The sequence below is a fragment of the Cryptomeria japonica genome, chromosome 4, assembly GCF_030272615.1.
Source record: "Cryptomeria japonica chromosome 4, Sugi_1.0, whole genome shotgun sequence".
Lineage (NCBI taxonomy): Eukaryota > Viridiplantae > Streptophyta > Pinopsida > Cupressales > Cupressaceae > Cryptomeria > Cryptomeria japonica.
In genome coordinates, this window is record NC_081408.1 from 692542782 (window position 1) to 692831139 (window position 288358).

The window sequence follows — 288358 nt, forward strand, 5'->3', positions numbered from 1 at the left end:
TCCGTTCACGCATGACTTGGATCGTCCTTCTTGATCTTGGGTTGATCATATCCTGAGATAAGTGCATACCTTAATAAGAGACAAAAACCTTTATCCAAATTGGATGAGGGGGAACCAAAAAAGGAGCATTGTACTTGTAAACAACAACATATACATAAAGAATAAAGAATATGGATCCTTGGTAATGATTCATGCTCATATGGTCGAGGTATATGCTATAGTCAGCCAGCCGTAGTGATCTATGACTGCATTTTTCATAAGATCATGTAGCTTAGTGAACTACCCACGTAGACACCATTAGTACATGCCCCAGAACTTCATCAGAATAATGCGCCGAAGATACACAAACAATGCTGTAGGAACCTGATACATATAAACGAATGAATTACTCACAAATCAACCAAGTATTTGATAGCTTAACACATAATTTTGTTGTCAAAGAAAACGTCATTTTGTCTTTGTTTTGGTAAGGAAGGATGCATCCTTTTTTAAGACAGTTTTGAGTGTTGATGTTGATTGTTTGGTCAATTTGGAGAAGTGATCATCGTGCGAGTATTTTTCAATGCTTGTTTGGTATCTACTTGGATGAGTATGTTCAATGTGTGGCCATGTTTTTCTGTTTGATTTTCGATGTTTTCCAATGTTTTTGGATTTTGTGAGACATTCTTGAATATTTTTGGATTTTGTGAGATGATTTTTTGAATGTTTTTGGTATTTTGTAAGACAGTTTTGAATGAAGAACCCCAATGAATCATAAGTAATGCTCAATCCACTTCCATCAATAGGTTAAGGGCATTGCCCCCAGTTTAGACATGACTATGACAAAGCGGGATGCAAGACGCATGAAGTACTTTCTTGATTGTAGATTAATAACAAGCCATGGTTTGGATGGATGTGTGTATGGAGTGGATGTGATCGTAACAAGTCTGAAAGACAATGGAGCCATAGCCTTTACGAGTGGCGCCTGTTTGCCAGGTTTTCACCATCGCACTTACCCAAGGTGCCACCAGAGTGGTTGTTCACCGTTTGGATGTATGATTTTTCTTTACCATTTTGATGCGTTTGTATTTTCTTCAGGACATTTTTCTGAATGTTTTTGATGTTTTTGCCAGTATATATGGGAGCCTAATGCTCTGTGCAGCTTATGTGTAAAACCGTTTGAGGTGCATGTTGTTGATCGGATCTGCTAGCGGTTCTCCTTCTGAAGTAGCCAACTGATATTCCCTGGACCCAAATACAACAGTGATAACATATGGACCCATCCAATTTGATTCAAACTTTACCCGATGTTCTCGATTGGGTTGGTTACGAGGATTTTCTCAAAAAACAAGATCACCTACCTCGAATGTACGAGGTTTAACTCGATGATTATAGCTTCTGCTCATGCACTGCTGATAGGCCTTGAGGTGATTGTATGCAGCTTGTCGCTTCTCATCCAGTAGCTCTAAGTCCTGAAGATAGGATACTCTGTATGCTTCATCATCTATGAGATTGTGTAAGGAAACCCGCAGTGATGGTATCTCGACCTCAATACGTAAAATAGCTTCTGCACCATAGACCAATGAGTAGAGAGTTGTGCCTGTAGGGGTTTGAATGCTAGTTCGATACACCCATAGTACTGGATTCAATTGAACATGCCAATCACGACCGACATCATTGACTGTCTTCTTTAGGATCCTTAATATGTTTTTATTCAATGTTTTGACCTGACTATTGTCTTGTGGGTAATAGGGAGTGGAATAGCGGTGTTGGATGTGAAATTTCTCACAGAGTTCATGGACATCCTGATTTTTGAAAGAAAGACCGCTATCTGTGATGATGGACATGGGTACACCATACCGGCAGATGATGTAATTGAGGATGAATGAGGCAATCTATTTGCCGATGACTTGGGTAAGTGGAACAACTTTGATCCACATTGTGAAATATTCGGTGGCGGTAATAATGAATTTATGCCCATTGGATGAAGATGGATGGATTTTACCCACAAGGTCAAGGCCCCATTGACAAAAAGGCCATGGTGTTGTGATTGGTTGCAATTCTTGTGCTAGTGCATGTATCAGGTCTCCATGAACTCGACATTTCTTGTACTTTCTGACAAAGTAGTAGGAGTCTTTTTCCATGGATGGCCAATAGTATCCAGTGCGCAGGAGTTTCTTGGCTAGTGACGGACCGCTTGCATGAGTTCCACAAATTCCTTCATGTACTTGTTCCAAGGCCTTTGTTATCTCATCCTATTCCAGACATCGAAGGAGAGTACCATCAAGACTGCATCGGTATAGGGTTTCAGCAATAATGGTATATCAAGCAGTTTGGCGAATGAAGGTATTACGTTGGTTATTCGATTGGTTAGGAGGAAGGGTGTGATCACGGAGGTAGGTGTATAATTCACCGTACCATGGGGATTCAAAACCAATAAGGTGACATATCAGCTCAGATTCAGGGATATCATAAGTGGGGATCCAAAGTTGTTCTACCAAGAACTCGTAGCGTGTTGAATTCTATGGAAGATCTAGGAGAGAGGCGATGGTAGCCATAGCATTAGCAGCTCGATTCTGATCTCTTGGTATCTGCTCAAAGGTGATAGTAGTAAATGATGCCTTTAATTTGTCCACCATTTGCTTGTATGGCATGAGTTTGTCATCCTTGGTCTGATATTCATCTGTTGCTTTTCGAATGACCAGTTGGGAGTTGTCATAGACTTGTAGTTCTTGTAACTTCCATTGTATGGCTAGCCTAAGTCTTGTGATCAAGGCCTCATACTTTGCTATGTTTTTGGTGCATGGAAATGTGAGCTTGTAAGACTTTGGGATACTATCACCTTGAGGTGTGATAAACAGAATGCCTGCCCCTGAGCCATGCCTAGTGTACAAACCATCAAATTATAGTTTCCATGGTTGTGTTGTTGTGATCATGAATATCTCTTCATCTAGAAAATTAGAAATGAGAGGATGATCGCCTATGAGTGGTGCATCGGCCAACTGATCTGCAATAACTTGTCCTTTGATAGCTTTACGGTCCACATACTCGATGTCAAATTCACTAAGAATCATCACCCATTTGGCCAAATGACCTGTCAATGGTGCTTTACTGAGTAAGTATTTGAGTGGATCAATATTTGCAATGAGCTGTACCTTGTGTGTTAACAGATAGTACCCAAGTTTAGTGGCTGCCAAGATTACTGCTAGGCAAGCTCGCTCAATAGGGGTGTAATTGAGTTCATAGCCAACCAGTGTGTGAGAGATGTAGAAACAACACACTCTTTCCCTTCTGCATTATGTTGTGCCAATAGTACACCCAATGTTGTACTTGTTGCTGAGATATAGAGTAGTAACGGTCTGCTTGGATCTAGTGGGATCAACAACGGTGTATTCATGAGATAGTCTTTAAGCATCTGGAATGCTTGCTAGCATCTGGCATCCCATTGAAAGTGGATGTTTTTGTGTAGCACATGTGTAAAGGGGTGACACTTATCTGCCAGTTGTGCAATGAATCTTCAGATGGATTGTAGTCATCCTTGTAATGTCTTAAGATGACTGATGTTCTTTGGTGGTGGCATGTCCACGATTGCTTTGACCTTTGCTGGATCAACCTCAATACCTTTGTTGGAGACAATGTATCCAGGAAGTTTCCCTGAGGTTACTCCAAAGACACATTTCTTTGGGTTGAGTCGAACATGATATTGTTCCAGTCTTTTAAAGATTTTATCTAATATGTCGAGATGACCTTCTCTGGTGAGTGATTTTGCTAGTAAGTCATCAACATAATCTTCCATTATGGTATGCATCATGTCATGGAAGATGGTGGTCATTGCTCGTTGATAGGTCGCTCCTGCATTCTTGAGATCGAAAGGCATTACATTCTAGCAGGGTGAACTCACAAAGCTGGTTCCCACTTTTTGGTATGTCCTGATTTTTGCTGAAATCATACATTTTTAAAAAAATATAATGATTTAAGCTTTAAGAGGTCCCATTTCAAGTAATTAATTGAAGAGAGTTAAATCAAAGGCTCTTAGATCAAAATTTATTGGATAGAACCTCTCTACTTCTAAATCATACTTGCAATGGAATCTCCTTTGCATCTATCAAATGCTGATACAAAACCAAGTTTACATTAGTTTTTGGGGAGTCAAATTAATTCATTTAAAAGTGTTTTTTTTTTTTAAGTATTTAGTCCTTATTATAAGATTTCCAAATAGTATAACAATTAATATATTTAATTTCATTAATATATTTTTATTTTATTTCTTATGAATGTAGGTTTTTCACCGAACATGAACTTCTTTGTTCAATGCATTGGGAAAAATAGTAAACTAATTAAAAAAAAATCTGAAAAATATCTATGCACTAGGTATTGATGTTTTCTTTCCAACAAAAAAAAGAAAATTTAATTTTGATATATATAGAACAAGTTATGTGTTCAAACGTACACCTATATCTAAATTATAATTAGTCGAACTTCAAAACTTAATAAAATGAAAAATATTCAACATATCACTATCAAACCAATTGCATGCCCTGTGGATTGATGTTACAAACCAAAATTCAGAAGAATTAAGATTTTAACATTTGTAGAAAAAAAATTATACGTTTCGGGATACACATCACTCTTAAAAAATGTTGTTTGCTATAAAAAACTACTTTTTGAGGGAGATGGAAAAATCAATAAAATTTTATTCAAACAAATTTGAAAAAAATATATTTAGAATCTACAAACAAGATGTTAAAAATCACTAGTTTATATCATCTTCAAATTCTTAACAGTTTAAAAGTTATAGGTGTCGGAAAGTGGAGTTTTTTTTCAAAATATTCATATAAGTGTCAAAGTTGGTCAAAAAGTGGGAACCAATATTGTGAGTTCACCCAGCAGTATGTGCCCCATGGACATGTCAAGGCTGTCTTATGTTGATCCTCTGGTGCGATCTTTATCTGATTGTATCCTGAAAAGCCATCCATGAGTGAAAGCATGGCATGTCTTACTGTTAGGTCTACTATGATGTCAATATTTGGTAGGGGGAAGTCATCTTTAGGACATGCCTTATTCGGATCTCTGAAGTTAGTCCAAATACGGATGCCCCCATTTGGCTTGCCGATAGGCACAATATTGGATATCCAATCTGCATAATCAATTGGTCTAATGAAACCAACATCTAGGAGTTTCTTGAGTTCTGCTTTGACTAATACTACAATCTGAGGATGCATCTTACAAAGCTTCTGCTTGACAGGCTTGACTCCTTCTGCTACGGTAAGGTGATGCATGACTAGATCAGGATCAAGCTCAGGCATGTCTGCATATGACCATGCAAAGTTGATTTGATGCTTTTGAAAGAACTCTACAAATTTAGGTTGTTCCTTTGGAGTTAGAAGAGATGCCAGATGTATGTGGCGAGGAGTTTCAGGAGTCCCCACGTTGTATTCTTTTGTTTCCTCAATGAGAATCATTGATCATTCCTATTGTGTACTAGCAGGGAGAATGTCAAACCTTTCATCTGTCGGTGCCTCAGAGAGGTTTTCACCATTTGATACGCTCTTTCTTTTTACTTTTGTTGAATCAAACAGTGCCACGGTGTGGTTTTCACCGGAAGATACATGTTTTATTGTTATATTTTTGCAGCCGAAAGGTTTGGCATCCGCCCCAAAGTATGTTGCGCTATTAAGTTCAATGGTGAATCTAGCTTTGTGATCCCCACTTGGTATGTTATCCCGTAGTTCCAAAAAGTCAATGACTGCCTCATCATTTTGGAAAAGGTCAAGACGCGAGGGATTTGGTTGGTTCCATTCGATGAGTTCAAGATGGATAATGGGCATTACTTCATCGATTAGGTTAAGTTCATTAGATGTGTCAGTGAGGGTTAAGACGGTGTGGTGAAGGTTGTTGATGGTACTCTCCCTGTCAAAATCAGGCGTAGGATGTGACGTAGGGTCTGTGGAAGAAGTTTCCAGCTTAGGAACCTAAGAGGTCTTTATCTGTGCTTCTCCGTAAATAGGGATGTCTTTGAGAGGTGGAGGTAGTGATGTGTCTTCCTCATCTGAAGTATTAAGCTGGATGGAATCAAATTCCCATTCATGTGAGTTGGTCTCTGAATCACTTTCCAGTATCCGATTACTATACCATATTGTGGTGTCCTTTGTGTTAAACATTGCAGGTGTGATCGGTTGATGTACCTTTGTAGATGAAATGATCGGAGCTGCAGGAAGGATGATAGGGATCAATGAATCCGATACGGGGAGTATTGGTAGTGTTGACTCTGCTGCTTCTGCTAGAACTGCTGGTGTTGTAGATACTGCTATGGGTTCTGATATAGTTGCTATTGCTAGTGGTGCTAGTGGTGTTATTGCTGTTGCTGATAGGATCACTGGTTGGATTGGTGGGATGATTGGCGTTGTAGATGGTTGTGTTGGGATTTTGAGCCTCGGTGGGGGAGTTGTGATGGTGTTTGATTCTTCTTTTATAATAAAATGTGTCCTCTTTGCAATAGGCTGGTATAGTGGTTTGCTGGGTTTTCCTTTGAATCTGAGCTTAGGAAAGATCTCCTTTTGAAAGCCTAGGCCTGTATTATCCTTGGGCTTTAATTCTGACAACAATGGTTCATGTCTTCCTTGTTTGCAAGGTCCCAAAGCACTCTGACCATCATAACCCATTCTTTGCATAATGAGGAGGCCTTTGCCATACTGATCTGTGGGAAGTGTAGCCTGCGACATATCGGCGGTGATGGGATCTTTATAGATCCATTCCACTAAGTCCTCATCTCTGGTTCCTTCTTCTTGACTCTTCGCAAGGATGAAAGGCGTCAAAGTACATGTTGGCATGATCAGTGGTTGTTGAAGTAACCGCTGAGGTTTTCCACGTGTTCTAGGAGAAGTAGGCATTTGTCCAACACAAAATAGTTGGCTCAAATTATACTCCCCAGGACCTTCCTCTGCTATTTTCATCTTGAGCTTCTCTTGCTTGGGTATAGTGGTGCTTGAACTAGAAAGAGAGGCTGGACTTACGTATGAGGTGGAGGAGATGGCTTCTCTATTGTTAGGAATGGTAATCTTTGGTTGATGACTGATATTATGACAATACGCAAAGGGGTTTGCATCACCTAGGATTGTGATCTCTACACCGTTATGTGGGAACTTGATACCCTGATGGTAGGTGGATGGAATGGCTTGCATGACATGTATCCAAGGTCTTCCTAACAATAAATTGTATGGCAGAGGAAGGTCCAGAACTTGACATATGATGTGCTTTACCACAGGGCCCACTCGGATTGGTAGTACAATAGTTCCTTTGGATGAACGCTCTACATCATCATAAGCTTTGATTGTGATCTTCTTGCGAGGATCCACTGATTCTATTGCAGATCCCAAAGCGGTGACCAACTGCAGGGTACAAATATTTAGGTCGGCTCCATTATCGATCAAGACTCGCTTGATCCTATGCTGGTTGATAAATCCTTTAATGTGTAGCAAAGCGTTATGAGGTTGCTAGAAGGAAGAGTTGTCACTTTCAAAAAAAGTGAGACAAGGTGATGACTTTAGACTTCCAACCATGGTTTGGAATTGATCTGTATTTAGGTTTGCAGGGACTGACGCCTCTTGGAGAGCTTGATCCAAGATTGTTTTATGAGACAAAGATAGGTGCAATAGCTCTAAGATAGATATCAGTGAGGGCGTTTTGTCTAATTGTTCCACAAGGTTATACTGCTTTGGGATAGATGGGGTGCCTTGTGGAGATGCTTTTATGGTAATCTTGTTGCGACGTGTAACAACATTGCAAGTGGAGCTGGGATTTTTGATGGTTATAGTTGCAATTTGTTCACTGGCATTGTACAGGTGATTTACAGTGTAATAATACGCAGCTTGCGTATAATCAGTGGTATCAGTGCCTCTCCTGGAAGTGGAAGGACCCCTTTGATCTTGTGATGGAAGTGGATTTTTGAACATCAAATGATCATTGTTTGTTGTTTTTGGGTCATGTCCTTCAATTTCAATTTCACCTCGGTCAATAAGATCCTGAATAAGATTTTTTAATCTGTGACAATTGCTTGTCTTGTGTCCTCTCCCTTGATGGAAATCACAATGTTCAGTATCCCTCCACCATGTAGGTTTGACTTGAGGTTCATAGTTTGATGTTTTGGGTAGAGTTACCAGATTTTGAGAAACCAGTTGTCGTAATACTGTTTCGATGGGTTCCCCTAAGGGAGTGTATGTTCGCTTTTGTTTTTATTGACGTGGCCTTGGTTCATCGTGAGATGTGATGCGACCTTGATTTGGAGGAGCAACTGTGTTAGTCTGAGGTGGGGGATTCTGTCCTGCAAATCGAACTACAGGTTGTGCACTTTTGATAGTTCTTGCATCCACAACCCCGTTGTTGACAACATTTTTGTTTTTGTTCCAGAAGCTTGGTTTGTCACTATTGAAGCATGGGCAAGGACCATCCTTTGGTTTATTATAGATTTTGATAAGTCCTTTCTTGATGAGAGCCCGCTCACATTTTAAACCTTTGGTGATCATGTCATTGAAAGAGTCTGTGTCTTTGACATCCAGGTGAAATTCCATTTCTTCATTTAAGTTGGAAATAAATATTTCCACTAGTTCTTATTCAGGTAACTAAAGAGAACGTCTGCTAGACATTTGACGCCATCGTTGCAGGAATACTGAGAATAGTTCACCTGGTTTTTGTTTAGTGTTACATAGATCAGCCATGGTGATATCACGTTCAATGTTATGAGAGTAATGTGCCAAGAACTTCTGAACTAGCTCTTCAAAGGTCTAATGCCACCTGGTAGTCTAGAAAACCATGATGTGGTTGTTCCTCCCAAGCTTTGGGGAAAAAGTCGCATTAGGTATGTGTCCTCGTATGCCACTTCGAGGCAAGCTGAATGGAATTCTCTGACATGATCGCGAGGATCTCCTTTTCCTCTATACTTTTCAAACTTGGGTATTTCGAACCCTCGTGGAAAATGTGGCATATAAAGATTCCTATCAAAGGGATAGGGACAAATGTCATTGAGTGAAAATTGATTAGTCTTTACGCCACTGCGAAGTTGTTGGGTGAGATTTTCAACTTGTTGCCGCAACATCTCTATGTCATTTGGAGGAGGAGGTGGTGGTGGGTTACCTTGAGGAATTTTATATTTGATGGGATCTCTACCTCTTTCTTCTTCATGGCGAATTTGTCGTTCTGATGCTTGTCTTAGTTGTGCAAGATCAAAGTCAGAGGGGAGTTTGGCTCCTTCTTGAGCAAGCTTTAAAAAGTGAGCATCCGCATTGCTCCTGAGTATTTCGTCAAAAAGTCTGTTAAAGAGAGGGTTGTGTTGAGCCCTTTCTATTGTTGCAGGAGTAGGAGTACTTGGGTTTTCGTCATTCGCATTTCCTCCAAGTGCTTCTTGAAATTCGTTGATATTTTCCTCCTCTTCTTCTTCAATTTCTATTTCTCGTTTCCTTGATTGTGATCGGGTATGAGCCATTTTGTTTACAAGTTTTTTTTGAAGTTGGGTGAAAATGATGATGAGTTGTTGATGAAATCAAAGATTGATGGTTGGTGAATTGTGTTGCACGTGGATCTCTAGCACTTAAAGGTAGATGTGACCGAAATTCTTTCTTTGAATTGCTTGTTGTTTTTGATAAGGTTTAGAGAAATCTGAGATGTGTTACAGACTTAACTACCTAGTAATGAGAGGATTCACTCATAAACTAGTTTTAACCTGTTCAGAGATGTCTCTTAGGATGAGCTTATCCTAGATGTAGAAACAATCTAAAAGTGATGTTTTGTGTTTGATTCAAGCAATATCCAAAAGAGAACTTAGGACAAGAACCTCTTTAATGTTTTGAGAGTTGAAAATGAATGAGATGACGTGTGAATGAGATAATGGATGAGGTGTTTTTAACTTCAATAAAAGCTTAGTGTCATAAATGGAACAAATTCTACCTCTTCCCTTTCGAGCGTTGGTGGCATTTCTCGAGCTATGTTGTATGTGATACAAATGTCTAGGAAGAAGTTGGGATTGATCTTGCCTCCTTAGTTTTTGTGATAACTCAAAACTCTATATTGCATAAAAGCTCTACGGTTCAATGACTCTGGATCAAATTCGTTTGATTTGCTTTGAAGGTAGAGATGCATGTGACGTAGAAAAACTCTATGAGAGACAAAGATTTGTCTATTTAGATAGAAGAATTTCCTCCTTTTGATCAAAGCCTTTGAGCTCAATGGTCTTCTTTTCAAGTTGATGTTTTGATGAAGATTCATTTTTATCAAGATGTGAAGAATGGTCATAAAGTTTTGATACTTTGTTGTTGCACTTTGTTTTTGATATTTTTGGTTGGATTTGAAAAAAATGTTTGGTTGGATGAATACTTGTTTTGATTTTTGGATTTTATGATGTTTCTTTGACAAGAAAACAAAGCAAGCACACAAACACAAGAATGTTGCCTCAAAGGCACAATTGAGTATGGGTCTAGATCAACCCAATCCTTGGACTTTTTATGACCCTTTCCTTTAAGTGTATTTTAGGTGTTTTTCTTTCCAAAGTCTGAAGTCGGCTCAATTTGTACTTGGTCTTGACTAAAAAACGAAAACACTTCAAACACTTTTTATCCCTAAGGTCAAATGGCTAGTTGTGATAAATTCAGCTCACATCTTGATATTTCTTTGCCTTTGGTACTACCTACCTTACGAATCCCGCCGTGGCAGGTAAGGATGTGATATACCAAGTCTTGCACGAGCATAACAAATAGATGATCCCTATGATGGGGGAGTCACCACTTTCATCAATTCACAAGTGACTTTTCAAAAAGTTATGTTTCTACTCAAGGAAATATGTATGGTGAGTATCTTGGGAGCAAAACCATCTATGCTCTTGCACAGAATTGCATCTCAAATATTCTCAATCAATAGAACAAGTGGGCTTCTACTTAAAGGTGTTTAGTAATTTTTGATGTTTTTGGACATAAGCTCATTCTACAGTGACTCACTTAAGAGCCTTGTAACTTGTGGTGGGGCCCATTTGTCCTTTCGGCAAGTTACATTGTAGGAATAGCTATACCCAAGGCTACAACTTTCGCTCTCACCTGATTTCTATAGCGGCTCAAAAGATTTATCGCGCGAGGTCGTTCCCAAGAGTGATGTGTCTCTTGGCAGACCTCTCTTAAAAAGATAATTTTTTTTGAGTGTTACTAACACTTTTCTCTTGCACCTAGGACCACGAAAGCCAAGGGAGAGGATAGTGTGTGTTAGAAGTAGGACCACTCGACCAACTTTTTGCACAAGTGTGCCAATCATGAAAAGCATTGGTTCTTTTTAACTTGTCATTACAATGATTTTCTATCTAATTTGGAGATGTTGCTCCAACAACCATCATGTTCTTTTCAACTTCAAAGGCAATATGTTTAAGTAACTAGGAAAATGAAATCCTGGTCAACTTAATAAAAAACACGTTTGCTTGAAGTAAATCGCTTTTGCAAAATTGAGACAAGTTGATTGTGAATTTTATTTGCACCAAAATTTGAAGTGTGGATTGTAAATTTTTGCTTAAGTTTGATGCTAGAAATAAATGTCTTGTTGATTTTAAGCACCAAATGAAAAATTAAGCCTAAACTTGCAATAAACAAAGTTTGTTTTGTTCAGTTATAAGGCACCAAAAACAAATGATCCTAATTGGAAAGAAAAGAAAAGTTGTTTTTGTTCAATTTTTAAAACACCAAAAACAAAATTTTGATTTTAAGGAAGTGAGTTTTTAGACTTGCACAAAAAGCAAACAGTTAGTAAAATCCACACCTAAGGGGGGCTTCCACAAGCCTAAAATAAATCAATTTTTCAGTTACAAGGCCTTCCTTACAATGTTCTATTACAATAGTTCTAGTCTGTGTGAAAACAAAAGCGCTAGTTTAACCAAAAACATGTTTTTACAGAAACAAAAGCGCTAAAAGAAGAATTTGATAGTAAAGACAAAAACGCTAGAACAAACGCAAAAGCACTAAAATAAGCACAAAAGCGCTAAAATAAGCACAAAAGCGCTAAAACAAGCACAATAGCGCCAAACTTGAGAGAATAGCGCTATTGTAAAAACAATAGCGCTAAAATAACAAGTTTCAATAGCGCTACAACGCGATCAAAAGCGCTAAAACGCGACCTGTGTGTCAATTTCAACATTCAAACATGTTAGTTGGTTTTTTTTTTTTTAAGTTTTGGGTGCTTGGATTCACGTCGGGTTCACCAAATGATGCTCTACAAAAAAGATAAGGTTAGGATAAACAAACACCGAACAAGAAACAAAAGAAGTCGATTGTTAGATGTTAGAAAATCATAAATTAAAAACTATCCTAAGTAAGCATATCAAAAAAGACACTACTAAGCAAAAAGAAAGCTTAAGGAATCTACAAAAAACAACTAAGCTCCTCCAAATGCTCTCTACCATGCTATTAGCTTCTCCTTCCTTGTTCCTCTCCTCTCCAAGTTCCAAACTAGTGTAGCTCTCAACAACTTTTTGCACTATGAATGCTTATGGAGGTTTGAGATTAAAGTATTTGCTCTAAATGTGAATGAAAAGCTAATACTAGATGCTATAGATACTAAGATGATTTGCTTTAAACCAAAATGACAATTATATGAGTTTATTATGCTACATGCTCTCTAAAATTCACTATAGATTAAATGCATACAAGTTTTCAGGATCATGATTATGAATGCTAAATGTTTGAGGATTTGAAAATGAGGAATGTGAGCTCTATTTATAGGTAAAATGGAGCAATGGATGGTTGAGATTGAGTAATCTCAACAAGGGTCAGGATTGAATGAAATTCAATCCATGTGAGGGCTTTCAACCCAATCTCAGGATGACAAGTGTCAATGTGAGATAGGTTGAGAGGAGAGGGAATAAGTATTAAATGTTTGACATGACCTGAGAGTTAACTTGGGGGTTAGGGTCAAGGTTGGGTTGAGTGAATAAATTCTTTATTCAAAGAATAAAGCTTTTATCCAATGGATAAACTCTTGTGCAAAGACAAAAGGGATAACCATGGTCAAAACAATAAATGCTTGAGGAGACACATGAGTGCAAGCTGAAATAACCATAAATGGTTACGTAAAAGCCATAAATGGTCATGTAAGACTTTGGAGGTTAAATTGTTGAACACACAAAGCATTAAATGTTTTTCAAAGACTTTGAAGTTTTTGAGAAGTGACTCCAAGTTGCTTTGGAATGTGACAATAATTAGGGGATGGATTAGGCTAATTAGGAAGGGTTTAGAAGAATCTAGAAGGAGTTTAGGCTTGCAAGTGGATTTGGTGGGTGAGGGAAAATGTGATTTTTATTAAAAATAAATTAATTTATTTTAATAAATGTGTGCAAGTTGCATTTGTAGGAAAATGCAAGTGGGGGGGATAAATGATTTAAATAAATGTTTGATTTAATTTATTTAAAAGAGGAATAGGGGATTAAATGAAATAAATATGATTTATTCATTTAATTGATTTGTGAATTTGGTATAATGAATTAATTAAAATAAATTGAATAATTTATTTAATTAATAGGAGAATGTTTGAAGATGAATTAATTAAATATTAATTTAATTAACTATTGGCTAGTAGATTTTTAATCAAATAAATAAGAAATATTCATTTAATTAAATTGGACAGATTTATGTGACTACAGTACGCACTTGTCCAATCTCTTAGGCAATGGAGGCATTAGGTGCTGCCTAAGAAATTTGTGGTTTACACTGATAATCAAGCTCTTAGCTTTCTTTATTTTTAAGAAAAGTTAAACCATAGGCATATTAAATGGGTAGAGTATTTGCAGTCATATACCTTTACCATTAAACACAAGAAAGGACAATGTAATAAGGTAGTTGATGCACTGAGTAGGAGGTTACTAACAGTGCAAGAAGTGCAGATCAAAAGCATTGAAGTGGATAGTTTTAAGAATTTGTATGAAGAAGATGAAGACTTTGCTGCTGCCTACAAGGTTTGCCAAGAGTTTGGAAACAATTTTCATAGTGAATATGCAGATTACACCTTGCAAGATGGCCTTTTGTTCAAAGGAGGACAACTATGTGTGCCTAAAGGGTCTATGAGAGAAAACTTGATGCAAGAGAAGCATAATGGATGCTTGAGTGGGCATTTTGGTTTGAACAAGACTTTGGAACTTGTCCAAAGATTCTACTATTGGCCTAAAATGCAAAGAGATATCAGGATATATGTGGAGCAATTTGTGGTTTTCTAAAGAGATAAGGGTACAGCTTCCAATGTTGGTCTTTATCAGCCTTTACCTATTCCCAATCGGCCATGGGAGTGTGTAAGTATGGACTTTGTTGTTGGTTTGCCTAAAACCAAATCAGGTTTTGATAGCATCTATGTTGTGGTAGATTGGTTTAGTAAGATGACTCATTTTATTCCATGTAAGGTCACTCATGATGCTAGTCACATTTATCACTTGTTTTTCAAGGAGGTTATTAGAATCCATGGTTTACCTATCAACATTGTGTTAGATAGGGATGCAAAGTTTATTTGTCATTTTTGGAAGATTGTGTGGCAAAGATTAGGTACTAATTTGTCTTTCAGTTTAGCCTATCATCCCCAAACATATGGCCAAACTGAGGTGGTCAATAGAACACTTGGAAATCTTCTTAGATGCTTGGCAAAAGAGTATGGCCAAGCTTTGGATCAGATCATCCATCAAGCTGAGTTTGCCTACAATGATAGTGTGAATAGGTCCATCGGTAAAAGCCCTTTTGAGATTGTGTATGGCATTCATCCTAGAGGATTTTTGGAGCTCAGAGATGTGGGAAAGATGGGACAACATAGTGGACATGCTTTAGACATGGCTCAATCAATGCAAGAGGTTCATGAGCGGGTTATGACAACCCTATTGGTCACTACTCAAAAGATCAAGGAAAGAGTAGATGAGAAAAGAAAGGATATCCAATTTGTTGTTGGTGACATGGTTATGGTTCATTTGAACAAGGAAAGGATTCAGAAAGGAGTTCCTATTAAGCTTCAGATGAGGAGGATAGGTCCTTGCAAAGTTTTGGCCAAATATGGCAATAATGCATACAAGATAGACTTACCCGGTGATGTGGCTTTATCCCCCATTTTCAATGTGGCAGATTTGGTGCACTATAAGGGAACACTTCTAGAAGAGGACATAAGAGTCTCAGAGGTCTCTCAAGCACTTTCAAACTTTCCCTTACCAGCTGCACCCATTCCCCAAGCCGAGAAGGTGTTAGATTCTAGAGTTTCGAAGAAAACACGACATACCGCTTACATGGAGCACTTGATCAAATGGAAGCACTTTCCAACATCTGAGGCTACTTGGATACCTAAGGTAGACTTCTCTAATCATGGAGTTCCCCTTTCTTTGCTGCCTCAAGGAGTCACTTGACTTCTTTTTCATTGGGGGACTATGGTGCAGGAGCACCTAGTTTTGAGTGCAATTTATTCATTTCGGTGTGTTTGTTCATATTTTGGTTTGGTATGGTGAATAAGAGTCTTCTCATAGGTCCTCTTATGTTTTTGAAATGCTTTGGTAGGTTGGATGTCCGTAGGACAATGCATTTGCTCAATTTTGGCTTGTAAGCCCTTGTAAGCCTAAAATGGCATAATCTTGCATTTTGATGTAAAATGTCTTGAATAGCCTTGTTTGGCATTGGGACATGTTAAATTAGTGGTTTTTATTCATCCTAGATGGTTTGGAGAAGGAAACAAAGCATGTAATGCAAAAATGCACTTTTTGGCAAAAGTTGTCAAAGTTGCTTGACAACTTTTTGCAACATTGAGCAACTTTTTGCAACGTTGAGCAACTTTTTGCATTTTTGAGCAAAGGGTTGGTTAGGAAACTGATGGAGAGTTATTTAGGAAACAAATGGCATATAAATTCCCTGAGAATGAATGTAATAAGGTTGGTGAATTCCTGGAGCATATTTGAATACAATTTGGAGACCATTTTTGAGTTTTTACCTTGTGTTTTCTAAGAATTAGAGCAACAGTCTGTACTTAATGGATTGATTGCATTGTTGCTCTTTGATAATTGTTTTGTACATGTTCTTTTAGTTCTCAAGAAGCATTTTGATTAGTTTTTTTGCAGGTTTGAATTGAGTTCTTAATTTTGTAAGCTCTCGGCCTGAGTAAGGGTTTGAGAGGCCCAAAACATGGTTCCAACTTGAAGTCCTTTGATTTCTTCTCAATAACCCTGGGGACTCGAGCCATGGAACCTTTGTACAATGTACATAGTATTTATTTTCATTTGGATTTCATTGAAAGGCCAATGAGCATCGTTTCCTAGGCGAGCTTAGTCATAGCCTAGTTAGGAAATGAATAAAATTATGCAATTGCTTGCAGAGATGAGCATGGTTGGAGTTATAGAGTGTTTGGCATGAAAAAGTGGGGTGTGTTAGAGCATGTGTGAGAGTTTGGAGGTGTGGCAGATCAAGGAAGACGCCAAACCCTTGGAAGAAGAGCAAAAAGAGCCTAAAACCCCTTAAAACAAGCCATTCTCGGGTTGTGTACCTGTACGGTCAGACTGAGATTTTTCATCTCATAAATTTTATAGTACTTCCAAAAGGGTACTCAGATCACCAAAGAGTTTGTGTGGGTCTTTGGGGAAATCATGAACAAATCCATAAAAACCGGTTAGGTAGGGCTAATTGGGGCTCTAGGGCTACTAGGCCTAGAAAATAGGGAAAGGAAGGAGCGATGGGGAAATGGATCAAACCCAAACTCAAAACCAGTTGATTAGCCTTGGAAACCCTCATGAACACCTACCACAACCTCTGCAAGCATTTGTTAGGAGTTTGAGAGTGTAAGGTTGGATTTACCCTTGTGAATCTCAACCATGCCTAAGCAACCAATGAGCACATCCTGATTGGGAGCACTCCTAGAGAGTTGATATGTCTAATTTGATTGATAGACTAGAGAAAAATGAAGGGATCCCACCAGGATAACACTTGACTTCCCTTTGACAAAGGATTGACTCTCTTTGAGTATACCTCTCCATCAAAAACTCTTCAAAAGAACACATAAAATACAAGTAGAAAGCTAATGAGAGGAAGATATATGTGAAGTATAAGGTAGGGGACTTGGTGATGTCACACTTGAAGAAGGAGAGACTTCCAAAGGGGCAACCAACAAATTTTCTCATGAAGAAGATTGGTCCTTGCTGGATTGTGCATAAATTTGGTCCTAATGCCTATGAGATTGAACTCCCTCAAGGCTTAGCGATATCTCTGATATTTAATGTTTCAGATTTGTTTCCTTATAAAGGTGATAATGTTTTAGGTTTGAAATCAGAAGGAGATGAAGGTTGGGTTAAGGATCTACCACCTAGCCAACCCTTGAAGTTGGAGAGCATATTGGACACCAATGTGGTCAAGTAGACTAAAAAGAATACCTACAAGGAGTACCTCGTCAAATGGAGTGTCCTACTTGCTGAAGATGCCACATGGATGAGTAAAGAAGATATTTTGAAGCATGGTACTTTTGTTGTTGATCTGGTTCCTCGAGAGACTTGAGTTTGTTTCCCCCCCGAGAGCATGGTGCAGGAGAACCTAGAGGCTCAAGAGGATCATAGTCCTTTCTTTTGTGTTGTTTCATGTTTTTGTGAAGTAATAAGGTCCTTTGGACCATTTCATGATGTTTTGACAATGATGTAAGGCATTCATGCCATTTCTGTGCTTTGTAACCTATCAGGACCTATTTGGTCAACTAGTGGTCAATGGTCACCCAAATGTGCAGAAATGGGTGAGATCAATGTATTTGTCATATTTGATCCATGTGTGGCCTATTTCATGATTTACATGTGTCTAAGTGAGTTTGATCAGTTAGAGTACAATGTTGTCAATGTCGCAAAAAGTGCATGACAACTTTTGCCTTTTTTGTTGATTCTCTTTTGTACGGATTGATGCTGACCTAAGTTGTACTTGGAATGTTATAAAATTGAGTTGGATTCCATCTCCAATTGGTTTTCAAGGTGTTTTAATGCAGTAGGGAGAGAGATCTTCACAATTTTCTCATATCGGGTCAAAAAACCCTTCAAACCTAGGGTTTTGAACAAATGGAGCCATAACAACATATCCTTAGACAAATTTTACATTTGAATGTGTGCAATCATTAATCCTATTTATTTTTCGATTTTAACACATATTTAGTTCAATCTCAATCAATTTACGAAAATTGTTTTATGAAAACCCATCTCTTTATATCAATCTAAATCTTAAAATATGTATATTCAATCCTTATTTCTAAAATTACCTCTAATTAATAATATCCTCATCTTGCATTGGCTATATCTTCTTCCAAGGTTGTTGGTCAACCTCCACACAAACTATACACTAAATTTTTCACCCACCTTTTTGAATAATATATTTTTAAAAAATAAAAAAAAAACTATGTTAAGTATTTAATTATAAATCACAATATTTAATTAAAAAATATTTCCTCAATATATAAATAATGTTAAGTGCCATTTTTAATTATGCTCTTAAAACTAATAATTTAAAATTATTCATAAGTGATAATCTATATTGAATGGAGCTTTAGACTTTTTATGTTCTTCTTACCTATTATGTTTTCTCCACAAGCGAAAGAAATTCACTTTGGGTAAGCAACTACCACGTACGCATTTGGAAGAGCAGATGAACAACTTTGGCTTAAGGACTCCTCCATTCAAACAAAATATGCTTAAACATACATCATCATCTTTAAAATATACCTTCCAATTAGTTGTAAGACGATCTTAAGGAGATAATGTGTTTTTTATTTGTTAAATATTTGAGAGGATAGTAAGGATTTGTTAGGTAGACAATCAAATAGTTAAAAAGGGCAAAATCTCTTAATATAATTATAATGTTTTTTTTTTTTTAATTGTTAAAATTAATAATTTGAGTGGTAGAATTAGTTGTAAGATGATTTTGAAAAAGAAAGTAATGTTGAATCTATTCTTGGTCAATGGTTAGTTTTGATGGACAAGATGTCCTAAAACTAATATACCTACTAGCATACCTATTTTTAGAGGAAAATAGGTAAAGTATGTTGAGAAAAAAGCAAATTTTATGTAGGGACACTTTCAATTCTTAATAATTGATAACATTATTTCTTATCTCAATGGTGGAGATTTGATGAGAAGAATTGATTGAGATAATTACGAAGTTAACAAATTGGATGACAGAGATAGACAAAATTATTTGATCTGTTAAACTCAGAGTGAGTGGGAGTTGAGAGGTGGAAGTGAAGATAAAATAATATAAAATTTAAGTAATAATAAATTGTCATTTTTGAATTTTTCATGCATTTAAGTGTCAAAAACACGTCAAATCAAATCAAATGTTTTTGCGGATCATGTGCACTGCTAATCCCATAAAAATAAAATAAAAAATCTGCTTTACAAACAATTAGCAAAATAATAAAAATAGAAAAAAAATTAACCATTTTTAAAAGAAATGATTTTGTATTGTACTTTTTGCTTGAAATCCTTACAAATGTTTGAAAAAGCAAAAACAGAGTGTTTGTGAATAACAAAACTTGTTACCATATTACCATTGTAGAGTATAAATATAATTATAATAATTTCTTTAAAATTCACTTAAACTAAAAAAAAAAATCTATAATAATTTTAATATTTAAAACCATGTGTTTACTTTATTCTCAACTTTATAATTTAATTCCATAATACCTAATTTTTTTAAAAATAGCTATATACTTTTAACTTTTTAAGTCTGATTTTGTTAATCTTTTGGTCATCGAATACCAAAGAGCTGAAAAAAAAAGGAAATAACGATTTTCGTGCAATAATACTTTATTCTCCTATGTGAGAGACAATCCCAAGCACGAAACAAATGAATGCAAAGGTACACCTTACATTTGCTTGTCATATGCATTTTTTTAATTTAATTATGTTAAAGGATAAAGGGGTCCCAAATACAATGGCCCAACTTAATAATTGTTAGCATTTGGAGAAGGTCTCCAAACAAAGGATCCAATATTCTATAGGTGGTTTAAAATTAATTAAGGTTTATTTTATATTTGTTTAACACTAGTAAAGGACAATCTATATTATGATATGAGGATTATAGGGGAGGTATTATTTTACATAATTTCAAAGTGATAATTTTATTATTATTACTATTATTATTATTTTATAACCTAGGGGTGTCTTCATCTAGCATCCAGTAGTGCATATTTTGGGTACTTGAGGCGAGTGAGGCGAAACTAGTCCCCTTAGAGATGCATCCATACGCCCGCAACACGAGTGCACCAGATGAACCCGACACGGAGTCGAACCCAAGACCATGGGGAGCATACCCACGACTTAGGCCTTCTCCGCTTAACCGAACGGGCTGGGGTCTTACCCTGATAATTTTATTATTAAAATATTAATACTAAAAATATATTATATTCTTAATTAATAAATAATTTTTGCAATTAATATATATAAATAAAAATAACTAGTTTATAATTGAAATTTCGATCATAGAAGACTTTTCAAGGTAGCAAGACGTAGTATAATGGTGGAACTAGTATACTATTTATAATGTAATTCTTGTTTTTACTAATTTTCATACATTTGTATTCTATTTGTTTTGATTTCACCCCATTTGCTCTTATTTTGCATACATTTGCCCTTAACTTTGAGATTATCATTTGATCCCTACGGTTCACTTAAATGTTATTCAATATTAATGTGGTTCACTTGTCACAAGTTTTATATTATAAAATATATAATATAATTATTGGCTCCATTTTGTTTTTTAATCATTTTTCATGTCATTTTTATTCTTTCTTTTACCTTTAGGGTTTTTTTATTATTACTTGCATGTTTTTTTTGGTTTTTTTTGGGTCTTATATTCCTTTGTGAAGGAAAGCACATTAGCTCAACCCATTAAAAATAATGTCTAAATGATATTCTCAAAGTTGTCATTATTACTCTTATTGTTAGGCATGAAATTAAATATTATAATTAGAAGGGACATATGGATTAACAAGAGTTTTTATAAGAACTTGCTAATATAGATAATGTTGAAACTCCTACATAATTGGTGGATATGATTCATAACTTATTCATTAACGAACCATTTGGGTTAGATATATTACAAGTTATTAATGTTAAGGTTTCTTTCACTAGTTCTTGACTATTGCATCTACCATCCTTCCTCCATCCACGAGCATTCCTTCTTCTATCAATGTTTCATCTCGTGATGTACATTTCTTCTACTTTCCACTCAATTTTATTTTCTTTGATATGGCTTACCACCTAAGTTTTAACTTTTCACCATACTCACATCTCATACAATTTTTCACATGGACATCTCTCCTCAAACTATTTATGCTTTTAAAGTTCCTATCATTGTCATTACTCCTAAAACGTACATTTTTCCTACCACCATCGCTACTCCCATCATGGCTACTTCCCATTTTGTTTCTTTGTTTTATTAATTTTTCCCTCCACATTTTCCTTATATATCATACATATAACCTCCTTGCTATTGTATAGTTTCCACATACACTCATACTCTTAGTTTACAAACCTTTCTTGGTATCATTCCTTTCTTTGCCTTAGATGCATTAACACAAAAACTAGATAAAGTTAAAATAAAAGTTGATAGTGTAGGTTAGGAATTCGGAAATCATCACATGCAAATCAATATTAATCTAGCTCAATCACAAAAGCTAGAATGCAATGATCTATCCTAAAACACACTCAATAGAGACATGAAAATAAAACATTCAAAACTAAAGACTATGCAAACCAAATGTAGATCTGAATGCTTCCTTCATGCGGCTCCATTGTCCTTCTTTCTTCTCCAAATAGCCTTTGTTTGTGGATCTCACCTTCAAGTGCATAAACCTAATGTGAAAGCAAGATTGACATTGGCACAAGAGTACTCGAAGCGTGATTGATTCGAAAAAGTGATTATTCTCATTAGTTGGGATTGAAGAAAAATCATCCAATTTATAGAGAAATCGGAGAAAAAGATCAAATTAGCATGATTCAATTCAAATGGAAATTGCAAATCAAAAATGTCAATTATGACAAATTATGACAATTATGCACTTTCTATGCAAAATTTGATTGATTGATAATTCATGACAATTTATGACAAATTTCTATGTCAAAATTGATTGATTGTCAATTATGACAAATTATGACAAATTGAATTGTCATTCCCATGAAATTAGGAGAAAAATAGGAGAGAATTGAAATTAGATGAAAAATAGAAACTAGGAAATTAGAAAAAGAGGAAAAATAGGAAATTAGGAATTAGGTAAATTAATTAATAATTTGTCATTTATTAATTAATTCACAAAAAGAGGAATAATTAGCCAATTAAATGAACATTTAATTGCGATGAGAAGACTTAGGATAAATAAATAATTTATTAATCCTAGAGGGAGAAATCACAAACAAGGTTAAATGATTAAAACATGAAACCCTAGAAGATAAATTAGGAGTGCAAGGATGACAATTAGGTCCTGATTGAAGATAATTAATGTTGATTCGATTTGATCATGATTCTGACTTGATAAAAGACTAAATGTGACGAATGATTTGATTGATAAATGTGCCAATTGACGAGGAATAATGACTAATTGATCCATATTGACATGATTGAGAAGGACGACGATCGATGACAAATCGATCGCAAAATGACAAAAACTTGACAAGAGGGCGAGGATCGATGACCAAATCGATTGCAAAACAACAAGATTGAAAATGACAACGATCGATGACAAATCGATCGCAAAATGATAATATTGAAATGACAACAATTGATGACAAATTGGTCGCAAAATGATAAGATTGATAAGAGGACGATGATCGATGACAAATCGATCGCAAAACCCTAATTAGGATTGACAATGTCCAAAATGATGACAAATGAATACGCACATTGATGCGACAGGATAAAATTGACCAAAATCATGACCGAAGATTGTTGTCGACAAGACCAATTTCGGAAGCGAGACAAATGAAGAATGTAGAAGAATGACTCGATGCTTGCAAATGATAAAGACCAAGTGCGTAACATAGGAGAAACGTTAATGCGACGCAAAAACCTAAAATGAGGCAATGCGCCAATGTTAAAGTATGACTTTGCAAGCGTTGACCATTTTTAGGTGTCTACAGATAGTATACCCATGGGCAAGATGCTAGCAAGTTTATGGAAGCTAAGAATTCACAATTTCCATTTGAGATTGTTATGTATTATCTACCTATTGGTTTCGTGACACCTTCCATTGAGATGTATAGTGGAAAATGTGAGGCCAGATGCATATTTGTGATGTCAAAATTTTTTGTATGAGATAAGCTATTAACCAAGTCATTTCCATGGAGTTACAGAAATATTTTACAATTGATTGCTTTTTTTTACTACCTCAGAGGTATTTAGATACATCTTCTAACTTGACTATGACATTCAAGAAAAAACGCAAAGTCAATGTTGACACCTTCAAATTTACAAAATTTGAAGTGCCTATCATTTGCAACTTGGTTATAGCATTCTAGGACACTCATGCCAAATATACTTAAATGGCTTACTTTAGAGATTAATATTTTGCAGCTTGTTGATTGTTATGTAAAACTCCTTGGCAGTCGTACTTTCATCGCGTGGGAGTGCACTTGCTCAATTTCATGGTCGCAAGAACATATTTGGTACATTTACAATGCCCTTGTTTATTGAGGGTAGGATGAAATTTAATGCCCTAGGTTGTTGAGGGTAGGATGATATTTAAGGCCTATACTTTGCTAAATTTGCATGCACATCTTTGACCATTAAAATTTTGTAACTCAGATAGAATCGTGCAAATAATTTATTTGGTAATCAGATTTTCATGACATGTTATAGGGTTCCTGTTTAATTTTACAGTTGCACAATGAGTTTTAATATATTTTTAAATCAATTTTTTACCACGACCTAGCCCAAAATGACCTCAAAAATGTTTAAAAATGGCAGATTTTGAGAGCAACCCACCTCATATTTTGGACTCAAATGTATATAGTTTCAATTACAGAGCATTCTAAGTTGAAATTGTTCGAAACAAATTATCTTTTAGCCAAGCCCACAAGGAGACTCGACATTCATCATGACATTAAAAGGTCAATTTACATTTTTTATTTATTTTTATTTAAATCTTTTCATGATTTAAACAACAGTGTGCTTAGTAATATGTGGGTGAAGGTATGAGGGTTCCTTTTTTATTTTTAAAAAAATGGGAAAATTTATGTTTGCAAATGATGCAAAGGGTGATAATTCTTTTAAATCATTTTAAATGTCTTATTATTGCAGTGGTCAATACTTGCATTAGAAAGGGCATTCAAGTAGTGTGGGGCCCTCTTTTCATTTTAACATGACATGAAGACAATATCTACAAATCGTTAGAGCTTTCCAAGTGCTCCAACAACCCATGAAGTTCTAGCGATGAACATTTCAAGTTTGTTTTGTGTTTCCATTTTGTGAGTTCGCTAATCAAAAGAGCAAGTTGGTTTGGTTAGCAAAATCCAATAACGTTTATGGCTCAATGAAAATAAGAAGGAGTCCTCACAATGTGTTAGTGTTTCACTAATAAAAAAGGGGGCTTCCATCGATGGATTGATATAAGTTTAGAAGTGCTCCATCAATGAACCTTCTTCCAACGAAATTGAAGGAAACGATGAGTGTTGAGTTTTCTTTATAAGGGAAATGTGATAGGGTTCGCTTCTCTTTTGTATTTTCTTATTTATTTCCTATAAAATGTTGTGAGTGGTGCTCCTTCAGTGCCTTAGAACAATGAGGTAAATGCTTTATATCTAGTTGATTTGGACTGCGTTGAAGATACATCTCTAGATTAGACATAATCTTTTGAAGGGCGAAATTGATCAATACCATTTACAATTTTCAACACTACACAACAAAATTGAAGGATTGAATCTTTCTTCCTTAGAGTTAAAATGCATTTAATTTTACCATTTGTTTTCTCTTCATCATCATATAAACTTTCCATTCTATTAATTCTTCTCCTTTTATTATTTATTTTAATACCCATTTATCTAAAATATTTTTTTATAGTTCATCCAATGAAGAAATACCATTTTGGAACAACAAAAGCCAATGTTTAGCTTTGCCTCACAAGTATATAAAAATATTCTTTACATAAGATCTTTTATATTCATGCCATCATTATAATGCACTCCCACTTCCATCAAAATTAAGAAGCCCCATTGAAACTAGGGTTTTAAGAAAAAATATATCATGTTTTTATCCATATTCTTGACCCAACTTTGATTGAATCGTTTCATAATTTTTTCATCCTTCAAATGATAAATATATAATATATTTTAAATAATTTTTGGTGAGCTTTCTAGAAATATAAATGAATTAGAAAAACTCAGTAATTTGCAACTCGTAGAGAGAAATTATGAAAAATCTAAATTTGTAATGACTCATTCAATATTAATGATGAAAATAATTATGGACTTTAGTTTCCTTATTTGATCCACCAACTGTCATTTAAAGAATAAAAAATAAAAAATTGTATTCATTTGGAAGATATAATTAAATATTCAAAAATTAGGGTTTCATCCTCACCTTTGTCCAAATCATTGCCTTGGAACCACACAATAAGATCCACGTATCTAATAATGGACACAAGACAATGTAGAAGATATATGACACACAAGATACTCACAGGCCACAATACCCTGATATCTAATATGTGTAAGAATAGAAGAAGCCCTTAAGGCAGGGTAGTACTATACAATACTCCTTATAGAATTCGGTGCTACATTTCTAAGAGATCCCAAACACAATACCATGTTGATCATATATCCTTACAATGATATGCACCTTATTTATAAGCATTCCAATAACTTAATGAAAGGGTAAACCGATAAACCCATGTAGTCCTTCAAATTGTCCAATGCAACTAACTTAAGGGATGTTTACCGGGTATTGACATCTCCAATCATTTATATACATTATAATATCACATTCCTAAGTACACAACATGTGATATCTCATGAGATCTCAAACAAATATTATACTCTTCACATAATCCTTAAAATGTTATTCATCTTCTTTACATGGAACTCCTTCAATAAACATAATGGAGGAGAAAACTAGTATACCCAATGTATGCATACTCATCACCTAATATAACTAATTACATATTAAGAAGTTATCCATGTGACCTCATATAATTCTAGGATTGTGTGTTACATGTCAATATCTCACTCCACCTATTTAAGTTTCATATCCCTAAGCACATAATAAATTGACATAAAAAATAAGCCATAAAGAAACTTTAATGAGCTTAGAACATGCTAGGCCTCAACCATTTGATTAAGAAAAATAGATCCATGAGATCTTAGAAATCAAAACTAGACATTCTTTTAATTTTCATATAAATCAATATCTCATGGTATGAGCTACAAGGTGCATCTAGATCCGTCCTATCTCAATTGTTGTCCTCGAATGATATTATAATCTTCCTTACATAGGTGAATATAAAAATGATACGTGCCTCGTGAAAATGTATCACACTAACTTGGGAGAAAATGAAAAGATTCAATAGTCCCAATATTAGATTTGTTGATCATCATCTGGCTCTAGAATTGGACACATCACCTTATGTAGTGTCAAAGGTTTAAAGCTAACAATTTAATATGCCATGAAAAATGTAGCTTGGACTTGAGACCTTCACATGTAGTATTATGTCATATATTACTCCTCTTGGAACCCAAATTTAAAATAGGGAACCTTAGGCATTGATGGAGGATTCAAATACTTGATGCAAGTTCAAAACAAGGCTCTTTTCTACACTAGTTGGTCTAGTTTTGTTCCTCAAGATAGAAAACATCTAGATGTGGTGATCAAATCTTCGTGAAAATTGGATCCAAGACATGTCTAATGCTCATTGACGCTTTTGTGACAAATTGCAACTAACAATATTAAGAACTTATAGTCACAAAACTATTAGACCTTGGATGTGTCTATAATAAAAATAGGAAGTTTGTTTGAAAGAAAAAGAAAATTGGATAGAATGTGGTACTATAAACATACCACATTTTATTGGAAATCAACTAGGAAACATGGAAATTACTTGTAAATGAGTAAACATTTTTTTTTTGGATGCATAGGATAGATTTAGATATAGGTTGATTCTATAATTTTGTGCTTATGGATCTAAACCTTGATTGTGAATCCAAGACTTACATGCGAATCTAAACTGCACCAAAAATAATATTAGAGATGTATTGACCTTGATGCTTGGAACTTGCATCTAAGAAAGAGTAGTATTGGTAGATAATATTTAGGTGTTTATAAGGATAGGAAGTTTCTTCTTAGGTCAAACCCATATTGCCAATTTAATATTACAATGAAAATTATCGATGACAAGAAGCAAACATTGTCATTGAATACATCACCCTAAGACACTTTTTTCGTTTCATGCTAAAGTCTATTAGAAATGATAGAGTAGAAAAATATTGGAAATGTTAAAATGATATATTGATATTCGAATATTCGAATATTTTCACATTACAACTAAATGGATTATAAAGCCTTTGTTTCCATTCAACAAGCTAACCAACTAACTTGTGGGAACACAGTTTCCCAACCAATTATTTATTAAATAATTTTTTTAAATCTAATCTAAAGTCACTAAAGTTATTTTATTATTAATGTAAACCATACATTTTCCTGCAAAGTCAACCCATAATAGCTAGTTGGGAGGATTGACTCAATCCGAAAATTTAAATTTACAAGTTTTGGGGTAAATTTTGCATATTTAGAATCCATTTAGATTATTTGTATACCTACATATTGACCTAGAATAATTTATGTATAAGTTGTGAATCAGGATTAGCCCAGGGACATGTGTAGATAGAACTAGGTTAGGTTGAGGCTATTTGCCAACTTTTACACTAAAACACGTCACATGTACACTAGTCTTTGCATTATAGACATGTTGGTTATAGTCAATTGAAACAAAGAGAGAAATTGCAAGGTATACAATTTTCACAATTATAATTATTAATACTTACAACAAGAAAATTGTACATGTTATATTGAAGTTGTACTAAAAAAATATATGTTTTAAAATATATTATTGTAGGTGATAAAATTTAAGTATAAATCTCATAATTGATATTAAAATTTAAAAGACAAGTGAAAGTAGAGACGACAAAAATATAAAACAATAAAAATCTAAATCTGTAAGGCAATAAAGATAGCAACTTATTTCAACCATTATTATAATAAACATTGCAACTTATTTTTTAAAATATTAGTATAATAAATCTTATAACTTGTTTACCCATCATTAAGATGAAATGACATATTTAACTTCAACAAACATTATTAATTTTAAAAATAAAACTTATCTCCCTAACCATTAGTTTATTATTAAAACTTTTAACTTCAAAATATATTACTATTATTATTAATTTCTATTATAAAAATGTGGTGGCTATATGATTCCACATGCACTCAAATCCATCAATGTAAGGTGATTAATGACTCCTCTTCCTTAATTGAAAAGTTTTCATCATACAATATATATTCCATCTTCATTTATAACAATATTTTAATAAGGAAAATCTCATAATTCTATTAAATGTAATAACTACTACAAATATTTAACGCTACGCTCTTTGATGAAACAACTTTCACACCTCATCTTTGGGGCCTAAGAATATTTTATTCTATTTTTAATATAAATAGTTATTATATAATAAGTATCCAATTAAATTAAGTTATAAAAAGTAATATAATAGCCAAAAATAATAATTATTGGTCGTACAAGGGATTTAGCGTGTTGAGGAAGTTTGTTGTCTTTTTGCACCATATGGAAACAACAAAAACATGAAGAAACAAATAAAGGGTTGGGTACTTTTGTAGTTGAATAGGTTGCCTATCCAATCACTATGATTGTGGCTAGACATTTTTTATGATTTTCCCTTCATAATTGGTTATGATTTTTATTAATATCTATCTATATATGTGGAAGGTATAGTGTGGATTAAAGATATTTTTTCGGCTTTTTTTTTTAATTAGTTTTTTTTTTTGAGATGGAATAGTGTCTATTTGTAGACATATGATTTCTATAGTTCATGATGTTATTGTGTGTCGGGTGTAGTTTCTATAATCATGTGTGAGTTTATTCCCATAACGTTTTAGATCAAACTCCACGATCCATCATCAAGGAGAAACGAACAAGACAAGACAAAAGAATGATTAAGTTAAATTAGTTAAATAGAATTAAAAATCTGTTAAATTTGTTAAATAGAATTGAAAATTTTGAACAACACTCTTATCCAATAACTTGAAAAGTATCTTTTAGCGATTTTTTTATTGGTTTATGTCAAAGAATAATCATCCACAAATGAAATTATTGTTGTTTTTTAATTTTTATTTCAACCAATACAAAAATTTATTGCATTGTTGATTTTTAAATTATATGTGCTAAAATTGTAAGTCTAAAAATGCTATTTGTCTACTTGAATCGACCTTCTAAACTTTTTAAAATGTCACTCAAATCTGTAAATTTAGATATGACAAATGTATACTTTAGTATCCTTTTTAATATGAAAGGACACATTATCGTTTAGAGAAAATCTTGTCTACTAATTTTAAGCACTGAAATAATAAAGTGTTAGCTTGACCACAAACTTGAATAATTAAGAGAAGCTTTGGAATTCAGCAGTGTTGAATGGTTGTGGTGAATGGTATATTGGTTTTTGTTGGGCAAAGGATAAGTTTGAATCAAAATGGGTGGATGTCGAATTTTCTATACTCCAACATATATATTAATTTACTTCCATCTTGTTGTAATTAGTAGTAATTGTAAAGGTTTGTAGCAAAATATTGATTCTCAAGAAACTTTGCAAAGGAGAACAAAGTTTTCCTCATAAGATCTATTATAGCCAATAGTAAGTTTTGAGACTGCCACATAGATCTTCTTTTATTTTGTTTTGTTTTTTCATGGAGTTTGCTCATGGACATTCAAACTTTTAAATTGTGAATCTCACGAATAGTATTAAATTGTCATATACATATTACATCAATAATTTTCAAATTATACATCTATTTTTAATTTTTCATTTCTAAGTGTGTGGTTAAAATGTGGAGGATGCCTACACTTGCAAGAAAACATAAATCACACACACACATGAGACATTACGTTAGTGAAATCAAGAGATTGAAAATACAAACTAATCTAATTGTTAGCCCAAAAAATCTCAAGATTGCTAAGCCTGTCCCATGCTCCTCTATCTCTAAAGATCTCTAAGATTCAAGGTGGCCCTCACCTGGAAGAGCACTTGATCCTCAAGATGACAACCTAGAGAATGAGTTATGAATAATGATTCTAGGATCAAAATGACTACAACTATGATCCTAGCTAAGATGAGATGATAGATAAAGATGCAAGATGAATATATGAAATGAGTTCCAAATCAAAAGATTAGGTAAACTAATTAAGCTAATATGAGGATGACATATGAGAATGCCATGGAAATGATATGGATTAAGCTAGCAAGATATTCTAAACATGTAAAAACTAAGCTATAATGCAATTAAAATGGCCTAAATGCTTGGTGGTGGGGATTGAGCTCCTTGATAACCTGCACAACACAATTAGACTATAGATTGGATGTAATAGAAAACTTGATCCTTAGATTGAAGAAATGGGCTCTATTTATAGAGAAAATGGAGAAATGGATGGTTGAGATTGAGCAATATCAACAAGGGCTAGGATTGAAAGTTATCAATCCATGTGAGGGATTCAATCCAATCTCAAGTTGACAAATGTCATCTTGAGAGGGCTTGAGAGATGCTAAGCAAGCATTAGATGCTAATTGAGTATTAGTGAAGGCTTCAAGGTGTCACATCATTAGATAATGCCTTTATCCAAAGGAAACAGGCTATTGTCCAAGAGGTAAACTCTTGTGCAAGGATAAAAGATGGTCAAGTGGACAACTATCATGGGTTAGGGGTGTGGGCTTGTAAGAGGCATTAAATGTCTTTTGAAGACTTTGGAGGCTAACTTGCTTCAAGAGTAAAACCACTAGTGGTCTAGGGGACAACTTTGTAAGAGCCTTAAAAATGTGGGGGTATTCAACAAGTTACCTTGTTGAAAGGAGAAGGTCTTAAATGCATTTTGAAGACTTTCTCCAAATTTGGGGAAGTGACTCCCCCAAATTTAGGGATTGGACATGATGAGAAGAATTAGGTTAATTAATGGAGGATTTGAGGGATTTCTAGAAGAAATTAAAGGGCAAGTGGGAAATGTAGGATTTGGCAAGTGGGTGAGGGAAAATAGGAATTTTAGTAAATTTAAAAGATTTAATTTAGCCAAAAGAGGATGCAACTTTCATTTGATGGATTTTGCAAGTGGGGGAGATTTACAAATAAATTTTAATTTATTTTAGATGTAAAGGAGATTTTAATTATTTAATGTAGATTTAATTAAAATGGGAAAGGGAATAAATTGATATTTTTAATTAAATGTGAATTTAATTAAAATGGCTAGAGGAGGGGGGGAGGTGGTATTTAATTAAATGGCTTAGATAGAAGAAGGGTATATTAATTAAATCTTAATTTAATTAATAGGTGATTAGAAGAGTAGGGATATTGATTAAATCTTAATTTAATTAATAGGTGATTTAATGATGATTAAATGAATAAAATCCATTTAATTAGTTGTGCCAGTTTTAGGTGTCTACACTAAGATATGTATAGCTTTCATATATTACACAAAGGCATCACAAAATATTTTCTAGATTAAATGCCCATAAAAAATATCTAAAATAGAATTTCTCTATAGATAAGCAAGCGTAGATGTACTCAGACAATAAAACAAAAAAAACATTGATTTAATTAGGAGATATTTTTTGCAATGAGTCAAATTATGATATTGCTAAGATTCAACTGTGTAGTTTTCGAGTCAAACTCATTGACCCATGTTTTATGAGTAGTGGTTCACAAGAACCCATTTCCCATAAGAATGAATAGTCAACTTAGCACCCATTGCATCTAGGTGATGCTCACCAAGGTGAAGCATTGGATCTTTCCGAGTGGTCACCCATCCCAGTACTAATTCAACTCAAGCATGGTTAACTAGAGGGTTTCCTCCAAGGTTAAACCCACTTAGCTTGGAATCCGATTTGCATAACCTTCAACAAGTGTTGTGTAAAACCTTCCATTAAAAAGATACAAGCTCAAATCCCGAAGACACATGCTAAGTATTAGTTGAGTAAAGTAAGTGTAAAATTGAGTAACATAAGATGTGCATCAATGGAAAAAGCTAGGTAATACAATATCTAAGGAAAAATGTATCATGAAGTAAAGCACAAGCCCTCTATTATTTATATAGTACAAAAACCCTTTAGTCACCACATCGAACCCAGAACTTAGTATACCATGGTTGAAATGTATATTTTTTTAAATGAATAAAAGAACTATGGATTAATTTGGCTTCGTGACTTCCTCCTTTGTAATGTTGGCATTAGCATGCCATCCTTTGCCATTATTGTCTGCCATCATTTAGAGAAGAATTAAGAGTTGTTTATAGTTAAGTTTTGAGCTTTTATGCATAATGCAAATTTAAAGTAGCAATGGAGCTTCCTCCACATTTGGAGTTATGGCCTCAATCTCCTCACAAGGGAGGTAGAAATAAATGACCAATTTTTTAATAACAAAGTTGAATAGAAAAATAGTCCTATATATTCATTATAAGAAGTTTGATTAAGTCGCATATAACATATAAAGTGGGTTTTAGAATTGAGTTGATAAAAAAACTTTATATTATTTAGTGTCATTTGTTCAACGTTTTGAAATGTTGATATTTTTTATGTTAGATTATCATAGTAGACCTAATTGTTGATAGAAAATCATAACTTAGATATTTGCTAGCACAGGTAAATGTAATCTACATATAATTCAATTGGCCTCATTTTTTATCTTGCTAGTTTTAAAACATTTTGTAATTGTTGAATTGGCATGCATCAATTTCCTTTGTTGTTTTAGCTTGTTCAATTAAAAATGTTAAATTTTTGCATTGTTAGTTTTTTTCACAAATTTTCTCAATCATCTTCAAATGTTAAATAATTTATCAAATTGTAGTTGGTAATTTGTGTTCACACTAGAACAAATTAATAGTAAGATCATGTTCTCCTTAAGTGACATGTTTTTTTGCACCAACTCATCATGGTTAGTCCAACTTGTAATTTGTGCAAGAATAATACGATCAATTTTTATTATAGGCAACAAAGTCTTAAAATAATGAACTTATAAACTATTATTTGTAAGAAGCCACCCATGGAATGATAAACCATTATTTATAAGAAACCTCCCACCAAAATACGATGTCTCAAGCTTGAAAACAATTTTTGACTAGTCGATAAACCGTTTTCAAGTCTCTAGTCCCTCATTGAAAAAATCATTGATAAGAGAGATGATATTTCCACAGTGCATCAAATTTATTGCTTTCTTTCTGCATTCTATTGTATGAAATTTTGTTTCCATCAACGTTTTGGATCACACTCCGTGATCTTTCATCAAAACATGAAGAGAACCGAAAGATACTTAAAAACTCTCTATTTTTTAACATTTCCGCCCTTTTTTTAAAGATTATAGAATATGATCCTAAACTTTGATGCAAACAGAATCTTAAAAAACAATAAAATCATTGATCATAAAATATGTGAAAACTGGTCCACATCAACCAAATGGAGCTTTAACCACATGGATGGTCAGCAATTTCTGGCCCCATATGGCAGCCAGGTCGTATGTTACGTCAGTGAGAATTATGAACTGTCATTTCAATACCTATCGTTAAAGATAGTTAAATTCTCAAAACTTTAAACCATATCAATAAATGAAAGATTGGTTTTGACTACACCCAAGAATTGCCTAAAAAGGCTTAAACGTGTAGCAGAGAATTCACACAACTTTTCCCTGCATTCAACAAGTGCTGTTGGGCTTAGTCTTCTCAGTTTTAATCTACAACATAATTCCACCACGGACTGTTCTTTTGATTTTAGCTGTTGCAAGTTTTATTGGGATGCTGTAATCTTCCAAAATTAGCGAAACTAACTGTTTGTTTGAGTTATTTCAGTGGAGTTAATCATTAAAAGGCATCAGATTACTGCGAAATCTGTAGTGTTACTGGTCTTTATGGAGAGCATAAATACCATCCTTTATGTGTGTTTTTTCATAGACTGCCTGCATCTATTGATTTTATTCATTCCTGTCTCATTTTATTCATAAATTCCAGTCATTCCACCAGTCATCTGCATTCTATATGGAAGAAAACACCCCCATTGCTTGCATCTGTGTAAATGCCACACATGTTTCATTCGCCTTGTTCTTAAACACTCTGACTAACATATTCATCAACCATGAACCTGCATCCAAATTCTCATTAGCATCACTCTTTACACTGCATAATAGCTAATGTATGAATTTGTAGATACATAAAATTAAATTTGTTGCTGCTTTTGGATTAGATTGTTTATAGATTGTATTTTGGACTTACACAACTTGATATCGATTCCACAGATTGAAATGGGAATGAAAATTTTGTGCTGGATCGAACCACAAATAGAACCTCTGTTCTCTGTTGCCAACTCCCTTGTAGTAAATATTGGGTTGCATAGTGTATGGCTCTCCATCACATGTACACATGACGGTCAGCCTTAAGTCACACACACTAAGCAACATAGTAAGTCTAGAGAATGTTAGTCAACTCTAAGTGTTTAATTTTTTTAATCTTATAAGTGTATTCTTAGTGTGACCACGCACCTTAAGCAACATATTAAGTTTAGAAAATGTTAGTCAACTCTGAGTGTTTAACACTTTTAAGCCTAGAAGTGTAAGCTTAGTGTGTGTCATTTAAGTCGTTCCACACATGACAAGCTTGGAGTAAGAAGCATATTTGATTAAGGGAAACTTATTTTCAAAAACACAACCAAGACTCAAGTTAAAGTGAGCATGTACAATTTTTTGTGTGTAGTCAATGGTCTTTTATGTTGACCCCTCTCAATAGCAATTTTAGCCAGTCTCACTATTCTTTCAGTTTTGTTCGTTAAGATAATAAAAAAATTGCACTCAATAAGACTTAATCCTTGGTTAATTCTTTATGAGTCATTCAACTTCGCCAATAAATCAAGGATCATTTAACACGTATCAACAATTTCATCAGTGCAAGATATTATTTGTTTATAATTATCAATCTTGTTGTTTATAATCTTATTTGTACAATTTGTTTTTGTGTAGTCAATGGTCTTTTATGCTAACCCCTCTCAATGGCAATTGATCCTGATGCTATGTGTAGACATATAAAAATGACTGTATTCCTAAATGAATATTTAATGTTCCTTTTATTCCCATTCCTCCATTTAGTTTAACTAAATCACCCACATTCTTCTATTTTATTAAATAAATTATTCAATTTATTTAGTTAAATTCACTATAGCCCTTTACATCATTTGATTAAATAAATCATTTTATTTAATTAAATCCCTTACTCTGACTTTTAATTAAATTTGTATTTAATTAATAGTTTATCCCAAATTGAATAAATCTAATTTATTCAATTTCCCAAATTACAACCAAATTGAAATAAAGCAATTTATTTTAATTAATTCTATTTTCCCTCACCCACTGCATTTTCCTACATCTCCCACTTGCATCCTAAACCCTATTCCTAATTTCTTCTAGAATCCATCTAATCTTAATCAATTAACCCAAACCCATCCATTATTCCTTTTCCCTAAATTTGAGGAGGCCACTTCTCAAATTTGGAGTAAAGTCTTCAAAAGACATTAAAGCCTTTATTCATTCAACAAGCTAACTTGTTGAATACCCCCAAATTTGGAAGGACTCTTACAAATTTGTCCCCAAAGTCTTCAAACCATTAATAGTTAACTAACCCTTAGTGGCATGGTTAGAGACTTTTTGACTATCTTAACCTCCATTTAACCCAGGGGTCTCATCAAGCATTCATTGCTTTGACCATGGTTATCCCTTTAACCTTTGCACAAGAGTTTACCCCTTGGATAAAAGCTTTATCCATTGGATAACCCTAACCTAACCTTAACCCTTACCTCCTAAGGTAACCATAAGGTCTTCTCAAGCATTTAATGCTTCTTTCATCTCCTCTCAACCAGTCTTATGTTGACAATTGTCACCATTTCATTGGTGAAAATTGTAAACATGGATTGATAACTTTTAATCCTGACCCTTGATTAACTCCTTCAATCTTGACCATCCATTGCCCTATTTTCACTATAAATAGAGCTCTCATTCCTCCATTTGAGGGATCTATGCAAGCTTTTAGTGTCTCATTTATGCTCAAATTTATCAATATATCTAGCTTCTCTTTGTAATAGGAATTAATCTAATAAGCATCTTAGACTATTTCCTTTATCATTAGCTTAAATCATTAACTAGTATATCATGTTAAGATAGTATTGCTACTAATCTTGTCATCTTATAACCTAGTTTATTGCATTTGTAGAATCATGCATAGATAGGATGCATTTCATAATCAAATCAATCATAAACATCCCTCGTTCTTGCATTCGTCATCCCTAAGCCACTCTGCTCAATGATTTGAGAGCAAAGACATTGGCTTGAGGGACCTTGTGAGATAGAGAACCATGGAACCAACCTTGGGAAGTTGAGTCATTCCTAATGACTCCATAACTTGCACCAAGAAGTCCCGTGGGTGTGTGAACAAGCCTCTTTGAGACTGCATTTTCACATTTTAAGTTTCAAAGACCGACTTTTCCCGCGCACATTTCTGACGCCCACCATGGGGCTCTACCCCATTAATCAAAACGGTTTTTTAAAATAAACACTTTTGCAGGTACGCGGGAAACAAGAATCAGCGTGTAGGGAACATCCCTTAGTGCATTTGGTTGATCTTTCAGCGCATCTGGCTCACTGTTTGGCACGTGGGACTCATTCCCCAGCGCGTGCAGACCATACTTTAGGGCATCATCCTCACTAACATTTTTATGTAGGTCTCGGTGCTGGAAAATAACAGAGTAGTGCATTTAGAAAACAGTCCAGCGCATCGGGTCCGTCCGATAGCGCGTCCTGACTATCTCGTAGTGCGTACAACCTATTCTGTAGCGCATCACAGACAGAGGCAAAATTAAAAACTGTAACCAAATGTGAAGTTAGACTTGTTGAAGTCCACCAAACCCACAGATTTTCTAACAATTTTACTTGGTATCTTGCAAGGTTTTTAACAAGTTTCTTGCAGATGGGAGCTTAATTTTAGGATCATAAATAGTTTAAGTTTTTACTAACTTAGTTAAGTTAGTTAAAATATAAAGATTTTTTGATTCTTGTTGGATAAAATTGGACTCACTTTGTTTGGGCTTTAAAAAGAACCACAAAACAAAACAATTTTTCCTTGCTTTTCTAGGAGAGAATTTTTCAAATTGGATCTTAAAAAGAACAAATCAATTTTTCAAGTTTTGCAAACAAATGGCTTAAAAAGAACTTCACCATCCTTTGGTGCATAAAAGGATCCATTTTAAATTCTTGCAAGGTAAAGAATCACACAAAGTCCAAAGGTCATTTGCAACTAAAGAGGGAAGATCTTCCCCTTTCAAATCGATTTCTTTTGTTGACGAAACATCAAGTTTATTTTGTTGACCAAGTTCCTTTTACTAGATCAGAAAATCACTGCTATGAAAGGTTAAAAGGAACACCATGTTTTCATGGAGCAACATCTCCATATAGAGTTAGCAAATCATTGTTTTGAAAGGCTAAAAAGAACTTGTGTGCTTGCCTCGAAAGTGGAAGGTATATGCTCTCCCCTTAATTGGGTGATCAAAAAGTCAAACCACTCTTAAAATCTTTCTTTAATTCAAGCAATAAATCCTTTAGCAGGCCGGCCTTCCCGAGGGGTTGAAAACCTCTTAAAGCCATTTTTGGCTGATGTGAAGGGAACGACCTAAGTGGGAAACGACTTTGAAGCCAAGTGTTCCAACCCACTATAATCAAAAGTGGAAAGTGACGAAAGTCCTTTTCAATGGTTGCGTGCAGTGATTAGCCTTCCCCCAGTATCCTTGAGATACGTAAAGCCTTTGTTCTAAAGGTTGGGAAGCCTCCTGAGGGAGTTTATCACTAATGGCCGAACGGGAAGCTTGATTATGAACCTTAGCATAGAAACTTTGAGCCGAGTCAGTATCCAGACATTTGCAATATCATAGTGCAAGGGTGGGGAAGAATCCGCCCCCAAGATCACTCACCATATATCTCCCAAGATAACTACTCAACTGTGAAGCAATTCACTTTGAGTTAATTTCTGGCAAAAGGCAAAAAAAAGGGCGCCCCCTAGGGGGTGACATGACTGTTTGAGTTGATGGAGTATTGAGACTAGTGGGCTATGATATTGCTTATGACCCTTGAATAAAGAGTCTGACTAAAGTGCATGTTGTATCTAAACTTGTCAAAATATTGGGGATTTGAACACATCCTCGCAGAACATACACTTATTGTTTAGATTAAGCAAAATGGTTGTATCTTTGGTGTCGTGCTTTCATTTGTTACTTCAGAAAATCATCTATCAACACTAAAAACTCAAAGCAAAATTCCAAAAATTACAGAAAACAACCAAGTCAAAATATCAGGGCAGTTTAGCGTGTAAGAGCAGCTTCTTAGCATGTGGAAACCATCTTTTAGTGCATTAAACCTTCAACTTAGCGCACCAAGTGTAAACATTAGCGCTTCATCAGAAACCAAAACTAGCAATTTCAAGTAGCGTGTTTTGAAAACAGTTTAGCGTGTTGAAGCATCAGCTTAGCATGTGGAAACCAAACCTTAGCGCGTAGGGTTTAACAGTTAGCGCATAGGCGGCCCATATTGGCGCATAACCTTTTGAACCAAGGCAAAATCAAAACAATCCAGTTAGCGTGTAGCAAGGGGCAGCGTAGCACGTGGAGTTTTTTCGCTAGCGCGTTGAGAAATTTCTATAGCGCATTGCGTCTTTGTTTTAGCGCACAACCAAAACCGAAAAAACAGGGGGCAAAACAGAGGTCAATTTTGAAAATTTTGAAAACAATTTTGAAAGCGTTCCTTCATCAACCTGAACTTCATCAAGTGGAAAACCAAAAACAAAGTATCAAAAGCTATTTCCAAAGCAAAATTTCCATCAAACAAAGTTGTTTAAAATCTGAAGCTAGTCGCAAAATAAACATATCTCTCCTATCAAAATCAGGAAACATCATCACAAGTGTCAAACAGGTCCTTCAATCGATCGGATTTCTATCCCAAAACACACTTGTTTTAAAACTCCAAGTTGTCAAATTGAGTTTCCATCTCAAGAAAGCTCGTATTCCATATCATTTGACACACTTTGTCGTGAGGGGGCATCTAAACCTTCATTTTGATAAAGTAAAACTTGACTTTCCAAAACAAGCTAAAATAAATCCAAAACAAATCAAAGGAAACCATTGATCGCTTGTGCATGACTAATCCTCATATTCTGAGACGAAAGAATATTTATCATAACACTAAGTTGAAGAAACAACAACCGAGTCCTTCGAAACTTGCCAAATGAAATAAATTTTTATACATCAATCGCCAACTCTTCAAATCTCATCGCACATTCCTTCATCATATACGCTAGTATCTTCAAAACAAAACAAACGAATTTGACAAGGAACCCTTGAGGAGTAGGGCATGCATTCTGTCAAAAATTAGCATTCAGTCAACGCATAAATCAAGGAGGGAAGATCAATCCGGCCTTCTTTCCTGAAGAGTGCATCACTTATAACATACCCCGATTTGAACCACCAACCCCTGAGCAAAGCATTGAAGAAGAGTTCGTTCCTTTTGTCACATAAATCTTCTACTAGATGCCCGCTGTTACTCGCTCTCAACGAAACAAACAAAGTGAAATGCAACCAAAATCTAGCATGAATCGGAGATTATCAAATCCTTTCGAGGGTCCACTTCTAGAGGACACTGAAATTACTGAGGAACTCCTTCAAGAGTGTCAAGAAAGCGCTTCATTTCAAAGGCTTGTGGAAAGGCTCATGGAAAATGACAAAGAAAAATATCTGCTCATGCTTACAAGCAAAGGAGTGAAACTTCCTGAAGATTTGGACATGGACATTTTTAGAACAAGATCTTGACATTATGAATATCAAGAACGACAAAGAGAGGAAGAAGCACGTGACCCTGAGCAAAATATCGCTGAGCAAAACATCCCGGAGTAAAACATACCATTCCACACACCATTTCAACCTAGAACTAATGCAAGGGAAGAACTCTTCCCTCGGCAAAATAACGCACCTTTGATTGCTCTCACTCAACAAATGCAAATGTTACAAAGACAAATGCAAGACATGCAACAAGGGACAACAGTACGGTACTCCTTAACTAAAATTTGTCCTTATACTTTTGACAGACGGTTAAACATGGTAGCTTTTCCTCCAAACTCAGACGTTCCCAAATTTGACAAATATGATGGGAAAAGTGATCCCCGTGATCATGTTCAAGAATTTTGTACAATGAGTCTTGAATTCACCCATGATGACACCTATTTGATGAGGTTATTCCCAAGAAGCTTGGAAGGGCAAACAATGGAATGGTTATCCAAAATCACACCTCCCGTCAGATCATTCGATGAACTAGTCAACAAATTCATAATTCAATATTCCTATAACATTCAACATGCTATCACTATGCTAGATGTTTGTAATACCAAGCAGAAAAACAATGAAACATTCATGATATTCCTTCAACATTGGCGATGTATGGTTTCGAGATATCCTCGTGATGTGCCTGAAAAGGAAAAGATGGAGATTTTCATCGACAACTTGAATAGTGAGATGAGTTATAGACTTAAACTCCAATGCATACCATCTTTTGCCAAGTTGATTGAGAATGGCATCCAAGTAGAAGAGGCATGTGTCAAGAAAGGAACGTTAAAATTCTACAAAGAAGGAACAAGTTCATCCAACTACAACAACCAAAACAACAACAACTTAGACAAATCCAGATTCTGGACCAGAAATAAAAATAATGGAAATGAAGGAGGAAATGAATCAAATGATCCAACGTCAAAGCAGCCCGTGCTCGCATTATCAGGTAATCCTCAAGCTACAAAGAATCCCAAAGGTGCTAACCAAGGCACTAACACTTATGCACCGAATACCAATCAAGATCAACTCAACACAAACAATACCCAAAACAACAACACCAATCGAGGACCTAATCCAAACTCATGAGGTAATGCAAACAACTTTCCAAAACGCATTTACACACCATTGGGGCAATCATTAGAGTCAGCATTCAGAGAAGTCTTGGCAAACAAAATTATCTCCTTACCAGCAATCAACAACTTTGAACCACAAATCATACCACCCTGGTGGAATGACTCACACTTTTGTGATTTTCATCGTAACAAAGGTCATCAAACAAATGATTGCATGATACTGAAAAACATTGTTCAAGATATGATTGATAAAGGTGATTTAATAGTCGATGGTCTCAAGACAAATGGTGACCATGGAGCCTTTAAAAATCCTCTTCCAAATTGCAACAAGGATGGAGCTTCAACCTCAAACGATACACGTGGAGCTCGTATCAATCACATATACAATAACACCATCAATCATATATCAGCTGAAGACAATCAAGTAAATGTCATCACAATCAGAGATAAGCGTGAACATGAATCTGTCAACGTAACAACCAGAGCTCAAAAATATGTCTTAAAAGGGCATATGTCAACAGCAAACACCGTACCCAAAATTCAATATGATCTAGTCAGTCAACTGCGCAAAACTCTTGCTCAAGTATCTATACTAGAGTTGCTGAAACTTTTGCCAAAACACAAAGACGCATTGGAGCAAGCGTTACTAGAAACAAATGTACCTCAAGATCTGGATGCTGGCAAATTCTAAGCCATGGTGGCTCATATGACAGGGCCTCATAACCTCACTTTTTCTAAGCATGATAATATCTCATTAAGCCATCCACGCTATACTCCACTCCACATTGAAGTCTTGGTCTACAAGCATTGAGTCAAAAGAGTATTAATAGATGGAGGAGTTGGACTCAATATCTGTACCTTAAAACTTATTCGAGCATTAGGCTTCTCTGAGCAATCTATTGATCCACGCAAAAAGATCACTATCAAAGCATATGATGATGAAGAAAGATCATCTAAAGGAACAATAATGTTTCCAATACAAGTGGGACCAATACAAAAGGACACTATGTTCCAAGTCTTGGACATAGACCTCACATACAATATCTTATTGGGTTGACCTTGGATACATGAAATGTAGGCAGTACCTTCTACTTATCATCAGTGTGTTAAGTTCCCCTACAATGGACAGGAAATTACCATATCAGCAAATCATAATCCTTTTCAACATTGTAATGCTATGGGGGCAACCCAAGATAGCTTGGTTCCACATAATAGAGAAAAACAAAGTTACTCAACACCAGATTCTCAACAAGAAAAGTCTACATCGCTGTCTATGGATTTCAAGAAGAAAATGAAAATCAAAGAGCAAGGCATGGGAGAGTACTCTTTGGAACCCATGTGTTTGACCAACTTACCAACATCACCTAAATCTCATGGATCACCTACAATATCAACACATCAAGCAACCCAGCCTATCACCAAGTTTGATGGCACATTTATCCAACTAGGCACTCTAGCAAATGAATCAGAGGAAAAGGACATACTTAGTTGGTTGTACAAAGATGAAGAAGAAGACAAAGCTGCTACTGTAGAGGTAGCTATACCGACACACCTGTATGGAAAAGGCTGCTTAATCATGCAACAAATAGGATACAATGGCAAAGGACCTATTGGTAAGCATCGGGAAGGTGTCACAGACCCATTGGATCCTCCTTCACAATTCAGTAAAGACAAAAAGGGATTGGGCTTTGAAATCACTCTACTACCAAAGAGGGCACCACACAAATATCAAAAACCTCAATGGATAGCAAAGAAGAAATACAAAGAAGACTCCTGGCAGGAAGCACTATTTGAGTCAGCAGAGACAATATGCAAAGAACGTGAATATCAAGAATGAAAGCAACATCAAGAGAAGCCCATCATTCAAAAAAAGGCAACATCTACAAAAGTACATCATATTCAAGAACCAATATCCAACAAAGAAGAATCACCTCCTGATTACATCATTCCTCCCCGAGGAGAAACAATATATGAACAAATGCAAAGAGTGGAAGCAGGATCTGACACAGAATCAGAGAAAACTATCAAACTTGTCTCAATTATTAAAGACTTGTTCTCACCCTACAACATACCAGTTCACAGCACTGCTAGAATCTAGGAAAATACCTCTGAGGCTGATTCCAATGAAGATGAATGGGGCAGCTGTTCTAATGTTACTGAAGATATTTGTGCAAATGATAGTAATACACCCATCTCTCAAGAACAATGCGGCACATAATCTAGACCACTTGAATTTGGTCCACAAAATATCTATGACGCCAAGGAAAACGAGCAACGACATTATGAGCAAGTCTATATAGAAGATGATACCATTGAAGACCTTGATGAAATCCTTAACTTCTTTAACACCCAGGCCAATCACGATGATACCTCTGTCCTGACACTTACAGCAACAGAACTTGATCCACCAAACGACTCCTTACCACTTGTCTTTCCTGACCTCATAGATTGGGACGAACCTGAAACTCATGATATACCAGTTTTCCCAAGTGACGAATCTATTATCCATTACTTATGTATTGTTAACCCGGAGACAAAATCTACCAGTGAACAAAGTAATGACATCTGTAATCAGGGGAGTACCAAGTCTCTCAGTCGCAAAAATGAACGAAATAAAGGATCTACTACTAAAAACCAGTCAATGGCAGCAATAGATCACAAAAAAGTAAAAATAAAGGATGTATCTGAGGGTGAAAACCTTTTTAAGGCACCTAAGGATGGGAGACTTGACACTCTTCCTCTGCATTATCACGAGCGATCACCAATATTGATTGAGTCCACTCAATCAATCAACATTGGTACTACAGAAGCAGCAAAAAATATACACCTTGCAGAATCTTTGACAAAGGAAGAAAGATTAGAGTTTATCAATTTTTTTTAAAGAAAAACAAATCAACTTTGCTTGGTCATATGCAGATATGCCTGGGATTGATCCATAATTGATCATGCATCACCTATCGATTACTCCAAGAGATAATCCAGTCAAGCAAAAACTGTGAAAGATGAATCCACATGTGGCACTCATGGTTAAAGCTGAATTAAAGAAACTATTAGATGTCGGGTTCATTTGACCTATCGACTATGCTGAATGGATTTCCAACCTTGTACCAGTATCAAAACTAGATGGTAGTATTAGAATATGCACTGATTTTAGAGATGTCAACAAAGCATGTCCCAAGGATGACTTTCCTTTACCCAGTATTGACATAATTGTAGACCTCACAGCAGGCCATGCAATGCTATCACTAATGGACGGTTTTTCAGGCTATAATCAAATCAAGATAGCCCCAGAGGATCAAGATAGAACAACATTTACCTATCCTTGGGGAACATACTGTTGGAATGCCATGCCTTTTGGCTTAAAGAATGCAGGAGCAACTTATCAATGAGCTATGACAATAATCTTTCATGACATGATGCATACCTTCATTGAAGACTATGTAGATGATTTACTAGCTAAATCATTCACCAAAGCAGATCATTTAAACATCTTAGAAAATATTTTTGACAGATTGGAGAAATTTAAAGTCAGGCTCAACCCTCAGAAGTGCGTCTTCGGGGTTACGTCAGGCAAGTTACTAGGTTATATAGTTTCAGCTAAGGGTATTGAAGTGGATCTAGTAAAGGTACAAGCCATTATGGAGATGCCACCACCAAAGAACATCAGTTAGATCAGATCTCTACAAGGACGGCTCCAGTCAATCAGGCGATTCATTGCTCAATTAGCAGATAAAAGTCTCCCGTTCAATCATTTGCTACATAAAAATGTACCATTTAGATGGGAAGCCAAATGTGCCGAATCATTTTATCAAATCAAACAGTATCTAATGAACCCACCAGTTCTAGTACCACCAATAGCAGGGAAGCCACTCATTCTCTACATTTCAACAACAAACATATCACTAGGGGCATTGTTCGCAGAAGAGGATCAACAAGGCAAAGAATGAGCTATATACTATATCAACAGGACATTGAACGGATATGAACTCAACTATACAATCATTGAGAAGGCTTGTGTAACAGTGGTATTTGCCTCTCAAAAATTCTGGCACTACATGCTAGCTCACACAATTAAGCTAGTTGCAAAAATTGACCCTCTTAAATATTTACTCAGCAAAGCAGCTCTTACAGGCAGATTGGCTAAATGGGTCATGATTCTCAGTGAATTTGATATCCACTACATAGAACGACGAGCTATCAAAGGACAAGCAATTGCAGATCAATTGGCTGAAGCACCACTACCTAGAAAACAAACTATGGAGATCGAATTTCCAGATAGAGACGTTCTTGCTATCTCTACCAAACAATGGACCCTATACTTTGATGGATCATTTACTCAACATGGCTCAGGTGCTGGCATTTTGTTCATCACTCCTGAAGGGCACACCATACCAAGATCATATCGGCTTATGTTTCCATGCACAAATAATGTTGCTAAATATGAGGCACTGGTTATAGGCATCAACATGGCCGTAGAATGGAAAATCACAGAATTGAAAGTCTACAGAGATTCACAACTAGTCATCAATCAAATCAACAATGACTATCAGACAAAGGATGACAAGCTACTACCATACAAGTGAATGGTGGATGATTTTAAACAGTATTTTGTACACATCACCTTCAAGCAAATAACAAGGTTGGATAACAAAGAAGTTGATGCAATGGCTACTATCGCTTCACTACTGCAAATTCCAGAGCAACAAAATCATTACGAGTTTCTGGTAGAGCAATTGTTCTCCCCAGCCTATGACCATTCTAATTCCCATGTTATCTATGCCTTGATCGGTTCAGACTCTCCATTATATGGACCTATATACGACTATCTTAAGAGAAATATCCTACCCATTGACCTATCCCAAAACCAAAAATGCAACTTTATCTGGCAAGCCACTCGTTATACTCTTACTGCTGATACTTTGTACTGTCGAGGTCTAGATGGTACTCTTCTTCATTGCCTTGATCATAATGAATTTGACTCTGCTTTACAAGAGCTTCACGAAGGTATCTGTGGCACACATTCAAGTTGTCCTACTCTTGCTAAAAAGCTTCTAAGAATGGGATATTACTGACCGACAATGGAAAAAGACTCTTATGACTTTGCAAAAAAGTGTCCTAAATGCCAAATCTATGGCAAACTTATACATGCACCAGCACAGGAACTGCAACCATTCACAACATCCTGACCCTTTTGCCAGTGGGGACTGGACTTGGTTGGAAAAATTCATCCTTCATCTTCAAATGGACACAAGTTCATTATAACTGCAATAGAATACTTTACCAAGTGGATTGAAGCAGTCCCCATGACCACTATAAATGGGAAACAAATAGCCTCTTTCATCCTTAATTATCTGATCCGCAGATATGGCATTCCAAGCTTCATCATCACAGATAATGGATGACCTTTCAAGAACCAAGATGTGCGAGAACTATGTGAAAAATTCCAAATCCAACATTGTTTTTCTACACCTTACTACCCACAGGGGAATGGTCAAGTAGAAGCATCCAACAAGACAATATTGAAAATCCTAAAGAGAATAGTGAATGATGCAGGCAAAGATTGGCATGTACAACTCAATCCAGCACTTTGGGCATACAAAACTAGCATCCACACACCAACGGGAGCTACACCCACTAGTACATTTGGAGCTGATTTCCGATGGCCGTTTGTCGGATTTTCGATGAATTTTCGTCGGAGTGTCGACAAAATCCACCGTCGAAAACTCAGCATCAAATTGGTCAACGATGCCATGCCCGTCAGAAATTCGATAATCCAATGGACTCTACTAACGGTCAAAGAAGTCATCGGTCGAAAGCTTGGTATTCGTAGTAATTCCGATGATGATCATTTTTATTAAAAAAATAATAATTATCATCGATATAAAAGAGCCATCGAAGGAAGGAAACACCAAAAGGACTCACCAAAGATAATAACTTCATCGACAAAAGATATGGAAGAAAGCAGAGAGGGTCTTCATCGACAGGAAAGGTTCTCGAGGAAATAATACTATCGGTGCAACATAAAAAGGACCCATCGAAAGGAGCGTTTTCATTGAAAGAATAATATCGATCAGATAAAAAGAAGCTACATCAATAAAAGATATCGATAAGGATATAGGTTTCGAGGAGGTTAAACTTCATCGACAAAAGATATCAAAGAAAGAAGAGAGGGTCTTCATCGACGGGAAAAGTTCTCGAGGAAATAATACTATCGATGCAACATAAAAAGGACCCACCGAAAGGAGCGTTTTCATCAAAAGAATAATATCGATCAGACAAAAGGAAGCTACATCTATAAAAGATATCGATGAGGATATAGGTTTCGAGGAGGTTAAAAGGCATGTTCTCGATATGCGTGGTTTTGCCGATGTAACTTTATCAGTGAAGAATGATAAGGGAAAATAAAGAAAAGCTTCGGTGAGATAATAGACTCATTCATCGACGGGGCATAGTGATATCGATGAAAGAAGTATTTCGATGGAAAAATAAAGGAGGAAACCGAAGCCCAAGGTTTTTTCGACATAAGACCCGATGGATATCAGATATGTTTCGATGAGGAGACAACCATACTGACCGAATATAGTATTTCGATGAAGGGAAAAAATACTTGATCGAAGTAATATTCGAAACAAAAGTATTGTCGATAGAAACAAAGAGATCGATGGACTAAAGAAACAAATGATCGAAAGACATATCCTCATTGAAATGATTATTGATTGCCATGAAAATCATAAACAAATCCCGGGGAAGGTCACATCGCCATTAAATTCAAACGTGTGCCTGAGTAACCGTTGTCCAAAGTGCCATTACTAACTGATTAAATACGCCATAAGTAGTGGATCAACCATCAAAGGGCACAACATTAAGGAATTCACAGGCGACGAACTGAAAGCAGGAATTGCGCGAATTCACAGATAAAGCTCAGTAATTCCAAATAAGTTGTTTGCACACAGACCTCTTTTACAAAATTCAAATGGAATCATCATCTAAAACTAATAAGACCAGAAAGGGAAAAGAACCTATTGCTGCACAAGAAAAACCTAAAAGACAGAAAAGGGAAGGGCGTTCTTTGTCCCAGGACCTGATTGACTAGTGTCCATCATCCAGTTTGAGGTCCAAGAAGATTAGAGCTGATGAGGAAGGTCTGGAGGACCGATTTGAGGATCTTGGAGACATATGGACAGAGTTGAAAGGGTATGAATTATTCATATATGGGTACAACAGAAGAGTTGCCCCTCAACCTATCAACAATTTATGGTGATTGAACTTAGGAAGGTTAGCTGTGGCTAATGTATTGTGAATGTGGAGCTCATGAAGGCATTGGCAAACAATTATGACCCTAAAACCATGACCATATATAACTACATGTGCGAGCCAATTCTTGCAATCACAAAGGAGGTTATTGACACCGTGTTCGAGTTGGATTGGGGATTTGAAGAATTGATTGACCTCAAGAAGTTAACAAGTGAATATTTTAACCTAGAGCACATTTACAAAATGTGGAGACTCCCTATACATAGACCTAGGAATGCAAGGTCCTTAGTGCCACTAGGTCAAGATGACAAAGCTCCCTATGATGTCAACTCTTTCCATCCATATTTCAAGTATACCTATTACTGTGTTGCCCAAGTGCTAGGGATAAAAGCCCATCCTTTGATGGATATTGCAGCCATGGTCATTTGTGCCGATTTGCAGTCTAAGGACCCTCGCTTCTTTGATTTTTCTGCTTATTTGGTTGAGGTTTTGAATCATGGGTTAGAAAAGTTAAAGGGGGATGTCATCAATGTTCATTTCAAGCATTATTCCTTACTTATGCATATGCTATTGTATGTGGGACAAGATGAAGGGTTATGGCCAAAAGAGTATTGTGTCAGGACATATGACAATGCTGGAATGAGAAAACTAATGCAACTATGGGTTTCTTCATGGGACCAGAGGTATGTGAATAATCAATATTGGCATTTTGAGGAGTTCTTTGTCAAGCCATTATATAGACTGTTGGGATTCCCGTGCGATCATGCCCTTGCACCAGAGGTTCAAAGATTCCTAAGACCAAAAGATTTCGCCGAAGATCCCTCAATTGAACACAATTGGGGAGATTGGTATTGTTTTTCAGACTCCACACAAGTCAGGGTATACGGGTTCAAAGGGAGACCATACTTACTACCACTTACAGTCCCTAACAGAGTGGCTTGTCTGGAAATTGTGAGGCAACTGTCAATAGTGAGTACAGAACATCTGACAAGCCATAGAAAATAATCAATTGTACCTGGGTTGTTAGTATTTTCAGATTTTATTGTGAAAAGTTCAAAGAGTTATGGCCTGCTACAAAAAAAATTGGATTATTATGGCATGGCTATGGGGGATCCAAGGCCCAATTTTGATCCTGAAGGATACATAAGGATAGCCCGGTCATCACAAAAGCTGAAGGCTGGAGAGCATAAATCTTACCTACCGGATGACCTCATTAAGAACATTGGCAAAGAAGAGGCCAGAGTGAAGCGAATAAAGTTTGAGAAAGCAATGCAGGCTTATAAATGGAAGCTTTATAAAAGGAAAATGGATGATAACGTGCTACAAAAGATTGAAGACCCCTTGGAGTTGGCCAACAAACTTGTGGAGCATGAATTGGAAATACTTGAGGCAGTCCTGCCTCATGTTTTTAGGGATTACATTGATACTATTAGGAATACAGAGCCTTTAGCTCATATGTCTCCTTCTTCCACATCTGGCATCATTCCATTCACTCTTCAAGAGGATTACCCCCCTGGTTATGCAGAGGATACACCGATAGACTTGGCAACAAGACAACTGAATGTCCGAGAAGTGGCTGACATTAGATTCCTGGAGCATGAGGATTTCATTGCTGATAGTGACTTCATTGCTTCCAAGGAGTTCACCGCATTCCTCTATCAACATAAAGGATCTCAAATTAGGAATAACATGAGAAATAGTGAAGAAGAGTAACAGCTTCAAAAGTTACAAGAGGAGATGGATCTTGTGATGAGAGAAATGACACCTAAGAAGGGAAGACAATTGCTTAAGGAAGCTGGTGTGCTATTATACTTTGGATGGGACATGAACTCTGCCTTGTTGTTTGATGGATTCCTCAAGAAATGGGACCCAAGTAGGCAAATGATGCCAAAAGAGATTGATAAACTCTTTAGAGGATCAAGATATGATCTAGATCAGAAGGCTCTTCTATAGTGGGCTATCTATCCCAAAGATAAAAGACCTATATTGGTTGATACAGAAGAAGCTTTTGGACATTTGATGGTGCAGCAGGTTGGAAAGACTGACCCTAGAACAACTGCCAAACTAAATTTGGATGTCGCTAAACTGAACCAAGATCAGACAGAGTTTCTGGTCTGAGAAAATTGTACATACAAAAGCCTATATGAGAAAACCGATGAAGAAAAACAGAGGCTGCAAGCAAGATTGCTTCAGATTGATATAGGTACCAGTCAAACAGGGATGACATACGGTGTTGACAGAGATGCCATGGATGCCTTGACAAACACTATGTATTGGAGGAACAGGGCCAAAAAGACATCTCGGCAACTAAAAAAGGAACAATAAAAGATGGATAAGTTAGTTCTCGAGGTCGTTGACTATAGATTCAAAAGTATGATGCAGGTTGCAAAAATCTATTGGAAGACATACACTGGAACAGTCAAAGCTGTGAAAGAGCATGAAAGGCTAAGGTCTCAGTTGGAAGGCTTGATGAATGACAACAATCTGATGAATCCAGGTGAGAAAATTGAAGCCGAGGCTCACTTGAAGTCCCATGATGAATTGGAAAATCAATTAAGGAAAGAGCATCAGAGGCTGGACAATGGGAATACCCCTAGGGTGCCCTCTTTTTATAGTAATGGTGAGTTAGTATCGTTGGAACAGTGGAAACAAGAGTTCAGTGATGAGAAGAATCGAGCAGCAGCAGAGTTGGATCGGGACAAAGATTTGTCACTTTGTGTTAACAATATTCTATCCAATCATTTCTAGACATAAAGTGACATGAGGACACTAAACAATGACGTTCTAATGTATAAAGATGATAAGTACATTGAACACATAGGAATGCTAAACTTGTTTATCTTCCAGTTTGTTAACAAAAGTGCTAATTAATAGTTATGTGCTGAAAAGCCACGATGCTTGACAATGTATACCCTCATATAAATGAGGGAATTTTTGTAACAATAAGGATCATTAGAGAAGAAGTAGAATATAGCCTTAGGCTTACTATTGTACCATTTTGCGAACATACATAATATAATCAGTCGTCTTTCCTTTGTGTATATGCTGTGGATTACTGCATCTTTTTGTAGGTAGTTTCTTGTGATATTATCTAAAGGAGATAAGGTTACTTGTGTTCTTCCAGTAAAACTCTGTGTTTCATATTGTGGATTTGAATAAAAGATTTACTTGCGAATATAGTTTTGTATATAGTGCGCATGCATATTATCTCAACCATGGTGCGCCTGCATATGTATATAGTTTTGTTTATAGGTGGAAAGCTTGAGGTTCAATGTCGAACTTGGTTGCTCTGATACCATATGTAATATTCCATTAATTCTATATTTAAAGAAAATAAATTGTGATCTATATTAAGATAAAAAAATTGAGCATTTCAAAATAAAACATAACTACTTCAGTTGAAGGAGAAAACTAACTAAATGATCTTCAACATAATAAGAATCTAACTAATTTATCTAAAAGGAAGGTAATCTTTTAACGATAAAAAACATTGAACAAATATTATTAAGCTAATCAATATGAGAAAGGAATTCAAATGGCAAGTTTCATTTTTTAGGGAAGAGATAAAGGTTTAGAGGTTACTGTTATCACTGTTTAAAAAATGGGTATTCTTTTCAATAATTGGCTAAGTCTATGAAATTCTTGGGTCTTGTATGGCCTTGTGACTTCTATTGCTTTGGGTCCTAAAGAGGGTTTAGGGTTTAGGTTTAATCACTTTCAAAATGTCTGAGAAGAAACCCTTATAATTCTATTTCCGTGTTACTTTATTCACTTAAGTGATGGGTCCTTTAGTCATGCAAAGTGTTCCTCCCGTTGTTTTTTACCTGGGCGGTCCTTTTAAATGTTTTAATTTTTATTCGCCTTTAAATTGCCTTTTCTAATGACCGTCGGGCCTTGTAATTATCGCGCAACTCTAAGTCAATCGGTGGCCCGCATGGATTCGTGAACTCAACATGCCTGAAAGTTACCTATCGTGTAGTAGCGAAAAGGTTTGGTGGGACCCAGCGATAAGGACTTCTTTCTTGGCTAAAAGCATTCTATCGAAGTATCTAAGATTCAAATAGTATTGATGAGACCCAGTGATGTCTCATCGATATAAAAGGGGCATCGAAGAAAGCAAACGCCGATAAACTTCAGAAAGGACTCATCGAAGACAGTAACTCCATCGATAAAAGATATCGAGGAAAGTGGAGATGGTTCTCATCAACAAGAAAAGGTCTTCGAGGATATAACACTATCGGTGAAAAAAGACTCACCGAAAGGGATGGTCCCACCAACAAAAGGTATCAAAGAAAGCAGAGGTGGCCCCCGCCGATGAGAAAAAGCTTTTGAAGAAACAATATCATCGATGCAAGATAAAGAAGATTCACTGAAAGAAGCATTCTCATAAAAAAAGTGATATCGATAAAACAGAAGAAAACGACATCGATGAATGATATCGATAAGGATATGAGTTTCGATGGGAGGACAAAAGAAGTCACCGAAGCCCAAAGTCTCTTCGACATGAAACCTGACGAACAACAAAAAGATTTCAATGAGAATGAGTTTCGAGGAGACTAAAAGGCATGTCTCTGATACACATGGTTTCATTGATAGAAGCCATGTCTCTTTGTTTCATCAGATCAGATGGACAACGTGATTTCGTGAGATCAAGCTGAATGTGTTTTAACCTTTGCGAAGTGGAGAAAGGGTTTGGTGGGTCGCAGAGATAAGCGGTCTTCTTTGGTTAAAGAATGATCGGCTTGGAAAAAGATCAATGGCTTCTCGTTGTTTCGTGGCCGGGAGATGCACGAGCTATACCTTCAGCGAAATAGCAAAAAGGTGGAGGGTCCTACTAAGAGTGGTAGTAAATGTGGTAACCCCAGTTGGTGATGACATGGCGGTGACAAATCACTTAGTTGGTGGTATGCAGTGGGTGCGGGCAAGGTTGTCATAAAAAGAGTAAACAACGAGCAAGTTCTTGAGATCTAACGGCTCGCGTGAATTCACGAAGATAAGATGCTAGCAAGTTAGTCATTGCGAAGTAGCGAAAAGGCCGATGGGCCCAAGGGACAGACATGGCATGAAGTTAAAAATAGATCAGGTCTATTTTGATCTAACGGTTCTCGTGGTTTCGTGGCTGCAAGCCAAATGAAGAATAATGTTCACAAAGTTGCGAAAGATAGGTGGAAATCACATGGAGGAGTGACGTGGCATAATAGCTGCCACTTTTTGTAGAGCTTGATAGTAATGTGTTGAATGACATGTGGTTTAAAAAAGTGGTTGAGGGCCCGCCTAGGTGTAACTGGCAGTTATGTGGGAATAGTAAAAGGGAACACATGGCAGATTAAGGGTGGAACCAAAAGGAGTTTCCAGGGCTAATGGCTGACTCCCATGTGGCATTTATTAACCGAAGAACAAGTGGGGTAAGTAATTCTTGGATAAAGGGCCCACTTAAAAGTCATTCATCTCAAGATTGATCCAACGCTTCTTGTTGTTTCGTGACCCGAAGATGCTCGCAGCTTAACCTTAGCGAAATGGCGAAAATCGTTAGCTGTCAAGATGAGGTGCGATTAGTTAAAAGGATTGACGGTCCCGGTTGGAGTTAAAGGCCGAGTGATTTGAGTTTGATCTAATGCTTGGCACGACCTCGCGAAGGAAAAGTTCACGACTGTTAAACTCCGTGAAGTGGCGAAAAGGAGGTAGGGCCCGACACTAAAGCAAAGAGATTAAATGAAGATAAAGGCGATGTAAGTTCTCGAGATCCAACGGCCAGCATTGTTTTGCAAAAGAAAAGAGCACGGGTTTTATGTTCTGCGAAGTAGCAAAAGAGCGAAATAGAGGAAAGACTTAGAGAAATTATGACCCATTGGAGCTGGTTTTGAATTCGATTTGGTGAATTTAATTCTGAAAAGAAAGCCGAAGCATGCAGAGTTAATTTCTAAAAACTTAAATGCTAACTTGCCCTTTTCAATCCACATCAACTTGATTGCTAAGTATTGTTTCATCGAAGTTTGTTGCAAAATGAATTGTTGCAAAGCGAATTGTTGCAGAGCGATTTTCTTTAGGTGAATAATCAGGTTTCTTGTGCTTTTCTTGATAACTCTTGGTTTGTTCTCAAATACTGCTATGTGAATTACTTCATTAGAGGTCTGTGCTAGCTTCTAGTGGTATAATTGTTTGACCAGAATGGCACCCAGAAGAGAATTTATAGGGAAAGTGAATTACTAGGACCGAAATATCTGTGATGATTTTTTAGAGCAATTAACCATGTCCACCAATGTCGGGGCTAAGGCCAAAGAGCTAGTACCTAAGAACCCTCGTCTAAAAATTGGAGATGGCCTTTATGATAAGGGTAATTGGTTAAGAGACCCTGAAATAGGATTGTCAGGCTTAGGACTCTTCAAAGTCAGTTTTGGGCAGAGGAATTCCCCAGTTCCTTTGAATGGCATATGGGAGCAGGATGTAGGAAAGTTGGTGGTCCCAAGTGTTTTTATGGATGTAGATCTGTGAGCCCTGATTGCACAGAATTATGACTTTGTGGCAAGATGCATCAAGAACATAAAGGGATCAGTCTTGATTGAGATAAATGAAGATGAATTTAGGAAAGTGTTTAAACTCAATGAGTCCTCCAATTTGTTAGAACCTATTGACTTTGAGTCGTTAGCCCAGGTTTACAACACATAAAGGGATCATCTTAGAAGTGGCCCATTGAAAGAATTCTTTGTAAAGATAGGGGGGTTAACAGTTGTAGGCCCCAGCACAATGGAACCATTCTCTCTCAACCTATGCACTCTGAGAGCTAAGGGTATGTATTGGGCATTATGCCAGATTTTTGGAGAGGATGCTAAAAAGAATATGCCAACCCATTATATGTTAATGATTGCACAAATTCTAAACCCCTGCCTAGCAATAACATTTGATTATGCCTCATACCTTGCTGATGCAATTCATAAAGGGCTAGTAGGAATAAAAAATGGTAAGGTGGATAGGCCATTTGGATGGTACTCCATGTTAATGCATATGTTTCTGTTCAAAGGGGTTGATTATTTTGGAAAGGAGATGGACCTGATTAAGGTCAAGGATAAAGAGGAGATGCCAGTGCAATTGTGGAGTACTGTTCTATCTTGGGATAGAGAAGATGCAAGTTATTTAAAGTTTTATAGATGCTTTGCATCTAAAATTAGGATTCTTCTATGCAGAGAAAACCCTAGAATTCCTAAGGCTCTTTTGGAGTTTCTCAGACCAAAGGAGTTTGCAGAGGATATCAAGATTGTTCACAATTGGGGAGACATATATTTGTACTTTGTGTCTACTGTTTTTAGAGTGTTTGGATTTAGAGGCACCCCATTTTTACTACCCTATCAGATCCCATTGAAGATAGGGATTGCAGAAGTCCTGAGACAAATTTGGGGAGTACAAGAAGCAGAGCTAACCAATAGAGGTAAAGGGACTATTTTCCCAACTATTACCATGGCTCACCATTTTGTGATCACTAAGGGTGGATGGATATTTTTTAAAGAATTATTTAAGCCATATAGGCTGTCTACTACAGTGTCAAGATGTGAAGACCCCGAGGATTTTTTCAATGGCATGTTCAGAAAAAGAGCAGTGTGCAGAGGTAGGCCACATCAATTTCAGTTCCTAGAAGATCTGAATAGAAATGAATTCAGCTTAGATGAGCAAGAACTGAGGAAGGAGAAGTGGGTGGCATATAAGAAAGCCCTTGATTTTATCCATCAATTTGACATTGGCTATGACCCCCTTTCTAGCTTCAATCCATTTGAGGAGAAAATAAAATTCCTGATTCTTTATTTTGAAGATCTCATGCAAACCTTAAAAGAAAAGAGGGAGGCCATAATGCAAAATGAGCCTGATAAGGCTAAGATGGTATTGGCTAAGCCTGCCTTTGCTAGAGATATCCCATGTGGTGACTATGTAATGCACAAAAGGTCAAAGTACATTGTGATAATGCCAGTGACAGGTGAGCCTTCCACTTCAAAAGGGAAGAGGAAAATTGAAGATGTCATTGACATCCAGGATTCCCCTAAGAAGCAGAGAGTGGGAAAGGAAATTGAAACTGATGAGCCTCAATATTCTCCATCTCAGTTTCCTATCCACATTGGAGATGAACAAGCTGTGGCTGAACAATTATTGCAGTTAGGGAGTCCCGGTGAGATTGCCTATACCTATGAGGAGACCCAAGAGGGGATGCCCAAAGAGCCACCTAATGCTGAAATGGATTTGATTGATGGTGAGTTAAAGGGCCAAGAAATGGACCTTACTATTAAGCAAGCTAGTGAAGAATTCCTAGCCGACAGTAATTTTGTCACATCATGAGCTTTTATATAGTTTCTATGGAAGCAAAATATTGATCAATTCAAGACTAGATGTGAACAGAGGAAAAGTGAACAGCCTCTTAAAAATACAACTCAGGTAGAAGAAGAGGTTAAGCAAGAAATGATGGAGGAGTTCAAAGCAATCACCCCTGAGAAAGGAAGAGAAATGGTAGCAAAGGCTAGTGTGTTGATTCTCCCTGAATGGGATATAGCTGATGCCTTAGTGCTTGATGCAGTGAGGAAAGAAACAAAGCCTATGGAAGGAGTGACATTCAGCAAAGATAATGTTGCTCTTGTCATGTGGTCTTTAAAGAAGGATGAAAACAAAAGAAGGAAGGATGCATCAGATTCTAGCCTCTTAGGAGGCATGATAGTTAAAAGAGTCCAAGACACAGGGGTAGTGGAAGTTGCAAGCACAATCCTAGAGACTGCAAAATTCGGTGTTGCTGTGGCAGAGAAAGAGGCACAAAAAAAGGATAATCTCCAATTGAAGTTGGAGACTATTTTAAAAGCTTACAATGATGCTAAAGAAGGAATAGCCAATAGAGACAACATAATTGCTAGACTCCAGAGTCAACTGGTAGGTCAATATCATCTCGGTGAATCTTCTACACTCATGATAGCCTCCTCTCTAGCAAGACCCCCTCCTACTAGTCCCATCATTGAATATCCCCCTTCTCCTATGCCTTCTAGTTCCCAATTACCTGAAAATGTCCAACATGAGTTGGAAAAATTGAAACAAGCTCAGACATTGTATGCAAACAAATATGAGGAGAAGGTGAAAGCCACCATCTTGAAGTTTGCTGACTCAGTCAAAACCTCCAATGTATACATAAATATGAAGAGGATTCTTGAGATTTTGATCAAATTGAGAGAAGAAGAAGCCACTTTGGAACCAATCCTGAATAAGTGGGTGCCTAGAGGTAAAGAGTTAGAGCTCATGTGTTCTTCCCATGCAGATGCAGAAGAGAATGACAATCTAAGGTCCACATGTGATTTTATAAAAGAGATGAATATTCTTTCAGTGGAAGGAGCAGGTATAAAAAGAAAAGCCCAACTTTATAGGAAAGAATATTCAAATCATAAATTTGAAATGTTTCCAGGAGGTTTCATTGGTCTTGTCCAGCTAAAGGAAGAGAAGACTTGGTTAAAGGAGGTGGACCACAATTTGTCCCTAAGGATCAATTAGATTATTAGTACTGATGACACATCCTTATTTGTCCAAACAATTGAGGAAATTAAAAAAGTGAAATCTCATTATGGTTTCATAGAAACAGAGATTGGGCATGTACGAGTCACTTGGAAGCGACTTGAAGATATGAAACAGAAGATTGTTAGTTTCACTTGGCCTAGTGATGATGTGTGTCAGGAGTGGAAAGATAAGTACATGGGATAGAAAGAAGATGCTTAGGAGCAATTACAGGAGGTTGCAACAGAACAACAAGTAGAGGAAGCTGCAAATGCTGAAAAGGACTTATAACCACTTCTTGAAAACGACCGGTTGTTTGTAACAAACTTTCTTTTGAAGGGTCCAAAGCTTGTATGCATCCATACTATTATAAATGGATACCAGGACTCCTAAAAAAATGATCGCAAGTAATTGTAAGAAAACGCTGCAGAAATTTATCTGAGCTTTTTTCTAGTCTTATGGAGAATATTGTGAGTTTTGTAATATTTTCTCAAAATTAATATCAATATACATACTAGAAATAGTGTATATACATAAATGTGCATAGCAGTCATAGGGAAACTCATGTCAAATGTGCAACTCAATACAATAAATAATCTTAGTTTGTAGTCCTATAGCATCATAATGCAGTCCTTGACCAAGTATGCATACAAGAAACATCTAGTTCTATTAAGGCACAAGCATCAAAGTCAGAGGTTATGACAACTAGTGAAAAACATCAAGAACAAAAAGTTTAGTCTCAAAAATTAGGAGTTGTAATAAAAAAACTTACAAGGATGAGGCATATTCATAACTTTTGCAGTCCCACCTTGGATATCAACACTAGAAGCAACTCGTATTGTTCGTGTACATACAAGACAATATGGGAGTTCATTATACCCAGCAACTTGTGGTATTGTTGTTCGTGTTGGCTCTGTTGGACCTTGCAATTAAGATTCAATATACATTATTCAATAAGATTAACTGTGCAACATAATGAAATATTGAAACGTGTGTTACCTTGTTGAGCTTTGCTTGGTTTCGAGAATAGTTTAATATTCTTTACTTAACAGGGCCAACCACGTGAAGGTGGAAGCTCATTTGGCCCCTCCCCCCCCCTAACATCACTCTAAATTCCCCGTTAACGTCTTATAACATTCATTCATTAATTCTCTCTACCATTAATAAAATATAGCATTCATTCATTAATATCACATAACGTTCATTAACACATAACATTGATTAACATTAATTAACACACAACATTCATCAATATTAATTAACACATATCATCCATAACCATTAATTAGCACATAATTACATTCACTAACACATAAAAATCAGTCATTATCAAATAAGTTAGATTACAATCATTTCTTTCTTTGTTTTTTCTTTGAAGCTATGAAAAGACTAAGTGGAACATCGGTGTCTTCATCATTTTCCCCCTCTACAAATGTTCCGCCAGCTGCTCGTGATCTCAATGTATGCCTTGTCCTATACTGAGGACAAGGACACTGAAGCAAAGGGGGGTCCTTTGCAATAACAAAAAAATGGGTTAAATTCAAAAAAAAAAATTATTGTTACAAGTATTTCATTAATTTAGATAACATAATTGTTGTGCTCTTTACCTGATGGGGCCACATCATTTTGTGTAGCCTCAACCTCAACATGCTGAACACCACGGTCCTCTTTACCTAAGTGGGGAACATCATGTTCTTGAGATTGTGTACCCAGATCATGCTCCACTTGCTCACCACCGACTACATGCTCTAAAATATTAACAATAAAGGTTACATTAATTACTACTCTAATTACAAATTAAGATGTTTAATTGTATTAATAGCTAGATAAATAAATTTGAAAAGCAAATGAATACCTCCACTACTAGGATGCACATCCGGACCTTCATGTGCAGGTGGTGTTTCACAATTAGCAGGTTGCATTCCAATGATATGCACATTGTTATCATTGCTTGCTTATTTAAAACAAATATAGTCACTTTATGTTGGAACTCAACATCAATTAGATTATTGGTAAAGTATTCAATTTGAAACAACTTCCATTTAGCATATTTACCTGTGTGACAGATGCACTCGAATGTTGTGTATGCCCACTCAATTCTCGTAGCCGATCAACCACGGTTGAATAGGCTTGTTGGTAGGCAATTCTCTTGTCATATTTTGTGGGCGCACTATTGAATTTAGAGCCCTGCATTTTTGCTTGGTACCGTGAATTTTGCTTGCATTGTTTGATAAAAAAAAATGTTTGCAATTTATTAATATTTTGAGACAATATGGGAGTTTACATGAGATACTTACAATTCGTGCAGCAAGTTTCATGTAACCACCAAAGCCGAGTTTGTGTTGCCCGTGCTTTTCTTGCCTTGCCTTGGTTGCCTTTGACGTGTCACTCAGTCTAAAAAAAGTTTGAAATATGTTAGATTATATAAATATAAAGAGTAATTAATTAGTACATAATTACATTCTTAATAGTATCCTGTACCTTCTTTTGGCGTCTACTGGTGTATTTCCTTTTTTCCTTTCAATTCTCTCCTTGGCATCCAAAATCAGGTCCTTCCACTCCCTCTCTAGAATCATGGGGGGACGCTCGTACTTTAGGTTCCTATCCAAATGGGTCCTGTATTGGTCCCTCACATACTTTAGATATGTGCCAGCTTTTTCAAGGAGCTTGGTTTTGTCAAAGGTGTCATTTCCAAACCACTCAACCATTTGGTTTGTCAATTCATCTTTTAACTTTTTTTCTTGGTCATTCCACCTTTTAAAGCAAAAACAAACCTATTAGATTCATAAATGAACCGAAGCTACATTTAGTACACTTCAAGAAATGGATCAAAGGAAAAGTATTCTAGCAATGATATGAAATCAAAAGTGGTTAAGGGTTAGTTCACATATGATGTACCACCTTTTACGTATGGTGGGCCCAAATATCTGCAATGCAATGTCACTAAGATGTTTATAGAAAATATCATTGCCTGCAAAAAATTCATGGGATCAATATTAGTCCAAAATGAGTGATCATAAAGTAAATTACAATTAAGATCTAGGAAATGATGCTATGTTATCATCAGTAGTCGCCTGTGGCACATCCTCATGTGCATCTCCTTATGCAAAAAATGAATCCACTATGAAATGACATTAAAATTCAAGAAAGAACGCTTGAAGGGAAATAAACACATGACAGAAGATAGAGCAAAAGAGGGATCTACCAACAGTGGGCGGACCAATATGACGTGCACTAGAGGATGTCTGCATGCTACGTGTTGCTGACATTACAGTCAGCAATATAGGTGAGGGTGACCTCTAATGAGGCGGCATCGGCATTTGCACAGTAACATTGACAACACCTAAAGAATAATACATTAAATATATGAAAAGTGCAAGAATTGTAAACAAGGATGAACCTTTATTTTGAAAATTGACAGTATCAAGTATGATGTGTTTTGGGTACTCAGAGTGATAAACCAAGCAAGTGATAATACAAGAAAATCATCATCACCTGATCCTGCAACACCCTGATCGTAGGAACGACTTTCATGAGGGCAGATAAATTGCTGTAAAAACAATACATACATATTTTAGTTAATGACATAAAAAGAGAATAAAATATAAACCATTATTGAACTTTTGTTATAATTAAAGCTTTCATTACTGCTTAGTTGCAAGTTTTCTGTTGTCTTATACAATAATTCCATCCTCTGTCGTATCTCATCAGTTGTAGGATGCACGACTGCCAAAGCAACAATCTCTTTTCTAATTTTTATAAGAGGCATTTAAAAGAATTTCACAAGGTCTGTGGGATCTTCAGGGTCATCATTGCTTAACCCTAATGATTCCACATCCATAGAAAGGTGATCAGGTACTGCAACTCCCTTTCCCTTTTCCCGAACATTCGTCTGTGTCAAGAATATCATTAACAATTACAAAATTAGTATAAATCACTAAAAAAAAGAACAAAATAATGTAACAATTTGCTTCTACCTAATTTGTATAATTACAATGAGGTTTACCTGCTCGGTAGAAGTGTCACAAGGTACATCTCTATCTGCGATATGTGATGGATCCATGTCGGCCTATGACAAAGAAAAAATATAAAAAACGTTAGCGCAATTACATCATACACAACATGAACAACATGAACTTTGTAGACAAAAAGATGTTGTCATCAAAATCATTATACTTTATGTAGACTATGCAGGATCCTCAACTAAATGGTCACATAAATAGTCACATAGCTGATAAACAATCCAATTTCCATAGATAAACACATTTTAAAAATTGTCACATAAATAGTCACACCCCCTATCTCCATCTCCATATTAAAAGGTGCATCATGAATTAATTATGTAATGGCATTAGAATTCAAAATAGAATGAATTAATTATGTAAAAAAAATTCTATCAAGAAGTCAATATTCAATAGATAATATACTAATCGCATTCCTCATACATTTCATTCCTCATCATCATGAACATCAAGGTCATCATCATCATCATCATCATCATCATCATCATCATCTTCATCATCGTCATCGTCGTTGTCATCATCATCAATGTCTTTGCCATCATCATCACCATCATCATCATCATCATCATCATCATCATCATCATCTTCTTCTTCTTCTTCTTCTTCTTCTTCTTCTTGTTCTTCTTGTTCTTCTTCGTCGTCATTGTGAAACTGTCAATCATGATCATCATCCACTTCATCTTCTACTTCTTCGATATCTACTTCTTCGGTATCTTCTTCTTCCATCACATTATACTTTATTGGCCTTCCTCTTGGATCATGTCTAACAACAAATGACCAACCCGGTTTATGTGGAACCTCTAAGTAAAATACTTGCTCGCATTGGCTTGGAAGAACATAGGGCTCATCCCCAACTGGTTCAAATGACCTTGTATTAAGCATTATAAAACCATTATCATGTTCAATAACAGTTCTATCAGGATCATTTTTATTCAATCATAGCCTGTACCATTTGATGACGAACAAAACTAATTTGAAGGAATTAAAGTCACACTCAAGTATATCATCCAAAATGCCATAGTATCGATTTTGAGACTGTTGAGGATGAATGTCATTTCTCGATGAAATATTTGTCACCTCAAAGACTGCAGTGATGCCAGAATCACAAGTTTTCTTCGTGTCATCCAACTTTTTTATGCAAAATTTATGACCATTGCAACACATAGCGTTGTGGTGTTTGACTTGCGATATGTCAAACATGTAAAATTTATTGCATTGTGAGTTGATAAATATATGGGTGATTAATAAATTTATACATACCTGTTTATCTCTTAAACCATATGCTAAATCAATTTCCCTTTGCATAACATTGGAATCTCCATTGCGATGTGCTTCTTTAACCAATGAAGCCACACCTTCCCATGTTAACGTGTGTCTAGAATGTTGACAACTTTCAATCCATACCGTCATCCAATCAATATTGTTTGCAATATACAAATGTAGTGCATCCCACTCTCGACCAACTGTACAAAAAATAAATAGATGTCTTACAATTGATTTATTTTGAAGATTAAGAATTAATTAACTACAATAACATCTTATAATTACCTCTCACTTTCCTCAATCTACCTTTCCCCATCAAGTACTCCCCGTCGAATTTGTTAATGGTGTTGGGATCCTAAATGCGATCCACATGGATCTTTGCTGCAAACTTAGGAAGATATTCAGAAATGTACACCATAGTCCGGTATACCATATATCCCTCCACCATAGAACCTTCAGGATGTGCTCTTTGTCGAACCAAAGCCTTCAAAAATTTCAAGTGCCTCTCAACCATCCACATTGACCTAGTGTGTACAGGTCCACACAATTCAATCTCCTCAACTTGGTGTATGTGGTAGTGTTCTTATGCATTGAAAAAAGCTGGAGGTAAGCACTTCTGCATTTCACACATTAAATGAGGAATTTTTCTCTTTCAATATTTTATATCATCTTTATGGATTTCTTTACATGACAACCACCTACAAGGTATTCAAGGCGCAAAAAAATATATTACATAAGAAGTAAAACAAATCGCAAATATAATATCTATACAACGAACTAAACAAATATCACTACTTACCTCATGTATTTTCCAAGATCATATATGACTTGCTTGACATTATTGTCGAAGTCGTCTAGGAGAGATAGAGGTAGAACGTACTGCAACAATTATAAAATTATATTTTCATTTTTTTGTAACATAATGAAAAGTATAGGTATGCTCAGTACTTAAATACATACTAAAAACACAAGAACATGAATTACCTTAATGAAGGTATGGCAATCATGCGTTTTCATCCCTGGTCCAAATTCACTTTTCTTTGATATGAGATTGTTTATGTTCGCAGCAAATCCTGTGGGAAATCGAATTTTTCGTATGACTTCTTTTATAGCATTGCTTTGCTAGTCCGTTAATAACCAAGGAAGCTCACTTATATTAATCTGGTCTCCATGGCTATTTGATTGAATGACATTTATCATTGCATGATTGGAATCCTGAATGTCACTACATATTTTGACAATTTTTTATTTGTCACGCCTTCCATCCAATATTTTCCATAATGTCTCTGTTATATTCTTTCCAATATGCATACTATCAAACAAATGAACAATTTGTAATTGCTCGTAGTAGGGCAACCTACTAAATTGTCGGGGATAACTTTTTATTCCCTTAGGAAGGTGGTCATTTATGCCTTCACAACCTTCATGATCATCAATCACATCATCAGTAAACAAAACAAAATAGAAAAGATGTTTTATGACAAACCAATAGATGGAATAACATTACCTTGACGATTAATTCTATTATATTCCAACTTCCACAAGTGAGGTGTCATTCTTCGTGGCTTTGATGTATTCTCTTCTTTCCCATTGAAAAGATGTTTTCAGTATTTTGATACTTATGATTTTTGTGGAGAAAGTGCCAATACTCATCAAACACCTGCTTTCCTAAACTTTTTGAATGACGAGATTTCATCTTTGGACCACAAACAGGACATGCAAATTTTCCCTTTGTTTGAAGACCTACAAGATAATGTATAATTGGATTAAATATGATAATTTTTTGAATTATAATGTTTATGCACAACTTAAACACTATAACATACCACAAAAATGTGTTAGCCTCGGGGCATTGTGTATTGTCCATAGAAGCATCGCATGGAATTAAAATTGTCTTTGTCCTATTGGTCTAGAGAAGTCATACATAGTGACACCATTCCATAACTCCAGCAACTCATCAATAAGAGGCTCGATATATACATTCATATCTTTAACTTGGTACTTACCTAATCGAATGAACAAAAACATTACATAATTATTATGACCATTTTACTGCAATATTTATAATTAAATTTAGACGACTATATTTAAATGATAAAATACCTAGAACAATCATTGCCAACATTATGTGCTCCCTCTTTATTGACATCCATGGAGGAATGTTATTGTTGATAACAAAAACAGGCCACACTGAGTAAACAGATCTCATCTCTCTAAATGGATTGACACTGTTCGCTACCAATGAAAGCCTGAGATTATGAGGTTCTTCTTTAAAGTGTGGCCACTTTTCCTCTATGTCCATAAATGCTAAACCATCCACAGGCATTCAAATAATGTCATCTCAAATTCTATTGTGTGCATGGTAATCCATAAATTGTGCCAAGCTAGTGCACTTGAATAATCGTTGCATACGTGGAATAATGGGAATATAGCGAAGAACCTTGCGAGGAACCCTTTTTGTTATTTGATCTGTTCGATATCTACTGATATGACATTCAGGGCATTCAGTTCAAAATTCATGTTGTTTGTGATATATAATATGATCATTGGGACAAGCATCTATTGCTTGATACTCCATTCCAATATCTTTCATAACGACAGATAATTCTCGGTATGAGCGAGGTAGAATATTTGATGTTGGTAACAAAAACTCACCTATCAATCTACAACAACAAAATATAATTTGTTATAATAAAGAATATTAATGGTACAACATGATTCACAGTTTATTATGACATATATGACATGCCTTAACATACGTGACATTGTTATGTTGGATAAACCTTTCATAACCTTCAAGTTCACCAACAATAATAGAACGAAGAGAATAGTTGCCTACGAGCCTTCATAAAGGGCCTCAGATGCCTTCTCAAGTAGAGGGACATCATGAACAACATCAAGGTCATCTTCATCATCATGATCAGCTGCTCAAGTACTAAATGAGTCATGGATCAATGTATTTGTACCATCATCTTCAATTGTGTTTTCTGGCTCATGATTGTCATCTTCCATGGGATCATTATCTTCAGCTTCGATATTCACACCTCCATGTTCGTCCACTTCGAAAACCATATTCTCAAGGTTGTGTTGATCCATACCATCTGCTCTGAGGTGCTCGACCTATATAAAATTGATATACATAAATAAACCGTGATCATGATCTCATCATCACGTGATTTATTATGTATATAAATTGTCAAAACGATAAATAAAAAACTTAGCAATGGATGATTATCATGTCCACCTTCAATGTGACCATGCAGCCTACAATGTTTCTTCGTTGTTTTGATTAGAAGTCTTCTAGTCTTTAACCCCTTACAAATTTTGCATGGACAATAACATTTTCCACCACCTTTTCTTTTCAAGTTAGACCACAATCTAGCAATTGTCTCCTTATTTTGTTGTTCGTTGATATTGTTTGACATGGTCTTTCTTCACAGACAAGAAAATAGAAATTATTGTCTGACATGGTCTTTCCCTCAGGAGCTGGCAGATCCTGCTTCCATACTTTAATTATGTTTTCTCAAAGGACAATCCTAAAATCCATGCATTGCAAACAACCTTTTACACCTTTGTTGGTTGTGGTAGCGTCACAGAGAGTTTCCATCAATAAATGAAGAACATGCCAATGCTTTTAATGCAGCAGTAGAAGTCTATCTCTTATTCAATATCTCTAGTGAAACCCCCATGATCTTTTGTTGGAGTAGAATTTGTTATATTCTAGAAAGGGTCTTGTCCTTTGTTGATGGGATATTCATCTACCTCAAGAAATAACTGTTCTTTTATCCAACAAGAAGTGGAACTAAATGAAGATCTAGCACCATGAAATTAATCCTCAAAAGGATTACTATAGTTAGTTTTGGTAGATAATGATCTGGGTAAAATACTGTAGACGTATAAAAATGACCATATTCCTAAATGAATATTTTATGTTCATTTCTCTATTTAATTAAATCCAGTTTAATTAAATTACCCTTATTCCTCTATTTAATTAAGTAAATTACTCAATTAAATTCACTATACCATTTAATGAATAAATCATCTTATTCAATTAAATCCCTCTATCCACTTTTAATTAAATTCAAATTTAATTAAATAGTTATCCTAAATTGAATAAATCTAATTTATTTAATTTCCCCAAATTACAACCAAATTGAATTAAATTAACTTTATTTCAATTAAATCCTATTATCCTTCCATCCACTTGCATTTTCCTACATCTCCCACTTGCATTTTAAAACCTATTTCTAATCCCTTCTAGACTCTTCTAATCGCTTCTAATTAGCCTAACCCAACTTCTAAACTTTGTCACATCCCTAAGCAAGGGGAAGTCACTTCTCAAAACCTTAAAGTCTTTGATAACCATTAAAGGCTTCAATTCTTCAACCACTTAATATCCCCAAAGTCTCCCAAACCATTAATGGTTAATTCAACCCTCTTACATGGTTAGAGACTTTTTGCCTAACTTAACCTTCATCCAACCCAAGGGTCTCATCAAGCCTTTAATGCTTTGACCATGATTATCTCTTAATCATTTGCACAAGAGTTTATCCTTGGATTAACTCTTAATCCAATGGGTAAGCCTAGTTTAAGCTTAACCCTTATCTCTAGATAGCCATAAGGTCTTCTCAGGCATTTAATGCCTCCAACCCCTTCTCTCAACCCAACCCTATGTTGACACTTGTCACCATTTCATTGGTGCAAATTTCAAACATGGATCCTCAACTTTCAAACTCAACCCTTGATCAACCCTTTCAATCTTGACCATCCATTGCCCTATTTTTGCTATAAATAGAGCTCTCATTCCTCCATTTTTGAGAGATCCATCCAAGTTTGTAGTATCATACTTATGCTCAAATACATTCAAGCTTTCATATCATTTTATGTTCATCATTTTAGCCTCTCTTTTAACTAAGAATTAGTCTAAATATGCATGTTTAGAATACTTTCTTTATCATTTAGCTCAAATCATAGACTAATATATCATGTTAGGATAGTATTGTTTACTAATCTTGTTATCTTATAGCTAGTTTATGGCATTTCTAGAATCATGCATAGCTTAGGATGCATCTCATATTAAAACCAACAAAAGCATCCCTCGTTCTTGCATTTGCCATCCCTAAACCATTTTGCTCAGTGATCTGAGAGAAAAAACATTGGTTTGAGGGACATTTTAAGATAGAGAACCATGGGACCCACCTTGGGAAGCTGAGTAATACTTCATTACTCCATAGCTTGCACCAAGAAGTCATGTGTGTGTGTGTGGACAAGTCTTTAGGAATATTTTCATATATTGAGTTCTATCTACCTGCTTTTCTCGCATACATTTCTGGCGCCCACCATGGGGCATTACCCCATATATCAAATCAGTTTTTAAATTTAACCACTTTTGCAGGTCCGCGGAAAAAATAAATTAGCGCGTTAAGTTAACTGTTTAGCGCATCCGGTTAACAGCCTAGCGCATTCGGTTCACTGTTCAGTGCGTGGAGTCCATCATCTAGCGCGTGAAGTCCATATATTAGCGCATGACCCCACTAATCTTTTCCTGTAGGTCTCGACGCGAAAAAAAATAGAGCAGCGCTTTCGGCGCACAGAGTAGCGCATCCCGAAAACAGTGTAGCACGTTGACACTTTCTTTTAGCGCATCACTGCTATATTATAGCGCGTACAATTTGTTCTGTAGCGCATTGTAGACTGAAACAAAAAAAGAAAAAAATTGTTACCGAAAGTTGAAAATTAGACTTGTGGAAGTCCACCAAATCATCTAACGTTTTTTTTTCTCTGGTTTTCTTGCAGGATTCTAACAAATTTGTTGCAGAAAGGAGCTTAATCTTAGAATATTTAGATAGTTAGGATTTTCACTAACTTAGTTAAGTTAGTTTAAATTTTTGAACATCTTTTATTCATAAAATCGAACTCACTTATTTCTTTTGGGCTATAAAAAGAACCACTATCGGAAATTTTCTTGCTTTTATAGGAGAAAAACTTTATTTTAGGCTCTAAAACGAACAATACAAACTTTCTTTTTTGCAAAAATAGATATAAAAAGAACCTCACCATCCTTTGGTGTATAAAAGGATTCATTTTCAAATTTTGCAAAGGAAAGAACCTCACTTACGAAGTTTCGTTACAATCAAAAGAGGGAAGTTATTCCCCTTTTTCGATTTTCTTTTGTTGACTATATCGAAAATTTTGCTTTGTTGACCAGGTTCCTTCACTAGATTAAATAATCATTGCTTCGAGGAACTAAAAAGAACAGCATGCTTTTTTTTTGGGAGCAACATCTCCAAGTAGAGATTAGCAAATCACTGAATTGCAGGCTTAAAAAGAACTTTGATTGCCTTGTCTCGAAAGTGGAAGGTATATGCTCTCCCCTTAACTGGGTGATCAAAAAGCCAAACCACTCTTAAGCTTTCTGTATTTCAAGCATAAAACCTTTAGCAGGCCTGCCTTCCCGAGGATTTGGAATCAACTCTTAAAGCCATTTATGGTCGGTGTGAAGGGAACGACTTAAGTGGGGAGCGACTTTGACGTCAAGAATTCCAACCCACTATAATCAAACGTGAAAAGTGACAAAAGTCCTTTTCAACGGTTGCGCGCAGCGATTAGCCTTCCCCCAGTATCCTCGAGATACGTAAAGCCTTTGTTCTAAAGGTTGGGAAGCCTCCTAAGGGAGTTTATCACTGACGGCCGAATAGGAAGCCTGATTACGAACCATAGAAATAGAAGCTTTGAACCGAGTCAGTGACCAGACATTTATAACATCATAGTGCAAGGGTGGGGAAGAATCCGCCCCCAAGATTACTCACCATATATCTCCCAAGATAACTACTCAACTGTGAAGCGATTCACTTTGAGTTAATTTCTGGCAAAAGGCAAAAAAACGGGCGCCCTCTAGGGGGTGACACGGCTGTTTGAGCTGACGGAGTATCGAGACTAGTGGGCTATGATATTATTTATGACCTTTGAATAAAGAGTCTTTCTGAAGTGTATTATTCGTATCCAAACCTGTTAAAACATTGGGGATTTGAACACATCCTTGCAGAACATACACTTTTTTGTTAGATTAGGCAAAATGGTTGTATTTTTTGTGCCGTGCTTGCAGTTAATACTTCATAAAATCATCCATCAAACCTGAAAAATTCACAACAAAAATCCAAAATTTACAAAAAAACCAACCAAAGAAAAAATCAGGGCAGTTTAGCGCATAAAATCAACTTCTTAGCGCATGAGGTACTTTTGTTAGCGCATCGGTTCCAAACAATAGCGTTTTATCCCAAAATCAAATGAGTGTTGAAGAATTTAGCGCATTAGTGAAACAGTCTAGTGCGTGGAAGCATCAGCTTAGCGCTTGTAAACCAAACATTAGCGCATCAAGTTCAAGAGTTAGCGCGTTACAGACCCAAGCTAGCGCATGACTTTTTAAACAGATAGAAGGCAATTTATGAACAGTCAAAATTTTAGCACATGTCTGGGGGCAGCCTAGCGCATGTGGTCCTTATTTTAGCGCGTGAAGTAAATTGGGTAGCGCATCCTGTCTCTGTTTTAGTGCGTGACCAAAATCAAAAAGGTAGGGGGCAACACAGTGAGGAATTTTAAAAAAATTTGAAAACATTTTCAGAAGCCTTTTTCCATCAACAACATTTTTCACCAAAACGGAGTAGCGAAAACAGACCGTTAAAACTATTTCTTGAGCTAAATTTGTGTCAAAACAAACGTTATAAGAATCCTAAACTGATTGCATGATTAAACATGTCTATCTTATCATAATTCGGAAACCTCATCATCAGTATCAACAGAATCCTTTACCATCTTACGGATTTCATCTCAAAAACACTTGTTTAAAATTTTCAAGTTGTCAAATCAAGTCTCCATATCGGGAGACTTTTATCCATATCATTTGACACGCTTTGTCATGAAGGGGCATCTAAACCTTCACTTTGATAGAGTAAGATTTGAAAATTTTCAAACAAGATCAACTGAATCCAAACAAATCAAAGGAAACCATTGATCACTCATGTATGACTAATCCCCATATTCTGAGAAGAAAGAACCTCTATCGTAACATCACGTTGAAGAAACAACAACCTAGTTTTTCCAAGTTCATCAAGAGAAATAAGTTTTTATACATCAATCGTCAACTCTTCAAATCTCATCGGGTATTCCTTCATCACGTCAAACGTTATATCCAAAACAAATCCAACGAATTTGACAAAGAACCCTTAAAAACAAGAGCCTACTGTCAAAAGTCTGCTTTTAATCAAATCATAAACCGCGGAGGAAAGATCAATCCAGCATTCTTGCCCGATGAGTGTATCACTTATAACACATCTCGACCAGAACCACCCACCCCCAAGCAACATATCAACGAGGCTTTTGTCCCCTTCATCACTGAAAGTTTCCACTAAAATGCCTGTTACTCGCTCTCAAAGAAACCGACAAAGGGAGACACACGCAGAGTCTAGTATGAATCGAAGGTTGTCAAATCCTTTTGAAGTTCCACACTTGGAAGAGACTGAAATTTCTGAAGCACTTCTTCAGGAATGTCAGGAAAACCCTTCATTCCAAAAGCTTGTAGAAAGGCTTATAGAAACTGACAAAGAAAAGTATCTGCTCATGCTCACAAGTAAAGGCGTTAAGCTTCCCGAAGATTTAGACACAAACATCTTTAGAACCGGATCTCGACAATATGCATATCAAGAACAACAAAGAGAAGAAGAAACTCGTAACCTTGAACAACACATACCTGAGCAACATAGTCCAGAACAACGCATACCAGAAATGCGTATACCCGAGCTAGAAACTCCACAGCAAAATATATCATTTAACACACCTTTTCAGCTGAGAACTAATGCAAGGGAAGAACTCTTCCCTCGACAAGACAATATACCTTTGGCTGCTCTTACTTAACAAATGCAAATGTTACAACGACAAATACATGACATGCAACAAGGGATAACAGTGCGGTACTCTTTAAACGAAATCTGTCCTTATCCATTTGACAGAAGATTTAACATGGTGTCTTTTCCTCCAAATTTAGACTTTCCCAAATTTGATAAATATGATGGAAAAAGTGATCCCCGAGATCATGTTCGAGAATTTTGCACAATGAGTCTTGAATTTGCTCATGATGACACCTATCTGATGAGGTTATTCCCCAGAAGCCTGGGAGGACAAACAATGGAATGGTTATCCAAAATTACACCACTTGTCAGATCATTTGATGAATTGGTTAACAAATTCATAACCCAATATTCCTATACCATTCAACATGCCATAACCATGCTAGATGTCTGCAACACCAAACAAAAGAACAACGAAACATTTATGATATTCCTTCAATGTTGGCGACGTATGGTATCACGATATCCTTGAGATATTCCCGAAAAGGAAAAAATGGAAATCTTCATCGACAACTTGAATGGTGAAATGAGTTACAGGCTAAAACTTCAATGCATACCGTCTTTCGCTAAATTGATTGAAAATGGCATTCAAGTAGAGGAAGTGTGTGTCAAAAAGGGAACACTCAAATTCTACAAGGAAGGAACAAACTCATCAAACTACAATAACTAGAACAACACCAACCTAGACAAATCTCAATTTTGGACTTGAAACAAAAAGGAAGGCAACAATGAATCATATGATCCCAAATCTAAGCAACCAGTGCTTGCATTATCCGGAAATCCTCAAAATATGAAAAATCCTAAAAATGCTAATCCAAATGCTAACACATATGCACCAAACACCGATCAAGGACAACTCAACACAAACAACACCAAAGATACTCAAAACAAAAACATGAATCCAGGACCTAACAACAATTCATGCAACAACACGAACAATTTCCAAAAGCGTATCTTCACACCACTGGGGCAATCACTAGAATCAACATTCAGAGAACTTTTGGCAAACAAGGTTCTTTATTTGCCTCCAATTAGCAACTATGAACCCCAAATCAAACCACCTTGGTGGAATGATTCACACTATTGCGATTACCATCGTAACAAGGGTCATCGGACTAATGATTGCATGAGATTGAAACACATGGTGCAAGATATGATTGATTGAGGTGATTTAACGATAGATGGTTTCAGAACAAATGGTGATCATGAAGCCTTTAAAAATCCTCTTCCAAATTATAACAAAGAAAAAGCTTCGACCTCAAACGATACACGTAGAGCTCATATCAACCATATCTACAACAACACCATAAATCACATATCAGCTGAAGATCATTAGGTAAACGTCATCACCATCTGAGATCAGCATGATCATGAATCTGTCAATGTGACCACCCGAACTCAGAAATATGTCTTGAAAGGACATACGTCACCTACAACTACCACACCAAAAATCCAATATGACTTAGTTAGCCAACTACGCAAAACTCCAGCTCAGATATCTATACTAGAATTGCTGAAACTATCACCGAAGCACAAAGACATATTGGAACAAGCACTATTGGAAACCAATATACCTCAAAATCTGGATATAGACAGATTTCAAGCCATGGTCACCCATATGACTGGACCTCATAACCTCACCTTCTCAGAGCATGACAATGCTTCCTTAAGCCATCCGCATAACACTCCTCTCTATATCGAAGTCATTGTTTGCAAACACCGAATAAAAAGAGTCTTAATAGATGGAGGAGCCAGACTTAATATATGTACTTTAAAGCTTATCCGTGCACTAGGCTTCTTAGAAGAGTCTATTGATCCCTGCAAGAAGATTACTATAAAGACATATGATGATGAGGAAAGGTCCTCTAAAGGAACTGTGATATTACCCATTCAAGTGGGACCAGTACAAAAAGATACTATGTGTCAGGTCTTAGACATAGATCTTACCTATAATATTTTGTTAGGGCGACCCTGGATACATGAAATGCAAGCAGTACCTTCTATGTATCACCAGTGTGTCAAATTTCCTTATGATGGACAAGAAATCTCCATATTTGTTGATCACAATCCATTTCAACATTGCAACGCAATGGGGGCAGCCCAAGATAGTTTGGTTCCTCATAATAGAGAAAAGCAGTGATCTCTAACATCAGATCTACAAACAACAAAGACCAACTCCCTATTTGCAGATTTCAAGCAGCAAATGCAAATCAAAGACCAAGGTATGGGAGAATACTCTTTGGAGCCTTTATGTTTGGCCAAATTACCAACATCACCTAGATCTCATGGATTGCCTACTACATCAACACATCTGGTCACTCAGCCCATCACCAAATTTGACAGTACCTTCATCCAATTGGGCACTCTAGCACATGAATCAGAAGACAAGGATGTTCTTAGCTGGTTATACAAAGATGAGGAAGAAGATAACAGAGCAACTGCTCTAGACATTGTTCTACCAACACACCTATATGGAAAAGGTTACTTGATCATGCAGCAAATGGGATATGATGGTAAAGGACCTATTGGGAAACGCAGAGAAGGAGTCACTGAACCCATAGATCTTCCTTCACAGCCTAGTAGAAACAAAGCAGGATTAGGATGTAAGCTCACTTTCCTATTAAAAAGGCCACCCAGCATAACTACAAAACCTCAATGGAAAGAAAAGAAGAAGTACAAAGAAGAATCCTGGCAGAAAGCACTCTTTGAATCAACAGAAACAATTCGTAGGGCACGGGAACGTCAAGATCAAAAGTTATATCAGGAAAAACTTCTAAGCCACAAGAAGGCCATATCGGCAGCAATAGCTCATGTTCAGAATCTACTCTTTCAAGAACCAATAAAATCATCTCCGGATACATTTATTTCTCCCCAAAGAGGCACAGTCTATGAACAAATATAGAATGTAGAAGCCGAATCTGACACAGAATCAACAAAAACTATCAGAATGGTATCCATCATCAAAGATTTGTTTTCACCATACAACATACCAGTTTACAACACTGATAGAATATGGGATGAGGCCTCTGAGATAGATTCCAATGAATATGAATGGGGTACCTGCTCCAATGCTACTATAGATATTCCTGATGATACGGATTCCATATCCCTTTCTCAAGAAGAACCTAACGCAAAAGATGGACCTCTTGAATTTGGACCACAAAATATCTATGACGCCAAGGAAAGTGAATAGAAACATTATGAACAAGTCTATACAGAAAATAATACCATCGAAGACCTCGACGAAATCCTGAACTCCTTTAGAACCAAGAACAATCACGATGAAAACTTTGTCTTAACGCTTACAGTAGCAAAACTTGATCCACCTAACGATTCCTTACTGCTTGTCTTTCCTGACCTCATCAACTAGGATGACCCTAAAATCCATGATATACCAATTTTCCCAGATGATGAATCTATTATCCATTACCTATGTATCGTAAATTCGGAAACAGGCTCTACCAGTGAACAAAATAACGATGTCTGCCAATCAGGGAGTGCCAAGTCTCTCAGTCGCAAAAATAAATCACAAGAAAGATCTAATGTTGAAAACCAGTCAATGGCAGCTCCAGATCACAAAAAAGTAAAAATAAAGGATGCATCTGAGGGTGAAAACCTTTTTAAGGCACCTAACAATGGGAGACTTGACACTCTTCCTGAGTGCTTTCATGAGCGATCACCCATATTGATTGAGCCCACTCAATCAATCAACATTGGTACCACAGAAGCAGTCAGAAACATACACCTTGCAGAATCTCTGACCGAGGAGGAAAGATCAGCATTCATCATTTTCTTTAAAGAACAACATATTAACTTTGCTTGGTCATATGTCGATATGCTCGGAGTGGATCCACACTTAATCATGCATCACTTGTCCATCTCTTCAGGAGTTAAACCAATCAAGCAAAAGCTACGAAAGATGAATCCACAGGTGGCACTCATGGTCAAAACTGAACTAAAGAAACTATTAGACGTCGGATTCATCCGACCCATTGACTATGCAGAATGGATTTCCAACATCGTGCCAGTATCAAAACTATATGGTAGTATCATAATATGCACTGACTTCAGAGACGTCAACAAAGCTTGTCCAAAAGATGACTTTCCTCTGCCTAGTATCGACATAATTGTAGATCTCACAGCAGGCCATGCAATGCTCTCACTAATGGACAGTTTCTCAGGCTATAATCAAATCAAAATAGCCCCAGAAGATCAAGATAAAACCATGTTCACCTGTCCTTGGGGAACGTACTGTTGGAATGTTATGCCTTTTGGCTTAAAGAATGCAGGGGCCACTTATCAAAGAGCAATGACAACAATCTTTCATTACATGATGCACACCTTCATGGAAGACTATGTGGATGATTTACTAGCTAAATCCTTCACCCGAGCAGAACATCTAAGCATCCTAACAAAGATCTTTGATCGATTGGAGAAATTTCAAGTCAGGCTCAACCCTAAGAAGTGTGTCTTCAGGGTTACATCAGGCAAGTTACTAGGCTACATAGTCTCAGCTAAAGGTATCGAAGTAGATCCAGCAAAGGTACAAGCCATTATGGACATGCCACCACCAAAGAATATCAGTCAACTTAGATCTCTACAAGGACGACTTCAATCAATCAGGCAGTTCATCGCTCAGCTAGCAGATAAAAGTCTACCATTTAACCATTTACTACACAAAAATGTACCATTCAGATGGGAAACCAAGTGTGCAGAATCTTTTTACCAAATCAAACAGTACCTGATGAATCCACCAATTCTAGTACCACCAGTCGCAGGAAAGCCTCTTATCCTATATATCTCCACAACATATATATTGTTGGGGGCACTGTTGGCACAAGAAGATCAACAAGGAAAGGAACGCGCCATATATTATATCAGTAGGACATTGAATGGCTATGAACTCAACTATACATTCATTGAAAAGGCTTGCCTAACAGTGGTTTTCGCATCTCAGAAGTTCTGACATTATATGCTAGCACACACCATTAAGCTAGTCGCAAAAATTGATCCTCTCAAATATCTACTCAGCAAGGCAGCTCTTACAGGCCGATTGGCTAAATGGGTCATGATTCTCAGTGAATTCGACATTCAATACACAGAAAGATGAGCCATCAAAGGACAAGCAATTGCAGATCAGCTGGCTGAAGCACCACTACCAGGAAAACAAACCATAGAGATTGAATTTCCAGACAGAGACGTTCTTTCTCTTTCTACCAAACAATGGACCCTATACTTTGACGGATCCTACACACAACATGGTTTAGGTGCTGGCATTCTATTCATCACTCCTGAAGGACACACTATACCGAGATCATATAGGCTTATGTTTCCATGCACAAATAATGTGGTTGAATATGAGGCATTGGTTATAGGCATCAAAATGGTCGTAGAATGGAAAATCATAGAGTTAAAGGTCTATGGAGACTCACAACTGGTTGTCCATCAAATCAACAATGACTATCAGACAAAGGATGACAAGCTACTACCCTACAAACGAATGGTGGATGACTTCAAACAGTATTTTGTGCACATCACCTTCGAGCAAATACCAAGGTTGAACAACAAAGCAGCCGATGCCATGGCTACAATCACTTCATTACTACAAATTCCAGAGCAGCAGAGTCGTTACGAGTTCCTGGTAGAGCAAATGTTCTCCCCAGCCTATGACCACTCTGAATCCCATGTTATCTATGCCTTGACTGGTTCAGATTCTTCGTTATATGGACCAATATACGACTACGTCAAGAACAATATCTTACCAATTGACCAATCCCGTAATAAAAAATGTAACTTTATCCAACAAGCTACCCGTTACACCCTTACCGTTGATACCTTGTATCGTCGAGGTCTGGATGGTACTCTTCTTCGTTGTCTTGATCGTAATGATTCTGATTCCGCTTTACATGAGCTTCACGAAGGTATTTGTGGAACACATTCAAGTGCTACTACTCTTGCTAAAAAACTTCTAAGAATGGGATACTACTGGCCTACAATGGAGAAAGACTCATATCATGTGGCCAAGAAATGTCCTAAATGCCAGATCCATGGTAATTTGATACATGCACCAGCACAAGAACTGTAGCCATTTACAACATCTTGGCCCTTTTGTCAGTGGGGACTAGACTTAGTTGGCAAAATTCATCCTTCATCTTCAAATGGACACAAGTTCATTATAACTACCACATAATACTTTACCAAATGGATAGAAGCAGTCCCCATGACCACAGTGACTGGGAAGCAAATTGCCTCTTTTATCCTAAATTATCTAATTTGCAGATATGGTATTCCAAGTTCAATCATCACAGATAATGGACGACCTTTCAAAAACCAAGATGTACAAGAACTATGTGACAAATTCAAAATCCAACATCGGTTCTCTACACCATACTACCCACAAGGAAATGGTCAAGCAGAAGCATCTAACAAGACAATACTAAAAATCCTAAAGAAAACAGTGAATGATGCAGGTAAGGATTGGCATGTACAACTTAATCCAACACTTTGGGCATACAGAACCACCATCCGCACACCTACAGGAGCAACACCATACTCATTGGTATATGGGTCAGAAGCCATTTTACCACTGGAAGTAGAAATCCCATCTCTCAGAGTCTCTTTGAAAGGTTTAATCCCCGATGAAGAGTATCGAGTTAACCGACTGCAAGAACTTGAACTATTAGATGAAAGACGTCAACATGCTTACACTCATCTCAAAGCATATTAACAACGCATGTGCAGGAGCTACAATCACAAGGTCATCCTTCGCAACTTCAAAGTTGGTGACCTAGTCCTCAAAGAAAATCCAAGAAATCAGCAAGATCGAGAAAAGAAAGGGAAATTTGAACCTAACTGGTTGGGTTCCTATGTCATCATATCAGTCTATGGATCAGGTGCCTATCAGCTAACAACTTCAGAAGGAGATGTGCTTGACGAACCAACTAACATCATCCATCTGAAGAAGTACTACACTTAAGTATCCTAGTGCACGGAAAAAGCCGAAAAGAGCAAAAAAATCAAAAAAATCCAAAAAAAGCAAAAACACAAAGTACAATAAAAACAAATAGTGAAAACTTGGTGAACAGGCGCTCTTGTGAGAGAACGGCTCCTCTATCTCTCTCCATACCATTTTATCCGTACAAACACTATCGGCCATCACCCGACACTTAGCACATATCCATTCAGGACATACTTAGCGTAGTCACTATCCTGGGTTATCCATATATATCCTCTTACCACATTCCACCATGGCTTGGAAATCACTGTACATATTCACATCAAGAGGCACCCTCAACTAGGGGCATTAAAATCCTCAAAATTTGCGAGCATTCAAGATGATTTGCAAAATTCAGAAGCATGGCATCCAACAAACCCAAACTACACTTCATCGCAAAGCAAAACAAAGAAACACCAAAATACCAAGGAAGGATGATTTTCTGAAATACTAAATGTTGCATTATCGCATAAAAATCTTGACTATTTTTGCATCTTGAACTTTTTAAATTATTGGATTTTTTCCCCTTTCTCACTAAAATGTTGCTTCACAGCTAGAGATCATGGGGAAACTCCAATATTTTCTTAGTCTTCTGTCTGGGAAGTGATCACTTGTACTGTGTGAATACTTGCCTCGAGACGTGATACATCGAATATCACTAAAGGCCTGATTCCACTTCACGCATACAAATGATTCAATCTTGTTTGTTTACGCAATACGCACTTAGGTCGTCCTAGTTCAATTATACCTTGACGCTTGTGCTATCTTGCAAAATCAAAACATCATGTAAATTTTTCTCAAGTCATCATGGTTTAATTATACCATTATGCTTGTATAAATTTTCAACATATCCTAAACAAATCAATGCTCAATGATGATACCTACAAAGAAAGCAAACAACATATGGTTGTATCAGGATGACAAATGCAGAATGAGGATGCTCCAAAAACATAGTTGCATATCATTTTACAATTAGTTACATTGTTGTATATCATTTTACAAATTAATTGCATCTTATTTTAAAAATAGTTGCATATCATTTTACATTTAGTTACATATCATTATCATACATCTCATTTTCAACATACATCCCACAGCATATCAAATCATACATCTCATTTTCAAGATACATCGCATAGCATATCACATCATACATCTCATTTTCAAGATACATCTCACAGCATATAAAAGCATACATCCTGCATCATACATTATATCATATATTTAAGCATTGTATCATCATAAAGTAAAGAAATAACCCACATAACATGCATCCATATAAACACACCACATGATCAAAGAAAATGGTGTCGTATATATATATCTCAACAATGATCAAAATGTACAAAATATATCATCACTGTGTCCAGTACAAAGAATACAATGATCAAAAATACAACAGAGACCACGTCTCTCAAGTATGGCTATCCCTTGACGGAGATGGTCTGGCTCCAGATGTCCCCACCCCTGGATCTCCAGGAGGGTCCTGTCTCGGTGGCCCTGTCACACCTCGGCTCTCGGACCGCGACCCAGTATCTCGAGATCGATTGGATCTCGACTATGTGAAGCTCTGTACTCGACGATCCCTGGGTACCGTAGCCTCATAATGCTGCCGGTAGTACTCCGCCTCTTGAGCTCTCAATGATAGCTTTATCAGGGTGTCTCTCATCGGACCACCCGTCGCTGCTCTCTGTATACTAGCTGCAAGCTCCTCCGCTCGCCCCCTCCGCTCTATCTCTGTGTCCCGCTCAGTCGTCAACTGCGCAATCTATCGCTGATATGTCAAAACCTGTGCCTGCAGCTATTGTACAGTCACCTGCAGGGTCCGAATCTGAGCATTCTCAACCTAAGTAGGAACCCGAACCTATAGCGGTACCTGTGCAGGGCCAACCCCTCTCACTCTGCCTGTCCTCGGTGCTAGAGGTGGGAGCACATCTGTCCTCCTCCTTTGCGTTGGTCGCATCGTCTCATCAGTACCCCCCACTATCTCCTCCCTCTATCTCCTCACCTCCGTCTAACTCCTCTCCCTCGTTGTCCTCCTCCATCATCTCCATCATCTCCATCATCCTCATCATCTCCCTCTCCCTCCTCATCATCATCATCGAATTCTGGCCGCATCTCCTTGGGATCAGATATCCTGGCCACCGCCTGCGCAGCAAACAATCTCGCGAACTCATCAGTCATGCCCGCATCCAAAATCTCTGGGGCATAATCCCATATCTGACTCGCCAAACTGATAAACTCCTCCACTGCCACCGCGCTATCAATGGTCGAGCCCCAATCGACTACATCCTGCCTCCGTCGTGCATATAAGCAAGCTCCCTGAGGTATACCCTACTGTCGACCAAACTGTCTCAAAACTCTGGTCACCACAAATCTCTCAATGACAAATGGGGTCCTCCCAATCAGGTATCTCATCATGAACACATAGGGCATCTCCAGCCCATCCTCCGCCCACATCTCACACCTTATATACGGTCGCCATGTGACCGTATCAATGTCATCCAAAACTCTCCTCCAATGCTCTAGTTTGCCCAACTTTCGCTGGACAACTAGACCCCTGTATCCATATGCATATGCACATCCCACGAGCCTATCTCTGTCTGCTAATGGCCTCGCAACTGGAATGTGCTCCCAGCACCATATCTGTAAGAGCGTCACGCCAGCTGATAAACTGTCATAACCAAGGTATACCACCTCATGCAGGTCCCTGTACAGATGGGCTAGCATAGCCGATCCCCATGCAAATCTACGACCCTGTGTGACCATCTCTTCTAAAACCAGCCCCCATCCCACCGAGAATCCCTTTGACCTACGATCAAGACAAATGAATCCACCAATAAACCATGCTAGTACGGATGGAAGTGGTGCATAATCCAGGTCTAAGAACTCCTGCCACAGGATCTCATATCCACAGACTATCTCATCATGAAAAATGCGGCGAAGTGCCTCTGTACCACCCTCCTCTGACTGCTCATATGGTAGTAGTGCACCTACTACTGGTATGTGCAGGATCCTGTAACAGTCCTCTAGTGTGACTGTCATCTCACCTGTGGCAAAATGAAAGGTTTTCGTGTCGCTCTGCCACCTCTCTATCAGTGTTGTAAGTAGCCCTCGGTTCATAGTGAACCGAGGCATATCCAAGAGGGACGTCAAATCGCATCTATCAATGATATCCAGATCGGCCTGTGTCAACCGCGGAATCAATGTCCAAGGCCTCAGAAATCGCTCCCACGACTGAACCACACCCAATCGCTCCTGTCAAACAAGCAAAACAAATCCAATATCAATTTCCACATCAAAACAATGATATCAAAATCAAACTCACATCAACAACATGAAACAATTTGCTCATCTACATCAAGTTCAAAATCCTATCATTTCATATCAACTTGTAACACAACTCAAGTTATCAAAAACCATATCAAAACTTGTAACACAACTCAAGTCTCCAAATCACACAAACTTGTAAAACAACTCAAGTTTCCCACCCATATCAGCTTGTAAAACAACTCAAGTTTCCAACCCATATCAGCTTGTAACACAAATCAGGCTTCACACATTGAACTTGAAATAGAGTGCAAAAACAAATCATATTTTGATCCATTCAACACATTGATATCTATGCATAACTTGACATATCGCACATCAAAACAAGTTATATCGACACTCATATTGGACAAATCCATAAAAATCATGACAGTACGACACAACAATTTCACAAATCACCTCATCTCGCAAAATTTTTCCAGATGCACTAAAACAGATTCTCGTTGCGCTAAAAACCACCCACGCGCTAGGTTGTTTTTCCTACATGCTACTCTATCCACCCTATGCGCTAGACTGACTCTACGTGCTAAATCTTTCTCCCCATGCGCCACCTAACCTACACTATGCGCTAAAACCTACCCACGTGCTAATCTCTACCTCGCTTGCGCTACCTATTTGACCCGATGCACCAGGTCTACCCTACGTGCTAAAACCCCTTACCTATGCGAACCACTGTGACCCCTATGTGCTAGGTCAACCCTACGCGCTACCCTATTGACCTGACGCGCTACCCTACGCTCTACATGCGCTATTTTTACTACCTGCGCTACCCTAGACTCGCTATATGCTACGCTATTTTGTTTCGGATGCAGCCCTAACATTTAGCTTCATGCGCTACCTAAATTTTCGCATGCGCTACTTCGCGACTTTGACGCGCTAAAATGCTAAAACCGAATTTCAAAAATCAAAAAATGACCAAAAATGACCAAATCAAAAATTAAAAAAAGGTCAAAAATGTTGACTTACTGGTGGTCCGTATGCGGTAGGTCTCCGGTACCTTCGAACGCGCTCAAAACGATGTCTGGAATACGGAATAGGCATTTTGACTTCAGACCAAATTCTCTTTCTCCAAAGTTAACAATGCACAAATGAATCAAATCAAAGCCCTTTTCCCCTTTTATAGGAGAAAAATGAACTTAGGGTTGGCAAATCGGACATGTAATGTGGTCGCGGTCTCCCTTATACCCTACACAATGTACATTATCGGGAGATGAATCAATTTACACACATTTCACATAGACGAAATCATACACACCACACACAACTCATCAAATCGAATCAAAATTTTCAAAATATTAATTCATCTCCCAAGGGGGCATCACCATCAAATATCGAATCTGGGGCATCATGCATCAAATCAAATCTGGGACACGACTTGCAAACCATGAGAGCAATACAAATATTTCATTTGATCATAAATCACGATAACGCATCATTTTCTTTGAAATAACATGTGCACACACGTCACTTCAAAGAGGGGCAAAATGTAGACGTATAAAAATGACCATATTCCTAAATGAATATTTTATGTTCATTTCTCTATTTAATTAAATCCAATTTAATTAAATTACCCTTATTCCTCTATTTAATTAAGTAAATTACTCAATTAAATTCACTATACCATTTAATGAATAAATCATCTTATTCAATTAAATCCCCCTATCCACTTTTAATTAAATTCAAATTTAATTAAATAGTTATCCTAAATTGAATAAATCTAATTTTTTTAATTTCCCCAAATTACAACCAAATTGAATTAAATTAACTTTATTTCAATTAAATCTTATTATCCTTCCATCCACTTGCATTTTCCTACATCTCCCACTTGCATTTTAAAACCTATTTCTAATCCCTTCTAGACTCTTCTAATCGCTTCTAATTAGCCTAACCCATCTTCTAAACTTTGTCACATCCCTAAGCAAGGGGAAGTCACTTCTCAAAACCTTAAAGTCTTTGATAACCATTAAAGGCTTCAAATCTTCAACCACTTAATATCCCCAAAGTCTCCCAAACCATTAATGGTTAATTCAACCCTCTTACATGGTTAGAGACTTTTTGCCTAACTTAACCTTCATCCAACCCAAGGGTCTCATCAAGCCTTTAATGCTTTGACCATGATTATCTCTTAATCATTTGCACAAGAGTTTATCCTTGGATTAACTCTTAATCCAATGGGTAAGCCTAGTTTAAGCTTAACCCTTATCTCTAGATAGCCATAAGGTCTTCTCAGGCATTTAATGCCTCCAACCCCTTCTCTCAACCCAACCCTATGTTGACACTTGTCACCATTTCATTGGTGCAAATTGCAAACATGGATCCTCAACTTTCAAACTCAACCCTTGATCAACCCTTTCAATCTTGACCATCCATTGCCCTGTTTTTGCTATAAATAGAGCTCTCATTCCTCCATTTTTGAGAGATCCATCCAAGTTTGTAGTATCATACTTATGCTCAAATACATTCAAGCTTTCATATCATTTTATGCTCATCATTTTAGCCTCTCTTTTAACTAAGAATTAGTCTAAATATGCATGTTTAGAATACTTTCTTTATCATTTAGCTCAAATCATAGACTAATATATCATGTTAGGATAGTATTGTTTACTAATCTTGTCATCTTATAGCTAGTTTATGGCATTTCTAGAATCATGCATAGCTTAGGATGCATCTCATATTAAACCAACAAAAGCATCCCTCGTTCTTGCATTTGCCATCCCTAAACCATTTTGCTCAGTGATCTGAGAGCAAAAACATTGGTTTGAGGGACATTGTAAGATAGAGAACCATGGGACCCACCTTGGGAAGCTGAGTAATACTTCATTACTCCATAGCTTGCACCAAGAAGTCCTGTGTGTGTGTGTGGACAAGTCTTTTGGAATATTTTCATATATTGAATTCTATCGACCCGCTTTTCCCGCATACAAATACTAATGTGACTTTACAAAACATTATGTACTAGCTTAGCATACTCTAACAACTTTGGTGCGACATGCTACATCCAATTAAGTCTCCATCGGTATCTCTATTGTGTTTATGGATTGGGATTCAATGTACTCTTTTTATACACAGATTTTACTTTCAACTGAGGAGGTTTGTATTTACTTACTTGTCTTTCGATTGTATCCCTATTTCAAGAATTTCTTCTATCAATAAATCATTTGTTGTAAGTTGTACAAGTGGAAGCTTGAACATGCCTTCCATGCTAGCCTTGTTGATACGTTCAACACCATCTTATGCAACAAATCTTTACAACTCCATTTTTCCCAATTGAAGAGTGAGTAGTAGGGACAATATAAGACACTTAAAGAGGTTTTGCAAGAGAGATAAATAGACCTAAATATTATGGCTTAATAATGATCAATAGGTAAATAGATAAGAAACTCTCAATATCAAAATTACTTTCTCAATTGTCTTTACTAGAAATGGATAGATCTGCTAATAATGGCTTTATGACTATATGTCAACTTTAGACTCAATCCAAGAAGAGCTATAACTAATATGTGATATCTAGATTTATGATCTCGATAATATAACAATCCCATAATTATGTTTCCATGCATCTATACCACAACACAAACATCATGCTAGTGTTCAGCCATAGCAATTGATATCCTAATTATAGAATGTGAAATATGCACATAACTATGAATAAAGATTAAGAAAAACAAAGAGAGATGCTTATTGCAAACATAAATGACTAATGGACAAGAATTAAATTCATTGTAGATAGTTTTGAATATCAAATTCACTTATTTATGTGCATTTAGTAACTCATGTACTTGTGGCCAACCATTTATCTCTTTCATAAATTAAACACTTATTAATAACATTAAATGGTTGAGTAATTATGTTTTAGTTGAAATTGAAAATAAAATATTTTATTTCAAGACAGCTCACACTATTCCCTATCATATTTTAGACTCTTGGTTTTGTTAGTAGTGGTTTGATGTCTTTGGAGCTGATCATTGCATTTCTTTAGTTACGTTTGCCATCCTACTCCCAGCCTGTGTCAAAATGGGAGCTTTAGAACAGGGTATGGACATCCATCAAAGCATAAAAGATAGAGGAATTTTGTCAGATGTAGTTGCAACTGCACAAAATGGATTTGTTGAGAAGGCTTTAGAAACTTTCAAGCAAATGCAATCGATAGGTGTAAAGCCAAATTCTACGACCATTGCTACTATCCTCCCTGCCTATGCCAAAATGGGAGATTTGGAACAAGGTATGGACATTCATCAAAGCATAAAGGATAGAGAAATTTTGTCAGATGTTGTAGTTGTAACTGCCTTGGTAGACATGTATGCAAAATGTGGAAGCATAGACAAGGCACGTGAACTATTTGATAGAATGCCTGAAAGAAATGTTGTCTCGTGGATTGCAACGATTGCTGGATATGCACAAAATAGATTTGTCAAAAAGGCTTTAGACACTTTCAAGCAAATGAAATTGGAAGGCATAAAGCCAAATTCCACAACCTTTGCCAGCATCCTCCTTGCCTGTGCAAAAATGGGAGCTTTGGAACAGGGTATGGACATCCATCAAAGCATAACGGATAGAGGAATTTTGTTAGGTGTTGTACTTGCAAATGCCCTGCTTGACATGAATGCAAAATGTGGAAACATGGACAAGGCTCGTGAATTGTTTGATACGATGCCGCAAAGAGATGTGATCTCATGTGAACAATCAACACGCACGTATACGGGAGGAAGGGATTGTTGATACAAAATTGAACGCTCACTCCTCAATCATAGTTCTATGGTTTTACGAGATTAAACTAGGACAATTAACCACCACATGTATATTTTTTTGCAACATGAAATTAAAAACTAGGGCAATTTGAATCTACCTCCTGCATGGGATTGCCTTCGACGTGGGTTTGATGTTCTTGGGGGTTGAAGTCGCCACGGATGCCTACGCGGGATTGCAATTCACAAATGAATTCCCCGCCTCTTTTTTATTTTGTAATGGCCGTTGTTGTCGGAATTACGATGAACTCGAGCACTTTTTTGAAAAAAAGAAAATTCTCATTGCTAATGCCTTCTTCTTCGAAACCAAATAGGTAATTTCTGTCGGAATTACGATGAATGCGGGCACTTTTTTAAAAAAATCAAATTTGGCCACAATATACCTTCTCCGTCGGAAACCTCAGTCGAAAATTTAGTCCAAATGTATTAGAGACCATATTCATTGGTATATGGATCCGAAGCAATTTTACCCCTAGAGGTAGAAATTCCATCCCTCAGTCTCTTTAAAAGGCCTAATTCCAGATGAAGAGTATCGAGTTAACCGACTGCAAGAGCTCGAACTTCTAGATGAAAGACGTCAACGTGCCTACACTCATCTCAAAGCATATCAACAATACATGTGCAGGAGCTACAACCACAAGGACATTCCCAGAAATTTTAAAATTGGTGACCTAGTACTCAAGGAAAATCCTAGGAATCAACAAGATCGGAAAAAGAAAGGGAAATTTGAACCTAATTGGTTAGGTCCCTATGTCATCATATCAGCCTATGGATCAGGCACCTATCAGCTAACAACTTCAGAGGGAGATGTGCATGATGAACGAACTAATAGCATCCATCTAAAGAAATACTACACTTGAGTAGTCTACTGCACAGAAAAAGCAAAAAAAAGCAAAAAAGGGAACAATAAAAGCAACTGGTGAAAACTTGGCAAACAGGCGCTAATGTGATAGGAAAGCTCCTCTATCTATATCCATACCATTATATCCACAGTAAAACACTATCGGCCGTCGCATGACATTTTTATCACAATATCCATCCAGGACATACTTAGCGTAGTCACGATCCTGGTTTATCATCATATCCTTTCACCACATCTCACCATGGCTTGGTAATCCCTATACATATCTACATTAAGAGGAACACTCAACTAGGGACGGTATTAATTAGAACTTGCAGCACACTCAAGATGTCAAAAACTTGTTGCAAACTTAGAGCATCATATCCAGCAAACAAAACTCAACAATCTCAAAAACCACATGGATCACTTAATGGGATTCACAAAATATGATGGATGATTTTCTGAAGTATCAAATGTTGCATCTTGCATAAAGTTTTGACTATTTTTTCCCTTGAACTTTTTGAATTATTGGATCCTCTGCATTTTCTCAAATGCTTCATGCTAGAGAAAATCGTGGGGACTCCAATACTTTTTAGTTTTCTGTTTGTGAGGCGATCATTTGTATTGTGTAAATACTTGTCTCGAGACGTGATTCACAGCATACCACTGAAAACATGATTCCACTTTACGCATACAAATGGTTTAATCATGTCTGTTTATACACAATCCGCACTCAGGTCATTCTGGTTCAATTATACCTTGACGCTTGTGCTATCTTGCAAAATCAAAAATCATGTAAATTTTTCTCATGTCATTATGGTTCAATTATACCATTATGCTTGTATAAATTTTCAGCATATCTCAAAAACAAATCAATGCTCAATGATGATACCTATCAAGAAAGAAAACAACATGTGGCTATACAAGGATGACGAATGTAGAATGAGGATGCTCAAATCAATTAGTTTCATATCATTTTACAATTAGTTGCATATCATTTTACAATTAGTCACATATCATTTTAAAAACTGGCATTAACAGCATATCATTATCATACATCTCATTTTCAAGATACATCTCACAACATATCATTATCATACATCTCATTTTCAAGATACATCTCACAACCTATCATTATCATACATCTCATTTTCAAGATACATCTCACAACATATCATTATCATACATCTCACAACATCATGCATTATCACATCATATTCATCACATATCACATCACATGCATCCATCTAAGCATTGCAACATCATAAAATAATCACAAGCATATAGAAAGCATCATCCATAACACATCACATGAGGATCAAAGAAAATTATGTCATATATATATATATATATATATATATATATATATATATATATATATATATATATATATATATATATATATATATATATATATATATATATATATATATATCTCAAAGAATGATCAATGTACAAAATATGTCATGTCGGTGCCAATATAACAAAATGATCAAAAATACAATAGAGACAACGTCTCTCAGGTATGACTATCTCCTGAAGGAGACGGTCTCACTGCAGATGTCCCAGCACCTGGATCTCCAAGTGGATCATGTCTAGGAGGCCCTGTCATGCCTCTGCTCTCTGTCCTTGATCCAGTCTCTCGAGATCAACTAGATCTCGATGCTATGAAACTCTGCACTCGATGCTCCCTGGGCACCGCATCCTCATAATGACGTTGGTAGTACTCTGCCTCCTTGGCTCTCAAAGTGAGCTCTCTCAAGGTGTCTCTCATTGGACCACCTGTTGTTGCTCTCTGCAAACTAGCTGCGAGCTCCTTTGCTCGACCCCGTCGCTCTATCTCAGTATCACGCTCTGTGGTCAGCTGAATGATCTGACGCTGATGCGCCAACAACTGTGTCTGCAACTGTTGCACTGGCAACTGTAGAGATCTAATCTACGCATCCTCCAGATGCGTCAGAATCTGCATCTGCAGGGGTACCTGTGAAGGGGTACCCCATGTCCCTCTGTCGGCCCTCGGTGCTGGTGGAGGTAAAACATCTGACCTCCTCCTCTGGGTCATTCATCTGACATCATCATACCCTCCCATTGCTGCTATCACCTCCCCAACCCTCTCCTCACCCCCAACTCTGATAGCCAAACCTCCTCTCCCTCTATCCATCGCAGCCCGCCACACTGCTCTCTCCACCCGTATCCCTCTATCACCACCATCTCCACCCCTATCTCCTCTCCTCCCCCGATCCAATCTCCCCCTATACCCTCACCGACCTCAGCCACCTCTTCCACCATCTCTGCCATCGTCTCCTCCTCCATCACCACCTCCCTCATCTACATCCTCACCCGCCTCTCCCCGTCTCCCTAGTCTCTCAAGCTGATCATCCTCATCATCATCGAAAGCAGGAATCATCTCTGCTAGATCCCATATCCTGGCCACTGCATGCACTCCAAAGAGTCCTGCAAACTCGTCAGTCATCCCTGCATCCACTATCTTAGGGGCATAATCCCAAATCTAGCTGGCTAAATGAAATAACTCCTCCACGGTCGCCACGCTATCAATCGTAGGTCCCCAATCTGGAATGTCCTGTCTCTGTCGAGCATATAGACATGCTCCCTGTGGAATCCCCTGTTGTCGACCATACTGCCGCAACACCCGGCTATGCAGAAACCTCTCAATAACAAAGGGCATCCGCCCTATCAGATACCTGGACATGTAAACATACAGCATCTCCATCCCATCCTCTGCCCATACCTCGCAACCTGTATATGGTCACCACATGACCGTATCAATATCATCCAGAACTCTCCTCCAGTGCTCTAGCTTGCCCAGCTTACGCTGGACAACTATCCCTCTGTATCCGTATGCGTATGCACACCCAACAGGCTTATCTCTGTCCACTAGTGGCCTAGCTGCAGGAATATGCTCCCATGCCCATACCTGTAGTAGTGTCACTCCAACTGATAAACTGCTATAACCCAGGTATACTACCTGATGCAAATCCCTGTATAAATGGGCCAGCATAGTCGACCCCCATGCAAAGCGGTGACCCTGTGTCACCTTGTCCTCCAGAACTAACTCACATCCCATTGCCAGTCCCTTCGACCTACGGTCAGGACATAAGAAATCTCCTATAAAACCTGCTAGCACTTATGGTAGGGGAGCTTAATCCAAATCTAGGAACTCCTGCTAGGGGATCTCGTACCCGAAAACTGTGTCATCCTGCAGAATCCAGCGAAGTGCCTCTGTACCACCCTCCTCAGTCTGCTCATAGGGTAATAACGCCCCTACCATAGGAATTCGTAGAATCCGGTAGCAATCCTTAGGCATGACTGTGATCTCGCCTGTCACCAAATGAAAGGTGTTCGTATCACTATGCCACCTCTCAGCTAATGTTGTCAATAAACCCCGGTTCACAAAACTAAGGCATCTCTAACAACGAGGACAGGTCACACCTCTCAATAATATCTCTATCAGCCTGTGTCAATCGTGGTATCAATGACCATGGTCTCAGAAATCGCTCTCGCGACTGAACCACTCCAAGGCACTCCTGTCACGAAGCAAAACAAGGCCAATATCAGTTTCCTCATCAAAAACATAGATATCAAAATCATAAATTCATATCAACTTGAAACTTTGAAAATCTAATCAAGTTCCACATCATATCAATCCATTTTCATAGCAAATCATATCAACTTGTAACACAACTCAAGTTTCACATCCATATCAACTTGTCACACAAATCAAGTTTCACATTCATTGCAGCTTGTAAAACAACTCAAGTTTCACATCCATATCAGCTTGTAAAACAACTCAAGTTCAACATATATATCAACTTGAAACAATTCATATCAAATCAAGTTCATATCCACCATCCCTATCAAAAACCATGTCATATTAAATCAATATCAACTTGAAACATTGCAAATCAAATCAAGTTATATCGGAACTCCTATTGGACAAACTTATCGAAACAATGACAGCAAGCACGCAGATTGACAATTTACACCTATCTCAGCAGAACTGGCATCAACCTACAAATTTTCTTCATCCAAAAATCACCCTTTACCAAAAATTTTCCCCATGCGCTAAACAAACTTGTCTACGCGCTAAACTGCTTACTATGCGCTACCCTGTCCTTGCAAAGCACTACCCAATCTATCCTATGCACTAGCTAGCACCTATGCGCTATCCTATCCTGTTTCTGCGCTACCTAAGCCTACCAATGCAACCTCCTAGAAACCCTATGCGCTAGTTATCTCCTACGCACTACCCATTTTTCCCTCTGTGCTACCCTGTGATCCCAGTGCGCTAACCTAATCCTAAGTGCTACCTTAATTTACCACTGTGCTACCCTAAACTTTTCAGACACTACCTATTTTATCAAAACCTACGCGCTACGGAACCTATCGTATGCACTACGCTTTGACCCTAACGCGCTAAACCGGCAAATCCACGTGAAAAAATTGAAAACATGATTAAAAATGACAAAATAAAAAATCCAAAAGGGGTCAAAAAGGTTGACTTACTGGTGGTCCATACGCGACAGGCCTCTGATACCTCCGAACACACTCGAATCGATGAGAAGCATAAGGAACCGACATGTTGACTTTTCTCCAAAAATCACTTTCTCCAAGGTCAACAAGCACAAATGAGACAAAAAAGATCGCTTTTTCCCTTTTATAGGGTAAATCAAAATTAGGGTTACATGGAGGGACGTGTAAATTGCTCGCCGTGTCTCCTACAACCCTACCAAATGTCCATATCGGGAGATGAATCAAATTACCGCATTCAACATAGACAAAATTTTACAATGCAATGAAATTTACCAAATTTATCTAAATCAAATCAAATTTTCAAAAATTTTGATTCATCTCCCGAGGGGGCATTATCAACATCGTTTATCAAATCTAGGGCATCGTTTATCAAATCTGGGGCACAAAATGAAAATCTCAAAAAAAATAAAAATATAAAAATTGATCATAACTAAATCATGACGACGCATCATTTTCTTTGAATCAACATGTGCACACACATCACTTCAAAGAGGGGCAAAATGTAGACGTATAAAAATGACCGTATTCATAAATGAATATTTAATGTTCGTTTTATTCCCATTACTCTATTTAGTTAAATTTAATTTAACTAAATCACCCACATTCTTCTATTTTATTAAATAAATTATTCAATTTATTTAGTTAAATTCACTATAGCCCTTTACATCATTTACTTAAATAAATCATTTTATTTAATTAAATCCCTTATTTTGACTTTTAATTAAATTTATATTTAATTAATAGTTTATCCCAAATTGAATAAATCTAATTTATTCAATTTCCCAAATTACAACCAAATTGAAATAAAGCAATTTATTTTAATTAATTCTATTTTCCCTCACCCACTTGCATTTTCCTACATCTCCCACTTGCATCCTAAACCCTATTCCTAATTTCTTCTAGAATCCATCTAATCCTAATCAATTAACCCAAACCCATCCATTATCCCCTTTCCCTAAATTTGAGGAGGTCACTTCTTAAATTTGGAGTAAAGTCTTCAAAAGACATTAAAGCCTTTATCCATTCAACAAGCTAACTTGTTGAATACCCCCAAATTTGGAAGGACTCTTACAAATTTGTCCCCAAATTCTTCAAACCATTAATGGTTAACTAACCCTTAGTGGCATGGTTAGAGACTTTTTGACTAACTTAACCTCCATCTAACCCAGGGGTCTCATCAAGCATTCATTGCTTTGACCATGGTTATCCCTTGAACCTTTGCACAAGAGTTTACCCCTTGGATAAAAGCTTTATCCATTGGATAACCCTAACCTAACCTTAACCCTTACCTCCTAAGGTAACCATAAGGTCTTCTCAAGCATTTAATGCTTCTTTCATCTCCTCTCAACCAGTCTTATGTTGACAATTGTCACCATTTCATTGTTGAAAATTGTAAACATGGATTGATAACTTTTAATCCTGACCCTTGATTAACTCCTTCAATCTTGACCATCCATTGCCCTATTTTCACTATAAATAGAGCTCTCATTCCTCCATTTGAGGGATCCATGCAAGCTTCTAGTGTCTCATTTATGCTCAAACTTATCAGTATATCTAGCTTCTCTTTGTAATAGGAATTAATCTAATAAGCATCTTAGACTATTTCCTTTATCATTAGCTTAAATCATTAACTAGCATATCATGTTAGGATAGTATTGCTACTAATCTTGTCATCTTATAACCTAGTTTATTGCATTTGTAGAATCATGCATAGATAGGATGTATTTCATAATCAAATCAATCATAAGCATCCCTCGTTCTTGCATTCGTCATTCCTAAGCCACTTTGCTAAGTGATCTGAGAGCAAAGGCATTGGCTTGAGGGACCTTGTGAGATAGAGAACCATGAAACCAACCTTGGGAAGTTGATTCATTCCTCATGACTCCATAACTTGCACCAAGAAGTCCTGTGGGTGTGTGAACAAGCCTCTTTGAAACCGCATTTTCATATTTTAAGTTTCAAAGACCCGCTTTTCCCGCACACACTATGAAAACGAGATTAGTGGACAATCACAAAGAAATCATGTTAATAAACTTTCAACCATAAGCATAACATAAAAATGAGTCCATTTCAAAAGCATATCAAGAAAGATTAGTAACAAAGCAAATAGGAAAATAAAGAACTAGACAACTCTAATACTCCCCCCTATGCTTGATGATGTTGGCTCTTCCTTGTTCCTCTCCTTTCCAAGTCCCAAATGAGTGTAGCTCTCAACTTTTAGCACTATCCATGGATGTCATATGAAGATTCAAGATGGTTGTAAATGAAAAACAAATGCTTATGCAAGTGTAAAAGGTTTTCTATGAGAAAGCTCCTAATGTCTATGTGAATTTTACTATAATAACAATACTCTAAAATGCTCTCTAATTGCCTTATTTTGCTTGGGGAATAAGGTCCTTTTATAGGGAAAAATGTTGATTGAATAACTAAGAATGAGTAGGCTTGTGAAGGGTCAAGACTGATGGATTTAGGATCCATGTGATGGCTTTCAACCCAATCCCATGATGACAAGTGTCAACATGAGATGGCTTGAGAGGAAAGAGAAGGAGCATTTAATACATGAGGAGACATGAGGGTAACGTCATGTGGGTTGGGTTATTGGATAAATCTATTATCCAAGGGATAAACTCTTGTGCAAGAGTAAAGGAGATAACCATGGTCAAAGCAATGAATGTTTGAAGAGACCCATGAGTTAAAAGATGGCTGAGTTGGAGAGAAAGTCTCTAACCAAAGGTTAAGTTTGAGTTAACCATTTCTGGTCATGTAAGAGCCTTTAATGGTTATTGAAGACTTTTGATGTTAGCTTGTTGGAGACACAAAGCCTTTAATGGTTATTGAAGATTTTTGGGTTTTTTGAGAAGTGACCTTTCTTAAAGGATGTGCAAATGATTAGAGAGGGAGATTAGGCTAATTAGAAGGGGTTAGAAGAGTCTAAAAGGGGTTTAGAAGAATCTAGAAGGGGGTTAGTGAGCAAATGGGTGAGGATAAAAGGGGATTTTAATTAAAATAAAATTCATTTATTTCAACTAAAATCATGCAACTTGCATTTGTAGGAGAATACAATTGGGAGGGTTTTAGGGATTTTAAATAAAATGTTAATTTATTTAAATGTGGAGAGGGGCTATTTAAACAAATATACTTTATTTATTTAAATAATTGTTAGAATATAGTTTAATGAATTAAATTAAATAAATTGAATAATTTATTTAATTAATAGGAGAAGAGGTTTAAGATGAATTAATTAAATATTAATTTAATTTATTGTTGATTGATGGTTAAATAATCAAATAAATACTAAGTATTCATTTAATTAAGTAGACAGATTTGGATGTCTACATTTGCCCCTCTTTAAGACGATGTGGTTTATCACATCGTTTCAAAGAAAAAAGTAATCATAGTACATGCCCCAATATGTACGAAGTTGGTGGTTAGGTATGCCCCCTCAAGAGATGAGACAAAATTTCAGAAAATTGGGCGATCTCTCGAAAAATAGAAAGAAATTAGGGGATGATAGAGTAGATGAGTTTAGAGGAAATGGCGAGAGAATGGAGGAAAACGGGGGTAAAATAGAGAAAGGGCAATCCAGTGAGTACCCTTAGGTCATGCAAGAGATATAGTGCAAATGTAGTATTTGTGCTTTTGATTGATGTTGTACAATTGATCAAAATTGGTTGGACGGTCTGGTGCAATCGATTGAATTGCCCCGGTTGAGTCAAAGCGTGACAATTGATGTCAGTTTTTTGCTTGGATGGGATAAAGTCTGAGTAAGTGAGTCAAATTGACCTGATGAGACTTAGACAATTGATGTAATTGCCTGATGAAGTCAAGGTATCTGAAGCAAAATACTCATTGAGACTTAGACAAGACAATTGATGTAATTGTTCATTTTGATTGTGTTTGATTGGTTGATCAATTGATAGTGTTTGTGTTGTAGGTTGTTTGTGGCATTTGCTGGACTTAGTGTACCAATTGAGACTAGGCAATTGATGTAAATGCCTATTGTAGTCTAGGTGTGCATGAGTCGATGTACCTGTGTAGACAGAGTAACTTGTTTTACTTATAGGATGACCTAGGTAACATAGGTTACACAACCCCTCCTTTTAGAGATGGATGGTGATGAACGTGGCTTGATTGGTTTGATGGGACACGATGTAGGGTATGTGATGCTGATGATCAAGATGGGGAGGGTGAGGTGTGGAAGTCAATTTTAGATAGAAGGTATGGAAGACCTAGGACTCATTCTGGTGGAAGAGGATCAAAATAGAGTTATTTGTTGACATGAATGGGGTGTGTATCATTGTACTCAGTCATGATTTTAGGGATCTTGACCCATAACTTTCTCATAGCAACCCTATTCCTTGCGTATGCATAAATACAAAATATTTACAATGTATGAATGAACAAATGTATGAGTGATATGCAACGGAGTGCAATATAAACATATGAGATGAAATGGCGATCCATGGCTTATTCATAATGCTTTATTTCCTCATCAAGCATAGTAGTATCGATCTTGGCCGAGGTATCAGAAACCAAGGTTGAGCGTTTCACCTGTAAGCAAGCATCACAGAAAAGGAAATTTCCCCTCCATTCGGGTTCATATACAAAGGGTCGAGGTATACGTTGTAGTCAGTAAGCCATAGTGATCCATGACTGTATTTTTGCATAAGATCTCGTAGCTTAGTGAACTTCCCACGTAGACACCATTAGTATATGCCTTGGAACTTCATTGGAAGAATCCGCAACCAACAAACAAAGAAAAAGATATCAGGAACCATTCCGGCTACTCTAATCACTTGTGGATATCCTAGAGTAGCGTAGGAACCTGACATAAATACAAAAAATTTGATCAAGTGCTTATCAACCAAACAAAATTTTCTTGTCAAAGAAAAAAAAATGGAACCATGTCTTGTTTGTAAGAAAGGATGCATCCTTGTGAAGATAGTTGTGCGCAGATGTGTGATTTGTTGGTTGATTTGATAGGTGGTCATTGTTTAAGGAGTTTCAAAATGTTGTTTTTGCATCTGTTACGATGTGTATGTACAAGGAACAATATACTTTGCAATGTTTTTGATTTATTTTGATGTTTTTGTCATGTTTTGGGATTTTTGAATGTTGTTATAGGAGTTGAGGAAAAATCAACTCTATAGCTCCCAAAGATCACCTGCATGCAAACCTGTCATAGAAGGAGAGAAGCAAAAAAGCTATGGAGGCCAGAATTTAGAGATCAAAAAAAGAGGAGTCATATTGATTGTGCAACAAGGATGCAATTCAATAATTATAGTTATTATGAAAATACAAAGAGAGAATCCTTATAAGAGGATACTCAAAACCCTAAAGAATTATAAGATTCCTAAGTTTATCTTAATTATAGAGTATAATAGACTAATAATTAAATAAATAATTATTAGCTAATACAAGATAACTCTAACACCCCCCCTTAAGATGAACTTAGGGAGTAGCTAAAAAACTAAATGCATGAAGCAAAAAATGCAACTACATGATGAAGGCAAATTTGGGACCTCGCAACAAGGCCTGATGAGGTACCCAATCACAACCAAATCTCTATAAACTGGAGAAACAAAGAAAACCATGTGGGAAAAAAACTCTACTCCAAAAAGAGATGGAATACAAGAGAATCACTAAAGCATGAAGAACCTACAAACACTGTTGAAGAATAATTGTCGATCTAAAGAACCTCCACTGAAATAGAAGATGATCAAGTAGAGAAGACTATAATCTGCATGAGTGCGCTCAAATAACACTACTTGAATCAGATAGCAAACAAAGGCAAACAACTGAACTCAAAGATACATATGACATAAAACACCAAAGCTTGAAAAGATGATCCAACGAACCAAGGAAGCATTAGAACAACAGGCCCATAATACTGAAAAGGGAGACGAACAAGTATACTAAAAAAAAATGGCCAACAAGAACTGCATGATGAAGAACCAGGAACATTGAAGGTGTAGAGAAAGTACACAGTGTCGTGGAAGGAACACTCACTTGATACACATCATGAGGCTAATGTCATGGAAGGAACACTCACGTGACAAAGGTAGATGACAAACAAAGGCAAATATCAACCCCCCATGGCACTTTATAAGTAGTGCATGTACAATAAGGCACGAGATGTGCAAGATCCCAAATATACAATGCATGGTGGCACTTTATCTCAGTGCATTTGCATAAATAAAATGCTACAATGATTAGAAGAGACAGAAGAATGAAAATATAGAAAGAAAAACCAAAGATGAGACATCCTAATTAAAGAAAGAGATCTCAGAACCTTAAACATCCAAGATATTCACCAAAGTGCTGAAAAACAAAAAATTGAATAAAATGTACCTAGAACAAAATCTGGAAAGAAAACTCATATGACTAGAAAGTGCACAAAACAAGATTTCCAACAATATAAAGTTTTCAAAAGACGGAGTTTGGATGCTCAAGTTATGTCTCCCAAAGTGCAAAAAGGAACTTTTGGCTTTGACAACAAAAAACACCACCAAAAAATAAAAATCAAAAGATCAAACCTCCAGATCTGAAGAGAGCTCGAAAAGAGCTTTCCGATGATATAAAGTTTTTGAAAAAGCGCCTCTGTATGACCAAGTTACGACCAAAAGGAAAAAACCCCTCTTTTAGGGCATAAAGAGGGTTTTTTTTTTGACAAAATTTTTTTGACACATTTGCAGGTGCAGTTGTACGGATTTGTGTGCCTCGTAAAGCATGCCAATAAAAAATCATGGCCCAAATGCCCTTGTCATCGAAATAGGTCGAATTATATATCAAAATTCGTGGAATCGGCCTCTTGAATCCAACTGTGAGGTCCTTTTGGCACAAAAAATGTACCAAAAAATTAGTTACCCCCAGAAATGAAAAAAAACAACCGCACAAACCCCCAAATACTCAGATCTAAAGAACAAGGCCCAAAACTCTCATGAAGAGGACATGGGCATGCAGATTTGGAGCTCTGATACCATTTAGGAGTTGAGGAAAAATCAACTTTACAGCTCCCAAAGATCACCTGCATGCAAACCTGTCACAGAATGAGAGAAGCAAAAAATCTATGGAGGCCAGAATTCAGAGATCCAAAAAATAGGAGTTATATTGATTGTGCAACAAGAATGCAATTCAATAATTATAGTTGTTATGAAAATACAAAGAGAGGATCCTTATAATAAGATACTCGAAACCCTAAAGGTTGAAACCCTAAAGAATTATAAGATTCCTAAGTTTAGCTTAAGTATAGAGTATAATAGACTAATAATTAAATAAATAATTATTAGCTAATAAAAGATAATTCTAACAGTTGTGAATGTTTTTTTTTTAATGTTTTTTTCTTTAGGACATTTTCAAATGTTTTTGGTATTTTTTTTGAGATTTTATGAATGTTTTTGGTATTATTTCAAGACGTTTTTGAACGAGCAACTCAAATAATCATAAGCATGGAGAATCCACTACCATCAGTAGGTTAACAATATTGCCCCCAATTAAGTGTCGGTATGAAAGCGGGACGCGAGACACATGAAGTAATAACCCTGATTGCATATCAATAACAAGTCATGGTATAAATGATGTACAAGTGGATGTGATCGCAACAAGTCTGAAAGACAATGGAGCTATAGCCTTTACAAATGGCACCTATTTGCTAGGTTTTCACCACCGTACTTATCTAAGGTGCTATCGAAGTGGTTTTCACCATTTGCATGAATGGTTTTTCTTTACTATTTTTTTGTATTTGGTGATACTGGATGAGCCTAATGCTCTGCATGACTTATGTATGAAAATTTTTGAGATGCATGTTGTTGACCGGATCTGCTAGTGGTTCTCCTTCTGAAGTTGCTAACTGATATGCCCCAAACCCAAAGCCGGCAGTGATGACATATGGACCCAGCCAATTGGATTCAAATTTGCCCCGGTGTTCTCTGTTCGATTGATTGCGAGGATTCTCCCTAAGAAAAAGATCTCCTACTTCAAATGTGCGAGGTTTGACCCTATGATTGTAGCTTCTTCTCATGCGTTGCTAATAGGCTTTTAGGTGATTGTAGGCAGCTTGTCGCTTTTCATCAAACAGTTTCAAGTCCCGAAGATGTGAGACTCGGTATTCTTCATCATTTATTAGATTGTACAAGGAGACCCGTATAGATGGTAATTCAACCTCAATAGGCAAGATGGCTTCTGCTCCATAAACCAGTGAGTAGGGGGTTGCTCCTGTAGGGGTTCAAATGCTAGTTCGATATGCCCATAGTGTCAGATTCAAACAAATGTGCCAATCACGACCAACATCATTGACTATATTTTTGAGGATCCTCAATATATTCTTATTTGATGCTTCTGCTTGACCATTGCCTTGTGGGTAATATGGGGTGGAAAAATGGTGTTGGATATGAAAATTTTCACAGAGTTCACAGACATCCTGATTTTTGAAAGGGAACTCATTATCTGTGATGATGGACATAGGTACAACATACTGACACATGATGTAATTGAGGATGAATGAGGTGATCTGCTTGCCAGTGACATGGGTGAGTGGAATGACTTTGATCCACTTGGTGAAGTACTCTATGGCGGTAATGAAATTTGTGACCATTGGATGAAGATGGATGGATTTTACCCACAAGGTCAAGTCCCCACTGACAAAAGGGCCATGGTTTTCTGATAGGTTATAATTTTGCGTTGGGACATGTATCAGATCTCTGTGAGCTTGGCACTTCTTGCACTTTTTGACAAAGTAGTAGGAGTCTTTTTCCATAGAGGGCCAATAGTATCTTGCCCACGTGATCTTTTTAGCCAATGAAGGGCCACTTGAATGAGCTTCGCAGATACCTTCATGTACTTCTTCTAACGTTGTTATCACCTCATCTTGCTCTAGACATTGGAGGAGAGTACCATCAAGACCTTGTCGATATAGGGTTTCAACAATAATGGTATATTGAGAGGATTGGCATATGAAGGTTTTTCGTTGATTGTTGGATTGGTTAGGAGGAAGGATTTGATCACGTAAATAGGCATAAAATTCACCATACCATGGGGAATCGAGACCGATGAGTTGACATACCATCTTGGATTCTGAGATATCATAAGCGAGGATCCAAAGTTGTTAAACAAGAACTCATAGCATGTGGAGTTCAGTGGAAGATCAAGGAGAGAGGCTATTGTAGTCATTGCATCTACAGCTCTGTTCTGGTCTCGAGGAATCTTCTCAAAAGTGATAGCTATGAATAATTATTTGAAGTTATCAACCATTTTCTTGTAAGGCTTGAGCTTATCATCCTTAGTTTGGTATTCATCATTGACCTGTCGGATTACCAGTTGCGAATCGCCATAGACCTGTAGCTCTTTTAAGTTCCACTGCACGACCATGCGTATTCTTGTGATCAAGGCTTAATATTCTACTATGTTGTTGGTGCACGAGAATGTAAGCTGATATGGTTTTGGAATACTATGACCTTGAGGTGTTACGAAGAGAATTCCAGCTCCGAAACCATGTCTTGTGTATGAGCCATCAAAATATAACATCCATTGTCATGCTGGCATATCTGTGAAAATCTCCTTATCTGGAAAATTGGAAATGAGAGGATTGTCGCCTATGAGCGGGGCTTCCGCTAGCTGATCTGCAATGACTTGTCCTTTGATGGCTTTGCATTCCACATTTTCTATGTCAAATTCACTTAGAAGCATAACCCACTTTGCCAAACGCCCAGTGAGTGTTGCTTTATTGAGTAGATACTTGAGTGGATCTATCTTGGCAATGAGTTGTATCTTGTGTGTTAACATGTAGTGCCTCAATTTGGTGGCTACCAAAATTACTGCAAGACAAGCTCGTTCAATAGGGGTATAATTGAGTTCATACCCTACCAATGTTCTGGAAATGTAGTATATTGCACATTCTTTGCCTTCTGCATTATGTTGTGAGAGTAAGACGCCTAAGGTCGTAGCTACAGCTGATATGTATATCAATAAGGGCTTGTCTAGAGATAGTGGAGTCAGTAATGGTGGCATCATTAGGTAGTCCTTTAACTGTTGGAATGTGTGTTGACAATTCTCTTCCCATTTGAAATGAACATTCTTGTGAAGCAAATGCGTGAAGAGATGACATTTGTCGACCAATTGTGCAATGAACTGCTGAATTGATTGTAGCCTTCCTTGTAACGTTCTTAGTTGACTGATGTTCCTAGGAGGTAGCATTTCCATAATTGCTTTGACCTTTGCAAGATCAACCTCAATTCCTTTGTTTGAAACAATATATCCCAGGAGCTTCCCAGAGGTTACCCCAAAGACACGCTTCTTTGGATTTAAGCGTACATTATATTGCTCTAGTCTGTTGAAGATTTTGTCAAGTACAATGAGGTGACCCCCTCTGGTTAATGATTTAGCTAGTAAATCACCCACATAGTCTTGCATTAGTGTATGCATCATATCATGGAAGATAGTACTCATTGCCCTTTAGTATGAGATGCCAACATTCTTGAGACTGAATGACATTACATTCCAACAGTATGTACCCCGTGGGCATGTAAAAGTTGTTTTGTGTTGATCCTTTGGAGCTATCTTTATCTGGTTGTATCTTGAAACTCCATCCATGAGTGAGAGCATTGCATGTTCTATTGTGAGGTCCACAATCATATCAATATTTGGAAGAGGGAAGTCGTCCTTAGGACAAGCTTTTCTTAGATCTCTAAAACCTGTACAGATATGAATGCCCTCAGTTGGTTTTGCCACTAGTACCAGGTTGGAGATCTATTATGTATAGTCAATGGGTCTTATGAAACCCACATCTAATAGGTTTTTGAGTTTAGCTTTTACTAATAGTGTAATCTGAGGATGCATATTTCTAATCTTTTATTTTACTGGTCTAGCTCCTTCTGCTATTGTTAAGTGATGCATCACTAGTTCTGGATCGAGTCTTGGCATGTCTGCATAAGACCACGCAAAATTGATTTGTTTCTTGTGAAAGAACTCTGTGAAATCACGATCTTTTGTTAGATTAAGTGATTCTACTAGATGTAGTATGTGTGAATTTTTAGGTGTCCCCGGATTGACTTCCTTTGTTTCTTCTATGAGAATAGACGATCTCTCATGACTAGTTCTAAAGGGGATAGTTTCACACCTTCCATCCTTAGGCGCCTCGGAGAGGTTTTCACCATTGGATACGTCCTTTGTTTTTACTCTTTTTGTTTCCACAAGTGCCATAGTGTGGTTTTCACTCGAGGATCCTGTTTTGATTGTAATTTTTTTGCGACTGAAAGGTGTGGCATTCTCTCCAAGTAAGTCACGCTGTTAATATCAATAGCATACCCAGCTTTGTGATCCCCGCTTGGTATGCCATCCCGTAATTCCAGAAAGTCTATGATTGCATCATCATTTTGGAAGGTGTCAAGGTGTGAAGGGTCTTGTGGGTTCCACTCAATGAGTTCAGGGTAAATAATTGACATTGCTTTATCGATCAGGTTAAGTTCATAGGATGTGTCGGTTGTGGTAAGTACGGAGGAATCAAGGTCATTGTCAATACTATCCTCTTCGTAACCAGGCTCGAGAGGTGACCTATTTGAAGTGTCTTCATTAACTGGGTCCCAAAAGGCCTTAAAAAATGCATCTCCTTCAGCTTTCTTAACCTCAAAAGTGTCCCCATTAGATGATTGTGAAAATGAAGAATCTCACTCTTATTCATGTGAATCCATCTCAGAATCACTCTGTAGAACTTTGTCACTATATGTTATAGGGATGTCTGCTGATGTGAAAGGTTTGTCAATAGTTGTTGCAGGGGTTTTATCAGACAAGGTTGTTGATGTTGCTTAGGTGTCTGAAATAGACAAGAGTCTTATCCCAGGAATGAGAGTTTGGCGAGCAACATAACTCCTTTGCTTACTTGCAGTAAATTGAGGAGTATTTTTTGTAACTTGAAAATTTAGACCTGGGAGGTTGATTGGCAATAGATATTGTCTTTCTTCTAGAAGGGGTGATCTTTGAAGTGGTCCTCTTATGTTTGCTTGGAATCCTGATCTTAGAGGAGCTAACTGAACCAGGGTTGAATCCGAGTCCATTTGTATCTCGTGGTTGTAACAATGGTTGCAATGGCTCTTGTACACCTTGCTTGTGGAATCCCAATGCACTATGGCCATCATAGCCCATCTTTTGCATTATGGTAAAATCTTTACCAGACCTTTCTGTTGGGATCCTGGCTTGTTATCTATCTGTGTCGAAAGAGTCTTTGTAGATCCACTTCACCAAATCTTCATCAAGAGTTTCTTGTTCCTATGATCTGCCTAGGATGAAGCCATCAAGTGTAGTAGTATGGGATGCAACAAGTAGTTTGAGTGACTGTTGTGGTTTTCCATAAGTCCTAGGTGAGAGGGGTAGTTGGCCAACATAGAAAAGCTGACTAATATTATACTCTCCTGGGCCTTCATCTTGTACTTTCATTTTAATCTTTTCTTGTTTGGGTGTAGGGATCGGTGTATTGGTGAGGTTTGTTGGGTGAATGTAAGATGATGAGGCGATGGCTTCTCTATTGCTAGGAATTGTGATATCAGGTTGATGCCTTATATGGTTGCAAAAATTGAATGGGTTGGCATCACCAAGGATATTCATCTCTACTCCATTATATGGGAACTTGATGTATTGATGGTAACTAGAGGGTACTGCTTGCATGGCATGAATCCATGGTCTACCTAATAGGAGATTGTATGGAAGAGGGAGATCTAGGGCTTGACAAACCACATTCTTCACCATGGGTCCTACCCTAACTGGTAGAGTGACACACCCTTTAGAGGAGTGTTCTGCATCATCATAGGCCTTGATGGTGATCCTCTTTCTGGCATCTACTACATCTTTTGCATATCCCAATGTGGTGATTAACTGTAATGCGCAAATGTTAAGGCCAGCTCCATTGTCAATCAAGACTCACTTGATTCTATGTTTATGTATGAATCCCTCAATGTGGAGAGGGGCGTTATGCGGTTGTTGAAAGGATGCATCATCATTCTTTGCAAAAGTGAGACATGGTGATGATTTGAGACTCCCAACCATGGCTTGAAATTGATTTGTATTGAGGTCGGGTGGAACTGACGCTTCTTGGAGAGCTTGATCTAAGATAGTTTTATATGAGGCCGATATACACAAAAGCTCTAGTATGGAGATAAGTGCTAGCGTCTTATCTAATTGGTCCATAAGGTTATAACGTTTGGGCACATATGCCACTTTTGATGGTACACCTGGTAAGACAAGCTTTCTACGGTGGGTAACAACATTGCATGCAAAATCCTTGCCTTGGATGGTAAGGGTAGCAACTTGTTCATTGGCATCATAAAGATTATTGATAGTATAGGTATAGGCTATGTGTGTATAATCTGTCATTTTATCTTGATTCTTACCTTGATGGGAGGGACCTCCTTTCTCATATGATGGGAGTGGATTTTTGAACATAGTATGATCAGTATTGGAAGTTTTTGCATTGTGACCATCCACTTCTATGTCGCATCGATCAATGAGGTCTTGAACGGTATCTTTTAATCGATGATAGTTGTTTGTTTTGTGCCCTCTTCCTTTATAAAAATTCACAATAATCATTATCTCTCCACCATGAAAGTTTGACTTGTGGTCATAGTGTGATGTTATAGGTAATGTGATAAGATCAGAAGATATGAGTTGGCGTAAAATCTTTTCCAGAGATTCCCCCAAGGGTGTGTAGGTGTGATCGAATTTGTAAGTTGAGTATCTATTTTTAGGTTCCTCTTGTTGTGTGTTTTAAGGTTGATTTCCTGGATTGGTTTGAGGATTACTTTGATTGGTAGTGGGGTTGTTGCGATTATCTGCAACCCTGTAATTTTGACTATGGGTTGGGCGATTTTGACAGTTCGTGTGTCCACAACACCATCGTTAACAATTTTTTTGCTCGTAGCCCAAAACTTTGGTTTGTCACTGTTGTAGGCTGGTCTTGGACCCTCCTTATTGTCATTGTATATTTTGACAAGTCCCTTTTTTATAAGGGATTTCTCTATTTTAAGTCTTTGAGCTATGACGTCTTAGAAATTGTCAAAATATTTTTATGTCTAAGTAAAATTCCATTTCCTCATTTAAGTTTGAAATAAAAATTTCAACTAATTGCTCTTCAGGAATTGGAAAGGAATGTCTACTAGAAAGGTGTCTCCATCTTTGTAAGAATGTTGAGAATAACTCATCTTTCTTTTGTTTTGTATTGCATAGATTAGCCATAGAGACATACTATTCTATGTTATGTGCATGAGGAGTGATAAATTTTTGTACGAGGTCCTCAAAGGTCCCGATCCCATCGTGTAGGCGTGAGAACCATTGCATGGTTGAGCCTCCCAAACTTTGGGGAAAGAGATGCATTAAATATGTGTCATCATATGCAACCTCTAAGCAGGTGGAGAAAAATTCTTGCACATGATCTCTAGGGTCTCCCTTTCCTTTGTATTTATCAAACTTTGGAGTTTCGAAGGTGCATGGGAAAGGAGGCATGTATATGTTTCTATCAAACGGATATGGGCAGATATCTTCGAGAGCATATTGCTTATGTGTCCTTCCTGAGTGCACATGTTGGGCGAGATCTTGTATCTATTGTCTTAACATATCCATTTTTGTAAGAGAGGGGGGATGTTGTCGCGTTGATAGTTATCATCATAGTTACGTGTATTGCTTGCCTCCCTTTCACCATAATTTGGTTCTTGTCGATGGATATGTTGAGCTTGTTCTGGTATATCTTTAAGTTGTTATACATCAAAGTTAGCGGGAAGTTTGGCTCCTTCTTGAGCAAGTTTCAGAAAATGGGCACCATCACTTCCTTTGAGAATTTCTTCAAAAAGTTTGTTAAATCTGAGATTACTAAGTGCGTCTTCTATTTGTGCTTGTGTAGGGGTCTCTAGGTCTCCTCTTCTGGCAAAGGGGTTAACGGTCGCTTCTTCTTCTTCTTCCCATATTTCATTTTTATTTTGTTGATGACTCTGAGACCGAGTCCTAGACATGTTTGAAGTACATTTTTGTGGGTGAATAAGTGTGTGGTTGAGAATGACATGAATGGAAAAGTGTATGTGTGATCCCTTCTTATAGTTCCAAGATTTTTTTATGATGATGATGATGAGTTGAAGTGTTTGTGGATTTTTGATCTCCTACACTAAAGGTTGGGTATCAACAAAGTTCTCTTTAGAATTGCTTGTTTTGATGTCTTTGACAATCATGAGATGAGGTGTAGCAAGGTTTGTGTTGTTACAAACATAAGCTACCTAGTAATGAGAGGATGCACTCATGGACTAGTTTTAACCTATCTAGATGTTTAGTAATGCCCTTTTAGGATGTTTGATCCTAGATGTAGAGACACAATAGAAAGTAATTTTGTTGGTATGATAAGCAATATCTAAAAGGACTAAGGCCAAGACCTCTTTGTGTTTGAGAGTTGAGTGAATTTGTGATGTGTTTTGGAATGGGTGTGAAATTTATAATTTTCTACTAAGGGGCTATGAATTTTTTTGTAAATGATTTTGAAGTGAGAGAGATGAAAGAAAATTTAGGAGGATTATGTGAACTTAGGAATCTCTAGTAAGTGATTGCGGGTTGTGGAATGTATGATGGAGGAATGTGTTGACCGTGATTGTGATGATATGATAGAGCCCTTCTTTGAAAGAAACCTTGTGATGCAAGTGGTTCTAATTCAAAGTCGTCAGTAAAACCGTGACTAAAATCGTGATATCGATGGATGAAAGTGCAATGTTTCAACAACAACTTATGGTTTTTGTATAAGAAACTTGTCCTTTTTTGGGTTTTCTTTTCACTTTGCTTCTTTTTGGTTTTTCTATAAATTGACTTTTTGATGTATTTGAGAGATTTCCAAACACGAAGCATGGGTAGATTTTTGCAAGAATGTGTGAAGTTTTTTTGTTGAGTTGTTGTTGGGGTGTAACTTGTTTCAATTGTTTGAATCTTTTGACAAGAAAATATGTCAAGCACACAAGCACATATTCTTGCCCTTTTCAATAATGGCACAAAAGGTGTGGGTCTAAATCAACCCAATCATGAACTTTTTGACCCTCATAAATGTATGTATGTTCATAGGCCTAAAGTCAGCCCAAATTTTCATTGGTATGAAACAAGATGAAGACAATTCAAACACTTTTTATCCCTAAGGTAATGGCCAGTTGCAATTTTTTCAACCCACAACTTGATATTTCTTCGACTTGGTACTACATACCTTATGTATCCCACCGTAGCAGGGAAGTATGTGATATACTAAGTCTTGGGTAAGCATAATAGATAGGTGGTCCCTATGATGGGGGAGTCACCACTTTCATCAAGCTATAAGCAGCCTTCCAAAAAGCCATGTTTCTACTTAAGGAAATATGTATGGTGAGTATCTTGGGAGCAAAACCATCTATGCTCTTGCATTGAACTTTTCACAAATATCCTCAATCAATAGAACGGGTGGGCTTCTAAAATAAGAGGTGTTTAGTAATGTTTGATGTCTTTGGACATAAGTTCATTCTGCAATGACTCACTTAAGAGCCTTGTAACTCACAATGGGGCCCATATGTCCTTTCGACAAGTTACACTGTAGGAATAGCTACACCCAAGGCTACAACTTTTGCTCTCACCTGATTTCTATAGTGGCTCAAAGGATTTATCATGCAAGGTCATCCCAAGAGTGATGTGTCTCTTAGCAGGCCTCTCTTAAAAGTAGAAAATTTAGAGCGTTACTAACACTTTTCTCTTACACCTAGGACCACAAGAGCCAAGGGAGAGGATAGTGTGTGTTAGAACTGGGACCACTCTACAAATTTGCACAAGCGTTCCAAACACAAACGACACTTGTTCTTTTTAACCTTTCATTGCAATGTGATCTATTTGCTACTTGGAGATGTTGCTCCAACAGATATGGTGCTCTTTTTAACCAAGATACAAATTGTTTTGACACTTGACAAACTTTTGGAAAGCAAAAACCTGGTCAACAAAAATAAAGTCGTGTAGCCTTTGTAGCCAAAAGGTAGATGTGAGGTTCAAACTGAAAATGAAGTTGATTTTAAGTGCACCAAAAGAGAATGAAGTTCATTTTAATCCATTTGTTTGAAAAACAAGAAATATTAAGTTTGTTTTAAGAACCAAAGTGAAAGTGAAATTTATTTTCGTTGCACCAAAAGACCATGAAATTCATTTTAATCCCTTTGTTTGAAAAAAAAATGAAAGATTAAGTTTGTTTTAAGCACCAAAGTGAAAGTGATTTATTTTAGTTGCACCAAAAGACCATGAAATTCATTTTAATCCCTTTGTTTAAAAAACAAGAAAGATTATGTTTGTTTTAAGCACCAAAGTGAAAGTGAAATTTATTTTAGTTGCACCAAAAGACCATGAAATTCATTTTAATCCCTTTGTTTGAAAAAAAAATGAAAGATTAATTTTAAACTCAAAGACTAAAAGTCTTTCTAATTTAACTCCTCCAAACCTACAACAAATTGTTAGACCTGTAAAAAACCACTCAAAAGGTTAGGCAAGATGGTGGGCTTGACAAGCCTAAAATTTGATTTTTCTTACAATTATCAGCTCTCTGCTTGATACAAAAGCGTTATTCTGCTAGAAGATAGAAGCGCTAACAAAACTCAAAAGCGCTATAAATAACAACATAAGCGCCAGACTAAGCTAAAAGCACTATAACAAAGAACATAAGTGCTAATATACTCAAAAGTGCTATAATAAACACTGAAAGTGCTAACATAAGACAAAAGTGCTACACTAAGAGAAAAAAGAGGCACCAGTTCGGGACGAAAGCGCTACTGCACGCGACAAAAGTGCTAAAATGTTATCCTGTGCGTGAAAATCTTGTAATTTCAAAGTGATTAGAAACAAAGATTAGAAGGTTGCATGTTCAATTCACATCGGGTTCACCAAATGATGATATGAAAATGAGATTAGTGGACAATCACAAAGAAATCATGTTAGTAAACTTTCAACCATAAGCATAACATGAAAATGAATCCATTTCAAAAGCATATCAGGAAAAGATTAGTAACAAAGCAAATAGGAAAATAAAGAACTAGACAACTCTAATACTACCCCCTATGCTTGATGATGTTGGCTCTGCCTTGTTCCTCTCCTTTCCAAGTCCCAAATGAGTGTAGCTCTTAGCTTTTAGCACTATCCATGGATGCCATATGAAGATTCAAGATGGTTGTAAATGAAAAACAAATGCTTATGCAAGTGTAAAAGGTTTGCTATGAGAAAGCTCCTAATGTCTATGTGAAGTTTTCTATAATAACAATACTCTAAAATGCTCTCTAATTTCCTTCTTTTGCTTGGGGAATGAGGTCCTTTTATAGGGAAAAGTGTTGATTGAATGACTAAGATTGAGTAGGCTTATGAAGGGTCAAGATTGATGGGTTTAGGATTCATGTGATGGCTTTCAACCCAAACCCGTGATGACAAGTGTCAACATGAGATGGCTTGAGAGGAGAGAGAAGGAGCATTTAATGCCTGAGGAGACATGAGGGTAACCTCATGCAGGTTGGGTTATTGGATAAATCTATTATCTAAGGGATAAACTCTCGTGCAAGAGTAAAAGGGATAACCATGGTCAAAGCAATGAATGCTTGAAGAGACCCATGAGTTAAAAGATGGTTGAGTTGGAGATAAAGTCTCTAACCAAAGGTTAAGTTTGAGTTAACCATTTATGGTCATGTAAGAGCCTTTAATGGTTATTGAAGACTTTTGATGTTAGCTTGTTGGAGACACGAAGCCTTTAATAGTTATTGAAGACTTTTGGGTTGTTTTGAGAAGTGACCTTTCTTAAGGGATGTGCAAATGATTAGACATGGGGATTAGGCTAATTAGAAGGGGTTAGAAGAGTCTAGAAGGTGTTTTGAAGAATCTAGAAGGGGGGTAGTGAGCAAATGGATGAGGATAAAAGGGGATTTTAATTAAAATAAAATTCATTTATTTCAACTAAAATCATGCAACTTGCATTCTAGTGGGAGGGATTTAGGGATTTTAAATAAAATGTTAATTTATTTAAATGTGGAGAGGGGTTATTTAAACAAATATGCTTTATTTATTTAATTAATTGTAAGAATATGGTTTAATGAATTAAATTAAATAAATTAAATAATTTATTTAATTAATAGGAGAAGAGGTTTAAGATGAATTAATTTAATTTATTGCTGATTGATGGTTAAATAATCAAATAAATACTAAGTATTCATTTAATTAAGTACACAAATTTGGGTTTCTATAGATCCTTTATAGATTATATTGTGAGGAATATTCTCAATATCCTTTCAGTCTCATTCATTAAGACATCGAGTATTTGCACATAACTCAAGGTTCATTTAACAAATGCCATCAATTTCATTAGTGCAAGATTGTATTTGTTTATAGTTATCAATCTTGTTGATTGCGTATGAGATATATGATGTGAATAAAATAACTATTTTTTTTCTTGTGAATGACATAAAACAAATAATGATGGAAGTGAAACAAACTTTGCACTTTCTTGAAACCATGTCACATTATAATTTTAAAACATCAAAAACATTATATTATTTATTTCAATAAGTGAAATATGTTGATTAATTATGATATGGCTATCAGGATTCAATTGCGTAGTTTAGTCAAACTCATTGACCCATGTTTCATGAGTACTGGTTCACAAGAACCCATCTCTTATGAGAATGAATGGTCCACTTAGCACTCATCGCATCTAGGTGATGCTCACAGAGGTGAAGCATTGGACCTTCCCAGGAGATCACCCAGTCCAATACTACTCCAACTCAAGATATATAGATTAATACCAGCCTATAATGGTCTGATATAAAACATTGTTAAAAAACATAGTGAAGAGTAAAAATTGTCACCATATTTATATAACATAAAAGAACCATCCATTTAGACTTATACTAAAAAAAATTCTAAATAATAAAAAGTTTGTGTTTTCATCATAACATATTAAATAAAAAAAATTATATTTAATATTTATCTTCACCAAATAAATATCTTATCTATAACTTTAAGAACATCAACTTAAACTTTCTTTAAGTTCAAAGACAAAAGCAACTACAGAGTTATCGAAATACTTTAGGATACTCACATGTAGTCTCATTTGGTGAAGTATTTGGTAGAGTATCTAGAAAGTATGACTTGTGTAACTTGATACTATAGATTTTAAATTCAATAAAACAAACCATTTAGCTAAGGTACAGAGACCATTACTTTTTATTATCACTACAAAACAAAACAAAAAACACTCTCCTCAAATAAGTAGTTGGTGGGAGTGAATAGATTAGCAAATGTTTCAATTATATTTGTATTATAATAATAATTAAATAATATAATAATTAAACAATAATTATAATATGTTAATAAAAAATTAATAATAATATAACAGTAATATAAGATAGTACAAGAATAATGTAATTTAAATTATTACAATATTATATTTTTTTATTATTATATCATTTTATATTATTATATTATAGAATTATTAAATTTTAATTTTTTATTATATTATTTTTTTACGAATAGGCAGTTATATCTATTAATTTAATAAAGAGTTACACTTTCACAGAAAAGGTAGGGGATACAGGATCACTCCTCAGAATTTGGACGGGTAGAGCCTGGAAAAGTCATAAAACATGGGTAGCGCTCGGAAACTAAGCCTGGAATTAAACATAACAACTACCACCATGTGGCTAAAGCAATTCCAATGGGAGGCAGAGGTGGTTCTTTGTCATTTTTAGGACCCCATACATGAGTGGGGCCAAAGCATCATCTAGGAGGATCCAACCCTCATCAACAACAGTAGCCTCCTCAATATTCTTGACATCACAAACAAGAGAGATGCCAGAGATAGGTGTGAAAAAGCCTTGGATGAACTGGGCCAATCAGTAGCATCTCTAGTGGGCCACCCACTACCTCCACAAATAGGAGCAGGGCTACTAGTACCCCACCCACTGGGAGCTAAAGAAGGCAAGGTCACGACCACCAGACTAGCGACGAGCTTGAGACCTCAGGGTCTGAGAATAGTGGGAAGAAGAACTGCACCCATGATGCCACCCATGTGGAGGTGATTGACCCCATGAGGGGGGAGATTAGAAGGCACTCTGGCAACCGTACAAGGGGCATTACCCCAATGATCAAGAAGCACTTGGAGGTGGGTCACCTCAAGGGCGATCTTGTTAGCTTGAACATGAATCTGCAACATGGCATTAATACATATACAAGCTTTATCATAAAGAAAAAATTAAGTATCAATAGAGCCGTGAGAAAATAAATTTTAGTATTTCTATCTTTCCATATAGCAAAGAGAATTTCCATCCTAAAAGCATGCCAAATCTAATCGCTAGACACCAAAGCTCCAACGCCAGCATCAACTGCTAAGTTAAGGCCGACAAAGGCCATAATAAACAACTAAAATCCCACAATAAATATGATATGATGACAGACAAACGCAAGAGAAACTAAAGAGAACAACCTACAAAACCCTAGCAGAGCAAGTAAACATTATTGAAAATATTTTTCTATTGTATTATTTTATAATAACAATCATAATATTGTTATGTTATAATAAATAATATCTTATATTGTTTTTTATTGTATACTTATATTTGCTTTAAATTATTATAATAAAAAATGTTATATTATATTAAAGTTAATATTGTGTTATTATTATAATTTAACCTTGTTTTTATACTTTTAATACTTAAAACAAATTATGTATTTTATTAATACTATGTTTTAGAATACTATGCTTGTGATATTGTTTTATTATAGATAGTATTATCTTATAATATCTTTTTATATAACACATATAACAGTTATATATTTTAATTAAGATTATTCTTGTAGACACCTAAAAATGTCTCATTGATCATGTACTAATTATTCGTCCTATTAGTTAAATAATTATTTAATTATTTAATTATTTAATTATTGAATTAATCTAATTAATCTTATTCTTCTGACTTAATCATCGTCATCCATCTCATTAATTAATCAATTTCTATCGTTTAATCAATTCATCATCAAACCCCTTTCTCAAATATTAATTATTTAATTAATTACGATTAATTCCCTTAATTAAATAATCTTTATTATTTAATTAATCCCATGTCTAATGATTAAATAATTTCATTTAAATTATTTAATTAATTAACTTATTCTTCCAATTCCCCAAATTCGAATTTCAACTAATCCCATCTAATTGCATTCACATTTCACCAAATATGAATTTCATTCACATTTCACCAAATATGAATTTCATTCACATTTGACCAAATCTAAATTTCAATAAATGTGCATTTCATCATTCGAAAATCTAAATTCCAATTCAAATCAAAATGAAAATGAATTTCAATTCAATCTCCTACAACACATGATGAAAATCATGATTGGTCGATCAAATTAGTTAACTCAGCTAACTCTCTAATCTCCCTTTTTCACTCCAAATCACCTTTTTCTGACTATTCAATATAATTTGTCTTTCCTTCAATCTAATCAAACTTCTCTTTAATCAATTCAATCTTCTCTTCAATCAATTCAATCATCTAGCTAATCTATCCAGTTGACTAGTCAGTGAATTGAGTTATCTCTCCAATCAATCCACTTAAACAATCAATCAAAAGGTGTTAACTGATCAATAAAATCGGTTCAACTATCAATCAACACTTCAATTCAATATCCTACCCAATTTGTCCTAAAAATCTATAAAATCAACCTCATTTCACATCAATTTTCCTAGAATCACAAAATCACTATCTTCAAAACAATTGTGTCACTCACATGTAGGAATCCCAGTGCAACACTTTAGAGCCACCTATCACACAATTTGAGAAAATCAATGGAAGCCTACTTGGATCAATTGAGGGAGTTTCATTTTATTATTATTTGATATTCAATTGGTTTGGTATTATTTCATTGTCATTTAGGAGTTAATTCAATTGGATTTAGAGTTGTGATTTGCTCTTTTAAATTTGATTATTTTATGATTAATTTTAACCCTGAAAATAATTCTTATATCATCTTATACTATTATTACATTATAGTATTATTGAATTTTAATAAATTCTATACGTTATTTTAGTAATGTACAACTAAAATATTATGTTTTTTATCGGTAATTTTGAGCATATTTTATTCATATAAATTAATTTAAAGCATACAAGATATCAAAATAAGGGTTTTAACCCCTGTATCAGTCTTTGAGCGTAAAAAAAACTACTAACTTCTATACCACCCAAACCACCAAGATACCCTACCACTAACCATACAACACCCAAAATGACACACTACCCACATACAAACTATTAACCACCCAACTCCAAAATGTGGCTTATTGTCACGGTTATATTGTATCAAAATTCAACCAAAAACAAACCCAACAACCATCCACCATATTTTAAAATAGAAACTAAAACAAAGTTACAATTTTTTTGTCTTTTTACCTGGGCCATTGACCTGAGAATCCTCAAGAGCAAATTTTTATTTCTGCTTTGTGCTCTTCTTCTTTGCCTCTACCTCCAAATGCAGCTCCACCTCCTTCTCATAGACATAGTCCTACAAGGCCTCCCACATGACACACGCCTCATCCGTTCGAACCTCATGGTCAACACCATCGTTCCAAAGGATAAAGGGCCTAAATTCTGTGTCGACAACATCCTGTATTATCCCTTCTCCAAATTTCTGCCACAATCCTTTACCCACCTCTACTCTCACTATGATAGAGGTCGTCCCACATAGTGAATGATCAGGGACACATGCTTGCACCACCCACACCACCTCCTCCTTCAAATAAAAAATCAGCCCCCGCATGACTACTACCATGGAGATAATGTCAACATTAGTTTTGTAGCGCAACTCCGACTACAAATACTCCTCACTGAGTAGGAATTCTATAATCTTAAAAAAGGTTATATCTTGAAACTTGAATAAACCCTTAAGCCTTTTCTCAAATATCTTTCCAAAAAAGGCAAGTTGTTGCTTAATGGAATGGAGCAAAAAAATCGCCTCCATGCTTGCTACCCGTTGCTCTCCCAATCACCCCCATGTTGCAATCTCAAATGCTTCCTTTGCACACGTCTACTTGGGAAATGCAAAACGACTGCCCACCCTTTCTTTTAAAATGCACCACCTCACCCCTACAATTAAAATATTGTTATATTATAATAAATATGATCTTATTATCATATATTATATTAATACTTTTAAAGTTTTTACATTATTGTAATAAAAAATCTATATTATTATATTATAATTAATATTGCGATGTTATTATACTATCTTATATTATTACTATAACTTAACCTAGATTTTATAGTTTTACTACTGAAAACAAATTATGGGAGTTGATTATAATATAAATAAGCAAGAGGTGAACATTCATGTAATGGTGGTGGTAACAACAAGAATTTCATTAAAATTTATGAACAAATAGAATTTTAACTTTTAAAACCATTTATTGGGGGAGGGGGAAACAAATGTTATTTATCTTTACATGCTCAATTTAATATTTAAAACATGTTTATGTTAGAATTGAAATGAAAAGAATTAGGGTAAAATTGAAATCATGCTATTTAGAGCAACACCAAATTTTTAAAAAAAATTTAGAAAACAAAAACTTAAAAAATAATCTAAGTATTTAGTTTTTTGATATGATGTTTAGTAGTTGATTAAAAATTTAGATTGTTATCTTCTTAATATAAACTTGATGATATTTAGTTAAAAATAAATAAAAATTGTATGAGGTGAAAAATGATGATAACAAACTATTGCAAAACCACAAAGATCCAACAACAAATAATCTTAGTTCTCCAATAAAACATTCACCATACACCAATGAAGAAATCTAAGAACATGCAAATTAACAAATTGAAACAATAATACCATTCACATGCCAAGTAGGGTTTGATCTCCATTGTCTCCTATCCCCATTGATCTTGTTTGATATGTTTGCTCTCAGATTTTGTATTGTGCACAAGATCTCAAAAAAGAATGAATTGTGGTTGTAAATTCACTTGATCATTTGAAGATCAACTGGCTGATTAGATGAGGATTTATTATTAGGCTTGATAAGGATGAGGGAATCCTCTTATATAGAGAACACCTTAGAAAATGGAGGGATAAGATTAAGAGGTGAAAGAAATAAATGGTCGACTAGGATTAAAGGGTAGGTAGAGGAAATAATAAAATAATGAAGGGGGTAGATAGAGGAAAATTTAAGAGATAAATGACATGTGTCATAGAATGAAAATTCTAATGAATTAATTAAATAAATAAATATTTAATTAATTAATAGAGGAAGTTGGACCAATGAAATAAATAAAACATTTATTTAATTCAAGGAATGATAATTTAAATAAATAAGAATATTTATTTAAATAGGGAAAGGCTAGAAGAGGATAAATGAATTAATTAAATAAATAAAAATTTATTTAATTAATAGAAGACTTAGAATAAAATAATTAAATAAATAAGATATTTATTTAATTAATTAAACTGGACAATTTTAGGTGTCTACATTTTGTCGCTCTTTGAGACAATGCAGATTCTCGCGTTGTTTCAAAGAAGATAAACTGATACAAAGTTGCCCCAAGTTAGGAATGATATGCCCCCTCGAGAGATTGGATGATTTTTTTTGGAAAAAGATCATGGACAATCTCTCGACAAGAAAGAAAGCCTAGAAAGGACCGATAGAAGAGGGTGAGAAGGTCACGCAAGAAAAAGAAACCGACTCGAGAAGTGGCAGACTGACATGACAAACTAGGGTTCTGATAGCCTATATGTATTGGCTACAAGGAAAATAACCTCAATGGCATCCACAACACTCAAGAGAACATAGTAGAGTAGAGCACTTAGAGAGAAGTCAACAGTGTAGGAGAGACGGCAGAGAGGATTCGTCGCTTTGATCGTGTTTGACGGTTCCAACGAACAGATGACATGGGTGAGCCAGTAAGTACCTCGAACTTGAATTAGTACATTTAGCATTTTTTTCTCATTAATGCATTTTAGTGGTAGAAAAACAAAAACGTGGAAGCAAAATTTTAGGTCAAAATGCATCTAGGTAGGTTTGGAACGCGTCTGTGATAGACAATTGCATCTAGGCAGAATTTTCTCGCATCTGTGAGCAATATGGGCACATCTATGACTGATAAACATGTATATGCCTAGAAGCCACGCATGCATAGAGAAGCAACATGTCTGTGTTGATAAAGCATGTCTATATCTTAGAACCACACATAGGTTAGGTCAAACCACGTATGCGTTGCAGAAACACATCTATGTCTCAGAAGGCTAAAATTGATAATTATGTGATGAACATACGTTGTCAATTGGATAAGCTACTGAGAGAAATCACTCAAATAGGTGACCTAGTAAAGACAAAACTAAAAATAAGGTTATAATCAGTAACCATGTGATAAACATGCATCACCAATTGGATAAGCTATTGAGAGGACTCACTCAACAGGTGCCCTAAAATAAGTAGGTTTGCTATGTTGAGTATAGGAAAAGCCGTAGAATTAATAAAATCTGGAAAGTTCTCCAACGAGATAGGATCAAGTGCAAATGTGATAAACATATACACTAGGATTTACAGTGCCATGTGATAAACAATAGCATTGGGATAGAGCCTGATGAGTAGCACCATGTGATGAACATAGGTACTACTGGGATAGGATAGGATAACACTATGTGATGATCATAAGTACTAGTATTGAAATTGAAACCATTGATTCATCTGGACGTAGAAGTATCTACCACAGATAGAGTCACAAGAGAGATTCCCTATCACAAAGAGTCTATGGTCAAATCTTAGTGTTGAAGAGCTCACAACGATTGATACTATGAGATTGAGACACACTATGTATATGCATAAGATTCAAACAAACACAAGACTATTGACTGCTCTTATGGAGAGATGACACTTAGAGACATACACGTTTCATTTGTCGACTGACAAGATGTTAGTCACTTTAGAGAATGTTTTTTGGGTACTGAGGATACCGATCCATGGGGATCTAGTGATATGTGATCGAGAGGGAGATGCAGATGCACTTTGACGAGTCTTTAGAGACCCAAAGCTAGATCTGAGGATATGACACCTAAGATGAGAGGTTGGGTATACCAGTAGATAGACCTTGGCGATAGTAGTAGGGGGAGTGATTAGCGGGTTCTTGTGTTCGAACATAGTGACACACGAATTAGCTATAGGGTGGGGCAGGGCACTAGAGATCCTTCTCACAAAGAGGAGGATATTTGCTTGGGGAGCATGCATGTTGGCACCCTTGTACCAAGAGCTTCATTAGTTTGTGTATCTCGGTGGTTGTAGGCTAGGGAGTGGGGTGATACTGTTAGAGGTATGGGCCTATGAGTACATCGCAATGATGAGGTCTATCCACTTCAAATTTAGAGGGTATGGTCATGCCTATGTACACTTATATGACATGGTTACTTTCCAGCCATAGATTGGGAAGTTGGAGTACTGGCAGCGAGTAATTGATGACATTAACAGTGTTATATGGAGACAATATCTAGATTGCAAGGCCTGGGAGGAGGATGATAGGGAGTTACCATTTTGTTTCCACAATAGGTATCTCATTGGGCGGACTCCCTATATTTTAGATCAACACTTGATTGACAGGGTTACTAGATAGTTTGGCCGAGTACAACAGATGCCCCAAGTTTCAGGTGAGTTTGCATGCACAGTTAAAGAACAGGTCCATTGGGGGCCTATTTTTCTTATGATCTAGCACTAACATAGTTCCAAGAGATGGTGCCTATCCCATGGGATATTTTGCATGATGTAGGTGATGTTGGCATGACAGACGAGTATATAGCATATTTTGCAACACATCCCATTCCACAGTTGATGGATGCAGGGCAACCCATACCACCATTAGATGATGAGGAGGAGGAGGACGAAGGTGGACGATGAAGGTGACGGAGTAGAGAGTCTTGGAGGATTGTGCAAGGGAGACGAGGACAAAGATATGGAGGGCAGGTAGAGTGAGTCAGGGAGGTGGTGAGGGAGGTAGAGCACCAAGGCCACATAAAGGGAGAGGGGGACAACCATTATAGGTTGTCGCTCAGGTATGGGCACAGGTATAGGGTGGACAAAGATAGGGCCAGGATCAAAAAGCACAGGTCATGATGTTGCAGAGAGAAAGGTAGACAAGAGGAGTGAGGGGATGAGGAGGAGGATGAGCTACTCATTCTCTAAGAGCTCACACAAGGGCATGCCGATGAGATCGGCGATCTCGAGAGAAAGGTGACTCGATTGAGACGACCGCTTGGAGAGATGCAAGATGAGCAAGATCAGGCTATCCAACAATACAATGCTATAGAGGAGGCACTTAGGGCAAACATTGGCAGTTTAGGAGGCGATACATGTTCTGGCTTCACTTACTGTGCCCAGGAAGGGGAGGAGATAAAGTATTGGAGGAACTTGTATCGTGCAGTAGTTCCTCCTCATCTCAGAGTAGGTAGCTACAGACGAGCATCCCGCTCCATGAAGACAAGGCGACATAGGAAAAGAGCCTCTAGTGGGGGTGTTAAGGGTCCACCAACACCATCAACAGGGTCAGTAGGAGTAGGTAGACAATATGATCCTGGGGCTGGGCCTTCGGGAGCTCAGATTCCTTTGAGGCTTGTTGACTCCGAGGGAGGGTCTTCAACATAGCTCTCTTGTATCCCATTTTGTATCAATTTTTGTATGATGATGTAGACACCTTCAGGTGATTTTGTAGCCATATGATTTTTATGTTTTTTATTCGGTAATGTGTCAAATTGAATTTCATCATCAAAATACTACCTACAACATGTTAGTTTCACAAAATACAAAGGAAATGCTACAAAAAATCCAAACTCAACCAATGAAAGTACATGAAATAAATATTAAAATAAAAACATTATTTTTACCTTCATGATTTAAGTCTCATTATGTCCTAACTCCATTGTTCTTGGTTGCAAATGGTGTGCTCTCAGACAAGCACTGATAGCTTCCAACATGGCATATGAAGAATGGATTGATAACTGATAGTTAACTGATACTATGATATGCAATGCTAAATGATTATGCTAAATTGCTAATTGCTTCAAGATCAAAACTCACGGATGCATAAGTTTTCACAAATTGTTAACTTGAAAACTCACTTGAAGACTAGATCTTTCTCAACTCAACCTCCCACTTTTATAGACTTTGAGAGGATAAGATGATGTGGCCTAGATCAACGGTCATGATCAAATCTGTAGATTTGGATGGCTGTGAGAAAAGGTGAAGGTTGAGAGAAAGGGGGAAGGAGAAGACAAGTGTCACTCATCTCACCTTGACTAGGTTGCTGACTGAGGGAATCTAGGGATGGTTGGAGAAGATTTAGGCATTAGAGGACAAGTGGACTCAATTCCTTCCTAAGATGTAGGGGTGTTGGAGAGGATATAGAAGAAGGTTAAGAAATAGGTGTACGTACCCAATATTTTATTAAATTTGGAAGTTGGAGATAAGTGATGAATTAATATTTAAGAAATATTAATATCCTTAGCCACATGATTGATGAGTTGGCAAAGGAAAGATGAAGTGGAGATGGAAGGATGAGATGGAAAAGGGATTAAATAATTTAGCAATTATTTAATATTTGACACTGTAGGATAGAAGAATAACCATTAAATATTAGATATTTAATGATTGATTAGAAGAATAAGATAAATTAATTAATTAATAAAATGTTTCAATTAAATTAATTAATAGAAGACATGGAAATAGAGAGCTCGTATTGATTGGCTTCAAGAGGGGGATAAGAACACTGCCTTCTTCTTCAATTCAGTGAAAGCAAGAAGACATGGAAATGCCATTCTGGTTCTGGTTAATGATAGAGGTGAGCAGCTTTTATCCTTGCAGGAGATTTCTAGGGAGTCTTTACTTTATTTCCGATCTCTCTTCAGGGAGGATTCTCAGGGGGAATCGATGGAGGAGAATCAAGTTCTTGATTGCATCCCTTCTTTGGTTACTAGGGAGATGAATGAGCAACTTATGGGTCCCATTTCGCTGGAAGAACTAGAGAGGATTGTTTTTCACATGAGAAAGGGAAAGGCTCCTAGACTGGATGGGTTCTCGGTTGAATTATTTCAAGAGTTCTGGGATATCATCAAACTAGACTTATGGGATGTAGTTCAGGAGTCCCAGAGAAATAAGCATGTGCTTTGGGCCTTGAATGCGACTTTCATTACACTCATCCCCAAGTGTGATGGGGCTAACCGGTTAGGCCAATTCCGACCCATCTCTCTCTGCAATGTGTTTTACAAGAATATCTCTAAGCTGATAGCGAATAGGTTGAAAATGTGTCTGGGGGATGTTATCTCTGAGGAGCAGAGTGGGTTTGTGGAAGGGCACCAAATCCTAGATGGGGTGGTCATTGATACGGAGACCATCCACTCTATGGCAATCTCCAAGGAAAAAGCATGTTTATTAAGTTGGATATGGCTAAGGCTTACGATAGAGTTCGTTGGTCCTTCCTCCAGAAGATTCTCAAGGCATTTGGATTTGCTGACGAATGGGTCCAATGGGTAATGAGTTGTGTGACGTCTACATCTTTCTTGGTGCTAATCAATGGAGATCATACTGAGTTATTTGGTGCTTCTAAGGGTCCTCGCCAAGGGGACCCCCTATCCCCATACCTATTCATTCTTCTGGCTGAGGGTCTGGGAAGGTTGATTAAACATAATGTGGGTCGGGGATTTATTCAGGGATGGAATTGGGGTAATGACTTGCAGTTGCAGTCTCACTTGTAGTTTGTCGATGACACGACCCTAATGGGACTTGCTCGGATTAGAGAGGCCACTAATCTGAGAAAGGTTTTGGATGTTTATCTTGCAATTTCGCGCCAAATAATTAATGAGGATAAATCTTCTATCCTCTTTTTCAACACTCCTGGTTCTATTCAAAGGAGGATTGCTCTTATCCTGAGATTCCAAGTGGGCTCTCTACCTTTGACTTATTTGGGTATTCCTATTTCTCCTGGTAACCCTCCTAGGGAATCTTGGTGGGGTATCTTGGATAAATTTCGCATGAAGGTTGATCATTGGACTAATAGATGGTTATCCTTTGCTGGGAGGGTTCAGCTGATTTAGTCAATGGTTCAGGCTCTTTCAACTTATCGATGTATGCTTCAAGTGGCTCCTAAGTGGTTCTTGAAGGGATTAGACTCTCTGGCTAGGCAATTCTTATGGGCAGGTAGCCTCTCCTCCTCCAAATGGAGTCTTGTCAATTGGGAGTTGGTGTGTAGCCTGAAATAGTCAGGGGGGCTTGGTTTAAGGTAGTCGATTTTATTTGGGGAGGCTCTAGTGGCTAAATTATACTGGAGGTGGTGTGCTGAGCAGGATCGTGGCTAGGCTAGGATTTTGGCCTACAAATATATGCATAGGATCCTGATGGAGGAAATTCCAAGATATCCACTTGAGGGTAAAGGTTCAACAATTTGGGGTACTCTTAAGAATGGGGCTTCTCTTATTAAGGAAGGTCTCTTTTGGATTTGCGGGAGGGGGGAAGAGGTCCTATTCTAGAATGACTCTTGGGATGGTTACCCCCCCCATCCTAGATCAGTTTCCCAACCTTGGGAATCTTTGCCAGAGGTTTTTGGAGGTAGGGTGGTCTAGGGTGAGTGACTTCAAGGCTGTGTATAGGTGTGGGCGATTGGAGATGGAGTGGTGGAAGGCTCCAAATGAGTGGCAGGTTGTTGGGATGGAGGAAGAGTGTGCAGAGTTGTATGGCATTTTGGCGAATAGATACCGTAGTTCTCTCAAGGGTAGGGATGGACTTGCTTGGTTTCTGAATCCTAAGGGCATCTTTATTGTTGCTAGTGGATATCAGGTACTCTTGAACCGAAGACTTGAGGGAAGAAAGGTGCCCTAGTGGAAACAGGTGTGGAATAATCTTTCTTGGCCAAAGTGTAATTGCTTTTCTTGGACTTTGGCATTGAACAGATGCCTAACCTAGGACAATATCCACAAGCGGGGATTTTTGGGGCCTTACATTTGTGCCTTGTGCAGTAATGGGGAGGAAGACTCCTCACACCTGTTCTTTAGATTCCCCTTCTTTATTCTTATTTGGCACTATTGGTGGGGGGTGTAGAAGCATCCTTATGTTCACGTGGATTTACTGGTGGAGTTTTGGAGCAGTTTGGGAAGACCTCCTATCTCCTCCTCCTTCCTCCAGACTGTCTGGTACATCGAGCCCATTTTCATACTGTGGCAGATCTGGCTCAAGAGGAACATGAGGATCTTTCGTAAGGTCAAACTGGTGGTTCAACAAGTGTGGAATAGAATCATTGTTATGATCTGAGAGATGATGGAAGCTAAATGTGAGGTGAATTTTCCTCTGAATAGAGATGAGGCGGATATTGTGAGTAGGTTGGGGTTGCAAGAATTATCTCCTGCCTTAGCTTGTGTTAGGAGAGGTAGACATACTTTGAAGAAGGTTCAAAGGATGGGAAGATGGGAACCTCCTCAAGATGAGTTATCAAGATTAATACCGATGGCTCCTCTAGGGGTAACCCAGGCCTTGCTGGGGTTGGTGGTGTTGGTAGGAATCATATGGGGGAGGTGGTCCTCTTTTTTTTGGTTCATAAAGGGTGGAATTCTAATAATTTTATGGAGTGATTTTCTATTCTCTATGCCTTGGAGCGTGCCTGGGAGTTGGGTCGAAGGAAGGTTATCTGTGAATCGGACTCGCAAATTGTGGTGAACTTGTTGACGGAGCAGAAGGTGAGTGGGGTTCATTGGCAGTTGGCAGATATTGTTCATCAGATTCTTCATATTAGCTCGGCTATGGAGCAGGTGTCTTTCATCTACATTCCTCATGAGTGGAATAGAGCAGCAAATCGTTTGGCTAAGTGGGCCCCGAAACATGGTAGTGATTGGAAAGTGGAAGGTTAGGAGCATCTTTCCGCGGATTACTGTCAAGACTTGCAGAAGGTTCTTGCTAAGGACATGGATGGGTATGAAATTGGTTAATTTTGGGTTGGGCTTGTGGTTCTTTTCTAGGGCCTTGGGGCCTTGGTTCTCTTTGTAATTCTTGTGTCTGATTTTCAATAAAGTTTTTACCCCTTTATTTCAAAAAGAATGAATTAAATAAATTAATCTTTTCAAATTAATCATTTAATAGAAGAATAAATATATTTATTTAATCGCTCTTAGCCATTTTTTATGTGTATACATTTTGTCCCTCTTTGAAATGATGTCGAGACAACATTGTTTCAAAGATTAAATCAAGTCTCGATAATGCACCTGGTGAAGATAAAAATCTTGATTGTGTGCCCCCTCGGGAGATTGATCGTGAAATTGTTGAAAATTTTGGATAAGAGATTGATCTCACGATAATTTAAAAAGTCCATCAATTAAATTCATTTGTGAAAAATAAATAAAATTGCCCCATTTTACATACCGGATAACCATAGTCAGGAGGTCGTTGATATCATCGAACATGCTCAAATCGATGGTTCTCAAACTCCAAATCCAAATGTGAAAAAGGGGGCCTTCGACAATACATTTATTTATTTATTTTTGAATAGTTGCATCACTTTGTTACTCCAAACAAGGAGTTAGGAAGACAACCAAATCTAAAAACCTTAAATGCAAAAAAGAATAAAAGAAAAATGCAGGTACCTGATGCAGATGCCGAAATATGACAGATGCTGAAATAAAGATTGCAAACACTAAATCTGAATCTTGGACCTCCAAAACAAAACAAAATACACAGACACAAAAATATATGTCGTAGATGCATAAATATGACGCAGACACTGAATAAAGATCCCAAACGTGAAATCCAAAGCTTGCTTGCAAAACAAAATAGACACAGACGTGAAAATATATGTCGTAGATGTGAAAATATGATGCAAACACTAAAATAAAGATTGTAGATATTCAGTTTTTAGACCTGCAAAACAAAACAGAAAACACAGACACGAAAATATATGTCATAGACGCGGTATTGCCTGTAATCATTGTTGATCTGGCCTGCAACTTGACAAAAAAAACTAAAACTACCAATGAATGATAAAAACTAAAGGAAGTCCCACCATGCCTGCCAAAATGTGTGAGGTGAAAAATGATGATAACAAAATATTGCAAAACCACAAAGATCCAACCAAAAACAATCCTAGTTCTACAATAAAACATTCACCATACACCAATGAAGAAACCTAAGAACATGCAAAATAACAAATTGAAACAATAATACCATTCACATGCCAAGTAGGATATGATATTCGTTGTATCCTATCTCTATTGATCTTGTTTGATATGTTTGGTCTCAAATTTTGTAGTGTGCACAAGAGCTCAACAAAGAATGGATTGTGGTTGTAAAGTCACTTGATCGCTTGAAGATTGTTTGACTGATTAGATGGATTGTGGTTTGTATTGATTGTCTTCTAATCCCTATTCCTCATAGGCGTGTGTTGGTCGCAGATCCAAGTGACACTACATTTAGCCCCCACTTTAGCTCAAGATATGATAGATTGAAGAAAAAGTGTAGAAATTAGGGTTTTAACTTAAAAACATAAAGTCAAAAAAGTGCATAATACATAAATATGAAAGTGACACCTTCATTTGTCACTTTCTAACTTTTTGTCACTATTCACTGTGGGGGAGCCCACATGCAAGCCATCATGCCTTGACACCAACTTGAGCGACCTACGTAGATGGAGATCCTGCACCAATCCGTACTCATCGGTCGTCCACTCGATGAGGTGAGTTGACTTTTCATTGACTGCATTTGATTTTGTCATGTTTTCAAAGTTTTTAGAATTGATGATGTCATCGCCTAGTCTGGGTTGAGGCCCACCCTTTGGACACCTAGGGGTCCTAGGGCACCATGGTCCCAGTAGAGTGCCCTGGTCCCTTTTCAAGGTGACCAACGATGACACAAGATTAGGTGATGAATACTAGAAATGATATAACGATTGCATTTATTAGATGATGATAGATAATTGATTGATTACTGATGAGAGATTGCTTTGCATTTTGCAGACACTACTATACATCCACGAGCATACCATCGGTCTCACATTTCAAAGCCTTGGGGAGCAGATCTCGAGGCTGACAGTAGGAGAGAGGGATTTGCTACATGCAGTAGGTTTGTGGGATGTGATGACCATGTCGGCCATCCAATTCCATTATGCTATGTTGATGGCGCTAATGGAGAGGTGGAATGCAGATACCTCGACATTCTCACTACTTGTGGGGGAGATGATGGTCACCCTAGAGGATGTATACCACATTCTGTGCCTACCCATTAGAGGAGAGATTGTTAGATATTGATCCGACTGCATAGAGGAGGATTATAGGAGAGAGCAGTTATATGTTGTGGGGAGAGTGATACGCAGCGAGACGAGGGGTCACATTATGGTCAGCTGGCTCCTACACCCTACAGGTGAGGTTCCATTGGTGAGACGACTCATGATTGTGACCCTTGCATTAGTTGTGTACCCTAATGGGTGTGATACACATATGCATGGAGGACTCATCTACGCCATACGAGCCATGGAGAGACATGAGAGAGTATACTCTTGGGGTCGGAGCATGCTTGCACACCTCTATCACGACCTTGGGGAGTATGTGTTCGGATAGGGATGCAACCTGATGACATGCACACTACTACAAGTGTGGATGTTTGGGAATATTACCTGCACTAGACCTAGTGGAGCCCCCATAGAGTAGTCCCAAAGCAGCCTAGGGTATGTGATTATCCTCTTACCTGTGAGTGGTGATTCAACGATCTCCTGTATTGGAGGTTGAGCATGGATAGATTAATAGTGGGCGAGATCATATGGAGACCCTACCTTAGGGTGTCTATATGGACAGGGCTACGCAGAGAGATGTTTAGCATGCAGAGGAACCATTTACTAGAGGGACGGTATAGCCACATAGTCATTCTTTTCTACTTCGACCGAGTTCGGCGACAGTTTGGGTTTGAGCAGTGTGTTCCTACTGATGTGCTTGTATACATCCGACACTCATGAGTGATACCGAGGCTAGGAGCCATTCCTAGGCCTACGAGTGATGAGATCGACATCACAGATTCAGATGGGTCAGATCAGGACATAGCAACAAATTATAGAGATGATTTAGGCACGCACAAACGGTACATTACATGGTGGAGGAGAACATACCTTGCAGCTATTTTCCCAGTAGGCTTCCCTAGAGGGAACCCCTGACCATGGAGACAGTCAGATGATGAAGAGGGATCTGATGCATCCGAGGAGGATTCAAATGATCAGGGTGATGACACAAAGGAGCAGGAGGTAGGTGGAGATGGAGGTGATCTTGATATCGGAGAGGGAGATCAGGATGGAGATGATGAGGGGAATGAGGACAAGAATGAGGATGAGGATGAGGATGAGGATGAGGATGAGGATGAGGATGAGGAGGAGGATGAGGATGAGGATGAGGATGAGGATGAGGATGAGGATGAGGATGAGGATGAGGATAAGGGCGAGGAGGATGAGGATGAGGACAAGGATGAGGATGAGGTTGAGGAGGAGGAGGAGGATTCAGTTACAGTTCATCACACTGGAGAGGATACCAGAGCCCTAGATCCATTGATTCTCCTACGAAGGGCGGAGAGGGATCCCATAAGGGGTCCTGATCCTGATCCCCACTAGCCCACACTAACTATATAGAAACAGTATGAGCGGGGAGAGCCTAGTGAGTCCCAATCTTAGGCAGTTGTTGTCCATGATCCTCACCGATGAGAGGGAGACCCAGGTAATGTGCCTTGTTATTGATTAACATATACATCCTACCTGCTTCAAATTTAATGATATAGAATGTTGTTGATGGAAAAATTCTCTCTATCTTGCAGCTAGCATCTAGGAGTGGTGTTCTCTGATTCATAATGCAGTGACAAACCTTATTGTGACTACGCACGTTCCAAGTTCTACATAGATACCACACGGGTCCTAGAGGAGTGCAGGACGACATGAGGACCTTTTCTCCCCTATTCGAATGGACGTGGAGGTCCTATGAGATAGATTACAACAAACAGAGCGTGACCTAGTGGCGGCACAGATAGAGGCAGCCACATACTAAGGGATCATAATGGAGAGAGATCGCAGTAGCTCCTCGCGGAGTCACTCACGGTTCGTATCATGATACACCCCCATGGGACCACCTGCACGACCAAATCAAGAGGGGGCATCTAGCCACCATCCTCCTGCTACTAGTCCTAGGGATAGGAGATGATTTTGATGTATTGATGTATACATTTTGACACTCATGATTATATTATTTTTAATGCTTAAACAATGTATGCATTGCTTAGATTAGAAGTAAAATATTGAGTAATGAGCATGTATATCTGATTTAATTTCCATGTGATTGATTTCTCAATGCTTCATGATTAAATTGATACATGTGTGATTTCATTAAATAACTAAGTATTTAATCAAATGCTACTTTGATGATGTAAAAGAAAAATGTATTAAGCATGAGAACTATATGACAAACGTGATTTAACTCTAATTAAACAAAACATGATATAATTATACTTAACACATAATAAATTGTATAACATGCTAGCACATATGAAATGTAAATCCATTATAATTTACATAAAAAGAATCCAAGACAAACAATGTAGTAATAAAACATGCTTGTCAAGAATGAAGTAATGTAGACCAAACAATATAACATCATTTAATCTTACATGCTTTAATGAAGATATGCTAACATATTACCCAATTTTGAAAAAAAAAATATAGAAAGAAGACTAGAAAGAAAGAGAGAGAGAGAAAAATAGAACTAGGCATAGTATCTACGAAGGTGCATAGTATTTATGGGTTCCCTGAGAGGCGTACCTTCCACATCTGCTATTCTTTAAGCACCTGATCCATAGACCTCCACAATGATGTATGGTCCAAGCCAATTACGACTGAATTTTCCTTTCTCCTTAGGTAAGGCATTCACGTTGTGCTGATTCTCGTAAAGGACTAAATCCCCTACTGAGAAGGAATCTGGAATAACCTTATCATTGTAGCTTCATTGCAAAGTTTTATGAAATGCTTGAATATGTTCAAGGGTATTTATACACCATTCATTGAGCACCTCAAGTTGTTGAAGTCTTTGCTCTCTATAGGAGTCATCATCCACTATACCCCTAAGAGAAACTCTCAAAGAAGGAATTTCTAACTCCACAGGCATAATGGCATCATCACCATAAACAATATTGTAAGGGGTACAACCCATAGCAACACGTACACTCGTGCGATAAGCCCACAGAGCATAGGTTAATTGAGTATGCCAATCCTTACCATGCTTTTTCATAGTATTTCGAAGAATTTGTTCATTTATCCTATTAGAAGACTCAACTTGACCATCTGATTGAGGATAATAAGGTGTAGAGAATTTATGTTGAATATGATATTTCTCGAGAAACTTCTTCACATCCTTATTTTTGAATGACGTTCCATTATCTGAAACTAAGGTGGAAGGTATCCCAAATCGAGAAATGATGTTTTCCAAAATGAATTGACAAATTACTTTAGCGATAGTGGATCAAGGAGGAATGACTTCCACCCACTTCGTAAAGTAATCAGTGGCAGTTATGATGAAAGTATGTCCTTGTGAGGAAGGAGGAGATATTTTAACAACAAGATCCAAACCCCATGTAGAAAAGGGCCAAGATGCTACCTGTGATCAAAGCTCTTGGGGCAGGGCATGGATCAAATTGCTATGTTGCTGACACTAATGACATCGTTTAACAAATGCAAAATAATCTTTTTCCATGGTTTGCCAATAATATCCCATTCAGAGCAATCTCTGAACCAAAGACCTACCCCTAAAATGCCCCCCCACAAGCATCTGAATGCAATTCTTCAAGAGCGATGGGGACCTCAACCTTGTTTAAGCATCAAAGAAGAAGACCATTATAACCATTCCTATAGAGAATATTAGAAAGGATAATGTATCTAGAAGCTAATTTGTGAACCCTAGCCCTAGTATTCTTATTCGTAGAGTCGAGAAAGGTACCATCACTCAAATATCTTACGACATGTGAGTACCATTCGTCAGAATCTATAATGCAACAGTATGCCACATCACTAGGATTATCAACAATAGTCGGGGAAGTAAGGTTGTGAATAAAGAATTTTAGATCTACCAAGGGGTCCTATAGAGACACAAGAGAGGCAACACATGCCATCACATCAGCATGCCGATTATCTTTTTGAGGAACGGGCTCCATGGTATAAGAATCAAATTTTTCCAACAAGGATAAAGCTAGGTCTTTATATTATGATTGTTTGTCTTGCTTGGCTTGATAAACTCCTTTCACTTGTCTTATGATTAGTTGAGAATCTCCATAAATATGTATATTTTTCACACTCAACGCCAAGGCTATTTTAATTCTAGCTATAAGAGCTTCATATTCAGCAATGTTGTTGGTACATAGGAAATTGAGACGATATGATAAAGGAATAGGTTTCTTTTTAGGATAAATTAAAACCACCCATGCCCCCGATCTTGTACGACACTTAGAGCCATCAAAGTACAGCTCCCAAGTCTCGTCAACCTCAATGGAAATAATGTATTCATTAGGAAAAGACTCTGGATTAGATAGGGAGAAGGGTGAAGGATCATCAACTAAGTGATCAATCAATGCTTGACCCTTTATTGGCTTTTGTGAGACAAACTTAAGGTCAAACTCAATCAACATCATAACCCACTTAGCTAAGCATACAAAAAGATCAGTTTTGGAGAAAATATGCTTAAGAGGATCAAATTTAACGACAACATGAATCTCAACATTCAAGAGATAATGCCTCAACTTTTGACTTGCAAAGACTAAAGAAAGGCACTGTCTCTCTATCACAAAATATTGGACTTCATAATCAAGTAGAGTGCGACTTATGTAATAAACCGAGCATTCTCTACCATCCTTGTCACATTGTGCCAATAAGGTTGCAAGAGCTTGAGGGGAAGCAATGGTGTATAGAAGAAAAGGCTTAGTAGGATCAACAGGTTGAAGAATGGGAGGATTGGCCAAATAGGTTTTTAAGTCTTTGAATGCTTGACGATAATCCTCATTCCATTGGAAAGTGATATTATTCTTAAGAAATTGTGTGAAAGGAAAGGTACGATCCGCAAGTTGAGAGACGAAACTATGAATAGCTTGGATCTTTCCTTGCAAACTTTTTAATTGAGAAACATTCTTAGGAGGTGGAATGTTAACAATAGCATCTATCTTTTTTGTATCCACCTCAACACCATGATGTGAAACTATGAATCCTAATAGTTTTCCACTATCTACACCAAAAATACATTTTTTGGGGATTCAAACACATGTTGTGCTTACGAATTCTCTCAAAGATTTGACGAAGGATCTTAACATGATCTGTATGAAGGACGGATTTGGTTGAGATGTCATCAACGTAATATTCTAGTGTCTTATGCATATAGTCATGGAAGATGAGAGTCATAGCACGGTGATACATTGCGCTGACATTTTCAATCCAAAAGGCATCACAATCCAACAAAATTTACCCCAAGGAGTGGTGAAAGCAATTTTATATTGATCTTGGGGACTGATGAAAATTTGATTATATCCTGAGAAACCATCCATAAAGGATAGTAAAGCATGCCTTGCTACTAAATCCACTATCATATCAATATTTGGGAGGGGAAAATCATCTTTTAAATAGGCTTTGTTCAAATCACGAAAATCAGTACACATCCTAATCTTGTTTTCTACTTTAGCCACAACCATGATGTTTGAAATCCATGGGGAATAATCGATAGGATGAATGAATCTAGCATCCAACAGTTTTTCAATCTCAACTTTAACAAGTAATGCCACCTTAGGGTGAATCTTCGAATCTTTTGCTTCACAGGTTTAGCATCAGGAATCAGGACAATGTTATGAGTGACAGTCTTCAAATCTATGCCAGACATGTCAGAATATATCCAAGCAAAGATCTCATGGAATTTATGCAACAACTCAATATATTGTTTTTATTCTTCTTCGTCAATACATTTCCCTAACTTGGTGATCTTATCTTCAACACAAGGATCCATCTTGATATCAATGGTGTCATTTATTAGGAGATTGATTTGTTGAGGATAATCTCTCAATTGAGGAAATTCTTTAACTATCTCATCATTATTTCTTCTTTCCCAAAGTAAGCTTCTGCATTTAAACAATAGGGAAAACTATGATTGTGGTGATAACGAGGAAGGTTGTCATAAGCTCCCAAGAATTCAGCTAAGGAATCATCGGTAGAAAAAACATCCAAAGCAAAGCCACAAGAAGGGTCAAAGTCAATATATTCTGGATATTTTAGTGAGAGAGAAACATAAATGACATTAACACTAGTAGATGGTCTCTTAGAGGCTTTAGTATGCTTAAAAGGATCATAACCAAGCCCAAATGTCATATCACAAAAGTTGTTTTCCAAGGGAACCTTAATCCCTTGTTCTTGAGAACCACATCCATTTCCATTATATCCACACCTAGCTAGGATGTGAAAATCAGGACCATAAAGGTTAGTCATTTCCAAAGAAGGGGGATTTTCAAAAAGTGAAGGATCAAAATCCTCTAGACCAGAAACTAAAGGAGATGAAATCTGAGAAACCGCCATAAAGTTATTACTCAATGGCCCAGACAAAGTAGATTGCTTTTTAGGTTCTTCTTCTTCTTTCTTCTATTCCACCTTAGGCTCTCTAGGGGGAATTTTGTATTCCCCTACAAAAGTAGGATTGAAATCAAGGGATCCCCAATCATCTTTTGCAAGAATTTGTTTAGGAGAGAAAGTATTCTCAATCATAGAGTCAGGCTGAGAAGATTCTTCTTCAAGAACCTTAGGTCCACTTGAGGAAGCATCGAGGATCAATCCAAATATATGAGACAAGTTTTATGAACTAGTCACTCTAATCAAAGTAGAAGCTTTAGAGGAATGGTCTAAGACAGTTGGTGAAGAATTGATTAAAGAGGATTTAGAACTTGATGTTTGTAAATAAGTCTAAAATCTCGTGTCTCCTAACAAGGTGTATGTTGTATTGTTGTAAATGAATTTGATTTGCTTATGCAATGTAGAGGGAACACCTTGCATGCTATGAATCCAAGGTCTTCCTAACAACAAGTTGTATGTCAACTCTCCAGATATGACATGGATAGGAGTAGGCAAAGTAACAAGACCTACCTTAATAGGAAAGGTGATGATACCTAGTGAAGATTTAGCAACATTATCAAAGCCATGAATAGTGAGAGAATCAGGCTTAATGAGAGATGTATCAACATTGATCTTATGCAACAAGTTAATGCTACAAACATTAAGGCCAAAACCATTGTCCAGTAATGTTCATCTTATCACACTATCGTTTATGATGACCACAATCATTAAGGGATCATATTGTTGTTGAATTTCACTAGAGGGCAGCTCATCTTGCGTAAACACAATTTGAGCCTTAGGTGATGTGATAGAGTAAATCAAGGAAGCCATATTATTGGATGTCACTATGGGTGGGATATTCAATATTATCAAAGCATCTTGTAGCATTCCATGATGAGTTAAAGAAGCTTGAAGCAAATCCCAAAGGGATATCTTGGTAGGAGTAGCTTTAAGTTGTTCGACTAGATCATATTCCTTACCAAGGGTTTGTGAAATACGGGGTGCTTGAGGAAGAATGAGTTGACGATCAGGTAGAGGAGTCAGAACAACCAGAGGAGGATTAGGTTGCCTATTGTTTCTTATGTTATAGGTATGGGCAACTGCATTATAACTCTCCTTAGTAAGCTGTCTAGCATAGCTATAAGGACTCTTAGTGGGATTCCTTCCTTTAACCGTAATGATGGGTTTGTTTGGAGTGCTAGAGGAATCATGACCATATTCACCTTGAACCGTAAAAAGAGGTTGATTAGGAAGAGGAGAAGCTGGAAAAGAACCTTGGACAATAAAAAGAGGTTTGCTATGTTCATTCACATTAATCATATTGATTAACTTTTTAGATGTATTATTCTTGTTTGAAAGTTTAGGCAAAGACATAAAGTCATCAAGAGCATCATCCAATAAAGTATGGTCATAGTGATTGAAAGGATTATCTTTGGACTCAAAAGGAGACATAACATCATAGAGGGAATTATGGGAATCAACTATGTTGCTAGATCTAGTGGAGGAGTTGATAGGAATGTACCCATGAGAGGAATCATACAACTTATCTTTCTGATCACCACGAAATGACATAGTAACAAGGTTGATTAACTTTTGACAAAATGAGGGTTTAGAAGTCTTAGGGTCAAAAAAATCATCTAGAGCTTCATCTAATTCATCCTTACTAGACTCATAATCAACAAAATTGCATACATCATCAAAAGCATGAACTTCTTGTAAATAGAAATATGACATTTTGAAATCAAAATTGCATAAAACTTAAACACACAATGAAAGGAACTTATCTCTATTTGTTTTCTTTCTTCTCTTTTTCTTTCTTTTTTGTAATGTTTTGAAAGCAAATGAAATAAAATAGATCTAGATATAACAATGAAATGTAATGAAAATGAAATTGGATTCACGTTGGGTTCACCAAAGATGTGTAGGGGAAAAAGTGAGACTAAGTATGAAAACTCTAATCCCACTCTCATACACACTCATGGAATATGAAAGAGCCTAGGGAGGTAATGCACATCGACTACTTATGAGAAAGAGAGTGTCATGGATTACCTCTTAGGTTTTCTATTCCTTTGTTTTAAATGAGAGAGAGGAATGATGCAAAATGCAATCTAACCTAGAAAGCAAGTAAGCAAGCAAATCCTAATCTGAGAATGTAGATCAAAGAACAACTAATACATTGCTGAAAAGTACAGATCGGAAGGCAAAATTAGAGGTGCACCTGTGTCTAAAATCTAAGTAGAAATGTTCGGGACCAGGGTGCCACGCCACTATCCTAATTTTGCAATTTTGGAGCTACAACTGACAAGAGGGATTCTGAGATCTGTAAGTTGTTGTTCTGCCAAGTCCTGTTGACAGAGGGTAGGACTAGGGCGCCACACCCCTGTCTTGGGAATGACCAAGGCACCACGCCCCTATCCTTGACATATTTTTGCACTTTTGAGGTTTCTGGGTGGTGTAGATGCCTGTTCTAGATCTATAACTACTTCCAGATTCCTGTTTCTGCACCTGCAACTGAAAAGGGAAGGTTTGAGTGGTTATATAGGGTTTTGCCTTAGTCAAACCCCCATGTTGGTGATTTCCACCTCCACAAATAGCCGATAATATACTAAAAATATGTGTGCAAGAACCTTGTGTGTGTGCAAGATCCTAAAAATGAAAGTAAACAACCTAGAGCAACCCTAAAGAGTAAATCCTAATTGCTTATAATTGACAAAGTAAATGCTATAGATCCACGATGCAAAGTGATCTAAAGAATGAATGTGAATAAAAATGAAGCTTATGCAAATACATGAAATTATACCCAACCCCAAGGGAGAGATACAAGCCAATCGTCAGTCGGTGATCTCCTATTGTTCTTCTACATCTTTAAAAGCCCCAAATTGATAAAATGATGCTTGATGAATGTTTGATGGATGAATGATGAATATTGTTGAAGACATCAAAGATCTACTCTTTCGCTACAAGGAAGGCTCTAATACTCCAAAAATCCTACTCTTGGACTCTTAGAAGAAGACCCTTTCAAATGAAGAAAGAGAGCTCTTAAGTACGAAACCCTAGATCTTAATTTCATGTTTAGGTCGACCTAGGATTTGAATTTCCCGTTGATATTTTGGGGTTAATCATTATCATATCATAGGATTGTGCTCCCGAAATTTTGGGAAAAAAGTCGAGGACCATGTGCATTCCCGCCACTGTCCGACCAACTTTTCACCAAATTTTTGGGGTCATTAGATATGATGACATTAGAGTGCATCCCAAAGTTACAGTTGATTTTGAGATGTTTTGATATGCGAAATCGGACCTAAACGGTCGAAATAGGACATAAATAGGGTTTATGATTAAATGATTCATTGGAGGAATAATATGAAAAGGGGCACACTTAGGGTAAAGAGCCCAACTTTATAATGTGTAAAGTGACGAGACATAACCTTAGATATAATTAAATTAATTAATTAAATGATTAAATGGGAATGAGAAATACAAGATTCAAGACACGCTAAGGTGGGTGCTAACCTAAGTGTGAAATTGTACCACCCTAGCAAACACTGTAAGAAATAGAGGGATAAGATTAAGAGGTGAAGAGGATAAAATAGTCGGCTAGGATTAAAGGATAGGTACAAGAAACAATTAAATGATAAAGGGGCTAAGTAAGAGAAGAATTAAGAGATGAATGCCATGTGTCATGGGTAGAAAAGGCTACTCAATTAATTAAATAAATAAAGATTTGTTTAATTAATAGAGGAAGTGGAATCAATTAAATAAATAAAATATTTATTTAATTTAGGAAAAGAACAATTTAAATAAATAAAATTATTTATTTAAATGAGGAAAGGCTTAGAAGAGGATTAATGAATTAATTAAATAAATAAAGATTTATTTAATTAATAGAAGACTTAGGATAAAATAATTAAATAAATAAAAATATTTATTTAATTAGACAAGACAATTTTAGGTGTCTACATTTTGCCCCTCTTGGAGACAATGCAGCTTATCGCGTTGGGTCAAAAAAGATAAGATAAACTGATATAAAATTGCCCCATGACAAGAATGATATGTCCCCTTGAGAGATTGGATGAAAATGTTTGAAAAGATCGCAAACAATCTCTCGATAAGAAACAAAGGCTATAAAGGACTAACAAGATAGGGTGACAAGGTCACGCAGGAAAAAAACTGACTTAAGAGGAATCAACAAAATCATGTCTATGTCTTAAAAGGCCAAAATGGATATCTCTGTGATGAACATACGCTATCAATTGGATAAGCTATTTTGAGGATTCACTCCAAATAGGTGCCCTAAGGAAGACAAACTGGAAACAAGGCTAGAATTGACAATTTTGTGATAAACATATGTTGCTAATTGGATAAGCTACTGAGAGGATTCACTCAACAGACGCCCTAGAAAAGACAAACTAGAGGATAGGCTAAAATTGACAATTATGTGATAAACATACGTTGCCAATTGGATAAACTGCTGAGAGGATTCACTCAACAGATGCCCTAAAACAAGTAGGTTTGCTAAGATAAATATAGGATAAGCCATCGAATTGATAAAATCCAGCGAGTGCTCTAGCAAGATAGGATCAAGTGCAATGTGATAAACATATACACTAAGATGAAGCCTAATGAGTAGCACCATTTGATGGACATAGGTACCACTAGGCTAGGATAAGATAAGATATGCAACACTATGTGTGAACATGAGTACCACTAGGATTGACACGATTGATTTGATTGGATGCGGGAGTACTTACCCCAGATTGAGTCTATAGAACGATTCCGTGTGACACAACGGTTATAAAAAGATTTGACTACTGAGGACCACACTATAATCAAGGCAATGGGATTGAGACACATTATGTATATTCCTGAGATTTGGGCAAACACAAGACTATTAACTGCTTTGGTGAAAAGATGGTCCCGCAGGGTTCGCAGGAGGGGACATATGAGATTATCTAGGGCCTAGTACTTTGAGTGCTCAGATTCCTTCGAGGCCAGCTAGCTCCAAGGGAGGGTCTTCATCATAGCTCTCTTGGATCCAATTTTTGTATCAGTATTTTGTATGATGATGTAGACACCTTTGGGTGATTTTGTAGCCATATGAGATATTTTGACATCATTGTAGCATGACACTATTATTTTTTGATATACATAAGATGATCCATCCTTGCAGTAGCTATATGCATGTGTTCCTTTGTGATGTGCTTCTATATGTTGATGCAGTTTATGTATGCATGTTCTTATAATGATTCTATGATGCTTATGATGATGTTATGATGCTTAAGATATTGATGCAAGACATGTACATGATGATATGAAATATGTTTATGTCCTTTTATGTTTTTATATGCTTATGCAAATGTGGATGTACTACATGTGGATGGATGTATGATTATTAATATGCTATGATTATTTACATGATGAGAATGCAAATGTATATATGATATGCTAATTAGTGGTGTGTGTAGGATGTGATGTGATTATGATTTCTAGATGTATGTATGAAATGAGATATGCTAACATGTGATGATGCAGGTGAAAACTACATGAAATGCATATATTTTTTGGCATGTCATTATACTCAGTCATATGATAGCGGGCTACACAGACTCAGGAAGGATGATGGAGGTCAATCACGAAAGGGGAATGGAAGATAGAATATATGATAGTGGGCTTCTTGTGCTATTATCACCATTGAGCTTTATTATGGCAAATAGGTTATGATAATCGAGGTAAAAGTTTGACCCAGAAAGTCATTGTACTCATTTTCATGGAGATCAGACAGTCACAAACAAGGAATGCCCCAGTTCACACTAGACTCACAGTGTCCTCATATCCTTGGACAAGCCATAACATTACTAAGAGACAATCCGCAGACAACAAAACAATAGATGAACATATCCCATCCTCGCCTTTCTAGTCAAAGACATCATGGAGATATAATCTCTAGTCAGAGACATCCTGAAAAAGCTAAAAGACATGTCACCAAAAGATAAAATAAAAAGAAAACCAAGACTTGTAGCCAGCACACAATGAAATATTCAAGTTATTTGTGTTTCTTGCCACATATGTTAACATGATTGATTTGGTCACAATGCTGTCATCCTGATAAACGACAAATCATGCTGAAAACCATGTTGTTGCCAAAGTCTGTTGAAAGATTTGATTTGTTGAAAGCCTACTATTGATTGTGTCTCGTCTGAAACTGACTGAATCCATGAAATTGATACTTAATTGTGAAGAAGAATGGAACTTTATTGCGGATTGGCGATGCAAGTGATCTTTTATTGCGAAGTGTGCATGAAAAGGAGGAACGAAAAGACAATGCTCCTCAAAACATGCAATGCTCAGGGTACCACTTCCATCACTAGATTTAGGATTTTGCCCCATTTGCAGATTGGATTTGATTTATTATGGAAGGAAAGGGTGAAAAGAGAGATTTATTATGAACGATTAACCAATCTTAGGTAGATCAATAACAAGCCATGATGGGAATGGGTAAATTTATTATGGATGGATAGGTTGTGAGTGTATGCAAAATGAAAGGATGAGATTGAATCCTGAAAGAGGGAGGAGAAATGTCTCTACACATGGCATCGATAACCTGATTTTCACAATGGTACTTGCCCAGGGTGCTACCGAAGTGGTTTTCACCATTGGATGAATATATTTCTCTTTACTTTTTTCGATTTTTTCTTAATATTTTTGTGTCACAAGGTGCCTGTTTGCCAGGTTTTCACCAAGTAATGTTTTTTTTTTTGTTTTTTTTTTGTATTTTTAATTTTTGTGTTTTTTATATATTTTTTATATTTTTGACAATGGGAGATTCTGAAAAACTATGTGTAGAACCTGCAAAGGTGCATGCTATTGGTAGGATCCTCCAAAGGTTCTCCATCTGGTGTTGAGAGCTAATATGCACCTGATTCATAGACTGCTATGATGACGTAAGGACCAAGCCAATTGGGCTCAAATTTTCCTTTTTTTTCTCGGTCCTGCTGATTCTTGGGTTTTTCTCTGAGAATTACGTGTCACCCACCTCAAATGTGTGAGGCTTTACCTTATGATTGTAGTTGCGATGTTCTTTGACAAAATGATGTGTTGCTCCCTTGATTGTCTTCCTTGATGAAGGAACCAAGGTAGAATTACTAATGTGTGAACTAAGTAGTCTCATATGCGTGTCACCTAAAGAAGTTTGGGCATCCCTGATAACAAAGTCCTTCAAGGAAGTTTCATTAAAGGTCCACTGGTGTGATGTATCACCAAAAGGGAATGGATGTGTGGAACAAGTGGATGAGGAATGAAGGCTTATGATTGTGAAAAAAAGTGAATGTAGGATAGCATGATGGAGACTTAGGATCAACAAGTATTCTTTTTGACTTGAAATTTTAGAACTTTTGCCCCCAGTTATTTTGATATTAGGGGAGATCAACTCTTGTTATTTTTTCTTCATAGGAGTTTTATCCCTGACTTTGATTTTTGCAGAGTCCAATAGCTTTTGATTTTGGTTTGGAATAAAGGACTTTTCTTTATTTTTGACTTTTAGAATTTTATTTTCAAAGCTTGATTTTTGATCCCCACTGAGCAAGGGATTTTATGATTCATGTTGATCCAAATCTAGAAGTGGAGTGGAAATGGAATGAGAGGATGATATGGTAAGGCTATATGAGTTCTCAAGGGGGCTGGCGATATATTCAACAGATTCTTTGTTGGAACCACTCTTAGGACTATTGATATCAAGAGTTGATTGCACCACTAGAGGATATTTGCATTCAGACTTGCTAGCCACAACATTAGGTGCTTCGTATCCAATTCCTTGGCAATACAAATTGTTTGTAGGTTGTTCCTGTCAACTAAATGTCTTAGGAGATAGTGGAAGTTTATCAACATGAGATATATACTCACCACATCCCATGTCTTTAACCTTGAAGCTTTCTTTGATCTTTGCTTGCTTTGATGTGGAAGGTTTTAATGATTCTGCATCCACATATGTTGATGATGGAGTTGCTTCTCTATTAATTGGAATTATTATCTCTAATCCTGGTCGCAGGTTATTGCAATATATGAATGAATTTAGGTCCCCATTAACGATCACCTTAACTCCATTGTGTGGGAACTTGATACGTTGATGATATGTTGAAGGAACAATTCTCATTTCATGAATCCATGGATGTCCCGAGAGTATATTATATGTGAGATCTAAATCAAGGACTTGAAAAACCACATCCTTCATCACTGATCCAACTCTGAGAGGTAAGGTGACTGTGCCCTTGGATGAGCGCTCTTTGTCATCATATGCCTTAATGGTGATTGCAGGTGTAGAATTCACAACCTTTTCAAAATTCCCAATTGCTTAATAGTATTCAATGTGCAAATGTTCAGACCTGCTCCTCCATCTATTAAGACTCGTTTTATTTAGTTTTTATGGAGAAAGGCTTCAATATGTAGAGGTGCATTATGAGGATGGGTTACAGATGCATCATCGACTTATGTGAATGCGAGGCTATGCAGAACAGAAAGGTATCCCACCATGGCTTGAAACTGGTCCACCTTCAGATCAGTGGGTATGGAAGTTTCTCTCAATTCTTTATCAAGGATAGTCTTATGTGAAGGGGATGTGTGTAAAAGCTCAAGGATGGATATGAGGGTAGGTGTTTTCCCTAGCTGATCTACAAGGTCATACTCATTCTTGGTGGATGATGAAGCTATGGTCTTGGATGGAACACCTTGCAAGGTGACTTTACCTTGACAGGTTGTGACATTACATTCAGAGGTTTCATTTTTAGAGGATGAGGAAGATGGTCCAATGCCTTTCAAAACAACTTTACTCCTTTGGGTAGAACTCTCAGGTGATTTTTCCTTTATGATGATGGTTGAAACATGATTGTCCATTTAAATGTGATTAATAATAGAATCGTAATCATAGGGTGTCTTGGTATAATTAGCTTGATTATCTGTAGTTTTGGCTTTTCCTTTGTCATGTTTAGGAAATGGCTCCTTGAACATCACATGCTCTTCATTGGAGGTGTGACCATCTATTGGAGTTGAGAAAATACAACACCACAGGAGCCCAAATGATCTCTGCAAGCTAAAAAACCTGTTACAAGGAGAAGCTAGGAAGCAAATCACAGATAAAACAAATACACAAAAAATATGCTCAAAAAGAGAGAGCTCAATATTCATAAAAAGTGTAATGTAATAATCCTTCTTCTTACAATGAAAAGAATGAACTCAACCTTTAGTAGGTCAATAAACCCTAAAAAGGAAAACCTCGGTTTGCACATAATAATTAATTCTATTATGCACCTAAAGTTAGCTTAAGTGTAAAAGAGATAAAGGGAACTTAAATAATTAAACAAATATTGTTTAATTAATCAAGTAAATACCCGAATACTCTAACACTCCCCCTTAAGCTAGACTAAGGGAGAAGCTAAAACCTAGAACAACTACAGAAAGCGGGAAAGATGGGTCCCGACAACAAGGCCTAATCAGGTACTCAAATACAATGAAATCTCTATGAATTGGAGAAATAGAGAAAACCACGTGGGAAAAAACTCTACTCCAAAAAGAGATGGAAAAGAACACCACTGAAGCATGAAGAACTTGCAAACACTGTCGAAGAATAACTGCTGATCTGAAGAACCTCCACTGAAATAGAACATGACTAGGTAGAGAAGACTATAATCTGTATGAGTGCCCTCAAATGACACTACTCGAATAAGAAGGCAAACAAGGCAAACAACTGAAATCAAAGATACAGATGGCATGAAAACACTAAAGCCTAAAGAGTTGATCAATCGAACCAAGGAAGCATTAGAACCAATAGGACAAACCTCCCCATAATGCTGAAAAAGGAGAGGGACAAGAACATTGAAAAGAACTGCCAAGAAGAACTGCATTACGAAGAACCAGGAACATCAAAGGTACTGAGATAGTACACAGTATCGTGGAAGGAACACTCACTTGACACACACATGAGGCAAATGTCATGGAAGGAACACTCACTGGACAAAGGCAGATGGCAAACAAGGCAAACATCAACCCCCTCATGGCACTTTATAAGTAGTGCATGTACAATAAGGCACAAGATATGCAAGATCCCAAGTAAACAATGCATAATGGCACTTTATCTTAGTGTGTTTGCATAAATACAATGCTACAATGATAAGAAGACTGGAAATAGAAAGGAGAACCAAAATAGAGACATCATACTCAAAGAAGAGATCTCAGGACTTGAAACAACCAAGATATCCACCAGAGTACTGAAAAGAAAAAAACTGAATAAAATATGCATGGAGCAAAATCTGGAAATAAAAATTAGATGGCTAGAAAGTACACAACACACGCTTTCCAAAAATATAAACTTTTCAAAAAAATGGAGTTTGGATGCTCATTCTATGTCTCCCGGAGTGCAAAAATGAGACCCCACTTTGACTAGAAAAAAACATAGTCAAACAACAAAATTGGAAAAAACATACCAACATCACGAGGTCTGTCTTGGAACCAGCTTTCCGACACCTATTCGTTTTCAAAAAAATGACTCTGTATGCCCAAGATATGGCCAAAAAACCAAACCCCCTTCAAAACAAGAGGAAGGGGTAGTCTGGTGGCTGGGGTGGGCGGAGGAGGCTAGTGGACGGCACTTCGGTGGTGATCGGGTGGAGCTTTGGTGGCCGGGTGGTGGGCATTCCAGTGACTAGGCGGCGGAGCCAGGGCGGTCGGCGGTGACAGGGAGAGCACCAGCGGCCGAGCAGAGGGTTTCCGGCGGGGCCAAAGGGACGAGCGGTGGCAGCAGGGGCCAGGGCCAGCAGTGGCTGCGAGCGTCGGGGGTCATAGAGCTACGGGGTCTGGGGTCGGGAAGCTATGTCCGGTGACGGCCGGGCTGGGAGGGAGGAGTCGGTGGGGGTCGAGGGGTCGGTGGGGCCATAGGGAGGCGGAGGCCGGGGGCCAGGAAGGCGTGAGTGGCGGAGGTCGGGAAGGCACGAGGGGCAGAGGCTAGGGCCGGGAAGTAGGGTTGTCGGAAGGTGGGGGTCGGAGGATGCCCGGCGGGGCCTGCTCTGTCAACGGTGGCGAAGGCCCCATGGTATCCTGCGTACCGTGGGGAATCCCCCCCAAAAAAACTTTGTTAAAAAAAAATTCTTTTGCCCTAAAATTTGTGATTTTTTATTTTTTCCCTTTTTTTTGTTTTACAAAATCAAAAATTTGGCTTGCATGCTATAAAAAGGTAAAAAAAAAAAATTTGAAATTTTTTCTTGAACTACGTGCCAGGGTCGTACGACCTAGATCTGGAGAAAAATTCTCCCAGAGGCTCAGGAACCAAAAAAGGTCAAGTTTTATATGACCATATGGGTTTTCGAGCCTTCTAAGCATGAGGGTGAGGTTTGTTTAGGCCCAAAGTGCTCAGAAAAAAATCCTATCCCTAGGTGCATAAAAAACTTTTTGAAACCCCAGATCTGCTTTTAATGCAAAAATTCTCAAAACAAGAACAGATAGCTGCGGATCTGAAGCTCTGATACCATATTGGAGTTGAGAAAATACAACACCACAGGAGCCCAAATGATCTCTGCAAGCTAAAAAACCTATTACAAGGAGAAGCAAGGAAATATGTTGATAATCTCCTCATCACAGGTAGCTCATCCTCTATGATTCAACATATTCGGCCTACCTTGATGGACCAGTTTGAGATGACAGATCTCGGTCTTCTGCACTATTTCCTTGGTCTTTAGGTGCTTCAGTCTTTTGATGGTCTCTCCATTTACCAGTAGAAGTATGCTCTTGACTTGCTTCAACGCTTTGGTATGCTTGATTGCAAGCATGCTCCCACTCCTTTTCAGTCTGGGGTTGTTTTGATTACTTCTTGTCCCACTCCTTCAGTAGATTCTACACTTTATAGGCAGTTGGTTGGCAGTTTATTGTACCTGACTCACACCCATCCTGATATTTCCTTTGTGGTTGACCTTGTCTCTCGATTCTCCCATGATCCTCATGAGAGTCATTGGCAAGCTACCAAACATATTTTGAGGTACATTCGGGGCTCTAGTTCTCATTCTAGAGTACATTCCCACTTCTGAGCAGGTTGCAGACATCTTCACAAAACCTTTTGCATCGTTGTGCTATCTTCAGTTGCGCTCTATGCTTGGGGTGAAGGAAGTTGTCCTTGGGGGATCTTTATGAGGCCTTCCTTCCTTTGTCTTCTTCTTTCAGCATGTTCTTTTATCTCTTTTTGGAGAGGAGTTTTTTCCCACTGGGTTTTCTCCTTTGTCTCTATTTCATAGAGATTTCATTATATTTGGGTACCTGATCAGGCCTTGTTGTCGGGACCCATCTTTCCTGCTTTCAGTAGTTGTTCTAGGTTTTAGCTTCTCCCTAAGTCTAGCTTAAGGGGGGGTGTTAGAGTAATTGGGTCTTTACTTGATTAATTAAACAATGTTTGTTTAATTCTTTAAGTTCCCTATTATCTTTTTACACTTAAGCTAACATTAGGTGCATAATAATTAATTCTTTTATTAATTATTAAGTGCAAGCTTAGGGTTTTCCCTTTTAGGGTTTCTTGATCTATTAGAGGTTAATTTTCTTTTCTTTGTATTATTATCTCATTACACTTTTGGTGAATATTGAGCTCTCATCTTTTGAGCATATTTTTTGTGGTCTTTGATTTCCAGTTATTTTGCTTCCTTGCTTCTCCTTGTAACAGATTGTTTTAGCTTGCAGAAGCTTAAGTGTAAAAGAGATAAAGGGAACTTAAATAATTAAACAAATATTGTTTAATTAATCAAGTAAATACTTTAATACTCTGACACCATCAACTTCTATGTCACCTCTGTCAATGAGATCATGTATGATATTCTTCAATATGTGACAATTGCTAGTTAAATGCCCTTTACTCTTGTGATATTCACAATATTCATAATCATTCCACCAATTTGGTTTTACTTTCGGCTCATATGGTGGATTATCTGGTAGTGTTATGAGCTTGTTTTCCTCTAACTTCTTGAATGTAGTTTCAATCGATTCTCCCAATGGAGTGTATTTTCTTTGAGGTTTTGATTTCCTTTGATTGTTCACTTGATTGTTCGTATTAGAAAAACTTGCACTGGGGAAAGTAATCTTAGGTTTCACAACATTTGCATCTACTACCCCATCATTGACTGTGTTCTTATTCTTGTTCCAAAAGTGGGGTTTGTCTTTCCCATTTGATTCCTCTTTGTTCTCTTTGAATATCTTAATGACACCTTGTTTGATAAGGACTTTTTCTATTGTCATTCCTTTCTCAATGACCTCCTTGAAGGTAGAAAAACAAGCTTTTTCTTAGCTCATATCCGATATCCTTCTTGACGTTTTGAGTGAACATTTCTACCATTTATTTTTGTGGGATATCACAAGAGCATCGACTAGCAAGACCTCTCCATCGTTGTAAGAATGAAGAAAAGGACTCCTCATTTTTCTGCTTAGTATTTCATAAAGTAGCTACTGACACATCTGTTTCAATGTGGTATGAGAAGTGTTGTATAAAATCCTCTTCTAGATCACTCCGTGACTTAATTCTAGGTGGAAGTTGGGACAACCATTCCATTGTTTGTTCACCTAAGATTTATGGAAACAATCTCATCAAATATGTTTCTTCTCTGCTACCTCAATGCAAGCTGTGAAAAATTGTCTTATGTGTGCCTTAGGATCCCCTTTGCCTTTGTACTTATCAAATTTTGGTGTCACAAAATGTGGAGGGAATGGAGGCATTGAAATTCTTCTATCAAATAGGTAAGGACATATGCCCTTCATTGTATATTGTTGCTTTGGTGTATTCTTGTCTACCATTTGCTTTTGCAAATCCTTGATTTGTTGTTGCACACCATTTTTGGGCTGTGTCTTTTCTCTTTGCCTAGTTCCTTGCCTGAGCCACCAGGCGGAGGAGGAGGGATATAATGCATATATGGACGGTATTGATCATATATGTGTTCATATGGAGGAGGAAAAAAGTTATAGCTTGCATATGGACTACTTGGTATTGTGTTGTAAAGAGGAGCACTAGGTTTAGGTCGATACATGTCATGACCATGAAGATGGGAGGTATCATAAGAGTGATCTTGAGTATTGCCCCCAAATCTGACACGGGGTCTCCTCGTGTCATGATTTTTAATATTCACTTGAGTGTAATTGTATGCATTGGTATGATCTTGGGTATCATCACGAGCATGTGTAGTGGAAGTTCTTCTCTATGGGAAAGGACAATTGCGGGGTTGTTCATGAGAAGTTCTATCATAACTAGAATGAGAATGAGTGTATGTGTTTGGAATTTCAGGTTTTTGAAATAGGTAGGAAGGTGACTCAAGAACGATACGCTCTCTCCTATCACCAACATTATTGGGCCTCCCAAGCCTTGTATTAGCTAGATTTGCTTGATTTGGATCATCCTCCAAAATTTGTGACATATCAAAATCATGGGGTAATATTGTTCCACTTTGTGCCATAACTTGTAGGAAATATTCCCTATCCCTCTTCATGATTTCTTGAACCAATTTATTAAAATGGGGATCCATGATAATTTCCTCAACTTCTACAGAATCCACAGATACATTGTCATTGTCATTATCATTTCCATTGTTGTTCTCATTGTTATCGTTGTCATGGTCTGGTATATTACTGCGATTTTCAAATGGATTGTAAAATTCATCTCCATCAAACTCATAAGTACTCATGTTTAAAGACCTTAAAGCTTCTTTGGCTTCCCTTCTAGACCTTTGTGAACATGTTTCAACCATGGACTAAAGTGTTGACCAAAATGAAAGGCAGTATGAAAATGCAAAGACTATGGAAGACCAAGAGGTGTATGAAGTGTAGATGAATCTAGGGTAAACTTGCAATGTCCAAGAGTGTAATACCAAAGTATGTATGTTTTAGAGTAAGGTGTGGCTTCCAAAGAGATGATGGATCTCTTGATGACATAAGTTGACCTTGACTCAAGAAGACCAAATGAGACCCTAAGATGATAGATCTTGATATGGCAATCACCTAGTGTTGTGTTGTAGCATGTTTGCAAAGTTTGATGAGGACAAGCAAGGTAACCTTTTAACTCAAATTTGGAAAATATGTATGAGGGCAATGCAAGTGAAGGAAAATGATTGACTATGTGTGACCAAGACAGGTTGACTGAAGATGAAACCCTATAGGAAGCAACTTTAGAAGCTCTTTGAATCTAAAAACTTAAGTCCTTTTTCTTTTGACAAATCTTTTGCAATTTCTTAGTTCTGAACACAGACGCAGTTTAAGTAAACCTAGATGTGATTTTGAAAATGTTTTGCAATTTTGTCCAATTGTGAAGTTGTTGAATGTGACCAAATCTCAATGTTTTGACTTTTAGTGACAAGAAAACACAACAAACAATGAAGACACAATGTTTGAAGGTGTTTGTCTGATTTGAAATAAAAACATGCAAGCACAAATCCTAAGGCTGGCCAAGACAATAGTTGTTGGATCTCACTTGGTTTCCCAACCATGCATATTCAAAGCGGAGACTTAGATTCTTGACCCCACTAGCTCCACTCCACGACACTCACTTCTCCAGGGAAGCCAAGCACCAGTTCCCATGAAAACTCCTAGTGGTGAACTTTATATCTCTACTAGAACCATAAAAATGTCAGACGACATCAGACGTCCGACCTCCTCTACCAACAACTAGAAGGTTTTTGGCTTCTAACACAAAAAGGTGTCTAGTAAGGGCATCCATTCGGGTGGCTATAATCAGCAGCGTGTTATGATCTGTTAAATGGAAGGCCTCCCAACCTATAGAGGTTGTTCTCTATAGGGTTTATGGGGAGTCATAACGTCGTTATAGCAACATGTAATACCCGTCGCTTGCAACTTTTGTCACAAACACTTTTATTTATAGTGGCTTGGAAGAGCTTAGCTTTAGCCTGTTACCACTTGGGTCGTTCCCTCTCACTTGGCCTTATGGGCTACTTGGGAGGCATGTCCTCTAAAAGGTAAAACAAAAAGAGCCTATTGTTCAAGACACAAAAGACACTTGTTAATTTTAGAGCACCAATTGAAGTGTTTTGCTAGACTAAAGAAGACAAAGCAAGAAATTTCAAAATCAAATCTTTGCCAAAGGTCTTGCACCAAACTTTTTAGTAGTTGTGAAATAATACCCCTCTTGCAAGCACACAAGTTAGGTATTTTTTTAGAAATCCCAAATGATTGTGAAATAGGGGCCTTCGACAATACATTTTTTGACAAATCCAAAGAAATAATTTTCCACGAGTTATTTTGCATCAAAATTAAATTCATAAAGAACAAACCACCTCTAGAATTTCAAGACATTTCCAGAAATGTAAGAAAATCCAAAAAAAATGCTAATTTGCTTCCAAAATTATTTTTCTATGAAAAATCATAAAAAAATCAAAATTGATCCAAAAAAATTGAATTTTGTATTGGAAACTCCTGATACTATTCCCATCCTGCAAAAATTCCAAGCCATTTGTGAGATATGATCAAAACATTGCAAAACCCTCATTTTTAAAGATCTAATTTTTCACAAATTATTTTGAATCAAAATTAAATTCATAAAGAACAGATCCCCTATAGAATTATGTGAACTTTCTAGAAATGTAATAAAATCCAAAAAATTCGCTAATTTGCTTCAAAAATTCATTTTTTATAAAAAAGCATAAAAAATTCAACTATGATCCAAAAAATCTGAATTTTGGGTTGAACCCTCATGATACTATCACCAACCTACCAAAAAATTTGATGCAAAAATTCTAAGCCATTTGTGAGGTCTGATCAAATCTCTCCAAAATCTTAATCTTGTGTCCAAAACCCTAGCTGCACAAGGTTATTCTCCAAATTGTTTTACAAAACAACAATATAGTGTTAGAAAAAATCTACAAAAAAAGTATAGATCTAACAAAATTCCATGTCCCACCGAGCATGCCAAAATGTATATGATGAAAAGTGATGATGATAAACTATTGTAAAATGATAAAGATCCAACCACAAACAATCTGGGTCCTACAATGAAACATTCACCAATACCAATAGAGATACCTAAGATCATGTAAATCAACAAAATAAAATAATATTACCATTTACATGTCGAGTAGGGTTTCAATCTCCATTATCTCCTATCTCCATTGATTTTATTTGATATATTTGCTCTCAGATTTTATGTGTGCACAAGAGCTCAACAAAGAACAAATTGTGATTGATAGCTTGATCGCAAGAAGGCTTGATTGACACAATCATTAGGGTTGATAACGAAGGATAGTATCCTCTTATATAGAAAACATTGTAAGAAATGGAGGGATAAGATTAAGAGGTGAAGAGGATAAATGGTCGGCTAGGATTAAAGGATAGGTACAGGAAATAATTAAATAACAAAGGGGGTAGGTAAGAGAAGAATTAAGAGATGAATGACATGTGTCATGGGTAGAAAAGACTACTAAATTAATTAAATAAATACAGATTTATTTAATTAATAGAGGAAGTGGGTACAATTAAATAAAGAAAATATTTATTTAATTTAGAAAAAGAACAATTTAAATAAATAAAAGTATTTATTTAAATAAGGAAGGCTTATAAGAGGATTAATGAATTAATTAAATAAATAAAGATTTATTTAATTAATAGAAGACTTAGGATAAAATAATAAAATAAATAAATATTTATTTATTTAGACAAGAGAATTTTAGGTGTCTACAATATCAATTTCAATACTCTTTTCTATTTTACCTCTACCACAATTTCTCTTGAAGCATTATAAGTGATATTTAGGATGATTGTGGATAAAATGACTACTAAAATGTAGTATACCTGAGCATCTCAAGATATATATGGTGACTGTTATCACAAAACCTTGCACCCTTGCCGAGCTATCAACTAAGCAACCTTGTGAAATATGGAAACAATCTCAAAGTGTGGGGCCTTGCGCAAGGGGCTTGAATCTCCAGAGAAGGCCGACTTCCTTCTCTATCTAGGTGCGGGTGTTGAACCAACTCAACACTTCAAAACTAACTCCTAAACCTATCCTAACAATCTGCAGAGGAAAAGAGAAGAGAGAAGTGCTTGAAACAAGGGAAGTGATGCACCAAGAAGAGATAATTCCTCTCCCTACCTAAATGACGCAGGTAATTAACTGAAACACCCTAAAGATGCACAAATTTTAGTTATATGAGTAACCCCAATGCACAGATGAAGGTTAGAATCTACTGAATGCCAAGAGGGGAGAAGGATTCCCACAAGTCACACTCAAAAAAGTAGTTAACATGGCATATATGAAGAGAAAGAGCCACAACATGCACCTATGATGAAGGTAAGAAAGCATACAGAACATACATAGGTTGAAAGAAGGCAAGAATAATGTTCTTCAATTAATCATAAGGCCAAACACCAATCTTACAGTTGCAGAAATGTATAGATTACAAGTCTTCAAGAGAAGAGGAGAGCATAAGAAAACTCCAGGCAGCAGGGAGAGAGCCCTTTACAATGAGGCTTAACAGCCTTATATAGAAAAAATGGTTACAAGGGTGATCATGACCCCTGCATGTCAATCTAGAGGTACAGGGAAGTGCATGCACTTGACTTGTACATGCAAGCAACCTAGCCATACCCACAAAGGGCAATCTTGAGAAGGTGGATTGACTAACCTTCCAAAGTCAGACATTACACAAGTCACCAAGCATGGCCCTGTACCTCCCTTGATGGAAATCTTGCCAAAAACATTAAATGCACCCTCGTGGCTCCACAAAAAAATGCATAAGTCACCAAAATTGTCAGAGCATTTAAAGCCTTGAGTGTCGATCACGCCATCCGAAAGTGTCGCAAGTCAGAAGTAGGCTTGGAAGACTTTGGAGACCAGACTCTCTAAGTGAGGAAGACAAGGGAAGGAGCAAGGAACTTCAAAACCTTCGGGTTCCGGGATAGGAGAAAGGAGGGATAGGAAAGGAACTAGGGAGAGAAGGAAAAAGGGGAAGGAACTTCAGAACCTTGGGGTTCTGGAGTTTCGGGGAACTGCTCAAAGGAACTTCGGAACCTCGAGGTTCCGAAGTTCTAGGATAGAGAGGGAAAGGGTTAAAGAGAGAAGGGGAACTTTGGAGATCGGAGTCACCATAGTTGGACAAGGAACTTGGGAACCTAGGGGTTCTAGAGTTTCGGGGTTGAAGACTAGGAACTTGGGAACCTGGGGGTTCCGGAGTTCTGAGGTTGAAGACTAGGAACCTTGGAACCTGGGAGTTTTGGAGTTTCGGGGTTGAGGAACTAGGAACTTCAAAACCTAGGGGTTTCGGAGTTCCGGGGTTGAGGAACTAGGAACTTCGTAACCTGGGGGCTCCAGGGTTGAAGGACAAGGAACTTGGGAACCTGGGGGTTTCAAAGTTTCGGGGTGGAGGAACTAGGAACTTAGGAACCTGGGGGTTCCAGAGTTCTGGGGGAGGAGAACGAAGAAAAGCTAAGGGAAGGAAGGGAACTTTGGAATCTTGGAGTTCTGGAGCAAGAAAGAAAGAGGCTAAGGCAAAGAAACTCAGAACCTCGAGGTTCTGGAGTTTTGGAGAAGAGAAAGAGAGGGCCAAGGAACTTCCGACAAGGAAACACTTCAAACCATGATTTCACTGCTTTTCTCCTTGATCAACTGGGCAATGCTGGTCCATGGAACATATCTCTAATCGATTCTCATTGATGGACCAAGGGTGTCATAAAATAAAATTTTTGGCGATTTCTGCGGGATGCTTGCTTGCTAAGCATGAAGTCCAAAAGTCTTAAGCATCCATTGGGAACTGAGTCATGGAAGACCCAAACATGTGTGTGCCATTACTTGGAGGAAAATTGAAAACTAGAGCATACACCCTCTTAAGGAGAATGCGGCATGTGCATAAGCACTTATGAAAGCAAAACAACCTCTAGTCTAATATTTACATAGTCATCAACACCCTCTTTAGAAGCATGGCTTGAGATGAATCCCATTCACTGGGATTGGAAGAACTTCGCCATCAAGCTTGGAGAGATGAAATGCATTAGCCTCCTTGCAACCAGTGATGACATATGGACCACTCTAGATAGCATCAAATTTGGAGTGTCGCCCAACTTTGGCTATGTCTGCATCCCACTTGAGAACTAGGTCTCCCTCTTTGAAGACCCTATTAGTAGCCTTTTTGTCAAAAACCTTCTTAACCTGCTCTTTATGAGTCTTAAGTGTATGCATAACGTGACTTCTAACCTCCTCCAACTCCATCAGCTCAGCTAGTCTTACTGGCATGGCATCATTCTCTATTAATTCCAGCTGATGCGCTAGTTCAAGAGAGGGTAACTCTAGGGAAGTTGGTAGTCTTGCTTCCTTCCCATATACTAGCATGAAAGGGGAGTTACCAATCGCCCACTTGGGTGTGATTCTGTCAGCCCATAAGGCTATCCTCAACTTAGTGTGCCATGCCCTCTGATTGTCTTCAATTGTCCTTTTAATTATCTTGATGAGGTTCTTGTTGGAAGATTCAGCTAAGTCGTTACGTTGAGCGTAATATTTGGATGATGTCTTTAAGTATACACCATGCTTAACTGCCCAAGAACTGATTTGGGTTCTAACAAATGCCCTGGCATTGTTTGATATGATGGTGGAGGGGACACCGAATCTTGTCACAATTCCCTCAAGGAATTCCAACACTGAGGCCTCAGTGGCATCCCTCAATGCGACTTCCTCCGTCCACCTAGTGAAGTAATCTGTTGCGGCCAAGATCCACTTATGGCTAGCACTAGAAGGTGGGTTTATCATGCCAATGAAGTCTAAACCCCATTGGGCGAACGATTGATTTGCTTGGATGGGATGAGGTAGGGCAGCTAGTCTTTGCTTCCCAGAGAAGAGAGCACATTTCTTGCAATTCCTCACCCATCTATGTGAGTCACTAAATAAGGATGGCTAGTAATAACCAGCCCTCATTATTTTGATAGTTATAGTCTTTGCAGAGAAGTGGCCCCCTGAAGAGCCATCATGAAATTCCTCTAACAATCTGCTGACTTCGTTTTGCTCGATACATCTTAGTAAGACTCCATTGGAGTCTTTTCAAAAAAGAGTGTCATTCACTAAGACATAGGGAATGGACTACAACCTGAAATGCCTTCTTTTGGTCGTGTCCAGACTTTGGGGATATCTACCTTCCATTAAGAAGGTGGTCATGTCACCTACCCAACTGAATTGAGTGTTTTTGTCAGTTGGTCGATCTTCCTGTAACACAAGGGCGACCTTTGAAGTAGTCTCAGAAGATGAGACAACCTGCTCACATAGGCCCTTGCCTCTAATAAGATTGGTGATCTTGATGTTGATGTCATACTCCATGACCTTGGTTATCCACCCAACCCTCCTCTCATTGATATCCTTGTTTAGAAGGAAATCCTTGACACTTGCATGCGAAACTAAGAGTTGGATCCTATTGTTGGACAACATGTGCCTGAACTTTTTTAATGCCCTTACAACAGTGAGGACTTGCTTCTCTACATAGTTATATCTAAGTTCATAGTCCTTTAGCCCCTCACTAAAGAAAGCAATAGGTTGCTCCAACTTGTCATCGTTCAACTATGTTAGGACAGCTGAAATGCTAGATTCTCCTCTCAAGGTATAGAGGATAAAATCCCTTTCATGATTATGATTAACGAGGGTAGGGGCCTAAGCAAATTGCTTGTTTGATCTCTTCGAAACTAGCCCTTCCTTCCTTGGTCTAACTGAAAGCCAAATCTTTCTTCAACATGGAAGTGAGAGGTTTTACCATGGTGGCAAGGTTGGGAATGAACCTCCTCACAAATTTGATCCTACCAAGGAAACTTTGCAATCCTTTCTTGTGACTGGGGAGTGGAAGAGAAAGAATAGCCTCCACTCACTCTGGATCAATGCTCAAACCCTCCTTGGATACAATTTGTCCTATAAATCTTCCTTGATTAGTAGAAAATACACACTTACTAGGTTTCAAGGACACACCATACTCTCTGCATTTCATGAACACCCGCTCAAGATGACCAAGATGGTCATCTGCATGCTTCGAATAAACAGTTATGTCATCAAGGTATACAAGCACAAACTTTGCTAATACACCCTTGAAGGCCATGTCCATTGCTCTTTGGAATGTAGCACCTACATCGGTTAGCCCAAAGGGCATTTTACAATAAGCATAGGTGCCCCACTTAGTAGTAAATGTAGTCTTGTATTGGTCTGATTCCTAGATCAAGATTTGATTGTAGCCTGAATACCCATCCAAGAATGAAAATCTTTCTGAGCCACTGACCTTTTGGAGAATCTGCTCCATAGAGGGAAGGGGATAGTGATCCTTGAGGGAGGCTCTATTGAGATCCCTAAAGTCTACACATAGTCTGATTTCCCCATTCTTCTTCCTTACAAGGACAAGGTTGGCCACCCAAGAGGAGTGCTTGATAGGGAAGATGATATTGGCTTCTATTAGCTTGGTCAACTCCTTCCTCATTAGTGGCTCAATCTTGGGGTTTATTGGCCTTTGTTTCTATCTTACTGGCTTTGCATTCGGGTTTAGCTCTATGGTATGCTAGGCTAAGCTAGGATCAAAGCCCTTCAAGTATTCATACGTCCAAGCAACTATGTCATCATATTGTTGGCAAAGCTTAATGAAGGCCTCTTGCTCGGTTGAGGAACACACCTTGCCCAAGTTCAAGGACCTACCCTCAACAACAACTACTGGCTTGTAATCACCCCTCTTTGCAGTCAGGTTCATCTTCTTTTTCGACTGATCATCTGAGTTGAAAATGCCTTCCAAGGTAACTAGACCTTTAGGCAACTTGTTGGAGTTGAGCTGCATGATTTGATCTCCATACTGGTCTTGCAGCTTGGACTGATTTTTAGCATAAAAATCTACTTCATTTTGCAAGAAAGTGATGATTTGTTGATTGCTTTCAAACACTTGCCAATTCACTTGATTGTTTGGGACAACATGCCTCACAACAAGCCTGATGTGTTGCTCCTTCTCACTTGCAACATGCACTGGTATGTCAAACTAAGCACCAACCGTTGCAAACCTATCAACGTGCTTGTTCTGACCTCTAGGAATGCTCTAGATATTGAAGGCCTCAAATCCTTCAATCAAATCTGAAACCCTGTGTTTGTATGATTTGAGTAGGTTGTTCTTTGCTACGCTTTGGGCTCGGATGTGATTAACAACCAACTCACTATCTCCAAATACTTGCAGAGATCTGATCTTTCTACTTTGTGCAAGTTGGAGACCTTAGATCGAGGCTTCATACTCGACGACATTGTTAGTGCAACCAAATTGAAGCCTAAAAGAGAAGAAATATTTCTCCTGCTCATGAGAAACAAGCATTACCCCAATGCCTGCAGCATTCTTGTTTCTTGAACCATCAAAAAACATGTTCCATAACCCCTCTGAATCTCCTTGTGTCTTGATGAGGTTAGGGATAGGAGTATCCTCTTCATGGATACAATAGGTGCCAAGCCCAGTCTCTTCAATCTCAGCTAATGGATCAAACTAAAAAGCATTGGCCCATTCATCCAGCGAGCAATCAAGAACCTCTTGCAAGAGAGTAGCAGACTCACAGACAACACACTCCTCCCCCTCTTCATGCAAAGTGCAATTCATGTTTATAGGGCTAGGGGTGTAGGGCTCAATGTGGTTTTGGGAAATGGGCTCTGCCCTTATGGTGACCTTGGTACCATACCTTGTTCGAAATAGCATATGGGACCAGTCGGAAGATAAGTACCCACCTATCTTGGCTGTGAAGTCTCTAGACAGGCAGATGGTGAAGAAGGCAGGGAGGTCGATGATGGATACGTCTTGCAAGACAGTGCAACCAGGGCATGCATGCAATGTTAATTTCAAATATTTCACCACCTCTACTGTCTTAATAGAAGTGCCATCTACCTGGACCACCCCTTTGGTCACGGGTTCATATTCTATGCCAAGAAGATCAGCTACATTCTTAGGCATGACTGAGCTACTAGCTCCTGAATCTATCATGCAATTGTGAACCAAATTGTCTCCTATGATCAAGGAGAGATAGAAAGGGGAAGGCTTGTTGATATTTCTTGAATCTTCTTCCTCCTTGGGCTACACCAAGCTGGTGGAGGCTGCCTTTTCTCTGACTGCTGCCTCCTCACCTAACTAATTGATTTCTTTCAGTGCCTCCTTAAGCAAATCCCTTTGAGATGGGATTGAAAGGGCCTCCCACATTGTGATGTTGAGGTTGGACTTCTTCATTTGATCAACTATGTTGAAAGGAACACCAACTGACTTTAGAGGCCCCTTTGAGGCTACATGGTCTTCCTTTTCTCTTTGGATGACTTAGGTCTCCTCCTGCCTCTTGTTCCCTTGCATGGTACTTTGGCTTGTATCATGGATGGATACATTGGGTGTTGGAGCTTGGACTGATGATGAAGGTGAGGTAGCCTTTTGGCTCTCTTCTTTGACCTTGCATACTGCAACATGGACTCACCATTTGTTTGGTTCAAACCATAAAATTTTGCCTCCTGCCAATTGACAAAGGTAGAATCCCCTTGTAAGTGAGCCTGGGGACCAACACTAGGCTGATTTGGGTCATATTGCTGGCCAGAAATGGTCAGCTCATCTTGCGCTACTAAATTTTGGACAAACCCTCCACTTTGGCATACACCTTGGTTGTGTGGTTGATTGCATGGTTGACATCAATCTTGCTCTTGGGCAAGGTTATTTTGCAATGGAACTATCACCTTTGAGTTGCTTATGTTTTTGGGGTTCACACTATTAAAAGGCCTGGCATTGCTCCATTGGTTTTGCCCTTGAAAGGGTGGCTTGTTTTGCTGATAATTCTGACCTTGTGCTTGGTAAGGTTTGTTATACTGAGTTTGTTGTCTTTTTAGTGCCACCAATTCATTGCCAAAGTTTTGTAATAGATCCTTGACCTCATGGAGCTCATTGGAGGATGTAGAGGGTGTGGATGATTGCCTTGAGGGAGCCATGGGGATAGGAACCACAGTGGGTTGTTGAGTAGGAACCTTTGGGAAGAGAGGCATTGGAGGCCTTGGAGCTATCTTCCTAGCCCGAATCAAAAAAATTTATGCTCTTATGGCTATGTCATATGCACCCGGTAGAGAGGCTCCACCCATTGATTGGATCATGACAGCTATATCGCTGTTGAGAGCTCTAAGATAATACAAGAAGGCATGATTTGGGGATGGCTTCACTAGAGCAGGAATCCTATTCCATGTCTTATGGAATCTGAAGTTGAAGTCTCCCATGAACTCATGGGGTGCCCTCTTGATCATAGTTAACTGCTCCACAAGTGATAGGTGATCACTTTTGTCTTCAAAATGGTTGCACAATTTCTCCCCCAATTCATCCCAATTGTGGATGGAGCTAGACGACAACCCTCTATACCACTCCAAGGCTTTTCCTTTCAAGGATGTGGCCAAGAGTTTGACAGCAACATCGTCCTGAGTGATGTTATGGACAGAGCAGATGTTTGCAATGTTTTGAATGTGCTCAATGGGTGTAGTAGTTGTTTCACCAGTGAAGTATGGTATACTCTTCAATGCATCCACTGGTATATCATTCCAATGAGTCAAAACAAGGGGACTCCCCCCATTGAAGGTAACAAAGACTTGATTTCTTGCCATGTGAAACAACAGTCTATTGATATGAGTGGTGGGAGCCCTTGATAGAAAAGGTCTTGTAAATGGAGGAGTAGAATGAGACCTAGGAGATGGAGTGTTTACAACCTCGTCACCCCTGACTGGTGATAATGAAGGTCTACCTCTCCTCCTTCTAGAGCATGCATATGGAAGCTCTATGAATTGGAAACCATCCCTGGAAGATGTCCTTGTATGAATTCTAGGCATGAAATCTGTAGCCACCCTCGAGAGCTCGAAGGTCCGGAGTTGCAGAGTGTGACCACTTCGGCACCTCGGGAGCTCGGATGTCCAAAGTGAGGAAGCTCGAGAGTTCGGAACCTGGGGGTTGTGAGTTTCCGAGTCTAAGCACTTCGGACCTGGGGGTTCCGGGATCCCAGAGTTATGAACTTTGTGTCAGCACGAATTGGTCCTTGAGTAGAGTCACCAAGTTCTTGAGAGATGACTACCTCTAAAGGCCAAAACACTAAGAATAGCACTAAATCCTTAGCATGTGAATTGAATAAGTCCCACCGGGCGTGCTAAAAACTATTATCACAAAATCTTGCACCCTTGCTAAGCTATCAACTTAGCAGCCTTGTGAAACATAGAAACAACCTCGAAGTGTGGGACCTTGCACAAGGGGGTTGAATCTCTGGAGAAGGCTGACTTCCTTCTCTATCTAGGTGTGGGTGTTGAACCAACTCAACACTTCAAAACTAACTCCTAAACCTATCCTAACAATCTGCAGAGGAAAAAAGAATAGAGAAGTTGCTTGAAACAAGGGAGGTGATGCACCAAGAAGAGATAGTTACTCTCCCTACCTAAATGACACAAGTAATTAACTGAAACACCATGAAGATGCACAACTTTTTGAGTAACCCCAATACATAGATGAAGGTTAGAATCCACTGAATGCCAAGAGGGGAGAAGGATTCCCACAAGTCACACTCAGAAAACTAGTTAACACAACATATATGAAGAGAAAGAGCCACAACATGCACCTATGCTGAAGGTAAGAAAGCATACACAACATACATAGGTTGAAAGAAGGCAAGAATAGTGTTCTTCAATTAATCATAAGGCCAAACACCAATCTTACAATTGCAGAAATGCAAAGATTACAAGTCTTCAAGAGAAGAGGAGAGCATAAGAAAACTCCAGGCAGCAGGGAGAGAGCCCTTTACAATGAGGCTATAGAAAAAATGGTTACAAGGGTGATCATGACCCCTGCATGTCAGTTTGGAGGTGCAGGGAAGTGCATGCACTTGACTTGTACATGCAAGCAACCTAGCCATGCCCACAAAGGGCAATCCTGAGAAGGTGGATTGACTAGCCTTCCAAAGTCAGGCATGACATAAGTCACCAAGCATGGCCCTGTACCTCCCTTGATGGAAATCCTTCCAAAAACATTAAATGCACCCCTGTGGTTCCACAAAAAAGTGCATCATAAGTCACCAAAACTGTTGGAGCATTTAAAGCCTTGAGTGTCGATCATGCCATCTGAAAGTGTCGCAAGTCAGAAGCAGGCTTGGAAGACTTCGAAGACCGAACTCTCGAAGTGAGGAAGACAAGGGAAGGAGCAAGGAACTTCAGAACCTTAGGGTTTCAGAGTTCCAGGATAGGAGAAAGGAGGGGTAGTAAAGGAACTTCAGAACCTCAAGGTTCTAAAGTTCCAGAGGAACTAGGGAGAGAAGGAAAAAGGGGAAGGAACCTCGGGGTTCCAGAGTTCTGGGATAGAGAGGGAAAGTGTTAAAGAGAGAAGGGGAACTTTAGAGACCGGAGTCACCGTAGTTGGGGAACTTTGGAGAATGGAGTCACTGTATTTGGACAAGGAACTTGGGAACCTAGGGGTTCCAGAGTTCCGGGGTTGAAGACTAGGAACTTTGGAACTTGGGGGTTCTGGAGTTTCGGGGTTGAAGACTAGGAACTTTGGAACCTGGGGGTTCCGGAGTTGATGAACTAGGAATTTCGGAACCTGGGGGTTCCGAAGTTTCGAGGTTGAGGAACTAGGAACTTCGAAACCTGGGGGTTCCGGAGTTCTGGGGGAGGAGAACAGAAGAAAAGATAAGGGAAGGAAGGGAACTTCAAAATTTTGGAGTTCCGGAGCAAGAAATAAAGAGGCTAAGGCAAAGAAACTCAGAACCTTAGGGTTATGAAGTTCTAAAGAAGAGAAAGAGAGGGCCAAGGAACTTCCGACAAGGCAACACTTCAAACCATGATTTCATTGCTTTTCTCCTTGATCAACTAGGCAGCATTGGTCCATGGAACATATCTCTTATCGGTTCTCACAGATGGACCAAGGGTGTCATAAAATGACAACAGTGACCATGATGAAAGAAATTGATCCTAATAGAGAAGAGGAAGAACTCGAAGAAATAATGGACAAGGAATTTGAGGGGGAAAAGAAAATTAATGCCTAAGAAGAGTTGATCTTTATATAGCTAATGATGAAGGATCTAGTTGAAGAGATGAATAGTCCTCCCACTTTTGTTGTAGTTGTAGCTTCAACGCCTAAGGTAAAAAAATTGTAACATGTTAAAATAGAATAGTACCTTGAATTCAATTTTTTTTTATAATATATACTAACTCTCTTTAATGTATATTTATTTTGTGTTTTATAGGTGTTGTCAGGGGATCAAATGTCCTAGATTGATAATGTCACACTTTCGACCATTGACTTTGGCCTAGAAAGCTATGTGGTATCATATTTTGCACACCTCTTATTTATGTGTTTTTTTGAATATGCAAGTCATTTAAATTTAGATTTGTTAAAATATATTTAATATTATCTACTGATATCTCTTGTGTTAATTTTGTTTCTTTTAGGGTACCTCACATGTGTCTAGGACACCTCCTGGGCGAAAGAAATCATTGAGGATACCTAAATGTCAAAAGGTAATTTAACACATTTTTAATTCACACAATTGTTTGAAAAGATTGATATATTCTTAATCGAAACTTGTATATTAATTAGTCATTTTTGTTTCTTTTAAATACAACGACAATTGGGCTTTGTAGAATTGATGAATGCGCCTAATATGCCAGAGGTTCAAGAGAGGGAAGAGGTATGTATCTCTACTTTATTTTCTTGATTTTATGATTATATGCATAATGTACATGTGAATTTTAGATAAATTATAATCTTATCATTTTTCATACAAGAAATAGCCATAGTTGCTTCATCAATGGTGAGCCCTCCTAGGTCAACATGAGAAGCATCTCAGGCTCCAGTATGCTTTTGTTCTATATATTGTAGATTTTAAGTGTTTTTTATCTATATATGTTATTACCTTGTATTAATTATATTTAACCTGCAATAGGCCCCTTCGCGATTTTGCCTTAACATGGATCCTTTCCCATACCAATTTAAAAGGACTCCTAATACTGACAAGGCAAGGAGAGAAAATACGGTTGATCCCATATAAACACATGAGATAATCTACAATTGAATTGCAAAGAAACTATAATTGAATGTATAGTTATTTTGTTAATTGTGAACTATTTTTTACAAAAGGAATCTAATTTGGCTTTTGGATTGTGGTTATGCAGCCATCTACAGAGATGCGTACTGCATCAAAGAGGCTCGATTTTGATGATCCACCACAACTATAGGATCATATAGTGTTAGTTGTGGTCATTGAAGGACCAATACATGTATATATTCGACATTTTTATTGTATATCAATCTAGACATGGCATATTTCACATTTTTATAAAACTTTTATTGACTTGACATATATGCCATTTTTGTATACATACACAATTATTGTGCATTTTGATATATATAAATGTTGATATTCAATCTAATTTGTTCACTGTGTGCATATCTTTGTACTTTGAAACTTAAATATTTAAAATTGAAATGTGATCCAATTATAGCATATTGTGGATTTATCAAATTAGCATCCAATAGAATTTATTAATTTTTACAATAGGCTCTACATAGTGGTGTGATTCATGATCATTACATGGAATTTGTTTCACAATTTTATCATTGATGTGCATCCAAATCTTGTAATATGTATATTGTATTTGTGTATATTTAAATACTAAAGACACATCAGTCATGAGGCACACATTAAGACATATGTTGAAAACATATCAGAGATGAAGTGATCACATGAATACATAAGACATATGAAAGCAATCAAGCATAAAGTAACTCATTAACATAGGAAGTATTCACATGAATGTGCATGAATACATGAAGACACAAAGCATACTCAAAGTATCCACTCAATACATGCATTGTTAGATTCTTTCTTATTAACTTTAGTCTCAACCTTTGTTACTACGTCAATTTTAAGAAGAAGAGGATGTGAATGTTACCAAAGCTCTTAGAGACCAAATACAATAGGCTCCCTCAAAGTTTACAGATCTAATCCCTTACCCTATATTGGGACCATGCTATCAAGGTTTACGAGACATTGATCCCTAACCCGTGTTGGGAATCATCCTATTAATTGGATTTAGATTTCTCCTCTTTGGAAACAACTAAATTCCTAGCTTCTTAAATACTAACAACGGCAACAAGTATTATATATAAATATATTCTTCTTAATATTATTAAGTTAAGAGTTCTCTGTGATATATATATTCTATTATTGATTACGCTATTTGATTGATTAATTACTCAAGACATTATATATATATATATATATATTAAGCATACATATTGAGCACATCCCCATTCATACCACAAAGAACAAGCATTTTATTGTCTATAAATTATTAACAGTTATGATCACATTTTATCCATGGTATTGATCACTGGATGCTTTTGATTCATTTCCTTTATATCTCTTAATGTGAGTGGTGTAGGAGCACCCTCATGCTCACAATGCTCAAATTTGAATTTTTGTATTGTTTGTGTTGTTTTAGCTAAATAAGGTCTTTTGGAACCATTAATGATCATTTGGAGTCATTTATGAAAGTAGGAGGTTATTTGGATAAAAGATGTAAAAGTTGCTCAATTGTTGTCAAAGTTGTCATGACAACTTTTTGCCTTGTAATGACAACTTTTAAAAAGGTTGTTGAAAATCAGTTTGGGGTTGGTTGAATGATGGAAACCACTTGTATGGGCATAAATTCTTCTTAATATTATTAAATTAAGAGTTCTCTGTGATATATATATTCTATTATTGATTACGCTATTTGATTGATTAATTACTCAAGACATTATATATATATATATATATATATATATATATATATATATATATATATATATATATATATATATATATATATATATATATATATATATATATATATATATATATATATATATATATATATATATATATATATATATATATATATATATTGCATATGACATTATTGAGCTTTATATATTAAGCATACATATTGAGCACATCCCCATGCATACCACAAAGAACAAGCATTTTATTGTCTATAAATTATTAACAGTTATGATCACATTTTATCCATGGTAATGATCACTGGATGCTTTTGATTCATTTCCTTTATATCTCTCAATGTGAGTGGTGTAGGAGCACCCTCATGCTCACAATGCTCAAATTTGAATTTTTGTATTGTTTGTGTTGTTTTAGCTAAATAAGGTCTTTTGGAACCATTAATGATCATTTGGAGTCGTTTATGAAAGTAGGGGGTCATTTGGATAAAAGATGTAAAAGTTGCTCAATTGTTGTCAAAGTTGTCATGACAACTTTTTGCCTTGTAATGACAACTTTTAAAAAGGTTGTTGAAAATCAGTTTGGGGTTGGTTGAATGATGGAAACCACTTGTATGGACATAAATAGGCCTCTTCAACATGACCCAAGGGTTGAAAAACTTTGTATTGAACTTGGAATCAATTTGGAGACTATTTCAATGTATTTTCCTGCAATATTGTTCCTCTTTAATGTCATTTGGATTATAAAGATCAAATAAATACCCAAGGCCTATTGGAAATGTTAGATATGTGAATCTAGTTTTATTTTCATTTGGTGTCATCATTTTTCACCCATTGCTTTAAGAGATATTGCAATTTTGGTAAAAACTATGCGAAAATTGTCCGTTGCATGCAATGCAAGGTTGCAAGATAGTCTAAGTTTCATTTCGTTCATCATGGGCATGGAATAATAGAACAATCATGTTTGAGTGGGTAGGTTTATGGTAGGCATGCTCCTGTTGTGCATCCCAAGTCGCCGAAATGTTAAGAGCCATACCCTACCGACTCTATCTCTCAAGTGCCCTAAGTAAAAAAGATTATCGAACTTTGACAGTCTGTTTCATGGAATTTAGGACACATACAAATGATATATTTGAAACTATAGGTTCATGTGAGGCCCATATACAATTTCCTATCTCATATTTTGAAGACTCGGAGCCATTTTCGTAGGGTAGCATTTTTTCAGTTGGTGTGAAAACCGTCAGATGCATGTAATGCAAGGTTGCAAGATAGGCTAAGTTTCATTTTGTTTGTCGTGGGAATGAACTAACAACACGAGCATGTCTAGGTGGGAAGTTTTATGGTAGGCATGCTCCTTTTGTGCATCCCAACTCGCCAGAACATTCAGAGCCATACCCTACTAGTGTTATCTCTCAAGTGCCCTAAGTCCAAAAAATTATCGAACTTTGACGGACTATTTCTTGGAATCCAAGATACATACGAAAAATTTGTTTGAAGCTATAGGGTCATGTGAGGCCCATCTTATCTCCTATTTTCAAGACTTGAAGCCATTTTCACAGGGTAGCATTTTTCAGTTGGTGCAAAAATTGTCAGATGCATGCAATGCAAGGTTGCAAGATAGGCTAAGTTTTATTCTATTCGTCATGGGCACGAACTACTAGCACGAGCGCATTCAGGTGGGCAAGTTAATGGTAGGCACATTCCTTTTGTGTATCCCAAATTGTCAAAATGTTCAGAGCCATACCCTGCTGACATTATCTCTCAAGTGCCCTATGTCCAAAAAAATGTCAAACTTTGACAGACTGTTTCTTGGAATTAATGACACATACAGATGATCTGTTTGAAGCTATAGGGTCATGCAAGGCCCATTTTCAATGTCCTATCTCATATTTTGAAGACTTGAAGCCATTTTCACAAGGTAGCATTTTTTGTTGTTGTTGTGAAAAACTTTAGATGCATGCAATGCAAGGTTGCAGGATATGTTAAGTTTCATTTCATTCATTGTGGGCATGAACTACCAACACGAGCGCATTCGGGTGGGCAAGTTTATGGTAGGCATGCTCCTATTGTGCATCCCAACTCGTTGGAACGTCCAAAGCCATACCCTACCGATGCTATCTCTCAAGTGCCCTGATTCCAAAAAATTATCAAACTTTGATGGATTGTTTCTTGGAGTCTAGGACACATAGGAATGATCTATTTGAAGCTATAGGGTTATGTGAGGCCCATCTATAATGAACTATCTCATATTTTGAAGACTCAGAGCCATTTTCACAGGGTAACATTTTTTCAGTTGGTGCAAAAACCATCAAATGGATGCAATGCAAGGTTGCAACATAGGCTAAGTTTCATTTTGTTCATCATGGGCATGAGCTACTAGCACGAGCGCGTTCGGGTGGGCAATTTTATGTTAGGCATACTCCTATCGTGCATCCCAACTCGCTAGAACATCCAAAGCCATACCCTACCAACGCTATCTCTCAAGTGCCCTAAGTCCATAAAATTGTCGAACTTTGACAGACTATTTCTTGGAATCCAGGACACATAAAAAATGATCTATTTGAAGCTATAGGGTCATGTAAGGCCCATCTACAATGACCTCTCTCATCTTTTGAGGAATTGAAGCCATTTTCACAGGGTAGCAGTTTTTCAGTTGGTGCAAAAACTGTCAGATGCATGCAATGCAAGATAGGTTAAGTTTCTTTTTGTTTGTCATGGGAACGAACCACCAGGACAAGCACGTTTGGGTGGGTAGGTTTATGGTAGGCAAGCTCCTGTTGTGCATCCCAACTTGTCAGAACGTCCAGAGCCATCCCCTACCGACACTATCTCTCAAATGCCCTAAGTCCAAAAAATTGTCGAACTTTGACAAATTGTCTCTTGGAATCTATAACACATACAGGAGCATGCCTACTATAAACTTATGTTATGGATCCCCTACCTGTGCTATCTCTTGGAATCTATTGGATTGTCTCTTGGAATCTAGAACACATACGAGTTGTATGCCAAAAATGTGGTCTTTAACCTGCAAGAAGAAAAACACTTTAAACACACTAATGAAGCATTGCATTAGAGTTAGAAATCATACAAGAGTTAGTGGATTTAAAACTCCTAAAATCGCCTCATTATCCTCTATCTCTAAAGATCTTCAAGATTCAAGGTGGCCCTCGCTTGGAAGAGCACTTGATATCTTATATGACAATATAGAGAATGAGATTTTAGTGATGTGCCAAGATCAAAATGGATGCAACTAAGATCTTAGCTAAGATGAGATGATGGTTGAAGATAGGATGCAAGATGCAAGACTAGATGATTAAGATGTTAAATGTATTCCAAATTGAATATTAGATTATGCTAGATGAGTTAATTAAATTAGATGAGTATAAAATACTATGAGATGATGTGCAATCAACTAGATGATATGCTAAAATGAAGCTAAAACACTAATGCTAATGCTAAATGGCTTGTATGCTTGAAGATGACAATATGAGCACCTTAACTTGCAAAATGACTACAATTTAGATGCGCAATATTAAGATATGAATTGAAGAAGAAATGGGCTCTATTTATAAAATAATTGGAGAATTGGATGGCCAAGATTGAATTGGATTAAGTAGGGTCAAGATTGAAAGTTATCAATCCATGTGAGATTTTCAACCCAATCCCATGTTGACAAGTGTCACCATGAGATTGCTTGAGAGGAGAGAGAGGAGGCATTAAATGCTTTAGAAGACTTCATGGTTAATCCCATGTGGAAAAATTCAAGGAATAAAGCTTTTATACAATGAATAAAGATATTTTCCAATGGACAAAATCTAGTGCAAAGCTCATTGTGTTGAAAATGTGAAGTTTTGCAAGAGCATTAAAAGCTCTTTAGAGACCAAGGAGGTTATCTTGTTGGAAGTTAGACAACCTTCAAGACTTTTGTGAGTCCTACAAATTTGGGGAACTCAACAAAGTTAGCTTGTTGAAAAGATAAAACTTTAAATGCGTTTAGAAGACTTTCTTCCAAAATTAGAGGTGACTTCCCCAAAATTTAGGGATGTGGCCATGAAAGAAGAATTAGACTAATTAAGTGGGTTTTGAGAGGTTCTAGAAGAATGCTTAAGAAGTTAATGTAATTTCCAAATAGCGATTCCAAACAATCTGGATATCAATCGGTTCCAAGCCATGGTGGCACATATGATGGTGCCATGCCACATAACATATATTTTTCCAAACACGATGACTTCTCCTTGAGTCATCTACATAACACCTCGCTCCATATCGAGGTCTTGGTCTATAAACATCAGGTAAAAAAAGTATTAATAGATGGAGGACCTAGTCTCAATATATGTACTCTAAAGCTTATTTGTGTATTGGGCTTCTCTGAGCAAGCTATTGATCCCAAAAAGAAAATGGCTATCAAAGCTTATGATGATGAAGAGAGATCATTTGACGGAATTGTAATACTACCCATTCAGGTAGGTCCTATACAAAGAGACACCATGTGCCAAGTCTTGGACATAGAATTGACATACAATATACTATTGGGTCGTCCATGAATCCATGAAATGCAAGCGGTGCCTTCCACGTACCATCAATGTATCAAGTTCCCCTACAATGGATATGAAATTTCAATATCTGTAAATAATAACCCTTTTCAGTATTGCAATGCTATGGGGGCAGCTCAAGATAGTCTGGTTCCACACAACAGGGAGGTCCAAGCTTCCTCAACATCCAACCATCAAGAAGAACTCAAGTCTATATCCATGATCTTCAAGCAAAAGATGAAAATAAAGGACCAAGGCATGGGGGGGTACTCTTTTGAACACTTGTGTCTATCTAAATTGCCAACTTCACCAAGGTCTTATGGACAACCTTCCACATCAAGACATCAGGCAACACAACCTATCACCAAGTTTGATGGTAAATTTATCCAAATAGGCACACTGGCTGAAGAATCAGACGATAAAGACATCCTTAGCTGGCTATACAAGGATGAAGAAGAAATCAGAGCTGCTACCATAGAAGTGGCCATACCAACAAAACAATACGTAAATAGGTTCTGGATCATGCAACGAATGGGATACAAAGGAAAAGGACCTATTGGCAAGCGCCAAGAAGGCATCATAGAACCCATACAATTTCATTCACAATTTGCAAAAGACAAAATAGGACTGGGGCATGGGCAACATATTTCGCCTGTGCAAAAGAAAAATCATCATAAAAAACCTCAATGGAAAGAAAAGAAAAAACATTACGAAGATTCATGGAAAGAAGCACTAAACCAAACAGTAGAAAAGCCAAGGAAGGTGCAAAAACATAAAGAAAACGAGAAATGACAAGAAGAACTCGCTATTAAAAGGGAGAAAGATTCTTATAAAAAAGTACTTCATGTACAAGAACCTGATCAAACCAAGGTTGAGCCGCAACCTAAAGAAATTGATACTCATAGAAAGGAAACGATGTATGAACAAATTCAAAGAGTACAAGAAAGCACCGATCCCGAACCAGAACAAGCTACTAAACTTGTGTCAATTATCAGTAATCTTTTCTCACCATACAATATACCTGTCAAATTCAGCGATGTAACCTGGGACAGTGATTCTGAAACTGATTCCAATGAGTATGAGTGGGATAGTTATTCTAATGTTATTGAAGATATTGAGGTGGATACAATCCACGCATACACACCCATTTCTCATGAGAGATAGGGCTCAAGATCTTGACCGTTTGAGTTTGGACCACAACATATCTATGAGGCTAGTGAGAACGAGCAACAACAATACGAACAAGGCAATATCAAAGAGAATATCATCGAAAACCTCAAGAATATCATAGACCTCATCTATATCCCAAACAACTATGACGATGTCTCCATCATGACACTTACAATAACTGACCCACCAAATGACTCCCTACCACTCATATATCTTGATCTCATGGACTGGGAAGAACCCAAACATCATGATATACCAATATTCCCAAATGATGAATCAATTGTCTAATACCTATGCTCAGTCAACCCAGAAACATGCTCCACCAGTGAACCAGATAATGATATCTGCAATTAGGGGAGTGCCAAGTCTCTCAATCGCAAAAGTACAATAAAAAAATGGATCTAATGGTGAAAATCATCTAATCGCAATATTAGAACACAAAAACAAAAAAGTAAAAATAAAGGACATATCTGAGGGTGAAAACCTCTTTGAGGTGCCTAAAGATGAGAGACTTGACACTCTTCCTGAACATTACTAGGAGAGCTCACCAATCTTGATTGAGCCAACTCAATCAATAAATATCGACATTGAAGCAACATTAAAAACCATACATTTGGCGAAATCACTAACAAAATGAGAATGATTGGACTACATCCAATTATTCAAAGAGAAACAAATCAACTTTGCTTGGTCTTATGTAGACATTCCAGGGATAGATCCAAATCTAATCATGCATCACTTGTCCATCGCTCTTGGAGCTAAGCCTATCAAACAAAAATTAAGAAAGATGAATCCACATGTGGCATTATTGGTCAAAGTAGAGCTGAAGAAGTTATTAGACATTAGATTCATCCGACCTATAGACTATGCTGAATGGGTCTCCAACATTGTACCAATATCTAAACCTAACAAAAGCATCGGAATCTATACAAAATTTAGGGATGTCAACAAAGCATGTCCGAAATATGACTTTCCTTTGCCAAGAATCGACATCGTTGTTGATCTAACATCAGGGCATGCTATGTTATCCCTCATGGATGGTTTCTCTAGCTAATATCAAATCAAGATAGCTCTTGAAGATCAGGATAAAATTGTATTCACCTGTTCATGGGGAACATATTGTTGGAACGTCGTGCCTTTTGGCTTGAAAAATGTTGTTGCAACTTATCAGAGGGCCATGACAACAATCTTCCATGACATGATGCATACTTTCATGGAGGATTATGTAGATGAATTTTTATCCAAATAATTCACAAGAGTATAACACCTAGACATCATGGATAATATCTTTCAAAGGCTGGAACAATTCAATGTCATATTAAACCCTAAAAAGTGTGTTTTCGGGGTCACATCTGGAAAAATCTTGGGTTACATAGTATCAGAAAAAGGTATCGAGGTGGATCCATCAAAGGTACATTCTATCATGGAGATGCCACTTCCTAAGAACATTAGCCAGTTCAGATCTTTGCAAGGTCGACTACAATCCATCAGATGATTCATTTCTCAATTAGCTGACAAATGTCTCCCATTCACACATCTACCACATAAAATTGTGCTTTTCAGATGGGAAGACAAATGTGCAGAATCATTCCACCAGCTCAAACAATACCTGATGAATCCACCAATTTTGGTGCCACCAATAGAAGGCAAGCCACTCATCCTCTATATATCAACAACATAAGTATCATTGGGGGCAATGCTAGCACAAGAAGATCCAACAGTCAAAGAAAGGGCTATCTATTACATATGCAGGACTTTGAACGGATATGAACTCAATTATACATTCATTGAAAGGCTTTCTTAGCAGTGGTGTTTGCCTCTCAAAAGTTTCGCCACTATATGCTATCCCACACAATCAAGCTAGTAGCAAAAATCAACCCTCTCAAGTATCTACTCAGCAAAGCCGCTCTCATAGGAAGGTTAGCTAAATGGGTCATGATCCTCAATGAGTTCGACATTCAATATATTGAATGACGAGCCATCAAAGGACAAGCAATTGCAGCTCAATTGGCAGAAGCACCAGTCCTAGACCACCACCCACTACAGGTGGAATTTCCAGATATGGATGTGCTCACTATCACACCCACGCAATGGACCCTATACTTTGATGGATCCTATACACAACATGGATCGGGTGTCGGCATCTAGTTGGTTACTCCAAAAGGTCATACAATTCCAAGATGCTACAAATTAATGTTCCCATGCACCAATAACATTGCTGAGTACGAAGCTTTTGTAATAGGAACCAAAATAGCTACAGAATGGAGAATCATAGAATTGAAAGTCTACGGAGACTCTTAATTAGTCATCAATCAGATCAATGATGACTATCTGACAAAGGATGATAAGCTAATGCCCTACAAATGCATGGTGGATGATTTGAAAAAGTACTTTGTGCACATCACCTTTGAGAAAATTCCAAGGCTAGACAACAGGGCTGCTGATGCAATGGCCACTATTGCCTTGCTTCTAAAAATTCCAGATAAACACAATCGTTATGAATTCCTGGTGGAGCAATTGTTTTCCCCAGCCTATGACAATTCGACATCCCAAGTCATATGTGCCTTAACTGATTTTGATTCTCCCTTATACGGGAAGATATATGACTATCTTAAAGACAATACCCTCCCACCAGACCTATCTCGTAACAAAAAATGAATCTTTATTCGACAAGCAGCTCGTTACACCTTAACCATTGATACACTTTACTGCTGAGGTCTAGATGGTACTCTTCTTTGATGCCTCAATCGTAATGAATCTGACTCTACCCTACATGAGATTCACGAAGTTATTCCTAGTACACATTCAAGTGGTCCTGCTCTCGCCAAGAAACTTCTAAGAATGGGATATTACTGGTCGACAATGGAGAGAGAGTCCTATCAATTTGCTAGGAAATGTCCTAAGTGCCAAATTCATGGTAACCTCATACATGCGCTAGCATAGGAGCTGCAACCATTCACCACATCTTGGCCTTTTTGTCAATGGGGACTCGATCTAGTGGGAAATATTCATCCTTCCTCGTCAATTGGTCACAAGTTCATCATCACAACCACCAAGTACTTCACCAAGTGGATCGAAGTAGTCCCAATGATCATCGTGATTGGAAAATAGATCTCATCATTCATCCTCAACTATCTCATTTGCAGATATGGAAGATGAGATGTTTGTCACTCCAGAAGGACATACAATTCCAAGATCCTACAGATTAATGCTCCCATGCACCAATAACATTGCTGAGTATGAAGCTTTAGCAATAGGAATCAAAATAGTTGTAGAATGGAGAATCATAGAATTGAAAGTCTATGGAGACTCTCAATTAGTCATCAATCATATCAATGATGACTATCCAACAAAGGATGATAAGTTGAATCCCTACAAATGCATGGTGGATGATTTCAAAAAGTACTTTGTGCACATCACCTTTGAGCAGATCCCAAGGCTAGACAACAGGGTTGTTGATGCAATGGCCACCATCGCTTTGCTTCTACAAATTCCAGACAAACACAATCGTTATGAACTCTTGGTGGAGCAATTGTTTTGCCCAGCCTATGATAATTCGACATCCCAAGTCATCTGTGCCTTAACTGGTTCTGATTATCCCTTATACAAGAAGATATATGACTATCTTATAGACAATACCCTCCCACCAGATCTATCTCATAACAAAAAATGAAGCTTTATCTGACAAGCAGCGCGTTACACCTTAACCATTGACACACTTTACCGTCGAGGTCTAGATGGTACTCTTCTTCGATGCCTTGATCGTAACGAATCTGACTCTGCCTTACATGAGATTCACGAAGGTATTTGTGGTACACATTCAAGTGGTCCTACTCTCACCAAGGAATTTCTGAAAATGGGATATTATTGGCCGACAATGGAAAGAGAATCCTATCAATTTGCTCAGAAATGTCCTAAGTACCAAATTCACGGTAATCTCATACATGCGCCAACACAAGAGATGCAACCATTCACCACATCTTCGCCTTTCTGTCAATGGGGACTCGATCTAGTGGGAAATATTCATCCTTCCTCATCAAATGGACATAAGTTCATTGTCACAACCACCGAGTACTTCACCAAGTGGATCGAAGCAGTCCCAATGACCACCGTGACTAGAAAGCAGATCTCATCATTAATCCTCAACTATCTCATTTGCAAATATGGAAGATGAGATGTTAATTGGCAGATATCTTAAACAAATACAAGAGAGAAAACATCAAGGCTCTTTGAACTGATTACAACTAAACAAAGATCATACTTGCAAGATGTTTTATGTGACAAAAATACATTTCAAATAACATGCATGTTTACTTGTGGTTTTGATCTTTTGCTTATCATATCTCCCGAGCACCTTCAGGATGTCTCACGAATAGAGAAAAAAGGAAGGAATGTGATGTTTTCTTTGTTTTCTATATGTGAGTAAAGCCTTTTACCATGCAAATTTGTCCTGTGAAGAAATCAGGTGGCATATCGCTGAGGACGTTTCGGTTTGCATTGGCCTAAGGTTAACTCTTGTTTGATCTTGTTTGTTTAAGCAAGCAACGCTCAGGTCATCTTGGTTCAATTATACCTCAATCTAGTGGGAAAAATTCATCCTTCCTCGTCAAATGGACACAAGTTCATCATCACAGCCATTGAGTACTTCACCAAGTGGATCGAAGCAGTCTTAATGACCACCATGACTAGAAAGAAGATCTCATCATTCATCCTCAACTATCTCATTTGCAGATATGGAATATAGGATGTTAATTGGCAGATATCTTAAACAAACACGACCATGAAATTCAAAAACAATTGTACACCGCTTGTTACATACATCCTAGTCAACCAATAGAACATCCTTGCATTTTTTAAATGTGAGGTGCAATTATCTGACCATATTATGTGTTGGTTGTATGTTCATATGTTTATTTCCCTTAAATTATCAAAGAAAATTTTAAAGTATCCTTGCACAAACTTTGATGAATGAGTATGATCATCACTTATGTAGAAGTGATACTATCTTAAAACCATTCTATCCTCCTTTGTTATATCATCTGCATGCATGAATGTTATGTGTACAAAAATAATAACTTGTATAGAATGGTAATACATAGATTGCACTTCATTTTGAGGTTGTAGTGTATAATTCTCAACAAAATCAATGATAGAGACAATGGTACCAAGAGAAAATGTGTCCTTACATAACTTGAATTGCTCATTTAACCACCGAGATCTATGTGTATGCATTATGTACTCATAAACTAGTTTCTCTTGAAACATTTTCATAAATTTAGCTACACATATATCATTTTTCACTAGCTCACATCTCTTCAGTTTTTTTCCATTTTTAACCCCATATGTGATTGTCTTGTATTTTCCAGAAGCAATTAGTTTCTTACCGATTTCATGTGTTTTCTCTAAATGTAGATATCTAGGTATATGTTGCAAACCACCACATGCAACACAAGAAAATTTCAAACACGTCATCTTACAATAAATGCAACCATCATCTCTTTTACATAGTACACTTGAAATAAATTCTCTTGGTGACTTGGGAGGTACTTGTATACTACATTCCTGCAAAACATTGTTAGTGTGCAAAGTACAACATATATGATGATAAATGTCACAGTGCATGGAAAATTCAATATGCATCCTACAACAACATGTGGTGCGTACATGATTAATCTCAACATAAAAAGGTTTTGCCATTTCGAAAAATCTTTGACTAATTCTTATTTGAGGAAACTTTTGAAGGAATCTTTCATATAATTTTGTTTGAGTCATATCCAAATAGTGTTTGGCATGTGGCTCGTGATTTCTAGATCCAATTCGCCTTCTAACAACATCTCTTTGGTTGGGCGAAACCCTTGTGTTGTCATGCCAAAAAAATTCAATTAATGTTATTAGTGCATCAACAACGACCTTGTCTTTGTATGGTAGTCTACCCAATAATGCCTAAAGAGATTTATTGTTAGGATCCTTTATTTTCTCTCTCCTCTCTAATGCATTACGTGTTAGGTCCCGAAGACAACTAAGGGGGGGGGGGGTGAATCAGTTGTCCAATAAATTCAAAAAAAAATTAACTTAACCAAAACTTAATGCTTGATACCGATAAACCAAACTTTATGCCGGTAGACAGTTTTATTAGTTGATTGCAGTACCGGTAAAGATTAATGCATGAAACAGAAAGACAATAAAATCCACAACACATAACACAAATATTTGTACATGGAAACCTTGTAAGGGGAAAAACCATAGTGGGAAGCCTTACCCACAATCAGATGATACTACTGCATATAGTATGTGTGTACAATATGGAGTCTGCACATGCAGAAAGGCCAACTGCCTAGAGCTCACTGCTCAATCACAAAATGGGAGTCACATTGACTACAATTGGATGGTTAAATCCAATGATAATGTACTACTCAAAATAACATCTTCATATGCTGGATTCAGTACCGGTTTAGCTCTAATATACCTTCTTCAAACCTTCCTTCAATCTTGAATGATGTCTATGTGTATAGCTTTGCTTATATTCGCATATACCTTATTACAATCCTTTTTTCAATCCCATATCAATCTCACAAATGAGATTTTACATTTATACCATAACCTAAGACCAATTGAGTAGGTCGGCTCACTAAAGATATTACAATAAAATCATTTACAAATGAATCAATATCTGATGCATCATGTCGGCTCAATGCATTTACAATAATAACAAATCATCTTCACAACGTGTCATGCTGATCTAGAATAGATATGCTTGTCGGTGCATAACTTGGACCTATTTGCCGATAACAGTAAATATGCAAACCCGAATAAACCAATGAATAAATCACCATGACAAAGTGTCCAAACAATGTCTTTGACATAACCAAGTAGTCTCCAAGTCATTCCAAGTGTCGGTGAACAATATAACCTATCGGTGAACCAAATACTGATGACTGTGCATAAGTCACTGACTTGCTGGTGAACATAATCAAGAGTCTCCAAGTGCTGATAAATGTTGACAAGTGTTGACATCAATGATAAAACCATGTCAACATATCCAAAATACCAACAATCTCCCCCTTTGGCATTGATGGCAACACAAGATGGAAAAACCATCAAAGTGCCAAAACAGAAATGCCAAAAATAAAAAAACCAACAATCTCCAAAAGAGATCATTGACCAGAAACCAAAATACAGATACAGAGAGTAATAATCTCTCCAACAATTTCTCCCCAAAGTAATAGTCGCTCTCCCAAGGGATAATGTGTTTTTCCATAGATATCTCTCCCCCTTTGACATCAAATGCCAAAGCAATACAAAAACCAGATTCAAATACAAAATACCAACTCATTGCAAAATACCAACTACTCCCCCTGAGAAGTAGCTCTCCTCATCAAAGCCAGAATAAAAGATTTCTCTGTTAATTCTGTCGGTTGATGACAAACATCAATTGTCTAAGTCTCTACCGGTGGGGGTAGAACCCCAAGCTGCTCTCTGAGATATTCAAAAGTCTCCTTAGGCAAAGGCTGAGTAAAAATATCTGCAATCTGCTCTTTAGTATTCACATAAACCAATTTCACTTCTTTTGCTTCAACATTCTCTTTCAGAAAATTTAATTCGATAGAAACATGTTTAGTCTTTGAGTGAAATACTGAGCTCTTAGATATATCAATTGCTGCCATATTATCACAGTAAATAGTTATCCTTGCATTTTACCTTTATGTCCTTCAACATTTGTTTAATCCATAATACCTGTGTGCAATTAGTTGTTGCTGCAACATATTCTGATTCAGCTGTTGATAAACATGTGCAACTTTGTTTCTTGCTCAACCAAGAAATTAATCTACTACCAAGAAAAAATGCTCCACTAGTGGTACTTTTTCTGTCATCTACATCTCTTGCCCAATTTGCATCTGTGTATGCACATAAATCAAAGTTTTCATCTCTAGGATACCATAAGCCAAGATTTGTAGTGCCTTGTAGGTACCGGAAAATCTTTTTTACTGCTAATTCATGATTTTCTTTAGGATTACTCTGAAATCTTGAGACAATACATACTGCATTCATAATATCAGGTCTTGTTTGTGTCAAATACAGTAAACCTCCTATCGTAGACTTGTATCTAGTTGGATTAACAGGTGTTGATTCATCCTTTAATGATAATTTATCAATTGTAGTCATAGGTGTGCTTATCGGTTTAGAATTTTCCATGCCAAATTTCTTTAGTAATTCCTTCAAGTACTTAGATTGACATAAGAACATACCTTTATCAATCTATGAAATCTGCAATCCTAAAAAGAATTTTATCTCCCCAATCATAGACATTTCAAATTCTTGCTGCATTTTATTAGAAAAGTCTTTACATAATCCATCTTCTCCTCCAAAGATTATATCATCAACAAAAAATTCAATAACCAAGATGTCATCATCAGTCACTTTGTAGTATAGATTGTTGTCTGCATTACCTTTAGTGTATCCAATCTTCAAAAGATATTTGTCCATTCTAGCACTACAAGCTCTAAGAGCTTGATTTAGTCCATACAAAGCTTTCCTTAACCTGCAAACCATATCTTTGTCATCTGTCAATGAAAATCCATCAGGTTGTTCAATATAAACCTCTTCTTTAAGATCTCCATTCAGAAATGCACATTTAACATCCATTTGATATACTTTATAGTTCTTGTGGGCTGCAAAAGCCAAGAATAATTTGACTACCTCAATTCTAGCTACCGGTGCAAATGTTTCATTATAATCAACTCCTTCTTTCTGTGAATATCCCTTACACACTAATCTTGCTTTGTTTCTGATTACCTTGCCTTCTTCATTAAGTTTATTTCTGAATACCCATTCAGTTCCGATTACATTTTTGTCTTTAGACCAGTGAACTAATATCCATGTATTGTTCTTTTCAATTTGTTCCAATTCATCTTCCATAGCTTTAATCCAATATTTATCTTCAAATGCCTCATTAATTGATGCTGGTTCAATTTGAGAAATAAGACATACCTCTTCATTTGTCAATCTTCCTCTAGTCATAACTCCTTGATATTTGTTTCCAATTATTTGATCTTCAAATGATGCAGAGCATCATGAAAAACCAACCAAGAACCCCAAATCAACCATGGAGTCCCAATCTTGAGGTGCTCAATGACCCAAAACCATCATCAATCTGCAACCTTGATAGGTTTGAGGCATATAACAACATTCAATCAATCCAATATCAAAACCTTCATACATTAGTTTCAAATCAACTCCCTCAATATCAACACAAACATCATTGTCTCCAAAGCACCAGATAACTCAACACCTTTCCATCTCATAACACAATGTTAAACAATTCAAAAAAAATCTTACCATTTACCTTCAAGCCCTAAACATCAATCTTCTACCCTCCAAGAGTCCATTAAACCCGTGCTCCAAACATCTTTCAAATCTATCCCAGTTTTAACAGTTTTTCTACCCTGTAATTTGTTATTCACATCCTGCAAACCAAGCAACATTTTGGAAATCTCTCCAGTGAAATGATAGATAACTAGGCCTAATAAAACATATGTAAAAATTGTAAAGATCCAACGGTGAAATTAAAAGATATGATCTTTGCACCGAGGCCTATTTTGACTGTCACAAAACAAAATCAGAAATGTGCATGCCCAGTCCGACTAGGGCATCAAATTACTCACACAATACCAAACCATCCAATACCAAATCAAAACCATATTGAATTAAATTAAATCCACTTCTAAAATCCATAATATTACAAATTTTGGATGGTTACATTGTGAGATATCAACAAATCCTTGTGACTAACACTGTTAATGAGGGTTTCCATGCAGTTTTTAGTAAAATCCTCATATCTCATTCATTTCACAATGAAAATGTTCCAAACCAAAACCAAAGGAAGGATTATTCATTCTCCTATCTAATAATACTATTGATACATTGTTTCTAGGTTGTACAGGTCGCATAAGGCCTGGAAACAACTCAGAAATAGTTAAAACCAATCAAAATAACAAGAATTGAGTGCACCAAAATATACCAAAATGTTCTCCTTCCTCAAATCTTGTTGTGGATTGATAATACAATGGTATTTAAAGCCTCTTGACCATTCATACCTTCCTAACTACCTCCAAGACCAATGGGAACCAACTCTTCATCATTTTTGTTAAATTTTTGCAATGTTTGTGCAACTTTTAGGCAACTTTTACATTTTTTGCAAGAACGACTCCAAAATTTACATGGACCCTCTAAATATTCAAAAATGGACTAAACATAACATATTACATCCATTTTACCCTTCATTGGGTATTTTACATATTTTTGACCTTCTTGACCCAACTAGGACCCATTAGGACAACTTGAGCAACTTTTACAAATTGTTACAATTATGGCTCATAACCCTTTACATTTTGACTCAATGGACTCAAATACATTAAAATGACCATATAAACTCAAATATGAGTGAAATGACTCATGGCATGATCTTTAACCTCTTGGTGTACCTTTGTGCTAGGTGCTCCTGCACCATACTATCGACCTTGAAAGCTTTCCAAGTCCCTTGGAAACACAGGGATAATAACCTGCAAGAAAAATAAAATTAGACTGAAACCTTCATCTTTGTATTCATTTCACCTTTGCCTCTTTATGCCTCTTTGTCTTCTTGTATGCCTCTGCTATATATGCCTTCAAACAATCATTCAGTTACTCCTATTAATGGAGTTTGCAATGGCTACTCCATAGGGTTCTTTCACCAACCATAAGTCCACCTCTCCAGGATGCATCACCTCACCAACAAACAATCACTCTTGCCTCACCCAGGAGTCCTCTCCTTGCCTCTCTCCCTATTCTCTTGGCAATCAATGGAAGGTTCATTTGTTATTATCTCTATTGCCGGTTCAGAGTCCATGTACCTTGAATTTCCTCTAAACTGTTCATCAATCTTCACATTTGCACTCTCAACAAATTTCTGCAATCTCTTGTTAAAACATCTATATGCCTTGCTCTTAGATGAATAACCAAGAAATATTCCTTCATTACTTCTAAGATCAAATTTGCCAATATACTCATCTCTTCTAATATAGCATTTACCTCCAAATATTCTGAAATATTTAAGAGTAGGAGTATTACCAAACCATAGTTCATGAGGGGTCTTACCGATTTCACCTTTGATGTGAACTCTGTTGAATGTGTAAATTGTTGTATTCACTACTTCTCTCTAATATATATGAGGTAGGTTTGTTTCTGATATCATGCTTCTAGCTGCATCCAAGATAGTTCTATTTTTCCTTTCCACAACTCCATTCTGCTAGGGTGTCTGGGGTGCTGATAATTGTCTTCTGATCCCATTCACTTCACAAAATGTATTAAATTCCTTAGATGTGAATTCACCTCCTTGATCTGATCTCAAACATTTGATTTTCGTACCGGTTTCATTCTCTACCATCACCTTGAATAGTTTGAATTTCCCAAAAGCTTCTGATTTCTCCCTGAGAAAAGTAACCCAACACATTCTAGAACATACATCAATGATTAGCATAAAATACCTATCTCCTTGTAAACTTCTAGTTCTTGCTGGACCACATAAATCAGTATGAATTAAGTCAAGAGCATTATTGGATTTATCTGGTATACTCTTAAAAGATGCTCTAACTTGCTTTCCAAATTGACATTTCTTACATATCAGATTGTGAGGTTTAACAATCTTAGGTAAATCTCTTACTGCCTTAGTTGTATTTATTTTCATAATGCAATCAAAATTTGCATGACAAAGTCTCTTATGCCATAACCAATGTTCATCGATATGAGCAATCAAACATGCCTTCTCATAGTTATTCAAATGAAAGATATTACCTCTAGTCCGAATATTGGTTGCAATTTCTAAGCCAGTTCTATTCATGATTGTGCATTTACCATTTTTGAATTGTAACTGAAATCCTTTTTCAACTAATTGACCAACACTCAAAAGATTATGCTTCAAACCTTCAACATAGTAAACATTGTTAGTATTATGCTTACCATCAAAAGATATAGTGCCTTTTCCTTTGATCAAACAAGCTTTATCATCTCCAAATCTCACTAGACCTCCATTGTATTCCTAAAAGGTTGAGAATTTACTTCTATCACCAGTCATATGATGTGAACATCCCGAGTCAATGATCCATTCATCCTTATCTTCAATTTTAGCTGCCAGGGCCTGCTCTACCGGTTGAACAGTAGGTGCCGATTGATCTTCTGTTATAGTAACAAAAGCCCATCCATTGTCTGTCGGATCCTCATCAGAATCATCAGTAACTCCTTCATCAACATAGTAACAAGATTTGTCTCTATTCTTCTTAAACTTGTATCTCTGATATTCAGGGTTAGGCTTATATGTTCTTTTAGCTTCTTCTTTCAATCTTGCATGTCTATCAGGACACCTAGATGCCATGTGACCAACTTTATTGCAGTTGAAACATTTAAAGGGTGCTTTACCTTCATACTCACTTCCAACTGGACCTTTAGGCATTTTGCTTGCAAATATTACTTCAAGTTCTTCCAATTCTTCATTTTCTCTCATGCTTTCTTCAAGTTCTCTTGCATAAGAGGTTTTCCAATTAAATTTGTCTTATGATGATGATGATGATGCAGATGATGTTGATGCTTTAAAAGTTAGATCTGTCTTTATTGTAGCAACATGACCAAATTCCTCAAGTTCAAAAGTTGAAAGTTTTACAACTAGAGTGTCTCTAGATACTGATGTATTAGGCATTGTTCTCAATTCATTTATAGTAGTAACTTTCATTTTATATGCCGATGGCAATGCTCTTAAAACTTTAGAAACAATTCCATCTTTACTTAAGGTTCCTCCACAACATTGTATACCCAAAACAATTTCATTTACTCTTTCCATAAAAGCAAAAATCATTTCATCTTCTTCCATTTTCAGATTTTCATACCTGACCCGGAAGCATTCAAGTTTTGCAATTTTGACTGTGGAATCTCCTTCATTCAATGTTTCCAATTTGTCCCAAATAGCTTTAGTAGTAGATCTATCTGATAATCCCATGATTTGTTGATCTGACAATGCGCTCAAAAGTGCTTCTCTTGCTTTGCAATCATTTTCCTCATCTTTAGCCAAGGTTGGTGGATTAGGTTGACCTTGAGTAGGAGCAGTATAACCATTCTTTGTAATATCCCAAATGTCCTTTCCAATGCAATTCAAATGTGTCTCCATCCCGATCTTCCATATGCCATAGTTGGTTCCATCAAGTTTAGGACTGTCCTTCCTGAAATAGTTAGAAGACAATGGATCTCCTCAAGCTGTTAAACTTATGCAAAAAGAGGGCTAGGCTCTGATACCAATTGTTAGGTCCTGGAGACAATTGAGAGGTGGCAGGGGGTGAATCAGTTGTCCAATAAATTCAAACCAAAATTAACTTAACCAAAACTTAATGCTTGATACCGGTAAACCAAACTTTATGTGGGTAGACAATTTTATTAGTTAATTGCAGTACCGGTAAAGATTAATGCGTGAAATAAAAAGACAATAACATCCACAACACATAGCACAGATATTTGTACGTGGAAACCCTGTAAGGGGAAAAACCATGGTGGGAAGCCTTACCCACAATCAGATGATACTACTGCAGATAGTATGTGTGTACAATATGGAGTCTATACATGCAGAAAGGCCAGCTGCCTAGAGCTCACTGCTCAATCACGAAATGGGAGTCACACTGGCTACAATTGGATGGTTAAATCCAATGATAATGTACAACTCAAAATAACATCTTCATATGTTGGATTCAGTACCGGTTTAGCTCTGATACGCCTTCTTCAAACCTTATTACAATCCTTTTTCCAATCCCATATCAATCTAACAAATGAGATCTTACATTTATACCATAAACTAAGACCAATTGAGTAGATCGGCTCAGTAAAGATATTACAATAAAATCATTTACAAATGAATCAATATACGATGCATCATGCTGGCTCAATGCATTTACAATAATAACAAATCATCTTCATAATGTGTCGTGTTGATCTGGAATAGATATGCTTGCTGGTGCATAACCTGGACCTATTTGCCAGTAACAACAACTATGCAAGCCCGAATAGACCAATGAACAAATCACCATAACAAAGTGTCCAAACAATGTGTTTGACATAACCAAGTAGTCTCCAAGTCATTCCAGGTGCCGGTGAACAATACAACCTGCCAGTGAACCAAATACCGGTGACTATGCATAAGTCGTTGACTTGCCGGTGAACATAATCAAGAGTCTCCAAAGTGCTGATAAATGTTGACAAGTGTTGACATCAATGACAAAACCATATCAACATATCCAAAACACCAACATTACGTAATGTTGTTCTACTTATGTTTAATGACTTACTTGTTTTTCTTATTAAACGATCTTTTTTATTCTCTTGCTCGTTGTGGTTGTTGTAATAACACGTTGAGTAACATTAGAATCTTTAGTATGTGATTTTGAACCAATTGCTCGATATGTATCAAATAGATTTCTCACAATAGTTCTTTCACTATTATTTTCAGATGATCTTAAGCCAAGATTTTTCATCGTCTCTCTAAATTTCAAATTTATAATCATTTCAAAAATTAATTAAATTGTAATTTGATTTAAGCTTTCAAAATAGTGTTGCCATATTCTTTTAACCATTCTTCTACAAGTTCATTCATGTAATTTATCGAGCATTGGCTACAAAATATTCTCATAAATGTCAATTAGATACTTTGGTTTCCTACGAATAATTGTAGGAGTTGTTAACATTGGTGCATCACGTGCATTAGGTACATTAGTTACATCAAATTGAGTTGGTGTATGTTCATCATCTGATTGATTATTGATTGTGGTCTCTTCTTCAATTGCATTAGGTTCATTTGGTCAATCAAATTGAGTTGGTGCATGTTCATTGTTTGATTGATTATTGATCGTGGTCTCTTCTTCCAAGGTTCATTCGATAAATCAAATTGAGTTGGTGCAAGCTCATCGTTTGATTATTATTGATCGCGGTCTCTTCTTCAATTGCATTAGGTACATTTGCTAAATCAATTTGAGCTAGTGCATTTTCATCATTTGATTGATTATTGATTGTGATTTCTTCTTTAATTGCATTAGGTTCATTTGGTACATCCAATTGAGATGGTGTGGATGGCATACCTTCTTGTCCCATTGTTCTTAGTTCACACAATCTCTTCATATGCTCCCTTTGTCTTTCCTTTTCAGTCTCTTGTTGTTCAGATGTTCCTCGCTTGTTCTTTCCCATCGTTAATAACAATTGTTATGAATAGAATCATTTTGCACATATATGTTACAAAAACTTATACAATCAAATCACCATAAAAACATGTATTATCATTATTTTTAATAATCAAAACTATTAAACAATCAAAATAACATTGAACAAACCAATTAGTACAACAATTCAATTATTTGAACATATAAAACAAAAGGTTCACTTACTTTGACATAAAATAGTCGCAAAATTGCAGAATTAGTTCCAGTGGGGCCTTCAACAAGTTGCAAAAGTGCTTATGTGGTGGTTGACAATAATATTTATGTGAAAGAATCGTGTGCAGGTTATGTTTAGTTAACCCGTTTGCGTATGTAGTCCCTAAAATACCCCAATGAACCAATGGTCATAATTCCAATAACCTGTACGCGCTCTTAATTTGAAAAAAACCTTGTGCATTACTTAGAGTAAATAAAGGAGGAAGAGAGAGAGAGAGAGAGAGAGAGAGAGAGAGAGAGAGAGAGAGAGAGAGAGAGAGAGAGAGAGAGAGAGAGAGAGAGAGAGAGAGAGAGAGAGAGAGAGAGAGAGAAATGTTATATACATATGCATACACATATTATATACATACGTATATATTTCTATATATTGGTATTGTTTTTATGTCAACATAACCCACACGGATTTTAGGTATAAAAACCGCAATTGGGCTTTTATATTTAAAAAACTCATTTGTGTTTTTATTTTCAAAAACATGATCGCGTTTAGGCTCGTTAATAGCCTTGGATGACAAGGCTGAGGCTTGGGAGTTTGAATTCCCTCCATTTCCCTCCTTTTTCATGTGTTTTGTTTTATCAATTTGGTTTCTCAACTTCCTTGTCATTAGGTTTACACCTCATCAACTAGGTATTTGTAAAATTACCACCATAATTTCACACGTCTTCTGAGCTTTCTAACCATATAATTTTTTCTATATTTGAACAACATTAATATATTAAAGTTTTTTTTTTACTAGTGTCTCCATAGTTCTCAGAGACATATGTGTACCGTTTTTTAAATAACTTTTGATATACTTATCCAAATTTACAACAAATTATATATTATTGTAGTGCACTTGATTCTTTACACTTCAATTTTTTTTGCATTTTTGATTATTTTGATGCAAGTTATGCTTCATGCGCGAACAAGCATCTAATTTTCAGGATGTACCCATTTCGAAAAATCATAAAAAAAATACTCGAGAAAATTACAAAAAATACACAACTTCTAGTGCTCACTCTTAACTATCTTTCTACCAAAGGATTTGTCAAAATACTAAATCTAATTATGACTTTTTTGATGCGCACGCCAACCACTATGTTATGTTTTTTCAAAAAAAATCAAGAACTATTTTTCGTGCGCAAAGTATTTGACCCCCTTAATCTTATCCAATTTTAAAAATTATCAGTAGTTTGGAAACTAGAATCAGAGTACTACAATCTTTGTTCTTACTCCTCGAAGTTGAGGTTTAGTTGATTTCCAAAAAAAGGTGTCCACTTATAACCCCCTTTTTGCACATCATCTTGGTGCACTTACCCAACATTCAAGTAAGGTTATCAACAAGGTTTAATAATGGTTAGGGTTCAATTAGAATCTGGGCTACCTAGTTACAATTTAATCAGGATTAGGGTTCACTTAAGGTTGGGGTTAGTGTTTAAATAAGGTTAGGGTTGATGTTCAATTAGGGTTAAGGTTAGGACAAAGCTTGGGTTAGTGTCAAGGTTAGGACTGGGGCTAGTGTGAGGGTTCAATTAGGGTTAGGGTTAAGTGTTACATTTGTTAATATTATTACCCATGAAATTTAATTAATACATTACATCATTAGGTTAGGGTTCAACTAGGGTTTAATTAGGGTTAGGGTTAAAGTTACAGAATAAAGTTTGAGGTGAAGGCTACAATTAGTGTTAAAAATACATTAGGGTTAGGGTTTGATTGGGCTTATACTAATGCTAGAGTCATGGTTTAATTAAGATTACAATTAGAATTAGAGTTGCCATTAGAATTGGGGTTAGTGTTAGGGTTATTGTTAGATTAAGGCTAGGTTAGACTTTAATAACATTAGGGTTAATATTAGATTAGGGTTAAGGTTAGGGTTAGGGTTAGGGTTAGGGTTAATGTTAGATTAGGGTTCAAATAGGGAAAATGTTTTATTTAGGGTTAGGGTTGAATTAGTGTTATGGTTAGGATTTAATTAGGGTTATAGCTAAAATTAGGGTTGCCATTAGAAACAAGGTTAGGATTAGGACTATGATTGAATTAGGATTATAAGAAAAAAATCGACTTAGGATAAGGGTTAGGATTAGGGATTAATTAGAGTTAGGGCTAACATAAGAATAGAGTTTTGATAGGGTTAGCATCAGGGTTAGATTTAATGTTAGATTAGGGTTAATGTGAGGGTTAGAATTCAAATTAAAAAAAGTAATAAGGTTAGGGTTACAATTAACATTAGATTATGAACAAGGTTAGCATTGGGGTTTGATTTAATGTTAGATTAGAGTTAAATTTAAGATTAGAATTAGAATTAGAATCAGACATAGGATTAGGTTAGGGTTAGTTTTTGATAAGAGTTAGGGTTAAGGTTAGTGTACAATTTGAGTTGCAGTTTAATAAGTGTTAAAGTTAGGGTCCATTTCAATTTAGGATTAATGTTCAATTAAGGTTATTGAAAGGGTTCAATTATGGTTAGGGTTTAATTAGGGTTAGGGTCAGGGATATTATCCAGATATGGTTAGGGTTCAATTAGGGTTAGGGTAAACGTATGGTTGGGGTTCAAATAGGGTTAGTTAGAATTCAATTAGGGTTAATGTTAGAATTAGAATTAGAGATAGGGATTTAGTTAAGATTAAATTAGGGTTAGGGACCAATTAGGGTTATAGGAGAAATCTTTGAGTTAGGACTAGGGTTGGGGTTAGAATAACGTTAAGGTTAATATTATATTAGGTTTAAGGTTAGAGTTAGGGTTCAATTGGGATTAGCGTTAATATTAGATTAGGGTTAATTAGGAGAGAATATTTGAATTAGGTTAGAGTTGAATTAGTGTCATGGTTAAGGTTTAATTAAGGTTATAGCTAAAGTCAAGGTTGACATTAGAATTAGGATCAAATTTAGAGCAAGGTTCCATCCTATTTCTACAATAACCTAGCCTTAATTAAATCATAATCATAATATTAATTTATTTAATATTTTTCATGTTACATTGTTATATTATTATTATATTATAATTTATTATATATATATGGTAGTCCTAAAACCTCCGAGAAAAGGTTAATTTATTTCCCTTGTTCGACTGAATTTAATTTTAACGCAACATTTACACATTTCCTTAAATAATTTTTATTAGACAAAGTTTTTAAAACCCTAACCCTAATCTAACAAAACGACGGGTTTAAACATTCAGTTGGGTCTCTGTTTTTCGAGGGTTGTAGGAGGGAGCGGCAGGAGCGTTAATCGAAGTGCAGGTCACTGGCAGGAAAAAATGGTAAGTTAATGTTTGTTTCATCAGAAAAGAAATAATACTGGTGTTTTTTAATTTGATTTGTTTCCTTTTGAAATACGGTGATATTCGGCTGCAAACAGGGTATCGATTTGGTAGCAGGAGGGAAGAGCAAGAAGACCAAGCGTACAGCTCCGAAGAGCGACGATATTTACCTCAAGCTTCTTGTAAAGGTATTTTATTTATTTTTTAATTAGCTTTCTCCATTAATTCACCTGTCAAGCTTTTTGATTTCTTTTTTTGTTGCTAGAATCCTTACCCCAATTCTATTTTGCTCGACGATCTGGAACATTGAGCAGCTTTACAGGTTTTTGGTGAGAAGAACCAATAGCAGCTTCAATGCCGTGGTTTTGAAGAGGCTGTTTATGAGCAAGATCCACAAAGCACCGTTGTCTATGTCTCGGCTCGTGCGTTATATGGAGGGAAAGGTTAGTAATATTTCTACTTATTTAATGTTGTATTATTCCTATTTTAGTCACGAATCGAATGCAACTAGAGTTTTCACCGATCGTTTAGAGTATAGGGTAAATAATGAGCACAGGGCTTGTTTTGTGGCGACGTTTTGCGGCAGTAGTGAATGTATTTAAATCCACATTTGGTATGCGTCTGATATACATAAATGTTAATAGAGAATCAAAATTCATCGAGTAAAATGAAAAACAAAAGATTAATTTGGCCAACAATCATGTGTAAATTTAGTAGTATAAATCAACATAGTTCCTTGTTTGTGAGCTCTCTGTTCATAATCTTCAACCACAGGAGGGAGTATTAGCTTTTGAAACACAGTATATTCGTTGTGTAGTATTAGCTACGTGGTTGGAGAAGAAGAGGGTGTTAGGTTGAGTAGTTGAGGCAGCAAATTTATCTGATTTAAGAATTAGTTGTGATAATTTTACTATCAGGCAGTGTGAAGCCTCTAGGTATTGCCATATAGCTTATTGTTCATTTTTTTGCTTGTATGTTACTTTTGCTTTCTCTTAATTATTTGCCTGTCTACGGTGGATCTAATTCAAGCACCTTGTCCCCGTGGTTTAGGCATCCCACGCAGACTTTGGTGTAATACTCAGCGAGCATTGTATTTGGGAAGTTTAATCGGTGGCTCTAATGAAAGTCTCTTTTGGTAAACCACTTGGTCTCTCAATTGAGACCAAATTTGTTGCAGTGTGTAGGTGTTTGAGTTAAAACTTGTTTCACTGTGACATATTGCTACAAGAGGTGGATTATGTAAATAGGTGATTTAGTTGAATCTGTAAGCCTTCAAGTAGTATTTCCTATATTTGGAAGATTGTCCCTACTTGCACAGAATGGCACTCACACCATTAATGAGCTTGTGTCAAAATAGTGGCATTTTGACTGTTCTTTGGTTGAGCATGGTAATAGCCTTCAAGCATTTTTATAGTAGCATTTCCTATATTAGGAAGGTTGACCCTACTTGCACAGAATGGCAGTCACACCATTAATGAGCTTGTGTCAAAATAATGTCATTTTGATATTTATTATGTCTTAGTTTCAACATGGCACAATTGCAGTTAGTAGTGAAGATGTGGCTGATTGGTAATATTGCCAAGAGATGAAGGGCTTAATTACCACGGCTCCATTTAGTTACCTGTCAAAACTATTTAAGTATCTAGCATGTCATTCATGTGGAGAACTAATTTTAATCCAAAGATGGTTGATTTTGTACCATATCCAAATCTCAGCAGACACCGCGTTCCTTAAGTTAAACTATGGTTTACCTTTCTTTACATAAGCTATATGGTATGTTGGTAGTTATATCATATGAGGGGAGGAAGATTTTTGTATTAAGTATCATAGAATCACAAAGCTCATTTTTGCTCATTCGAGCATCCACGTTACAAACTTATTACAAATACCAGCTCCTTTCGAGCAAACTTATTACAAATACTAGCTCTTTGAGCACCAAACTAGAAACAACAATTGGAAGATCAAGGGTCGCAACTTAGAAATCATACAACCAATGGAAGACCAAGAGTCAACTTAGAATTCCACACAAAGGTGTCCCTCATGGGAGTTGAACTTGGGTCTCCACATTGAGAACTCAATGCTTTAACCAAATAAGCTCAACCCCTTGGACAGGGTAGGAAGATTTTGTCTTTAATCTGAATAATATATTGATAAGCATTTGATGAAAGGAAGCTTATGAATAACGACAAGATATATGTTTCAATGCTCTAGTGTGCGATCAATTTTCTGCAAAGTAAGAGAGGTTTGTTGCTATCTATGTAAAGCACCAACTTATCATAAATAGTTTGAAGTTTAGATGATAAGAAGGTGATTCTTTTGATACTAAAATTAGACAGCTAAATATAAACGACTTATCATAAGTAGTTTGAAGTTTAGATGATAAGAAGGTGATTCTTTTGATACTAAAATTAGACAGCTAAATATAAAACTCTCATCATGGAAGAGATTAAATACCTAAATATTCTTCCAGAACATCTCAAAGAGGTCTTTTTTTGTGGTTTTGATGACATCTAGATTATGAATCGACAAATTAATCCGAAGTCCCGAAATTGTGTGCTCCCAAATGTAAAGGATGCAATAAAGAAATCTATTTTCTAATTTGAATCTTCAATCCTTGTAAATTGACTTAAGAGAGATCTCATGCCTTTGACAATCCTTCCTTGTAAGTTGACTAAGATAGATTTCATGCCAAGTACAATCCCTTCCAATTTATGCCTATGGTTGACTGAAACCTCATTTATGCAACGGTTAAGAACATTTCATGAAAAATCTTTTCTACTCTGTTTGATGCAGTGCATCTAGAATACCTTGTTCAGACAACAATAAAAGAACATCTTACACATCATCTTTCATGCAACAGGAAAATTGTAAGAAGATTTTGTGCATTTCTCTAGTTTAGAAATTCTTTCACATCAGTCACGTATTACTGGGGTACAACTGGAACTTTAAGTGACTATTATGTTGAAATGCTATTAAGGAAATTTATTAAGATGCATTAAATAATGGAATGCTTTTTTATTTTTCCGTAGCTCTTTATGGATGAAGTGGATGGACAACATGTTAGAGTATAGTTGATTAACATCATTTTTTTTGTTTTTCAGGAGGGAAGTACTGCTGTGTTAGTTGGTACTGTAACTGATGATAAAAGACTTTATGAGCTACCGGCGTTGAAGGTTGTAGCTCTTCGATTCACAGAAACAGCTAGGGCCCGGATTTTGAAGGCAGGAGGGGAATGCTTGACCTTTGATCAACTTGCTTTGCTTGCACCATTGGGACAGAACACGGTACTATAATAGAGCATAGCTGTGTAAATGCATTTTGTTTGATGAACGTGTTGGCTGTTTAGGATGGCATTATCGGTCTGATCATTTTGTAATAATTTTTTTGTTTGTTTAGTAATGTTTTTTGGACCTTTTTCTTCATTTTCTCTAAGGTCACATTGCCAAATAATTGTAGAGTTTTATTACTGGCTTTGTGCTTAAAACAATGTTAATGTTTGTCAGGTTCTTTTGCGTGGACCTAAGAGTCACCGTGAGGCTGTTAAGCATTTTGGAAAGGCACCTGGTGTCCCACACAGTCACACCAAACCCTATGTCCGCTCGAAAGGAAGGAAATTTGAGAAAGCTCGTGGTAGGAGAAACAGCCGTGGGTACAAGGTTTAAACCATTTAACAGGTAATTTTCCTGTCGATTCACTTAAGGAGAAATGAGCAAAATTAAGGCTTCACTTGTCTTTAATGCATACTAAGTTCTATTGGTGCTGCAGGTTTTCTGGAGCAATTTTAGGAAATTATAGAGACATAAGGTTTACTACACCTTATGTGGTAATTGTAAGCGGTAATGGTATATTGTTGTTTTTAGAACTTCAAAGGTTCATTTTAATTCATGAGACACAATTTTTTTTGGCTTCTTAACTTTCTGTCAAACATTGAATTCTCGTAACTTTTGGCACAGTTTAGCCAAATTTATATCGTGGTCACTTCAATGTTCATGGTATACTGAATTATGTTTTTTGAATGGCTTTTTAAAATGTGGTTCCTTGTGGCTTCAAGGTTTTGTTCATAGTGGTGCTTACAGAAATTAATTATTCTGGGTTCCCTGGAACTATTTCTAAGTTGGCAAATGCAGTCTTTTGACATGGTTTAAGGTTTTCTTTATGCTGGATCGTGTTGCATATCAAATTTTAGCATTCAACTGCAGTATTTGTTAAAGCTTACATTTACTCCAAATATTAGATATGCAATCTGACAAATACAAAAATGATTGATACGTTTGCCATGCATTTGTCTGGTTAGTGGAAGGCTTTTTTAATGTCTGGGTAAATCAGACGAGAGAAAAGTATTGATTGTACAAGACAGCAGGAAGTTAATATGTATCTATACCATAGATTTTTAAATGAAACCAGTAACTGGTTAGTGGAAGGATTAAATCGTATGCTTGATAAATTAGAGTGAGAAGTTTTGATCTAACAAAAGGCATGAATAAGTTAGTATTCTTCAGCTCCTAAGATAACAATAAGCAAATTCGTTTGCTGAGCACGTGCTTGGACCTATACAAATAACCTGATAGATAGACAATTCAACAATACTTTCTGTTTAATTGCCATCAATTCAAAATTTGTGGCTGATAGTGTAAGATAACAATGGTCAAGCCATTAATTCAAAATTTGTGGCTGATAGTGTAAGATAACAATGGTCAAGCCATTAATTCAAAATTTGTGGCTGATAGTGTAAGATAACAATAGCTGAGGTCTTTTGCTCAGCATGTGCATGGACCTATACACAAATAGCCCCTAAGATAACAATAACCAAATTCGTTTGCTGAGCACATGCTTGGACCTATACAAATAACCTGATAGACAGACAATTCAACAATACTTTCTGTTTAATTGCTATTATTGTCTATTGTGAGACATGGTCAAACCATTAATTCAAAATTTGTGGCTGATAGTGTAAGATAACAATAGCTGAGGTCTTTTGCTCAGCATGTGCACTGACCTATACACAGATAGCGCCATATAGCCATAGGGACATAGTCAGGCCATTGCTTCAAATTTTTTGGCTGATATGTTGTCTTCGGATTTATATGAAAAGAAAATAAGTTACTAGATATACAGTTATGATGTCTATGATACTGGAATCTTTACTAAATGAGGCTCTGTATATTGCTACAAAGTGAGCAAGGAGAGTAGTGTTGTAATATTGGCTGAAGCACACTGGACTATATATTTCTGTCAGAGAATTTACGCAGCAGGGCTTAATGATATTCCACAAACGTGTGAATGATACATGTAATGCATTTTTAGAAAGAGGAATTACGAATCCATTTCAAGGATTTAAGAAAAAAATAAAAATTCTGAATCCATTGCAAGGAATTAAGAAAAAAGAATTATGAATGCAAAACAAGGATTTTAAAAAGGTTGCAAGTAGTCTAAATAAGTCCTACATGAGTAAGAGTCTTCTATAACACCAAAAAACTTTTTCACAGAAGAGAGAAGCGAGAGAACCGACATGAGTAAGGGTCTTCTGTAACACCAAAAAACTTTTTCACAGAAGAGAGAAGCGAGAGAGATTGTTAAATTGGCACTATACGATAGAATACGATGCAAATGTATGTAGACTCTGGTACAAGAGATAACATAGGAGCAAGATTTTTCTGCGATATCAAAGAACCTTTTAACCAAAGAGAAGCGAGAAAGAATGTTAATTTGGCAAAATACTTGTACGATATAAAACAATGCAAAAGTCTACACGATTGGACATGGACTCTGGTCTGCAAAGTTGATACAAGATATGACGTGTTTGTGACAAGAAGTGTTATGATCCTTCAGATTCAGAAAGTAAGTACTTTTTGAAATTTGTGTTATAAGCCAAACTGGACTGTAAATTCTGTGCTGTGGGAAGAAGTTATGGTTCAAGAAGGTGGACTTGTTTTTGCAGTTCACGGAGGGTAAGTGCTTCATGAATATTCATTGAGGGCTATTGTTTTTTTGTTCCGATTTAGTGAGATGTTGGGACAAAATGGATTCTCTTAGTGTGAGCAAGCACAAACTTAATACATTTAGAAAGCTTAATTAAATCCTAGGGTCAAGTATACATTTTTAACACTGATTCTCCTAATCAATTGCTTTGGCATTTTTAAGGCAAATCTAGACACTTATATCGGTTTGCTCACGGAAATTAGTGCACATGCGTAATTCCAGAAGCGAGCATCATTAAATTTATGATTTGATTAGTATTAGGTCACTCCTTTTGCTCACCCAACGTAAGGGGAATTTGGTAATAACTTCACTCTTTGCTCATCCAACCCACCAATTATCAACTTTAAAGAAAAAAAATGATGATTAAAAGTCCATTAAGTATTGATAAAAAAAGTTATTACAAGAAAATGTATAACAGTTATTATAAGAAAATGTATTGGTTTTAAGAGGAATATTTATTGGAATAGTTTTGCATTTTGAGGTGGTTGTAGTGCATGATTATTGGGGCATCTTTAAGTAGGCATTATGCAACATGTATAAATGACGACTTTTTGATCTGTGTGTGTAGAATTATCCAATATTCTTTGTAACTATTCAGAAGTTGAAGCATAAGTTTTAAGCTCTTAAATCACATAGGGGAAAGGATCCATCAGTTGTGCACCCTAACTTGTGCTTCTCAAAATCCTACGTGGAAATTTCAAATCACTCCGATTTTTTTACAGCAGCTTACTTGGCAAGTACCCAGATTATAACTAAGGTTGCAGGGCCACATCAACTAAGGTTGCAGGGCCACATCATCAAATATGATGCAACATCAGAATGCTTTTTGCCAAGGTGTCCAAAATAGACCAAAAAAAAAGTGAGACCAATAGGTATGCAAAAAGGCCCCGATACTTGTGCAGCTGATGTGGCATCACATGATTGGTTACTTTTCACAACAAATAGTATATTTCATTCAATTATTGGTACTTATCATATAACTATTGGTTTAATGTGTATAAAAGTTGGAAATTAATGTGTACAAAAGTTGGAAATTCAATCAGCAAGTATGGGGTATTAAATCAACAACTTCTATCACAAGAATTTGAATGCTCTCAACTATTGGGGTCCTTTCCCCTACAAAGATAACAATTTTTTTATTTTTTTTTAAATCAAACTTTTATACTTCCTTTGTAACTATTCAGAAGTTGGAGTATAAGTTTTAAGCTCTTAAATCACATACAAAGATAACAATTTTTTTTTTAATCAAAATTTGATACTTTCTTTGTAACTATTCAGAAGTTGAAGTATAAGTTTTAAGCTCTTAAATCACATACAAAGATAACAATTTTTTCTTATTATCAAAATTTGATGTATGGGATAAGAGCTAAGAGTTTAGGGTGTACGAAGTTAGCTATAATGGCTACTAGTATCAAGAGATATTGCTGAGATGCGCTTACTACTTTATAGAAGTGGAGTTGAAACAAAGAGTTAAATGAAATGAAAGAAGAAAATTTGAATAAAAATTATCATTTCAATGCAATGATAGAAAACATATTAAAGATCTATTTTAGGAATTTTACAAATAGAAAAATATAATCAAATATATATTTTATATTATAAACAAACGAAATGCTTTTTTACCTTGTGATAAGGACATACTTTAATTTGATTAATATCTCTTGCTAGTATCAAATGATATTGCATAGAGCTTCTGATAAAGTAGTAGAGTTGAAATGAAGAGTTGGATGCAATGAAAGAAGAGAAATTGAATAAAAATTGTCATTTAAATGCAAGATAGAAACATGATATATATATATATTTTATAGGAATTTTACAAATAGAAAAATAAAATCACATATATATTTGACATTATAAATAAATGAAATGTTTTTTAACCTTGTGAGGAAGACATGCCTTTTATTTATCAACAAATTTGATTATTCTAAATGTTAATTTGTGCCTACACTAACAATATTGTCGATAATATTGCATTTGTAAATAAATAAAAGGCATGTCCTCATCAAATGTTTTTAGTTTATATAATTTTAACACCAAAAAAATAACACCGAAAAATTTGACACTTTCAATTTGCCCCTTTGAGTTACCATAAAAAATTTCAACCACCTTAAGTCTTCTAAAGAAGTGCACATCATGCACACACCATTGATAATTCCTTCCTTAAAACATATATCTTTTATAGATGTTAGCACTTGCAATTCTTTGGTATGACGACTCTAATAGCATTTAGGGGAAAAAAAATCTAGGAATAGTTTCAAATTTATCCTCTCATCACCATCTAAATCAAAGTTCATTTTATATTTTATCCACACCAAAATATGATAAATATTTTTTTTATTTTTAATAGCTAAAATTAACCTCTGACTATTAGACTAGATGACATTTTAAAATAACCCTAGAACTAAACAATCAACAATAAATCTTCATTTAAAGATGCTTTAGACTTCATGAGACAAAGACACCCAAACCCCCAAAGCTCCCAACGCAAAATTCATCAAATCTAAACAAGCCCCATTTCGACAATTGGAAACTATCTACACTTGTCTATCAATGAATCCAAACCCACTATAATAATGTAAAATAATGTGTTTAAATATTTTTAAAATGAGGTACAAAATTCAAATAGTTTGGCATAGAATCTAATAAGCAATTATTTTATTTAGTGGAAATGTCATCTTGAGATAAGTGAAGAAAATGTTTGAATTTGAGATATAAAATCACAACACGATTGAAGGGACAGAATCACGATTCAATTTCTTTTGTCTAACTTGATCTATCTTTCTCTTTATGTATTTCCTCCTTTAATTGGAAATCATGTATATGACTATTGCAACAAGAACTTGGAGCATTATGTTATGTGAAGATTCCTTGTTTTATAAATACTCCAAAAACATATGTTAGGCCTCTTTCGCATCATTAAGAGAAATTCTGGTCAAAATCATGAAGTCCAAAATGCACGATCATCTTTGAATTTATCATATTCCATGTCATGCTAGTCAAATAAATCTTGTGTCATTGTGGATTATTTTGTTATTTTAAAATAAATTGATGGCATGCAATCTATTAAAAATTAAGGAAGAGTGCTAGAGCATAATGTTTATTATGGGTCCACATGTACAATTAGTGGTCCTAAATAACATTTATAAGGCTACAATTTTAAATATACTTAAGCATATTAAATATACAATTAATTAATAAGTAAATATTTCTTGTATGGATTAATTTAATAATGAATAATTTTTTTTTTTATTTTTTTATTTTTTTTAATTTTTTAATTTTTTTTTTTCTTTTTTGAAATGTTATGATAAACCCCCTCAATAGATACAATCCATACATTATCTCATATTTAACATTTCATGATAGTTACAAAGAGGGTTTTGTGTATTGAGAGGCCATTGTCGGAAGAGGAAAGATGAAAGATTGTAATTCAAGTTTCTTGGATGTCAATATTTGATAGATTTAATGCGAGTTTTCTCAGAAGAGTGATGATTGTGGGGTTTTCCCCTTATTGTTTTGGCCACCATAAGTCTTGTATATGGTGTTATTTCATTCTCTTAAGTTTCATGGATGTCTATATTTGATAGATTTGATGTGAGTTTTCTCAAAAGAGTGATGATCGTGGGGTTTTCCTCTTATGGTTTTGGCCATCATAAGTCTTGTATATGGTGTTATTGCATTCTCTTGTTTTCTTCTAGAAGTTATTTATACACTATTTAAACTTAATTCTTGTATTAATTTGATTATGATGCTTATTTAGATACTAATTTCTTAATTAAAATGAACATAATTATGAATACTACGTAAAGATTACTTTTATACAATCTATTTTAGAAAATTTGAATATATTTTAAAAATAGAAAATATACTACTCAATATCAAATTTACAAGCTAAATACAAACTAACAATAGCATTAGGAATAACACAAGTAACTTAAAATAGAAAAATATTGCTATTGAAGTTTTCAATGAAGACTTAGTGTTAGAATGGTTCAAGGAATCTAGAGAAAGGTATCTACCAAGATTTTGGATGTTCAAGACTAGACACTAAATGGCTACTCGTATCTAACAGTTGGGTGCCAATGTTTGGTCCTCTATTATTGGTGACTTGATAGATCCTAGTGACTTTTAAATATGTCCCTCTGCAACTCTTTGAGGTTACTTAAATTTCATAAACCTGTCTATGTGTGGACAATTTTAATGATGACCTTTACTACTAACAAAATTTTAAATAAAGTCTAAAGGGGTGGAGATGGGTTAGATTACTTAGCTCCCTGTTATGCATATAGCATCTAAATTAAGAAATGTGTGATCCCTATGTGATAGTGTTTTAGCGAAAAGCATTGATTGAGAAACGTTGTGAATAGAAGGGTTCAAGCTTAAGAAGTAAATATCATGAAAACATTCTCCATGATCCCAATCTTGGACCATGTGATCGACATCCCAAACAAGAAACATTTAAATTTGAGACCTCCAATTTGCCCCTTTGAGCTACCATCAAATTCTTCAACCCCAACCTTAAGTCGTGGCTTAAAGGATTGCAAATCATACACACTTCTATAAACCATTGATAATTCCTTGCTTAAAACATACATCTTCGATAGATGTTAGTACTTGCAACCCTCAAGTATGACCATCCTCTAATGTCATTGAAGAAAGGGTCAATGAAAGAGTGAAAAAGATCTTCTAAGAATAGTTTCAAAATCTATCCTCTGATCTTCCACTCTACTTAAACCATCTATTTCAAAGTTCAATGGTCAAGTAGTTAATAGTAATTTTATATTTTATGCAAACCAAAATATGATAAATATTTATCCTATTTTTAATGGCCAAAATTAATCTTTGACTATTAGATTAGATGATATTTAAAAATAGCCCTTATTTTCATAAATAGAATTAAACAATTAACAATGAAGCCTTCATGTAAAGAGTTTGATTATTATTTTTTTGGATTCAATTGTGTAGATTTTTGTATGCCAACGTTTTGGATCAAACTCTATGATCCATCATCAGGTAAAGAAAGCATGAGAAGAAAGAAGTGAGAGTTTAGTGGACCCAGGTACCTAAATATGGGATCTCGAGTCTAGTTGGCACAAGAACCAATGGATACCATGCAAGAAAGAAGGGCAAAGAACTAAGGAGAAGGAAAGGTTAAGAGGAGAGGAGAAGCCAAGGGAGACTAACAATTTAGTGACAAAAGGACCAATATGTTATTATTGAATAAAATAAAGTGAAAAATATGTATAAAAGGAATAAAAGTATTGATAAGTGTTAAAGTCTAAAAATTAAAGAATAACATAATATAATGATAAATGACACAAAAAAGAAGAATAGATTATAATTAATAGAATAGATGCACACTTCAAATTAAAGAAGAGGATATAAAATAAGAAGATATATTGATAGGCCTGTTAATGGGCCTATCCAAGTTAATCCAGTTAATAAGGAGAAAGAGGAAGTTGAATGGATGAAATCAGGTGAAGGCTGGATAAAGTTGAATTTTGGTAACCCGAGTCCGTTAGGTGCAGGAAATGTGGCGTAGGATTGGAATGGAAACATTATTGTTGTGGGAGCTAAAAAATTAGCTAAGGGAAGGAATAATAAGGTCAAAATTCAGCCCGCTCTCTTGGCCAATTAAGTGGTGACGAAATTGGCCATTGAAAAGGTTCACCTATAGAAGGATTCATTGATTGTTGTTAATGAAATTACTAAAGGGGAGGCAATTGCTTAGAATTAAATAATTTTTTTCATTTAATTCGAAATTATTTGATCTCCTTTAAAATTTTTAAAATCACTCACACCCTCAAGGGTGAAAACACTACAGTAGACATATTATCAAAGCTGACAATTGCTTTTAATGATGGGCAAAAGGACGAATTCTGGGAGAATTTTTCAAGATTGTTCTCAATTTTTAAGGGGATCATAGGTTGCCAACTCCACATTTAATAAAGGAAATTTAAGTGCATTTAATACGAGGGACAGGCCAGGTGATATATTTGGTTTGTGCCATCCCAAACCCTACGAAAGTTTTTGAGAACTGTGAATGTGAAGGTGACGATAGGTGGCATGGGAAAGTGAAAGATGGAAGCAAATTTAACTCTAGTCATCCCAAAGCAACAGTTGGCCTTTCTTGACCAGGTGATGAAGAAAAGGATGAAAAGTTTGTTTAAATTTGATGAGCCGATTTTTATGCAGATCATGGAAATTTTGTTAGGTGAGGAGTTCATGAAATTTGAACACCGTTACCGCTCCGACATTGATATTGTTTCAATGGTGATGGAGTGGGGTTTGGAGTTGGGTGACAAGGAGGAGGTTTACTGGGTGATGGAGCAATGTGTAAAGGATAAATGGAAGTACAAGATGGACTCATTTTTGGCTTTGTCTCAACCAGGGGTTGGCTTTTTGGCTCGGAATAGGATATGGCTGCAGGTGGGGGATCTTAAGCCTCTGGTTCAGACCTTTATCTGTTGGAGTGCAATGCCCACCAAAGATGAGTGGAGCACCAAACTTCAGATCGGGTGGAGTGCCCTCAAAGACTTTATGTGTGAGAAGGAAGTGGAGTTGGCTTAGTTGAGGATGCACAGACAAAAAGTGGCAAGAAATGTTTGAATTTCAACCCAAAGGACTATTTGGGTGAACGACCCTCTTGGGTCGAAAAAGACAAAATGATGATGCTCTTTTTTTATTAAAATTTTGTTGCATAATTTTGTGTAAGTTGTGTCCTTTTGTATATGTTGTAAATTTTGTTAATACTAAACATTGTTTGGTATGAAACATGTCATTTAGGGTTTCATTTTCATGGATAGTAGGTGTTTCGAATAGTGTTGGAAGGGATCGCATGTAGTAGGGATAACTTTGAAAAGTTGAAAAATGGCTTTTGTAATCGTAATATATGTTGGTTGATATATGATGGTCAAGGCAGTAGTTGCACGGTAGTCATGGTGGTCTTATACAAACTGTTTTATTGTGGAAGATAATGATTTTTAAAAACTTCTATACATGAATTTTTTTCTTTTAAATCAATAAAATATCTCTATTACCAATTAAAAAAGATCTATTGATAAGGATAAAATGAATAGATCTTCTGGTTTCATTATATCCTTATCAATAGATCTTCTATTTTCATTATTTCCTTCTCAATAGATCTTCTTATTTAATATTCTCTTTTTTATTTAAAAATGTGCATATATTGTATTTATAATATTTTCTTCTTTTTTTGTGTATTTTATCAATCTTATATTATTCTTTAATTTCTAGACTTTAGCAGTTGTTAATTTTTTATTCTTTTTATCATAGTTTTCACTTTACTTTTGTTATTAAATTCTTATTTAATCCCTTCTTCTTTGTTTCTCTTTTTAGTTTTTGATTATTAATTAATAACACATCGGTCCTTTTGTCACTAAATTGTTAGTCCCTCTTGGCTTCTTCTCTCCTCTTAACCTTTCCTTCTTTTTAGTTCTTTCCCCTTCTTCTTTCTTACATGGTCTTCTTGTGCCAATTAGCCTTGAGGTCCCAACTCCCTCCATCTATTTAGGCACTTCGGTCTACTAAACTATCATTTCTTTCTTCTCATGCTTTCATTCCTTGATGATGGATCCTAGAGTTTGATTTGAAATGCTGGTATACAAAAATCTACACAGTTGAATCTAGAAAAATAATAATCAAAATTTCATGGATTGCAGAAATTTGATGTTTTTAATTCATGTAAAGATGTTTTAGACTTCATGAGATAAAGGCACCCAAGCCCAAAGCTCCCAACGTAAAATTCACCAAATCTAAAGAAGCTTCATTTAGACAATTGAAAACTATCTACACATGTCTATCAATGAATCCAAATCCATTGTAATAATGTGAAAGAGTGTGTTTGTCCTTATCCTTGGCACTAAATATTTTTAAAATGAGGTACTAAATTCAAATAGTTTGACATAGAATTCAATAATCATTTATTTTATTTGGTAAAAATGCCATCTTGGGATAAGAGAATGTTTGAATTCGACATATAAGATCACAAAACAATTTTATTCAAGGGACAAAGTCACAATTCAATTTCTTTTGTCTAACTTGATCTATCTCTCCCTCTACATATTTCCATCTTTCATTGGATATCATGTATATAATTATTGTAACAAGAACTTGAAGCATTATGTTATGTGGAGATTCCTTGTTCTAAAAACACCCCCAAAACCTATGTTAGGCCTCTTTCACATCATTACAAGAAAATTTTGTTCAAAATCATGTAGTCCAAAATGCATGATCATCATCTTTTGAATATATTATATCCTGTCGTGCTACTCAAATAAATCCCGTGTCATTACATGAATAATTTTTTTATTTTCAAATAAATTGATGACATGCCCTATTTAAAAATAAGAGTGCTAGAGAACAATGTTTATTAGGGGACCACATTGTTAGTGGCCCTAAATACATTTATAAGGCTAAAATTTTAAATATGCTCGTCTTCCCAAGGGGAAATTTCGCCCTCTTCCTTGTGCCAAGACATCCTATGTGGTGGTTTGTGGCCAAGATGTAGTTGAAAATGTTGTTTTCTACCAACGCTGTGGGTTAAAGTGCGAATTTGTTGGGTTCTGACCTTCTCTCCTTGATCTACATCGTTGGGTGAGTGATTCTTGGAAGCCTTTGGTTGCCGGTAACATTGAGATTTTCCCTTGTGCTAAGGGTTTTTCATTTCTTCTTTTGCTTCTTTTGATGATTGTGACTTGGTGTTGGGAAAGTTGTGGGCTTGGGGAGTTAGCTCTCTCTCGATCAAACCTTGGACAATTTTTTTTAACCCTCTTACTAAACCACTCAATATGCGTGTGGTGTAGGTTCACCTTCCCAATCTCCCTCTTCATTTTTGGGAGCATTCTTGTTACAAACCCATTGACAACTCTACCGATTGATTCTTGAATGTTGATGATTCCACGTCCTTTATAGGTCATTCTACTTTTTCTCACATTTTAATTGATAGTGACATCTCTATGCCTCTCCCTAGGGATGTGGTTCTTATGGTTGAGGATAGGCCATGGACTCAATCGTTGGATTATGAGAGCCTCCCTTTTTGCTGTCATATATGCTTCTCAAATGGTCACTTAGCTTTAGATTGTTCTCTCTCACGTCGTAAAGGTGTTTCTATTTGGTGGAAAGATGCCAGCGCTGATCATTTGACTGTCAAGTCTCTTGATTTTGATGACTCTTCACATGATGATGATGAATCCTCCTGGGATGAGGTTGTGCCTCTTACCACTATTATGGCCTTTGCTGCCCCTTGGATCCTACTAGTGTGGCCTCCTAAGGCCTTGAGGTTTTTACTCATGTCACTTCTATTTTGTAGCAATAGTTTGCCCTTGATGAGTCTGCTCCAGGTGTTGTTTTGCAATAAGGGATGCAACAATCATGATCATTCATCATCCTCAGTCTTCTTTATCCATTCAAATCTTGTTTTTCCCATCTTTTTATCTATTTTTCACTCACCATTCACCGTTCAATGATTATAATCTTGGCCTTTCGAATATTTGGGTTGGAAATACCTATTTTAAAGCAGAAGATGATTGAGAAATGTTGAACATGACATGGTTTGCACATAGGTTTTTGTTATAATATTTACAAGTGACATGACTACTCATTTTGAGGCCAAAGTATAGATGTTTCGAGAATTTTCCCACATGGTCATCATGATGATAATTAAGTATGTCTGTGAAGTTTCCAATTAAATTTTATTTAGTTTATTTTAAATTGGTTATCTTGTCAAGTTGTAGGAAACATAAAGCAAGACATTAAATATTGTGGAGGAGATTCATTTTTTATTCTATAAGTATATTATTTCAATAAAATTTGGAGAGCTAAATAAGTGTTTCTTACTAGTTACTAAAATATTTTATACTAAGAATTATTAAATATAATATAATATATAATATATATTTTATAATGTACATTAAATTATGTATATGTATATGTATATGTATATGTGTATGTGTATATATGTATGTGTATATGTGTATATATGTATGTGTATATGTATGTGTATATATGTATGTATGTGTATATGTGTATATGTATATACACATACATATATACACATATACATATACATATAAAAAATATATTTATATATATCTATATATATATATATATATATATATATATATATTTACACATACATGTGTGTAAAGCATTGTCAAGGGACAACTCTCATAAATATATTAATTTAAAAAATTACATTCCTTCAGCTGGGTCCATGGTAAGGATCCCACAACTGCATAATACACAAACATTCCAAAGGATAGAACAAAGATCTACATCCTCCACAGAGTGATCAAAATTGACTCATGATCTTTTAACAATCGGATCTCAAGGGAGATTTCCTGATCTACCAAGTCAAGGGATTGGAACTGCACTGTCAACTCGTTCTTCACTAATATGCAGTCTGCCATTTGTGGTCTTTATTCCTTGGACATAAGAGTCTTCATCTGTTACAATTTGGGATATATGGTTGTATTTGTGCGTATCTATACGAACAATTTTCTCTCTTTCCAATGAACCCCAATGTTGGCAAGGCATCAACCAATTTGTTGGCCTCATGATAAACATGACTGATAGTGTACTCCATGCTTTCCAACAAAATCCTAGCAAGCTTAAATAGATTCCTTAGCTTCCAGTTTGTCGTGCTTTTGGATCTTATAACATTTATACATATCATGGAATTGCCCTCCAAATCAACATGGTCTCGATTATATTTAGTACATTCTTCCAGCCCACAGATCAAGGTTGTTAACTCAACGTAATTATTTGTTTTGAGACCAATATCTCCTGCAAGGGCCCAAATAACTTTACCATTCTCAACTCTAAGGTCACATCCGAAGCCAACCTTTCTGGGGTTGCCTTTTGCAGCCCCATTGAAATTTAATTTTAATCCCCCACTGTGCGGTGCAACTCATCTGGTCTATTTTCTCTTGGACTTTGTATCGATTCCATTGTTAATAGTGGCAAGACTCTTTAGTCCCGACCAAGCGTTAACTATCAGCTAATCTTTCCAAGAGAAAACACGAGTGGACAAGTTGGTTCCATGGTTATTCAGAGTTTCCACAATCTGATAATTAATCTTGGAAGAGACACAAGGGAGTTCTTCATCTCTAAAAATGCGTCTATTCCTCTCCTTCCAGAGGTTCCATGTGACGAGGGAAGGAGCCATGAGCGATATGTCTCCCCAAACATTGCCTTTCCCACCTTTTGGCCATTGAAGTAATGAAAGAACACCAAAAGTTGTGTCTCAGACCAAACCAAGAGAGGTTCTGTTGAGCCCAATCCGAGCATTGCATCACTAGGGGCAGTTGAGAAGAATGTGATCAATAGTTTCTGCATCAATTTTACATAGAATGCATCGAACTGGCCCAAGAGGTCCCAAACACTGCAATCAATCTCCAGTCAGGATCTTACTGTGCAAGGATGTCCAAAGGAATTCATCGACTTTGAGGAGAACAACATTGTGCCAACAGGATGTGTCTATTCTGGCTCCAAAAGTGACCTGTCGTACCAACGACATGCATCGACATACATGTTCGAGACATGCATACCATGCCAACTTGGCGCAGCGGCCAGACCACAAGAAAATGATGTGGACTTGTCCTGGATTCGCCAATTTCAAACGTCAGGGCCCACGCGAAACTACATGGACATGCCGGAGGACGACGAATCCTAGGCCGTGGCTCGCGGAGGTGTGTTGTAAATAACATGCACATTAAAAGCCATGAAAAACAAACAATCGATGGCAACTGTAGATGACCGTGTTCGGATGACAAAACAACAGGAAAAAGAGGGCGCGGGCTTCCAAAACGCGCTGGCTCCCTCCAAAACCTCTTGTACGTGTTAGTGACAGGTGGCTTAGTTCTTAGTCAATTGCAGCCGTTCATTGAAAAATCGACGATGTACAACACGCCACTAACACGCGTGTTAGGCAAACCGTACTACGCGCCCATGTACCTCTGTTTCAGAATACCTCGTGCCATTTTCTGCCTCATGTGGAAAAAAGGAGGACTAATGGGACTAATGCAATTGTAGCCGTTCATTGAAAAATCGACGATGTACAACGCGTCACTAACACGTGTGTTAGGTAAACTATACTACACGTCTCTGTACCTCCGTTTCAGAATACCTTGCGCCATTTTATGCCTCGTGGAAAAAAGGAGGACTAATGAGACTAATGTGCGATTAAAGCAAGTGTCCTCATTGTTGAAGTCTTCTGCTATTGTTGAAGAGAAATAAGGGCTTGAAGAAGGAGGCAGCGAGTTATTATTGAAGGGCAGCCTGCATTGTTGAAGGTTGTCAGGTATGTGGACAAGTCGAGTTTTTTTTTGTTTGTATATTCTGGGTTGCAATTCTTTGTTTTCAATTTTTATTTTGTTTTATATGCAGTGGGAAAATTTTCTTGTTTTGCTTTATATGTAGTGGGAAAATTTTCTTGTTTTGCTTTAGTGGGAAATTATTCGCGTTAGGGTTAGATATAGTGCGGGACGCATGTTTGCTGGCTCCAAAAAGCCGTGGTAAAACGTGCGACAAACACGCATGTTAGTCTCGTTGTACTATCGTTTTGGAGCCAGAATAGACGCGTCCACCATATTAGGGTTAGAATTGGTGTTAGGTTGCCTGCGTCTATTTGGTCTGTCATGTCTGAGCGAAGCTATTCAGACTTTCTTTTCGCTACAACCTTCACATTTGGTGACATTTCCACTATTGCGCTTTTCGGTATAAGTCTTATTGATAGTCTCATCGGTTATCGGCAAGACAATTTTATGCTTTTGCCGCTTATGTTCACTATACGGATGAGCCTTATCGGTATATGCTTCTCCGATATAACCGCCGTTGACTTCATAATTTAATCGGCGAGAGTGATGCCAAAGGGTCCAACCTTGATTTCCATGCATTGTTATCGGTATATGATACGCCGATCAACAACTAGTATTTGTTGCGTGTTTTTATCAGGGTTACTTATCCCGATAGTGTAACTTTCCATTATTTGTAATTTTTACTTCCATAATCAAGTAGGAACTTCTTCCATCCATAAGGGGGTGCCTTTTCTCATTATGCTTCCTGAGATGCACACTCTTCTATTCTGGCTTCAAAACCACAATAAGGATTTACTAGAATTTCCGCATGCGTGTTAGTCACGCAATAGCCGCAGCCATGCGGACTCCGCCATACGGATTGACTAACACGCATGTTAGTCCTTCCATGATTAACAATTAAATGTACCCAATTAGGTTGACAAGCTCATAGATCTAATACCACTCATTCTAAGACAACAATATACGTAAAATATATAGCATAACACTAATATTCAAATTATCTTCAAATGATTCAAATCAATATGTAGAAATACCCATATAAATTTGCATATTATTTTACACAAGTTTTTTGGTCTTCTTATTTTAATACGATTTACTATTTATTACATAAATATTCTACAATAACAAAAAAATGTTTGTTTTGGAGCTGCGACCGAACGTGTCTATTCTGGCTCCCAAAAGACAGTACGGATTGACTAACAAATGTGTTAGTCGCGTGTGTGTGTATTCTGGTTCGAAAATGAAGTACGAATTTACTAACACACGGGTTAGTAGAGCGTTTTACACCGTCGATTTTGCAATTAACGACTGCGATTGACTAACCTGTCGCTAACACGTTGTACGAAAGGTCCACTTTGGAGCCGGAGCACCTATTGTACAGTGTGTTAGCGTTGTGTTAGTCAATCGCATCTCGTTGATTGCAAATTCAACGGTGTAAAACGTGCGATTAACAGGCGTGTTAGTCATTGCGTACTACCATTTTGGAGTGGTCATGCACAAAAGTGCATAACGTGCCTTGTTAGTCGAAGAAAATTTTTATTAGCTGTGTGCATCATATGAATCTAAGGTCTTCATAGGATAGCATGATATGGATATGTGTAAGTTTACAAAAACATCCATAGACTATTGTGCAGAAACTTAGATTCTAGAATAACATGGAACATGTGGTAGATGAACTTAGTTATTAGAAAGATCTAAAAAATTAAGGCATAGGTTGGTAAAAATTCAAATAATTTATAGACGTCGCTATTAGTCTAACAGATTTGCATGTCCGTTTTGAAATCACATGTATCTCAATTTCAAATATGGAGGCCAACTTTTCTTTAGAGACAAGTAAAACACAGGTCACATTTTGGGGACGAATAAGTGATGATAAGTTGATGAACCTGTTTATCTATGAAGACATCGTATTCCTTTCCATGGTGAAGTTGATCCTTGGACTTGAGTACGTAGATGGTGGATGGATGTACAAAATGAATGCGGATATAGTGTCTCTATTTATAGCATGGTGTTTGGAGCTCCGACCTGTTCTGAAAGTCAGAAAAATCATGAACAGGTGTGTGAAGAAGGAATGGCTCGGAAGAATGGAAGATTTATTAGGTTTGGCATGAGACATGGATGACTTTGAAAGTGTTAATGGAGCGTGGATTCACATGAGTGAATTCACTCCTCCCTTGCGATTGTTCTTGCTTTGGAACGCCACATTCGATAAAGAGGCCAGAAGAAGTTTAGCACAAGCTCGAATGTATGGTATTGTGCAATACCTTGAGACGGTCTATGTTTGGGAAGCGCGTGTGGAGATTACAAAATGGGGACTTTAATCAGAATATAGAGCACTTGTGCAACAAATGGTTCCTGCATGCACAAAATGATGGGGTCGACCTTGTGGAAGAGGAACAACTAAGAAGGGTCGTGTGCTGCAATTCGATGAAGGCTCCAGTAGGGAGACAAAAATGAACCAAGTTAGGAACATGGAAGTGCTAGATGTGGAAGAGGGCACGGTCACTGTTCACCTGGAGTAGCGAGATGGCACATACAACTTTTATTGAAGCAATGACTGTGTTTGTTTTTTTAAATGTTTTTGAATGTGTTATGTATGGACCGTTATGTATACCGGCTTCGATGGTCTAGTCAGCTAGCCGTGGAGGTTTATCTTTTAGAATGTAAACATTTTTCAGAATTAATATAAAACATAGCTTTATCGGACAAAAATAAAAATTGTTGACACCAACTGATACTCTTATCTTCCTTGTTTTGAAATTGTTGTTAACATTTCATTATATATGGTGAAAAAACAAGTGTTTTTGATTGTATGTGCATGAAATTGTTCTATAACATCAAACTCAAGCATTTCAATATATATGACTACAAATAAAATTAAATTCTTGTAGCACAATTGAGTTTCTATTCTAGATCGGTAAGAAATTGGAGGATTTCAATATATATGGTAGAAAAAAATCGATAACCTTATCTTCCTCTTCTATGCTCGACTTTGTCTCCCTCATCGGGTATCGATGTAACCCAAAATGCCTCTCACCAATGATTTGAGTTATCTCGATGACTTAGTATTTCTACCTTTTGGTATTGCCTCATCGGAGTAAGTTATGGCGATGATACCGCCTTTGCCGTCTAGCCCATCGGGTATTGGAGTGGTGTGGGATGACGTTCTCCGATGACCTTGTTGGTCGCCGAGTCACGATGGGTAAAAGGACTTGCATATTCCTATCACGGTCTCATGACCATTGTTGATTTTCCTTGGACTTGACCACAGTTTAAAGTGCTTTTTCATCTTCACACTTTCCGGGCCTACCATTCAGTCGTTGATCCGCAAAGAGTAAAAGGACTCGCAACTCTTCATCACTGTCTAGTGACAACTGTCAGATGAAATCCTTACTGCTCGAACTTTAAGATCCCTTCATCACTTAACCGCTAGCGCTTAACTGCCAGCACTGGATCTCTGACTGGCCCTACCACTAGCGGCTTGTCGCTGAGTCGCAATGGGTATTAAACATGCAACTTCCCATTGCGGTATCACGACTGCCGTTGGATTAAAACAAACCTGCTCGACTTTTAAGAACCTGATGCATACGTTATAAAACCATAATTATACTTAGGAAAATTAAAGCGATCCAACTTAAAAGACAAAACCTGGATAGACTTAAAACTCAAATGGTCCCTTTTCAACGACATAAAGACCCTTCCCAGTTAAGTGGAGAAAAAGGTAACGGGCAAACAAATTTTATTTAGAGACAAAAGGCATGAATTATTTTTATCAAATGTTCTCAAAATTATTAAACCCAAAATTCATAATTCATGGACAGATTGTTGTGGCAGTGCGAATTGACTAACACGCGTGTTAGTCGCGTGTTTTACATTGTCGATTTTGCAATAAACGGCTGCGATTGACTAAACTGTCACTAACATGCTATATGAAAGGTCCATTTTGGAGCTAGAATAGACACAGCTCGGCTATTTTGGCTCCAAAACATACCTTTCGTACAACATGATCACAACGTGTTAGTCAATCCCAGTCGATTATCGCAAAATTTGTAAACAAACCTCAAACCTGCACCAAAAGAAATTACAAACACCTCCTGAGCAATAAAATAACATACACTAAACCAATATGAAAGAACAGTAGCAAGGTCAATTCATTTGGTACAGACTGCTGCTACAAAAATGACAAAATTACAAGGTAAAATCTGGAAATTGTCTTCAAAATCTATCCAAACTTGCTCACAAATGTTCCAACCCATGTAGAATCATTCTCAGAGCATTTTATATGCAATTTTGGTCATAATCAACTCTTCATCGGTTGCCTAACCACCGATTTGCTAAAAAATTGCAAAGTTTCTCAAAAAGTTGCAAAAAGTTGTCAAGCAACAATGACAACTTTTGCTCAAATGTGCATTTTTGCCTTTTAGGCATTTTTACTTATACTGAACCTCCTAGCATGACTTACTAACATTAAACTAACATGCGCAAATGCCTAATCAGGATTTACAATTCATTTTAGATCATAATGCAAATTTATGCCATTTTAGGCTTACAAGGGCTCATAGGCCAGATTTGAGAAAAGTAACAACCTAGGTGACAATCATCCTTCAAATGACTATCAAAAACACATGTGGAGCTCTGATTATTCCATTATTCAAACACCTAATCCAAAATATGAATCATCACCTCAAAATGTGGAAAATGCATAAAAAATGGTTAAAAGCTAGGTGCTTCTGCACCAATGGGTGTCCAACTTACCTATTTCAAAAAATTTGGAGATTCAACATTATACATTACGATTGTAATTAAATGTTAGACTATGTAAACAAAAATTTAGAGATAGAATCATTTAATAGTATTTGGAAACCTTGGTAAATAGTTTCCTAATGCCTCACTTGGTATGATGAATCTCCTTAGCATGGTCTTAATTTCCCTATCTATTCCATTTGGTGGAACAAGCTATTTTAGTATATGGAATGCCCTTTATGTTGGTGAATGTGGATCGAGCATGGGAGCTTCGTTTTAGCTAGAGGTAGGCCATACCTTAGTGGAAGGACAAACCAAAGACCTCTGTATTTTTTCATGCGCTTTGGTAGATTGGTATTAGGCTAGTTAGATAAAGTACGTATGAGTAGGGACTTGACAAGTTCTCATAATAGTAAAGATATGCTGTTCGGATGAACCTTGATTGGAATTCGGGCATGTTCTAGTCTCTAGACTTCTCTAGAAAGTTCGAAACTTTATATAAGGAACGGTTCATATTGCAGTCTTAAGCCTGGAAGTATCGATCTGAACCAATGGTGCATCATTTTGGTCTGAGTTGCCGTGTAGAGAGGAATCGATCCAGGCCCAATGCAGTCGTCTATTTCAAGAAAATGATGTGCTCTGTAATACTGTATGGTGGGTGGCTAATGGTATATTGGGTGCTAATCGATACTGGTGTGATGGGTTTGTTTATGAGGCTATCATTTGCCCTATGGTTGACATATTCAATTTGAAGGAAGAGACCATACAAAGGATCAACGACTTTGTCTGACCATCTGATGGACAAGCCCTGGAAAATGCCATTCTAGAATTGGATTCTGATTGTTGGGTAAGCACCCTCAACATCTATTTTAACCACACCAACTACATCTCCTCTGAATCAAAGGAGTGAGATAGTGAAGATGAGGAAATTGCCCGAAAAAGGGCAGCACGGGAGAGGAGGAAGAACTTCATCTAGGAGGCGTGGGAGGTGTTTAGGGTAGGGGTGAGGAATGGGAATCTGGATCCCTTTCGTAGACTACTCAACTCTGATGATAACTGGCTCTCGGCACCAGCCGCTATCAAAGTAATGGAGATTGGAGAGAACATGGATGTCATACTCCAATACATTGGGAATTAGTTTTTCTGTTTATCTACAATTTCCTGTTTTGCATGTCACTTGAAACTACACTTCTATGACCCTATTGCAGACAATAGGAATAATTTTGTAAAATTAGTAGTAGCACTATTTTAGGTACTTACCCACTATGTTATAAAACATCTTGTTATGGTAAATAGGAAAAAGTGTCATCTGACACTATGTTAGAAATGGTTCACCATTGTAGGTGCATGAAGCACCTTTGATGGTGATTTTTGTAGCCAATATTTTTATGTTTAAAGATGTCAGTTTCATCTACATGTACTGATGACGGATGGTGGACATTACAATTTGTAAAGAACCAATGCTTCTTACACTTCATGCTGCCAATTTTTTAACACAATGTTTGTTAAGTATTGATGTAGTCAAATGCAAATTTTCTATCACATGAAGTATTGATCTATAGTTGTTAGTTTTGCCTTTTCTATAGTTTATTATTGCTTCAATCTCTCTGTTAGCTTCAAACTGTTATGCAAAATCATTGTACTGACTCATCATATATGGATTTGACGGATTAGAAGCATTTACTCAACTCAAATCCTCCTATGATTTGCCTCGTGCGAACACCAATCTGCCCATTCTCTGCATTTAATAATGGCGGGTTTAGGGTTTTGCAATCAAATTTCACAACGGCTAATCGGCATAACTTTTCTGATAATTCAATTATTTGGCGCCACCCGTCCTTCAGTTGGCATAGGTCTTACCGATCACTTCACCTCCTGGCTAGGTTCTACTTTCACCTTTATATCACCTCGACGCAGGTCATTCCGATACACCCTCCTTTTATTCCTCCATGGTGTTATCAGTGTTTTGGATGTTGTTGGAAGTTTTTCTTGGTATCCTTAATTTTCCAAATTTTGGATTTGATCCCTTCGAAAATCTTAAAAAAAAAAAACCTTTGTGTCGCATTATTTCCAAATCACTTCTATTTGCCCGTTGCTTTTTTCACTTAAGTGGAAGGGTCACCGTGTCGTCGAAAGGGGCCATTTTGAGTTCTAGGTTTGGGCGGGTTTTAATTAAATTTGAAATGTTTCATAGTTTCCTAAAGTCCTAAGTATTTTTCTTTATGTATGCGTCAGGTTCTTAAAGGCTGGATAAGTTTCTTTTGAACTAACGGTTGTCGTGACACCGCAATGAGAAGTTGCGTGTTGAATATTCATCGCGACGCAACGACAAGCCACTATCGGCGGGGGCCGGTCAAATAATTAATCCATACAGTTAATGGAGACAGCTAGCGGTGATGGTTTAGTGGTGACGACTAAGTAAGGAAGGACCTTAAGGATCGAGCAGTTAGATGATGATCGAACGGTTGTCGCTAGACTGCTATGAAGAGATGCTCCTCCTTTACTCTTTGCGGACTAGTGACTGAATGGTGGGACTGACCAATATGACAAAGTCAAGAGGAAATCAACGGCTGTCACTAGACCACAAAGGGAAGATGCTTGACCTTTACCCATTGCAGATCAGCGACAAAGAGCAGGCGAGTGACAAAATGATAGGCCCACTTTGAAGGATAAAGTGATTAAAGGGAGCGCTGAATCCACATGATCTAATGGTTCTTGGTAGACCACGATAGGAAGATGCTCGACCTTTACTCATTGCGGATCAGAGACTAAAGGGAAAAATACTCAGAAGAAGCCCTTTTGGTCCGTTGGAGCCAAAATTTGAAATTTAAAAGAATTAATTGCAGAAGTGCGCGACCCTATTGATGATAATTAATGCTTATTTGTTGGTAAGGTGCCTTTTTGAAATTCAAATTGCAAAAAGCTGTCAAGAGGATTAGCAGAGACTAGGTGTGCGGTTTTTGTGATTTCTCAGGCAATAAGTAAGTTTTTCTGCAACCATGCTTTGCTATACTTATTTGTGTGACATTGTTTGGTGCTGGAAATTTAGAAGGGGTTATTTGAATAAAAATTGAAGTGATGATAGCTTTAGATTGATAAGATGGCACCACGGAGATAATTTAAGGGAAAGATAGATTACCAAGAGAGGGCTAGGGTTAGTGCAGGATCAAGGGGGGCCAAAAAGTGGCGATGTAAAAAAAATAGCCTTCTTCACTCGCCTAAAAATGCGAAAATCCGTGTTGACTTTTTGCTTGGCCTGGGTGTCAGTACACCTTGGCCTGGTAATTACCTATGCAAATCGGATATCCGATTTTTATTTGTAATTTTAATTTAAAAAATATATTATATATTACATATTATATAATATATAATATATTATTATATTATATAATATATATAATGTAATAATATATTATATAATATAATAATATATTATAATATAATATTATATATAATGTAATAATATATTATATAATGTAATAATATATTATATTATATTATAATATAATAATATATTATATAATACGTACTATATAATATATATATATTTTTTGGATCGGTAAGAGGCCGAAGCCAATTTTTTTTTAATTAATCATTATTAAAGTTTACATCACTCCACTCGTGTGGGTGCCGGTAGGAAAGAGTGGAGGCGAGAAAACCTTTGGCCTTGCCCAGGACCATAGTCTGAAAATTTCTATAGCTATTACATATATGAGCAGATTTTGAAAATTACAATAGCACCCCAGGCTAAGGGTGATCAAGTGGGAAGATGTTTTCTTTCCCTTACATGCCCCAAATTAGCATATTACAATTATCACTGTTCTCCTTGTGCCTTGTCTTGAGTTTGAGCATTGATTACATGTTGTTTATAGCCTTTTTAGCACAACTGTCTTCCTTTCTTTTGTTAAAGATGACCTTGCTCCTCCTGCATGGTTAGTTTTCAAATCACTTGCCAAGATTGTTAGTAACATTTAATTTTCTATTTCAGATAATATATATTATCTTCCATACTAGGATTATTCCTCAGCCATTTATCTGATTGGAACTGCCATTCCAAGACTTAAACAGAGAAATGTAAACATAAAATTATAAACAGAGTGTTTTGATTTCCTTCTCTGATATTTCTAAATTCTTAACCTCATTTATCTATAATTATAAAGTAGTCGATATGGCATAAACATAAATAGAGTTTTTAGATAATTCCTTTTTTGAACAATGATAATCCAAAGTTATGAATCACCTGTTTACTTCCTTTTGCTTTTGTATCAGGATGCTATCCCTGATAATGGATGATATCCAGGATACAATAACAAAAGGGGGTGAAGGGGATTCTGTCATGCCTGAATCCGTGTCCAGCTAACTCACTCATCCATGTAAAATTTATACTGAGAGGGTAATAGAATTGGATGAGTTTCATGGCAGAATTTATCTTAAATTCTCACCCAGAGTATTTTGCATGCAAGCCACATATAACCCACAGTTTGTAGAATGTCAGACAATCTTTCATTTATAGATAGCTCAGTAGCAAGTATCAAGTGAGTATATTTTAACAACTGGCAGGACTACTAGACGTTACAATTGATTTTTTTAGTTCATATAGTTCTACGCATATAAAAATTGAAGGCCTTCATTGCCATTTTTGTTAACAGATCCCTCCCTGATTATGTATCCACCAATGTGAATCCTATTGCTTATAATCATATATATGAGTATATATTCATATTTATGAATATCAAAACAAAGTACGAATGTATCGGCTAATTCTCAACATATGTAGAAATATATGAACATGAGCAATCTATAGTAACTGAAATGACAAGTCCAAGCTGCTGTTATGAAGTTTATATAAGTAAAACCATAAAATTAACAGTTAATGCATACTATTTAATTTCATTTAAACCAGCTATGTTTATCCTGAAGATATAGCGAGATTATTATCTCTTTCGAAGTCTGAATTTGATCAAATGCTAACATTGTTCTTCTTAATATAGTAATAAGCTAGAGTACCAATCTATGCTGAATATATGGTGACAAGGAAGGAACAAAATTGTCACATCATGTAACCAGTAACCGAAGCCTCCTTATTTTGAGCTTGAAGAAGGGGTCATCACTTCTCCCTCATCCAGTTCCAAGCCTTCTTCCTTTAGGAAGTCCTCGAACCAAGTGGTCTTTGGTGGGTTTCTCACATGAAATAAGTGCAGCAGGAAATTAACATTCCTATTTATTGCAGCATTCCTCTCCCTGGTAAAAGCTACCTCATCCATAGTGATAATGGGGTATCTAGGCATCGACCTATTGTTTCTTATGAAAACATCATAGTCTCCTGGCCTTGGTATGGTCCAGTCATTGTCAATATTGACAAGAATCCTCTCCAAATCGCCCAAGATCGAGGCTATGAAGACCTCCTTGCAGAGAGCGCCCGTGTCATCTCTTTTCTTGGTGGAGATCACTGTAATAGCCAAGAACATGGCCGCCACATCAGAGTTTGCCCTAGTGCGGTCAGTATTTGTGAGATAGTCTAGGCCGAGGATATTTTCTACAACATCTAGTACTAAGGTATGAGGAAAATGAATAATGGGTTTGAGGCGATCCCTAGTGATAGCCCCATTGAAGGCCATCTGCCTCTTTGAGCTGCTTAGTTTGATCGGGGTATCCATTTCTAGTTTTACTATAGTCCAGGATGTATTGATAACATAGAGCTATACAGGCCTAAATTGGTTTGAAAGCTTCTCAATTTTATCCCGAAGGCTTGGCTTAATAGTTGTGTTGGGTAATTATGTTAATGACTGAAATGTCACATCATCTCTTAAATCTTGCATGCATTTCATCCTCATCGGACATTTCTATTTGATTTAGTAAAATTGCCAAATCTTCAAATGAAGATCCACCTGTGGGGATATCATTTTGAGTTACCATACTTATATTTTGGCTAATGATCTTTTGAGTTACTGCTTAAGACAGCCAGCTAATGCCCTTTTCATCGGGACTCTAACCTGCCATAATGGCCCGGATCTCTCTGAGATCAGAATTGTAATGATGATTGGGCACTTTGATTAAGAGTTTTGATTTTTCATACGGTTGTATATATTTGAATTTGAGTATACCCATCATAAGGAGCTAATGATTATCATGTTCTTAAGAAGAATAAATATTTTATCATATAAAAAGTGATGTATGAATAATAAACAGAGTGTATATATATATATATATATATATATTAGATTATAAGTATCTATATATGTTTATATAAAAATTTATATATATATATATATATTGATATATGTTTATATAAAAATATATATATATATATATATATATATATATATTGATATATAATATATATATGTATATGTATATGTATATATATATATCCAATATACAATATGTATTTATATATATATAAAATAAAATAAAATAAAAAAATAAATATATATATATATATGTGTGTGTGTGTTATATATATATAAATATATAAGATCTATATATATATATTATGTATATATAAATATATAATATTTATATATAAGTATATATAGAATGTGTATATATATATATATATATATATATATATATATATATATATATATATATATATATATATATATATATATATATATATATATATATATATATATATAAGTATATATAGAATGTGTATATATATCTATATATATATTCATTATTCATTAAGTATATATATATGTAATATATATATGTTTTATATATATAAATAAATATATATTATGTATATATAAATATATATTATTTATATATAGAATGTGTATATATATCTATGTATATATATAATATATATTCATATATATCTAATAGACAATATATATAATGTTTATTAAATTTAACATGTAGATTGTTCTGCCTATTTTATAACAGAGTTTAATGCCAATGGATAAACTCCTCCAATCAGTTTATATATGCCAGTGTGTATACAAATTATTATGTATATGTATATGTATTTATACGAATGACTATAAATGATCTAAACAAAAAGTGTAAAGGTTGTGTTAGATATTTAGTTCTTATCCCCTGCCCCTAATTTTGGGCTTAGGCTATCTTTATGTATATAATGGGATAAGGTGTTTGGTTAATTTGTGGATAAATATGTGTAAATACTGTTATTTTTATAGGTTTTGTGTCGTTGTAAAATATTGTTTAAGGATAGATGCCAAGTGCCACATGGATCACTGTTTTACCATCAGCCCCCATGTTAGCTAGGTAGTCAGCCCTTTTGTTGCCCTCTCTATAGATGTGGTTATAGATGACCCTGTCAAATGTTTTGATGTCCGTCAGTATCTTAGTTAGGGAAGCATTTAGCTTCCAATCAGGCATTGTCCCTTTTCTAAGGGCATTAATGATTATTGCTGAGTCCCCATCAATGTTAATCCTCTTTACATTTAGTACTTTGCATAGGTTTATACCTGCAGCTAATGCTTTCAACTCTGCTTCATTGTTTGTGCATTTATCCATGGGAATGGCCATGTGGGCCATTTCTTCTCCTTTTGAATTGTGAAGGCAACAACCAAGTCCCGCATCTCCCGGGTTGCCCCTCGATGCCCCATCAAAGTTAAGCTTGATCCATCCAGCATTGGGGGGTAGCCACTTGCATTTTGCACATGTTATGTTGTTGGATGGTGGACCTTTTCCTATGAAGGGTGGAATCTTTAGACCCTTCCACCTTAGTCTCATTTTTTCATCCCAATAGGACATATTAACCTCCCTCTGATTGTTAGAGGTCTGGTTGTTTACCATATCTACTATGGTTTCTTCGATTTTATTGGATAGTTGGGCCCAGTGCATTTTGCTATCTTTTAAAACCCTCCTATTTCTCTCCTTCTAGATTTCTTAGATCATAATGGAGGGGGCTATGATCTGTAAATTTTCATACATACACCCTATGTTCCGAATGGGCCAAGCATGGAATAGGTCAGAAAGAGCGCTAGGAATAGGGGTATACCAGTTCAGTTGTTTTTTCAACCATCCCCAACAATTGTGTGCATAATCACAGGTTAACAGTATATGATTAGTGTTTTCTTCCTCCATTTCACATAATGGGCATCTGCTAGGGCCCTCAAATCCTATTTTCTGATGGTTTCATTGGTGAGGAGTCGGTTTTGAATTGCCAACCATGCAAATAGGCCAGCCTTTGGTAGCCACCTTTTATCCCAACAAAGTGTTAGGGGCAGGTTGGTGCTTGGGTTATTTTTCTTGATTAACAGGTGTTTATATCCCTCCTTAATTTCATACTTCCCCTTCTTGGATCCTGCCCACATCAGTTTATCTTTTTCAGAATTTAATGCAGGGTTTCTTGAGGCTAGGATCCGTGCTAAGAGGGATCTCTCCTGGTCTGGTAGGTCTAAATTATTCAGTGATTTCCATCTCCATTGATTGAGGCCATCAATGTAGTATTCTTCCACATAGTCTTTTACTTTATCTCCCCATTACTCTTCAAGGATAGGTATAATTTTGTTGAAGTTATGAAGTCTATTGATGGCAGTTTGAGCCCCCCAGGAGTCTCTCCAGAATAGGGCATCCTCCCCATTTCCTAAATTCCATGTTAGCTTGTCCATTATGATATCTCTACAATCAATCATAAAGTTCCAAAATCTGGATCCTTTATGTGGATGGGTTGTCCTAAAGATGCTTGTGGGATCTGGGTTATGAAGGTATTTGTTATAAAGGATCCGCACCCATTTGAAGTTAGGGTTATTATACATTCTCCATACAAGCTTTGCTCCCAGAGCCTTGCTTTGAATTTTTAGATCTTTGATACCTAAACCCCCAAGGTCTTTAGGTATGCATATCTTATCCCATGCTATAAATGGTAGTCTGAATTTATCTTCAGAGCCTTGCCAGAAGAATGTCCTAATATGCTTTGTAATTTCCTTTCTTTTGGTTGAGGGTAGATCCATACATGAGAGTTGGTATATTGGCATTGTTGAGAGAACTGAATTAATCATGGTGGCCTTTCCAGTAGAGGATAACCATTTCCCTTTCCAAGAAGAGATCCTTTTTGTAATTTTGGAGACTACCTGATCCCATAATTTGGATGATCTAATCCCTTTGTCTAAGGGAAGTCCTAGGTATTTACATGGTAATTCTCCTATATTGTATTTAAGAATGTTTAAGATTTTCCTTTGAAGTTCTTTATTTGTGTTGAAAAAGATAATGTTGGATTTCGAAGTGTTGATTTTCTATCCGGAAATCATAGTATAGTTGTCTAAGATTTTTTTGAGTGTTTTTGCTTCTATTGTATTGCTCTATCCAAACAACATGGTGTCATCAACAAATTGTTGATGGGTAATTGGTTCCATGTCTGAAGTAATTTTAATACCCTTCAGCTGTTGTGTTTCTCTTTCCATATTGATCATCCTTCCCAATGATTCTACCATGATGATAAAAAGAAAGGGGGAAAGGGGATCCCCCTGTCCGAGTCCTCTTGAGATTTCAAAAAAACCTTCTGAGGCCCCATTGACTAAGATTGATACTCTAGGTGTTGCAATGCATTCGTAGACCAGACTGATCCATTGCTTATTGAACCCGAATGATTCAAGACATTTGCATAGAAAGTGTCAGTCTACTTTATCATAAGCCTTTTTAATATCTAATTTTATCATCATGCTCGGTTCCTTATTATTTTGTACTGAATGGATTGCTTCTTGAGCAATGATTATGCCATCATAAATAGATCTGCTTGGCACAAAACCAGTCTGTTCCTCACTAATGATTATGGGGAGAAGTTTCTGAAGTCTATTTGCAATTGTTTTTGTGAGTAATTTATAAAGGGTATTGCATAATGCTATTGGTCGGAAATCCTCAAAACAGTCCACAATTTCTTTTTTTGGAATCAAAGCTATGAATGTGTTATTTAGTTCTCTTAGAATCTTTCCTGAATTTCTCATCCCCTCTAGAGCTTCAGTAATTTCTTTCCCCATGAAGCTCCATCTTTTTGAAAAAAGAGTGCCGGGAAACCATCAGGGCCAGGAGCCTTATCCGGTCCCATTTGGAATAAAGTTCTTTCTACTTCTTCCATAGATAGTTTTTTATTAAGCATCAAGTTGTGTTCCTTAGAGATTAATTTGGGAATGTATTTTAAGAATTCACTCTCTTTTGTCCACCTAGAACCCTCTTTATTATTAAGGATATTTTCAAAATACTCTACTGCTTCCCTTGCTATACTATTAGGGTCCTCACTGAAGTCCCCTGAATTTAATTTTATTCTGTTGATTCTGTTTATAACTCTTCGTTGTTTTGTGCTGTTTTGGAAGAAGCTTGTATTTCTATCCCTAGCTTCCAACCAATGTTCCCTGGATTTTTGTTTCCAATATATTTCTTCTCTTGCAAGGATTTCCTCGTATTGGACCAAATTGGATTTTTCCTTTTGATAAAGCATGTTATCCATCCTGTGCTTAATTACCTCTTCATTAGTTCTTTCCATTTCTATCTCAATTTCCCTTTTTTGTGTGAAGATGTTTCCAAAGTGCATTTTGTTCCATATTGTTAATTGCTGCTTTATCTTTTTTAGTTTGGTAACTACTTTGAAAGTTTTGGAGCCTATAACTTCTGTTTCATTCCACCATTTTTCTATTAGTTGTATTAGATTTTCATCCCTTAGCCACATTATTTCAAAGCGAAAGGGGTTTTTGGTTGGCTTTAGTTCCTCTGATATGGTCAATTGGACCGAGAAATGGTCCGATCCTGAGAACGGGAGAACTAAGGACTCATAAGATAGTGTGAGATTCCCACATAGGAAAAATCTGTCTAGTTTTTCTGCAATGTTGTAGAAACCTTGTCTTCTATTATTCCAAGTAAAGGCTTCATTCCATCAGGTTACACTTATGTGTCCATTCTTTGAAGTCTTGACTTGTTTGGGACATTTTTTATTACCTCCCCACTTTTCCTTGGGATCTAAGATGGCATTGAAATCCCCACCTATTATGTATGTTTGATCCATTTCACTTGAAAGGAATTCCTCAATTTCATTCCACACTTGTCTTTTTGCTTGTGTTTGGATGGGTCCATAGACATTAATTATAATAAATTTTAAGTTGATTTTTATTCTTATAGCCCAATCGCACATCCAGTTTGGGCTTTTGCTAATTAGTTTGAAGGATATTAGCCTAGGATCCCATATGATGGCCAATCCTCTCGAGGCTCCACAAGTAGTTTGTCCTTCTATTTCTCTGATACCTAATTTTTTGTTGAGGTTTGTCATCTTAGTGTTATTTAATTTAGTTTCCTGTATTAAGAATATTTCTGGATTGAATTTAGCTATTCAACGTTTAAAGATACGTTGCTTGTTAGGGGCATTCAGGCCCCTAACATTCCAAGTAAGGAGTTTCATAACTCCATGGGAAGGTCCTTCCCCTTCCCTGCCTCAAAAAGGTTTGTGATTTTAATCTGGCTAGCAGCGCAACCTGCTTTGATTAATAATTCCGCAGTTGATTTTCTCCCTCTCTTTTTCAGTTCAGTAGCATAATCTGGGGGTGAGTAGGTTTCTATGGTTTTAGCTATCCCCAAGTTGTCCATCTTATCCATTTCTACATCATATTTATGGTCTTGTAATTCTTCCTTGGTTACATTAAGTTTTAATAATTTTCTTGCTAACAATTCTTTTTGTAATGCCAGTTCTTCCTTATCTGCTATTTCATTTATGAATAGCTCAATGAGGTCATTTGTAACTTCATTGCCAACATACTCAAGGATACATTTTTTTTCTCTTTCCATCCTTTCTTCCCTTTCAATAGCCTTTTCACTGTTGTTATTGCTGGAGTTCTTTTTCTTTTTATTTTTTCCTTTTTTATTTTTTTCCCCTTTTTTGTTCTTGTTCTTTATCTTTTTTTTAGAGCATCTTGCCTTCTCTGTTGTGTGTGGTGTGGGATGGTTTTTTGATTCCTTAGTGTTATCCTCCTTAATTTCGATGTCTCCTATTGTTTCCTCCTGGTTATCAATATTAACTCCATTCATTAGGGAGCTATATTCTTTTCCAATATCTTCGCTCTGTTCCTTAGAGTCATTGTTTATTAATGGTATTGCTTCTTGCTTAGAGTTTTCTTTGTTCTCTATATCTTTCCCTCTTTGTTCAATCACTGGTTCTTTAGGTGTGTTTTCTATCTTTGTTTTATCTTTTTCATATTCTACCATTTTTTGATTGTCTACTAGTTCCTTAGCCCTAGGGTTTTGTTTATGGAACACAAATCCGCCTTTTGGTTTGAATTTTATGTTTATACCCTTGTCAGCTCCAAGATCTTTTTTTATCTTAATACTTTTTCTCTCAATATTCTAAACATGGAAGATAACTTCCTTGGCTGTGATATCACCCATAAACATCTCTGGATGCATCTGGTATATCGAATGGTTTGTAATGATTTTCATGGGTTTGAATTTCTGTTTGTCAATCTCAACGCTGACTAATATTTTTATGTCAGAGGAGACCATGTAATTTTCCTCCATACCCTCAAATCCTCCTAGAAAATCCCCTAATTTTTTTAGGGTATGATTGTGGATCAATTCAACCAACATTTTAGGGAGCTGAATCCATTTAGGCACCCTCCGCTTTTCAAAATCTTTGGGCGAGAAATTAGGTTTCCAATTAAAAAATTTGAAACAATAACCTTTAAAGAATCTGTGGTTATTCCTAAGTAAATGATTTTTAAGTTCACATGAATTCCATTTAATAAACAAAAAATCATCTTCCAAACAAGTAATACTTATCTGGTTTTTTGTGGTGGACTTCAACCAGTGGAGGACATCAGAGGTCGACGCCCCAAATCCAAACCATTTGCCAAAGAGCCCAAGTTCATTGTAACGATCCCACAATTCATTTGTGTGTTCGTCGCTTATTATCACTATGTTATCCACACTATTGCACGACGACTTCTGAGTGTTGTTTGAGCATTGTTTAGGGTTGTATCCCTCCATGCACCTGGTTTGGACGATTGACTTTGAGCTTGTCGTGGTGGGTATTCTTAACCCTAATTTTATTCTGTTAGCCCTTGAAGCAATATAGTTTTGGGCTCGAGAGAATCTCTCCGCATGGATGTATGGTAAATATGAAATCCTGCCATTGTTAGGGTACCATTTATCCCGAGAAGCCTTCGAGATGTTAAGAAATTCCCCTTTCTGCTATGTTAAAGGATTTTCCTATTTTTTTAAAGGTGCCCAAGGGTTCCGTTGTGTCCTTCTCCAAACCGGCTTTGCTATAATTGAGGGAGAAACACCTGTGTTCCTATGGTCGAATGGGGGACCCCTTGGAACCCCGACAACCCTTTTGCATATATCATTAAGCTGTAAATGAGTTAAATTTGCTCCAGTGGCGCATGATTGAGAGACATTCAGAGCTGCGAATCTATTTGAGGTGCCCACAACATTTTTATGGACCCTCTGTAGATTAATTCCGCTCTGCCATATCCCATTATTCCTCCCTTGCCTTCGAGGATGTTTCGAGGGTTTTGCAGAAATGTTTATGCTTAACACAATAACATCTATAGTTTGCATATTCGCTTTTTTAAATTTAACTTTTATTATATAATATATAATATAATATAATATTATATATTATATAATACAATATTATTTAATATTATATATTATATAATATATAATTATATTTTATATTATATAATATATAATTATATTTTATAATATAATACAATACGTATTATATAATATAATAATATATTATATAATACGCATTATATAATATATTATTATATTATATATATTATAATATATATAATATATAATTATATTTTATAATATAATACAATACGTATTATATAATATAATAATATATAATATATTATTATATTATATATGTTATTTTAAAATAATTTAAGTATAAAAATCGGATATCCGATTTTATCGGATATCTGATTTTCTGAGACAAATATATTTCGACAGTGACAACCCGTGAGACATTTTTAACTCACGAGCTGCACGATTTTATCAAAATCCGATATCCAGTGTTTTGGCAAAAAATTGCTAAAAAATAGATTGAAAGGTAAGAATTTTATCGTTTTCAATCATTTTCATTCATTTTTTGTATTTTTTGTTAATGCTTATTTGATTTTTCATTGAAAATATGGTTTTTTTAAATCAAACACCTAATTGTTTAAATTTGTTAACTAAATTTAATTGTTTACATTCAATTAGGTTAAAAATGGGGGATAACAATGAAAACACTGACCAACCACAACTGCAACAACCAAACCCTCATTTGCCAAACCCCCCCTCAATTCAGGATTTGATTGCACAAAATTTGAATGAATTGAGGGGGATTGCAGAAGTATATCATAGGATCCCTCGTCTAAACCCAATGTTTGGTCCTCTCACGTTGATCATAAAGAGTATGGAAACCATGTCTGAGGAGCACAATGCCGCCCTTTTGTGGGGAAAAATATGTAGATGGCTTGTCATATAAGGATATCAAGGATCTCGAGATATCCAAAGCCAAAATCGCCTTATTGTTTGTCAATCCCCGCACTGGTCAACCCGTAGATCCCCAAAAAATAAAAAATTCTATTAAATGGTGCACAAATGATGGGATTGTGAAAAACTTTTGGGATCGTTGGTGGATGGTTTTTGACAAACCACCCAACAACAATCTTGATATCCCCTTCTATTTCATAAAAAAATGTATGCTGAGTTTGTTTTACGCAAACATGTGAACTAATTTGACATCCAACCTTTCCAAGGTGTAGGTTTAGGTATGCCCCAAAATAGACCTGGGGCAGTCAGAGTAGTCCAGGGCCTATATGTCCCCCCTCCTCCTGTTGGTCCCCCACCTGTAGTGCAACATCCTGATATCATTTGTGAGGCGGTTTCATGGACCATATCGGCTATTCACTCTTTGAGGAGCCTTTTGGTTTCTCAGGTTGCGTCAGTAGCTCAACCTATTCTTGATGGTAGCGGTGCATCTGGTGGCATTGACACATCATCCTCAGCTCTACACATATGCGTGCCCCATAGTTGTGTCATGTGTGGGAATGTACGCTTGGGTCTAGTTGGACAACCCATTGATCCTCCTGTGGACAGTGCAGATTATGAGGTGCATGAGATGCATGATGCACCAGATATTTTGACACAGACTGGAGGATACCCTGGGGAGTCCTCACATGCTAGAGGCAAGGAGGCACTGTCATCATACATTGATGATGTAGTGGTAAGATTTGTATTTTCACAGTTCATGTTATATTTTAATAAAATATTTATAATCTAGATAATATTAAGTACTAAATTTTATTTACATGGTCTATTTAACAGTTGATGACCGAGGATGAGTTGAGACAGATTCAGGAGGGCACCTTGTCGGCCATTTCATTTGGCCTTGATAGCTTGACGATACATAAATTATTGCACCTAGTCGTTTGTATTTTATTGTACATACATGCTCATCATTTATATTGGTATTAATTAGATTATGTAGTAACTTGCATGTATATCTTATTTTACTCTTGTAGGGCACAAGCAACACGAGTGCAGAGCAGTGTCATTTAGGATCTGGTAGTGCAGTTGGATACAAGGGAAAGGTAATTGAATGCAAATATGATTGAATGAATAGTTTAAATAATTATAGTGATTATACATGTCTAGACATAGATTGATAGTTTCATATACTTATTGTGTATATATACAGAGAATTCTTGGCTTCACATCCTTGATGACTACACCCAATATACCTGAAGAAGAAGAAGAGATGCCTAAAGTAGATGTGTGTTTATTTTATTTTTTGATTAGTAGATATAATTTGTTATTATCAGTGACAATTATATGCTAACTGATGCTCTGCTAAATGGACAAGGTTAGCAAATGACAAACAACACAAGACACAAGAAATCGTTAGTGTTAGTCAATCAAAAACTAATCTAAACAGGCATATCAAAAGAGATACTAAAATCATGCTAATATATTTAACAAATGAAACAAAGATAATAAGGCATCTCCAAATGCCTCTTAGCATGCTCTTAGCTCCTTCTCCCTTGTTCCTCTCCTCTCCAAGTTCCAAAATAGTCTAGCTCTCAGTAGCTTTTTGCACTATGGATGCTTATGGAGGATTGAGATTTTAGTATTTTGCTCTAAAATGTAAAATGAAAAGCTAAAATACTAGATGATATTAAAATGATTGATTTTAACCAAAATAACAAGATTTTAGTATTGCTATGCTAAATGCTCTCTAAAATACCTATAGGTTAAATGCATACAAGTTTTTTTAGGATCTGGATTATGAAGAAATGGGCTCTATTTATAAGAAAAATGGAACAATGGATGGTTGAGATTGAGTAATCTCAACAAGGGTCAGGATTGAATGATTTTCAATCCATGTGAGGGCTTTCAACCCAATCCCAGGATGACAAGTGTCAATGTGAGATAGGTTGAGAGGAAAATGAATAAACATTAAATGCTTGATATGACCTTGGGAGTTAAAGTCAAGGTTAGTTGAATGAATAAACTCTTTATTCAAAGAATAAAGCTTTTATCCAATGGATAAATTCTTGTGCAAATGTAAAAAGGGATAAACATGGTCAAAACAATAAATGTTTGGGGAGACAAGTTTGAAATAACCATAAATGGTTATGTTAGAGCCATAAATGGTCATGTAAGAGCCATTAGTGGTCTTGGAAGACTTTGGGGGTTAATTTGTTGAACACACAAAGCATTAAATGCTTTTCAAAGACTTTTTAAGTCTTTGAGAAGTGATTCCATTTTGCTTAGGAATGTGACAATAATTAGGGGATGGATTAGGCTAATTAGGAAGGGGTTAGAAGAAGCTAGAAGGGGATTTAGGAATGCAATTGGATTTGGTGGGTGAGGGAAAATATGATTTTATTAAAATAAAAATTCATTTATTTCAATAAATGTGTGCAAGTTGCATTTGTAGGAAAATGCAAGTGGGGGGGGGGATAATGATTTAAATAAATGTTTTTATTTAATTTATTTAAAAGAGGAAAAGGGGATTTTAATTAAATAAATAGATTTTATTCATTTAATTGATTGTGAATTTGGTTTAATGAATTAATTAAAATAAATTGAATAATTTATTTAATTAATAGGAGAATGTTTGGAGATGAATTAATTAAATATTTATTTAATTAACTGATGGCTAGTGGATTTTTAATCAGATAAATAGCAAATATTTATTTAATTAAGCTAGACAGATTTGTGTGACTACATTTGCCCCTCTTTGAGACGGTGCGGTTTGTCGCGTCATTTCAAAGAAAAGAAAACTAGGTGTGAAGAAATGCCCCATAAAATGTAAATTTAATGGGTGGTATGCCCCCTCGAGAGATGGGCCGAATTTTTTTGAAAAATCGGGCGATCTCTCGAAAAAGAATGAAAATTGGCAAGGTGTTAGAAGAGAAGAAACGAGCAATATGGGTGAAAAATAGAAGAAATCGGGGGAAAAAAAAGAGAAATAGGGGGGCTCAGGAAGTTTATGGGGACCACGGTGGTGAGCGGGGGGAAGTTATGGTGATGGCGAAGGGTATAAATGGGGTGAAAGAGATGAAAACAGGATCATTTGTGACCGCGACCAGTGTGAAACCAAAGCTCTGATAGTGACATTTGGAGGAGCGAGCAACAATTAGGATGCCAGTACCGATTACAGAGCATAGATTTGAGCGAGTCCGATGGTTCCAGTGGCCAGACGACTACGGACCAGCGGTACATAAATTGGAATTTTGAATTTTTATGCATTTTTGATAGGCTGTTTGCTGAGTCCAAGTTGAGTAAGAGCAATAGCGCTAAAACTATGGTTTTGGTGCTATTGCCCAATGAACTAGCGCTATGGTGCCGCAATGGCGCTATTGGCCTATTGTTTGAGCACTTTTGAAATGTTTTAGCACTATTGTATGCATGTTTAGGCACTATTGATTAATAAGCGCTATTGAGTTCTTAATTAAGCGCTATTGATTGTAATGAGCACTACGGTGTAGTTGTTTTAGCGCATTTGTAGTTTGAGCACTATTGGATAGCTGATTGAGTGCTTTTGATAGGGTTGTAGCGCTATTGTTGATAAACTAGCGCTTTTGTTGGTAAAATAACGCTTTTGTTTTAGGATAAATAGATGCCCCAGTTTGGAAGAAGAAAATCTCTTGATGCCAATGATGGATGGATGGCGATGTGAATTGGGAGTTGTTTTGAACCATAGCAGCCTGATGAGACTTAGGTCATTTGTAGGATAAATGCCCATTGAAGTCTAGGTGGCCATGATTGCTTACCTGTTGAGACCCGAAGATACTTGATCAAAGTATCTGTTGATAGTCTAGGTTTAAACTTAAGAAATATTGAAATAAAACAACTGATGATGATTGATGAATGTCCATGTGCAAGAGGATCTAGGCATGTTGCAGTTACGCAAGAGACATCCTACGACACAGGGGTTGCGGGATCGATTGACAGAGGTGGAGAGAGATTTTATTGCCGCGACTGGTTTGTATGAGGTGATGCACATGCCCCTGATTCGGATGAATCACTGATTGATCACAACATTAGCTGAGCGGTGGCACAGTGAGACGTGCACCTTCCATCTGGCACAGGGGGAGATGACAGTGACCCTAGAGGATGTGTGGCGCATCTTGCGGATTCTGATTCGGGGGGAGCTGGTCACATATGACAGATCCTGGGGGACCCTTACAGTTCAGAGGTTTTTTGATGAGGATGTTTTTATTGATGATGGCTCTATTTCCTGGGAGGAGATAGCTACGTTATATGAGCCTCTTCTAGCAGTTCTATCAGGTATCGTGCGAGGACTTCTGTGTCCTGACAGGCGATCACATGGTTTGGCCGTGGGGTGGGGGCAGGTGATCGAGATGATGATTACCGAGGGGACCCGATTTGCTTGGGGGCCATGCGTGCTGGCGCACCTATACTAGGAGCTTCATGAGATGGTTTACCAGGGGAGGGGCTCCTTAGCAGTGGGAGTGACGCTGTTGCATATTTGGGCTTGGGAGCACCTACCAGTGACTCGACTAGTGAGTTTGAGGTTTCGCATAGTAGATCAGCCGTATATGTTCATGTATAGTGGCATGGTGAGTCAGCCCCACCTGGGGAAGTTAGAGTGGTGGTGGCGGGCACTGGACAATCTAGATGCAGTCATATGGCGACCATACCTGGAGTGTGAGCCATGGGATGATGATGCAGAGGCACTGCCCTATGTTTTTATGACCCGATTCCTCATTGGGAGGACCTCGTACCATGTGGAGAGACAGGTGCCCGGGAGAGTGATGAGGCAGTTTGGACGGCAGCAGGGATTGCCTAGTAGATCAGGGGAGTATGCTCAGGTGATTCGGGAGAGGTACGCATAGGGGCCAGTGCTACCGTATGATCAGACACTAGCCAAGTTTTGAACGCTACAGGCAAGACCGTGGGATATACGACTGAGGGTCATGGATGTAGGAGTATCAGATGAGTATACGTAGTACCGGGCGGTGCACCTAATCTTACGGATATCCGATCCAGCAGAGCCGATCCTAAATTTTGAGGATGAGAGGGGACAGAGACGGAGGAGGTCGAGGACCGAGGGCAGGTGGAGGAGGTGGAGGAGGAGGTGGTGGTGGGTTGGGGATGCGGATTCAACGGAGAGGGAGAGGTGGACTGCCACTACTGATAGCATAGGGACCGCTGATACGGGGAGGAGTTCGATTGGGTGGGAGGGGTATGGAGAGGGAGATCTCGATGGACAAAGGGGAGAGGGCTACTGGAGAGGGTGGTACAGGTGAGGCTGTGATGGATACCGGGGAGGGAGCCACGGGAGATCTTTGAGATCACATGATAGCACACTTGCAGACCGGGTAGAGGATTTGGAGGCGGAGGTGGCGGCTAGGGATGTACAACTATTTGCATGAGAGTCAGAGCTGGCGGTGGTGCTGCAGGAGAGGGATAGTGTAGTGGAGAGATTGGCAGAGCTGCAGGAGAGAGTTCAGATTGGAGTAGGAGCACAGGGACCTACGGGGGAGGTGATGAGGGAGATGCGGCGAGCACAGGCAGAGATAGACTACTGGTGGGGTTTATATGAGCAGGTGGTACCAGCTAGTCAGCGAGCTCTTAGCTATTCTCATATGCGACAGGCTAGATCAGAGCGATCGCAGAGGGTGCAGAGTAGTGGGGGTGTGATGGGTCCTCTACGGAGGGAGAGATCAAGGGATGCAGGAGTGAGTGGGGGTTCGATGAGGCCTCCACGAAGAGATGGATCAGGTGGTGTGGGAACTAGTGGGGGAGCAGGTGGCGATGGTGGTACAACATCTGGCCAGAGTGGCATTTGAGAGAGAAATTTTGCATATATGTATTGTATCATTTGTTTATTTTTTGGACTGTATCTTGGATGGCTCTTGGTAGCTGATTTTGTAGACTTCATTGTACTCTGATATATGAGATGATATATATGAGGAGATCCCATATTTTGATGATATGCAGTTGATTATGTATGGATGTTTATGCAGGATGATGAGTTATTGCTTAGATGGATATGTGTATATGTATGCATTTGATGAGATGTTTCTTATATGCATGTTTTTATGATGATTTATGATGTGGGATACTGACATATGAATGCAGGTTTATATATGTATGATTTGTTTTGATTTTTTGATGTAATGCTTTATGTATGTAATGCCATGATGATGATGTATGTTTATGATGATTTAGGAACAGGATTTTGGTGTTTCCTATTGTGATATAATGATGAGATAATTTATGTGATGATGTTAATGCAAATGAATGATTTTATGTATGGATATGCATCTAGATGTTTTTAGATGAATGTAATACGGATAAACAAAATGTAAAGTACAAATATTTATATGATGATACCTAAATGAATGCATATGTAAAATGGAGATATATAAAATGGTATGAACCAATGTGTTTTTTGGAAACAAATGGTTTTATGATTCTAAATGCGTAAATATGTTTAAGTAAAAATGATAATATGATGATAATGCAACTCCTGGTTTTAATAACTGCACCTTAATGCAATTTAAAAAGAGGATAATGAATGCAATGTGAATGAATCCTAAAAATGAGCATAATAAGATACTTAATAATGGATGAATGAATGCACCTTTTAACTATAAATGAATGTATGCAATGATAAATGATAAAGGATAATGACATGATGATGGATAATTGACACTAAATGAATGCATAGTAAATGGCTTAATACAATCAAGGACAATTTTATCCCACGAATGAATCTAATTATTTATGATTTATGCAACGACGCAAATGATTAATGAAAACTAATGTCAAAAAATGAACTATATGCAATGTTAAGTTTAAAAATGACATGAATGTACTTAATGCAAGATGCAACTAAATGCGATGATGATATGACCATGAGGAATGCAAGGTTTTTGAGACTTTGCATGATGCAATGATGATGTATCAGAGTACTCGGTCGTGATTGTATCCAAGATCAGCTTTAATGGTCACTTTTGCATATAAAGCCTACATATGAATGAATGAATGGATGGGTGATATGCAACGGAATGCAAGATATAAACAAATGAGATGAAATGACGATCCATAGTGCTCTATTTTCATCATTGAGCTTTAAAATGTTGGAAGAGAATACAAGCATCTTGACATAATGATTCAAGATGACCTGAGCATTCCTTACATGGATTTTATATAGCAAGTTAATACAAACGACTTGATATAAGGGTCAAGTCGACCAGAGTATTGCTTGTGGAACAGACAAGGATTATCTCCATTCATGCATGACTTGGATCGTCCTCCTTGATCTTAGGCTGATCATATCCCGAGACAAGTGCATACCGTAATAAGAGATAAAACCTTTATCTAGTTTGGATGAGGTAGGAGGAACCAAAGAAAGAGCATTGTACCTGCAAACAAACACTATATACATAAAGAATAAAGAATAAGGATCCTTGGTAATGGTTCATGCTCATATGGTCGAGGTATACACTATAGTCAGCAAGCCGTAATGATCTATGACTGCATTTGGCATAAGATCACGTAGCTTGGTGAACTTCCCATGTAGACACCATTAGTACATGCCCCAGTACTTCATCGGAAATAATGCGCAGACGATACAAAATAATGCTAAAAGATCCCGATACAGATAAACGAATGATTATACTCACAAATGAACCAAGTATTTGATAGCTTAACATAATTTTCTTGTCAAAGAAAATGTCACTTTTGTCTTTGTTTTGGTAAGGAAGGATGCATCCTTGTTAAAGACAATTTCTGAGTTGTTTGATGTTGATTGTGTGGTTTGATTGGTAAATGGTCATCATGTGAGGATTTTTTCAATGTTTGTTTTGTATCTGTGCGGATGAGTATGTACAAGGTGTTACCATGTTTTTGTGTGATTTTTAATGGTTTTTCGTTGTTTTTGGGATTTTGTGAGACATTTTTGAATGTTTTTGGATTTTGTGAGACGTTTTTGAATGTTTTTGGATTTTGTGAGACATTTTTGAATGTTTTTGGTTTTTGTGAAATAGTTTTGAATGTTTTACCTAATGAATCATAAGTAATGTAGAATCCACTTCCATCATCTAGATTTTTAAGGGTATTGCCCCCAAGTGTAGACATGACTATGACAGAGTGGGATGCAAGATGCATGAAGTACTATCTTTTTATTGCAGATCAAATAACAAACCATGGTTTGGATGGATGGATGTGTGTATGTATGAATGTGATAGCAATGAGCCGGAAAGATAATGGAGCCATAGCCTTTACAAGTGGTGCCTGTTTGCCAAGTTTTCACCATCGCACTTACCCAAGGTGCCACCGGAGTGGTTGTTCACCATTTGGATGCATGATTTTTCCTTACTATTTTGATGTTTTTGTATTTCTTCAAGAGATTTTTCTGAATGTTTTTGGTATTTTCTGGGATGTAGGGGAGCTTGATGCTTTGTACATCTTAGGTATAAACCCATTTGAGGTGCATGCTGTTGATTGGATCTGCGAGCGGTTCTCCTTCTATTGTAGCCAACTGATATGCCCCAGACCCGAATATAGCAGTGACAACATATGGGCCCAGCCAGTTTGATTCAAACTTGCCTTGATGTTCTCTGTTTGGTTGGTTATGAGGATTCTCTCATAGAACAAGATCACATACCTCAAATGTACGAGATCTAACTCGGTGATTGTAGCTTCTACTCATGCGCTACTGATAGGCTTTGAGGTGATTCTATGCAGCTTGTCGTTTCTCATCAAGTAACTCTAAGTCCTGAAGACGAGATACTCTGTAGGCTTCATCATCGATGAGATTATGCAAGGAAACCCATAATGATGGTATCTCGACCTCAATAGGCAAGATAGCTTCGACGCCATAGACCAATGAGTAGGGAGTTGCACCTGTAGGGGTTCGAATGCTAGTTTGATATGCCCATAGCGCTGGATTCAGTTGAACATGCCAATCATGGCCAACATCATTGACTTTCTTCTTTAGGATCCTCAATGTGTTTTTATTTGATGCTTCGGCCTGACCATTGCCTTGTGGGTAATAGGGAGTGGAAAAGCGGTGTTGGATGTGAAATTTCTCACAAAGTTCATGGACATCCTGATTTTTGAAAGGAAGACCGTTATCTATGATGATGGACATGGGCACACCATACCGACAGATGATGTAGTTGAGGATGAATGAGGCGATTTTCTTGCTAGTGACTTGGGTAAGTGGAACAACTTCGATCCACTTTGTGAAATATTCGGTGGTGGTAATAATGAATTTATGGCCATTGGATGAAGATGGATGAATCTTACCCACAAGGTCAAGGCCCCATTGACAAAAAGGCCATGGTGTTGTGATTGGTTGTAGTTCTTGGGCTGGTGCATGTATCAGGTCGCCATGAACTTGACATTTTTTACATTTTCTAACAAAGTAGTAGGAATCTTTTTCCATAGATGGCCAATAGTATCCATTGCGTAGGAGTTTCTTGGCTAGTGATGGACCACTTGAGTGAGTCCCACAAATTCCTTCATGGACTTCTTCCAAAGCCTTTTTTATCTCACCTTGTTCCAGACATCAAAGGAGAGTACCATCAAGACCGTGTCGGTATAGGGTTTCAGCAATAATGGTATATCAAGCAGTTTGGCAAATGAAGGTTTTATGTTGGTTATTCGATTGGTTGGGAGGAAGGGTGTGATCACAGAGATAGGTGTAGAATTCACCGTACCATGGGGATTCAGAATCGACAAGGTGACATATCATTTCAGATTCGGGGATATCATAAGCGGGAATCCAAAGCTGTTCTACCAAGAACTCATAGCGTGTTGAATTTTGTGGAAGATCTAGGAGAGATGCGATGGTAGCCATAGCGTCAGCAGCTTGATTCTGATCTCTTGGTATCTGCTCAAAAGTGATAGTAGTAAATGATGTCTTTAGATTGTCCACCATTTGCTTATATGGCATGAGTTTATCATCCTTGGTTTGATATTCATCTGTTGCTTTTCGAATGACCAGTTGGGAGTCGCCATATACTTGTAGTTCTTGTAATTTCCATTGTATGGCTAACCTGAGTCCCATGATCAAGGCCTCATACTCCGCTATGTTGTTGGTGCATGGAAAGGTGAGCCTATAAGACTTTAGGATGCTATCACCTTGAGGTGTGATAAACAGAATGCCTGCCCCCGAGCCATGCCTAGTGTATGAACCATCAAAGTATAGTTTCCATGGTTGTGTTGTTGTGATCATGAATATCTCTTTATCTGGAAAATTGGAAATGAGAGGATGATCGCCTATGAGACGTGCATCGGCCAACTGATCTGCAATAACTTGACCTTTGATAGCTTTACGTTCTACGTACTCGATGTCAAATTCACTCAGAATCATCACCCATTTGGCCAAGCGACCTGTCAATGTTGCTTTGCTGAGTAAATACTTGAGTGGATCAATCTTTGCAATGAGTTGTACCTTATGTGTTAACATATAGTGTCTCAGTTTAGTGGCTGCTAAGATTACTGCTAAGCAAGCTCGCTCAATAGGTGTGTAATTGAGTTCATAGCCTACTAGTGTGCGAGAGATGTAGTAAACAACACATTCTTTTCCTTCTGCATTATGTTGTGCCAGTAGTACACCCAATGCTGTACTTGTTGCTGAGATATATAGTAACAACGATCTACTTGGATCTGGTGGGATCACTAATGGTGGATTCATGGGATAGTCTTTAAGTGTCTGAAATGCTTGCTGGCATCAGGCATCCCACTATAAGTGGATGTTCTTGTGTAGCAGGTGTGTGAATGGGTGACACTTATCAGCCAATTGTGCAATGAATCTTCGGATGGATTGAAGCCGCCCATGTAATGTCCTTAGCTGACTGATATTCTTTGGTGGTGGCATGTCCATGATTGCTTTTACCTTTGCTGGGTCGACCTCAATACCTTTGCTTGAGACAATGTATCCTAGAAGCTTCCCGGAGGTTACTCCAAATACACATTTCTTTGGGTTGAGTCGAACATGGTATTGTTCCAGTCTATCAAAGATTTTATCTAATATGTGGAGATGCCCTTCTCTGGTGAGTGATTTTGCTAGTAAGTCATCAACATAATCTTCCATCATAGTATGCATCATGTCATGGAAGATAGTGGTCATTGCTCGTTGATAGGTCGCTCTTGCATTCTTGAGACCAAAAGGCATTACATTCCAGCAATATGTGCCCCATGGACATGTGAAGGCTATCTTATGTTGATCTTCTAGTGCGATTTTTATCTGATTGTATCCTGAAAAGCCATCCATGAGTGAAAGCATGGCATGTCCTGCTGTCAGATCCACTATGATGTCGATATTTGGTAGGGGGAAGTCATCCTTAGGACAGGCTTTATTCAGATCTCTGAAGTCAATACAAATGGGGATGCCCCCTTTTGGTTTGCCGACAGGCACAATGTTGGAGATCCATTCTGCATAATCAATTGGCCTAATGAAACCAACATCTAGGAGTTTCTTGAGTTCTGTTTTGACTAGCACTGCAATCTGAGGATGCATCTTACAAAGCTTCTGCTTGACAGGTTTGGCTCCTTCTGCGACGGTGAGGTGATGCATGACTAAATAAGGATCAAGCCCAGGCATGTCTGCATATGACCATGCAAAGTTGATCTGACGCTGTTGAAAGAACTCTATAAATTTAGGCTCTTCCTCTAGAGTGAGAAGAGATGCCAGATGTATGAGATGAGGATTTTCAGGAGTCCCCACATTGTATTCTTTGGTTTCCTTGATGAGAATCATTGATCGTTCCTGTTGTGCACTAGCAGGGAGAATGTCAAACCCTTCATCCTCAGGCGCCTCAGAGAGGTTTTCACCGTTGGATACGCTCTTTCTTTTTACTTTTGTTGGATCAAACAATGCCATAGTGTGGTTTTCACTGGAAGATCCATGTTTTATCGTTATATTTTTTTAGCTAAAGGGTTTGGCATCCGCCCCAAAGTACACTGCGCTATTAAGTTCAATGGCGAATCCAGCTTTGTGATCCCCGCTTGGTAGGTTATCCCTTAATTCCAAAAAGTCAATGATAGCCTCATCGTTTTGAAAGAAGTCAAGACATGGGGGATTTGGTTGGTTCCATTCGATGAGTTCAGGGTGAATAATGGGCATTACTTTATCAATTAGGTTAAGCATGTTAGATGTATCAGAGAGGGTTAAGACGTTATGGTGAAGGTCATTAATGGTACTCTCCCTGTCAGAATCAGGCGTAGGATGAGACGTAGGGTTTGTGGAAGATGTTTTTAGTTCAGGAACCCAAGTGGTCTTTATCTGTGCTTCTCCGTAAACAGGGATGTCTTTGCTTGGTGGAGGTAGTGATGTATCTTCCTCATCTGAAGTGTTAAGCTGTACAGAATCAAATTCCCACTCATGCGAGTCGGTCTCTGAGTCACTTTCCAACATCCGATTACTATACCATACTAGGATGTCCTTTGAGTTAAATATTGCAGGTGTGATTGGTTGATGTACCTTTGTAGTGATCGGTGCTGGAGGAAGGTCGATGGGGATTAAAGAATCTGGTACGGGGAGTATCGGTAGTGTTGACTTAGTGGCTTCTACTGGAACTGCTGGTGCCATAGATACTGCTACGGGTTCTGATACAGTTGCTGCTGCTAATGGTGCTGCTGATGGGATTACTGGTTCGTTTGGTGGGATGAGTGGCATTGGTGATGGTTGTGTTGGGATTCTGAGCCTCGATGGGTAGTTGTGATGGTGCTCGATGTTGCTTTGATAATGAAAGGTGTCCTTTTTGTAGTAGGCTTACATAATGGTTTGCTGGGTTTTCCTTTGAATTTGAGTTTAGGAAAGATCTCTTTTTCAAAGCCGAGGCCTGTATTACCTTTGGGTTTTAATTCTGGCAGCAGAGGTTCATGTCATCCTTGTTTGCAATACCCCAAAGCACTCTGACCATCATACCCCATTCTTTACATAATGAGGAGACCTTTGCCATACTAATCTGTAGGTAGCTTAACTTGTGGTATATCAGTGGTGATGGGATCTTTATAGATCCATTTCGTTAAGTCCTCATCTTGGGTTTCTTCTTCTTGACTCTTTCCAAGGATGAAAGGCGTCAAAGCACATGCGAGTGTGATTAGTGGTTGCTATAGTAACTGCTGTGGTTTACCATGTGTTCTAGGAGAAGTGGGCATTTGTCCCACACAAAAGAGTTGACTCAAGTTGTATTCCCCAGGACCTTCCTCTGCTATTTTCATTTTAAGCTTTTCTTGCTTTGGTATAGTGGTGTTTGAACTAGCAAGGGAGGCAGGACTTATATATGATGTGGAGGAAATGGCTTCTCTATTATTAGGAATGGTAATCTCTGGTTGATGGCTGATATTATGGCAATACGCAAAGGGATTTGCATCGCCTAGGATTGTGATTTCTACACCGTTATGTGGGAACTTGATACATTGATGGTAGGTAGATGGAACGATTGCATGGCATGTATCCAAGGTCTTCCTAACAATAGATTGTATGGCAGAGGAAGGTCCAGAACCCAACAGATGATATGTTTTACCATAGGGCCCACTCGGATCGGTAGTACCACAGCTCCTTTGGATGAATGCTCTGCATCGTCATAAGCTTTGATTGTGATCTTCTTGCGAGGATCCACTGATTCTATGGCATATCCCAATGCTGTGACCAATTGTAGTGTACAAATATTCAGGCTTGCTCCATTATCGATCAAGACTCGCTTGATCCTATGCTGATTGATAAAGCCTTCAATGTGTAGCAAAGCGTTATGAGGTTGCTGGAAAGAAGAGTTGTCACTTTCGGAAAAAGTGAGACAAGGTGATGACTTTAGACTTCCAACCATGGCTTGAAATTGGTCCGTATTCAGGTTTGCGGGGACTGACGCCTCTTGGAGTGCTTGATCCAAGATAGTTTTCTGAGATGGTGATAGGCGCAAAAGCTCTAAAATGGATATAAGCGCAGGCGTTTTGTCTAATTGTTCCACAAAATTGTACTGCTTTGGGATGGAGGTGGTGCCTTGTGGAGCTGCCTTTATGGTAACCTTGCCACGTCGTGTAACAACATTGCAATTTGAGTTGGGATTTTTGAAGGTTATAGTTGCAACTTGTTCACTAGCATCATACAGATGATTTATAGTGTAATTATATGCAGCCTGTGTATAATCTGTGGTATCAGTGCCTCACCTAGAAGTGGAAGGACCCCTTGATCTTGTGATGGAAGTGGATTTTTGAACATCAGATGATCATTATTTGTTGTTTTTGGGTCATGTCCTTCAATTTCAATTTCTCCTCGGTCAATAAGATCCTGAATAAGATCTTTTAATCGGTGACAATTACTTGTCTTGTGTCCTCTTCCTTGATGGAAATCATAGTGTTTAGTATCTCTCCACCATGCAGGTTTGACCTGAGGTTCATAGTTTGATGTTTTTGGTAGAGTGACCAAATTTTGAGAAATGAGTTGTCGCAATACCGTTTCAATGGGTTCCCCTAAGGGAGTGTATGTGCATTTTTGTTTTTGCTGACGAGGTCTTGGTTCATCATGAGATGTGATGCGACCTTGATTGGAAGGAACATTTGTGTTATTCTGAGGTTGAGGATTTTGTCCTGCAAACTGAACCATAGGTTGTGCACTTTGTATAGTCCTGGCATCCACAACCCCATCATTGATGATATTCTTGTTTTTGTTCCAGAAGCTTGGTTTATCACTATTGAACTGTGGGCGAGGACCATCCTTTGGTTCATTATAGATTTTGATGAGTCCTTTCATGATGAGTGCGTGTTCACATTTCAAACCCTTGGTGATCATATCATTAAAAGAGTTTGTACCTTTGACATCCAGGTGAAATTCCATTTCTTTGTTTAAGTTGGAAATGAATATTTCCACTAGTTCTCATTTAGGTAACTGAAGAGAATGTTTGCTAGACATTTGACGCCATCGTTGTAGGAATACTGCGAATAGTTCACCTAGTTTTTGTTTAGTGTTGCATAGATCAGCCATGGTATGTCGCGTTCAATGTTACGAGAGTAATGAGCTAGGAACTTCTGGATGACTTCCTCAAATGTTCTAATGCCACCTGATAGTTGGGAAAACCATGATGTGGTTGTTCCTCCCAAGCTTTGGGGAAAAAGGTGCATTAGGTACGTGTCTTCATATGCTACTTCGAGGCAAGCGGAATGAAATTCTCTGACATGATCACGAGGATCTCCCTTTCCACTATATTTTTTGAATTTGGGTGTTTCGAATTCTCGTGGAAAGGGTGGCATATAAAGAGTCCTATCAAAAGGATAGGGACAAATGTCATTGAGTGAGAATTGGTTAGTCTTGACACCACTATGAAGTTGTTGGGCGAGATTCTCGACTTGTTGCCGCAAAATCTCCATTTCATTTGGAGGAGGAGGTGGTGGGTTACCTCAAGGAATGTTATATCTGATGGGATCTCTACCTCTTTCCTCTTCATGGTGACTTTGTCATTCTGATGCTTGTCTTAATTGGGCAAGATCAAAGTCAGAGGGGAGTTTTGCTCCTTCTTGAGTGAGCTTTAAAAAGTGAGCATCCGCATTGATCCTGAGTATTTCATCAAAAAGTCTGTTAAAGAGAGGGTTATGCTGGGCCCTTTCTATTGTTGTAGGAGTAGGAGTACTTGGGTTTTCGTCATTCGCATTTCCTCCAAGTGCTTCTTGAAATTCATTGAGATTTTCCTCTTCTTCTTCTTCCATTTCTATTTCTCGTTGCCTTGACTGTGATCAGGTTTGGGCCATTTTGCTTGCAAGCTTTTGTTGAAGTTGTGTGAAAATGATGATGAGTTGTTGATGAAATGAAAGATTTGATGATTGGTGAGTTGTGTTGCATGTGGATCTCTAGCACTTTTAAGGTAGATGTAACCGAAATTCTTTCTTTGAATTGCTTGCTTGTTTGATAAGTTTTGATGTGATAAGGTGTAGAGAAATCTGAGATGTGTTACAAATTTAACTACCTAGTAATGAGAGGATTCACTCATGAACTAGTTTTAACCTGCGTAGATGTGTCTCTTAGGATGAGCTTATCCTAGATGTAGAAACAATCTAAAAAGTGATGTGATGTGTTTGATTCAAGCAATATCTAAAAAAGAGAACTTGGGACAAGAACCTCTTAATGTTTTGAGAGTTGGAACGGATTGATGATGAAGTGATGATGTATGAATAAGATGATGGATGAAAATGTTTTCAACTTCAATAAAAACTTTGTGTTACAAATGGGACAAACTCTACCTCTTCCCTTTCGGGTGTTGGTGGTATTTCTCGAGCTGTGTTGTATGTGATATAGGCGTTTGGGAAAAAGTTGGGATTAATCTTACCTCCTTGGTTTTTGTGATAACTCAAAGCTCTATATTGCATAAAAGCTCTATGGTTCAATGATTTTGAATCAAATTCATTTGTTTTGCCTTGAAGGTAGAGACGCATGTGACGCAGAAAACTCCATGGGAGACAAAGATTTGTCTATTTAGATAAAAGAATTTTCTCCTTTTGATCAAAGCCTTTGAGCTTAATGGTCTTCTTTTTAAGTTGATATTCTGATGACGCTTCTTCTTTCACAAGATGTGAAGAATGGTCGTAAAATTTGTCTCTTTGTTGTTTGCACTTTTTTTTTGATGTGTTTGGTTTTGAGAAATGTTTGGTTGGATGAATACTTTGTTTTTGGAAGTGATTTTTTTGATTTTTCTTTGACAAGAAAACAAAGCAAGCATACAAACACAAGAATGTTGCCCCAAAGGCACAAATGAGTATGGGTCTAGATCAACCCAATCCTTGGACTTTTAGATGACCCTTCCTTTAGATGTATTTTAAGGTGTATTTCCAAAGCCCGAAGTCAGCTCAATTTGCACTTGGTCTTGACTAAAACGAACACACTTCAAACACTTTTTATCCCTAAGGTCAAATGGCCAGTTGTGATAAATTTAGCCCACATCTTGATATTTCTTCGACTTTGGTACTACATACCTTATGAATCCTGCCTTGGCAGGTAAGGATGTGATATACTAAGTCTTGCACGAGCATAACAAATAGATGATCCCTATGATGGGGGAGTCACCACTTTTATCAAGCCACAAGTGACTTTTCAAAAAGCTATGTTTCTACTCAAGGAAATATGTATGGTGAGTATCTTGGGAGAAAAACCATCTATGCTCTTGCACTAAATTATATTGCAAATATCCTCAATCAATAGAACGGGTGGGCTACTACTTAAAGGTGTTTAGTCATGTTCGATGTTTTTGGACATAAGTTCATTCTGCAGTGACTCACTTAAGAGCCTTGTAACTAGTGGTGGGGCCCATTTGTCCTTTTGGCCAGTTACACTATAGGAACAACTATACCCAAGGCTACAACTTTCATTCTCACCTGATTTCTATAGCGGCTCGAAGGATTTACCGCACGAGGTCGTTCCCAAGAGTGATGTGTCTCTTGGCAGACCTCTCTTAAAAAGATAAAATTTTGAGTGTTACTAACACTTTTCTCTTGCACCTAGGACCACGAAAGCCAAGGGAGAGGATAGTGTGTGTTAGCAGTAGGACCACTCGACCAACTCTTTGCACAAGTGTGCCAAACATGAAAAACACTTGTTCTTTTTAATCTGCCATTGCAATGTGATCTAACTATTTGGAGATGTTGCTCCAATAGTCATGGGGTTCTTTTTAACTTCAATGGCAAAATATGTTGTAATGTAGAAAATGGAAATCCTGGTCAACTGAATTTGAAGCACATATAAAGAAAAATCGCTTTGCAAAAAGTTTTTAAACAAGTTGATTGTGTATTTTATGTGTACCAAAAATAGAAGTGTGGATTGTAAATTCTTTTGATGCAAGAAAAATAGAAGTGTTGATTTTAAGCCCCAAATGAAGTGTGTTTCCTAACTTGCAAGAAAACAAATGTTTGTTTTGTTCAGTTTTAATGCACCAAAGAAACAAGTGGTCCTAACTAGAAAGCAAGGAAAGTTTGTTTGTTCAAGTTTTAAAACACCAAAATAAAGTTTGTGATTTTAAAGGGTGAGTTTTTAAACCTGCACAAACGACAACCGGTTAGTAAACACCATGTCTAAGGGGGGCTTCCACAAGCCTAAAAACTTTCACTTTTTCGATTACAAGGTCCTTTGTACAACGTTCTGTTACAATAGCGCTAGTCTATGTTTGAACAGAGGCGCTATTTAACACAAACACGCTAAAAGAGAAAGAAAGACATAGAAGGTAAAAGCGCTGAAACAGGGTGAATAGCGCCAAAACAGTGTCAAATGTGCCAAAACAGTGTCAAAAGCGCTAAACTTGATACAATAGCGCTATTGTAAGAACAATAGCGCTAGAACAACAAGTGTCAGTAGCACTAAAGCGCAATCTGTGTGACAATTTCAACATTCAAACATGTTATTGGTTCACCAAATGATGCTTTGCTAAATGGACAAGGTTAGCAAATGACAAACAACACAAGACACAAGAAATCGTTAGTGTTAGTCAATCAAAAACTAATCTAAACAGACATATCAAAAGAGATACTAAAATCATGCTAATATATCAAACAAATGAAACAAAGATAATAAGGCATCTCCAAATGCCTTTTAGCATGCTCTTAGCTCCTTCTCCCTTGTTCCTCTCCTCTCCAAGTTCCAAAATAGTCTAGCTCTCAGTAGCTTTTTGCACTATGGATGCTTATGGAGGATTGAGATTTTAGTATTTTGCTCTAAAATGTAAAATGAAAAGCTAAAATACTAGATGATATTAAAATGATTGATTTTAACCAAAATAACAAGATTTTAGTATTGCTATGCTAAATGCTCTCTAAAATGCCTATAGGTTAAATGCATACAAGTTTTTTTAGGATCTGGATTATGAAGAAATGGGCTCTATTTATAGGAAAAATGGAACAATGGATGGTTGAGATTGAGTAATCTCAACAAGGGTCAGAATTGAATGATTTTCAATCCATGTGAGGGCTTTCAACCCAATCCCAGGATGACAAGTGTCAATGTGAGATAGGTTGAGAGGAGAGGAAATAAGCATTAAATGCTTGATATGACCTTGGGAGTTAAAGTCAAGGTTAGTTGAATGAATAAACTCTTTATTCAAAGAATAAAGCTTTTATCCAATGGATAAATTCTTGTGCAAATGTAAAAAGGGATAAACATGGTCAAAACAATAAATGTTTGGGGAGACAAGTTTGAAATAACCATAAATGGTTATGTAAGAGCCATAAATGGTCATGTAAGAGCCATTAGTGGTCTTGGAGGACTTTGGGGGTTAATTTGTTGAACACACAAAGCATTAAATTCTTTTCAAAGACTTTTTAAGTCTTTGAGAAGTGACACCATTTTGCTTAGGAATGTGACAATAATTAGGGGATGGATTAGGCTAATTAGGAAGGGGTTAGAAGAAGCTAGAAGGGGATTTAGGAATGCAATTGGATTTGGTGGGTGAGGGAAAATATGATTTTATTAAAATAAAAATTCATTTATTTCAATAAATGCGTGCAAGTTGCATTTGTAGGAAAATGCAAGGGGGGGGGGGATAATGATTTAAATAAATGTTTTTATTTAATTTATTTAAAAGAGGAAAAAGGGATTTTAATTAAATAAATAGATTTTATTCATTTAATTGATTGTGAATTTGGTTTAATGAATGAATTAAAATAAATTGAATAATTTATTTAATTAATAGGAGAATGTTTGGAGATGAATTAATTAAATATTTATTTAATTAACTGATGGCTAGTGGATTTTTAATCAGATAAATAGCGAATATTTATTTAATTAAGCTAGACAGATTTGTGTGACTACACTAACTTGTATCAATGTCATGTTTTTGAACATATGTAGGTTGTGTATGAAAATATTCAAAACATACCTCCTCTACCGAAGACACACATCAAGAGTCCTACAAAGCTGAAGACAAAACGTGGAGATGAGGTAAACATGAATTGTTCAATTATAATTAATTTTTATGTTAACTTTTCAAATGTGAATTATATAATATAAATAATATTAATCGTGGTTTTATTTTCTTGTGCATGATCCTTCAGAGCCGAGCAGTGCAGCGAAGAGGATCGATTTTGATGATCCATCAGCAACTTAGGACATTATAGATAGTTTTGGGATGCTTACATGTCTAGCTGGCATGTATATTTTGTATATGGACATACATTCATGTATTTAGACATACATTTTGTTTCAGTTAGCGTTTATGCCATATTTGTGTATGGACATACATTTGTAATCATTTGACATTTTTATATATACAGAGTTTGATATTCGATCATATAAATTGTTGCTCATCTGTGCGTGGTGTTATAATGGAAATCTTTAATCTTTATTCCAATAATTAACAATGGTTAATAATGGTTATTTAATAAACAATACAATTCATTTCAATTCATCGTAAGTATTGTTTGTATAATGAACAATATAATTCATTTAATGAACAATACAATATAATTCATTTAATGAACAATACAATTTCTGAACAATACAATTCATTTAATGAACAATACAATACAATTCATTCAATGAACAATACAATTCATGAACAATACAATTCATTTAATGAACAATACTTGATACAATTCATTATTACCCTATGCATGGTCCTATTTTGCCCCCCACCTCGGTCGAACGCTTAGGGTTTTATTAGGGTAGCAATTTTTTGGTTGGCGAAAAAATCGTCAGTCTCACTCAATCAAATGTTGTCACGTGGCCAATATCTCGTTCAACTCGTCGCGATGACGAACCGTCAGCTCCGATATGTCCAGTTAGGCATTATTACCCGATGCATGCTCCTATTTTGCCCCCCCACTTGGTCAAACGCTCGGGGTCATACCCTACCGACGTCGTCCCTTGAGCGCCCTAAGTGCTCAAAATTGTCAAACTTTGATGAGCCCTAACTCGGAATCCGTGGCACCTGTGAACAATCCGTTTGAACCTACAAGGCCATGAGGGGGGTCCCTACAAAAGACTATCTTGGTTTTTCAAGTTGCCCTACGGTTTTATTAGGGCAACAATTTTTTGGTTGGCAAAAAAATCGTCAGTCTCACTCAATCGAATGTTGTCGCATGGACAATTTCTTGTTCTTCTTGTTGCGATGACGAATTGTCGGCTCCAACATGTCTAGTTAGGCATTATTACCCTATGCATGCTCCTATTTCCCCCCCCCCCCCCCACTTGGTCGAACGCTTGGGGTCATACCCTACCGACGTTGTCCCTTGAGCGCCCTAAATGCTCAAAATTGTCAAACTTTGATGGGCCCTAACTTGGAATTTGTGGCACCTGTGAACTATCCGTTTGAACCTGTGGGGCCATGATAGGGGTCCCTACAAAATCCTATCTTAGTTTTTCAATTTGCCCTATGGTTTTATTAGGGCAGCAATTTTTGGTTGGCGAAAAAATCGTTAGTCTCACTTAATCGAATGTTGTCGCGTGGCCAATTTCTTGTTCTTCTCGTCGCGATGATGAACCGTCAGCTCTGACATGTCCAGTTAGGCATTATTACCCTATGCATGCTCCTATTTCCCCCCCCCCTCGATCGAACGCTTGGGGTCATACCCTACCAACGTTGTCCCTTGAGCGCCCTAAGTGCTCAAAATTGTCAAATTTTGACTGGCCCTAACTCAGAATCCATGGCACCTGCGAATGATCCATTTGAACCTATGAGGCCATGAGAGGGGTCCCTACAAAATCCTATCTCAGTGTTTCAAGTTTCCCTACGGTTTTATTAGGGCAGCAATTTTTCAGTTGGCAAAAAACTTGTCAGTCTCACTCAATCGAATGTTGTCGCGTGGCCAATTTCTTGTTCTTCTCGTTGCGATGAAAAACCGTCAGCTCTGACTTGTCTAGTTAGGCATTATTACCTTATGCATGCTCCTATTCCCCCCCCACTCAATCGAACGCTCGGGGTCATACCCTACCGGCATCGTCCCTTGAGTGCCCTAAGTGCTCAAAATTATCAAACTTTGATGAGCCCTAACTCAGAATCTATGGCACCTGTGAACAATCTGTTTGAACCTACGGGGCCATGATAGGGGTCCCTACAAAAGCCTATCTCAGTTTTTCAAGTTGCCCTACGGTTTTATTAGGGCAACAATTTTTCGGTGGGCAAAAAAATTGTCAGTCTCACTCAATCTAATGTTGTCGCGTGGCCAATTTATCGTTCTTCTTGTCGCAATGATGAACCATCAAATCTGACATGTCCAGTTAGGCATTATTACCCTATGCATGCTCCTATTTTTCCCCCCCACTCGATCGAACGCTCGGGGTCATACGCTACCGGTGTCGTCCCTTGAGCACCCTAAGTGCTCAAAATTGTCAAACTTTGACAGGCCCTAACTCAGAATTTGTGGCACCTGTGAATAATCCATTTGAACCTATGGGGCAATAAGAGGGGTCCCTACAAAATCCTATCTTGGTTTTTCAAGTTGCCCTATGGTTTTATTAGGGCAACAATTTTTCGGTTGGCGAAAAAATTGTCAGTCTCACTCAATCAAATGTTGTCGCGTGGCCAATTTCTTGTTCTTCTCGTTGCGATGATGAATCATCAGCTCTGATATGTCCAGTTAGGCATTATTACCCTATGCATGCTCCTATTTCCCCCCCCCCCCCCCCACCGATCGAATGCTCGGGGTCATACCCTACCGACATCGTCCCTTGAGCGCCCTAAGTGCTCAAAATTGTCAAACTTTGATGGGCCCTAACTCAATATCCGTGGCACTTGTGAATGATTCATTTGAACCTAAGGGGCCATGAGAGGGGTCCCTACAAAATTCTATCTCAGTTTTTCAAGTTTCCCTATGGTTTTATTATAGCAGCAATTTTTTGATTGGCAAAAAAATCGTCAGTCTCACTTAATCGAATGTTGTCGCGTGGCCAATTTATTGTTCTGCTCATCGCGATGACAAACTGTTAGCTCTGACATGTCCAATTAGGCATTATCACCCTATGCATCCTCCTATTCCCCCCCCCACTCGATCGAATGCTCAGGGTCATACCCTACCTACGTCGTTCCTTGAGCACCCTAAGTGCTAAAATTATTTATAAACAAGCATTACACTGTAGACACATAATGATCATCAATATTTCCATGTATTGTATACACATAATTACCATTACACTTGCATGTGACATCCATGAAGGATATGCAAATATGATTTTTTTTTAATTATCAATACAACTACACCAATGTACTCATGTAGAGATACATGGACATTATCATAAATATAACTAAACCAATTTGCTCATGGACATTGTATATCATCATAAAAATGTTACATCAATTCACATCCATATACAAATACAACATCCCACTTCATCTACATCAGACATCCTCATGTCCTAAGAGAAAAGCTTACGTACAACAATGCCTGCATATAAATGAAGACCAAAATAAGTAACCTTTTTATGCGGAATGAATGTGCTACAAGAAACAAATTATAACACTTAATACAAATTAGTCTGGAAAATTATAAATAGATCATTTGAAACATTTTTAAGATGCACAAGATTGTATAATTACGAGACTTACTAGTTTCTCTACAAAGTATACAAGCATAACTTTGAAGAAAGACACATGTTGATTAAAGCCCTTCTCACTGCATTTCTCTGCATGGTTGAAGACGATGGTAGATATGGTCATTTCTAAATAGCAATACATTCACTTGACTTAATGTTTATGCACAAAATTTTATCTCATTAATGCACAAAGGAATATGTACCATCACCAAGAGAGGGTCTTGTCAACGGCGAATGATCTAGCATGAACCTGTATTTTTAAGAATTGTTAGTCTACACATAAAATGCATGGATGAACATAAGGCTTCATGATAATCACTTCAACTAAAATGCATGATAATAAATGAAAAGGTCGGATTATATGCCACAAAAATATGTCCTTTTGAATTATATCAATAGAACCCACTATGTTGACGCAAAAATCATAATGTGATACTATTGTATATCATAAAAAAAGACTTGCATGAGCATAAAGGTTTTGCGATAATTATATCATCAAAAATTGTCAGATAGTGTTCTCTAATAACAAAAATTGTAAAGCTCATCAAATGCATGATAATAAGTCATGTTGCAAAAATATGTCCCTTCCGATTATATCGTGTACTCGCTATGTGCATGCAAAAACCATGTTGGCAAAAAAAAAACGTTCATCAATAGACCTGCATTTTCAGTACATCCTTAATATACATGTAACAAACTTGATCATTAAGGTTTAATGATCATTGTTTGAAATGAAATGCATGATAAAAAAATAAGGCACCATTAAAGACCTACTACTCAAGTGTGCCTGAAGGGTCATCTCTTTGCTTAAGAGTATCCAGTATTGCTTCATGATCAGTAGTAGTCACTGTCCATAGCTCTTTGGTCTTTAGTTTTGCTTGATGCTTCAACAACTTGACATTTGTAGCTATAATAAGGTGTGAATACATTATAATGGTTTTGTGTCTCTCATAGTCTTCAAATGTAGGTATGCCATTCTTTCTAATCATGTATGTTCGCAACCAAGTTCCCACAACAACAACTGAACCTGTAGGCTATGTGAACCCGTCATCATCTATCACTGGTTGTGTTAGCTTCTGTTTTCCCTGTACACATCTTGCCAACCAATATTCTGATGTCTCTTCATTCCCTTGCGGTGCGACAACTACAAAAACATGTCCTGGCTATACAAGATCTGATAGATGATCATACTCAAGTGAAATTTCCATGTCATTGTTTGACAAGGATATTGTTTGAGATAAAGGAGTTAGATAGTGGGGAACCCACGTATCAACCCACTCACTTGACTCGCACTGATCCCAATCACACTGAACACAACTCTGACAAAAACAAGCCAACGCTCATGTCCAAATGGTCCATGTACTTGCATCTGAGCTGAGAAATGAATGCATCTTTGAAGAATCTTTAACTGTTTGACAATCCAATCTATCTCCCACTATTCCCTCCTCAACCAACCAAAAGAATCTGCTCACTGCTGAATCAAGAGTACCTCCATGTGACAATGCTAAACTACACCAATCAACAATAGAACATGCATCAAAGAAATTTGAACCTGAAATCCTCAATTACTCCTTAACTAGAGCTCTCTTCAAACATGCACCTGCTCCATCATGCTCTCCCTTCCCATGCCCTGCCTCAAAAAAACATCATATATGAGGTATACGCCTCTCTACATGCATTCTACTCAACCAATAAAACATACGGGAATTCTTGAATTGACCCGTATAGTTATCTGACCATATTATATGTCAATCAATTGCAATATCTTTCTCATGCAAGAACTCAAAAAAATTCTGAAAAGAATGTTGCACATACTCGGAGGAGTGTGATCTATCATCACTCATATAAAAATGATACTCCCTGATTATCTTCCTGTCCTCTTTTGTACTATCAGGAGCATGTCTATATGTAATATGAACAAAAATAGCAATCTGGACTGAATTGTAGTACTAAGACTGTACCTCATTTTGTGGTTGCAATGTATAGTTCTTTGCAAAATCAACCACCGATACAATAGTGCTAATCGGGAAAGAGTTCTTACACATCCTGAACTATTGATCCAACCACTGAGACCTATGGGTGTGCCTTGCATACTTGTAGAGAAGATTTTCCTTAAAATCCAAAATAAAATCAGCAATACTCACTTCTCTTGAGACTAATTCGCATCTAGAACCTTCACCTCCACTCTTCAAAGTATATTTCACTGTCTCATTTCTTTTTTCTCAACATAATTCTTTCCAAACTCGTGTTCGCTACCCTCATGAAAACATGAAACAAACTTTGACAACCCACCACATTCTGAGAACTTCTCATTCAAATAATCATTTCTATAGAAATAGCAACCATCATCTCTAGGGCATAAAAATAGATCTTGCAAGTCTCTTGATGATCTCGGAAATAGCATTGCACCACACTCCTGCAACATCTCATTAGTATGCATCGTTGAATGAATATGACATAAAAGTTCATGGTACATTGAAAATTCCACATGGTACTTGCAACAACAAGTATTGCGAATCTTAAGAGGAACACAATAAAATGGTTTCAAAGATTCAAAGGCCCTTTGTGATATTTGCAAAGTTGGATGTAATTCACAAAATTTTTTGTACAACATTGTTTGGCTTGATTCCAAGAAATGTTTGGGATGCGGTGTGCGGTCTCGGTTGCTAATTCTTAATTTCAAAACATCCTTTACATTGGGTGACACTCTAGAATTAGAGTGCCAAAATTGTTGAATCTCCTCCTTCACATTGTTAGTAAAATTTCTATCAACACGTGGAATCCTCCCACCAAATGCCCATGTATCTTGTTGAAGTGGATCGTCAAGTCTTTGTCTTCGTGCAAGTGCTCTATCCAAAGTTTTACAATTTATGTTAAAATCAACACAAGTTTGTCTCATTTGATGAGCCTTTCTCAATTTATGGCTTACTAAGGAGGTTTTAATCACTCTTCGAGCGGCTCTCTTATCTCTTTCTTTGGTATTGTTTCCAATAGAATTGAGAGCGTCAAATAGATTTTTTGCAATAATAGAATTTCTCTCCATCTTCTTGTTCATACGAATCTTCAATTTGTTTAGGAATGGTCTCATCTTTATCATCTTTAGCAATTGAACAAAGAGTTGGCATTGCTCGGTCAATGTCTTATTGCTAAAATTTTGGTTGAAAAGTTGTGTAGCCCACAACCGAACGGTTCTTGTTGACCTCTTGCCTTCAAGATTTGCAATAATGTTCTCATCGATTTCAAATAACCATTTTGGGGTTCTTGAAGGTCTTGGATTTGGAATTTGTCTTTCATCCATGAGAGGGTCTTCATTTCTAAAGTAATTAGGTGTTACATATGGCTCAATTGGTTGAGCAATTCCACCTTCAATGTTAAAGTTTTCCACATTTTCACCTCCTATGTCCAAATTTTCCACATGTTGAGCATTTTCATTATCACTTTCAACATTTTCAAAATTTTCAATATTTTCACTTTCAAAATCTACATTTTCATTTTCAATAACTTGTGGCATATTTTCAAATTCAATTTCCTCTTCACTTGAAGTAACATTAGCAATATTTAACATACCTTGTCTTCTCCTCCTATGACATTCTCTAGCTCTTTCTCTATACACTTCAATTTGGTCATTTGAAAGTTTTCTTTTGCGTTTAGACTTCTGATGAATACTACTCCCCATTTCCCTCCACACATATGCTCCTACGTGATTGACAATGTAAGTTTTCACTTTAAGAATCTCTCAAAAGCACAAATTTGTCTCTACCTGTCTGAAAACCCGTGATCCTCGACAAAAAATAGAATATGCAGATTGTGGGCCATTGGAATCCACAAACTCGCCCACAAGGCTTTTTTTTCTTTTTTTTTTTTTTACTAAAATCGGATATCCGATTTTAATGTATAAATTTGTGATCCCCAAATTTTTTCCTGTTGCCGCCTTTTATTTATTGAACTGCCACATTAATGGCAATGGCAGAAATCTGATATCTGATTAAATCTGATATTAGATTTTATTAGTCATATTTTTGTGTGTGTGTGTGTGTGTGTGTGAGAGAGAGAGAGAGAGAGAGAGAGAGAGAGAGAGAGAGAGAGAGGGTCATATGGCATCCCATGAACCCTTATGACCTCTTAGGACACCATATGACCCCTAAGGACAACATACGACCCCTTATGACACCATATGGTGTCATTAGGAGTCATATGGTGTCCATAGGCATCATATGGTATCCTAGGACACAATATGCCCCTTAAGACACCAAATTGTATTGTTATGGGTCATATGCTATGCTAAGGGGTTGTAAGACACCATATGACCCAAAGCGACCCAATATGGTGTTAGTAGGGGTCATATGGTGTCCTAAGGGATCATATGATGTCTTAAAAGGGGTTATATGATACAATATGACCCATAACAACCAAATATGGTGTCTTAAGGGGTCATATGGTGTCCTAAGGGGTCGTAGGACACCATATGACCCATATGGACACCATAGGACCCCTTATGACACCATATGGTGTTGTAAGGGGTCATATAGTGTCGTAAGAGGTCATATGGTGTCCTAAGGGGTTGTAGGACATAATATGACCCCTTAGGACACAATATGACCCAAAGCGACCCAATATGGTGCCATAATGGGTCGTATGGTGTCCCAAGACACCATATGATCCCTATGGACACAATAGGACCCCTTAAGGCACCAAATCATGTTGTTAGGGGTCATATGGTGTCCTAAGGGGTCATATGGTGTCCCATGAACCCTTATGACCTCTTAGGACACCATATGACCCCTAATGACACCATATTGGGTTGCTTTGGGTCATATTGTGTCCTAAGGGGTCATATTGTGTCTTATGACTCCTTAGGGTACCATATGACCCCTAAGAACACAACTTGGTGTCTTAAGGGGTCCTATGGTGTCCATAGGGTTCATATGGTGTCTTGGGACACCATATGACCCCTAATGACACCATATTGGGTCGCTTTGGGTCATATTGTGTCCTAAGGGGTCGTAAGACACAATATGACCCCTTAGAACACAATATGACCCAAAGCGAGCCACCCAATATAGTGTCATTAGGGGTCATATGGTGTCCTAAGAGGTCATAAGGGTTCATGGGACACCATATAACCCCTTAAGACACCATATGACCTCTAACGACACAATTTGGTGTGACACCATATGACCCCTTGTATATGGTGAAAATGGATAGCAATAAACAACAATATTTGAAAGACTAAAATGGATTCAACCACTAAACCCTAGCCTAACAATGAACAAAGATCCACCATAACATATGAAGATAACCTAAGACAATGCAAATAACTCAAAAATCACAAACATTATACCATCACATGTCCACTAGGGTTTTGATCTCCATTCTTCCTATCTCCATTGATCTTGTTTGATATGCTTGCTCTCAGATTTTTGTATGCACAAGAGCTCAACAAAGAACGGAATGTGGTTGCAAGTAGAATTGTAGTGTAGCCAAGTCCTCCAAAATCAGTCATTAGGGTTTGTCAATGAAGAAAGCATCTCCTTAAATAGAAGACACAATAAGAAATGGAGGGTTAAGATTGAGAGGTGTAAAAAGAGAGGTCGGCTAGGATTAGAGGGTAGGTATAAGAAATACCAAAATAATGAAAGAGGTAGGTAGTGTAGGAATTAAGAGATGAATGACATGTGTCATGTGTAGAAAAAGATAATGAATTAATTAAATAAATAAAGATTTATTTAATTAATAGAAGAAATAGGACAATTAAATAAATAAAATATTTATTTAATTTAGGAAAGGGATAATTTAAATAAATAAATGTATTTATTTAAATGAGAAATAAGGCTAGAAGAGGATAAATGAATTAATTAAATAAATAAAAATTTATTTAATTAATAGAAGAATTAGGATTAGATAATTAAATAAATAAAATATTTATTTAATTAGACATGACAATTTTGGGTGTCTACATTTTGCCCCTCTTTGAGACAATGCGGCTTGTCGCGTTGTTTCAAAGAAGATGAGATGAACTGATACAGAGTTGCCCCAGAATAAGGAAGTATATGCCCCCTCGAGAGATTGGATGAAAAAGTCTGGAAAGAGTGCAGACAATCTCTCGATAAGAAAGACAGGATAGAATGGACTGATCAGATAAAGTGACAAAGTCACGGGATAAGGAAGACTGACTCGGGAAAGGAAGACGAGGGCTAGGCTAGGCTATAAGATAGACCACGGGCAAAAGACATCCTCATTGTCATCCACACCCATAGAAGATCACAGTGCAGAGCGAGAAAAGAGCAGCAGCAGTCAGCAGCGATGGCATTCGTTCATAGATTCGACCGTGTCCGCCGATTCCAGCGACCAGCCGATGCAGGAGAGCCGGTAAGTACCCGAAAACCTCCTCGTACTTTCACGCATTTCGAGTTTTGTCATAAATGAATGTTTAGGAGCAATAAATGCGCTAGGAATAGGATAGTTTAAAAGTGTAAAAACGCGCAACCGCGTCTGTGTCAGCGCCAGGCGCGTCTGTGTCCAACAGGCGCGTCTGTGTCGGGTTTAGGCGCGTCTGTGCCTGGAACCGCATTTGTGTTGAATGCGGACGCGTTTGTGAAATGCAGAAGCGTTTGTGATTTTTAGTAGCGTTTATGTCATGTAGGGACGTCTGTGTTCAGAAAACGCGTCTGTGTTGCAGAGGCGCGTTTGTGCAGTCCATAAGCGCGTTTATGAGTTAAAAGCGCGTGTGTGTTGAAATAGTGCGTTTGTGTGTTTAAATGCATGGTTTTAGTCTTTTAGGTCAAATCGGCAGTTCTGTGATGAACATACGCTGTCGATTGGATAAGCTGCTGAGAGGATACACTCAAGCAGATCCTCTAGGAAAATTAGGATAGATCAAGGCACTTTGTGATGAACAGTGAGTACCAAGATAAAGTACTTTGTGATGAATAGGGAGTACTAAAATATGAGCAGCACTTTGTGATGAACAGGGAGTGCAAATGTGAGTAACACTTTGTGATGAACAGTGAGTGTCACACACGTAGTACTTTGTGATGAACAGGGAGTACTACTAGGATAGATAGCCATATGCATTTAGGTAGCAAGTAGCATTTTGTGATAAACAGTGAATGCCACGATAACTGACAAGATTGATTTGCTTGACTGCAGGAGTATTTGCCGATGTTGGAGTCACGGGAGAGATTCCCGTCGACTCAGAGACTGCGACCAGAGTTGTTTATCCAGGACATGATTTCCATTGAGGAGATGGGTCTCACACATATGCTCTATGTGCCCGAGTTTCGGGCAAACATGGGGTTGTTGACTGCGTTGGCCGAGAGATGGCACTCAGAGACATGCACGTTTCACCTGCCGATGGGTGAGATGACAGTGACATTGGAGGATGTATACAGGATATTACATGTTCCCATTGATGGAGAGTTGATCCCCTATGACCGTGACGGTGACAGAGAGGCCTTGAGACGGGTTTTTTAGGATCCTGAGTTGGAGATGCGAGCAGATCATGTAGCCTGGGACACCATGATTGCCACAGGATTAGCATTGCCGGCAGTTGTTGGGGGAGTCATCAGTGGATACTTGTGTCCAGACAGGGCCACACAAGGATTGGCAGTGGGTTGGGGAGGGGCCTTGGAGACGCTGATGGCAGAGCACACTAGGTATGCATGGGGGCCATGTGTCCTAGCACATTTGTATTATGAGCTGCATCAGTTTGTATACCATGGATCAGTGGGTTTGGGCTGCGGTGTGACTCTCTTGCAGGTGTGGGCCTATGAGCACCTTCCCATCACACGGCCTATTCACTTCAGAGGCAGAGGACAGGGACAGAGTTTTGTGCACCTGTATGCCATGATTACATCCCAGCCTCGGATTGGGAGATTGGAGCACTGGAGGAGAGTCATTGATGACATTGACATGGTGATCTGGAGGCCGTACCTGGGGTGCGAGGAGTGGGAGGACGATGCACTGGAGCTGCCCTACACCTTTCGGAGCAGGTACCTGATTGGGCGGACGCCCTATATATTAGAGAGACAGCTGGTGGACAGGGTATGCAGGCAGTATGGCAGGATCCAGCGGATGCCACGAGGCTCGGGCATGTATGCCCGTACGGTTAGAGATCAGGTGCAGTTTGGCCCACTGCTATCATATGATCAGGCAGTGATGCAGCTAGCGAAGATGACGCCGATGCCATGGGACATGTGGCCAGAGGTAGATGATGCAGGGATGGACGCAGAGTACTCTGCGTACTGGGCAGAGCATCCATTTCCTAGATTGACAGATCCAGCAGAGCCAGTGGATGGAGAGGGTGGAGGAGAGGATGATGATGGAGGAGGGGATGGAGGTAGGGGCTGGCGGAGGCGGAGGGGAGTGGTGAGAGAGAGATGGGTAGCACCTCGGAGGGAGGGAGGACAGGAGAGAGCAGCTCCAGTGGTGAGAGGACGGGGTGGACTGCCCCTACAGGTGCCAGCAGCACAGGGTCCCAGAGAGGGACAGAGACAGGTGCAGCCAGAGGGATAGAGATAGGTACAGCCACAGGATCCTATACAGGCACAGGGACAGGTGCAGGCAGAGGCACAGGGACAGGCACCTGTAGAGGAGGAGCCACAGGCAGGGACGGAGAGCGGAGACTCTGAGGAGGATGAGGTGCTTAGGCTGCGGGAGATCTGCCAGGGCCAGGCAGATGAGATTGAGGATTTGGTTCGAGAGAGGAACCACCTCAGGATCAGGGTCTGAGACACAGAGCGGGAGAGGGATCAGGCCATCCAGAGATACACCGAGGCTGAGACAGCTCTGAGGGCAGGTAGGCGGGTAACAGAGGATGCAGGGGTAGGCTACGCATATGTTTTGCGAGCCGGAGAGGAGATCGCCTACTGGAGGGATCTATACTATGCAGCCGTGCCAGCAGATCAGCGGGCTAGGAGCTTCCATAGATCGTCGCGCACAGCGACGGCTACGGGAGGGAGCCGCAGGAGACAGGCATCCAGCGGTGGAGTTATGGGGCCTCCACCACCACCAGAGAGACAGGGGGATCCTAGGGCAGGTCCATCTACAGCTCAGACTCCGTCGAGGCGAGGCGGCTCCGAGGGAGGGAGTTCCTCATAGCTATAGTGGGCTCCCATTGTATCAGTATATGTACCATTATTGTATTGTAGACACCTGCGGGTGATTCTTTTGTAGCCATATGATTCTTTTGACATCATTGTATTATGACACATTTGATTATATATGAGATGAGTCACCATTTTTTGCGACAGCTATATGCATGTGTACCTATGTGATGAGATGTTCTTATGTGATGCTTATGATATGGATGCAAATATGTATATGATGCAATATATTTTTGTTCTTTTATGTTGTATATGTGATACATGATGCAAATGTGAATGTATGTAATGCAAATGAATATGATAATGCAAATGATTATTTACATAATGAAAATGTGAGATGTGCTAACATGTGTTGTATGCAGGATGTGATGCAATTGTGATATCTATATGTATGTATGAAATGCTTATATGTGGTGATGCAGGTGCAACTATATGAAATGTAAATGTTTTTTGGTGTGTCATTATACTCAGTCATGTGATAGCGGGCTACACGGACTCGAGAAGGATGATGGAAGTCAATCAAGAAAGGGGGATGGAAGACAGAAGATATGAACATGAAAGAGCTTCTTGTGCGTTATCATCATTGAGCTTTATTATGGCAAAATAGGTTATGACAATCGAGGCATTTGTTTGACCCAGAAAGTCATTGTACCTGTTTGCATGGAGATAAGACAGTCACAAACAAGGAATGCCCTAGTTCATACCAGACTCACAGTGTCCTCATATCCTTGGACAAGTCATAGCATTACTAAAAGACAATCCACAAACAGCAAATGCAAATAGGTGACGATACCCCATCCTCGCCTTTCTAGTCAAAGACATCCTGGAGATAGAATCTCTAGTCAAAGACATCCTGGAAAAGCTAAAAGACATGTCACCAAAAGGTAAAATCAAAAGAAAACCAAGACTCGACACCAACATCCACTGTAGTCCTCAAGTTTAGTGTCTCTTGTCACTTGTTTAAGTCTTATTCGATTGTGGTCACAATGTTCACTTTCACAAAAAGGATTGATAGCACTGAACCATATGTTGTCTGAGTCTGTTAAAAGATTTGATTTGTTGAAGCCCATTGTTGCTGCTGTGTCTCCTTAGAAACTGACTGAATCCATGAAACTGATACTTTATTGTGGAGAAGACGAAACTTTTATTGTGGATTGTGCACGGATAGACTGAAGAAAGCTGAAAGAAACTGTACTCCTCAAAACATGTGATGTTCTCAGTTCCACACCCATTACTAGACGTAGGAATTGGCCGTAGTCACAGATAGGATCTGATTTATTATGGATGGAAAAGGGAGTGAAAGGGGAGGGTTATGGATGGCTAACCAATCTTGGGTAGATCAATAACAAGCCATGATGGGAATGGGCAAGTTTGTTGTGGGCGAATAAGTTGTGGGTGTGTGCAAAGTGAAAGGATGAAAGTGAATCCTGAAGGAGGGAGGAGCAAAGTCCCTACGCATGGCGCTGGTGACCCAGTTTTCACCATGGTACTTGCCCAGGGCGCCACCGAAGTGGTTTTCACCATTGGACGAAATTATTTCTCTTTACTTTTTTTTTTTTTTGGATTTTTCAATTTTTTTGTTGTCACAAGGCGCCTGTTTGCCAGGTTTTCACCAAGTAACGATTTTTTTGTTTTATAATTTTTTTTTGTATTTTTGAATTTTTTGATTTTTTTGTATTTTTGAATTAGGATATTCTAAAAAGCTATGTGTAGAACCTGCGAAGGTGCATGCTGTTGATAGGATCCTCCAAGGGTTCACCTTCTGTAGTTGAGAGCTGATATGCCCCAGATCCATATACTGCTGTGATGATGTAAGGACCAAGCCAGTTGGGTTCAAATTTGCCCTTCTTTTCTCTATCTTGCTGATTCTTGGGGTTCTCTCTGAGGACTAAGTCACCTACCTCAAATGTGCGAGGCTTGACCTTGTGATTGTAACTGCGACTCATTCGTTGTTGGTAAGCCTTGAGATGATTAAAAGCAGTGTGTCGTCGTTCCTCCAGCAGTTCTAGTTCTTGTAAGCGAGAGACCCTATAGTCTTCATCGTTGATTATGTTTCTCAAGGAGACCCGTAAAGAAGGTAACTCGACCTCAATAGGCAAGATGGCTTCAGCACCGTAGACAAGTGAGTAAGGTGTAGCTCCTGTAGGTGTGCGGACACTGGTACGATAGGCCCAAAGTGCGGGATTGAGTTGGACATGCCAGTTACGGCCAGCGTCGTCGACTGTCTTTTTAAGTATTTTGAGAATTGTTTTGTTAGACGCCTCAGCTTGGCCATTACCTTGGGGGTAATATGGTGTGGAGAAACGATGAGAGATATGGAAGTGCTCACAGAGTTCACGAACATCCTGGTTCTTGAAAGGACGCCCGTTGTCAGTGATAATGGAAGTAGGAATCCCGTATCGGCAAATGATGTAGTTCAGGATGAAAGTAGCGATTTGTTTCCCAGTAACTTGTGTGAGAGGCACGGCTTCAATCCACTTTGTGAAATACTCTGTGGCTGTGATAATGAATTTATGTCCATTGGAAGAAGGAGGGTGAATCTTGCCTATGAGATCGAGTCCCCACTGACAAAAGGGCCAAGGAGATGCAAGTGGCTGTAGTTCCTGTGCTGGTGCATGTATGAGGTCTCCATGAATTTGACACTGCTTACACTTCTTGACAAACTGATATGCATCTTTTTCCATAGTAGGCCAGTAATATCCAGTCCTGATAAGTTTCTTGGCCAAGGTAGGACCACTAGTATGCGGACCACATATCCCTTCGTGTACTTCTCGTAACGCAATCTGAGCTTCGTCACTCTCTAAACATCTAAGGAGGGTGCCATCTAGACCTCGTCGGTATAGGATATCAGCTAGGATAACGTATCGGGAGGATTGGCGGATGAAAGTGCGGCGTTGGTTGTTCGATAAATCGGGAAGTAAGATGTTGTCGCGAAGGTATGTGAATATGGAACCATATAACTGGGATTCAGGACCAACAACACATATCATTTCTGTAGGAGTGATCTCATATGATGGAATCAGCAGGTTGTCCACCAGGAACTCATAGCAGGTCTCATTTTGCGGTAGGTCAATGAGCGAAGCAATTGTAGCCATGGCATCAGCAGCACGATTCTGTTCTCTTGGTATCTGCTCAAACTCTATCTTTGCAAAGTGCTGTTTCAGATCATCTACCAGTTGTTTGTAAGGCATTAGCTTTTCATCTTTTGTTTGATAATCATCAGTTGCTTGATGGATGACAAGTTGAGAATCCCCAAAAACACGAAGTTCTTGGATCTTCCACTGAACTGCAATCCTTAGCCCCGTTGTTAATGCCTCGTATTCCGCTATATTGTTGGTGCAAGGAAATGATAAGTGGTATGACTTTGGTATAGAATCACCTTGGGGAGTTATAAAGAGTATACCCGCTCCTGCCCCATGCTGTGTGTATGAGCCATCAAAGTATAGTTGCCATGGCTTTGCAGGTGATATTGTTAGAATGGACTCATCTGGAAATTCTGACTGTAGAGGAACATCATCTATCATGGGAGCATCTGCCAGTTGATCTGCGATGGCTTGTCCTTTTATGGCTTTTCTGTCCACGTATTCAATGTCGAATTCACTCAAAATCATTACCCACTTGGCCAGTCGCCCAGTAAGTGTAGCTTTGTTGAGTAGATATTTTAGTGGATCAATTCTGGCAATCAACTTGGTCTTGTGAGTAAGCATGTAATGTCATAATTTTTGTGAAGCGAAGACCACAGCGAGACATGCACACTCAATTGGTGTGTAGTTTAGCTCATATCCCACCAATGTGCGACTGATATAGTAGACTGCTTTTTCCTTGCCGTCAGGTATTTGCTGTGCTAGAAGTGCCCCCAGTGCTGTTGGAGTAGCTGATATGTAAAGTAACAATGGTTGATCTTGAATTGGTGGCATCAAAACTGGCGGGTTGAAAAGATAGTCTTTAAGTGCCTGAAAAGCCTGTTGACAGTTCTCATCCCATTTGAACTTAATGTTTTTGTGTAGCAGGTGCTGGAAAGGATTGCACTTATCTGCCAGTTGTGCTATGAATCTTCGTATGGACTGGAGTTTCCCTTGTAAAGACCGAAGTTGACTGATATTCTTGGGTGGCGGCATGTCCAAGATAGCCTTGACTTTTGCTGGATCCGCTTCTATTCCTCTTTTAGACACAATGAATCCTAGGAGCTTCCCGGAGGTTACTCCAAAGACACATTTCTTTGGATTTAATCTTACCTTGTATTTTTCCAGCCTATCAAAAGCAACTGAAAGTATGTCCAAGTGTGTATTTCTGTCTATTGATTTAACCAAAAGGTCGTCAACATAATCTTCCACCGTTACATGCATGAGATCATGGAAGATTGTAGTCATGGCTCGTTGATACGTGGCACCTGCATTTTTCAGCCCAAAGGGCATGACATTCCAGCAGAAGGTTCCCCATGGACAAGTGAATGATGTTTTATGTTGATCTTCAGGTGCAATCTTGATCTGATTATATCTAGAAAATCCGTCCATTAAAGATAACATCTCATGGCCTGCTGTGAGATCAACAATTAAATCAATGTTCGGTAATGGGAAATCGTCCTTCGGACAAGCCTTGTTGATATCCCTGAAGTCTGTACATATTCGGATGCTGCGATCTGGTTTGTTGACAGGTACTAAATTGGAAATCCATTCAGGATAATCAATTGGGCGTATGAATCTGACATCTAGTAATTTCTCCAGCTCTGCCTTGACTAATAATGCCACTTGTGGATGCATTTTCCTCAATTTCTGTTTTACTGGTTTTGCCGCTGGTTTGACTGTTAAATGATGCATTACTAAATCGGGGTCTAGTCCAGGCATATCAGCATAAGACCATGCGAAGTTGACTTGTCGTTCCTTAAAGAAGCTTATGAACCTTGCTCTCTCGGCCTCTGTCAATGATTGAGCCAAAAATATGTTGTGTGGAACCTCTGCTGTACCAATGTTTGTCTTTATAGTCTCCTCTACCAACATGGATGATTTTTCCTCGTATGATGCTGGGAGAATGTCAAGCCTTCCATCTTCGGGCGCCTCAGAGAGGTTTTCACCCTCAGATACGTCCTTTCTTTTTACTTTTTTAGAGTCGGAGAGCGCCACAGTGTGGTTTTCGCCATAAGACCCTTGTTTTGTTTTTATTTTCACATTTTTGCGACTAGAAGGCCCGACACCCTCACCAAAGTATGCCATGTTATTTAGCTCTATGACGTATCCTGCTTTATGGTCTCCAAGAGGAAGATCTTCGTGAATGCCAAGATAATCAACAATAGCTTCGTCATTTTGAAATGTATCAAACTGTGGTGGTCCATCCTGATCCCAGTCAATGAGTTGGGGGTGAACGAGGGGAAGGTCTTTAGTGTTTTTAGAGTCCGCAAGGCTAATAGTGAAGATGTGGTTATATTCAGGTATGTCAAGGTAGTCATCGAGGTCGTCAATGGCACTCTCCTCATCAGTGTCGACCGTGAGTGAGTCCAAATTATCATCACTAGTAGCACCCTCAGGGACAGGTGTCCTCATCCTATGTGATCCTGACCTAGGGCCTTGAAACGAAGCTTGTGCGGGATCCTTATGGGTCGGTTCTTGACCAACTCTGAATTTCTTGTAAAACTCCTCCTCCTCTATTAGTTCATCTGGCTCTCTAAATGTCTCATTGAGTTCATAGTCGCTGGAGGATTTGTCTGAACCCCATTCCCACTCATTGGAGTCTGTGGAATAATTATCCTCTTGTTGAACTTCAGCCGCTTTGACTCGCCATATCTGTTTTGTTCTCTTATTGTGAATCTTGGGATTTAGAAAACCAAGCCCCTTGGAGCGTTCCCTTCTTGTAGTTAGCTCAGGTTGTAGAGGCTCCATGACACCTTCTTTGCGTAGTCCGAGAGGACTTTTTCCATCATACCCGAATCTCTGCAGAATTTTGAAACCTTTACCATAGTTTTCACAGGGTATTATAATTTGATCATGTGTATCATCTTCAGCGTCCTTATATAGCATTTTATATAAATTTTCTTCCTCTAGTTCGCCCCATTTTTGAAAGATGGTAGGATCCCATTTGAGTAGCATGATGGAGATTTGCTTATTAGGATGTGGCCTCCCATATTCCTTAGGGGAGTTCATGACTTGTCGTAAGAACATTGTTTGATTTAGAGTGTATTCTCCCATGCCTTTGTCTTGAAACTTCGCTCTAAGTTCACCTTGTTTGGATGTCGAGGGCTTTAATGACTCAGGATCAATATATGCTGAAGAAGGAGTAGCCTCACGATTGCTAGGAATGATAGTCTCAGTATGTGATCTCAAGTTATTGCAATATATGAATGGATTTGGATCACCATTGACCGTTACCTCGACTCCATTATGAGGAAATTTTATGCACTGATGGTACGTTGATGGGACTGCTCTCATTTCATGAATCCACGGACGTCCTAGCAATATGTTATACGTGAGGTCTAGATCCAGGACTTGACAAATTACGTCCTTTGTGACTGGCCCTATTCTTAGTGGTAAGATGATTGTGCCCTTGGATGAACGCTCTTCATCATCATAAGCCTTAATAGTGATTTGGTTCATAGAATTCACAGCTTTGTCAGAATATCCCAATTGTCTGATGGTGCTCAATGTACAAATATTAAGACCTGCTCCTCCATCTATCAGAACTCATTTTATTCGGTGTTTATGTATGAAGGCTTCAATATGTAGAGGTGCATTATGAGGCTGACTTATGGAGGCGTCATCAGCTTCTGTGAATGTGAGGGAGTGTGGAACAGATAGGTATCCCACCATGGCTTGAAACTGATCCACGTTCAGATCAGTAGGGACAGCAGTATCTCTCAAGGTTTTGTCAAGGACAGCTTTATGTGCAGGAGATATACGTAAGAGCTCAAGAATAGAGATGAGTGCGGGTGTTTTCCCTAATTGCTCTACAAGATCATACTCAGGCTTAGTTGACGGAAGATTGGTATTCTTAGTAGAGGTACCTGGCAATGTGATCTTACCTCGACGGGTTGTAACATGACATTCGGAGGTAGATGTGGACGAAGATCCCACACCTTTTAGGACAATTTTAGGTCGCTGAGGAGGATTCTCAGGATTTTTATTTTTGATAGTAATGGTAGAAATATGATTGTCCATTGAGATGTGATTAATAGTGGAATCATAATTGTAAGATGTTCTGGTGTAATTGGCTTGATCATCTGTGACTTTGCCTTTTCCCTTGTCATGTTTTGGGAATGGTTCCTTAAACACCTCATGCTCTTGGTTAGATGAATGTCCCTCAATCTCAATATCTCCTCTGTCAATGAGATCTTGTACAATGTTTTTCAATCGATGGCAATTACTTGTCTTATGACCCTTGCTCTTATGAAATTCGCAAAATTCATCATCATTCCACCAATTCGGTTTTACCTTTGGTTCATATGGAGGAAAATCTGGGACCGTGATCACCTTGTTTGCTACAAGCTTTTTGAATACTGATTCAAGTGGTTCTCCCAATGGAGTGTACTTCCTTCGTGGTTTAGCAGCCGTTTGATTATTCACTTGATTGTTGGTAGAACTTGATCCAGAAAAGACGAACTTTGGTCTCACTGTGTTGGCATCAACAACGCCATCATTAACTGTATTCTTGTTCTTGTTCCAAAAATTTGGTTTGTCCTTTCCCTTAAAGTCCTCTTTGTTTTCTTTGAATAGTTTGATAACTCCTTGTTCAATCAAGACCTTTTCTGTTGCTAGGCCCTTTTCAATGACATCCTTAAATGTAGACAAACAAGCTTTTCTGAGATCATAGCCAATAGCCTTGTTAACATTTTGTGTGAACATTTCCACCATTTGTTTTTGCGGGATTTCACAAGAGCATCTACTAGCTAAGTTTCTCCATCTTTGTAAAAATGACGCAAAAGATTCTCCTTCTTTTTGTTTTGTATTGCACAAGGTAGTAACTGAGACATCTGTTTCAATGTTGTAAGAAAAATGCTGAATGAATGCTTCTGCTAAGTCGCCCCATGACTTAATACCAGGAGGTAATTGAGAAAACCATTCCATTGCTTGATCTCCTAAGCTCTGTGGGAACAACCTCATTAAGTATGTTTCTTCTGCTGCTACCTCAATGCAAGCTGTGAAGAATTGTCTTATGTGTGCCTTGGGGTCTCCTCTCCCTCTATATTTGTCGAATTTTGGTGTTACAAAGTGCGGAGGAAACGGAGGCATTGGAATGCTCTTATCAAAGGGATAAGGGCATATATCTCTCATAGTATATGTGGGTTTTGATGTGCCCATGTCTTCCACTTTCTTTTGTAGATCTCTAATTTGTTGCTCCAAATTATTTTTGGGAGGAGATGGATTTCTTATAGCATGTCCCATGTTTGAAACACCCATTTGAGGAGGAACTTGTTGCATATATGGATGATATTGATCGTAGACATGTCCATATGGAGGTCTATATTGTTGCGACATGTATGGAGCACTTGGCATAATTTCTTGTTGAGGGACCCCATATCTGTTTTGTGTATATAAACCATATTCAATGGGCCTTTCATTTTCCATTGTGTTGCCCCCAATTTTGGCATGAGGTCTCCTTGTGTCAAAATTTTGAGGAAGTCCTTGAGTATCCATTTGTCTTGGTTGACCCATATCTTGAGCATGTGTTTGAACATAAGGCCTCCATGATGGTCTTTGAGCGTAAGTATCATGCATTTGAGCTTGTATATGTGGGATTGCTAGTTTCTGAAGCAAAACTGATGGTGACTCCGGCATCATATTATTTGGTCCTCCACTATTAGGTTGAGTTTGTTGTGAAGGTCTACTTTCCATAAGTTGAGATAAGTCAAAATCATGTGGTATTTTGGCTCCACTTTGTGCCATCATGTTTAGAAAGTATTGACGATCTCTCCTCATTATCTCTTCAACCAATCTATTGAATTGAGGGTCCATTATAGATTCTTGTATGTCTGCTGATAGTATTGAAGAATTGTCCACATTATCATTGTGTGTAGCGTTGTGTATAGCGTTTGCGCTTTCCACATTTGGATTGTGTCTATAAACATTCATGTCTGGTAATGTAGTGTGCTCAGGATTGTAGAAGACATCATTGTCATACTCATAAGAACTCATGTTTACGGACCCTTGAGCTTCTTTAGCTTTTCTCCTAGATTTTTGAAGATGGGTTTCAACCATGAACTAGGTGTTTAGCAATATGTGAGAGACTGGACGAAAATGACAAGAGTATGTAAGACCAAGAGTTGTATGGAATGTAAATGAATCTGAAGTTTACTTGCAATGTCCAAAGTGTAAGACCAAGTATGTATGTAGTAGAGTAGGTGTAACTTCCAAAGAGAGGATAGTTTCTCTTTGATGAGGTAAGCTGACCTTGACTCTAAGTAAGACCAAATGAGACCCAAAGGTAAGAAACCTTGATGAGGGACCACTTAGCAAAGTGTTGTAGTATGTAGTGTGTTGACAAAGTATAGTGAGGACAAGCAAGTGACCTTTTGACTCAAGTTTAGACAAGTATGAATGTAAAATGAGGTATGAAGCAATGATGGACTGTGTAAGACCTTAGAACAGGCTGAATGCTAGATGAAATCTGAAGAGACAACCTAGGAAGCTCAAGTATGCCGAAACTGATTTCTTTGTTTACTTGACTGTTAAACTTTTCAAATCCTGACACAGATGCCTCTGTGTACTTCACAGACGCGGTTTTAAGACACAGACGCTATTCTGTTTGACGCAGACGTGATTCTGAGATTTCCTGTTTGATGTTTGCTGGGACTGTAACAGTTTTTTGCAATTGTGGACACAGACGCGCCTGTATACTTCACAGACGCGATTTCCAGACACCGACGTGTCTCTGTTCTACCCAGACGCTGATAAAAACACAGACGCTATTCTGTACTTCACAGACGCGTTTATCAGACACAGACGCGGTTTTAACAGACACAGACGCGTTTCTGTAACCTTAGTGCAATCTTTCCTATCTGTGAATTTGTTTTGCTGTGACCAAATCTGATTTTTCGACTGTTTTTCGTGACAAGAGGACACAGTGTTGATGACCCAATGTTTGCAGACTGTTTAGACTCCAAAAAGTGTGTTGTTTGATGTAAAAAGTTTTTGCATACACTTGAAGACACAAAAGACACAATATTTTGCTGTTTTGTCTTGATTGTTTGAATGTTTATCATAAGTCAAGCACAATTCTTATGGCTGGCCAGGACAATAATTGTTGATCCCACATGGGGTTTTACCCCCGAGGCTACGCTATTCAGAGCGGATACTTAGATGCTTGACCTCACTGGCTCCACCCTCGGCACTCACTTCTCGGGTCAGCCAAGCATCAGTCCCCATGAAAACTCCCCATGGCGAACTTTGCATCTCTACTAAGAACCGTATGTGTGTGGGCCGCTACCAGAGGTCCGACCTCCTGCCTCAACAATTAGAAGGATTTGGGCATCTAAAACAAAATGGTGCTAGTAAGGGCATCCGCTCGTGTGGCCATACATGCGGCACTTTCAGCTCTGTAAATACAGAAGGCTCCCAGCCGGTAGGGGTTACGCCCTACAAATGATCAAATAAATTTGATCAAACGGGTTTATGGGGAGACATAGTGTCGGTATGAACTAATCAGCACACGTTATTCATAGTTTTCACCATGAATACATTTGATTATAGTGGCTTGGAAGAAGATGGCTTTTCTTTTGCTACCACTTGGGTCGTTCTCTTCTCACTAGTAGTCCTAATGACCACACGGGAAGACAGGCCCTCTAAAGAGTAAACAAAAAGAGCCTATTGCTCAAGACACAAAAGACAATGGTTCAATTTTAGTGCACCAATTGAAGTGTTTGCTAAGCTATGAAAACAAGGCACACAATAAAATTACAAAAACCCTAGCCAAGGCCCTGCAACAAAATTGTTAGTAGTTTGGGTTGTTTCAAGTGATAACCCCTTCCTGCAAACACACAAGTTAGGTAAATTTTAAGAAAACCCAAAAAGACTTTGTGAAAAAGGGGCCTTCAACAAAAACGTATTTGCCTCCAAAGCAAGCTGCACAAACCAGGTTAGCTAGATCTGCAAAGGTTAGCCAAAAATAAACCAGATCTGAAACCCTAAGTACAAAATCTGAAAACCCGAATCGAAAAACTTGAAAAATTTGCAAAACAGAATACACAGACGCTGTTATACCAGACACAGACGCGTCTGTCTGACACAGACGCGGTTCTGTGATTCGCAGACGCGATCTAAGAACACAGACGCCTCTTTCTTCTACAGACGCGATCAGATGGTGCACAGACGCGATTCGGGATCACAGACGCGACTTTCGAAAACCTGCAAAAAATAGAAATGACAGAAACATAGACGCGATCCAAGATATCACAGACGCCTCTGAAATACAAAAACGCGATCCGAACACTCGCAGACGCGGAAAAAATCTAAAATGTCGTCGAAATCGTCCGATCTGCAACTTCAAAAATGCAAAATCTGCAACAAAAATGTTAAATGCAAAGGGACAAGAGTCCCACCGGGCGTGCCAAAATGTATATGGTGAAAATGGATAGCAATAAACAACAATATTTGAAAGACTAAAATGGATTCAACCACTAAACCCTAGCCTAACAATGAACAAAGATCCACCATAACATATGAAGATAACCTAAGACAATGCAAATAACTCAAAAATCACAAACATTATACCATCACATGTCCACTAGGGTTTTGATCTCCATTCTTCCTATCTCCATTGATCTTGTTTGATATGCTTGCTCTCAGATTTTTGTATGCACAAGAGCTCAACAAAGAACGGAATGTGGTTGCAAGTAGAATTGTAGTGTAGCCAAGTCCTCCAAAATCAGTCATTAGGGTTTGTCAATGAAGAAAGCATCTCCTTAAATAGAAGACACAATAAGAAATGGAGGGTTAAGATTGAGAGGTGTAAAAAGAGAGGTCAGCTAGGATTAGAGGGTAGGTATAAGAAATACCAAAATAATGAAAGAGGTAGGTAGTGTAGGAATTAAGAGATGAATGACATGTGTCATGTGTAGAAAAAGATAATGAATTAATTAAATAAATAAAGATTTATTTAATTAATAGAAGAAATAGGACAATTAAATAAATAAAATATTTATTTAATTTAGGAAAGGGATAATTTAAATAAATAAATGTATTTATTTAAATGAGAAATAAGGCTAGAAGAGGATAAATGAATTAATTAAATAAATAAAAATTTATTTAATTAATAGAAGAATTAGGATTAGATAATTAAATAAATAAAATATTTATTTAATTAGACATGACAATTTTGGGTGTCTACACCCCTAACAACACCATAGGACCCCTTAAGACACAAAATCATATCGTTAGGGGTCATATGGTGTCCTAAGGGGTCGTAGGACACAATATGACCCCTTAGGATAAAATATGACCCAAAGCGACCCAATATGGTGTCATTAGGGGTCATATGGTGTCCTAAGAGGTCATAAGGGTTCATGGTACACCATATGACCCCTTAGGACACCACATGACCCCTCACGACATGATTTGGTGTCTTAAGAAGTCCTATGGTGTCGTTAGGGGTCATATGGTGTCTATAGGGGTCATATGGTGTCTTGGGACACCATATGACCCCTAATAACACCATATTGGGTCGCTTTGGGTCATATTGTGTCCTACGACCCCTTAGGACACCATATGACCCCTAACGACATGATTTGGTGTCTTAAGGGGTCCTATGGTGTCATTTGGGGTCCTATGGTGTCCATAGGGGTCATATGGTGCCTTGGGATACCATAGGACCCCTTAAGACATCAAATTGTGTCATTAGGGGTCATATGGTGTCCTAAGGGGTTATATGGTGTCCCATGAACCCTTATGACCTCTTAGGACACCATATGACCCCTAATGATACTATATTGGGTCGCTTTGGGTCATATTGTGTCCTAAGGGGTCATATTGTGTCTTATGACCCCTTAGGACATAATCTGACCCAAAACGATCCAATATGGTGTCATTAGGGGTCATATGGTGTCCCAAGAAACCATATGACCCCTATGGACACCATATGACCCCTTAGGACACCAAATCATGTTTTAGGGGGTCATATGGTGTCCTAAGGGGTCATAGGACAGAATGTGACCCCTTAGGACACAATATGACCCAAAGCGACCCAATATGGTGTCATTAGGGGTCATATGGTGTCCTAAGAGGTCATAAGGGTTCATGGGACACCATATGAACCCTTAGGACACCATATGACCCCTAATGAAATGATTTTGCGTCTTAAGGGGTCCTATGGTGTCGTTAGGGGTCTTGGGACACTATATGACTCCTAATGACACCATATTGGGTCGCTTTGGATCATATTGTGTCCTAAGGGGTCATATTGTGTCCTACGACCCCTTAGGACACTATATGACCCCTAACGACATGATTTGGTGTCTTAAGGGGTCCTATGGTGTCGTTAGGGGTCATATGGTGTCCATAGGGGTCATATGGTGTCTTGGGACACCATAGGACCCCTTAAGACACCAAATTGTGTCGTTAGGGGTCATATGGTGTCCTAAGGGGTTATATGGTGTCTTATTAACCCTTATGACCTCTTAGGACACCATATGACCCCTAATGATACCATATTGGGTTGCTTTGGGTCATATTGTGTCCTAAGGGGTCATATTGTGTCTTATGACCCCTTAGGACACAATATGACCCAAAGCGACCCAATATGGTGTCATTAGGGGTCATATGGTGTCCCAAGACACCATATGACCCCTAATGACACTATAGGACCCCTTAAGACACCAAATCATGTTGTTAGGAGTCATATGGTGTCCTAAGGGGTCGTAGGACACAATATGACCCCTTAGGACAGAATATGACCCAAAGTGACTCAATATGGTGTCATTAGGGGTCATATGGTATCCTAAGAGGTCATAAGGGTCCATGGGACACCATATGACCCGTTAGGACACCATATGGCCCCTAACGTCATGATTTGGTGTCTTAAGGGGTCCTATGGTGTCCATAGGGGTCATATGATGTCTTGGGATACCATACGACCCGTTATGACACCATATTGGGTCGCTTTGGGTCATATTGTGTCCTACAACCATTTAGGACACCATATGACCCCTTATGATACCATATGACCCCTTACGACACCATATGGTGTCATAAGGGGTCCTATGGTGTCCATAGGGGTCATATGGTGTCCTACGACCCCTTAGGAGACCATATGACCCCTTAAGACACAATATTTGGTTGTTATGGGTCATATTGTGTCCTAGTGGGTCATATCATGTCATATGACCCCTTTAAGACATCATATGACCCCTTAGGACACCGCATGACCCCTAATGACATCATATTGGGTCGCTTTGGGTCATATGGCATCTTACGACCCCTTAGGACAACATATGACCTATAACACACAATTTGGTGTCTTAAGGGGTCATATGGTGTCCTAGGACATCATATGTGTTAGGCCCAATATGGAAAGCTAATGTACTGAGAGGGGAGGGGTGAATCAGTAGTCCAAAACTTTTCTTGAATAATAACTTCACTGTTATGCATAAACAGAATAGTGTAGTAACATAAAATAAAGTTAAAACAAATAGATAACAATCATACATGATTCACTCCATAACACATATATTTTGGTTACGCAGAAACTCTTGGTTAGAGAGAAAAACTGCGGTGGGGATGGCACCCACAACTTCACTACTGCAATAATAAAGAATGCTCGGTTAGAGCTACATTTTATCTATTTCTGATAGCATACCCTATTAGGAGTAACAAGATCTATTAGATCTACCTTGCTAAAGGATTTTACAACATTTATTCTGAATGCTGCATCTGGTTAGAGGTTTTACAATTTATAGACTTGATTAGAGTCTTTTACCCTATTAAAGGTTTCTCTTTCAACTTCACAATATTACAATAAAATCATTACAAATATCTACAACTTTACATCTGAAATGTTATGGCAGATTCTATATGCTCAAAATAGATTACCTTGCTTATAGCATACCTCAGTAACCCATATAGTAACTCGGTAAACCCTTCTGTTTACTCTGTTTTCCGACTGTTCTCTGAAAACCTTCTCGGTGACCTCTGTGTCTCTGTAATAGTCTTCTTCCATGCATACATACACTTCGCTTTATGTTGTATAAATAGATCTCTTAAATTGGTGATCCAATTCATTGCTTTGATCTTACAAACAAGATTCCTCGAATGAATAACTAAACAAAATATTTCATTGGTTAGATTGTCCTTGTAATCATACACAATCTTCTGGTGCAATTTCCAATGTAATAACGGTTAGATGTGCCTCGATCTTGTAACACGTTTTCATATGCATGTCCAGGTTCAATGTATCTGGTAACATGTTTCACTCGGTGTATGTCAACTCGGTGTGTCATCTTTGCTGCTCAGTAGTCTAAAAAATATACTCGATAGACAGCTCGGTGTATACTGCGTTCTGTGACTGCTTTCCTCTGTAACTGACTAGACTGTGCATACCGACTTCTCTATGTGTACCAACTGCATGATTCGGTAGTGCTAACCGACTAGAATATATAGTATGACTTTGACTATAAAAAGTAATGGCAATTGATAAGTAGTAACAATCTCCCCTTTTGACATTAGTTGAGATGTTTGATAAAAACTACTTTCAAAGTCATAACTCAAAAATCTATATACTTTGCAAAATGACTATACTTAACAGTAAATACAATAGCCAATGAAATAGTATATTCAGATATACTCCCCTTATCATTATACTGTACATAACTCTGATTTTGTGCATACTCGGTTCTGTGCTTGTGTTCTCTACTTATTGTCCTTGAATATTTTGCATACTCTGCTCGGTATACTCCCCCTGTATACAATACTCTGAATACTATATCAAAACTATATTACTCACCAAATATATATTATTACTCCCCCTTTTTGACAAACATCAAAAACTTAATTTCCATCTAGGGGTGGTAATTGATCAAAAATAGATTTATACTTCTTTCGGGCATCGGTGAGGGCGACAGAGAGTGCATCCTTTACACTTTCCATTAAAGAATTTTGTGCTTGAATATCAGCCAATAGTGATATTAAGCCATCAAGAGTGCTTCCCTCTTGTGTAGTAGATAGGCATGTAGCTCAGTTAATCTGTTCTTGAACTAATGAAAGATGAGGAAGGAATAATGTCTGGAGTGTCATTATATCCATCCGGATCTTATGTTCTTCATTTCTGAGTTCTAACTGTTGAGCCATGAGCCGTTGAAGCTTGGTATAAATTTTTTGAACTGAATTGGTCTCTGTGGTCAACTTATTTGAGAGATCGGTGATCTCTTTCTCAATTGCATTAGTTTTATTCTTGATATCTTTAATGAATATGGAAAATGTGCAAAGTTTCTGAAATAAATAAAGAATATGCTTGAGTTGAGGGGACAACTCAACAATGAATTTGACAAGTTTGACTTTTCCAATAGCGAGAGCTTTTTGTACCTCTTCAATCATTTTTGCAGTAAGCTCCTTGTCTTTGAGCTTGCTCAAGTACTCAGATGCATCAACTCTAGATGTTTCTATTTGAGTAAGGAGTTCATCCAGTTGAATGTGGATGGTTGCATCGGTTGACACTGTAGCTGAAGGTAGCATATCTGTTAGTAGTGTCTTTACCTTCTGAAGTACTTTATTCTTCTTTTGAATGGCCATTTGTTTTTCTTGTTCGGCCTTTGCTTTGCATAGTTCACTGAAATCAATAAGTGCTTGCCCCTTTAATTTTGAGATATCCACATTGGGCAACACTATCGATTTAGTCAAATCAACTTTAAAAATATGCTTTTTCACCTTCTTCTCTTTACCTTTGGTTGGTTGGAATAAGACAATAGCATGTGAGGCTTGTTGACCCTCGGTAGGTTGCTTGGTAGAGGCAAAACTTTGGTCAGTACCTGTAGCTGCTATGATGTCTTTGGGTATCTCGGTATTGGGTGTCTCAGCTGCTACATTTTCAGTGCTTGACGGTGCTTGAGAGGTCTTTTCTTGAGTTGTACCTTCTCCTTTTTCAAACTTATTACGACTTTAATAAATAATTATTATTTATTTTCTAATTGAATTTTGACAATAGTCCAGATTGATATACTAATTGAAAAACACTCATAACTTTCAAACGGTATAACATTTTTTGAATCCAAAACATGCATCACATCCTATGCTTCGTCTACTATAGGGAAAAATAAAAATAAAATAAATTTAATAAGGTTTTGACCAAGTTAAGGTGGTCAGATGTAGGAGTTTCTGAATTTCTGAAAAGATGTAGTAAAAAATTCATAAATAATTATTTACTTTATAAAATTTTTTTTTAAAAAATGTGTCACATCCAAACATGAGTCTAATACTTATATTATAAATATTATAAAAAATATTATGATTTGATTGTGATTAGGGTGGTCAGACATACGTGTACTTATTTTTTTCCTAAAATTTTAGTACCACTGCATTGAAATTTGAAATTTTCATCAAATATGATTTTTTTTTCCAAAAAATAACTAGTAGCTTAGAAACTACATTCAATTTTCTATATATTCTCTTCTTACATATTTTAAAAATAATGTTCACAACTTATACAAATTTTCATGTGAAGTTGCATAACTCTGATTTTCTGAAATTTCATTGCCACTTAAGGGCCTGTTTTGGCACACCATGATCCTGCACATACCTACTATTTGCGATGACTTTCTCAAACAATTGGTTCAATCCACAAATAGCACAACCAAGATAAAGGAACTTGTGCCCAAATCTCCCCGTCTGCGGATTGGTGACAGTTTATATGACAAGGGATGTTGGCTGAGCGATCCCCACATAGGCATGACAGGTTTAGGTCTATTCAGGGTAGGGTTTGGCCAACAGAATATACCTGGTCCTATAAATAATATATGGGAATTAGATGTTGGGAAACTGGTGGTCCCTAGAGTTTTCATGGACATTGATTTGTTGACCTAGATTGCAAAAAGTTATGACCCTATCACTAGGACTGTGAGGATTGTAAACGACCCCCCTAATTGAAATCACTGATGATGAACTCAGAAGGGTATTCCAGTTAAATGAAGCCTCAAGTTATTTAGAACCCATTGATTTTGAAATGCTCAAGAATGTCTATGATGCCCAGAAGGATCATCTTAGGAATGGGCCATTGAAGGAATTTTTTGCAAAGATAGGAGGGTTAACATTGGTAGGCCCTAACACAATGGAGCCTTTCCCTATGAATTTTTTCACTTTAAGGGCTAAGGGTGTATATTGGTCTCTATGTCAAATTTTCATAGAAGATGCAGAGAATGCCATGCCAACTCATTATATGCTTATGATGACACAAATTTTGAACCCATCCTTAGCAGTAGCATATGATTTTGCACCTTATCTTGCAGATGTCATTCACATGGGTTTAATTGGGATAAAAAATGCTAAAGTGGATAGACCTTTTGGCTGGTATTACATGTTGATGCATATGTTCTTATTTAAAGGCGTGAAATATTTTGGAAAAGATATGGACCTACTAAGAGAAAGGGATGGTGAAGACATGCCGGTTCAGTTATGAAGTGCAGATCTGTCTTGGGACAAAGAAGATGTTAGCTATCTGAAATTTGATAGATGTTTTGCATCTAAGCTTAGAATTATTCTGTGTCAAGAGAACCCTAGGATCCCAAAGGTTCTCCTTGAATTCATCAGACCTAAGGAGTTTGCAGAGAGCATCAAGATTGTGCAAAATTGGTGTGACATAATCTTATATCCCGTTTCCACTATTTTCAGAGTATATGGTTTTAGTGGAACCCCATATTTTCTCCCCTATCATGTTCCTTTTAAGATTGGTATTGTTGAGATTATGAGGCAAATTGGAGGTCTACAAGAAGCATAGCTGACGAATAAAGGAAGAGGGACAATCTTCCCAATAGTCACCATGGCACATCAATTTCTAGTCACCAAAGGTGGTTGGCTACATTTTGAGAAGTTCCTTCAGCCATACAGATTGTCAACGACAGTGGCTAGGTTTGCTGATCCTCAAGACTTCTTGAATGGTATGTTTAGGAAGAAAGTCAAGTGCAGTTGCAGAATTCATCAATTTCACTTACCTAAAGATCTGATAAGAAATAAATTTAATTTGGATGAGCAAGAAGTAAAAAAGGAAAAATGGTTGACATACAAGAAGACCCTTGATTTTGTCCAATTTTTTGACAAGAATTATGATACTTTGAAAATATTTCACCCATTTGAGGAGAGGATCAATTATTTGATAGGATACTTTGAAGCAATGCAGACTCTAAATGAGAAGAAGGATGCTGTAATGAAGGCAGACCCTGAGAAAGCCAAGCTTGTCTTGACTAAGCCCATTTTGGCCAAAGTCATTCCCCTTGGAGACTATGTAATGTATAAGAAATTGGGATATAATGTGGTAATGCCTAGGAGGGATGAACCTTCTATGTCAAAGGGAAAGAGGCCAATGGAGGATGCCCTTCACTCACAAGCTTCCCCAAAAAGGCAAAGGTTAGAAAAAGAGGCACAGTCAAGTCAATCCTTATATTATCCTTCTCAATCCTCATGATTTATAGGTGATGAGTAGGTAGTTGCTGAGCAATTACTAAAACTAGGAAGCTTAGGGGAGATTGCATGTACATATGGAGAATTGCAAGAAGGGATGCCAGAAGAGCCAACAGGTTCCAAAATGACTGTTGAAGAATTTGCAGGTAGAGAATTGGATCCTATCATTAAGTAGACCCGTGATGAATTTTTGGCTGATAACATTTTTTTAAAGACAGGAGCCTTTCTACAATTTGTTTGGCGAATTTATATAGGGCAATTTAAAGAAAGGTGTGAAAAGGGGAAAGTTGAACAACCCCATAAGGATACATCTGCTATTGAAGCAAAAATAAAGAAGGAAATGGTGAAAGAGTTTGAAGCAATTTCCCCTGAGGAAGGGAGAAAATTGATTGCAGATGTTGGAGTGCTAATTCTTCTAGAATGGGACATAGCCAATGTAATAGTTTTTGATGCAGTAAAGAAGGAGACCAAGCCTTTAGAGGGAATGAATTATAGTAATGACCATGCAACCCTTGTAATGTGGTCACTTAAAAGAGAGGAAAATAAAAGAAGAAGAGATTTCTCAGAATCTCATTACTCAGGGGGCATGATTCTGAAAAGAGTCAGAGACACAGGGGTAGTAGAAGCTGCTAGCATGACCTTAGAGTCTACTAAATTCGGCATGGCAGTGGCTAAAAAAGAGGCCAAGGAGAAATTTGATCTCCATGCGAAATTAGAGGTAGTGCTAAAGGCTTATAATCATGCAAAGCTTGAGTTAGCTTCTAAAGATGGCACTATTGCACAACTGAAGAGTAAATTGAAATGACAACATCAAAGGGGTGAGTCTTCCCAAATGATGATTGCTTCTTCTTCTGCTAAGCTCCCTCCTTCCAGCCCAATTATTGAATTCCCTCCTTCTCCCATGACTCCTAGTTTCCAATCAGTTGAGAACATCCAGGATGAGATTGAGAGATTGAGGCAAGCTCAAACAATTTTTGCAAATAAGTATGAGGAAAAGATCAGGGGTACTATTTTGAAGTTTGCTGATAGTATTGGGTCAACAATTGTGCATATACATATGAAAATGGTAATGAGTCTTTTATATTCTTTGAAAGAAGAAAAGGCTACTTTGGAGCCAATTTTGGATAAATGGATCGCTAGAGAGGTGGATTTGAAGACTATATATTCTTTGTCCCAGGGAGAAGAAGGTGCTGATGTCATAATCAGACCTACTTGTGAATTAGCAAATGCATTGCCTAGATTTGCGACAAAAGGAGTTAACATTGAAAAGAGGGAAAACTTGTAGCGAAAGGAGTATGCAATTGAAAAAATTGAATTATTTTCTGGAGGTTTTTTGAGCGCCAACAAGATAAAAGAGAAAGAAGTATGGATTGAGGAGCTCGGTCATAAATTGTGTTAGAGAATTAATAACATTATAAACATGGATGATACTTCTTTATTTATTCAGACTATTGAGGAAATTATGAAAATAAAATCACATTTCGGATTTTTGGAGAAGGAAGTTAAACAATTGACAAAATCATGGAAGAGTTGGAACAAACTGAAGAAAAAAATTCATTAAATTCTCCTGGCCTGATGATGATACATTCAAAATATGGGAAACCAAATATATTTTGAAAGAAACAAAAGCAGAGGAAGGTCCCACCGATGCCCAGGTAACCTGATCTACAGAGGAATACTTTTCAGAATTAGTTGCGCTCCTACTACTATAATATTCTGTAATTGATGTAACTTTTTGGGGGGAATTATGGCTAGGATAGGAATATTTTCTAGGGAAGTTCAAAGCTTGTCGCATCCTATTTTCTATAAGTGGATACCAGGACTACCTAGAAGGGGATTGCAAGAATTTTGTATGAAAGCTCTGACAAAATATATACAGGCTTTTGTTTTGGCATTTTCGAGGATCATTTTGTGTCTATGTAAAATTTTCATGAGAGAATATTAATATACAATCAGAACATTTATGAGCCTAGATCTATGTTGTCTTTGTGTCTGTATGCTTTTTATCATTTTGATTAAATGATCTAGGATTGTTTAGTTAAATGATTTGCAAGGCAAATTATGAGAGTGTCTTAGGTTTTTTCCTTAAGGAGGAAAATTAAGTATACTTAATTCCTTTTCATTGATAATAAGTACATTTTCATGGATTTGATGACTGAGTTTACCATAGGTTAAGAGTCTATATATGTCAGGCATATATAGATTTAGAAAATCAAGGTGATGATATGTATGTGAATTTCTATTGTCAAAAGTTTATTCCATTCTTAATGACTCAAGAGACAATTATAAGATCATCACTATCAAGGTTTCATTATGTGTTGTATGAATAATATAAACCCAAATTTACATTCAATACCACATCATGTGATGGCACATCACAACAAATCAAAAAATATTTATCAAGAGGACATGGTTTCATCAAACACGAAATTACACACAATGATCTGAAGATAAAGACATGAAATCTTCTATATTTAACTTCTCCAATAAGAATGTATACAAAAACTGCACTTACAAAATACTCCAATACATTCAGTTTGCATAGACTAAACTTCTCATTCCTACTAGACTTTTCTAAAACATAATACTTTTAGCCCACCCAGTGGCTGAAAATGTCTATCTATCTATCTATCTATCTCCCTTTTTGATACAAAAATGACACATTACATATACATGAGTCAATTTTGGTTGTCCAATAATGTGTTACATTTTTTTAATATGCTCCAAATACTTGCTGTCCTTATGAGTGCTAATGTTGAACATGGTATCTCTGACAATGATCTCCATGGTAACCATCTTCTCCATCCAATCACCTGTTTCCTTCATGTCCAAAATATCTGCCCGGGCAACATCAAGGGATGTGCTGAGTACATCATGGAATTTTGTAATCCAAATCCCTCTTTCTTTTAACTAATCTGCATCATCCACAATATCTGGTATACCATACCTAACAATATCCTTGCAGTCAGTAAATTCTTGGTCAATATCTATGCCAAATGCCTTGTGTTTGTTCAACCTTCTCTGGATCTTCTCAACTATTTTCTCATCGACATTCTTATCCTTGAATAGTGCCTTTAGCCTCGTCAAGATCCTTTTATGAGAAACCATATTGTCTAGGGTCTTCTGACAATTCACCCAGAATTCTCCGAGGATTTCCACTAAATGCTCAAACCTATTAGTCAACATAACATAAGCAACATCTACCCTGGCAGTTAGAATTTGCCTCCTTAACTTGATGTTCTCTTTCATCTTATCCTCATACTTCTTCTTCCACTGAGCACCGATATCTACTATCTGTGGCACTTCATGTCCATGACCTCTCAACAAGTCTTCATATAAACTTTTATATTTTTGACCCTCTTTCACTACCCACTGCATTTGGGCCTTATTAAGTTTTGCAATGTCAATCCCCAAATCTGTGGTGACAATTGGATTAACCTCTCCCATTTTGAGCTTCATCATATGCCCAAATTCCTTATCCACATCTATAATTTTTGGTCTCCTATTTGGAGGGTACAGGGCCTAGAGCAACATTTCCTCTTCATTTGGATCATACCTTGATCCAATAAAAATATCATTTACACCCTGTATAATTAACTTTACATCCTTTCTATCAGAATGCAACAAGCTATCAAAAATGAAAGAGGCACTTAAGTCCCAACCCAGGAACAAGATGACACCTGGCTCTATAAGAAGCTATCTCCCTCTCTGTGGTGTCATTATGGCCACCTCTACATCAATGTCTTCTTTCAATTTCTTAGGCATCTCTGCTTCATTTTGTGGGGTAACATTTGGGATGCTCTCCCTCAATTTTTTCCCTTTGTAGTGATACAAAAATGATTTGAACTCTTTAGAGTGTATAAAAACTTCATCTGCAACAAAGGCAACATGCTCTTCCATTCTTACATTTGCATTTTCATTCATTCTCACCATGGCTTGCTCATGGCTCTCTGCCACCTCTTTTAACTCAGGTGCTCGAAGGGTCCATACAGCTATATTCTCATCATACCCGCTCTTAGAATCTCCTTCCTCTCTTAGTTCCTGAAGCCTCTACTTCCGTTCTTCCAATATTTGGTTCAATTCCTCCAAAACTGCAACAACCTCATTCCGTTCCTTATTTTTGAATAGATCTTCAGCCTCCAAGGGGATATGGAAATACTCTCCTAGATTTTGGCTCTTCTTACAATGGTGGATGTATCCCTCTAGATCATAATTCTTCTGAGCCTGGTGTCCATACAGATGGTACTCCTCTACCAACTTCTTTTCTATCATTTCATAAGCCTTAGTAGAGACAATGGTGTAATCTCCGAAATGTAAAGTGCTAGGCATAAACAACTGCTTGTGTGCACCAGCTAAATGCTTGGCATTAGACATGCTAAGCTACCTAACAATTTCTAAATAGGAAATCCTATTAGGAACTAACATGGGCAACATATATGGAACACCCTCAAAACCATAAACCTTGAAATTCTGGTATACAAACCAATCACCTCAATTGTGGTTGACTTTGGTGTCTCCAAAAGCATGGGGTCTCAAGAATCTCTTAATCTCCGATGAGATAGACGCATCACACTCCACCCCAAATAATTTGTACAAGGGCTTCACAAAGTATTCTTCAAACAACACATAGTGTGATTTGTCAAACCTTGAGTCCCACAGGGATACCCATAATTGGATTGGTTGGTCCTGTCCTTCCTTGTTCCTAGAAGTCACCTTTAATTCTTCTAGCCACAAAGCCTACATCTGCCCACGAAACAAAACCATATGCATTAGTAATGAGTAAAATTTGAAAGTAGGGTTAGGTTCTATTTTCAAATTCAAGAATCCTTCATGCAGCTTCTTTGCCAAGTAAGTTGCATAATAAAATGGCCTTGACTCATGCATTTGAATGTCTACAGCCAACACCAATGGGCCTATCCTTGTAACATCAGGAAATTCTTCCCCACAGACCTGGCTGCATGCCCAGTATGTGTACTGTAAGTATTTTCTGAATGTAGTGATTTCAAAGGGAGGACCATCCTGCTCTGTAAGTCGTCCCTTCTCCTTCTTGTGAATCGCTAACTTCCACACTGTGTGAGCAGTGTCCATTTGGGCATACTCTCCTTCTAGGTCTGTAAAGGATAGGGGCATGTAGGGCTCATAAGTCATACCAAAGACCTCCTGAATGGTCGTGACACATATCTGGATGAATGGATCCCCATTAGGCAATTGGATACATCTTTTTTCTTTGTTGTATTTCCTGGTAAGCAATTCCAATAAACTGAGATTCAAGAAAACATTTGGGACCACTAATCTACCCAAATTTGTCGTCCAAGGGTTCGATAATGGCATATCCTTGTTCCACCTCAAATAGTGATATAGAAAAAATAATGGCCCCTTATGGTTGTCCAGATATCTCCAAGCTCTTTGTACTTATCTTCCAATTGATCCTTAGGCAGAAAATAGGTTTTAGATCTCCTCGACTTAGCACCCGATGACTCCATTTGGTCAATCATGTCTTGGTTCAATTTTCGCTTCTACACACCCTCCACAGACTTCGTCTTTTTAGCTTTAGTGGACTATGTATTTGAAATGTGTATGACCTTTCTCTTCCCTTCTAAACCAGAAGCCTCCATGATTAAGTGCTTGAATTCTCAAATTACCTGCACTTCCTATCTACAAATTCAATGTTGATGGCTGAAGAAACTATGAATAATTCTGTCATGAGAACTCTTTCTTTATGCTGGATATGAAATGGCTAGAGGGAGTCTTTAACGATCAAAACTCATCAATTTTGCTTCATGTGGATCAAATCCACCTGATCGCTAGCATTTAATAGTGGCCGTCATATCAGATATTCCAACAGCTATTTGGCATAACCCTACCCGATAATTCAATTACTTCGCGCCACCCAAATTTTATGTTCCTTCAATTACCTTTTTGTCTCGCCTATCGGCATAGGTCATTCCGACTAGTCTTTTTGCACCTTATTCTCCTTATTGGGCTGCTTTGGTCTATCAGCGTATTATTTCCCAATGTAGTCACTTCACTTCTGATGAGCTCATCTTTCTTATTGGGTGTTAGGATAACTCAATATGCATCTCTCCGATGATGTATGTTATCCTGATGAGTCTTCTTCCTTTCTTGACTGGAATTGCTTTATTGGAGAAAGTCTTTGTGATAGAGTCACCTTCTTTATTTGATGCATCAGGTATCGGGGTAACATAAATTAGGACCTCCTGACAACCTGATGTCCTCACTATGCATACATCACCTCATCAAATATCGGCAAGAGTTCCACCGATAACCCCATCGGGTATCGGGATAACATTTTTTCCTTGTTGCCGATAGTGTATGTTATCCCGATGACACCGTCTTCTTGTCACACCATCACCCTCCTCGATGGGTTTCCACTTAGTCGCACTTTTTTTGGCTGCTCATGCTTTTGAAAACAATGTTGACATGATTTACTTCGATCAACACTGTCCTCCTTGGGTGATCTCATTGGGGTAACTTATGCCGATAAGGAGAATTTTGCATTTTTTTATAAAAGAAGCCCTTTTTCCATGGATGCTTCACCCATACTGTAAGGAAAGAATAATGTGGAAAAATGTTTCTGGTGCAGGAGCACCTAAGGGTGAGCAAAGAAGTCAGCAAGAGGAGTGAGTTGAAGTGGAGTGATCGGGTATTGGCAAGACTAGTTTTTCTGCCACCCGGTAACTCGATGGGAAAGCATGTGGTTTGGAGCGCACCATCGGCTATCAGTATCACATGTTTGGAGCTACACCGATAACCCGATGGGAAGATAGAAGGTTTGGAGCGCATCATCAGCCATCGTCAGAACATGTTTGGGGCTATACCGACAACCCAATAAGGAAGCTTTTTGTTGGGAGCGCACCATCGGCCATCGGCAATAATTTCTTGATGCTAACCCGATGGAAACCAATGTGGAAGTGCGCAATGTGTGAAATGTCATTGGGTATTGGAGTAAGTGTTTTGAGGCTACTCCGAGTATGTGCTAAAACTATTTTGCAAAAATATCTGCTAACAGGATGATCCTAACATTAATGTAGCTTTGTGACGTCATTTGTGCCAAGCGACCAATATCATGGTAAACACATTTGACATCAACCACTATCTCAAAACACTATCACATTGAAGATATCATCACTATGGCTACTTACTGTTGATGATATCTCTTTCTTTGTCCGATATGTGCAGGACTAGAATGGGAAAACACTAGAAATGGCAGGACATTATGGTATTGGAAGTTCAAGATACTAGTGAAGGTTTGCGTCATTTTTGTTCAAGGGATATTCAGTGGACACCAGTTTGTGTCGAAAATGATTCAACAATAGACCTATGTGCAGTAATTCCACTAGGTAGATTGGATGCATTCATCATAGGGGAATCATTGCATGAAGGTGTTGAAACCCAATTCGTCCGAAAGCAGCACAATGAGCATGATAGTGCTGTGCACAACAAAGATGTACAATCGGTTCATAGACACATTCTTTCCTATTCTTTGTCTATGTTTAATGACATTACAACTATTGTTGATAATAGGAGAGTTGTTTTTGAAGGTATTGGTGTTCATATGGACCAGAAGACAATAGGAAAAAGTCGCCGAATAAGAAGTGTGCCCAAACATATATATAAAAAAGAGTTTGTACATGCCACTTCATTGTTAAGGTGTTATATGGTAGGCTAGATGTGGCCATCTTGATATTGAAGCAACCGTTGCATGTAGAAAAGAATGGTGAAGCTTGTCATGGCATGGATGATACCATCGATGAGATGCGCTCTCAATTTGCACTAAACCTTTTCGATGAATGCAAAGCATATATAGAGAGATTGTTGCTGATGGATGTGAGCATTGATGCTATTATGGACAAACATCTTGATGATCCCATTTTTCATGACATGTTGAAGAAGAGAGATTCATTCGTCACACGGAAGGATGTTATGAACGCGGCGATGAGGGTCCGTTCTATTCAGTCACGAAAGCATGTGCACGATGCCACTAGCATCTTAGAATGGAAAAAACAAGATGAGGCAAATTTGTTTTTTTTTCCAGCAGCCACAAGGTGCCGACATACCTTTCATTATGGGAATAAAAATGTCTTGGATGTTTGACATGATGGTTTGATTCTCGCATGACTCAATCATCTCAATGGATTCCACATTTGCAACAAAAAAATATGGGGTAAGTCTCTTCGAACTTAACCTGTTTTCATGCAGCCCATTTGATTTGTGGATGGTCATGATCTTCCTATTTGTTGTTTAAAATAGTATCAATTGTATTCGTGTCTCATCTTCAACGTGAAGAAATTGGGGGTGCCTGTTGCATGGGCTGTGACATCGAGGAACAAGATCGAGGATATCCAGGTGTGGTTGATGGAGTTGCAGAGATGAGGAAAGGAAAAGAGGCCCGATTGGAGGATCAATGCATTTATCATGGATGATGCGAGTGCAGAGATTCAAGCGATAGAGTAAGTGCAAGAGCAAAATGTTTGTCTACATGAAATCAAACGTTATGATACACTACTCTACGTTTTATTTCAAATGAGTAGGCTCTCGACTCAATTAAATGTTTTGTTCCTAACATGAGTGTTTTTGAATGCTGTGTCATACTTTGTATTTGGCACGTGCATCGAGCATGGTTGAAGAATGTGTACAAGTATGCAACGAAGGAAAGAGCAATGAAATTTTTTCACCATCTAGGAGTGATAATGATGGCAATGCATGAAAGTGAAGAGAGCACTGTGGAGGAGCTGCACACTTTCTTTGCCGAATTTAGTGATTAGCCATGTTTTTTAGAGTACTTCTACAACACATGGTGTCAAGGAGAAGGCCATATTGGTGAGTTGGGAATTACATTTGACTTGGCTTTACGACTTGTTACCCATTTTGGTTGTCGTTTGGTAGTTGACATCCTATTCCTATTTTTTAATTTCTTTTTTTCAATTTTTTTTTGGCTAGCTATGTGGGTGAAAAACTTCAGGAATTTCAATCATGCTAACCAGGACACAAATAATGCCATCGAATCATACCATGAAAAATTGAAGTCGTTGCACCTAAGAGATGATAAAAACACATACTTGAGGAGGATGGACAATCTGTATTTTATACTTGTGTGTAAAGTGGAACCATTCTACCAGCATAAGTGAGAATTACAACATTTTGGATTTATCAAAAACTACAGGTTGACACATTTGCAAACTAGTATGGAGAGGGCAAAGGTAATTCCTGATGTTGATTGTG

General features: G+C 37.4%; 1 protein-coding gene across 1 annotated transcript; it reads left to right on the forward strand.

Annotated features, from left to right (window-relative positions):
* Positions 1 to 189286: 189286 nt before the first annotated feature.
* On the forward strand, positions 189287 to 193545 carry LOC131041626 (large ribosomal subunit protein eL18y). Its single transcript, XM_057974768.2, has 6 exons — positions 189287 to 189432; positions 189531 to 189620; positions 189747 to 189875; positions 192534 to 192716; positions 192936 to 193106; positions 193198 to 193545. Exons 1-5 carry the CDS (start codon positions 189430 to 189432, stop codon positions 193092 to 193094), a joined length of 564 nt encoding a protein of 187 aa, XP_057830751.1. The 5' UTR covers positions 189287 to 189429; the 3' UTR covers positions 193095 to 193106; positions 193198 to 193545.
* Positions 193546 to 288358: the final 94813 nt, after the last annotated feature.

What these genes read in the sequence shown, in the direction of transcription:
- LOC131041626 (XM_057974768.2), top strand. An exon ending in ACCTCAAGCTTCTTGTAAAG is followed by an intron (nt 189,621 to 189,746) that starts GTATTTTATTTA and finishes AACATTGAGCAG; the next exon opens with CTTTACAGGTTTTTGGTGAG. An exon ending in TGCGTTATATGGAGGGAAAG is followed by an intron (nt 189,876 to 192,533) that starts GTTAGTAATATT and finishes TTTGTTTTTCAG; the next exon opens with GAGGGAAGTACTGCTGTGTT.